At 41.7% G+C, this 255,678-nt stretch overlaps 1 protein-coding gene and 1 long non-coding RNA gene across 8 annotated transcripts; both read left to right on the top strand.

Annotated features, from left to right (window-relative positions):
* Positions 1 to 77,555: 77,555 nt before the first annotated feature.
* On the top strand, positions 77,556 to 194,083 carry LOC111751451 (uncharacterized). 6 transcript variants are annotated; one of them, XR_010319788.1, is made up of 8 exons: positions 77,556 to 79,958; positions 82,566 to 86,018; positions 109,760 to 109,815; positions 113,490 to 113,603; positions 121,315 to 121,433; positions 182,050 to 182,211; positions 183,659 to 183,763; positions 185,946 to 191,409. It is a non-coding gene; the product is annotated as an uncharacterized LOC111751451 (long non-coding RNA). The 6 variants fall into 6 exon arrangements; XR_010319795.1 differs by lacking the exon at positions 82,566 to 86,018 and adding an exon at positions 119,503 to 119,552 and having other exon boundaries at positions 77,565 to 79,958; XR_010319723.1 differs by lacking the exon at positions 82,566 to 86,018 and adding an exon at positions 184,058 to 184,146 and having other exon boundaries at positions 77,569 to 79,958.
* Positions 194,084 to 197,661: 3,578 nt separating this feature from the next.
* Positions 197,662 to 247,921, top strand: CCDC80 (coiled-coil domain containing 80). 2 transcript variants are annotated; one of them, XM_064272506.1, is made up of 8 exons: positions 197,662 to 197,767; positions 207,448 to 209,348; positions 218,045 to 218,201; positions 234,496 to 234,632; positions 236,562 to 236,710; positions 243,482 to 243,585; positions 246,288 to 246,368; positions 247,418 to 247,921. In XM_064272506.1, the coding sequence occupies exons 2-8, from the start codon at positions 207,459 to 207,461 to the stop codon at positions 247,762 to 247,764; spliced, it is 2,865 nt and encodes a 954-aa protein (XP_064128576.1). In that variant the 5' UTR covers positions 197,662 to 197,767; positions 207,448 to 207,458; the 3' UTR covers positions 247,765 to 247,921. The 2 variants fall into 2 exon arrangements, with proteins under 2 accessions (XP_064128576.1, XP_003413039.2); XM_003412991.3 differs by lacking the exon at positions 197,662 to 197,767 and adding an exon at positions 206,252 to 207,039.
* Positions 247,922 to 255,678: the final 7,757 nt, after the last annotated feature.

Below are 255,678 nucleotides of genomic sequence, written 5' to 3'. Positions count from 1 at the left end.
AGGAAAATATGAGCCCAAGAGACAGAAAGAGCCACATAAACCAGAGACTCTATCAGCCTGAGACTGGAAGAACTAGATGGTGCCCGGCTGCCACCAGTGACTGCCCTGACGGTGAACACAGCAGAGAATCCCTGATGGAGCAGGAGAAAAGTGAGTTGCAGATCTCAAATTCCAGCAAAAAGACTGGACTTAATGGTCTGACTGGACCCTAGAGGACATGGCCCCAGACTCTCTGTTAGCCCTGTTAACTCTGTCAGCCCCAAACTAAAACCATTCCCAAAGCCAACTCTTCAGACAAAGGTTAGACTGGACTCTAAGACATAAAATGATACTTGTGAGGAGTGTGCTTCTTTGCTCAAATAGACACATGAGACTATGTGAGCAGCTCCTGTCTAGAGGTGAGATGAGAAGGCAGAGGGGGACAGGAGCTGGTTGAAAGGACACAGGAAATATGGGGTGGAGAGGAAGAGTGTGCTGTCACATTATAGAGAGAGCAACCAGGGTCACAGAACAACGTGTGTATAAATTTTTGTATGAGAAACTGACTTGAATTGTAAACTTTCACTTAAAGCACAATGAAAAAAAGAAGAAAGATCTACCCTGAATTACAACCCTGTCTGTGATAGAGTGATATCCACACATCTACAAGAAAGCCTAGTTATGCACCAACTACTAATGCCAAAGATGAGGAAATCGAAGATTTTTACCAACTTCTGCAGTCTGAAATTGATCAAACATGCAATCAAGATGCATTGACAATTACTGGTGATTGGAATGTGAAAGTTAGAAACAAAGAAGAAGGATTTGTAGTTGGAAAATACGGCCGTGTGAAACAAATGACTCCAGTGATGGAGAGATAGAATTTTACAAGATCATGGACTTATTCATTGCAAATACCTTTTTCAGCAATATGAATGGTGACTATACATGTGGACCTTGCCAGAGGGAACACTCAGAAATCAAATCAACTACATCTGTGGAAAGAGACAAGGGAGAAGCTCCATGTTACCAGTCAGAACAAGGCCAAGTGCCAACTGTGGAACAGACCATCAATTGCTCATACACAAGTTCAAGTTGAAGCTGAACAAAATTAGAGCAAGTCCACGAAAGCCAAAATATGACTTTGAGTGTATCCCACCTGAATTGGAGACCGTCTCAATAGATTTGAGGCATTGAACACTAGTGACCAAGGACCAGATAAGTTGTGAGATGACATCAAAGACGTTATATACATGAAGAAAGCAAAAGGTCATTAAAAAAATAGGAAAGAAAGAAAAGACCAAAACGGGTGTCAAAAGAGACTCTGAAACTTGCTCTTGAGCGTAGAGTAACTAAAATGAACAGAAAAAATGATGAAGTAAAAGAGCTGAACAAAAGATCTCAAAGGGCAGCTTGAGAAGACAAAATAAAGTATCATAATGAAATGTGCAAATACCTGGAGTTAGAAAACCAAAAGGGAAGAACATGCACAGCATTTCTCAAGCTAAAATAATTGAAGAAAAAAATTCAAGCCTCAAGCTGCAATGCTGAAGAATTCTATGGAGAAAATACTGAATGGCACAGGAAGCATCAAAAGAAGATGGAAGAAATACACAGAGTCACCATACCAAAATGAATTCCAGGAGGTAGCATATGGTCAAGAACTGATGGTACTGATGGAAGAGATCCAAGTTGAACTGAAGGCACTGACAAAAAACAAGACTCCAGGAATTGCCAGAATACAACTGAGATGTCTCAACAAACAGATGCAGCACTGGAGGTGCTCATGTGTCTATGTCAAGAAATTTGGAAGACAGCTTCCTGACCAACCGACTGGAAGAGATCCATATTTGTGCCCATTCAAAAGAAAGGTGATCCAATAGAATGTGGAAATTATTGAACAATATCATTACTATGACATACAAGCAAAATTTTGCTGAAAATCGTTCAAAGATGGCTGCATCAACAGGGAACTGCCAGAAATTCAAGCCAGATTCAAAAGAGGACATGGAATGATGAATATCATTCATTGCTCATGTCAAATGAATCCTGGCTGAAAGCAGAGAACACCAGAAAGATGTTTACCTGTGTTTTATTGAATACGCGAAGGTATTCAGCTGTGTGGATCACAACCAATTATGGATAACAGTGGAAGAATGGGAATTCCAGAGCACTTAACTGTGCTTATGAGAAAGCTGTACATAGACCAAGTGGCAGTCATTCGAACAGAAAAAGGGGATATTGTCAGGAAAAAAGATAAAGTCTGAAAAGGCGTCCATCAGGGTTGTATCCTTTCACCACATTTATTCAATCTGTATGCTGAGCAAATAAGCCAAGAAGCTGGACTGTATGAAGAAGAACATAGCATGAGGATTGGAGGAAGACTCATTAACAACCTGTGTTGTACAGATGACACAACCTTGTTTGCTGAAAGTGAAAGGGACTTTAAGCACTTACTGATGAAGATCAAAGACTACAGCTTTCAGTATGGATTGCACCTCAATATAAAGAAAACCGAAATCCTCATAACTGGACCAATAAGCAACATCACTACAAATGGAGAAAAGACTGAAGTTGTCAAGGATTTCACTTTACTTGGATCAACAATCAACACCCATGGAAGCAGCAGTCAAGAAATCAAAAGATGTATTACATTGGGCAAATCTCCTGCAAAAGACCTCTTTGAAGTGTTAAAAAACAAAGATCTCACTTTGAGGACTAAGGTGCACCTGATCCAAGCCATAGTATTTTCAATTGCCTCATAAGCATTCAAAATCTGGACAATGAATAAGAAAGACTGAAGAGGAATTGGCTCATTTGAATTATGGTTTTGGTGAAGAATATTGAATACACCATATACTGCCAGAAGAATGAAAAAACCTGTCTTGGAAGAAGTAGAGCCAGATTGCTCCTTAGAAGCAAGGCTGTTGAGAGTTCACCTCACATACTTTGGACATGTTTTCAGGAGGGACCAGTCCCTGGGTAAGGACATCATACTGTGAAGAGGGTCATTGAAGAAGAAGAAGACTCTTAATGAGATGGGTTGACACAGTGACTACAACAATGGGCTTAAGCATGACAACGATTGTGAGGATGGCTCAGGACCAGGCAGTATTTAGTTCTGTTGTACACAGGGTCGCTGTTAGTCAGAACTGACTCCATGGCACCTAACAACAACAACAACAAAATTAATATTTTAAGGATGTTTTGGTGTATCTGGAAGTGTTTCTTTAATATTTTTATGCATAGAAAGGTACACTATATACCATATACTAAGACAAACATTTGACTAACTGACATTAGATATGAACCATACCTAACTTCTGACTTACGTAAAATTTGACTTAAAGACAGGCTTAGGAACTGAACTCGTTCATAATCCGGGGACTGCCTGTAAAATCTTCTGGGGCTGTGGGGGAATATGCAGTTGGATGCTGTTCAAAGGCATGTTGTGAGACAAATAACTGTATTTGGAAATTAATGATAGTAATTTTTCCCAAAGGAAGAAGATAAGATAAACTGACTTGAGCATTTTTTATTCAACTAAACTAAAATCTAACTTGGGTTATTTTCCTCTAGGCAATGTTCTGTAAACTTCAATGCATTTCCCATGTACTGTGATACACTCCAATTCATTAGGTCTGAACCCTTGGAGAGCACAGGCTTTCATGAGCTTTATCCTTTGACTTGCCCGTCAATGCAGCCAGTTGGCTATAAAATTTGATTTCTGGAATGTTCAGAAACTATTACTCAGACACTGTTGAGTAAAGGTCATTCTGGGATTTAAACTATCATGGAAGTATTCTATCTTATTGAACTTGAAAGCATTGGGTCACAGAAGATGGCGGCATTTCTCTAGAGACAGATAATCGTCTTAATCATAGCTATTACGAGTGTTCAAAACTAGGCTTCCATTCCACAGTTGCTGTTTACCTTTGCACATAAAATGCTTCCTCAGAGAAGACTGCAGAATTTCAGATGCTAACTATATTTTTCCCAGTAGATTTTTTTTTAAAGGTGATCTATTCCATCATATGTTAGTAATTTGAGAAAACACAGACACATGTTTAATAAAGGTTGTTACTTTTAGAAACAGAAGGGATCCTGAATATTAAGGTTAGGGTACATAGGGACAAACTTTCAATCCCAGAAAGTAGAAAGACAAAATATTATTATGCCCCATTTTACACATTAAGAAAATTAGAAAGTTTGAGTAATGTGTTCAAAGCCACTGCACAAATAAGAAGTGCAATTTAATTTTTCTCTACTCAAAATCTAACATTTTCCCACCTATTTTGATCTCTAACATCTTGAAACTCGTATCTGAAATTTTGGGACATGTGTTTAAGTTCATCTACTGAGTCATCTAATATTTCACTTAATGTTTGTTGAATGCTTACCAGGTGTCAGGCTGTGTTCAAGATTTTTTCATAATATTCATCAGAATTAAATCTCATCAGAACTCTGCAAGATATGTATTATAATCTCTCCTTTACAAATGAAGAAACAGAGGGCTAGAAATTAAAGGGTTTCCTCATACTGTATCAGGAAGTGATGAAATGAAAAATTCAGACCTACAACTTCTGATTCAAGCAAGTGCTTTTCTCACTAGCGCTGGACTTTATGCCCAAGGAGGACCTCTCATCAGGAGACAATGAAATTTTTGAACAGATTCTATCCTCAGATAGGCACATGGCCTTCAGTCTAGGTCAACTGCCTTGTTGAGGATACTTGTCAAGCAAATCAGTGTGGATCAGTGTGTTTTTATGTGGCTGGGAGCCAGCTGGTCATATTAGCAAAACAAACTATTTCTAAATAATGTCATGTGTGAGCCAACAAAAGATCCATTCTTTCGTTCCATCCCAGGGGCCCTCCAGCCTCCTCTGCCTGAAAGAGTGTTACGGCTCCCCTTATACTGACTCAGAGTCATTTGTTTTAATAATGTCTGAGCACTCTGAGGTAATGGTCTCCTGACCTCAGCTAGCACTTCCAGGGAAGAAAGAAGCATAAGTAGAGCAACTTTTTCTTTCTTTCTTTCTTTCTTTCTTTCTTTCTTTCTTTCTTTCTTTCTTTCTTTCTTTCTTTCTTTCTTTCTTTCTTTCTTTCTTTCTTTCTTTCTTTCTTTCTTTCTTTCTTTCTTTCTCTCTTTCTCTCTTTCTCTCTTTCTCTCTTTCTCTCTTTCTCTCTTTCTCTCTTTCTCTCTTTCTCTCTTTCTCTCTTCTCTCTCTTTCTCTCTTTCTCTCTTTCTCTCTTTCTCTCTTTCTCTCTTTCTCTCTTTCTCTCTTTCTCTCTTTCTCTCTTTCTCTCTTTCTCTCTTTCTCTCTTTCTCTCTTTCTCTCTTTCTCTCTTTCTTTCTCTTTCTCTCTTTCTCTCTTTCTCTCTCTCTCTCTCTCTCTTTCTTTCATTTCTTTCTCTCTCTCTCTTTCTCTCTCTCTCCCTTTCTCCCTTTCTCTCTCTCTCTCTTTCTCTCTCTCTCTCTTTCTTGTCTCTCTCTCCCTCTCTCTCTCTTTCTTTCTTTCTCTCTCTCTCTCCCTCCCTCCCTTACTCCCTTCCTCCCTTCCTTCCTTCCTCCCTTCCTTCTCTTCTTTTCAAGTTCAGAAGTAACTAGAAAATTGACTATTTAAATAGTAAATTAGGATGAATGTCACCAAGAGCCTCAGGAAAGGAATTTGAATGAAAATATTTAGTTACACGGTGGATTTGGAAATGCCAGACATCTAGGGGAAAGAAAGAATCAGAAGAGACTTTCCTAGGCTGGTGATTTGTATAAATCATGATGATGTTATTTATTAGTGCTTACAACCTGCCAGGCACTTTGCAAGAGGTAATTAATTTCATCCTTATAAAAACCCCATGAGCTAGGTTCATTTTATTAGTTCCATTTTACAGATGAAGAAACTGAGGCTAGAAAGTTGCAATGCTAGGATTCAGACCCGAGTCTGTCTCTTAAAAGTCAGTGCACCTTTCATACTGGCGGCCAGGCTGAAGGCAAAGGCATGGGACCCATACAAGTGGGTTTCTGGATGTTATTGAAGAGGGGCTCGGGTGATAAAATAATTGGCACAGCTTCTCATTCTCCCAGAATGGGGTCTTCTGAGTTGTCTTCATTGTTTCACCTGTGATGTAAGTTATCAGGAACTCAATCAGCCATGGTCAAAAGAAAGCAGGCCCTCTACTTTAAACATTTGGGCAGGGAACGTTTATCTCCAGGGCACCTAAAAGATCATGAAATATTTCAAGAAACAAGAAGATGTAAACAGTAAAAGAAAAGCAGCTCACCCATCTCCAAGCTTGACAAACTCAGCTGAAACTGAATTAAATGTCCTGAATTTGGGGGTTATCACAGTTTTGAAATTCTTCATAGCTTCCCAACACCCATGGAAATGACAGTGAAGAAATCAAATGATGCGTTGCATTGGGCAAATCTCGTGCAAAAGAACTCTTTAAAGTGTTGAAAAGCAAAGATGTCACCTTGAAGACTAAGGTGTTTTCAATCGCCTCATATGCATGTGAAAGCTGGACAGTGAATAAGGAAGACTGAAGAATTGATGTCTTTGAATTATGGTGTTGGTGAAGAATATTGAATATACTATGAACTGCCAAAAGAACAAACAAGTCTGCTTGGACGAAGTACAGCCAGAATGCTCCTCAGGAGCAAGGATGGTGAGACAACGTCTCACATAGTTTGGACGTGTTATCAGGAGTGACAAGTCCCTAGAGAAGGACACCAGGCTTGGCAAGGTAGAGAGTCAGTGAAAAAGAGGAAGACCCTCAACAAGATGGATTGACACAGTAGCTACAACAATGGGCTCAACCATAACAAGAATTGTGAACGTGGTGCAGGACCAGGCAGTGTTTTGTTCTGTTGTACATAGGGTCCCTATGAATCGGAACTGACTCAAACTCTCCACAGCCTCTCCAACATTTATTCTTTTGTGTTTTTTTGGATTAATGCCACTCTTATTGGAATGAGATGAAATCTCATTGTAGTTTTGATTTGCACTTCTCTGTTATCTGTTAACTACCCGAATGTCTTCTTTAGCGAAGTGTCTGTTCATATTTTTTGCCCGTTTTTTAAATTGGGTTATTTGTCTTTTTGTAGTTGAGTTTTTGCAGTATCATGTAGATTTTAGAGATCAGGTGCTGATCGGGAATGTCATAGCCAAAAACTTTTTCCCAGTCTGTAGGTAATCTTTTTACTCTTTTGGTGAAGTCTTTAGATGAGCACAGCTGTTTGATTTTTAGGAGCTCCTAGTTATCTAGTTTTTCTTCTGCATTCTTAGTAATGTTTTGTATACTGTGTATGCCATCTATTAGGGCTCCTAACATTGTCCCTGTTTTTTCTTCCACGATCTTTATCCTTTTAGCTTTTACGTTTAGGTCTTTAATCCATTTCAAGCTCGTTTTTGTGCATGGAGTGAGGTATGGGTCTTGTTTCATTTTTTTGCAGCTGGATATCCAGTTACGCCAGCACCATTTGTTAAAAAGACTGTCTTTTCCCCATTTAACTGTTTTGGGCCCTTTGTCAAATATGAACTGCTCATATGTGGATGGATTTATGTCTGGATTCTCAATTCTGGCCCACTGGTCTATGTATCAGTTGTTGTACCAGTACCAGGCTGCTTTGACTACTAAGACAGTATAATAGGTTCTAAAATCAGGTAGAGTAAGGCCTCCCACTTTTTTCTTCTTTTTTCAGTAATGCTTTACTTATCTGGGGCGTCTTTCCATTCCATATGAAGTTGGTGATTTGTTTCTCCATCTTATTAAGAATGTTATTGGGATTTGGATGAGAATTGCATTAAACATATAGATAGCTTTTGGTAGAATAGACATTTTTATAATGTTAAGTCTTCCTATCCATGAGCAAGGTATGTTTTTCCACTTTTGGTTTCTTGCAGAAGCGTTTTGTAGTTTTATTTGTATAAGTCTTTTACATCTCTGGTAAGATTCATTCCCAAGTATTTTATCTTCTTGGGGGCTACTGTTAATGGCACTGATTTGGTGATTTCCTCTTCGATGTTCTTTTTGTTGGTGTAGAGGAATCCAACTGATTTTCGTATATTTATTTTGTATTCTGATACTCTGCTGGACTCTTCTATTAGTTTCAGTAGTTTTCTGGAGGATTCTTCAGGGTTATCTGTGTATAAGATCATGTCATCTGCAAACAGAGATAACTTTACTTCTTCCTTGCCAATCTGGATACACTTTATTTCTTTATCTTGTCTAATTGCTCTGGCTAGGACCTCCAACACAATGTTAAATAAGAAAAGTGATAAAGGACATCCTTATCTGGTTCCTGATCTCCACAGGAATGCTTTCAGGCTCTCTCCATTTAGGATGATGTTGGATATTGGCTTTGTATAAATGCCCTTTATTATGTTGATGAATTTTCCTTCTATTCCTATTTTGCTGAGAGTTTTCATCATATAAAATGGGTGTTGAACTTTGTCAAATGCCTTTTCTGCATCAATTGATAAAATCATGTGATTCTTGTCTTTTGTTTTATTTCTGTGATGGATTACATTGTTTTTCTAATGTTGTACCATCCTTGCATACCTGGTATGAATCCCTCTTGATCATGGTGAATTTTTTTTTTTTTTGATACGTTGTTGAATTCTATTGGCTAGAATTTTGTTGAAGATTTTTGCATCTAAGTTCATGAGGGATATAGGTCTGTAATTTTCTTTTTTTTTGTGGTGTCTTTACCTGCTTTTGGTATAAGGGATATGCTGGCTTCATAGAACGAGTTTGGGAGTATTCCATCCTTTTCTATGCTCTGAAATACCTTTAGTAGTAGTGGTGTTAACTCTTCTCTGAAAGTTTGGTAGAACTCTGCAATGAAGCCGTCCGGGCCAGGGCTTTTTTTGTTGGGAGGTTTTTGATTACCTTTTCGATCTCTTCTTTTGTTATGGGTCTATTTAGTTCTACCTCTGTTTGTGTTAGTTCGGTAAGTAGTGTGTTTCTAGGAATTCATCCATTTCTTCTAGGTTTCCAAATTTTTTAGAGTACAATTTTTCATAGTAATCTGATATGATTCTTTTAATTTCAGTTGGGTCTGTTATAATACCGCCCATCTCATTTCTCATTTGGGTTATTTGCTTCTTCTTCTGTTTTTCTTATGTCAGTTTGGCCAATGGTTTATCAATTTTGTTGGTTTTTTTCCAAGAACCAGCTTTTGGTCTTGTTAATTCTTTCTCAAATTGTTTTTCTATTTTTTATTTCATTTAGTTCAGCTCTAATTTTTCTTATTTGTTTTCTTCTGGTGCCTGTGGGTTTCTTTTATTGCTCTGTTTCTGTTTGTTCAAGTAGTAGGGATAATCCTTTGATTTTGGCCCTTTCTTCTTTTTGGATGTGTGCATTGATTGATATCAATTGACCTTTGAGCACTGCTTTTGCTGTGTCCCAAAGGTTCTGATAGGAAGTGTATTCATTCTCTTTGAATTCTATGAATTACTTTATTCCATCCTTAATGTCTTCTATAGTCCAGTCTTTTTTGAGCAGGGTATTGTTCAGTTTCCAACTGTTTGATTTCTTTTCCCTGCTTTTTCTCTTATTGATTTCCACTTTTATGGCCTTATGGTCAGAGAAAATACTTTGTAGTATTTCAATGTTTTGGATTCTGCTAAGGCTTGCTTTATGACCTAATATGTGGTGTATTCCAGAGAATGTTCCATGTGCACTAGAAAAGAAAGTATACTTGGTTGCTGTTGGGTGGAGTGTTCTGTATATGTCTCTGAGGTCAAGTTGGTTGATTGTGGCATTTAGATCTTCCATGTCTTTATTGAGCTTCTTTCTGGATGTCCTATCCTTCACTGAAAGTGGTATATTGAAGTCTCCTACTACTGTTGTGGAGCTGTCTATCTCACGTTTCAATGATGATAGAGTTTGTTTTATGTATCTTGCGGCCCTGTCATTGGGTGCATGAATGTTTAATCTGGTTATGTCTTCTTGGTATATTGTCCCTTTAATCATTATATAGTGTCCTTCCTTATCCCTTATGATGGATTTAACTTTAAAGTCTATTTTGTCAGAGATTAATATTGCCACTCCTATTCTTTTTTGATTGTTGTTTGCTTGATATATTTTTTTCCATCCTTTGAGTTTTAGTTTCTTTGTGTCTCTAAGCCTAAGGTGTGTCTCTTGTAGGCAGCATATAGACAGATCATGTTTTTTAATCCCTTCTGCCACTCTGTATTTTTTTGGTGCATTTAGTCCATTTACACTCAGTGTAATCATGGATAGGTATGAATTTAGTGCTATCATTTTGATGTCTTTTTTTGTGTGTTGTTGACAGTTTCTTTTTCCCACTTAATTTTGTGTGCTGAGTAGATTGTCTATATGTTGTCCTTTCCTCATATTCACTCTTGTTGATTTTCTTTCTGCTGAGTGTCTATTTTTTTCTTGTATTTTATTTTGATGTGTTGGATAGTTTGCCTCCTTTGTGGTTACCTTATTATTTACCCCTATTTTTCTAAATTTAAACCTAACTTTTATTTCTTTGTATCAGTGTATCTTCCTCTTTGTATGGAAGACCTATGACTACATTTCTTAGTCCCTCTTTATTGTTTCGATGTTGTCTTCTTTTATAAAATAACATCACTGTTACCGTTTTGAGTGTTTTTTTTTTTTTTTAATTAATCTTGCTTTGTTTTTTTTATTTCCCTGCCTGGGTTGACTTCTGATTGCTCTGCCCAGTGTTCTAGTTTTGGGTTGATACCTGATATTATTGATTTTCTAACCAAAGAACTCCCTTTAGTATTTCTTGTAGTTTTGGTTTGGTTTTTATGAATTCCCTGAACTTCTGTTTATCTGAAAATGTCTTAATTTCACCTTCATATTTAAGAGACAGTTTTGATGGATATGTGATTCTTGGCAGGCAATTTTTTTCCTTCAATTTTTAAAATATGTCATCCCATTACCTTCTTTCCTGCATGGTTTCTGCCAAGTAGTCCGAGCTTATTCTTATTGGCTCTCCTTTGTAGGTGACTTTTTGTTTATCCCTAGCTGCTCTTATAATTGTCTCTTTATCTTTTGTTTTGCAAGTTTGATTATAATATGTCTTGGTGACTTTCTTTTAACATCTACCTTATGTGGCATTTGATGTGCATATCGGATAGATATCTTCTGATCTTTCATGATATCAGGGAAGTTTTCTGCCAACAGATCTTCAACAATTCTCTCTGTATTTTCTGTTATCCCTCCCTGTTCTGGTACTCCAATCACTCATAGGTTATTTCTTTTGATAGAGTCCTACATGATTCTTAAGTTTTCTTCATTTTTTAAAAATTCTTTTAACTGATTTTTCTTCAAATATATTAGTGCCAAGTGCTGTATCTTCAAGTTCAGAAATTCTGCCTTCTACTTGCTCAATTCTGCTCCTCTGACCTTCTATTGAGGTGTCTACTTTGGTAATTTTATTGTTAATCTTCTGAATTTCTGATTACTGTCTATCTATGGATTTTTCCAGCTTATGAAATTTTTCATTATGTTCCTGAATAATCTTTCTAATTTCTTCAATTGCTTTATCTGTGTGTTCCTTGGCTTGTTCTGCTTATTGCCTCATTTCCTTCCTGATGTCTTGAAGGGTTCTGTTTATTAATCTTCTGTATTCTGCCTCTGGTAATTCCAGGAATGCACTTTCATCTAGAATATCCCTTGATTCTTTTTCTGAGAGCTTGTTGAGGCAATCATGGTCTGTTTCTTTATGTGACTTGATAATGACTCTTGTCTCCTAGCCATCTATAAGTTTTTATATTAGTTTACTTTGTTTGCTTACTGTGTCGTAGCTTCTTGCTTTGTTTTGTTTTGATATGCCCAAATGGGTTGCTTGAGTGAACTAGCTCGGTTATTTTTTTAGAGTGCTGACATCCTATCCCCAAATGGCTAGAGATGTTATCAGGTATATCAATGTAGGAGTCCATTCACTTTTCTTACATGAATTCAGCTCACGTGTCCAGGTAGCTGATCATCAAGTGTGTGGTACAGGCTCTGTCTTGGGCAGGGGTGATTGGTGTAGGTACTGGTATCTGGTTGCAGCAGGGGGTCACACTCCAAACAAGACAGGGGGCTGAGAACCATTCCCCACATGTCTCTGAGGAAGCATGTCTCTAATTCCTAGAGCATACAGGTGGGTGGGTTCTGCAGAAGGACCATGGGTATCCAGTGCTTTTGGTTGTAAGGACTGGGAGGCACCAGTTATCGTTGGACCCCTGTCATTTACGGCTGGGTGACCCGAGTGGAGCTACCAGTACTTAGGCCCCTGATGTGGGTAGGTGAGGACACTGTTTAATAGGCAAAGCAATGTCAGACATCAAATACCTACCTCTCCACTGTACAGCTGAAGTGGTTGGAGCCTGCCAACAAGGACCCATTCTCCTGAAATAGGCCCACAGAGGTCCATGGAGAGGGGAAATGTACTCAAAGTCCATGGACCATTTATGCCTGGACAGGAGCCGCTTCTGTCCTGAGCTTGCCTGGTTAGTGGAGCTGGAAAATTGTCTTCCCCCCCCAGTTGCAAGTTTATTCGTTCCCCAAGGCTGGGAGGATGGCTCTAGGCACTCAACAGTGCCTATCTCAGGCCCAGGGAATTCAGCCATTGAAGCTGGCTTGGGGGCGGGGAGCATGGTAGAATATATGCACATACTTAGCTTTTCCTGAGATTCCAGAAGTTCCAGAGGTGTGAGTAGCCTGTGTGGCTGGCTGCTTCTGCCTGAAGAAACTGTGGCCGAATACTAGTACTAGCCTGCTGCTGCTATTCTGGGAATGGTGCCTGAGGGTTCCCCGCGATACAGGTTCAGTAACTCCTTTCCACTTCTGAACCGCCTCTTCCTCCACCTGCCCCTCGATTTGTTTTCTAAGCTTGCCTTTGATGCTCAGGGCTCCTAGCTTGTCATAAATATATTGGTTTCACTTGTTTTTTCACATCTTTGTTGTAAAGAGGGCTCACCGGAAGCATCTGTCTATCCACCATCTTCGCTCCACCTTGTCTCAGTGGATTTTTGAAAAGCTTACAGTTCATAAGCTATTTTTCTTGGTTTGTCATATTTATGTTCATATTTCTGTTAGACTGTTATTTTTTCTTATTAATTTATACGTATTCTTTTCATATGCTGGATACAATTTTTTTTTTTTTTTAATTCCTGTATGCATTGTAAATAACTTCTCCTATCTGTGACTTGGAAACACTGGTGGCATAGTGGTTAAGAGTTATGGCTGCTAACCGAGAGGCTGGCAGTTCAAATCCAGCAGGTGCTCCTTGGAAACCCTATGGGGCATTTCTCCTCTGTCCTTTAGGGTTGCTATGAGTTGGAATAGACTCGATAGCAACGGGTATGGTTTTTTTTTTTTTTTTTAAACCTGTGACTTAACCTTCTTTGTATCTTGATCTTAGCACTGGTAATGCTAAGCAGACAAAACACAATTTCATAATTTTTGAAACTACTATTTTTTTTTTTACTTTTCAAGAACATTAAAATGAGCTTCCTATGAAGGCTACTGTGACTTAGAGTCATTAATGTTACTGGTACTTGTAGTAAAGTTCTTTTAAAGACCTCCATCTGTAGACACATTTGAACTTTCCAGTAATTATCCTTTAGGACAAAATAATCTTTACCCAATCAGCTCAAAAGTTTTTGCAGTGAATGATTTGGATCTAATTTTTTTTAATTGTACTTTTGATGAAGGTTTACAGAACAAATTAGTTTCTTACTAAACAGTTAGTACACATATTGTTTTATAACATTGGTTAACAACCCCACAACATGTCAACACTCTCCCTTCTCAACCTTGGGTTTCCTATTACCAGCTTTCCTATTCCTTCCTGCCTTCTAGTCCTTGCCTTGTGGGCTAGTGTGCCCCTTTAATCTCGTTTTGTTTTATGGGCCTGTCCCATCTTTGACTGAAGGTTAAACCTCAGGAGTGACTTCATTACTGAGCTGAAAGGGTGTCCAGGGGCCATACTCTCAGCATTTCTCCAGTCTCTGTCAGGGCAGCAATTCTGCTCTTTCTTTTTGAGTTAGAATTTTGTTCTACATTTTTCTCCAGCTCTGTCCAGTACCGTCTATCGTGATCCCTGTCAAAACAATCAGTGGTGGTATTTGGGCACCATCTAGTTGTGCTGGACTCAGTCAAGTGGAGGCCGTGGTAGATGTGGTCCATTACTCCTTTGGACTAGTCTTTCCCTTGTGTGGACATAATTTTATACTTTTTTTTTTTTTTTGCTGTTGTTTCATGCCCCCAGGAGATTAAAGAAATAGTGTTTTCTACAAGGCATTCAATTTTAGTATCTTTTTTTTTAATGTACCAACTGAAAAACGGAAAAATACAGCCTGTACTTAGAGGAGAAATTTTTCCTCAAAACAGAAGATCAAGATTAAAGTTGTCTTCTAATTTAGAAGAACTGTTGGCCACAGCTTGGTGCTTGGTCATCTAGAGACTAGTCCCACCTCTTCTTGTGGATACTTCACCTTTCCCTAGTGTCAAGCTGGGAGGCTGTATAGCACAGTGTTTAGAAAGACTTGAGTCTGAGTCTCATCTCCATCACTTTCCATAAGGCATTTTGGTGTTTATTATTTACAATCTTTGAGTCCCAGTTTCTTCATCTCAAAATATGAAAATGTTGCCTTTGTCATGAGCCTTCCTTGGAGGTTAAGGGAGCAAATATCTATATGGTACCTCTGCATAGTAAATGTTTGTTTATGGTTATCATTACATAATTCTAACAAAACACTCATCCAATTGGGAAAAAAAAAAGCTTTAAAAGATGTTACAACTTCTCCCTTAGAGACACTTGTTCAAGACTAAAGATTTTCTGGAGAAGGCACAGTTCTATGAAAGGAACTGAAAATTAGCTCCTCCTTTCTCAGTTCCCCAAACGGAAATGTTGGTCTTGTCAGGCAACCCAAGTACACAGAATCTAGCATATTAGGGTGGCCCTTGAAGACCAGTGGAACCTGAAAATATAACCTGTTCATATTGAGATAAAAGAGAGCTAGTCTATGTTACCCCTGCCAGAGCATTTTGTTTGGCCACAACGTTTTCCAAAATGACAGAACAGTCTAGTTGTTCTCCTGTATACAAAGTGTTTATTCTTTGGTTTTACCCAGCTCTGTATCAAAGCATATTTGCCTACACCATGGACGTCTCTAATACACACACACGAACGCACCCAATATACACATGAATACTTAAATTGAACTAACAGCTCATAAACAGAAAGCAACTCTTCGTAAAATAATTAAGAAAGACTTGTTTAGACTTTTCTTACCAACTGTGATCTCTTGGTATCTGCTGGAAACAGATAATTTGCTAGAATTTCATAAGTACACATCTGGTTTTCCTAACAGGGATTCAACCTTTCTTACAGAAAGTTTCCATCTTCTTGAAGTGTCTACCTTAAGCTAACAAATAAACCTAAAAAATGGTTTTGTGAAGATACATCTGAAAAAGACTACAAATAGATAAAGAGCCAGAAATCTTAGCTTGGATTCCTGCACTGTACAATTTATTAGCTCCAGAACCTGAAATGAGTTACTTAACCACTCTGAGCCTCAGTTTACCTCATCTGTAAAGTGTGGCTGCTAGAATTAAAAAAGAAACCAGAAAGTAAGGTGTGGGTTTCTGGCTGCTTGATCAAAGTGAAATGAAGAAAAGTGCCCTATGAATAATTGTTATGGATTGAATTGTGTCCCGCAAAACTGTGTGTCAACTTGGCCAGTCCATGATTCCCAGTATTGTGTGATTGTCCACCATTTTGTCATCTGATGTGATTTTCCTATGTGATGTAAATCCTACTTCTGTGATATTAATGAGGCAGGATCAGAGGCGGTTATGTTAATGAGGCAGGACTCAATCTGCAAGATTAGATTGTATCTTTGAGTGCATCTCTTTTGAAATATAAAAGAGAGAAGCGAGCAGAGAGACATGAGGACCTCGTACCACCAAAAACAAGAACCAGGAGAATAGCACGTCCTTTGGACCTCAGGTTCCTGTGCTGAGAAACCCCTAGACCAGGGCAAGATTGATTACAAGGACCTTCCTCCAGAGCAGACACAGAGTGAAAGCCTTCCCTTGGAGTTTCCATCCTGAATTCGGACTTCCAGCCTACTAGACTGTGAGAGAATAGATCTCTCTTTGTTAAAGACATCTGCTTATGGTATTTCTGTTATAGCAGCACTAGATAACTAAAACAATAATATAACCTGTCCTTTTTTAGAATATCTCTCTTACTTTAGATGTGAAAATCTATATCCTTTCAGATGTGTAAGTTTGCCACTCTCAGGTATGACAGCTGGTCTCAGTTGGCTCTGAAGTCACCTGTCAGGCACTGAGACAATGGACAGAGGTACCTGGGCCTGAAGTAACCTCATCAATCACTTGGGCCCAGTAAAGAGGGAGACAGCTGAGCAGCTCCTTGACCTCATTTTCCCTACTCTATGCTGCCTATAAACAAGTGGCATGAGGGAAGTGTGAGGTCTGCCCAGTGCCAGGGTTCTGTTGATTCTTCCTAACAGAGAAAGCTATTTTTGCTGTTTTCAAAGGCAGCTGCTTCTGGCAGGCTAACTTACCCAGAATCACTGTTGACATTATTCTGAAGGGCAGAGGCTGGGACAGGAATACGTCTTCCTGTATGTTGACTTTTCAGAGATGATTCAAGACTCTGTCCTGGCAGGCACAGCTCATCTCTCATGGGGCAGGGGAATGGGGTACACAGGGATGGCAGGAAGACTGAAGGGAACAAGGAAGGTGAGCTAACCCAGCCTTTGAGAAAGGCAAAAATATGTGTGTTCAGAGATTCCACAGTGGCTGTGGGTAATGTTATCTCCAAGGTGAGACTCCCAGCTCTGAACTTTCTGGGGAGGGAAAATCAAAGCCTCAAATTACTTACCTATGGCTACAAATGTGACTTTATGGGCAACACTCCATATACTCAGGGTGTTCTCAAGTGTATTATGCTTCAAACTTGGGCATACGCTTTCTGCAGAGACACCACAGTTCAGATCTGAAGTGTGCTTTTGTTGTTAGTCATCATTCAGTTGGCCTCTGACTCATGGTAACCCCACGCACCACACAACCAATGCCGCCTGGTCCTGCGCCATCCCTATGATCGGCTGTGAATCAGATGATTATGATCCATAAGGTTTTATTTATTTATTGTTAATTTTTGAGCAATAATTTTTATTTTTTCTTTATAAATTCATTTTTATTTAAAAAATATTGTTTATCTTCTTGTTGTTATTGGGAATATACACAGCAAAATGTACACCAATTCAACAGTTGCTACATGTACACACCGTTTAGTGACACTACATTCTTTGAGTTGTACAGCATTCTCACTCTCCTTTTCTGAATTGTTCCTCCTCCATTCACATAAATTCACTGCACCCATTCCAAAGAAAGCGGAGCCAACAGAACACAGAAATTATTGAACAATATCATTAATATCACATACAAGTAAAATTTTGCTGAAGATCATTCAGAAGCGGCTGTAACAGTATATCAACAGGGAACTATCAGAAATTCAAGTTGGAGTCAGAAGAGGATGTGGAAGGAAGGATATCATTGTTGGTGTCAGATGGATGTTGGCTGAAAGTAGGGAATACCAGAAAGATGTTTACCTGTGTTTTCTATTGACTGTGCAAAGGCATTCAACTTTGTGGATCATAACAAATTATGGATAACATTGTGAAGAATGGGAATTCCAGGACACTTAATTATGCTCATACAGAGCCTGTACATAGACCAAGAGTCAGTAGCTAGAACAGAACAAGGGGATACTGAGTGGTTTAAAATCAGGAAAGGTATGCATCAGGTTATATCCTTTCACCATATTTATTCAAACTGTATGCTAAGCAAATAACCTGAGGAATATATCTGAGGAAGGAATGTAATCAGTGTCACAAAATGGTGTGTACATGTAGAAACTGTTGCACTGGACTATATGAAGAACTCAGCATCAGAATTGGAGGAAGACTCAGTAATAACTTGTGATATGCAGATGGCACAACCTTACTTGCTGAAAGTGAAGAGGACTGGAAGCACTTACTGGTGAAGATCAAAGACTACCACCCTCAGTATGCTCAACGTAAAGGAAACCAAAATTCTCACAACTGGACCAATAAGCAACATCATTACAAACGGAGAAAAGACTGAAGTTGTCAAGGATTTCATTTTACTCTGATCCACAATCAACACCCATAGAAACAGTAGGCAAGAAATTAAATGATGCATTGCATTGGGAAAATCTTTTGCAAATGAGCTATTTGAAGTGTTGAAAAGCAAAGATGTCACTTTGAGGACTAAGGTGCACCTGTCTGAAACTACGGTATTTTTAGTCACCTCTTATGCATGGGAAAGCTGGAGAGTAAATAAGGAAGACAGAAGAAGAATTGATGTCTTTGAATTATGGTGTTTTTGAATTATGAAGACTATTCAAAAGCGACTGCAGCAGTACATAGACAGGGAACTGCCGGAAGTTCAAGCTGGAGTCAGGAAAGGTCGTGGAAGGAAGAATATCATTGCTGATGTCTTATGGATCTTGGCTGAGAGCAGAGATAAATATTGAATATACCATGGATTGCCAGAAGAACGTGAACAAGTCCGTCTTGGAAGAAGTCTAGCCTGAATGCTCCTTAGAAGGGAGAATGGGGAGACTTCCTCTAATGTACTTTGGACTTGTTATCAGGAGAGATCGGTCCCTGCGGAAGTACATCATGTTTGGTAAAGTAGAGGGTCAGTGAAAAGAGGAAGGCCCTCAATGAGATGGATTGACACAGTGTCTGCAACAATGGGCTCAAACACAGCAATGATTATGAGGATGGCGCAGGACCGGGCAGTGTTTCATTTGGTTGTGCATAGGGTTGCTATGAGTAGGAACCAACTGGACGGCACCTAACAACAACAAATCAATGCAATATTTCAATCACCGTTAATCCTCCCTTCCTTTGTCCCTCTCACCCGATAGCCACTAGTAAGCTTTGTTCTCTACGCATTTGCCTTTCCTTGTCTTTTTATATAGGTGAGGTCATACAATATTTGTCCTTTTGTGATTGACTTATTTCCCTGAGTATAATGTTTTCCATCTCCATCCATATTATAGCAAGTATCGAGATTTCATTTCTCCTGCCGGCTGATTAGCATTCCATTGTTTTGTTTATCCATTCAAGTGCTGATTGGCATTTAGGTTGTTTCCACCTTTTGGCTATTGTGAATAATGTTGCAGTGAACACTGGTGTAAGAGTCTGTCTGAGTCTCTGTTTTAGAGTCTTTTGGGTACATACCTATAAGTGGAATTGCTAGGTCATGTGGTAGTTACATTTTTAATTTTTTGAGGAACCACCACACTGTTTTCCACAATGACTGTACCGTTTTGCATTCTCACCAGTAAAGGGGAAGGGTTCTAATTTCCCTGCGTCTTTGCCAACAGTTGTTATTTCTTTTTTTTTTTTATCTTAGCCATTCTAAACCAAACCAAACCCATTGCCATTGAGTCGATGCCGACTCATAGTCATCCTGTAGGACAGAGTAGAACTGCTCTGTATAGTTTCCAAGGAGTGCCTGGAGAATTTGAACTGCCGACCTTTTGGTTAGCCATCCTAGTGGGAGTGAAATGGTATCTCATTGTTGTTTTGATTTGCCTCTCTCTCATGGCTAATGATACTTAGCATCTTTTCATGTATTTGGTGACCACTTGAATGTCCTCTTTGGTGAAATGCCTACTCAAGTCCTTTGCCTATTTTATGATCTGGTTACTTGTCTTTTTGTTGTTAAGTTGTTGAAATTTTATATATAGACACAGTCCCTGGTTAGAAAAGTCTAACTTAGTACAACCCATAGTTCCAAATTAACCTCCATAAAGCCTATTATAATAAAAATTTGAGGTACATACAATGGTTCGTAGTAACAAACAGGCACAGACTTGCGATGCACATCAAAACATTATTATTATTATTACTGTATTATGTTAAAGATGTTTTAGTGTATCTGGAACTGTTTCTTTAATACTTGTTATAGAAAGGTACACTATATACTATTCACTAAGACCAACATTTGGCTAACTGATGTTAGATACGAACCTTGCGTGACTATTCCAACTTATGTACAAATTTGACTTAAAGACAGGACTCTCTTGTAATCTGAGGACTGCCTGTATTTTGGTTATGAGATTCTTGTCCGATACATGGTTTTTTTAAGATATTCTCTCAGTTGGTAGGTTGTCTTTTCACTCTTTGGTAAAGTCTTCGATGAACAAAAGTTTTTAATTTTTATGAGGTCCCATTTATTTTTTCTTTCACTTTTTTTTTGTTGTTATAATAGATAATCCATCGTTAAAAGATAAACCTGACAGTGTTGACTCTGCATTTTCTTCTTAGATTTGTATGGTTTTTGTTTACACATTTAGGTCCTTAATTCATTTTGAATTTGTTTTTTTGTATGGTGTGAGGCACGGATCCTGTTTTGTTTTTATACATGTGAAAATCCAATTTTCACAGGACCATTTATTAAAGACACTCTTCTTTCCCCATCAAATGGACTTAGCACTCTTGTCAAAAATCAACTGACAATTGACCCCCGTACATGTGGGGGTTTATTTCTGGACTCTCAATTCTATTCCATTGGTCTACGTGTCTGTTGTTATACCAGTACCAGGCTGTTTTGATTACTGTAGCTGTACAGCATGTTTTAAAATCAGGAAGTGTGAGGTCTCCTACTTTGTTCTTCTCTTTCAACATTGCTTTAGCTATTTGGGGCCTCTTTCCATTCCATATAAAGTTGAGGAGTGGTTTTTCTATTTCTGTAAAGAAGGCTGTTGGAATTTTGATCAGGATTCCATTGAGTCCATAGATCACTTTGAGTAGTATTGACATCTTAACAATATTAAGTCTTCCAATCCAGGAACATGGAACATCTTTCCATTTACTTAACTCTTCTTTAATCTCTTTCAGCAATGTTTTATAATTTTCATTGTATAAGTCTGTCACGTCCCTGGTTAGATTTATTCCTAGGTATTTTATTCTCTTGGATGCTGTTGTAAATGGAATTGTTTACCTAATATCCTTTTCAGATTTCTCATTACTGTTGTATAGAAACCTAACCGATTTTTGTTTGTTGTCCTTGAACTCTGCGACTTTGCTAAATTCCTCTATTAGCTCTAGAAGTTTTCTTGTGGACTCTTTGGGATTTTCTACATATAAGATTGATCCATAGAGTTTTCATTCATTGGTTTTCAGAAGTAGATTGCCACGCCTTTCTTCTTAGTTGGTCTTAGACTGGAAGCTAAGGTACATCTTACTGCACATGAGATACATCAGCTGGGAATCAAAATTAGGTCTCCTGCATGGAGGCAAGAATTCTACCACCGAACCATCAATGTTCCTCACAAGGTGTGCTAAATGACCCATTTTAAAGACCCTTTTTCTTTGGAGTAAATGCCACTACTTTTGGAGTATCTTGTTAAATAGATGACTACGGGTTTTGCTGAAACATTAACCTGTGTGTCGTTGTTATGTTTACTTCTTCATCTCCCAGGAAGGTAGCTTTATCCCCTGTGCCCCTCCATCGTCTCAAAGGGAGGTTTGTTTTATTGGTACGAGAAGCAAGAATTATTATAGACAATGGTTTTTCATGGCCTTTGTGTCCCTGAGGACTGAGCTCCTTGAGAGGATTATACTAGGGTGATGGAAGAGATGACAGGCAAGTCCACAGGACTGGAAGAGATGCAGACCTACATGAAAATGGTGGGACATGCTCCTTACAACATGGGAGACTCAGGGAGGAGACAGGCCTTAAGAAGGCTACAGCTAAAGAGGGTGTAGAACTCATGCCTTAGCTGAAATGTATCTGCCAACTGGACTAAACCAAAAGCAAAGAAGTTTCCTGAATACAACCAAAAGCTTTGAAGGCCATAGTAGCAGGGACGGGGTTCTGGGGACCATGGTTTTAGGGGACATCTAGGTCAATTTGCATAACAAAATGTATTAAGAAAATATTCTGCATTTCACTTTGGTGAGAGGCACCTGGAGTCTTAAATGCTAGCAAGCTGCCACTAAGATGCATAAATTGGTCTCAACCCACCTGGAGTAAAGGAGAATGAACACCAAACACAAGGTAAGTATGAGCCCAGGAGACAGAAAGGGCCATATAAACCAGAGACCAGAAGAACTAGATGGTGCCCAGCTACCACTTTTCACTGCCCTGGCAGAAAAAAAAAAAACAGAGAATCCCTGATGGAGCAGGAGAACAGTGGGATGCAGATCTCAAATTCTTGTCAAAAGACCAGGCTTAATGGTCTGACTGAGATTGGAGGGACCCTGACGGTCATGGTCCCCAGATGCTTTGATAGCCCAAGACTGGAACCATTCCTAAAACCAACTCTACAGACAGGGATTGGCCTGGACTATAAGGTAGACAATGACGCTGGTGAGGAGTGAACTTCGTGGCTCAAGTAGACACGTGAGACTATGCGGGCAATTCCTGTCTGGTGGCGAAATGAGAAGGAAGAAGGGGACAGGAGCTTGTCTAATGGACATGGGGAATACAGAGTGGAGAGGAGGAATGTGCTGTCTCATTAAGGGGAGAGCAGCTGGGAGGGCACGGCAGGGAGTGTATGGCTTTTTGTATGAGAGACTGACTTGATTTGTAAACTTTCACCTAAAGCATAATAAATAAGTTACAAAAAAATGTATCTGCTCTCACACAACAGGGGAAATTATGAAGCTACCAGATTTCAAAGAGCAACATAGTCTGGCAAAGCAACCTGGACAACATATATGTTATGGATTGAATTGTGTCCCCCCAAAATGTGTGTCAACTTGGCTAGTCCATGATTCCCAGTATTGTGTGGTTGTCCTCCACTTTGTGATCTGATGTAATTTCCCTGTGTGTTGTAAGTCCTAACCTCTATGACGTTAATGAGGCAGGATTAGAGGCAATTATGTTAATGAGGCAGGACTCAATTCTGCAGGATTAGCTTTTATTTTGAGTCGAACTTTTTTTGAGACATAAATGAAAGAAGTGAGCAAAGAGGAGAGGGACCTCATTACCACCAAGCAAGAAGAGCCAGGAGTGTGAGTGTACTTTGGACCTGGGGTCCCTGCACTGAGAAGCTCCTAGACCAGGGGAAGGTTGACGACAAGGACCTTCCCCCAGAACCGACACAGACAGAAAGACTTCCCCTGAAGCTTATACTCTGAATTTGGACTACAAGCCTCCCAAACTATGAGAGAAAAACTTCTGTTTGTTAAAGCCAGCCACTTCTGGTATTTCTGTTATTGCAACACTAGATAACTAAGACAATATATAAAAATAAGTATCTGTGTATGTGTGTGTGTGTACGTGTGTGTGTGTCAGAAGGTTAGGATGGACTGAAGATGAGTGACTTCTTCCTCTACTTCAGAAATCATCCCAGACTCCTAGATTAGTGTTGGAACCTAAGTAGAAGACTCATCCCCACCAAACCAATAATGACTGAGGTTGAATTTTTCTACTATTACTGGAGGGTAGAGGCTTGAATTTGATTTAAAGAAAGCAAAGATACATTACACTTCTCTCACACTCAAGTTTATATGGTAAGACTAAATAAACTTATAGGCTACAAATGAAAATGACTAAGGGAGCTGAATATGTAGTTATATTCACTTCTTGTTGTAGTTGTTAGATGCCATTGAGTTGATTCCAATTCATAATAAACTTAGGTACAACAGAGCAAAACACTGGCCTGTCCTGTGTCATCCTCACAATCATTGTTATGCTTGAGCCCATTGTTGTGAATCTATCTTCTTGAGGGTCTTCCTCTTTTGTGCTGACCCTCTACTTTACCAAGCATGATGTGCTTAACCAGGGACTGGTCCCTTCTGATAACACGTCCAAAGTACGTAAGACGAAGTCTCACCATCCTTGCTTCAGAGGAACAATCCAGCTGTACTTCTTCTAAGACAGGTTTGTTCATTCTTCTGGCAGTCCATGGTATATTCAATATTCTTCTCCAACACCACAATTCAAAGGCATCAGTTCTTCAGTCTTCCTTATTCATCGTTCAGCTTTCGAATGCATATGATGCAGTTGAAAATACCACGGGTTGGATCAGGCACACCTTAGTCCTCAAAATGACATCTTTGCTTTTGAACACTTTAAAGAGGTCTTTTGCAGCAGATTTGGCCAGTGCAATGTGCTGTTTGATTTCCTGACTGCTTCTTCCATGAGCATTGATTGTGGATCTAAGTAAAATGAAGTCCTTGACAACTTCAATATTTTCTCCATGTATCATGATGTTGCTTATTGGCCCAGTTATGAGGATTTTTGTTTTTTTTATGTTGGGATATCTTTGATCTTTATCAGTAAGTGCTTCAAGTCCTCTTCACTTTCAGCAAGCAAGGTTGTGTCATCTGCATGTCGCAGGTTGTTAATGAGTCTTCCTCCAAACCTGGTGCTGCATTCTTCTTCATGTAGTCCAGCTTCTCAGATTGTTTGCTCAGCATACAGATTGAATAAGTATGGTGAAAGGATACAACCCTGATGCACACCTTTCCTGACTTTAAACTACGCAGTATCCCCTTGTTCTGTTTGAATGGCTGCCTTTTGGTCTATGTACAGGTTCCTCATAAGCACAATTAAGTGTTGTGGAATTCCCATGTTATCCATAATTTGTTAAGATCCATGCAGCGGGGAGCCTTGCATAGTCAATAAAACACATAAACATTTTCTGGTATTCTGTGCTTTCAGCCAGGATTCATCTGACATCAGCAGTGATATCCCTTGTCCCATGTCCTATTCTGAATCTGGCTTGAATTTCTGGCAGTTCCATGTTGATGTACTGCTGCAAGTGCTTTTGAATGATTTTCAGCATAATTTTACTTGTGTGTGATATTAATGATATTGTTCAATAACTTCTGTATCCTGTCGGATCACCTTTCTTTGGAATGGGCACACATATGGATGTCTTCAGTCGGGTGGCCAGGCAGCTATCTTCCAAATTTTTTGGCTTTTTTTTTTTTTCAGTGAGCACCTCCAGCACTGCATCCTTTATGAAATATTTCAATTGATATTCCATCAAATCCTGGAACCTTGTTTCTCATCAGTGCCTTCAATGCAGGTCAGACTTCTTTCTTCAATATCATAAGTTCATAATCATATGTTACCTCCTGAAATGGTTGAAAGTCAAGTAGTTCTTTTTGGTACATTGACTCTGTATATTCCTTCCATCTTTTGATGCTTCCTGCGTCTTTCAACATTTTTCCTGTTGAATCATTTCATGTTGCAACTTGAGGCTAGAATTATTTCCTTCAGTTCTTTCAGCTTGAGAAATGCAGGGCCTGTTCTACCCTTTTGGTTTTCTAACTCCTAGTCTTTACATGTTTCATTATAATACTTTATCTTCCCAAGCTGCCCTTTGAAATCTTCTGTTCAGCTCTTTTTCTTCATTATATCTTCCTTTTGTTTTAGTGACTTGACATTCAAAAGCAAGTTTCAGAGTCTCTTCTGACATCTCTTGCTTTCTTCATGTATGATGTCCTTGATGTTATTCCACAACTCATCTGGTCTTAGGTCATTAACATTCAATGCATCAAATATATTCCTGTGATGGTCTCTAAATTCAGGTGGGATATACTCAAGGTTGTATTTTGGCTCTCGTGGACTTTTTAAAATTTTCTTCAGCTTTAACTTGAGTTTGCATAAAGTCAATGAGGATCTGTTTCAAAGCTAGCCCCTGGCCTTGTTCTGACTGATAATACTGAGCTTCTCCATCATCTCTTTCTACAGTTGTTGTCGATATGATTCCTGTATATTACATCTGGCCAGGTCTTGCATAGACCTCTGTTTAAGTTGTTGCAAAAAGGTATTTGCAATGAAGAAGTCATTGGTCTTGAAAATTCTATCATATCATCTCACCAAGACCATATTTTCCAACTACTGATCCTTTCTTTTTGTTTCCAGCTTTTGGTCCCGAAAGTTTTACTCCATCCACATCATTAAGGTCGACTGTACTTTGAGGAGGCAGCCCTTCCCCAGTCATATTTTGAGTACCTTTCAACCTGAAAAGCACTATATCAGACAATGGTCCTCTGTTATTCATAAGGTTTTCACTAGCAAATTTTTTCAGAAGTAGAGCACCAAGTCCTTCTTTCTAGCCTGTCTTAGTCTGGAAGCTCCACGTTAAAACCTGTCCACCAAAGGTGACCCTGCTGGCATTTGAAATACCAGCGGCAAAGCTTCCAGTATCACAGCAACATGAAAGCCACCACATTGGGGCAAAACGCCAAGCTACTAGTTGTTAACAATTTAGTGCAGATTTATTCATCAAAATCAAATTAGATTAGAGCTTGTTCCTTAAAAATGAAAGAGATGAGAGGAAAATTTTGAAAGGGTTGAAAGAGATGAAGACCCAGTAGCAGAAGTTTGTAAAATCATTGGGCCATTTTTATGGAACTCTGGTATAGGGTTGCTATAAGTAGGAATCAAATGGATGGCAACAGGTGGTATATGACTCTTTCTGTCCATCCGCAGTCAGTTCAACTTTCCCTACAAGTTTTTCCCCTTCAAAATTATACAACTATTAGCATCTGGAAGAAAAAAATACTGCTCAGTGCTTTGGAATTCCTGTGTGTGCCTGTCTTCTCTCAGTCTTCAGAAGATAGTGTGAATAAACAGGTTTTTTTTAAAAACAGGCCTCCCGTGAGTAGTTGATAGATTAAACCAAAACCAGAACAGTTGCCATCAAGTTGATTCTAACTCATAGTGACCCTGTAGGACAGTTGATAGATTAGGGTATAAAAAAAATTTTTTTTTTTTAAATTACTGTGCCCCTGCTACATCTTTACCTGTATGTAGGTCGTCCAGATACTTGATGGTTCCTGTATAAATTCTTTTTCATCCCCTTGCTAATCTAACACCTCTGCATTTCTCTAAAACCACTAGCAATAAGAGAATTATTGAGCAACACATTAATTACTGAAGCTTTGGTAGAGATGGCAGGGGATAAAGTTTTCCTTAAACACCTCACAGCAAGTTCTTCCAAAACATTTTTAAATATGTCTGTCCTTCAAAGATCTCATTTTGGCTACTCAGCAAACAAGTCATTCTCCATTTCACTTTTTCCAATCAACTTTCCTCTTCTTTGCTGAGCAATTCAGCTCTTCTCCTAAACTTGCAATTCCTACTCAACTACTTGCTCAACAAAACAGAAACTTCTATACTCTATAGACTCATAGAGATCCTATAGGACAGAGTAGAACTGTGCATAGGGCTTCCAAGGCTGTAAATCTTTATGGAAGCAGACTTCCTCAGAGACGCTGGGTGAGTTTGAACTACCGGCATTTTAGTTAGAAACCAAGTGCTTAATCACTGCACCACCCGAACAGGAATTGACTCAATGGCTATGGGTATAGTTTATAGAACCACCATCCCATCTTAGAAGACAGTGTAGCAACTATCTATTACTACTCAAACATGGACTTGATCATTTCACTCTGTGCTATGTTCATGTCACTCCCAACCAAATAGTTTATCAAAATGTATTTTTCCAAATACATAGAGCAATCTATCTTAGAAAAGTTCTGGTAATTGCAATTTTCTTTGTCTGAATTCATAATGATATGGCTGTTTATAGGGCCATTAAGCTGTTAGCAAATTCTAGGACATCAGGGTGTTGGGAAGTTCAAAGGTCAGGTGTCTCAGAAAAGATGCTCGTAGTCTGAGAATGATCAGAAACTTCTGATTTCTTAGATTCCCTGAAGCAGCTGAAAAGTGGGAAGTAAAGATAATTCTGGAATAATTCCGTCTGGTTTCTGTTAAAAAAAAAATTACTACGTGACAAATTACCCTAAAACTTGATGGCTAAAAACAACTATTTTATTTTGCTCATAATTTTTTGGGCCAGATGTTTGGGAAGGGCTTAACTGGGAAGTTTTGGGTTGGGGCCTGTCAAACAGAATCAGAATTTGGCAGGGGCTGCGGTCACCTGAAGGCTTGACTGGGTTGGACATTCATGATGACTCACTTACAGGCTTGAAGTTAGTATTGACTTGGAGTTGGTTGGCTGGGAGTTCAGCTGGGGCCATCCAGCACAGCATCTACTGTGGCCTTTCTGTGTGTCCATGTGGTTTGAATTCTTTACAACATGGTGACCTCTGGGTAACTGGTCTTCTTGCATGGCGGCTCCAGTCTCCAAGAATAAGCACTCCATAAAAAGGCAAAGGCTACATTACCTTTTATGACTGAGCCTCAGAAATCACATAGCATCTCTTATGCTGTGCTCTACTGGTAGAAACAGCCACAATCTCTGCCCTGATTCAAACCAAGGGAAAACCTTCCCTGTTGGTGGAGGAATTGGTAAGGCCACATAGAAGAGCAGTAAGGATGGGAGATACTATTGCAGCCATTTTGGAAAATGCTATCTGTCACTAATTATGCACAGGTAACAGCCAGAGAGAGGCTCAACCATGCTGCCTTTATAGCCATAATGGGAGTGAACAAAGATGAAGTGTAGGATGGGGTTATCCACGTCCTTTCACAAGAGTCAATTCCACAACCCTCTTCCACTGCCAACAACTAAATCACTTATCTGTGGCTCATCAGGAAGTCATCCTGAGGAGATGTGGCTCGTCTGTCAGTAAAAAGATATTGTGTAGAGATCTGAAGATATACAACAGATTTCTTCCTTGGCATTTAAGTTTCTAATTTTACACAGACAGAGGAATTATTTTGTGTTGCTTAAAGTGGTCGATTGGACCTAATCATATCTAGGCATGTGCCTCTACTCCACTAGTTTGGCTCTAGCTGGGACCAAGGCAGTGTTAGATCTTCAGTCTGTGGAAACCTACCTAGTGGAGGTATGCCACCCTATCTCTATTATCTTTCTCAAGCCAGCCTGGTACCAAGCCCACAAAATATCAGAGTCTCAGAGTAGCCTGAATTAATTGTACATCAGAAGAATGGTTTAGATTTATTTCCATAGGATTTTCTGCCAGAGTTTTTTCCATGCTACAAAGGATTATATAGTAGCTTCACTAATTTATCCACTGGAAAACACTTCAGGCTTTATTGATTATGAAATAGACTCCATGGCTACTTGGAAAATGGCAAACTGTGTATGTTTTGAATACATGCCTTTTTTCCCACTGGAGAAATTTTAGAATTTCCTCTTCTATCATATCTAGATTTCTGAGTTATGGCTGTCAACACTGTTTAGTATTAGAACTTTTTTGTTACATGAAAATAAAATTCCAAAGCACACAGAGAGGTCTGTTTATATTTCCGCATAACTGAAGAGTTCAAATGTATTTCACCACCTCTTTGAGCTCAGCATAGTGGGAAAACAGGATACTGTATCCGGCAGCAGCTATGGGGCAGTCTTGCAAAATAAACTTCCAATAAGGCTGTAATCCCTTTGTTGGTTTTACCATGGTTAGATTTGAGACTCTGGAAAAGTCAACAAAGGACTTTCATGTTACATGGGCGACAAATTTATCAGACAGATACTCACAAGGGCACCAGAGGGAGAGATGTCCCTTTGTTAAATGTATGGTTTCAGCAAATTCTTGAAGTGGAATTAGTTGTATCTCTAATTATGAGAAATTTGAAGTTTCTATCCTACCCTTAGGAGCCTGGGTGGCATAAGTGTTTGTAATTGACTCCTAACTTAAAGGTTGGTGGTTCAAATATACCCAAAGAAAAGTCTGGTGAACTGGTTCCATAAAGATTACAGCCCAGAAAGCCCTATGGAGCAGTTCTACTCTGTAATACCTGTGGTCTTCATGAGTCAGAAGCACTTGACAGCAACAGGTTTCATCCTACTCCTGCTACTCTGAGAGTCAGATGCATGTGACTGGCATGGAGGTAAGGAAAAATGTGATGCATCTTAGAAGATAGGTCAGCCTGAACTATGGGCAGAAGATGTACTCTTAGGATTGGTTATGGGCTTAATTTCAGCTTGAAAAAAAGTAACATCCAAGAAGCATATAGCCGATTAAGAAGGACTCATCTTCGTCCCACTAATCCCACCTATTGGCAGGAGGGTGGAAAAGCTCTGATTGGTTCTAGAAGTTTTGACTTAAATTTGTGATGTTTTATATTGCTGGGAAGTGAGGACCTGGGGGTGTCTAGGGTGGACTTCTGTCCTCAAACCTTGGTCCCCATTTAAAGAAGTAACCTGCAGAGCAACAGAAGGCTCTACATGGGCAAGACCAGATTCACTGACACCCTGTCTTATTCTGGCCCCAAGGAATCCTCTGACCAGCAGCCAGAGGATCTGTAGCCCAGATGTAGGGATCTACAACTGTTTTGTTAATCTTGCCTACACCTAGAAAAAACTGGGAAAGGTTTTAAAATCCTAATGCCTAGGCTGCACACTGCATACTAGCCCAATTAAATTAAAAATTCTGGGAACTGGGACCCAGGCATCAGTAGTTTTTAGAGCTCCCTGGGGCTTTAAATATGCAGCTCAAGTTGAGAACCACTGTTCTCAAGTCACACATTCAATGTCAGTGGGCCAGCATTCCAGACCTTCTAACCTGTGGAATGGGACACTTTGATGGAGAGTCCTAATAAGGTTTGGGCATGCAAATGATTAGATACTCAGCTGCTAACTGAATGGTTGGAGGTTTGAGTTCACCAGGATGTGCCTCAAAGGAAAGACCTGGTGATGTCCTTCTCAACAATCAACCTCTGAAAGCCGTGTGGAGCACAGTTCTACTCGGACACACATGGAGTCATTGTGAGTCAGAATTGACTTGATGGCAACTGATTACTATAGATTGTTGTTGTTAGGTGCTGCTAAGTTGCCTCTGACTCATAGCAATCCTCTGTATAACAGGACATAACGTTGCCCTGTCCTCACACTTGTCACTATGTTTGAGCCCATTTTTGTAGCCACTTTTATAAGCACTCCTTGGAAACTTTATGGGGCAGTTCTACTCTGTCCTATAGGGTCGCTATGAGTCAGAATCGACTTGAAGGCACTGAGTTGGTTTTTTTTTTTTTTTTTACTATAGGTAGAGGTTGGGAATTTAGAATAAGACCAGTATTCATTGTAGATTCAACACAGCTGGAAACAACTGAACTCACAGACTCCATCAGCAGCTTTCAGTTCTGAGGCATTAAAAAAATAAATGGGAAAAAATAAGATAAAAAAGACCAGCCCCCTATAGCTGAGTTTTGCTATTCTCTCTCTCTCCTCTTTCCTTAATCGTGTTCTACATCCTTCCCTCCAATGTCTAAGCCCCAGACTGCTGTCTGACCATGCTCTCATTTTTACTAAGAAAAACAAATCCTTGAGCCGGGATGCCTATTCCTTCCCTCCTCTGATAAGGCAGCCGGCAGCTGTGTTCACAAAGATCTGGAAAATGGATCTGTTCCAATAGCCAGTCAAAGAAAATTATACATGTGGGCCACAAAGGCTTGACTCTGATGGAGCCATTGAGTAAGAGCAATAAAGTAATTATATTTCCTTTCTGAGACTGGATGAAGGGGAACAAGGATTTTGTAGGAAGCAATAGTCATAGTTTCATTGCTATTTATTTCTTAACTCAAATATAAGCAAGCTGCAAAACAAGGGCTTTTCAAGACTAAAGCTCTTTAGGGTTCTCTCAGACTAGTTTATCAGTGCTGGCCCCTGATAAGCTTACTAATGAGCAACATTTGGGCAGGGTGCCGTCTTCAAGTATTAAAGGCCTGGAGCACTTGCAGCTTAATTCGCTCATTATTTTCACAACTATAAACACACTGAGAAAACATTTGCCTTAGTTACCAAGTGCTGTTATAACAGAAATGTTACAAGTGGATAGCTTTAACAAACAAATTTATTTTCTCACAGTTTAGGAGGCTAGAAGTCCAAATTCAGGATGCCAGTTCAAGGGGAAGCCTTTCTTTCTCTGTTGGCTCTGGAGAAAAGTCCTTGTCTCTTCTGAGCTTCTGCTTCGACAATCCTCCTGTGGCTTGGCATCTCTCTTCCGCCATCTCTACTTGCTAGTTTGCATTTAATCTCTTTTATATCTCAAAAGTGATTGACTCAAGATACACCCCACACTAAACCTGTCTCATTAACTGAACAGAGACAACCTATTCCCGAATGGGATTATAACCACAGGCATAGAGGTTAAGATTTACAATACATATTTTGGTGGGGGGGGGGACACAATTCAATCCATAACATTCCACCCTTTGATCCTCCAACATTCATGTCCTTGCCACATGCAAAACACATTCACTCCATCATATTGCCCCAAAAGTCTTAAATATACTCCAAGTTTAAATTCCATCCTGGGGCAAAATTTGTCTTCATCTGTGAACCTGTGAAATCTAGAGTACAAGTTATCTGTTTCCAAAATATTATGGTGGAACAGGCACAAGGTACACATTCCCATTACAAATGGGAAAAATTGGAGGAGAGATGGGATAACGGGCACCAAGGAAGTTCAAAATCCAGCAGAACTATTTACATTAGCTCTCAAGGCTTGAAAATAACCCTCTGTTCTTTGGGACCATCTGGGAAATGGTCCCATCCTCAAGGGTCTGGGTGTCGGCCATTCTCTCCAGATTCTGGGTGGAGGCCTTTTATCCCCGGGCTTCAGTTCCACCTTCCAGGCCCACTAGGATGGCAACTATGCTGCCTTTGCTTTGGACAGCCCCATTTTCCTAGTCCACCTGAGTGGCAACCCCATCCCCTCAGCCCCAGCATACCCCTTTCTTCTTCCCTTTGGACATGGCAGCCCTTCCTCCTCAACTTTGTGCTATGACCCTATACCCCTGGCACTCACAAATGGCAGCCTCACATTCTGGAACCAAGTTGGTGAAGATCTGACTCTTTGAACCCCAGGAGGCTGTGGCCCCATCCTTTTAGATTCAGGAAACCATGGCCCCACCCTTTGAAACTGAGAAGGCCCTACTTCCTGTGACCCTCCAGACAGTTCTGCTGATCTCCGAGCTCCTCCACGGATGGCCCTTTTCTTTTCTTGGAGGACAACAGATGTAACCCCTTTGGCCTGTTTCCTGCCTGTAGAATTCTAAGACGCAGACAGTGTTCTTTCCTTTCATTCTTTCTCTGTCCCCTTCAGTCTAAGCTGATGGGTTTTTCGCTGTGGTAGTTGGTTAGATTCATCAGTTACAGGCTTAATTTCTCTAACAAAGAATTGTGTAGCCATGTCCTTGGTGAACATTCTAGGACACATGTCCTTAGTTTGTGCAACAGAATTTTCCAAATCTTTAAGTTCTGTTTTCATTTTGCACAGTTAATTTTTAAGTCTGTCTCTTTCCTCTCACATTTAACTATAAATGGGAAGGAGAAACCATGCACCCCCTTTGAGCTATTTCTTAGAAATCTCATCAGCCAGATATCCAAGTTTATTACTTACAATTTCTACCTTCCACCAAACATTGGAACATAATTCAGATGAGCTCTTTGTCATTGCTTAAAAAGCATCACCGTTCCTCCGTTGTCCGATCACATGTTCACCATTTTCTTTTAAAGCCTCACCAGAAGCACATTTAACATCCACATTTCTAGCACCATTCTCTTGATTCCATACGTATTCTCTAAGATGATAGAGATTTTCTCTATAGCTCTCCTCACTTCCTTAAAACTCTTCCAGCTTCTATCCATTATCCAATTCCAAAACTGCTTCGAATTTTTAAGTATTTGTTAGAGCAGTGCCCCACTCCCCTGGTACCAAATTCTGCCTTAGCTACCTAGTGCTACTATAACAGAAATACCAAAAGTGGATGGCTTTAACCAACAGAAATGTATTTTCTCACAGTTCAGGAGGATAGAAGTACAAATCCAGGGTGCCAGTTCTAAGAGAAGGCTTTCTTTGTCTGCTCTGGAGGAATATGATTTTCTCTTCTTAGCTTCTACTCCTGGACATTCTTCATGTGGCTTGGCATCTTTTTTCCTCCATCTCTGCTTGCTAGATTGCATTCAATCTCTTTTATATCTCAAAAGAGATTGATTCAAGATATACCCTACACTATATCTTGTCTTATTAACATAACAAAGGCAACCCATTCCCAAATGAGATTATCAACAGCATAGGGGTTAGGATTTACAAGACAAATTTTGGGGGTACACAATTCAATCCATAACAATACCCTTTGCACTATGAAGGGTGAAATAGTCAAGTGTCCAAGACCAAAAAATTTACCATGCACTCTGGAAATCCTGTGCCATGCAGGTTAGGCAGAAGTTCCAAGTGGAAGTAATTGCTAAGACTCACGGCATGCTAAGAAGCTATGGCTCTTACAGGGCACCTGTGGCCTCAGTGAAGACAAGGAAACCAAAAACCAAACCCATTGTCCTTGAGTTGATTCTGACTTATTACAATGTTAGGTGGGTTCCAGCTGGTGTAAACAGTTTGTGCTCAGCTGCTGTCTTAGTTTTCTAGTGCTGTTATAACAGAAATACCACAAGCGAGTAGCTTTAACAAACAGTTTAGGAGGCTAGATGTTCTATTTTAGGGTGCTGGCTCTAGGGGAGGGCTTTCTTTCTCTATCAGATCTGAGAAAATGTCCTTATCTCATTTTAATATCTGTGGACCTGGTGTTCCATGAAGATCTCCATGTGTCTTGGCATCAATCTTCTCCTGGGTCTAGGAGTTTCTCGGGTTCATATGATGTGCTCTACTTCCAGCCTTCTTTCTTGGTGGTAGCAAGGTCCCTCCCATTTCTGCTCACTTCTCTCTCCTTCTATCTCTTGTAAGATAGAATGTGTAACTCAAACAATGGCATGACTTGGGTAAGGGCATGACTTAAATAAAGGTGTGACTTGATCCATATCCTCTTGAAAGGCTGTGACTCAAGATACACCCCACACTGATCCTGCCTCACTAACATATAAATATAGAGGCTAGAATTCATAACACATTACAAATGGAGGATAACTACATCAGATCACAAAATGGCAGAGAACCACACAATACTGAAAATCATGGCCTGGCCAAGTTGACACATATTTTGGGGGGCACAATTCAATCCATGACAGCTGCTGAATGAAAGGCTGGAGGTTCGAACCCACCCACAGCACTCTGGAATAAAGGCCTGACAATCTGCTTCCATAAAAATTACAACTAAGAATACCCTATGGAACTCAGTTATACTTCATGGGTCATAGTTAAAGGCAGCAACCTAATGTGGCCAGATATATGTATGTACTAAAATGAAGGAGGGTGGACTTCACTAAAATTTACCAACCCAGATAAAGATGCTTTAATTATTTAGTTCTTTTTTTTGGTAAACCTTAATTTTTTTACTTGAATAAGGGGGGAGAAGAAAAAGTTAGCACTTAGATATGTAGATTATTTCCAAAGTAGTTTAACACTCATCCACTCAGTTTTATAAAAACTGATTTTCTCTGAAGTCGTTCTCAGCTACAGGCAGTCTTCACTTTGCACAGTAGTGTGGAACCATTTAATGGCCATGCAAAGCAACCTAAATGATCTATGGGAAAAATTAAGATTGTTCTGTGACCTTTAACATTGTTGTCAAAATATTATAAACTCTCTTACTGTCACTTATAAATATATAAAGGAAATCAAAAAGTAAATCAAATATTTACTTAGTGCACTGTGATTTAAAACAATGGAAACATTTGAGAATTAAAGGGTTTTATTTCACTGTAAAAAAAAAAAAAAAAAACCTAATCAAGAATCATTTGAACAGTGCTTGTCTTCTTTTTGTCAAATAATTTACAATTACTGAGCAAGCATCTTTTCTATACCTTGGCAAATTGCCATACTCCTTTTAAGTTTGCATCAGCTTCTAACATTTCATCCTTTGTGCTTTCAATGTTGTGAAATATCTCCATGAATTCCTTTAACATGAAGTGTTTTGTCAGCATCACTTCCTCTGGGGCATATTCATCTTTTTCATCACAACTACTTTCCTCATTTATGTTGATAAGTATGTCTTCACTAAGTTCCTTTGGCTTCATATACAGAGTCTGTAGAACAGCAGCAATGTCAACATTTCCATGTCAGCTATTTCTTCTATGACTCCGTTTGTATTGATTCACTTTCAGATTTAATCCTTTCTATCTCTTTGGTGCACTGTCTTCTTTGTTGGCCAGTTGTCTCTTTAGTTCATCCACTTTTATAAAGTGTCATGTGGTGACAAGGACACAGCACAACCACATGCTTCACTGTCTGTATATGAACTGAATAACACGCACACAGTGACCAATCACTGGCAGATTCTGAAAGAAGTGATGTGATCAGTCACTGACTCTGATATACATCTATTACTTCCGTAGTGATTTTCTGACTGAAAAGCTAGCGGGGAGACTTGTACTTCACTTAATTACTCACAGTTAATATATCACAGTATTAGTTATTTCTTAAGGTTTGAGTCGATTAGGAAAGTGATTTGTGTTAATAGAAAATTCAACCAAGATGCCACATTAGAAAAACCAGGTCCATGCCATGTATTCCAATAGAAATAATCTAATACAGGGAACTAGTTACAAAGGGCCTGGAATTGCTGAGGAGCCACATGGGGCTTCTCCAACATTAGCAATTCAAAGATTAGTAACATCAGAAAGCCACCACCACCATCAGGGCTGGAGGCAGCTTCGAAGCCACCAGGAGCTGGATCTACAAGATGGCTACTTGGTAGGAGCTGGGGCTATGGATCAGGGCCTGTTGGCAGGAGTTGGGATGATGGAGACAGCCAATGCTGGAGGTACTTCCTGAAGCAGAGGAAGAAAAGGAGGAATTCCTTGCCTTCTTCCTTCTTCTTACTCTCTGATCTCCTAATAGTGCCACCAATGGACTGAGCCTAACTGGGGTTCAGTTGGCAAGGGAGTTTGGAAATACTATTTACAGGGGAAGGGTGAGAAATAAATCTGGGAACAAACAGATGAATGACTAGTACAATTAATTAAATAAAGGGGATTTGTTTTTCTTCATAAGAGATCCTTAGGTAGTCACTCGTTGGCGTTGATTCAGTCTGTGTGGTCAAGGCTAATGAACCTCTTAGCCTTTCCCTTAGGGTTCTGAGACAGCTGGTGCAGCTCAAGTGTCCGTGTTCAGATCAAGAAGGGCCATGCAATCATTTAGGTCTCTATTTTTCGCCCCCCCAGAATATGTGCAGTTGACTTACACTTAGTTTTCCCTGGCTTGGAATGAGAGGGTGAGAAACTGGGAAAAGACAGCGATAATTTACTTAGACCAATAATGGTTTTCTATCTGAAGATTCACACACAGTCATTATAAACAGAATGGGAGAATCAGATGGCAAGTAAGAAGTGGGTAATGGGAAATGGGTGGGTCACTAACTGTGTCTCCTAAAGAGGTCTTCTGGGACTCTCACTCGCTGCCGATTTCCTGGTTTGGAAGCTTCAGAGCAGCTAGTAATCCTGGGGCTCACTGAATTCCAACCTTGGTCTCTCTCTGCTAGATATTTCACTGTTTTTTCATAACTTAGGTTGAATCTCTAACCCTTGTCCTTAACAGTCTGACCTTCCTATTTGGTCTGCTGCCTCCTGGTTCTGATAAGAATTCACTGACCAAACAGCCAACACATATTGATTTGGCATCTACTATGTACCTGTTCTGGGAAGTTGAGGTATATCAGCAAACAAAACTGGCAAAAGTCTTTGTAGAGTTTACATTCTGGTGAGAGAAGACAGACAATAAAAAGTAAGCATGGTCTGTTACAAGGATGGTTAAAACAAAACATAGCAAAGTGGAGAGGATTGGAAGATCCAGGGAGGGAGTGGCTGTAAATTCAATAGGATGTTTAGGGTAGGGATCTTTGGGTATAGCTTCATATGACTGTTGTCTGCGTGGTTCTGTTTCTCCTTGAAAAAGTCAGGTTGGACTTTCTCACAGTTAGGGGCCCTCACTCTTCCCCGGACCTAGATAAAAACCACAAGAGGCCATTTGATTCAGAGCTTCTCTACCTTTCAAAGAGTTATAATTCTCTCTTCTTTGAAGCCAGAATTTGTATGTCACTTTGTTCCAGATTGTTGAAAAGAACGTATTAAACACAAAATCATTCAGAATTCTTAAAAATAAATCTGCCTGCACCTGCAATTTTGGAATTTGATTAGTTTCCATCAACATATTCCTATCTAAACATTTCTGAATTAAACAGTTTTTTAAATACACATGCTAATGTGAATTAGTTACATACCTTAACAATGCCCAGTCATCGACTTCATGCTAATTTTATACTTAATCACGTAATTCTTCTCATTTAAAATTTTCGTCTTCTGCCTACACTTTTTTTTCCCCAAGTAGGTGGCAACATATAAAGATGATTGCTTGGTTGAAAAAGTGCTGCCGACTTTTGCCCGAATACCTACCCCTTATCTGTTATATCCCATCTCCTTTCTTCAACTCAAGCTGGGCCAGCCCTCCTCTTGTATCCTACTCCTCTCCTGTCCAGTAGGTGGGCCACAATCAATCAGAGATAAGCCCTCCAGACCATCCCTACCTGTCCTATTCCGAACAAGTACTGTGTTTTTACACAAATATATTTTTTTCTATGTTTGTTTGCCAACTGCACCCTCCCCCAACAACGTATTTTCATAAGCACTGTTATGCCAATTTTTTTTACATGTCACTGTAAAAAAAATTAGCATAGTGTACTTATGAAAATACCTTTCCAGGAGGAGGGCGAGGATGGAAAACAAACATAGATGTGTGTTATTTGCGTAAAAGTACGGTAACTGGCTGCACCTGATGATTCCTGAGCAGGTAGCCTGTACTTGTGGATACTCCATTCTTCTCTGAGAAGATCAAGAGTAATTCTCACCTACAAAGCCATATTGTCACCCCGATTTACCTTGCTCTCTGTTTACTGCACACCACCTGATTTCTAAAAACACACTTTCCCTTTCCTAGGACCTTATTAGGAAATTTCTTCTATGATGCTACTAGTAAGTCAGGACTGCTTGTATGTTTTGAAGTGATCTGAAATTTGTGTTTATAGATAAAAATCAAGGTAATCTAAGTCCTGCTATATACTCCGGCACTGGATGAAGTTTTTAAAAATAGGACTGCTCCGCAAGTCCTCTATCGTCTGTATGCTGATTATAGAAAGAGATTGTTATTTCCGTAGGTCACAGAGAAGACAGCTGAACAATTCATTGACAAGTGCGTAAGTGCTGCTTTTTACAGTATTTAATTGTGAAATATAGGTGAGTCATTGCCATATTATTGCTAAAGAATGCAATACCCTCAAAGAATTTTTACATAAAATTTGAAATGGGGTAGGAAAAAAAAAAGGATTCTGAGACCAAAAACCAAAAAGACAGAGGCACCTAAATCAATAATAGCATGTCAGCATGTGGTGGTATGTGGGGAATCCTGGAATAGCCTTAATCTCTCTTGGAATGTATTGAATTTATGGAATGTGGAACATTTTTGTTGGATTATGTGTAGTCTTAACATTCTACCCCCCACCTAGCTGAGATCAGAATTTGCTCCAATATGTACTATGGTGCCATGACACTATCAATGCAATGATTCATCATTTGGAAATATAGCCAGAGAAGAGCTATTAGCCAGCCATGAAGAAGTTGAACACTTAACCAAAGATGTATTGATAGACCTCTATGTGTCAAATAGTTCACCAGATGCTGGGGGGACAGAGATGAATAAGCACAGTCTCTATTTTGAGAAATCTTCAGTCCAGTCCAGGGATTGTGAACATGTGCATATGCACCTCCGCTCCTTCAGGTAGCAACTGTGGAGAACATGTTACCCCACCCAGCCTAGATGTTTTTCCACATAGCCCTCTGGGAAGCCATCAACAATCTATTGGTGTTAGAATGTGAGATAATACTAATATTATGTCACAGGTAACAAGATCTAACGATTATGGGGGCTGACCAGGGTCCTATGCCATTTTCACATATTTTTTGTTGTCGTTGTTTTTAGGTGCCATCGAATTCGTTCCAACTCACATCGACCCTATGTACAACAGAGCAAAGTACTGCCTGATCCTGTGCCATTCTCACAATCATTGCTCTGTTCGAGCCCATTGTTGCAGCCACTGTGTCAATCCATCTTGTTGAGGGTCTTCCTCTTTTTTGCTTGCCTTCTACTTTACCAAGCATGGTGTCCTTCTCCAGGGACAGATCCCTCCTGATAACATGGCCAAAGTATGTGAGATGAAGTCTCTCCTTTTTCAGTTCTAAAGAGCATTCTCACTGTACTTCTTCCAAGACAGATTTTTTCATTCTTTTATAAGTCCATGGTATATTCAATATTCATTGCCAACACCATAATTCAAAGGCATCAGTTCTTCTTTGGTCTTCTTTATTCATTGTCCAACTTTCACATGCATATGAGATGACTGAAAATACGACGAATTGGGTCAGGCACACCCTCAGTCCTCAGAATAACATTTTTGCTTTTGAACACTTGAGAAGAGTTCTTTTGCAGCAAATTTTCCCAGTGCAAGATGTTGTTTTATTTCTTGAATCCTACTTCCATGGCCATTGATTAAGGATCCAAGTAAACTGAAATCCTTGACAACTTCTAAACTTTCTCCATTTATCATGATGTTGCTTATTGGTCCAGTTGTGAAGATTTTTGTTTTCTTTATGTTGAGGTATAATCCATACTGAAGGCTGTAGTCGTTGATCTTCATCTGTAAGTGCTTGAAGTCCTCTTTGCTTTCAGCAAGCAAGGTTGTGCCATCTGCATATTGCAGGTTGTTAATAAGTGTTCCTCCAATCCTGATGCTGCGTTCTCATATAGTCCAGCTTCTCTGATGATTTTCTCAGCATACAGATTGAGTAAATATGGTGAAATGATACAATCCTGACATATACCTTTCAATCCTGACACACACCTTACCACTCAGTATCTCCTTGTTCTGTTTGAACGACTGCCTCTTGGTCTATGTACAGGTCCTAAAAAAAAAAAAATTTTTTCGAGAACAATTAAGCGTCATTCAAAATTTTGCCCATAGAATCCTTCAATATTGCAACTTAAGGCTTGAATTTTTTCTTCAGTTCTTTTGGCCTGAGAAATGCAGAGGGTGTTCTTTCCTTTTGATTTTCTAATTCTAGGTTTTTGTTAACATTTCATTATAATACTTTACTTTGTCTTTTGGAGCCTCGCTTTGAAATCTTCTTCTCAGCTCTTCACTTCATCATTTCTTGCATTTGCTTTAGTTGCTCTACGTTCAGTAGCAAGTTTCATAGTCTCTTGACATCTCTTTTGTTTTTTTTTTTCTTGCCTTTTTAATGACCTCTTCCTTTCTTAATGTATGATGTCCTTGATGTCATCTCACTACTCTTCTGGTCTTCAATCATTAGTGTTCAACATGTCAAATCTATTGTTGAGATGGTCTGTAAATTCAGGTGGGATATACTCAAGTTTCTACTTTGGTTCTTGTGGACTTGTTTTAATTTTCTTCAGCTTCAGCATGAACTTGCATATGAGCAATTGATGTTCTGTTTTGCAGTCGGCTCCTGGCCTTGTTTTGACTTATGTTATTGATCTTCTCCATTGTTTCTTTCAGCAGGTGTAGTCGATTTGATTCCTATGTATTCCATCTGGTGAGATCCATATGCATTGTCATCATTTATGTTGCTGAAAAAGGTATTTGCAGTGAACAAGTTGGTATCATGTAGTCTACAGCGTGGTTTCTATCACCAAGGCCATATTTTCCAACTACTGATCCTCTTTGTTTCCAACTTTTGCAATCAATTTCAGACTACAGAAGTTGTTAAAAATCTTATATTTCTTCATATTTGGCCTTAGTGATTGGTGCATAAATTTGAATAATCATATTAACTGGTCTTCCTTGTAGGTGTATGAATGTTAGCCTATCACTGACTGTGTTGTACTTCAGGATAGATCTTGAAATGTTCTTTTTGATGGTGAATATGATGTATTTCGCATATTACCTCATGTAATTTCCATAAAATTCCATCAGTCAGGTATTATTATTATTCCCATATTATCCCCATTTTACAGACAAGAAATTTTTTGAGGCTTAGAGAGGCTGCCTAACTTGCCTACATTGATATGGCTACTAAAAATCAAACCAGGAATTGAACCCAGGCAGTCTGAATCAAAGTGTGTAGTCTTTGTGTACTTTTTCCACCTTTCAAAGAGTGATGACTCTGTCCTTTGAAGCAATAATTTATATAAATTATTTTTTACAGATTGTTGAAGAGAACATATTAAATTATGCAGCTAAATCATTCAAGATGATGACTTAGTGTCAGTAATCTATGATTAGATACTGCTGTTATCTCTTAACGCTATGTAATACTGCCTCTTATATTCCATCTCTGATTAAGTTTTTCAACTGTTTTAAAGTTAAATTCCTCTAAAAATTTGCTCTTTATAATCCAAATCCTTTTGCTGTATTTATTTATTTTAGACCTCACTCTTCCTTGATCCCATTTCCTGAGCTGCAGTCATGGCAATCAAAGCAGTTTCTTTTCTGGGTATGGGACTTGGTCTCAGCACAATGATGTAACAGTGGCAGCCATCCTACTGGCAGAAGTCTCCAAAAGTTGATATCCCCTGCACCAGACCTTCTCCTAAGATTCACAGAATGAAAAAGTGATTTGGAGAGTTCTTTAGGATGTAGCAAAACTGGGTGTTGGAACATGGAGGCAAGGCCAAGGAAAGTCATTAGAAGAACACACCTATAAGTGCTTGGTCTCAAAGTTGGAAAGAGAGGTCATAAGCATTATCACAGATCCATAGACTCCATGATCCTTAGATCCATAGGGTTGTTGTGAACCTCACTGAGACAGAAAGGAAGTTTCCTAGGCACGCAGGGGGCAGATAGAGAGGTTGGCTATCAGATACAATGAATTCAACCATGTGAAATGAGATTCTTAAGGCATCTCAGGGAAGCAGTTGTGGATTGTATTTCTGGAGAAGGTAAAAACCCAGTTAACTTTTGCAGTTCAGGTCCTTGGAACAAAGTGTATTATTAAATTTAGAAAAGATCAATCAGAAGCATGGCGTACAAAGTATATGCACATAAGTTCAGATGTTCCTACCTTCATCTGTGTGAAAACATGAGGTACGAAAGACAGCTAGCTGTCTCAGATGATCAAAAGTGACCCACACTGGGGTTGAGAAACAGAAAAAACAGCACCTCCTGAAATGTGCTTACCAGTTTCCTTACGGTCTAAAGGAGATGGCATAGAAGTAAATTAAAGTATACATCTGGCCCAGAGGGATAATATTAATCAGATTAGAGGTCTTACATAAGTAAAAAACCTGCCCAAATTCTTTAAAGACTAGGTAACTTAAAGTACCAGTGAGAACGTCTTGTGAAGATGGTGTCTGGGGCTACTGTGCTTTCTTCACTCACTGTGGTGATCCTGGACTCCGGGACAGGCAGACAGCGGATGGAACATTGGAGTGTGTAGAATGCCTCAGATAAGTGATTGATTGGCAGCATTCAAAGTTTATACCTGCTTATTAGTTCACTTCTCTTTACATTAAATCTCCTTCAGAATCATTTCTTCTAATTCAATCCTGAGAATCTCAAGGAAGAACAGGACCATCAGAAAGACTTATCAGATGTTTGTTGTTGTGTATCGTTAAATTGATTCCGACTCATGATAACCCTATATGACAGAAGCCCCACAGGGGTTCCTAGGCTGTAATCTTTTCAGAAAAGATCACCAAATCTTTCCTCCCACAGAACCACTGGTGCATTCAAACTGCCAACCTTTGGTTTAGCAGCTGAGCACTTGACAGGTTATTGTAAACCATACTCCCACTACCACCCTGCGGCTCAAAGACAAGGCTGGTCCCAAAGTATAGGGCTGTGCCTTGTGAACTCAGATTCAAAGGTCATCAGGGTCCAGGGGAGGGAAAACAAGGTCATTGTGGTATAGATTAGTTTTCACTGTGATGTACAGAGAGCCCAAGAGTCTATGAAAATGAAAGTCCCCATTAGAAGAAACAGAACTTGCAAGTTAATAGTGAAGGAAGTGACAATTAGCCTTGGTTTGGTGGTGCTGTGGTGAGGCCAGGCTGAAGCAAAGACACATTAGGTGATGATCCTGGGCTCGGCGCTTTGCTATTGTGTGCCGTCCAGTTGTTTGTGACTCGCAGCGACCCTATGGGACAGGATAAAAATGCCTCATAGGTTTTCTTTTAGCTGTAATCTTTACAGGAACAGATTACCAAGTCTTTTCTCCCATTGAGTAGCTGGTGGTTTCAACTGCCCACCTTTGGCTTAGCAGTGGAGCACTTTACCATTGAGCCATTAGGGCTCGTTGGGCTCTGCATAGAGGGGACTGAATTTTCTGAGGTGACATGCAGTGCTCAGGGACTCACAGCAAACTGGCATGGGGGTGGTGGGAGGAAGAACTCAAGGCATCCATGCCGATGCAATACAACATCATTAGCCATCAGACGTGAAAGGGATCTGGCTCCTAGCAAAATGCCCTTCACCTCCATGTACCTGCCACCCACTGGAAGCTGGCATTCAAGGGCTCAGCTTTGGTTAGTGGGCTTTGGGCTTGAATCCTGCCAAACAGTCAAGAGGCTAGATGAATTATGGGCCTCCCACAGCTCCACACAGTGGAATTATCCACAGTTGGTATCCACAAGGAAATATAGAAGGGAGGCTGCCAGCTGCAGCTGGGCTAACAGGCAGAGTGAAAGCATGGTGAATCTGAAGAATGTAAATGACTGCTGTTGTACTTTTGAACCCAGAAAATACAGTTAATCTTTTAAGGCTACTCCCTTCTATAATATATGTTCATTGCTGCTGCTAAGTACAAATTCTTTAAAAAAAAAAAAAAAAGCCTACATTACCAATTTTCAATCATTAATCACAACTTACACATTGAGCTAGGTGCTGTCACTTGTGTTCTCTCACTTATTCCTAACAACTCTGTGGAATAACCATATTCTTTATTTTGCTTGTTCAAGTTACACAGCCAGAGTCAGCGGGGCAGCTGAGATGTGAGCTCCAATCATCTGAGGCTAAATCCGGCACTCTTTCGACTACGTGGAAAAGCGTGTTTAGGTGCTGGTAAAAATTGAAACAATCATAGTGGGAAAAATAGATTTGTTTTATTATGAGGTATATGACTCAAATAAGTGGCTGCTTACAGATTCTAGGTATCACATCTTCTAGCACCTCCTGGTTAACTGCCCTGTGATAAGACTGGCTAGAGAACAAGCACATGAAATTATTTGCACCCACATGTGTAAGGCAGATACTGGGAGAATAAACCTGGCCTCTGGGAAAGAGTCCAATTGGTCTAGAAGAAGGAGCATCAGGAGGCTCCTGCTATGGGTGTGTGGAATATTAATGTGTTATCCAGAGATGCGGTCTATATGGAGACCCAAATATACAGAAAGGCAGGTCTCCTCCTGGGAGATGTTCAGCAAAAGCAAGTCAGGACCCCTGTACAGGAGGGATTCAGGCTTTAAGCATGTCTCTGGAATGAGGTTCCATATGGAAAGACAGAGACCCAGATTCAGTTAGAGCCAAATACCTTAACTTGATTTATATGCAGAGTGATGACACAAATTGATTTGCCTGAATAGTCCCATTTTACAACTAATGAGTTCTCAATCAGATAATAAGTATATATGGTCATCCTACTTGTAATGCCAGTCATTATCTGGCTTCTACTTACTTTTTGGGCCACATCTATTGCCCCTCAAGCATGATTTCCTATGGCTTCAGTCATATTGAATCATGTTAGATCCTTGAATCTGTCTTCCTCTCTTTACTTTCTGGGCCATGAAACTCACTGCTCCTTTCACCAACGTCACTGCCCCACCCGTACCCACAGCTCCCTTCTTTGCCTGGCTACCTTCTACTTGTCCTTTGCATCTGGGTTTAGCTCTCACTTCCTCTAGGAAGTCTTTCCTGCTCTGCACTGCTTTCTCCAGATTGGCTTAGCTGCCGTCCTACATGCTTCCATTTCCCCATCACAGTATTTGTCACATTCTACTGAAACTGCCTATCTCAGCTGCTAACCAAAAGGTCGGCAGTTCAGTCCTTGGAAACCCTACGAGAGAGTTCTACTCTGTTGTGTAGGGCCACTATGAGTCAAAATCGACTCCACAGCAACAGGCTTGGTTTTGGGTTTTATTCTGCACTGTAGCCACAACAATGGACTCAAATAATGATCGTGAAGATCATGCAGGACTGGGCAACATTTTTTTCTGTTATACACGAGGTCACCGTGAGTTGGAGCCAACTCCAAGGCAACGAACAGCAACAGCACCCCTCACGTGTCTTATTCACGACTGGTTCTCTGGTGAGGAGCAGAGTCCTGGGCTCAAGGAAAAGAAACAAAAACAAAACATGGTTGCCATTGAGTCCACTCTGACTCATAATGACCCTGAAGGACAGAGTAGAACTGCCCCACGGGGTTTCCCAGGCTGTAATCTTTACAGAAGCAGACAGCCACATCTTTCTCCCATGGAGTGGCCGGTGGGTTTGCAGCCAAGCTCTTAAGCCCTGGCCACCAGGACTCCTTTGGCTCAAGCAGAGGTTTCATAAACGTTTTGGAGCTAAGGCTGAGGTCCAGTTCTCAGAATTGGGGTCAAAGTCAGGGATAGACTAAAGGCCACAGTGACTGGGGCCAGGACCCAGATAACTGGGCTGGATTGACTTAAATTTCTTCTTTTGAACCTGTTTCTTACAGAGCAGGGTGAACCTTTGGGTGGGAATTGAGGGGCCTCACCTATAAGACAGTTGGGCCATGAAGGCTGAGGTCCGGCAGGGCCTGGCTCCAGAAGGCAGAGACAGAGACACTCATTAATGTCAGTTTAGCACCACATTAAGGAGGTGAGGCCTCAGAATATGTCTTCTTCCCACCCTGCCCCCCCACCTGCTTGGATGCCATCTTAGTTATCTAGTGCTGTTATAACAGAAATACCACAAGTGAATGGCTTTAACAAACAGAAATTTATTTTCTCACAGTTTAGGAGGCTGGAAGTCTGAATTCAGAATGCTGGCTTTAGGGGAAGGCTTTCTCTCTCTGTTGGCTATAGAGGAAGGTCATTGTCCCTTTAGCTTCTGCTTTCTAGCTCCTTGGAGATTTCCATGTGTCTTGGCATCTATCTTACCCCATCTCTTCTTGCTAGCTTGCTTTAATCTCTTTTATATCTCATAAGAGATTGACTCAAAATACACCCTACACTAATCTTGCCTCATTAACATAACAAAGGCAAACCATTCCCAAATGGGATTACAACCATAGGCATAGAGGTTAGGATTTACAACACATATTTTTGGAGGATGCAGTTCAATCCATAGCATATACCATGGGGTCCAGCTTCAGCTCTAGCTCCATATGTGGAAGAGGGGATGGGATGGGTGGAATATGCTGTAAAGGAAGCAAACGTGGATAAAGAGGAGCTGTAACAGAATCCTTCTTCCCTCCCCTCTCCCCTGCCCCCTGTGTAGCCTCTAGACCTAGGTCTCAGGCATCAATCTCTTTTATTCTTTGCTTTTTAATCATTTCAAACACTCCCACCCTTCTACACCTGATCCCCATTCCTGCCTTTGCCTCCTCCCCCCAAACCCTATCTCTAGCTTCAGTTTTCAACCTCGCTTTTTGGTTAGACACTCCTTAGGTATTTCATCCTTGCTTTTGCAGTACCAGTCCTGGCTTACTAAGGGCTCATTCTAAGCATTGTTGCCCCTCAGGCTGATCCACTTCCTGACACTAGTTCTGAAAGGACTGTGGCCTCTCTTCTTCTTGAGCTAGCTCTTAAGGCCGTTAGAATACCTGTGGTGCCATGTCTCAGACTAGTTCTTCAGCCATAGCTTGACTAGTCAGCAGAGATTTCGTTTCAGATGCCAAAATGTTTTTAATTTTACTCAAATATGTGCGTTACAGTATCAACAGATTATATGAGAAGGTAAAGGTGGCCTCAAGTTGGTTTTTATTCTCAGCAAGAGCAAGGTAACAAAGTGAGAATCCCTACCCTTCACTGACTCTTAACTCACGCGGCAAGTGTTTACTGAGAACCTACTAGACGTCAAGGAGTCCCGGATGGCGCAAACGGTAAGGCCCTCGAGTACTGGCAGAAAGGTTGCCTGTTAGAATCCAACCAGGAATGCCTCGAAAGACAGACCTTGTGATCTGCTTCTGAAAGGTCTTGAAAACCGTATGGAGCAGTTCTACTCTGCACATGTGAGGTTGCCGTGAGTCTGAATAGACTCGACAGCAACTAACAACAACACCAACTAGATGTCAGCTTGTTGATCTGTAGAAAAATTACTTACGGTGGAAAGTAACAAGAAGGACATGAACAATATTTAAAAAATTAGTTATCTGCTATCATGTCAACTTAAATATTTTTCTATTCTCTTCTTTATCATCTAGAAACTTAAACGCATAGCAGACCAGTGGGGGAATACCTCAAGCCAAGTTACAGGATGTAGTATTACTTCACCAAACGTGATGCTCTTACCCTCGCATATGTTTTTTTCTGCTTCTCCCACCCTTGAGGGTTATGAGAGTTCATACATCCAAGTGCTGTTTTCACTTTGTAGTAGCTTCAGCACAACTGGTAGCCCAGGGTTTCTTTTTTCAGAAGAAGAAAGGAGCCCCCGTGCTAAGAACAGCTCACCAGTGGGTGATGCAATGACTGATTTACTTGGTTTCTGCTTCTGAAGTTGAATGAACTCTCGTGAGAGAGACACAGCAGGAATAAAATTTTATTGAGTCACCTCTCGTAAAAAGGAATGTTTTGGAGGCTATTGGACTCCAGGTCTAGATCTGAGTTTATTGCAGTTATTAACTGTATGGTTAAGCGTCTTTATGATGATGTGAGTGCCAGGATGGATTTAAATAAAGCCCTTAAGTGGATCTCAGAAGCTCTCCTGAAGCTGTACTCACTATCCGCTGAGGAACCCTGTGCTACACATCTCCCAACCCCATGAAACAGTTTCCATATCCACCTGCCAAACATTTATCAGATGTCCAAGTCCTCAGGGACCCCTGCTTTGTGGTACTAACAGGTGTTGGGCTTAGAGCCCTTCCAGGTAATGTGTTGATAGTGCATAATCTTTTTTTTTTTTTTTTAATAATAACTTTTATTAAGCTTCAAGTGAACGTTTACAAATCCAATCAGTCTGTCACATATAAGTTTACATACATCTCACTCCCTACTCCCACTTACTCTCCCCGTCTTGAGTCAGCCCTTTCAGTCTCTCCTTTCTTGACAATTTTGCCGGCTTCCCACTCTCTCTATCCTCCCATCCCCCCTCCAGACAAGAGTTGCCAACACAATCTCAAGTGTCCACCTGATATAATTAGCTCACTCTTCATCAGCATCTCTCTCCCACCCGCTGACCAGTCCCTTTCATTTCTGATGAGTTGTCTTCGGGGATGGTTCCTGTCCTGTGTCAACTGAAGGTCTGGGGAGCATGGCCGCCGGGATTCCTCCAGTCTCAGTCAGACCATTAAGTTTGGTCTTCTTATGAGAATTTGGGGTCTGCATCCCACTGATCTCCTGCTCCCTCAGGGGTCCTCTGCTGAGCTCCCTGTCAGGGCAGTCATCAATTGTGGCCGGGCACCAACTAGTTCTTCTGGTCTCAGGATGATGTAGGTCTCTGGTTCATGTGGCCCTTTCTGTCTCTTGGGCTCTTAGTTGTCATGTGGGCTTGGTGTTCTTCATTTTCCTTTGCTCCAGGTGGGTTGAGACCGATTGCTGCATCTTAGATGGCTGCTTGTTAGCATTTAAGACCCCAGACGCCACATTTCAAAGTGGGATGCAGAATGATTTCATAATAGAATTATTTTGCCAATTGACTTAGAAGTCCCCGCAAACCATGTTCCCCAGACCCCCGCGCTTGCTCCGCTGACCTTTGAAGCATTCATTTTATCCCGGAAACTTCTTTGCTTTTGGTCCAGTCCAATTGAGCTGACCTTCCATGTATTGAGTGTTGTCTTTCCCTTCACCTAAAGCAGTTCTTATCTACTGATTAATCAATAAAAAAACCCTCTCCCACCCTCCCTCCCTCCCCCCCTCGTAACCACAAAAGTATGTGTTCTTCTCAGGTTTACTGTTTCTCAAGATCTTATAATAGTGGTCTTATACAATATTTGTCCTTTTGCCTCTGACTAATTTCGCTCAGCATAATGCCTTCCAGGTTCCTCCATGTTATGAAATGTTTCAGAGACTCGTCACTGTTCTTTATTGATGCGTAGTATTCCATTGTGTGAATATACCACAATTTATTTAACCATTCATCCGTTGATGGACACCTTGGTTGCTTCCAACTTTTTGCTATTGTAAACAGAGCTGCAATAAACATGGGTGTGCATATATCTGTTTGTATGAAGGCTCTTGTATCTCTAGGGTATATTCCTAGGAGTGGGATTTCTGGGTTGTATGGTAGTTCTATTTCTAACTGTTTAAGATAACGCCAGATAGATTTCCAAAGTGGTTGTACCATTTTACATTCCCACCAGCAGTGTATGAGAGTTCCAATCTCTCCGCAGCCTCTCCAACATTTATTATTTTGTGTTTTTTGGATTAATGCCAGCCTTGCTGGTGTGAGATGGAATCTCATCGTAGTTTTAATTTGCATTTCTCTAATGGCTAATGATCGAGAGCATTTTCTCATGTATCTGTTGGCTGCCTGAATATCTTCTTTAGAGAAATGTGTGTTCATATCCTTTGCCCACTTCTTGATTGGGTTGTTTGTCTTTTTGTGGTTGAGTTTTGACAGAATCATGTAGATTTTAGAGATCAGGCGCTGGTCGGAGATGTCATAGCTGAAAATTCTTTCCCAATCTGTAGGTGGTCTTTTTACTCTTTTGGTGAAGTCTTTAGATGAGCATAGGTGTTTGATTTTTAGGAGCTCCCAGTTATCGGGTTTCTCTTCATCATTTTTGGTAATGTTTTGCATTCTGTTTATACCTTGTATTAGGGCTCCTAGGGTTGTCCCAATTTTTTCTTCCATGATCTTTATCGTTTTAGTCTTTATGTTTAGGTCTTTGATCCACTTGGAGTTAGTTTTTGTGCATGGTGTGAGGTATGGGTCCTGTTTCATTTTTTTGCAAATGGATATCCAGTTATGCCAGCACCATTTGTTAAAAAGGCTATCTTTTCCCCAGTTAATTGACACAGGTCCTTTGTCAAATATCAGCTGCTCATACGTGGATGGATCTATGTCTGGGTTCTCAATTCTGTTCCATTGGTCTATGTGTCTGTTGTTGTACCAATACCAGGCTGTTTTGACTACTGTGGCTGTATAATAGGTTCTGAAGTCAGGTAAGGTGAGGCCTCCCACTTTCTTCTTCTTTTTCAGTAGTGCTTTGCTTATCCGGGGCTTCTTTCCCTTCCATATGAAATTGGTGATTTGTTTCTCTATCCCCTTAAAATATGACATTGGAATTTGGATCGGAAGTGCGTTAAATGTATAGATGGCTTTTGGTAGAATAGACATTTTTACTATGTTAAGTCTTCCTATCCATGAGCAAGGTATGTTTTTCCACTTAAGTATGTCCTTCTGAATTTCTTGTAGTAGAGCTTTGTAGTTTTCTTTGTATAGGTCTTTTACATCCTTGGTAAGATTTATTCCTAAGTATCTTATCTTCTTGGGGGCTACTGTGAATGGTATTGATTTGGTTATTTCCTCTTCGGTGTTCTTTTTGTTGATGTAGAGGAATCCAAGTGATTTTTGTATGTTTATTTTATAACCTGAGACTCTGCCAAACTCTTCTATTAGTTTCAGTAGTTTTCTGGAGGATTCCTTAGGGTTTTCTGTGTATATAATCATGTCATCTGCAAATAGTGATAACTTTACTTCTTCCTTGCCAATCTGGATACCTTTTATTTCTTTGTCTAGCCTGATTGCCCTGGCTAAGACTTCCAACACGATGTTGAATAAGAGTGGTGATAAAGGGCATCCTTGTCTGGTTCCCTTTCTCAAGGGAAATGCTTTCAGGTTCTCTCCATTTAGAGCGATATTGGCTGTTGGCTTTGCATAGATGCCCTTTATTATGTTGAGGAATTTTCCTTCAATTCCTATTTTGGTAAGAGTTTTTATCATGAATGGGTGTTGGACTTTGTCAAATGCCTTTTCTGCATCAATTGATAAGATCATGTGGTTTTTGTCTTTTGTTTTATTTATGTGATGGATTACATTAATGGTTTTTCTGATATTAAACCAGCCTTGCATACCTGGTATAAATCCCACTTGATCAGGGTGAATTATTTTTTTGATGTGTCGTTGGATTCTATTGGCTAGAATTTTGTTGAGGATTTTTGCATCAATGTTCATGAGGGATATAGGTCTATAATTTTCTTTTTTTGTAATGTCTTTACCTGGTTTTGGTATCAGGGAGATGGTGGCTTCATAGAATGAGTTGGGTAGTATTCCGTCATTTTCTATGCTTTGGAATACCTTTAGTAGTAGTGGTGTTAACTCTTCTCTGAAAATTTGGTAGAACTCTGCAGTGAAGCCGTCCGGGCCAGGACTTTTTTTTGTTGGGAGTTTTTTGATTACCGTTTCAATCTCTTTTTTTGTTATGGGTCTATTTAGTTGTTCTACTTCTGAATGTGTTAGTTTAGGTAGGTAGTGTTTTTCCAGGAATTCATCCATTTCTTCTAGGTTTGCAAATTTGTTAGAGTACAATTTTTCATAATAATCTGATATGATTCTTTTAATTTCATTTGGTTCTGTTGTGATGAGGTCCTTCTCATTTCTTATTCGGGTTATTTGTTTCCTTTCCTGTATTTCTTTAGTCAGTCTAGCCAATGGTTTATCGATTTTGTTAATTTTTTCAAAGAACCAGCTTTTGGCTTTGTTAATTCTTTCGATTGTTTTTCTGTTCTCTAATTCATTTAGTTCAGCTCTAATTTTTATTATTTGTTTTCTTCTGGAGCCTGATGGATTCTTTTGTTGCTCACTTTCTATTTGTTCAAGTTGTAGGGACAGTTCTCTGATTTTGGCTCTTTCTTCTTTTTGTATGTGTGTATTTATTGATATAAATTGGCCTCTGAGCACTGCTTTTGCTGTGTCCCAGAGGTTTTGATAGGAAGTATTTTCATTCTCGTTGCTTTCTATGAATTTCCTTATTCCCTCCTTGATGTCTTCTATAACCCAGTCTTTTTTCAGGAGGGTATTGTTCATTTTCCAAGTATTTGATTTCTTTTCCCTCGTTTTTCTGTTATTGATCTCTAGTTTTATTGCCTTGTGGTCTGAGAAGATGCTTTGTAATATTTCGATGTTTTGGACTCTGCAAAGGTTTGTTTTATGACCTAATATGTGGTCTATTCTAGAGAATGTTCCATGTGCGCTGGAAAAAAAAGTATATTTTGCAGCAGTTGGGTGGAGAGTTCTGTATAAGTCAATGAGGTCAAGTTGGTTGATTGTTGTAATTAGATCTTCCGTGTCTCTGTTTAGCTTCTTACTGGATGTCCTGTCCTTCTCCGAAAGTGGTGTGTTGAAGTCTCCTACTATAATTGTGGAGGTATCTATCTCGCTTTTCAGTTCTGTTAAAATTTGATTTATGTATCTTGCAGCCCTGTCATTGGGTGCATAAATATTTAATATGGTTATGTCTTCCTGATCAATTGTCCCTTTTATCATTATATAGTGTCCTTCTTTATCCTTTGTGGTGGATTTAAGTCTAAAGTCTATTTTGTCAGAAATTAATATTGCTACTCCTCTTCTCTTTTGCTTATTGTTTGCTTGATATACTTTTTTCCATCCTTTGAGTTTTAGTTTGTTTGTGTCTCTAAGTCTAAGGTGTGTCTCTTGTAGGCAGCATATTGATGGATCGTGTTTCTTTATCCAGTCTGTGACTCTCTGTCTCTTTATTGGTGCATTTAGTCCATTTACATTCAGGGTAATTATAGATAAATAAGTTTTTAGTGCTGTCATTTTGATGCCTTTTTATGTGTGTTGTTGACAATTTCATTTTTCCACACACTTTTTTGTGCTGAGGCGTTTTTCTTAGTAAATTGTGAGATCCTCATTTTCATAGTGTTTGACTTTATGTTAGTTGAGTCGTTACATTTTTCTTGGTTTTTGTCTTGAGTTATAGAGTTGTTATGCCTTTTTGTGGTTACCTCATTATATACCCCTATTTTTCTAAGTAAAAACCTAACTTGTATTGTTCTATATCGCCTTGTATCACTCTCCATATGGCAGTTCAATGCCTCGTGTATTTAGTCCCTCTTTTTGATTATTGTGATCTTTTACCTATTGACTTCCATAATTCCCTGTTATGTGTATTTTTTTTTTTTAATTAATCTTAATTTGTTTGTTTTTGTGATTTCCCTATTTGAGTTGATATCAGGACGTTCTGTTTTGTGACCTTGTGTTGTGCTGATATCTGATATTATTGGTTCTGTGACCAAACAATATCCTTTAGTATTTCTTGTAGCTTTGGTTTGGTTTTTGCAAATTCTCTAAACTTGTGTTTGTCTGTAAATATCTTAATTTCGCCTTCATATTTCAGAGAGAGTTTTGCTGGATATATGATCCTTGGTTGGCAGTTTTTCTCCTTCAGTGTTCTGTATATGTCGTCCCATTCCCTTCTTGCCTGCATGGTTTCTGCTGAGTAGTCAGAACATATTCTTATTGATTCTCCCTTGAAGGAAACCTTTCTTTTCTCCCTGGCTGCTTTTAAAATTTTCTGTTTATCTTTGGTTTTGGTGAGTTTGATGATAATATGTCTTGGTGTTTTTCTTTTTGGATCAATCTTAAATGGGGTTCGATGAGCATCTTGGATAGATATCCTTTCGTCTTTCATGATGTCAGGGAAGTTTTCTGTCAGAAGTTCTTCAACTATTTTCTCTGTGTTTTCTGTCCCCCCTCCCTGTTCTGGGACTCCAATCACCCGCAGGTTATCCTTCTTGATAGAGTCCCACATAATTCTTAGGGTTTCTTCATTTTTTTTTAATTCTTTTATCTGATTTTTTTTCAGCTATGTTGGAGTTGATTCCCTGGTCCTCCAGATGTCCCAGTCTGCATTCTAATTGCTCGAGTCTGCTCCTCTGACTTCCTAGTGTGTTGTCTAATTCTGTTATTTTATTGTTAATCTTTTGGATTTCTACATGTTGTCTCTCTATGGATTCTTGCAACTTATTAATTTTTCCAGTATGTTCTTGAATAATCTTTTTGAGTTCTTCAACAGTTTTATCAGTGTGTTCCTTGGCTTTTTCTGCAGATATCCTAATTTCATTTGTGATATCATTAAGCATTCTGTAAATTAGTTTTTTATATTCTGTATCTGATAATTCCAAAATTGTATCTTCATTTGGGAAAGATTTTGATTCTTTTGTTTGGGGGGTTGGAGAAGCTGTCACGGTCTGCTTCTTTAAGTGGTTTGATATGGATTGTTGTCTCCGAGCCATCACTGGGAAACTAGTTTTTCCAGAAAATCCGCTAAAAAAAACTGCAGTCAGATCCCTATCAGAGTTCTCCCTCTGGCTCAGGCTATTCAGATGTTAATGAAGCCGCCTGGGGAGGGTGGGGGAGGGAACAGAGAGATAGGAGAGTAGCACCTCAGAATATAGCCAGAGTTGCTTATCTTGCTTGGAATGACTGTTATATCTGAGATTCCCGTGGGCGCGTCGCCTATGTGTGCTGGCTGTGTGGAGATTGCCCCCAGGGGGTCTGGCCCGCTGGAGTCACGGTCAGATCCTCCGCTTCCAGCCCCACGCCCAGCGTCAAGGCTCCCCTACTGGGACGGTGCACTCTCAACTCCAAAATCAGTCGCTGCCTCCCGGGGACTTCTCGTCCCACCAGCCGCGTGGCCGTGCCGCCCCCGTGAACCAGGTGGGCCCCCTCCCGGGGTTAGTTCAGATGGGTGGAGTAGCTCCCCGTGCTTGTGCCGCGACCAAGTGTCCCGGCTGGAACGCTGTTCTCCCCACTCCAATACCAGTCGCTGCCTCCCGGGGACTTCTCCTACCGGCTGCGTCCCACGCCGCCCGCGCGACCCGGCTGGTCCCCTTCCCGGGGTTAGTTCAGGGGGTGGAGCAACTCTCCGTGTTTATGGCGTACCTGCGAGCAGTCCAAATCCCTGCGGGACGGTTCCCCAGCTCGGATGCTGCTCTTTCTGCTCCAAGATCAGTCACTGCCTCCCGGGGACTTCTCCTACCGGCTGCGTCCCACGCCGCCCGTGGAACCGGCTGGTCCCCCTCCCGGGGTTAGTTCAGGGGGGTGGAGCAGGTCTCTGTGCTTGTGCCGTACCTGACTGGTACGCTGGCTCCAGGCTCTGGAAACTATCGCTGCTTCCCCGTATTAGTTCGTTCTCCGTCTCTAAATCCGTGTTTGTTGTTCAGGGTTTGTAGATTGTTATGTATGTGATCGATTCACTTGTTTTTCCGTGTCTTTGTTGTAAGAGGGATCCGAGGTAACGTCTGCCTAGTCCGCCATCTTGGCTCCGCCCCCGATAGTGCATAATCTTTTAAAGAAAATGTGTGTTTGACTCAAAACACTGAAGTAAATAATGGCAATTTTGGTATTGTCTAGGTTGTGGAGAGATCTTTGAGAGTAAGAGACTTCTCTGGACAAAGCGAACTTCAGTGGCACCTTCATTAGGTTGTATGGGTGGCCTCCAGATCCTCCAGGGTCCTGGACCATCACAGGCCTTATTCCTCTCTCTACTTTCTGTCCTATGCTGACAGCATGCACCCATTAGTGACAGAGCTTCCAGTGACAGGGACTCTTTCCTAGGGGTAGAGAGTGGGAGATGCATGCTCTCCTAATGTTGGCAGGTCAGAATCCCCTGGGGAAAGCATTTATCATTTGAACCCCTCCCCCATGGTGGTTCTGGTTCCCTACAGGGTATGAGCCCTTATTTGATTATCAATTACTACAGGGCTTAGGGTCTGGGGCAGCCTGAACACACAGACTCTGATATTGGCCACGTGTTGTAGAGCAGTTTCTCCACCCAACTTGGACCCGGGTCTCTCAGACAGATGATGTCAACGCAACTGGAGAGGAGACTTGTTAAATTCTGTGCTCTCACTGGCTAAGAAAACTGTTCCTGGAGCCCTCAGGAACTGCTGGTGGGAATGTAGACTGGGCCAGTCATTCTGGAAAGCAATTTGGCAGTACATAGTGAAATTAAGTGTGCCTACGCCCTGTGACCCAGCCTTCCCTCTCTGGGTCTACACTCCAGAGAAACTTAGGCACAGGTCCATAAAGGGACGTGTACAAGGGTGTTCATGGCAGTTCTGGCTGTGGGAATAATGATGGTGATGAGAAAGATGGCTAACACTTTCTGGTCTTTTCACTCATTGGGCAATTCTGCTGCAAAAGACCTCTTTAAACTGTTGAAAAGCAAAGATTTCACTTTGAGGACTAAAGCGTGCCTGAGCCAAGCTGTGATATTTTCAAATGCCTCATATACATGTGAAAGCTTGACAAGGAATAAGGAAGACCAAAGAAGAACTGATGCCTTTGAATTATGGTGCTGGCAAAGAATATCGAATATACCATGGACTGCCAGAAGAACTAAAAAAATCTGTGTTGGAAGAAGTACAGCCAGAATGATCCTTAAAAGCAAGGATGGCAAGACTCTATCTCACATACTTTGGACATATTATCAGGAGGCAACAGTCCCTGGAGAAAGACATCATGCTTAGTAAAGTAGAGGGAAAGCAAAAAAGAGGAAGAGCCTCAAAGGGATGGATTGACACGGTGGCTTCAACAATGTGTTCAAACAGCAACGATCATGAGGATGATGCACGACTGGGCAGTGTTTCATTCTGTTCTACATAGGGTCTATGAGTTGGAACCAACTCGATGGCACCTAAGAACAACAATACTTGGTGAGTGCTTATGTGTGCTAAGCTAAATACTTGACATATTCTCTGTACTCTGCATAAATGCAAAAACCATTGCAGAGGGTTTGATTCCCACTACAGCCACTCTATAGGACAGAACAGAAGCACTCCATGGGGTTTCCAAGGCTGTAATCTTTACAGAAGCAGACTGCCACACCTTTCTCCCTTAGAGCAGCTAGTGGGTTTGAGCTGCCGACTTTTCTGTTAGTAGCCTAGTGCTTAACCACTGCGTCACCCGGGCTCTTTCCTCTATATAAATAGATACTATTATTATCTCCATTTTAGAAATAAGAAAACTGAGGTATGGGAGGTTGAATGAATTGGCTAAGTTCATGCAGCTAGTAAGTGGGTATGATGCCAGGCAGCCTGGCTCCTGAGTGTGTGCTCTTAATCATTATAATTTATTGTCTAACTCTGTGTCTGTCACCAAGGAATGAATAGGTAAAATGTGGACTATTGTTCCTCAAGCACATGGACAAACCTTAAAAGCATAGTGCTCAGTGAAAAAAGAACTAAGAAAAAGAATAACTTCCATAGCCTACTAGCATTTCTATGCTTTTTACAATGTATGATAGATAATACCAAAAACCAAATCAAACCAGTTGCAATCACGCCAATTCCGACTCATGGCAACCCCATGTATTTCAGACTAGAACTGCGCATAGGGGCTTCAGTGGCTGTGACCTTTCAGAAGCAGATCACCAGGCCCTTCTTCTGAGACACCTGTGGGTGAATTCAAATCACCAACCTCTTTGATTAATAGCCAAGCAGTTAGCTGTTTGTGCTACCATACAACATAATAAAATTTCCTATATGTTAATATTCACACACACTCAAGGTCATATTAGTGAGTACCTACGGAGAGGGAGGAGTGAGTGGTAGCCAGGGACAAATCAGAAAAGAATAAAACAAAACAAGAAAAAGCCTTGCTTACAATGGTGATGACTGGATGTCATGGAGGAGTGTGTTTAATTCTGATCTCTTCTCCTGAGATTAACACTTTCTCCCATAATTCCCCTCACAAAACTTGATGCCAAGCTCTGTCTCATTTTCAAGAAATACCAAAGAAGTCACTTTCATTCTCATTCTCTTCCTCAGGGCTCCGTCCAGTGAGCACCACTGTTTTGCAATAATGCGTTCTACCTGGGGTTTTACTCAACCTAATGAGTAAAATGTGGAGGAGTAATTCAGTATGGATTGCACCTCAACATAGAGAAAACAAAAATCTTCACAACTGGACCAAGAAGTAACATCATGATAAACAGAGAAAAGATTGAAGTTGTCAAGGATTTCATTTTACTTGGATTTAAAATCAATGCCAATGGAAGTATCAGTCAAGAAACAAAACATGTATTGCATTGGGCAAATCTGCTGCAAAAGACCTCTTTAAACTATTGAAAAGCAAAGATGTCACTTTGAGGACTAAGGTGTGCCTGACCCAAGCCGTGGTATTTTCAATTGCCTTATATGCAGGCAAAAGCTGGACGATGAATAGGGAAAGCCAAAGAAGAATTGATGCCTTTGAATTATGGTGTTGGTGAAGAATATTGACTATATCATGGACTTCTAGAGAAGCAAACAAATTTGTCTTGGAAGAAGTACAGCCAGTGTGGTCCTTGGAAGAAAGATTGGGAAGGCTTTGTTTCAGTACTTTGGCCATGTTGTCAGGAGGGATCAGTCCCTGGAGGAGGACATCATGCTTGGTAAGGTAGAGGGTCAAGGAAAAAGAGGAAGACCTCTAACGAGATGGATTGACACAGTGACTTCAACAATGGGCTCAAATATAGCAACGATTGTGAAGATAGCTCAGGACTGAGCCGTGTTTCATTTTGTTGTACATAGGGTTACTATGAATCGGAGCCTACTTGATGACACCCAACAACAACAGCCAAAACCAAAAAAAAAAAAACCAGTGCTGTCGAGTCAATTCCAACTCATAGCGACCCTATAGGACAGAGTAGAACTGCCCCATAGAGTTTCCAAGGAGCACCTGGCAGATTCAAATTGCCGACCCTTTGGTTAACAGTGGTAGCACTTAACCACTACGCCACCAGGGGTTCCATTAGGGCAGCAACAACCGCATGAGTAAAATAATATGAAGTAGTATTTCCTCCCATCTTACAGATGGGAAAAGAAGCAGTTTAGAGAGGTCAGAACCCTATATAATTATCAGCAAAACTGGAACTAGATGTAGATATCCTGTGTGGAAATTTATCCTGTGGTTTACAGCACACCCACTATCATGTTTCTGGCAGCCTCTGATTGATCGTAGAAACAGCCACTTGTTTTCCAGAAAGAGGAGTTTCCCTGGTTTTCTTTGATTAAGAGCTTAGGGCAAGGACTATGCCTTCAGGGATGATAATATAATTATTTTAATTAAATTTTTTCTAGGATGATGTAGGAAGAGAGCATTATTGCAAAACTTTCAAGAACATTGTTATGGATTTAATTGTGTCCCCAAAAAGTTATGTTGAGGTCCTAATCCTGTACCTGTAAATATGACCCTGCTTGGAAATAGAGATTTTCTTCTGTTATAATAATGAGGTCATACCAGAGTAGAGTGTATCCTAAACCTAATCACTCCTAAGTTATAAAAAGGCAGAATAGACACAGAGACCACATACAAACACAGAGGGAAGAGAAATGCCATGTGAGGGTGGTTGTCTGCAAGCAAATGAACACTGAGTATTGCTGGTAGTCATCAGAAACTAGGACAGAGGCCCACAGAAGAAATCAACATGGCCGAGACTCTGATTTGGGCTTTTAGCCTCCACAACCATGAAAAAATAAACATCTGTTCTTGTAAGCCACCCACTTATGGTATCTTTTGTTATGGCAGTCCTAGGTACTAGGACAAACATTGATTTACATTTCATGTATCTCTGTTGGTGGCTGACCCTAACACTTGGCCTTGTTTAAGACAAGCCTGCATCTTCATGGCATGCTTGTCTACAAATGAGCATTTCTCGGTGGGGTCCTGTCTGAGCATCTAGAAATCTAAACGCCAGCACTCCTAAATGAGTCAAATACGGACACAGCTCACGTTGCTGCCGTATCCTCATTTCCTACCCAGATGGAGAATTAATTCACATTTAACACTGTAATCAGACAGACTTCAGGGAATGATTCAACAAGATGTTACTTGGCAAATGCACAATGACTGTAAAATGGAGTTACCTCATGCATTCTTTTTTAAATTTGGGTTGGCTGAGAACTCTGCTTCTTTCAATTGGAGATTTTATTCTCACAATGCGTATTTAGAAGTTGCCTACCGTCAGTCGGGCACTGTGTTGGTAGAAGTTGCGGCTTGGGTAGGAGAACAAGTTGACCTCAAAACTGACTGGACGATGGTACAAGGGAATACAAGAACAATGCTGGACTCTGTAGCCCAGACTGTGACTGCGGTTAGAGCGGCCTTTTCATGGGTTATGTGAAGAGGCTTCACTCTAAGCAAAGAGCGGGTGAGGTTTGGAGAGGCAGAAGGCAGAGCAACAGCCCCCAAGGTGAGAAGTCGGGAGTGAGGAAGAGGTGGACTGGGTGGTGCGGAAGAGGACAGTGCAGAACTCAGGCTGAGAAGGAGTGCCTGGAGGAGGGGGACGGTTAGGACTGGGAAGCGAATGGGATGAGGCCGAGGTGCCACATACGGCTTGGGTTGTGAGGTTTATAGGGCACTGGTGAAAGTGAACTCTCTTTCAAATTGCCTAGTGGGTCCTGACAACCTGTGTGTTCATGGCATTCTCTTGTGGTCAGCTGCCGTTGAATCAGCTTCAATTCCTGGCAACCCCACATGCAATATAAAGAGACACTGCCCCATCCTGTGCCATTTTCATGATTATTGGCATGCTTAAGTCCATTGTTATGGTTATTGCGCAGTGCCTTCCAACTTAGGGGGCTCATCTTCCAGCACTATATTGGAAAACATTCCGTTGTGATACGTAGGGTTTTCACTGTCTTATTTTTGGAAGTGGATTGCCATGCCCTTCTTCCTAGTCTGTCTCAGCCTGGAAGCTCTGATGGAGCCTGTCCACCATGGTTGGCCCTGCTGATATTTGAAATACCAATGGCATAGCTTCCAGCATTGTAGCAACACACAAGCCGCCACAATAGACTGGTGGAATTCTAGGACGGGCTCAATTGAATGTGTACTTTCTGCTCTCTTTATCATTATAGGCAGAAAGGGGCCTGACAAGTGGCAGAGCAATTTTCTTTGGGCGCAACTGAATCCTCAGATTCAGGTAGCTCATGGAAGATGCCCAAATGCTCATCATAGCACTCTTATCCTGAGACTTTTCACACGCCATTACTTTCCCCTGGATAGTCTTCTCCTTTCCTGTCCAGCTCTCTAGACCTGTACTGCCATATATGGTGGTCACTGGCCACATGTGCGCTTGAAATAGAGCTGTGCTGTAGAAGTAAAGAACACACAGGATTTCTAAGACGTCAGAAATGATACCCCTCATTCCGTGCCCTCTTCTGAATCTGGCTTGAACTTCTGGCAGTTCCCTGTCGATATACTGCTGCAGCCGTTTTTCAATTATCTTCAGCAAAATTATATTTGTGTCATATTAATGACATTGTTTGATAATTTTTGCATTCTGTTAGATCACCTTTCTCTGGAATGGGCACAAATATGGACCTCTTCCAGTCTGTTAGCCAGGTAGCTGTCTTCCAAATTTCTTGGCATCGATGAGTGAGCACCTCCAGAACTGCATCTGTTTGTTGAAACATCTCAATTGGTATTCCATCAGTTCCTGCAGCCTTGTTTTTTGACAGTGCAGCTTGGATTTCTTCCTTCAATACCATCAGTTCTTGATCATATGCTACCTCCTGAAATGGTTGAACGTCAACCAATTCTTTTTGGTACAGTGACTCTGTGTATTCCTTCTTCCATCTTCTTTTGATGGTTTCCTTGTTGCTCAATATTTTGCCCATAGAATCCTTCAGTATTACAACGCGAGGCTTGAATTTTTTCTTCAGTTCTTTCAGCCTAAGAAACGTTAAGGGTGTTCTTTCCTTTTTTGTTTTCTAACTCTAGGTCTTTGCACATTTCATTATAATACTTTATTTTGTCTTCTGGAGCCAGCCTTTGAAATCTTCTTTTCATCATTTCTTCCATTTGCTTTAGTTACTCCACGTTCAGGAGCAAGTTTCAGGGTCTCTTCTTGATATGCCTTTTGGTTTTTTCTTTCTTGTTTTTTTAATGACCTCTTGCTTTCTTAATGTATGATGTCCTTGATGTCATCTCACTACTTGTCTGGTCTTCAATCATTAGTGTTCAATGTGTCAAATCTATTCTTGAGATGGTCTGAATGGGATATACTCAAGTTTCTACTTTGGCTCTTGTGAACTTATTTTAATTTTCTTCAGCTTCAACTTGAACTTCCATATGAGAAATTGATGGCCCGTTCCACATTTGGCCCCTGGCCTTGTTCTGGTTGATGTATTGAGTTTCTCCATCATCTCTTTCAACAGATGTAGTTGATTTGATTCCTGTGTATTCCACCTGATGAGTTCCACATGTATTGTCACCATTTATGTTGTTTTAAAAAAGTATTTTCAATGAAAAGGTCTTGTAGAATATCTTTACATATTTGTTTGTCTGAGTCCCTTGTTCGATACATGGGTCGCAAATATGTTTTCCCAGTCTATTGCTTATCTTTTCACTGCCTGTTGGTACCGTTTTATGAACAGAAGTTTTTGAATTTAGTGAAGTCCAATTTATCAATCTTTTCCTATAAGAATTAGTTCTTTATGTAATCTGGAAAATCTTTGCCTACCTGATGCAACCATCTTAATGTCAGCAGGTTTTGTCAGCACATATCACAGTTCAAGAAATGAAAACTACGATTGCCATATTAGCAATTCTGATACATCATTTGACCCATCAAATATTAGTGTGGCATAATATGTCCCTCAAGTCACACCCCCTACCTATCTACTCCTGAAACCTTACACCTAGATTCAAGTGCCTGCTCCGTTGTTTCTGTGTTTATCCTTTAAATCTTCTTGGCACCCATACATTCTACTCCTGGGCTATCTCTGCATTTTCTGCTATCTCTGCAATGGATTGCTTTTGTGTGGCCTTTCTCATCATGGTCTTGTAACTCTCATCGAAGTGATTGGGTGGGACTTTGTACATAGGGTAGTTGTGGCCCACTAAGGGGATTGATCAGTTTTATCACCCTGCTGGGCTTGAAATGAGCCACCCCAGAAATGGGAAAAAGAGGATCCCACCACAAGCAAAAAGGAAGAACAGCCAGGAGCTGAAAGCACGTCTTTTGGACTTGCAATTCATGTGCTGAGAAGCTCCTGGAACCAGGAGACCAAGAGAGAGAGCGAGCTGTAGCCCCAAAGACAGTGAGAAGTGGTGACAGCAGACAGTGTAGAGGGCTTCCCAGCCCACAGAGCAAGAAAACTGAGTGCCTGGGGTGCCTCGGGGGACTTATTAGCAGGGGCTAAAAGAGCTTTTTAACTGAGAAAAGCAGAGGCTTACGGCCAGAGAGAGGTGTGCCTGTGAGCACAGCTGAAAACAGGCTATCCTGATGGAAGAACTGTATTCTGAGTGTTCCTGAGCCTAAACTGTAACCTGTTACTTCCCTGGAAAACCCCATAATCGTGAGTATTGTCCGTGAATTCTGCGTGGCCATTGCAATGAATTATTGAACCCAGCACAGAGGTAGAGAGTGCGGGGTGGCGGGGGGACTGGTGTCAAAACGGGTAAAGATGGTGGAGAGAGGAGGCATGTCTGAGCTCTGCTTCATGGGAATCAGCCTTGGGCTGTTAATCTTGATTCTCCTTCCACCTTGTGAAGACAGAGGAGGCCAGACACCAACCCCACGCCATTTTTTACAATGAGGTTCTCCTTCATACTTAATGGTACTAAGGACAACTAATATTTACTGAGAGTTTACTATGTGCCAGGCAGAGAGCTAAGCACTTTACCTGCATTATCTCATTTAATCTCAGGAAAAACTTACCAGATAAATTCTAGCATGTTTTCTGATTAAAAAAACAAAGAAAAACACTGAGGCTGAGGGAAGTCAAGGTCACACAGCTAAAAAAACTACAGAGCCAAGATTCAAACTGAGGTCTCCCTGATGCAAAGTTGGTGTGCTAAGCTTTCACATCATACTAAAAAGATTAGTTACTCTGGTGGGAGTCTCACCTTCTATCTAGGGCAGGAAGGACATTTATAATTGCTTTTTGACTGACCAGTCAACTTCTGAGCAAGTAGTTTAAAATCCTTCGGTCCAAGGCAGCCCCTCTCTTACAGCTTCAGCTCAGAGTGGAGGTGATCAGGCCCTCCCTTTTGCATAATCTTATTGCCTCTACACATACCCCATTTTCTTTCCTCCTCTCTCACCTCCTTCCTTCCACCTGTGAGGCCCACTGCAGTTGCTTCCTGGCCGGCTATGACTCTACCTACTGCAGAGTGGGTAATGACAGAGTTCAGCATGAGGGCCCAAGGGCAGAGCAAAAGGGGTCTCATGAGTCAAACATCATGCGAGACAGCCAGCAGGGGTCAGAGTGAGGAAGGTTCTCTGAGGTGACTTGGAGATCCAGGCTAGGGGATAAAGGGATGTCCTCTTACACTGATACCACATACCATGTAAGCATTTCTATCATTACCACACAAAGACAGGCACAAAGACCCTCCCTACTCTCTTGCAATCCAACCCAGGAAGAGTGACATGGGTGTAAGTAGGCAGCTCCTGATAAAACCTACCTCACATTTGTCTTGCACCTTCCACTTTTTTATGTGGTTTCATGTTCATAATCTCATGATTCCTGGAAGAATGTTGGTAAGCTGCTGAGGAGTCTATTTTATAGGTGTGCCAACTGAGGTACAGGGAAGTCAACTAACTCACTTAAGTTAGTCCAGATAAATGATGACAGACCCAGGACCGAAGTCAGGTCTCCTTATTTCTAGTTCACTGTTTTTCTACTAAACGTTGCTACTTCTATAATAAAGCTCACTAACATTTAAAAAAATGCTTCCTGATGATTCTGGAAGTGCCAGGGATTTTGCAGTAAGTTAAGGGACATACAGAGACTATTGTCCTCAGGGGATGTAGTCTAATGGAGAAGATGCCACCGGTTGGCATCGAGTAGATTCTGACTCATGGCAACCCCACGTGCTGCAGAGTAGAAGTGTCCTCCATGAGGGCTCCAAGGCTGTGACTTTTCGGAAGCAGGCCACCAGAACTTTTGTCCAAGGCACTTCTAAGTAGGTTAGAACCACCAACTTTTCAGTTAGTATTTGAGCCCTTAAGCGTTTCCACCACCCAGGGACTCTCAGTGGAGAAGATAGGAATATTCAAAACGTTTTTATTGAAATATCACTTGTGTACATAAAAGCGCATGCATCGTAAGTGTTCAGCTCAACAAAATATCTAAGTGAACACACCATGTCATCACTATCTAGTTCAATAAATAGAACACTACTAGCACCCCAGCAGCGCCACTCAACCCGTAACACATGCTTCCAAGACAGGAATATTAAAAACGAAATATGCCATAAGACAGACCAAAATTAAGGTACATAGATGTGGAAACGAGACTTCCAGAGAGTAATGGAAGATGCAAAGGGAATTGAGGAGGTTCCCAGGTGCAGGCAGATGCTATAAGAAGGTGTCATGGGAGGGAGTGATGTGCAGGGCAGGAGAAAAACTCAATGAATAGGGTTGGGGCTGCCTCTTAGCCCCTTTGAGGAAGGAGAAGGAGGCTGAGGAAGGGCTGGGCATCCCATGCACCAATGAGGGGCTGAGCAGACCCAGCAACTGAGGAGATCCGGGAGCTGTGGCTTTCTCTCATCAAACTTGCCTCAGTAGTCTCTTCATAGGTGAGACTTTTCAGTTCCCCTCCCAGCCCCGGCACCCTCAATCTCACCCAAACTGTCTCTGTGGGGTTTCCCCGGTGGCAAGAAATGTGAGAAAAATGTCCAAAGTACCCAAATGAGGAGAGTTAGAAGAGGCGCCGCAGCTTTAGCCTTTCTAAGGTACTGACCGAGATCGAGACAGGACGAAGAAGCACGCACACACTCCCTGTGCAATTTAAAGAAACCCATGTGAAGGATGTGGTTTAACTGGGCCCTGTAGCTGTAGGTGGCTAAGAACACAGCCAAGTTTTCTCATTTTAAATTATGGCTGTTTATCAACCAATGTAACACTGGAGGCTCTGTCTATGGGTGATATTCTTACTGATATAAATACTCCAAAGCACAAACTCTAAAAGAGGAAGCTATTTAAATAACAGGTGGGTTGATCATCCCTTCATTAGCTACACCCAGCCCAGGAAAAAAAATAGAAGTCAGTGGTTGTTCTTGCTTTTGTTCCTGTGGACACCCAGCTGGATTAGCATTTTCCAAGAAGACTCCTATTTGAGAAGTCCCTTGTTCTAGTAGTCGCCTTCACTTGGTCTCACAGAGCCATCTTTTTAGGCTCAATTCCATTTTCTTTCTCCTCCCCTCTTAGACAAAACATAGCTGAACTTTTTAGCTCAATTTTTTTGACTTGACATAAATTCTCAGTGGAAGGAAGTTACTAGAATGAAAGACTGTTTACTGAGTGGTCTATATAGCAGTGACCCAAAGGCTCTGATCTTTGAAGGAGGCTGTGTTCATAGGACAGCTGTCTCTTGGTGTAAAAGGGAACTATAAAGGGGCCCGATTACGTTCAGGAAGAGGGCTGCAAACGGGAAACTGAGCTGGCTCTCAAAGCTTACCTTCTTCATAATTTCCCCCCACTGGCCTCTGGGCCATTCTTCTCATGGCTCTTGCCTTCACACTTGAGTTAAGCAATTGTGACTTTATGCTACCTGGATCCAAAGCTCACCCAAGAAGACACTTGCCTGAACTCTCTAAAACTTGCATCCCAAGACAAACTGTCTTAGTCATCTAGTGCTGCTATAACAGAAATACCACAAGTGAATGGCTTTAACTGAGGAAGTTTATTTCCTCACAGTGAAAAAAAAAACAAAACCAAATCCATTGCCGTGAGTCGATTCCAACTCATAGCAACCCTATGGGACAGAGTAGAACTGCCTCATAGAGTTTCCAAGGAGCACCTGGTAGATTCAAACTGCCCACCTTTGGTTAGCAGCCGTAGCATTTAACCACTACGCCACCAGGGTTTCCCCTTACAGTAAAGTAGGCTAAAAGTTCAAATTCAGGGCATCAGCCCCAGGGGAAGGCTTTCTGTCTCTGTGGACCTTCTCATCTACCTTCCTCCAGACTAGGAGCTTCTCTGCCCTTGGACCCCAGGTTTAAAAGACGTGCTCTGCTCCAGGCAGTGTTTTCTTGGTGGTATGATGTCTCCATGTCTCTCTGCTCACTTCTGTCTTTTATATCTCAAAAGAGGTTGCCCCAAGACACAATCTTATAGATTGAGTCCTATCTCACTGACACAACTGTTGCCCATCCCCCATCATTAATATGTAAATCCTATGAGATTTACAATCTATAGGAAAATCACACAATACCCGGAGTCAAGGACCAGCCAAATTGATACACACATTTTGGGGGGACTTAATTCCATTCATGACACTCACTAATGAGAACACACAGAGAGAAAATAAAGCAAATACAGATTAACTAAATGGGCACACACGAACATGATCATTTTGTTAAATGTAACCGCCCCACCCTCAACATTGTTTGTACGGTGTAGCTTGCTTTTTAGTTTTTTTATTTTAAGTTTTATTCTACATGCACTGATTTGGCCTTGAAGGTGCAATTGGGAGAGAAGTATTGGTAGCCTTCTTCTGATCTTCTGTGGGGTCATTCTTGGCTGGCATCATAAAAGGAAAGGCAGCAGAGAGCATGCCTTGTGGCCTGGGCATCACTGGTTTTTCCACAGACAAAACTAAGAAGCAAATCTGAGGACACAGAGCATATGGAATGTGTCCTGAGGAAACTAGGCATTTGGGAACACAAGCTGCCAAATTTTATTAAGCAAATAACAAAGCTGCAGTATCACGTGCACAGGAAACACTGCTGTAGCCGCAGACACCATGGGAATGTTTGGAGGGTGCCCTAGAAGGGGGCGGTTGTCAGGGTAGTCTGATGGGTAAGTCTCCCATTTCTCGAGACCTTAGGGACAAACAATCCTGAGTAATGAAATCTCCAGGTGACAACTTGGAAGCTTTTCACCATATGAAAGAAGATCAAAGACAAGATTATAAAGAAGCCTGGGAAGACATTAGGAGACTTACTTTTGGGGAGGTGGAGAGGAGAGAGATGCATTGCCGTAGAAGTGAAAACTACAAGGTAGTTTCCATTCTGGTGTAATGCTAGGCTGGAGTTCCCACAGAGAGCCGTTCTGTAGGGGTATAATCAGCTAGTGGAATTTATGTCCTCAGGATTAAATATAACCAATTAAGCATTGATGTGGGCTAGAAGAATGCTGGACATGGCAACAGCAGGGGAAACCAACCAGCCTGTCCTTCTCCTGTGCCTGGAAATGCAGTTATAAGCTGGAATTACAATCTAGTCCTTCTTTATGGGCACGTCCATTCTGATTCCTGTCTCTGAAACACCTGGCCCTGGCTCTGGCTGCTTTGGCAAATGGGGTCTTGAATCAGGCCAGACATGATTTATCTAATTCAAAAGACATTTTTTCTCTCTCTCCCCCTCTTTCTCTCTCTGTTTCTTTTCTTTTCCTGTTGGGAAGCCTATAGTCAGCTAGTTACCTCCTTCCCCAAACCAGGAGGTCCTGGGCTCTGATCTCAAGTTGCAGCCTGTGCCAGCAGAATGGTGGTAGAACACACTCTTTGCACAAGCCTCCCTTGTAAATATTTAGTCTTCTAGGACTACAAGGAGTTTTAACATTTTGCAATGTTTCTTGCAAAATTGAGGAATATACATGCATAAAAATATAAACTATCCTTCAGAGGTCATTACATTAAGAAAACGTAATTCAGCATCTGCTTGTAAAGTGGCACGCACTTGAACTGAGGGCTTAGAATAACGGAGATAAAATACTCTGAATGCCACACCTGGAGCAATGGATGGAGTATGGAGTTGAGTTAGAAGCATTTGGTAAAAAAAAAAAAAAAAAGAAGCATTTGGTACCCTCCTTTTATTTTTAGCCTGGCAATCTACTTCCAAATAACCAGCCATTGAAAACCCTTTGGAGCACACACATGGGGTCACCATGAGTTGGGGTCAACTCTGCAGCAATTTTTTTTTTTTTTTTGGATCCCATTCATTCAGTGACTTTGATCCTTATGAGTTCTGGTGGCTTAGGGACCTTAGTTTAGTGAATTAGCCATGGTAATCTAGTAGTGTCAGAACCTGTCTAACCTCAGGGGGGATAATGCGAATCACCATCAGCATAAAGATGATTCCCATGAGGTGGAGGTCAGACGTATCTTCACTCTTCAACCCTTTTACCAATTCTGACACCAGCTGTCGCTCCCACAGCACTCTCTACTTCTCTGTTGGGTTGATAATTTGTTGCAATGGCCACACAGAACTCCCAGACCGCACTCATGATTATGTAGTTTATTAGAGAGGTAACAGGCTATACAACTGAGGATCAGGAGCAACTTGTAGGTAACAAGATACAACTCAGGAGACAAGGCATAGTTCTCCAATCTGGATAGCTTCCAACCAAGGCAGCTGTCAGCTTCTTCTCAGCTGTGCCTGCAAGCAGGCCCCTCTCTTCTCAGGCAGGTGTTACAGCTCTTTAACTTGCCCAACAAGTGCCCAGAGGCATCTCACTCTGCCAGCAACCCTCCTGCCTGAAGGCACTCAGCTCTGCTCTTGTCTGGGCTGGGAAGCCCACCACAGCCTTATTTTGCTGGTCTCTTTGTTCTGTCTCATGTCTCCTTGCGCCATCTTAGTGCTGGTTCATGCCATCTCCAGTGGTACAGCTGTCTTCTGGGTCTAGGAAGTTCTCAGCATAAGGACCTAGGATCCAAAGAAAGTGGTCCACTCTAGGCTCTTCTTCTTCTTAATGGTAGTGAGGTCCCCTCAACTTCTGTGGGACTGGCCATTATGTGAGCCTACCATATTTTTTGCAAATAGCGTGCCCACAAAAATAATGCACACATATAATGCCAGGAAATGATAAAATTACGTAAAAAAAAGTTCTGGCATAGTGCTCTGTCTTAGATATCTAGTGCTGCTATAACAAAAATATCACAGGTGGATGGCTTTAACAAAGAGAAATTTATTCTCTCACAGTCTAGGAGGCTAGAAGCCTGGATTCAGGGTGCCAGCTCCAGGGGAAGGCTTTCTCTCTCTGTTGCCTCTGGCGGAAGGTCTTTGTCATCAATCTTTCCTGGTCGAGGAATTTCTCAGCTCAGAGACCCTGGGTCCAAAAGACATACTATTCTCCTGGCTCTTGCCTTCTTGAAGCGAGCAGAAAGACAAGGTCCCCCTGTCTCTCTGCTTGCTTCTCTCTTTTATATCTCAAAAGAGATTGATTTAAGACATAATCTAAGTTTGTGGATTGATACCTGCCTCATTAACATAACTGCTTCTAATCTCGCCTCGTTAACATCATAGAGGTAGGACTTACAACACATAGGAAAATCATATTAGATGACAAAATGGTAGACAATTACAATACCAGGAATCATGTCCTAGCCAAGTTGACACACATTTTGGGGGAACACAATTCAATCCATAACACATGCCCATGCATATACCTCGCATGTCTGATGACATTTCCAGAAGTGAATTTTGGCCTCATTCGCCCTCATTCAATAGTTCAAAACTGTTACTTTTGATCATTATTGTATATTAAAGATATAAGCCATGGTCAAGAAGTAATGGATCAACCCTGGTAATTGAAAAATTAATAATTGAAGCTGTCCATTTGTTTCTATTAATTTAAGTTGATAATCATATCCCCATCACTTCTGAGTCATCAGTCGGAACCTTGAACGTACTGAAGCCTCTCCATGAATCATGTGCTATCAATTGGAAATATAAACAAAGCAAAGCCTGCACTGGCATACATGGCATTGAACAGCTATCAATAGGAATCTCTGTTCAATCTATGTCGACATAATTACCACAGTCGTCTTCTGACTCTGGCTTTTAATTGGAGGAGTAAACAAAGAAAAACTGATTCACTATCACTCTTAGCTCAACAGTGGAACTTGAAAACTCTATCAGATCATCTTAAGTGAAAACATTAAGCTATGTTAAACCCAAACTCACTGCCATCAAGTCAATTCTGACCCATAGCGACCCCATAGGGTTCCCAAGGCTGTAATTCTTTGTGAAAGCAGACTGCCAAATCTTTCTCCTGCGGAGCCACTGCTGGTTTTGAACTGCCCACCTTTGGTTAGCAGTTGATCGATTTAATCACTGTGGCACCAGGGCTCCTATAAGGTATGCTACATCTGCTTATTTCATAGTCTAATTATGTCTTATTAGCACAATGTCTTTGATCAACGATCATGAGTCTCCTTAGTTATACGCTTGTGAGCATATAAAAAGACTCTTGCTTCTTGTACACCTCACATTTGAATTTGAGATCTAAGGCTGCTAACCAAAAGGTTAGCAGCTGGAATCCATAAACTGCTCTTTGGAAACCCTGTGGGCGGTTCTACTCTGTCCTATAGGGGCTACTATGATTAGGAATTGGCTTGACAGCAATGGTTTCTTTTTCAGTAGGTTATTTGAACCAGCCAGTTATCCATTATATTGTGCAAAATTTTTCAGTGTATAAACATAAATCTTAGAACCATTTAGGATCATGTCAGGAATTAAATGCAAGTCCTACACTGCCAGCTTCAAACTGAAAGTTGTTTTGAGGGTGGGAAAAACAAGCAACAGAGTGGCAGCAGAGAGTTTCGATGCTGAAAAGTAACCTGTTCACGTGTGGAGAAAAGAGAAAAAGGAGCCAGAGAAAATGAATCCACAAAAACGAGCACAAAATGGCCTAAGTTGAAGAACGACTTGAGTGAATTATTTCTCAAAGGGAAAAAATCTAGTTTTGCAATTCAGATCAACGTGAAGCTTCTGGCAAATGAAAGAGGAATCCCAGATTTCAAGGCAGGTTTCACCTTGATTTCTAAATTCATGAAAAACCCGTTACCCGTTGTTATCAAGTTGGAGAAGAACTACCCCACAGAGTTTTCAAGGAGCAGCTGGTGGATTCCAAGTGCTGACCTTTTGGTTAGCAGCCTGAGCTCTTAACCACTGTGCCACCAGGGCTCCAAATTCATGAAAAGGAAAGGTCTTTCAATAAGAATAAGAACCACTGTAGGCCACCAACTTCCAGAGTCAGATGATGATGATAATGAAGGAATAAACTAAAATGGCCTCTATTTAGAAGAAAATAGAATTTCTTCTAATGACTTTTATTTGTTGATTTTAAAGACACTGATTATCAAAAATCGTGTTTTAGTTTAAGATTTATGAAAGCAATAAAATATAAACAACATCTTGTTCTTATAGTTTTAGGCCTAGAATCATTTCTTACTTACTAATATCCAGCTCTTTGTGCATCCATACTCTTTGGTTTCAACATGGCGTCCCATTTCCATCACGAGCCCATTCAGTTCACTACTGGCTGCACTTGGTTAAGGAAAATACCTACCTTAAATGAAGCTTCCATGAGATCAGTTTTATCCCAATAACATTAAATCCATTGGAAAGAAAAACAAATTGAAATTGAAGTCAGCAACATGTAAAAAAATATTTGCATAGCGCACTTCATTGCAATACCTTCTTTCACAACATAAACAGCGACTATACACGTGGACCTCGCCAGATGGAACACACAGAAATCAAAGTGACTACATCTGTGGAAAGAGACAATGGAAAACTCAATATCATCAGTCAGAACAAGGCCAGAGGCCAACTGTAGAACAGACCATCAATTGCTCATATGCACGTTCACGTTGAAACTGAAGAAAATCAGAGCAAGTCCATGAGAGCCAAAATGTGACCTTGAGTATATCCCACCTGAATTTAGAGACCATCTCAAGAATAGATTTGATGCATTGAACACTAGTGGCCAAAGACCAGACGAGTTATGGAATGACATCAAGGACATCATACACGAAGAAAGCAAGAGGTCATTGAAAAGACAGGAAAGAAAGAAAAGACCAAGATGGATGTCAGAGGAGACTCTGAAACTTGCTCTCAAACATCGAGCAGCTAAAGCAAAAGGAAGAATTGATGAAGTAAAAGAACTGAACAGATGATTCCAAAGGGTGGTTTGGGTAGACAAAGTAAAGTATTATAAGGACATGTGCAAAGAGCTGGAAATGGAAAACCAAAAGGGAAGAACGCACTTGGTGTTTCTCAAGCTGAAGGAACTGAAGAAAAAATTCAAGCTTCGAGTTGCAATAGTGAAGGATTCTATGGGGGAAAATATTAAATGACACATGAAGCATCAAAAGAAGATCGAAGGAATACACAGAGTCCTTATACCAAAAAGAATTAGTCGATGCTCAACAATTTCAAGAGGTAACATATGATCACCAACCGATGGTATTGAAGGAAGAAGTCCAAGCTGCTCTGAAGGTATTGGCAAAAAACGAGGCTCCAGGAATTGATGCAATATCAATTGAGATGTTTCAACAAATGGATGCAGCACTGGAGGTGCTCACTTGTCTATGCCAAGAAATATGGAAGACAGCTTCCTGGCCAACTGACTGGAAGAAATCCATACTTATGCCTATTCGCAAGAAAGGTGATCCAACTGAATGTGGAAATTATAGAACAATATCATTAATATCACACACAAGCAAAATTTTGCTGAAGATCATTCAAAAGTGGCTGCAGCAGTATATCGACAGGGAACTCCCAGAAATTCAGGCAGCTTTCAGAAGAGGACGTGGAACCGAGGATATCATTGCTGATGTCAGATGAATCCTGACTGAAAGCAGAGAATACCAGAAGGATGTTTACCTGTGTTTTATTGACTATGCAAAGGCATTTCACTGTGTGGATCATAACAAATTGTGGATAACGCTGCGAAGAATGGTGATTCCAGAACGCTTAATTGTGCTCATGAGGAACCTTTACATAGATCAAGAGGCAGTCGTTTGGACAGAACAAGGGGATACTGATTGGTTTAAAGTCAGGAAAGGTGTGCTTCAGGGTTGTATTCTTTCACCATATCTATTCAACCTGTATGCTGAGCAAATAACCCGAGAAGCTGGACTATATGAAGAAGAACGGGGCATCAGAACTGAAGGAAGGTTCATTAACAACCTGCATTATGCAGATGACACAACCTTGCTTGCTGAAAGTGAAGAAGACTTGAAGCACTTACTAGTGAAGATCAAAGACCACAGCCTTCAGTATGGATTGCACCTCAACATAAAGAAAACAAAAATCCTCACAACTGGACCAATGATCATGATGAACGGAGAAAAGATTGAAGTTGTCAAGGATTTCATTTTACTTGGATCCACAATCAACAGCCATGGAAGCAGCAGTCAAGAAATCAAAAGGCAAATTGCATTGGGTAAATCTGCTGCAAAGGACCTTTTCAAAGTGTTGAAGAGCAAAGATGTCACCTTGAGACTAAGATGTGCCTGACCCAAGCCATGGCATTTTCAATTGACTCATATGCATGTGAAAGCTGGAAAATGAATAAGGAAGACTGAAGAAGAATTGATGCCTTTGAATTGTGGTGTTGGCGAAGAATATTGAATATACCATGGACTGCCAAAAGAACGAACAAATCTGTCTTAGAAGAAGTACAGCCAGAGTGCTTCTTAGAAGCAAGGGTGGTGAGACTGCGTCTTACATACTTGGGACAGGTCGTCAGGAGGGATGAGTCCCTGGAGAAGGACATCATGCTTGGCAGAGTACAGGGTCAGTGGAAAAGAGGAAGACCCTCAAGGAGGTGGATTGACACAGTGGCTACAACAATGAGCTCGAGCATAAAAACGATTGTAAGGATGGCACAGAACCAGGCAGTGTTTCATTCTATTGTGCATACGGTTGCTATGGGTCAGAACCGACTCAACGGCACCTAACAACAACAACAACAACATAGCGCACTTACAAAAATAACTCACAGGGGGTTGTGTGGTTTGCAAAAAAAAAAAAGTATAATGTGCATGTTATTTCAGTAAAATACGATACTCTTCCCACCAAGACCACAAACTGACTAGTCCCCTGGGTAGGCCACAGTCACCTAATTTTCATAGTAATAGCCAATCTCTGCAAGGGTTTATGTACCTTATTTGCGTAACAAACTCACCAATCCCTGCAAGGTGTGTAAAATAGACCAATCACAGGACAAACTGTGGCCCAACCAATTATTTTTGGCAGAATTATAAATCCAAGGCCAGAAAGGCCATATATATTAGAAACCCATTGCCCTGCAGCCGTGACAGAAAATGTTAACTGGGCGGGACCGTCTCCTAACTAGGAATGAGCTTGGAGCTCTGTGGGACCTGTCCCTGTTTCTAGGGTCTTCCTAACTAGCTTGGGAGAAAAAGAAAAATCAAAGGTGGTAGTTTTTTTGTTTTTGTTTTTTTTAGCTGTACAGCAATACATGTCTTCTTTATTGAGTCACATCTTTAGATTCTTCATTGTTTTGTGGAAGCAGTTTTGGATGTTGATTGCTTGATACAGTGAAAAGTTTTTTTGAGCTCCACATTACACTTTAAGAGTGTCCGGCCACAGGAACCACATGAAGGCTTTTCAAAGGATCAGGTTTGGTGTATCTTTACCTCTGCTAACTTCCTGTAATATCATCTCTGATGTTATGAGTTTACACCAAAAGCAAAGCAAATGATGGAATTCCCTTTGACTGTAAGTGGGATTTTAGGGGAGACTGCAGTGTTGCTCTTAAAGCTACTCGTATATGCTAAATCCATCTCTGTCAGGATGATAGCATAATTTCTGCCCTCAGCATACATCGTCAGTGTATTGAATCAATTCCTTGCACCTTTATTAGATAACACATGGGTGGACAGTGGCCTGTCACTGGTTCCTATGTAATCAGCTCCTAACCCAATTCCTTTCACATAATAGAAACTCAGTAAACATTTTCTTACTTAAATTGAATGATGGACTCTGGTATTCTACTCAGCTCCAACAAGTAGCAAGTCCAAGATGACTCAAATAAATCCAGAGGAATTGGACACAGGGGATCTACAGAAAATCCAGAGAAACGCAGTGTCTATTTTTTAAAATAGACTTTATTTTAGAGCAGTTTGAGGTTTGCAGAAAAATCGTGCAGAAAATAGAGTTCCCATATAGCCTCCTCCCGGCTGTACACTGTTTCTTTTATTCTTAACATCTTGCATTATGTGGAACATTTGTTACAGTCAATAAACAATACCACGACGTTATCAACTAAAGTCTGTAGTTTACTTTAGGGCTCACACTTTGTGTCGTACAGCCCTATAAAAGCTCACTGCCGTCGAGTTAATTCCGACTCATAGCAACCCTATAGGACAGGGTAGAACCGTCCCATAGGGTTTCCAAGGCTGCAAATCTCTACGGAAGCAGACTGCCATCTTTCTCCCACGGAGAAGCTGGTGGGTTCGAATGGCTGACCTTTCTTTCAATTAGCAGCTGAACGCTTTAACCACTGAGTCACCAGGGCTCTGTACAGTCTGATGGGTTTTGACAAATACATAACATGGTATGTCCACCATTACAATATAGTAAAAAGTTTCACTGCCCTAAAAATATTCTAGCTCCACCTATTCATCCTCCCCACATGCTCCTGAGCTCCTGGCAACCGATGATCTTTTCATTGTCTTTATAGTTTTGCTTTTTCCAGAATGTCACAGTCAAAATTATAATATATGGTTTTTCCAGACTGGTTTTTTTCACTTAGCATATGCATATAAGCTTCCTCCATGTTTTTTTTTTGTTTGTTTTTTTTGTTACTTGCTAGTTTGTTTCATTGCTGAATCTCACTCCATTGTATGGGTGTATCACAGTTTTTTTAAACCGTTCATCCATCGAAGGGCCTCTTGGTTGCTTGTCAATTATGACTAGAACTGCTGTAAACGTTTGTGTGCAGGTACCTGTTCTTCAAATGTTGGACATCCCCTGTGGAGCTGATGGTTGCCTTTCCACTGTGGGGTCATGCACACAGGCCTGCCCGGTGTCTACCCAGGGCACTGTTGTTGTTGCTGTTAGGTGCCAGCGAGTCAATGCACTGCACTCCACTGCAAATTTCACTCAACCTGGGCTTCCTGTTTCTGAGTTCTGGCCCAGCTTCATCTTGGGCAAGGTACCCTTGCTCCCTGCACTTCGTGGTATTTATTATAAAATGCACATGCTTCTCATAGCCCTCACAGAAAAGACTGGGACAGGGTGGAGAGGCCTGAGTTTGTGGATGGGGGGTATGCCCGAAAGAAGAACTTGAGTGACACAATTTGAAGACTGGATAGTAGAGTGTTACATAGTGCAGGATGTTTAGGGTTAGCAGGAGCCTCCGGCCACTGGGGTTCTGGCTCCTATGTAATTTTCCTTTTTAAAATAGGTTGGAGGGTAGCACTTGCTCAATCAATGCCATTCACCGTACCACCAGAGTAAAGGAGAAAAATCATATTGTTTTGACATATGCAGAAAAACCATTTGAAAAAATTCAACACCTATTCATCATAAAAACTTGGCTGAAATGAGAAGGGCCACTAATATCAGAGACACCGTGAACGCACCACTACAGGCTAATCAGTGGGTGATTCTCAAACTTTTTAGTCCCAGGACCTTCTTACAATCTTTGCAGATGCTGAAGAGTTTCATTTCTGTGGAGTTTCTCTACCGAAAATTGCCATATTTGTAATTAGAACTGAGAAATTTTAAAATATATTTCTTTACCTTAAAATAACAATAAACGTATAACAACATGTTAACATTAATCACATGTTTTAATGAAAAGAAAAATGTCCAAAGCAAACATATGGAATGAGATTGGTTTACGTTTTGAACATCTCTTTAGTATCTGGTTTACCAGAAGACAGGCAGATCCTCCTCTCTGATTCAGCATTCAGCCTGTTGTGATATGTTGTTTTGGTTGAAGTATATGAAGAAAGTCTGAATTCGTTCAGATGTGTAGTTGAAACGGTGGACCTCATGAATCTGCTGAGAAACTTGGGAACCCCCAGGGCCCCTCAGGCTACACTTTGAGGGCCACCAACCGAGAGTTATAAATGCCACCTGGTCACTTTAGACGCCTCATGGTGGTAAACACACAGACAGAGTGGAGTTACTACAGTAGGAGTTGTAATTGGCCCTGATTACCTTAAAACCAAAAACCAAACCCACTGCCATCGAGTCCAACTCATAGCGACCCTACAGGACAGAGTAGAACTGCCCAGTAGTTTCCAAGGAGCACCTGGTGGATTTAAACTGCTGACCTTTATGGTTAGCAGCTGTAGCTCTTAACTGCTATGCCACCAGGGTTTCCCTGATTACCTTAGGAGGCAGGATTGCCAATGCATAAGGAGGGCAGGGAATAGAACACCTGGAACCCAGGGAATTCACCAGGGCACTTCTGGTTGATTTCATACATGATAGTAATCATGACCAGGCAATTGGAGTAATCTCAATTTGACAAGAGCATGGCAACCAGGACCTCAACTCCTCAGGAATGAAGGTCTAAATTACTACACCAAGAAAGCAACCTGACCAGCAGAACAGGTTAACAGGTGTGTGGTGTAAAGGCTTAAAATTCAGGCCTGGTATTATGTGTGGTACCATCACATCTGGGGGAAACCAGGTGGGCCTCCAATGGCCTCAGTGTAAGTTCTCCTCCTTACTCTGCTCCCTCAGATACAATCCCCTAATGAAACAACCCTGCTAATCAAAAGACCCAGGTGCTCTTCCTGCTTATCTCTGCCACTCCATGGAATTACTCACACAAGCCAATCACAGCCTCCGGCAGGGGTCACAGCACCGTCTATTATGATAAAGCCTGCCTCCCGCAGTCCCCGGCTATTCCCTCTGTTTCTGTTCGCAACTCCTTGTGGTGGGCGGTGTTCCTCTCCCTTGGTCTGTGAGTGTGTGTGACTAAGAAACTGTGGTCAGTCTCATCTGTCCAGGGTTGGGTGTCATACATATAGTCATCCCTGTAACCCTAGGGCAGCGATCCCTCCCTCACCAACGTGATGGGTGTTGTTAGTGTTAGCTTCCGTCCAGTTGGCCCTCAACTCAGGGTGACCCCAGTGCACCATGGAACAGAACCAAGCACTGCCTGGTTGCATCGTGATCTATAAAAAAGGAGATTATTAGACCTTCCTTCCTAGTCCATTTCAGTTGGAAGCTCTGCTGAAACCTCTTCAACAGTGTAACACCACCCAAGCCTCCTCTGACAGGTGGGTAGTGGCCATTCATGAAGTGCATTGGCCGGGTTTCCAACCAAGGTGAGAATTCAGCTACTGAACCACCTGTGCCTTCTAACGGGGTGACTGGGAGGTGGTTAAAACGAGGCTGCGAAGAAGTTAGTTATTGATTATGGCCTTGGGCCCAACTGCAGCGGTGGAGACTGTGGTGTATCCCATTAACCTTCCATTGTCTTTCTTTCTATCTCGCTCACTCTTTTGAAATTCTGGCCAATCACCACCTTGAAGAGTCAGGGGCAAGACTGAGTCTATTTAATGTAGGGCCCCAGGGGACCTGACTGATGCCAAGGGTGGACTGCAGCAGACATCACTGTGCCCCACTCATACCCCTTAGCTCTCACCAATCTCTTCCACGCTGGTGGTTTTCTGCTTCAAGACCCTGAGACCCGAGCTGCTCAACTGCACAAAGAGGAACACCATTCATGCTTAGGGAGATCATGCCCCTGAGAGCATCCCTTAACCAATGATGAACAGGAGTTGCTGGATAAATACCCCAGCTCCTTACTCTTTGGCTGAGAAAACTCTGAGATGCACAAGGTCTTAGAGGTCCCTCTTGGGGTAAGCCCCAGATGCCACGACAGTAAACAGTAAATCGCTTATGATCACACCCTTTTCTCTTTTCCCTATTTCACTTCCCTACTCTTCTACCAGTGCTTCCGGGGATCTGGTTTCAAATAAACTACCATCACTTAAATCATAGTCTCAGCAGCTGCTTCTGGGAGAACCCAATTTAAGACAACCTCCAACCCAGCGAAACTTAACTGGTCATTACATCAGAGTTTTTCCCTCTTAGTAATGGTTATATACACACAAAAAAAAGTGTTTATCATTGACCTATATGCCACTCTTTTCATATAGTGACTTATAAATTTGCTGCAGCCCTAAGCATAGTAAATTAAGGCAATGTGATGTGGAAACAGAAGATAGTGGGTGGCTGGGTGAGTGGCTAGGTGGGTGGGGAAATATTTGTGGACAGGAGGGACTTTCTTATTCTGTTATGGGTAAGAGTGACCTTGGCATGTAGACTGGTCATTTCTTGAACTACTTCTTCTTTTTTATTTTTAGCCATTCTTCACTCCTAATGGGTTAGCAGCCTGTTTCCGATGTGTGTTTAGCAATTTTAAGAATGTATTTGAAAAAAAAAAAATTCCACTGAAAGACTATGTTCACCCTCAGAGACATCTTTCCATTTGCTTCTTCTTGTGAAATTCCTTTTGTACAATCAAAATGCATATTTGGACTTTGTCTTAGTTATCTAGTGCTGCTATAACAGAAATACCACAATTGGATGGATGGCTTTAACAAAGAGGAATTTATTCTCTCAAAGTTTAGGAGGCTAGTAGTCCAAATTCAGGGCACCAGCCCCAGGGGAAGGCTTTCTCACCCTGGGGAAAGTCCTTGTCATCAATCTTCTCCTGGTCTAGAAGCTTCTCAGTGCAGGGGCCCTGGGTCCAAACGACGTGATCCACTCCTGTTCTTCATTCTTGGTGGTAGGAGGCCCCCTTCTTCTCTACTTGTTTCTCCCTTTCATATCTCAAAAGAGATCGACTCAAGATACAACCTAATCCTGTAGATTGAGTCCTGCGTCATTAACATAACTGCCTCTAATCTTGCTTCTTTAACATCATGAGGTTGGGATTTACAACACACAGAATAATCACATCAGATCACAAAATGGTGAACGACTACACAATACTGGGAATCATGGCCTAGCCACATTGACACACATTTTTGGGGGACACAATTAAATGTATAACAGGCTTCAAATAGAATTACTTGAAGACAAGAGAAAAAAATATTCTATTGTGTTGTATGTATTTTTTCTGGGTAAAAGAAAAAAAAATGCTCGCATTGGTTTAGGAAAAGAAAAAAAAAAGATGGTCTGGAAGGTGGCCTATAAAATTGCAGCTAACAGCTAGACTTGAAAGTCTAAAATAACCACTATAGATTCCTTTATGAGAAATTGTACTTGTATGATATTTGTTTGACAATAGCATGATAGATAGGCTATCCTTACTACCGGTCTTGGGAGGAAAGCTATTCCTACAACAGTGTTAGCAATTTTTAGCATGCTCATAATCAGCTGGGGAAATGGTTCAAATGCAGATTCCTGGATTCCACTCCAGACCTCCTGAATGAATCTTAACCCCTTTGAGCGAGGCCTAGGGATCTGCCTTATAAATCCTCAGCCCCAGTGATTCTAATGTAGGGGGTTCTACCATCAGACTCTGAAAAAAAGCAGCCAGACACTGGCTGTCCTGGATAGAACTGTTACACAGACATTTATCAAAGGCCTAAGAAGGAATTCTGGAAGGGCAGATTTTAAAACGGTGTTATCTGGGTTGAGGTCAATAAGGAGGAAGTCAACCTAGGCAGGATTACATGTGAAGCCGGGTCAACCTTTGGTATAAACAGCTACGATGGCATGTGAAGCAAAACAGGGTCTGTAAGTCCCAGGCATCAGCTAGCTGTGACATGATTATGTACTTTGAAAGTCAGACTAACTTTATCTTTTGGTGTATTCTTTGCTTCCCTATTTTCCTCTCTTGGTATATAACAAAGTCCTCTTGAAAATTACAGCTTGGTTTTGCCTACTACTTAAGTGAAGTTTCAAGTGAGATTTATATCCTTCTGGGGCCAAGTGTGGTGGCAGCTCCAGTGTCTGACTTCAGAGAACCTCATGCAGAAGGTGAGGCCCTGGGGCATAGGGTTGGGGCTGCTTTATTAGCCCCCACCTCTCTCAGACTAGGAAACCCTGGTGGCGTAGTAGTTAGGAGGCACGTCTGCTAACCAAAAGGTCGGCAGTTCAAATCTACCAGGTGCTCCTTGGAAACCATATGGGCAGTTATACTTTGTCCTATAGAGTCAACTATGAGTTGGAATCAGCTCGACGGCAACGGTTTCCCTTAGACTAAACAGCTTTCTTTCTGGGCTAACCATTGAAAGTTTAGGGTTTTCTTTAACTAAGAGAAGCAGGTTTCCCAACCAGCTTCCTAGGTGCTTCTATTAAGGATTTTAAGCAAGCAAAAAAAAAACATAAAATTTTTTTTTCTTTTTTTCATTGCAATTAAAAAACTCCAAGTAAGTTGAATTAAAGAGTAAGGACACAAAGAAATTAATAATTAAGGTGGGTTTCAAGAATGGCTGATTTAGTGACTCAGTGATGCTTTCAAATACTCAAATATTTTCCATCTGCCTCTCTCTGACACTCACAGCTTTTCATTCAACCTAGATTGATTGGTTCCTCTTAGGGGGTGATATAATCCCTTATAAGGTGGCTATAAGATGGCTGCCACTAGGGGTTAGAGTACGTCTTAGTCATCTAGTGCTGCTATAGCAGAAATACCACAAGCGGATCATCTTAACAGAGAGAATTTTATTCTCTCACAGTCCAGTAGCCTAGAAGTCCAAATTCAGAGTACCGGCTCCAAGGTAAGGCTTTCTCTCTAGGCTTTCTTTCTCTGTTAGCTCTGGAGGAAGGTCCTTGTGATGCATCAGTTTTCCCTTGGTCTGGGGGCATCTCAGTGCAGGAACCCCAGGTCCAAAAGATGTGCTCTGCTCCTGGCACTGCTTTCTTTGTGGCATGAGGTCCCAATGTCTCTCTGTTCTCTTCTGTCTTTTATATCTCAAAAGAGATTGGCTTAAGACACTACTTAATCTTGTAGACCTCATCAATATAATTGCTGCTAATCCATTTTATTACATCATAGTGATAGAATTGACAACATATAGGGAAATCACATCAGAAGATAAAATGGTAGCGAATCATACAGGGGAATCATGACCTAGCCAAGTCAACAGATATTTTAGGGGACACAATTCAACCCATGACAAGTCGCTAGGCATCTTTATTCATGTTCAGCAGGAGGGAGAGCTGTTATCTCTCCCAAACATTCCTTGTGTCCGATGGGGCTGATGTAGGTCACATGCCACCAGCCCTGGACCAGTAGCTGTCTGTCACAGGGGGATTGTTGTTGTTGTTGTTAGGTGCCGTCCAGTCAGTTCTGACTCATAGCAACCCTATGCCCAACAGAACGAAACACTGCCTGGTTCTGCGCCATCCTTACAATCATTGTTATGCTTGAGCTCATTGTTGCAGCCGCTGTGTCAATCCACCTCCTTGAGGGTCTTCCTCTTTTCCACTGACCCTGTACTCTGCCAAGCATGATATCCTTCTCCAGGGACTCATCCCTCCTGACAACATGTCCAAAGTATGTAAGACGCAGTTTCGCCATCCTTGCCTCTAAGGAGCATTCTGTCTGTACTTCTTCTAGGACAGATTTGTTCGTTCTTCTGACAGTCCATGGTATATTCAATATTCTTCTCCAACACCACAATTCAAAGGCAACAATTCTTCTTCGGTCTTCCTTATTCCTTATTCAGCTTTCACATGCATGTGAGGAGATTGAAAATACCACGGCTTGGGGCAGGCGCACCTTAGTCTTCAAGGTGACATCTTCGCTTTTCAACGCTTTGAAGAGGTTCTTTGCAGCAGATTTACCCAATGCAATGCGTCTTTTGATTTCTTGACTGCTGCTTCCAAGGATGTTGATTGTGGATCCAAGTAAAATGAAATCCTTGACAACTTCAATCTTTTCTCCGTTCATCATGATGTTGCTCATTGGTCCAGTTGTGAGGATTTTTGTTCTCTTTATGTTGAGGTGTAATCCATACTGAAGGTTGTGGTCTTTGATCTTCGCTAGTAAGTGCTTCAAGTCTTCTTCACTTTCAGCAAGCAAGGTTGTGTCATCTGCATAATGCAGGTTGTTAATGAATCTTCCTCCAGTCCTGATGCCCCATTCTTCTTCAGATAGTCCAGCTTCTTGTATTACTTGCTCAGCATATGGGTTGAATAGGTATGGTGAAAGAATACAACCCTGAAGGACACCTTTCCTGACTTTAAACTGATCAGTACCCACTTGTTCTGTCTGAACAACTGTCTCTTATGTAAAGGTTCCTCATGAGCACAAATTAAGTGTTCTGGAATTCCCATTCTTCACAGTGTTATCCAGAGGGAATACCATGGACTAACTGGCTTAAGCCTAGGTTTCGTGGCAATCTCTGACAGTGAGGATGGGAATACCGTGCTTAGATCAGTAAGAAACTACCCCCGAACTGAGAATAGGGCCAGCTTCCTCTGAGTAACATGAGCTCCAAGGAAAGAAATTGCGGGTACCTAAAAACTACCTGGGATCTGTTCGGAGAAGGTGGAAGAGGGGGCGGATACTAGAGAGGCAATGACTGGCCCACTATACTCATGTTACAGACCTTTTCACTTAAAAGTCACCGCCCAAGTGCAGTTGGAGGGCACCTCCCTTGACTCATCTAACTGTCCAAAGGGCTCCTTGGGCTTACAGTATTTTGGGATATAGTGGCAAGGTGACCCATACGGTGCCACTGCAAATAGCAGGATAAAGTTCTGTGGTTGTCGTGTCGTGTCCAGTGGGCAGTCAACTTAGTGGGGCCTTAGGGAGCTAAATTCCCGCTGAGTCCCCAGGTGCAGATTTGGGGATGACTTTCATTTGTTTGAACACTGGGTGGTAGATGGCGAAGACTGATTCTCTTCCTCTTTGGGCCTAGTTTCTAATTACTCACCCTGTACTTCCCGAGAAATACCCCTTTAACCCACCCTTCCTTCTTTTCCCCAGACAACTCTCCTCATCCAGTATCTCTCTCTTCTCTTGCCCACTGCCCCCCAGGTTCTAGTACTCTCCAGAGCTCCAGCCCTAGGCCTCTATCCGTCAAGCCCCAAACCATCCTCTGTTTACTTTTCTTTCTTGCCGTAATCTTTGATAGTTACGAAATCCAGCATCTGGGTCACTACCAACTAAAAACTAGTTCCTCTTTCTGGGCTGGGCTGCCTTAGCCATCAGACACTTCCTGAGAGGGAGGAGAAATGTTTGCCTTCCCTCCTGGGAATGGGGAGTGATGGGAAAAGCTCCTTCCCTCCTAGAATAGGACGAATCACTCCTTCTAATTCAGCAAGGCAAAGACAAACAGAAAACAGGTAGTGACGTTTCCATATTAAAACAGGTGAGCAAGGTATATCCCACTGCCCTCATATGACTGTGTATTGTGTCTAGTTTGTCTAGAATAACTCCTTACAATTAAAAGGAGCAGCTTTGGCTCCTGTTTCCTTCTGTTTGATGGTGTCCGGGTGGACTGGTGGGGTTTAGCTAGTGTCGTTGACTCTATTATAAATGTTTTTTTTTAATTATGTTGTCTGGACCCAGGTCACCAAATCGCCCTGGCAGCCTCAGCTCCAGGACAGGGTCAATGGTGCAACTTTGTCATACTGAAAAGCTTGGGTATCTTTATAGTATGAAAATGAAAAATGAATAAGGAAAAGCAGCGTGATTTTATTAGAAAAATACTTAGCTATTACAATGTGCAAGCCAGAGGATTATGAGAATTAGTGATGGAAAAGTAACATTTTGCCATCTGTGGAGCCGACACCCAAGTCTTCAAGGGCTGAAGCCTTTGCACAGTGTGCCTGGGACGAAGATGAAAGGTTTCAGGTCTGCTTGCCACATATAGAGAGGAAAAAAGACTACCTCCCTCCCACATGCAACCAGTTCATTTTAGACCACAGAACTTATTAATATTCAGTGATATGTCTGGTCTGGAACAGGTAAAAATAGTCCAGCTGTTTAATTTAGCAAGACTTCTGTGAGCACAAGCTTGTTTTCCCTGCCTCTGTGAGAGCCACCACGTTCCTATGTGGAGAGAGAGAATCCGTCCCCTACCAGTGGTCAGCGTGTCCCCTACCAGTGGTCAGCGTGGCCCCTACCAGTGGTCAGCGTGTCCCCTACCAGTGGTCAGCGTGGCCCCTACCAGTGGTCAGCGTGGCCCCTACCAGTGGTCAGCGTGTCCCCTACCAGTGGTCAGCGTGTCCCCTACCAGTGGTCAGCATGTAGAATGGCTATCACCTCCTTTTTCATTTAATTCATTTTGAGAAAGACTGAATCCTGGTCTCTGCCTGACGGCACCTTTGTTTTTTCTCCTTCTGTTGCACTTTTACCTCCACTCCCACAAAATAGGCTTTTCTGCCTGGTAGAGAGGAGGCAGGAGTGGATCAATGGTAGAATTCTTCCCTTCCATGCTGGAGATCTGGGTTCAGTTCCCAGCCAATGCACCTCAAGTGTGGTCACTACCCGTCTGTCAGCAGAGGTTTATCTTGTTGCTATGATGCTGAGCAGGTTGCAGGGAAACTTCCAGACTAAAATGGACTAGGAAGAAAGGTCTGGCAGTCTGCTTCTGAAAACCCTGTGTATCAAAGTGATCTGCAACCCGTCCAGGGAATGGCAGGGGACCTGGCAGCATTTAGTTCAGCTGAGCATGGGATCGCTGTGAGTCAGGATGCCTGGAAGAGAGCTAACAACAACAACACCTAGTAGGAAAATATTCTCTCCCTCCTCCGGTAAAAGGTGTAAAATTTGCTTTTCATCCCCAGTGTTTCCTTCCTTTACACACCGTGCTGTCTAATACATTTGCCACTAGCCATGTGCATCTGTCTATTAAATTTAAATTAATTAAATAAAAAAAATAACTTCTCAGTTGTACTAACTGTATTTCAAGTGCTCAGCTTCTGCATGTGGCTAGTGACTACCATGCTGGACAACACAGAACATTTCCATCATTGCAGAAAGGTCTGTGGGCCAGTAATGCTATAGAGGAGCCATTGACTAAAGACCCCTACAGAAAGTCATCTAAGAATTTCAGCTAACTGTAATTATTACAGGAATTCTAGTTGAATATAACTAAAAGTCTGTTTTTTTTTTTTTTTTTTCTCCCAACTGGCTCACATTTCTCTGTCTTTGCAAAACAAATTCCTAGGTACACAACTAGAGAGTAATGGCACAAAAATTAGTGGATCTCATTCATAAGCCATTACCACTAACTAGGTGGCCTCCCTGTAACCTGAGTCTACCACCCATTTGTCAGTTTGTCATGCTACAGTGGCTTGCATGTTGCTATCATGCTGGAAGTTATGCCACTGGCATTTCAAGTACCAGCAGGGTCACCTATGGTGGACAGATTTTAAAAGGACTTCCAGACTAAGACAGATCATGAAGAAAGCCTGGTGATCTACTTCTGAAAATTAGCCAATGAAAACCTTATATATCACAACAGAATAGTGCCTGATATAATAATACTAGAAGATGAGCCCCCTAGGTTGGAAGGCACTCAAAATACTGTGACCACAATAATAGACTCATACCAATGATCATGAAGAAAGCCTGGTGGCATAGTGATTAAGAGCTATGGCTGCTACCCAAAAGGTCAGCAGGTCAAATCCACCAGGCATTCCTTGGAAACCCTATGGGGCAGTTCTACTCTGTCCTCTATGAGTCTGAATCAACTTGACAGTGGTGGATTTGGTTTTTTGGTTTTAATGATTATGAAGATGACCCAGGTCAGGGCAATGTTTCGTTCTGTTACACGTAAGTTTGCCATGAATTGGAGCCAACTTGACAGCAGCTAACAACAATCTCTGAGTATATTCTTGTCTTAAAAATGGAGACCGTTATAAATAGGCTACCCCGCTATGCCTTCGCCGATATGTCTTATTTTCCTTGTACCTATGAGGCTTACGACAGTGAATAGTGCACGCACGTGCTCGGTAAATCTTCATTGAACTAAACAGTGAGAAAGTTGCCACGGGTTCTCTCTGTAACTTCAAACTGTTCTTCAACATATGAGTACATAACTAGATAGAGGATTTTTATTTATTTATTTTTATTGTGCTTTAGGTGAAAGTTGACAGAACAAATTAGTTTTTCGTTAAACAGTAAATACACAAATTATTTTGTGACATTGGTTGCCAACCCCGCAGTACATTAACAGTCTCCCTTTTCCACCTTGGGTTCCCTGTTTCCATTCATACAGTTTTCCTGTCCCTTCCTGCCTTCTCTTTGCTTTTGGGCTGGTGTGTCCATTAGTATCTTACACATGATTGAACTATGAAGCACGCCCCTCATGTATGTCATTGTTGGCCCTACAGACCTGTCTAATCTTTGGCTGAATGATGAACCTCAGGGGTGACTTCAGTACTGAGTTAACAGGGCCTCTAGGGGGCCATACTCTAAGGGTTTCTCCAGTCTCTGTCAGACCAGCAAGCCTATCGTGTGTGTGCGTGTGCGTGTGCGTGTGTGTGTGTGAATGTAAATTTTGTTCTCCATTTTTCTCCAGCTCTGTTCAGGACCCTCTTTGTGATATTTTGCCAGAGCAGTCGGTGGTGGTAAGCAGCACCATCTAGTTGTTCTGGGCTCTGCCTGGTGGAGGTTGTGGTAGTTGTGGTCCATTAGTCCTTTGGACTAACCTTTCCCTTGTGTCTTTTGTTTTCTTCATTCTCCCTTGCTCCAGATGGGATGGGACCAGTAGATGTGTCTTAGATGGACACTCACGGGCTTTTGAGACCCAGGCACTATTCACCACAGTCAGACGTAGAATGTTTTGTTTATAGACTCTGTTATACCAATTGAGCTAGAGGTCCCCAGAAACCATGGTCCCTAGCCTTTGGCCCTGTAGCTCTGTCCCTCAGGGCATTTGGTTGTGTCTGAAGCTTCTGTGACTTTGCCTTGGTCAAGTTGTGCTGACTTCTCCAGTATCGTGTGCTGTCTACCTTCACCCAAGTAACCAGTTATCTCCTATCTAGTTAGTGTTTTCCCCTCCGCACCCCTCCCCTCCCTCATAACCATTAAAGATTGTTTCTTTCTGTGTGTAAAAATTTTCGTAAGTTTTTATAACAGTGGTCTCATACAGTATTTGTCCTTTTGTGATTGACTTATTTCACTCAGCATAATGCCCTCCAGGTTCACCCATGCTGTGAGACGATTCACAGGTTCATCAGTGTTCTTTATATCGTTGTGTAGGATGAGAATTTTATTTACCAAAGCTTGAGGGAAAAAATTGCCCCTGGTGATATGAAACTTCACTAGAGGGAAAGATGTCAAAAGAGAATTTTTAGAAGGTTTGAAAGAAATTAAAATGAAGATCTAGTAAATTCTTCAAAGCTCTTGAGTCAGAATGATGTGGTTTAGATATTACAGTTGCTTGCACCCGGCTTTAAAGAAAGAGTAACCAGGCCTCATTTTATATGGGTTACAATCACATGATAGTTTAAAAATATGTCATATAAATAAGTTCCGTGTTGTCAGCTGCCATTGAGTCAACACTGACTCACGGCAACCTTATGTACAGCAGAATGAAACATTGCCCCATCCTGTATCATGCGATCATCAGCAGGTTCGAGTCCATCACTGCAGCTACTGTGCCCATCAGTGTCATGCAAGGTCTCTTGTGCCCTTGTTTGGCCCTCTCCTGTACCACACATGATCTCCTCCTCTAGTGGCTGATGCCTCTTGATGATGTGTCCAAAGCAAATGAGTCAGACAATGTTTTACTGTGTTCCACAAGGTTTTAATTTGTTAATTTTTGGAAGTAGATCACCAAGCCTTTCTTCCTAGTCTGTCTTAGTCTGGAAGCTCTGCTGAAGCTCATCTACTATGGGTGACCCTGCTGGTATTTGAAATACTGGTATCATAGCTTCCAGCATCACAGCAACACACAAGCTACTACAGTTTGACAAACTGACAGACAGGAGTGGAAATAAGTTTCCTAAAAAAAAAAAAAAGTTTCCTAGGACTCTTTAAATTATGAAGACCGTTCTTCTCTTTTAAATCTTTTGTCCCCCTCAACCCTCACTACCTCCAACTTTGTATTCTAGCTGTGGTTTTAGAAGACTCGACAACCCCCTACCCTGTGGAGGCAGCTTTCCTCAGAGGTATTATACATGAAGTCACATTTGTATGTGAATGCTCATGGGGCAAAGCACTGCTGACCACTGACCGGTATACACCCCTAGAGTCAGATTTGTGTCAAACATCTAAATTGACTGGGAACAAATCAGCTAGGCAGATGTGTGCACAATGGAGTTCCAACTGAGAGGAGTGCAGAAGTCTGGGCTGAGTTGGCAGTGTGGAGGAAGGGTTGGATTACTCTGGGAAGACTTTCTGGAAAGAAGGACAGAATGTTCAACACAGATTAGCACCCGGCGCATTGGGAATGGATTAGAGGATCTTTGTGACCAAAAGACTGTGAGGATTACATTGTTCCTTGCCTTTTTTTGTAAAGCCAGAGCCCAAATGTGCTGAGCTCCAAGCTGGTGAGGCATATGACCCAGTTTCACCTTTATTTGTACTTCACAGTGTGGGGTGGTCGGGAGGCAGAGGTGGTGGTGGTATGGTGATAGGGGAGTGACATTCTGCTCTCTCTCTCTGCATTTCCTCAACACAGATGACCCTGGTTCGGTGCTCTGCTCTTCATTATATATTGACTTAGGTGGTTTCACGTATATTCATCTTCATTAAATCCACATTTGGAGGGCTGACATTCTTTTGAATGTTTGACAAGAGTTCCAGCTGCCATTCAGCATTCCCACAGAACGTAATTGAAGTGGTAAAGTGGCCTCAGCTATTTCTTCTAGTGGCCTGTCTTCCATATCTTGCCCCCCATGAAATGGAAGACACTTACATTGCCTACCTTGCTATTCCACCCCCAGTAAATAGGCAGAGATCATGCCTTGTTGTGTGTAGCCACAAAGCTTAGGACAGTGACTAACATCATTGTACCAAGTCTGGCTTCTATATCTTGTCTCTTTTTTTATTTCAAGGGAAATGTGTACATATGTGCTTAATTTCCTAGGATTGCCATAGCAAAACATCACAAGGTGGGTGGCTTCGAAGAACAGAAATTTATGTTCCAACAGTTGTGGAGTCTAGAAGTCCAAATTAGGGTATTCAAATTAGGGTGTCAATTCCTTCTGAGGGCTTTCACAGAGGAACTATCCCAGGCCTCTCTCCTGCTTCTGGTGGCTGCCGGCAACCCTTGACGTCTTTGCTACCTATAGATGCATCTGCCTCCACTGTCATGGGCCATCTGTTTCCTCTTTGTGTGTGACTCCATTCCTGTGTTTGTCTTTCTCTTTTATGAAACACCACTAAAAAGGGACTAGGATTATAACCTACCCTACTCTGGTATGGCTTCCTTAACTGATAACATCTGCAAAGAAAAATCCTATTTCCCCAAACAAGGTCGCATTCACTGGTTCAGGGCTTAGGGCTTTAATATATCTTTTTTGGGTGAAATAGTTCAATCCATAACAGTATGTAATGTGCATATGTGTTTGGAGAGATCTTTCTTTTTTGTCTGTTATCACTTTTATCTATTATTGCTGATATTCTGAAAATGCACTCTAAGGAAGAAGGAACATTTGTTGATTGGATGCAGGCTCAATTCTGTACATTCAAGTTAAATAAAGAACTCAGAGGATTGTAAATCTCTTTCCTGTCACTTTTTTTTTCTTTTCTTTTTAGGATAGTGAATTCCAGATCTGAGTTCCCTCAGGCTGTGAGCAGCTCTTTCCCAGGCCAGAAGCTGAAATTGTTTCCAAACTTCTCATTTCCGGGCTAGAACATCATTTACCCTTTGGCTCTTTGGGGTACATGGAAGTCTGGGTCTTATTGGCCGAATGGTACCTGTAGTCACATAAGTGATTAATCAGTCTCAAACCCTGAATATTGCCTCACCCTCTGGACAAAGCACACAAAAACACAGCTCATCTTGGGAGACTGTATAGTTCAAGGAAAGGACACCGGAGGCCAAAGGCCTGGGCTCTAGTTGCCAGCAGCCAGCATGTGTGCTCAGGCTAGTTGCCCCTCTGTTTCCCTCAGCAGCGAAATGGTGGAGCTGGACTAGATAGTCTCAAAGGCTCTGCTAGTTCCATCATTGCTTATATCTACGAACCCTGGCGTAAGAGACTAAGTCAAATAACAGCAGGGAAGGCTGAACTCAGAAAGAGACTGCATCTCTTTACTGCAAATATAGTAAAAGTCTAAACAGAAGATTTGAGTCTCCTCAATTGGTGGGTCTCATTGGTTTGGAAAAATGCCAGCAAGTAAAAGACATCATTTAAAAAACACATGTTCAAAGCTACTTTCAATGAATTCCTTAAAAAAAAAGGTCCTAAGTGTTTTTCCAGAAATCAAAGATTTCTTTCCCACATCTTCCAATTCCAGGAAGTTTCAAAGTTCTCTATGTTGCTGAACATTTGGTAAAGTATTTGAGTTCCTGCATGAGATTATGACTATTATCGTTATTTTCAGATATTCCTTTTTTTGAACACCATTAAGCATTCTTTACTAGGATTTTAAGTGCTAATTTCAGGCTCATTTTTTGGTGTGCTTTCATATTGTGGAATTTATAGTGTATGTTGTCGTGGTCGTTGTTAGGTGCCATCAAGTCATGTCTGACTCATAACCACCCTACGTACAACAGAACGAAACACTGCCCAGTCCTGCACCATCCTCACAATCATTGTTATGCTTGAGCCCATTGTAGCAGCCACTTTGTCAATCCATCTCATTGAGGGTCTTCCTCTTTTTCCCTGACCCTCTAGCTCACCAAGCATGATGTCCTTCTCCAGGGACTGATCCCTCCTGATAACATGTCCAAAGTATAGGAGATGAAGTCTCACCATCCTTGCTTCTAAGGAGCATTCTGGTTGTACTTCTTCTGAGACAGATTTGTTCATTCTTTTAGCAGTCGATGGTATTTGCAATATTCTTCACCAACACCACAATTCAAAGACGTCAATTCTTCTTTGATCTTCGCCAGTCATATTTTGAGTGCCTTCTAACCTGGTTGGCTCATCTTCCAGCACTATATCAGTGTCCTGCTGCTATTCATAAGGTTTTCACTGGCTAATTCTTTTCAGAAGTAGACTGCAGGTCCTTCTTCCTAGTCTGTCTTAGTCCTCAAGCTCAGGTGAAACCTGTCCACCATGAGTGACCCCGTTGGTATTTGAATACCAGTGGCATAGCTTCCAGCATCATAGCAACACACAAGCCCCAATGGTACAATGAACTGACAGATGTGAGGGGGCTATAGCGTATATCAACATAAAAATGAATCAATTTCTCCAAAAACTAGAATTTCAGAAATTCATCTGAAATTCGGTCGGATGGCATATTCTTCAGCCTCTTACTCAAGGTTCTACAATGAGTGTCTGTAACACATTGTCCTCATCCTGGGACGCTCTTCTCTCACCCTGTGCCCATCCACAGTGTCCTCATCCTGGGACACCCTTCTCTCACCCTGTGACCCATCCACAGAGTCCTCATCCTGGGACGCCCTTCTCTCACCCTGTGCCCCCTCCACAGTGTCCTCATCCTGGGACACCCTTCTCTCACTCTGTGCCCCATCCACAGTGTCCTCATCCTGGGGCGCCCTTCTCTCACCCTGTATCCCATCCACAGTGTCCTCATCCTGGTATGCCCTTCTCTCAACCTGTGCCCCATCCACAGTGTCCTCATCCTGGGGCGCCCTTCTCTCACACTGTGCCCCATCCACAGTGTCCTCATCCTGGGACCCCCTTCTCTCAACCCGTGCCCCACCCACAAAGTCCACATCCTGGGGTGCCTTTCTCTCACCCTGTTCCCCATCCACAGTATCCTCAGCCTGGGTTGCCCTTCCATCACCCTGTGTCCCATCCACAGAGTCCTCATCCTGGGACCCCCTTCTCTCACCCTGTGCCCCATCCACAAAGTCCTCATCCTGGGGCACCCTTCTCTCACACTGGGCCCCATCCACAGTGTCTTCATCCTGGGTCGCCCTTCCCTCACCCTGTACCACCTCCAAAGTGTTCTCATCATGGGACGCCCTTCCCTCACGCTGTGCCCCATCCACAATGTCCTCATCCTGGTATGCCCTTCTCTCACCCTGTGCCCCATCCACAGTGTCCTCATCCTGGGGAGCCCTTCTCTCACCCTTGTCCCATCCACAGAGTCCTCATCCTGGGACCCCCTTCTCTCAACCTGTGCCCCATCCACAGTGTCCTCATCCTGGTATGCCCTTCTCTCACCCTGTGTCCCATCCACAGTGTCCTCATCCTGGTATGCCCTTCTCTCAGCCTGTGCCCCATCCACAGAGTCCTCATCCTGGGACCCCCTTCTCTCAACCTGTGCCCCATCCACAGTGTCCTCATCCTGGTATGCCCTTCTCTCAACCTGTGCCCCATCCACAGTGTCCTCATCCTGGTATGCCCTTCTCTCAACCTGTGCCCCATCCACAGTGTCCTCATCCTGGTATGCCCTTCTCTCACCCTGTGCCCCATCCACAGTGTCCTCATCCTGGGGAGCCCTTCTCTCACCCTTGTCCCATCCACAGAGTCCTCATCCTGGGACCCCCTTCTCTCAACCTGTGCCCCATCCACAGTGTCCTCATCCTGGTATGCCCTTCTCTCAACCTGTGCCCCATCCACAGTGTCCTCATCCTGGTATGCCCTTCTCTCACCCTGTGTCCCATCCACAGTGTCCTCATCCTGGTATGCCCTTCTCTCACCCTGTGTCCCATCCACAGTGTCCTCATCCTGGTATGCCCTTCTCTCACCCTGTGCCCCATCCACAGTGTCCTCATCCTGGGACCCCCTTCTCTCACCCTGTGCCCCATCCACAGTGTCCTCATCCTGGGACGCCCTTCTCTCAGCCTGTGCCCCATCCACAGTGTCCTCATCCTGGGGCACCCTTCTCTCACCCTGTATCCCATCCACAGTGTCCTCATCCTGGTATGCCCTTCTCTCAACCTGTGCCCCATCCACAGTGTCCTCATCCTGGGGCGCCCTTCTCTCACACTGTGCCCCATCCACAGTGTCCTCATCCTGGGACCCCCTTCTCTCAACCCGTGCCCCACCCACAAAGTCCACATCCTGGGGTGCCTTTCTCTCACCCTGTTCCCCATCCACTGTATCCTCAGCCTGGGTTGCCCTTCCATCACCCTGTGTCCCATCCACAGAGTCCTCATCCTGGGACCCCCTTCTCTCACCCTGTGCCCCATCCACAAAGTCCTCATCCTGGGGCACCCTTCTCTCACACTGGGCCCCATCCACAGTGTCTTCATCCTGGGTCGCCCTTCCCTCACCCTGTACCACCTCCAAAGTGTTCTCATCATGGGACGCCCTTCCCTCACGCTGTGCCCCATCCACAATGTCCTCATCCTGGTATGCCCTTCTCTCACCCTGTGCCCCATCCACAGTGTCCTCATCCTGGGGAGCCCTTCTCTCACCCTTGTCCCATTCACAGAGTCCTCATCCTGGGACCCCCTTCTCTCAACCTGTGCCCCATCCACAGTGTCCTCATCCTGGTATGCCCTTCTCTCAACCTGTGCCCCATCCACAGTGTCCTCATCCTGGTATGCCCTTCTCTCACCCTGTGTCCCATCCACAGTGTCCTCATCCTGGTATGCCCTTCTCTCACCCTGTGTCCCATCCACAGTGTCCTCATCCTGGTATGCCCTTCTCTCACCCTGTGCCCCATCCACAGTGTCCTCATCCTGGGACCCCCTTCTCTCACCCTGTGCCCCATCCACAGTGTCCTCATCCTGGGGTGCCCTTCTCTCACCCTGTGTTCCATCCACAGTGTCCTCATCCTAGGGCGCCCTTCTCTCACCCCGTGCCCTATCCACAGTGTCCTCATCCTGGGGTGCCCTTCTCTCACCCTGTGTTCCATCCACAGTGTCCTCATCCTGGTATGCCCTTCTCTCACCCTGTGCCCCATCCACAGTGTCCTCATCCTGGTATGTCCTTCTCTCACCCTTGTCCCATCCACAGTGTCCTCATTCTGGGATGCCCTTCTCTTACCCTGTGCCCCACCAGTGTTTACAGCAGAGATACCTAGCCCACTTTCATGGCCTCTGTTATCTCTACTCTGAACTCCTATAGAACTTTGGGTCTTTATCCACAACCTTTCATTCACGTAGCTGATTCAGAGACTCTGTGTTAGGTGTGTTTTATGTGCCCGACACTTTGCTGGGTGGTTAAAATATAATAGTAACAGTTATACAAACAGTGCGTAAGTATATAAGATACAACAGCAAATAAGATAGAAAGCCCTGCTCAAGGGAAAGCACAGTCTTGTGGGACGAATGGATATTAGACAAATGGTTGCTGATTATTTGATCACGATTATAATAATGCTGCACAGAGAAGTCAGTGTGCCACAGGAGCTCAGATTGGGAAATCTGACTAGTTTGTGGGTGTATGGGAGGAGTGTCTGGAAAGAGCTCCTAGAAGAAATGGCTTTTCCTTAGACATAAAGGAAGATGAGGAATTGTCCCCAAGAAGACGAAGTGGGGTGGGGGATGAGGGTGGGAAGGACAAGAATCTCACAAAGCCTCACACAAACCACAAAGTCAACTTTAAGCCTTCAGTTCCTGGTTCCCATCAGTGAGTCTGCCAAAACACACATCCCCTCTAGACATAACTATAACTTAAAGTACAGAACATTCATAATCCGCACATACAGAAAAGACTCCCCAAGCTAACAGTAATTATCTCCAAGGGTTGCTATCATGGATGATATAAATTTTCTTTTTTGTACCTTTCCATATTTTCTGTCTTCTTTGTAATGAGCATATATTATTTTTATAACCTTCAAAGAGTGAATCATATTTTTAAAGAAAAAAATTCAAGGAGCCAATGCTGTCTATACTGCATGGTTGTTTTAGAATGAAAAGAGCTATCTTACGTGAATTTTCTTTTTATTGTTTCCCAACATTTCTTGCAAAAAGTTTCAAACATACAGGAAAGTTGCAAGAATTGATCAGGTAACTCTTATCTCGATGATACCCATCCTTCCAGCCATTTTTACCCAATCTTTTTATTACTTTTTAAAATAATATTTTACCGTGTTTTCAGTGAAGATTTTTACACAGCATTTTATGCTCCCATTCAATAATTTCTACTCAATTTGTTCAGCAACTTTGGTTAAATTCTTTACAATGTGCAGGCATTGTCATTTCTGTTCTGGTTGTTCCTTTCATCTTGTGTAAATTGGCTTGCATATATGCCTGGAGCAACCTAGACTTTCAAAAATATTTGTTCCTCCTCTTTTCTTCACCTGCTAATCCCCATTACTGGGCATGGTGCCTACCATACAGCTCAGAAAATATTCGTTGAATTAATCCATAATTAAAACTGCCTACTAGAATTATGGCTATTGTTTATGAGACCGCTGGCCATAGTAGGTCACACCAATAAGAAGAGGGCAAAAATCCTTACATATTGTAGGTTCAGGCAGCTCTTAATTATCCTGGCAGTGACATGGGGCGAGAAAGGCCAGCTGACCTTTTGAGATCAAACTTTTGACCTCGACTGAATTAGTCCATGGTCCTAACCCACTGAGATAATTAGACACAGACAACAGCGATATTTCAATACTTCTAAAGCAATTCAGGAAACCCTGGTGGCGTAGTGGTTAAGTGCTACGGCTGCTAACCAAAGGGTCAGCAGTTCGAACCCTCCAGGTGCTCCTGAAAACTCTATGGGGCAGTTCTACTCTGTTCTATCGGGTCGCTATGAGTCAGAATCGACTTGATAGAGCTGGGTTTTAAAGCAAGTCAGTAGGAAGGATATTGAGTCACTTATGAAAAGACTCCTAATCACAATTTTTGTTTTAAAAACTGAAATCTAATGGGATAAACTTTGTCCTTTGTGGTGTAACTATCAGATTTTTCATAGTGAGTGTGTAAAATCATTATAAAATCACAATTTTGGGAGTTCACACCCATTATAGTTCAAGATGAGTTAGTTTTGGCAAAATGCACCTTGCTGGCTTCAGAGACTGTGATCCTTCTCTGTGGAGTCAAAGGAGGGGAGCATCAGTGCCCATGGGAGTCCCAAAGCTTCCAACCGCCTTTGACCCCAAGCCAATTCTAGGCTTTCATTAAGAGTTGATGAATCTGGATAGGAAGAGTTAACGTTATAAAAATGTCTATTCTACCAAAAGCGATCTATACATTTAATGCAATTCCTATCAAAATCCCAAGGACATTCTTTAAGGAGATGGAGAAACAAATCACCAATTTCATATGGAAGGGAAAGAGGCCCCGGATAAGTAAAGCATTACTGAAAAAGAAGAACAAAGTGGGAGGCCTTTCTTTACCTGATTTTAGAACCTTTTATACCACCACAGAAGTCAAAACAGCCTGGTACTGGTACAACAACAGATACATAGACCAATGGAACAGAATTGAGAATCCAGACATAAATCCATCCACATATGAGCAGTTGATATTTGATAAAGGCCCCAAAAGAGTTAAATGGGGGAAAAGAGTCTTTTTAACAAACTGTGCTGGCATAACTGGATATCCATCTGCAAAAACACGAAACAAGACCCATACCTCACTCCATGCACAAAAACTAACTCAAAATGGATCAAAGACCTAAATATAAAATCTAAAATGATGAAGATCATGGAAGAAAAAATAGGGACAACATTAAGAGCCCTAATACATGGCATAAACAGTATACAAAACATTATAAAGAATGCAGAAGAAAAACTAGGTAACTGGGAAAAAAAAAAAAAAAAAACTGGGAGCTCCTAAAAATCAAATACCTATGCTCATCCATAGACTGGGAAAAAGTTTTTAGCTATGACATTTCTGATCAGTGCCTGATCTCTAAAATCTACATGATACTGTAAAAACTCAACTGCAAAAAGACTAATAACCCAATTAAAAATGGGCAAAAGATATGAATAGACACTTCACTAAAGAAGACATTCAGGTAGCTAACAGGTACATGAGGGAATGTTCATGATCATTAGCCATTAGAGAAATGCAGATCAAAGCTACAATGAGATTTCATCTCACTCCAACAAGGCTGGCATTAATCCAAAAAACACAAAACAATAAATGTTGGAGAGACTGTGGAGAGACTGGAACACTTCTACACTGCTGGTGGGAATGTAAAATGGTACAACCACTTTGGAAATTGATTTGGCGCTTCCTTAAAAAGCCAGAAATAGAACTACCATAGGATCCAACAATCCCACTCCTTGGAATATATCCTAGAGAAATAAGAGCCTTTACACGAACAGATATACGCACACCCATGTTTATTGCAGTACTATTTACAACAGCAAAAAGACGGAAGCAACCAAGGTGCCCATCAACAGATGAATGGATAAATAAATTATGGTATATTCACACAATGGAATACTACACATCGATAAAGAACAGTGATGAATCTGTGAAACATTTCATAACATGGAGGAACCCGGAAGGCATTATGCTGAGTGAAATTAGTCAGTTGCAAAAGGACAAATATTGTATAAGACCACTATTATAAGAACTCGACAAATAGTTTAAACTGAGAAGAAAACATTCTTTTGTGCTTACAAGAGGGGGAAGGGAGGGAGGGTGAGAGGGGGCATTCAGTAATTAGATAGTAGATAAGAACTACTTTAGGTGAAGGGAAAGACAGCACACAATACGGGGGAGGTCAGCACAATTGGACTAAACCAAAAGCAAAGAAGTTTCCTGAATAAACTGAATGCTTCGAAGGCCAGCGTAGCAGGGGCAGGGGCCTGGGGACCATGGTTTCAGGGGACATCTAAGTCAATTGGAATAATAAAATCTATTAAGAAAACATTCTGCATCCCACTTTGAAGAGTGGCGCCTGGGGTCTTAAACGCTAGCAAGCAGCCATCTAAGATGCATCAATTGGTCTCAGCCCACCTGGATCAAAGGAGAATGAAGAACACCAAGGGCACAAGGCAATTACAAGCCCAAGAGACAGAAAGGGCCAAGTGAACCAGAGACTACATCATCCTGAGACCAGAAGAACTAGATGGTACCCAGCTACAACTGATGACAGCCCTGACAGGGAACACAACAGAGAACCCCTGAGGGAGCAGGAGAGCAGTGGGATGCAGACCCCAAATTCTGATAAGACCAGACTTAATGGTCTGACTGAGACTAGAAGGACCCCAGTGGTCATGGCCCCCAGATCTTCTGTTGGCCCAGGACAGGAACCATTCCTGAAGCCAACTCTTCAAACATGAATTGGCCTGGACAGAGGGTTGGAGAGGGATGCTGGTGAGGAGTGAGCTTCTTGGATCAGGTGGACACTTGAGACTATGTTGGCATCTCCTGCCTGGAGGGGAGATGAGGGGGTAGAGGGGGTTAGAAGCTGGTGAAACGGACACGAAAAGAGAGAGTGGAGGGAGCAGCGGGCTGTCTCATTGGAGGGAGAGTAATTGGGAGTGTGTAGCAAGGTGTGTATGGGTTTTTGTGTGAGAGACTGACTTGATTTGTAAACTTTCACTTAAAGCACAATAAAAATTATTTAAAAAAAAAGTTGATGAATCATTTGACTTGATCGTGATCAAAGATTTGTAACAATTTGCAACATGGGTTGTTTCACTCTAGTTGAGGAAACTTCAGCTTACTTCTTTTCTTGGCTCCTTTTTCTGGCCTGGGAGAGCAAAAGTAAACCTCACTCTGTCTGTATGGATTTCCTCTCTGCCTCACCTGGGTGTGCTTCCCCTTAGACTAACAACTGCCCAACAGACACTCACTCTCACACAAGATGTTTCACCAAGCAGTTCACCATTTCCTACTAGTCTTTGTCTTCTGGCTTTGTGTATGGAAACATTTTATCATGATCCTGTGACCCACACACATCTCTCTTTCGCCCATGTCATCTCTTCCAGGGTAGGCAATCATAGTCAAATGCATTGGTAAGATTCTGGCACTCTCAGCTCTAGGGCTAGCTGCATTTGGAGTCTTTATTAAGTCCATATGTAGTCTTCTAGCTGAAAGAAGAGTAACCCCAAAGGACAGCTAATGCCTAAAAAGCTGTTCCTTTCAAAACAAAATACTGTGTGTGGGTGGCAGCCAATGTGTGAGCAGCATAGACTTGGTATGGAAATCCCAAAATACCGAAAGATGGTTCAATTTCCTTAACCCTAGAAAATGTTTAATTTCACCCGCTTTTTAATTCTCTTAGAGGGCACAGAAAATTTAATGTTTTGAAAGACTTCTAACTCTCGCTTTGCAAAAAATCCCATCAGAATGAAGGCTTGGGACACTTGAGACTATGTTGGCATCTCTTGCCTGGAGGGGAGATGAGAGGGTAGAGGGGGTTAGAAGCTGCCGAAATGGATACGAAAAGAGAGAGTGGAGGGAGGGAGCGGGCTATCTCATTAGGGGGTGAGCAGTTGGGAGTATGTAGCAAGGTGTATATAGGTTTTTGTGTGAGAGACTGACTTGATTTGTAAACTTTCACTTAAACCACAATAAAAATTAAAAAAAAAAAAAAATGAAGGCTTGACCTAATGGATTGGTCAAAGGTTAGAAATCTGGAAAATTGGGGTCTCATTGTAGAATCTACAACAGACTTTAGCATTTCTGAGCCTAAATTTCTCCTATATGTAAAAGAAAAAAAAGTATCCAGCCCTCCTAGAATCTCAGTGAAGTATCCAATGGCTTCAAATAAAGGACATGTTTACCAGGTCCCTTTGTCAACCACAGAATCGATGTTCAAACATATTATTTTGAACTTGTTATGTGAAATATTGAGGCTATCTGTCTTTAAACTGTTATTGCAGAAGTATTTTTGTTTCATTCCTAACCCATAGCTAGAAAATGATACAGGTCTTGCAAACTGCCCTGAAATCGTTCTAGATGACGATTACATGGTAATCAAAACCAAATTCTGTCTTGGTTATCTAGTGCTGCTATAACAGAAATACCACAAGTAGATGACTTTAACAAAGAGAAATTTATTTTCTCATATTAGAAGTCCGAATTCAGGGCGCTGGCTCACAGGGAAGGCTTGCTTTCTCTGTTGGCTCTGGAGGAAGGTCCCTGTGGATCAGGACGGCCTCTTCTCAACTGAGTTCCACAGGCAGGCCTCTCTCTGGTCCTTGGCCCTGAGGCCCCAAGGCCCAGTCTCTGCCCTGCTCTGGCAAGTGTTACAAAGCTCTTTAGCTCAGCTGATAAGTGCCCAGAGGCACCCAAATCCTCAGGGAAGCCTTCTGCTCAAAGGCACTCAGCTCTTTCGCTCTGCTCCGTGGGTTGTCTCCTGCACTGTCTCTTGCCGGTCTCCTGGTTTTGCTGCCACAGTTTTTCTCTGCTGTTGCTTCTTGCTGCCTTGCGCCATCTCCAGTGTTACAGTTCTCTGTGTCTCCTGGTTCTAGGAGGTTCTTAGCACAGGGACTCTGGGTCTAAAGGATGTGCTCCACTTCCATATCTTCTTCTTGGTGGTATCGAGGTCCAAACATGAACCAAATTCTGTCTTAGTTATCTAGTGCTGGTAACACAGAAATGCCACAAGGGGATGGCTTTAACAAACAGAAATGTATTCTCTCACAGTTTAGGAGGCTAGAAGCCTGAATTTCAGGCACAAGCTCTAGAGGAAAGCTTTCTCTCTCTGTTGGCTCTAGGGGAAGGTCCTTGTTTCTTTTCAACATCTGTTGGCCCGGTGTCCCTTGGAGATCTTCATGTGTCTTGGCATCAATTTTCCTCTGGGTCTAGGAGATTCTCATTACAGGGACCCCAGGTCCAAAGGGCATGCTCCACTCCTGGCTCTTCTTCCTTTGTGGTGCTGAGGCTCCTCTCTGCTTGTTTCTTTCTCCTTTTATCTCTTGTAAGATAAACGGTGATGCAGAACACATCCCAGGGAAACTCCCCTTACATTAGATCAGAGCTGTGACCTGAGTAATGGTGTTGCATCCCACCCTAATCCTCCCTCATTAACGTAACAAACATAACTTAATCCTTATCTACGTAACCTAATCCTGGCTCATTAACACATAGAGGTCAGGATTTATGACACATCCCAAAATGGAGCATAATTACATCAGATCACAAAATGAAGGACAACCACACAATATTGGGAATCATGGCCTAGTACCCAAGTTGACACATATTTTGGGGAGCACAACTCAATCCATGACATTCCACCCTTTGGCCCCTCAGAATTCATGTCCTCAACACATCCAAAACACATTACCCCATCATATCATTCCAAAAGTCTTAAATCGACTCCAAGTCCAACTTCTGATCTTCTAAATCAAATATTATCTGGTACTATCTCACAAGTCACTTTGTGCAGCTTTCCTCTAAGATGCACAAGTCTACGTGATTTGAAGAGAAAAGTTCTTTGGAACTGAGGGCAAGTGACAACTGCTACCTAAGAGACTGAGATATGTCCTCCCGGATTCTTTAAAGCATTTTGTGTCCTTTCATCAGCCTCCTCCATTCTCTCTAGGATCCAAAAAGACAAGTTTACAGTGAGATAAAAATTCTCCAGCTTACACATTAAAGTTTACTCAATTAACAGAGAGAGAGATTGAAATCTATGGATAAGGAAAATGGAATGACAATATCTTGGAACACCAGACCAATTGCTTTCAAGTCAACTCTGACTCGTGGCGGCCTAGTGAGTGTCAAAGTAGAATTGCAATCCATAGGATTTTCAGTGGCTGATTTTTTGGAAGTAGGCCCCCAGGCCTTTCTTCGGAGTCTCCTCTAGGTGGACTCAAACTTTCAATCCTTTGGTTATCATTCACACAACCCAGGACTGGTGATCTTGGAATAAAATCCAGACCAGTTGCCGTTGAGTTGACTCCACCTCATGGGAGCCCCATTTGTGTCAGAGTATAGCTGTGCTCTGTATCTTGGGGAAAAAAAAAAGTAAAAAAGCCATCACTAATTCAAATGAAACTAAGGTTGTCAGAACAGAAGGGAGCTGCATCTGCTACACTGATGAGGGAATTGGACCAGGAAGGCCAGGACAAAAGACTGTGATCCTTTCTACCTTTGGCCATGCTCATGAATGAATTGCATGTCCCACCCTTTCCATGAACGCAATAAGGCTAAGACTAAGCTCCTTATCTTAACAATGTACCCAAAGGGCACATGTACCCACAGTGAGTTATAGATGGGAAACTCTGGGACTCCCCATTTTCAGGGTCCTCATTTACCCATGTGTGGTCACAGAAGCAGCCATGCAGAGTTAGCTGCTATACCCTGGGCAAGTCTACTTATTGGGGCCTCCTGCCTCCCACCCAGCACCTGATCTGAGGCTTCAGCAAGTTCTTTCAACTATTTTTGCTGAAGAGACCCCACTCCACTTCTCCACAAGTGCAGTTCCTCCAACTGATGAGGTCAGTACTTCCACAGCTACCTCGCCTTTCTGAATTTTGCACAGCAGGGTTAATAGATATCAGGGGGTTTGTAACCTCATTGGTTTCTTGTGTTTTCCTGTCTTTGAATGTGAGGAAACCTGGGTCTGGATGATTATAAAGCCAATCAAACAACTGAAACCACAGTACCCAACAGGAAATTCTGCATTTCTTTCAAAACAAGTGAAAAGCAGAATAGAGTGGAACAACAAAATGTTATGGATAACTCACTACAGCTTGGATTTTCAATGGTAAATGTAATAATTGATTCTTGGCCATTGTTTTCGGGCAATTTTCAGGCAGGTAGCTACATTCCCATAGGTCCCTGAATGGTGCAAGTGGTTTGCAGTCGACTACTAACAGAAAAGTTGGAGGTCTGAACCCACACAGTGGCAGCATGGGTAGAAGGCCTGGTGATCTGCTCCTGTGAAGATTACAGGCAAGAAAACCCTGTGGAGGAGTTCTACTCTGTTACACACGGGGTTGCCACGAGTCAGGGGCTGATTTGATGGCAATGGGGGTATAATTTTTGTTAGCTTTGTCCCGAAAAGTCTGTGCACTTGCCTTTGTTTTTTTATAACTTACCAAATTCTTGTTGGTTCTGGTCACTTTGGTTGAACTTGCTGCTACTGGCAGGTGTTCACACTGTGCATATGAGAAAATACAGTGGTTTCAGACTGTGCTTGTGGAGCCCAGGGTCTAAGGAAGTGTCTCAGGAGCTCCTCTAGGACATAGGGAAGGCTGAGTGAGTTGGGAACCACACCACCCTTTATTTGTCATCCGGATATTATTTGCTTTAAACGATGGAACTCCGTGTAAAGTCTTTTTTGAAGAAAAAAGTTCTTTAATTAAAATGAGTTTGAAAATCTGAGCCCAGTAGCCAAAATAATACAGTAATAAACAATTTGCTAGATTATATTCCTCTTGGTTAAGTGCTATGTTCATGACAGAAAAGAATACCTGTGCTCATTCATTCAGTCATTCATTCAACTGATATTTGTCGATATTTGGTGCCAGGCCCTAGAAAAACTACCCTACTTTTGTACAATGCCATGATTTTACTTGAGTTCTAGTGAACAGATCTTTAACAAGGACAAAGGATACTTAATTTTTTGAGTGTTTATTCCATCTTGAAAAGCAAAAATGTCATTTTTTATGACTAAATTGTACCTGACCCAAGCCATGGTATTTTCAATTGCCTCATATTCATATGCAAGCAAGGAAACCCTGGTGGTGTAGTGGTTAAGAGCTATGGTTGCTAAGCAAAAAATCAGCTGTTTGAATCCACCAGGCACTCCTTGGAAACTCTACAGAGTGGTTCTACCCTGTCCTGTAGGGTTGCTATGAGTAGGAATTGCCTCAATGGCAATGGGTTTGGCTTTGGTTTATACGCATGCAAAAGCTGGGCAATGAAAAAGGAACCAAACCAAACCCATTGCTGTTGAGTAGACAGAAGAAAAATGGATGAATTTGAATTATGATGTTGGTATTGAATATACCATGGACTTCCAGTAGAATGAACAAATCAGTCTTGGAGGAAGTTCTCCAAAATGTCCCATAGAAGCGAGGAGGATGGTGAGACTTTGTTGGTTGCACTGGACACATCATCGGGAGGGACCAATCGCTGGAGAAGAACATCAAGCTTGATAAAGTAGAGGGTCAGAGAAAAAGAGAGTGACTCTCAATGAGATGCACCGACACAGTGGCTGCAACAATGGGCTCAAACATAGCATCCGAGAATCGTGTAGGACTGGGCAACACTCTGTTATACATAAAGTTGCTAAGAGTCGGGGCTGACTCAACGGCACCTAACGACAACAACTACATTTTCTCATTTATGCCTTTCATCAAGCCTTCAAACTGCAAGGTAAATATTATTGTCTGCTTGCTTCAGATAAGAAAAATAAACCTCAGAGAGATTAAGCAATTTCTTCATGGTCACATGCCCCATAAAGAGCCTTTCTGCTCTCTCCTGGGCCTTTCCAGCTTGTCAGCTCAGCTCTGCAATCTCAGGCAGAGACCACTGTATCTCTGAGCTCAGCTGAATCAACTCCCAAAAATGGAGATAATATTTTCTTTCCTATCTCATGACTTCAGAAAAATAAAATGAGCTAATGTGTGATAGCACCTTTAAACGTAAAACACAAACAACATTTCGCCCATGATAGGTGAGAGATTATTTTTATCAGACGTCATACCTAATTTAGTACTCTGGGCATTGCTAATCAGAAGGTGAGACTCAATCATCACATAATTATGGATGAGGAGCAAGGCACAGGGAATTTGTCAGGACACCATTTCTTTAGCTATCTGGGGTAAAAAAAACAATTCTCAGAAATTCCTAATTCTTCATGGACCAATGCATAAAATACGAGCCAATATTTTTTGTGATTAGTATCAACAGATTTAGAATTACTGTGACAAACTTGCTGAAAAAATTTCTTAAAAGCTTATTCTCAATTTCTGTGTGAATCTTGTCACAGGCTGATAAGAACCAGTCTGTGAACTGGCAGTGAACTGCAGACACATTGTGAACAGTGCTGGGTTAGGAGATTTAGAGTTGTTTGCGTTGGGGCTTTTCTAATCCTTCTGCAGAGCTGTCCTTGAACCCACAAAATGGGAGCCAAAAATAAGCACCTTAAGGAAAGAGAGAATGGTTTTTCATACTCTACACCAGGTGCTCAAGTCTAAAGAAACACAAAGTGGAACACCTGGGGTCGCCATGAGTTGGAATCGACTGGAGGGCAGTGGGTTTGGTTTCTGTAGAGCTGTAAGTGGCGTGTCGCATTTTGCCAAGAGGTGCCATCAAGTAATGGGTGTTGACTTAGATACTTTAGGTCATATACAGTAAGCATTTGGTAATCTTCACAAAGTTCACGGCCACTGAAACCAAAAGGTATATTTTTGACTTCAGGTAGTCTAGGTTGCTTTAGCAGAAGGCTATAGTCAGAAGGGTTAGAAAATATATTTTTGGAGCTTTCTAGAGTGAATAATTAGGATGGTACAAGCAACAATTCTTTGTCAGCTAAAGGCTTGATGCCTTCTCTTAGGACCTGTCCTTTCAGAAGTAAAAGAGTGTTCTCAGAGGCCACTTCCTGTCTTTCAGATAGAGATAGCAGCTTCTACCAGAGGATGGTTCCTTTCACACTACACGTACTTAGGTAGTGATAATAATAGACACTACCACTGTTGTTTGTTTATTTTTTGGTTTCTTCCCACTGCGGTATGTATCACAGAGCTTTTACTGCAATAAAACATTTCTTTGACTGTACTTCCTCCATATTACATGAAGACATATTTTACTTACTGTGGAGTTGGAACAGAATAGTCGGGGAGGTTCTTACACAGATGGACACCAGCCAGGCTGAAGTTCTGCCTGTGTGTGTCAGTACTGCCCTATTGGTTGTTTGCAGCTGGTGTCTGTTCTGACTGGTTGTGCCTGCGCCATTCCAGCTGTTCAGTGTTTGGAATACAAATTCTGAGTGTACGACCTTAACCTCTGAGAGTTCGACTGGTAAAATACAACACATCAATGGATGCAATGAGCCTTCTTCAGAACTCAGAACAGTTCCAATAGATGTGACCCTGAGAACTTGTAAAAATGCCCAAGTTCAAGGTGTAAATGGAAGGAAGCAGGCCTGGAAAGGGACTGAAACCAAGAGAGCACAAACCTAGACAAATGTATTTATAAATTGTGGCTAAATGGGATTGAGGAAATGGTCTTTCCACAGCCACCTCCTTCTGAAGTCCACTTGGGCAACGGGCATCAACAAGACCAGAATGTGTAGGCTTGTTCCGGTTAACTTTTCTACCAAATTCCAATAGGGTCCCTGGAGAGCAAGGCTGGGTGGGCAAATCCTCTCTGTGCTACATTCAAGGGGTGCCTCTTCCCCTTGTCCTCTGGGCCCAGCCTCTGTCTTCTTTCTCATACCATGCCAATGGCAAGGGAAGGTGGTACAAAAACACGCCAAAGAAAAGGAGAGTCAGCCTCCATCTCTTAAGGCCTACTGGATGGTGGTCTAAACTGCCCACCCCACACTCTCTCGAAGCAAGGTGCTCCACCACCAGGAGAAGCTTTGCACCAGGTACGTGGAGGGAAGAGAATCCCAAGAAAGAGAAAGCTGGGGAAAGCAACCACAGCCTAGTACAGTGGCTCAGTTCAAGTCCTTCTTAACATCTTCAGATCTACAACACATCTTTGGGGTTGAGGTTTTGCTTTTGTGTGGATTGGGGTGTGGAGGAGTGGTGGAGACAGGGACAGTGAAACTGGAGGCTTGGAGCTCCCCCTGGAGGCTGGTTGTATTTTACCCTGACTGCAGAAAGAACCTGGTACCAGAAGGCTAGGGGCTCATGAAACCTAAAATAAAAGAATAAGAATCTGCAGTGTTCAGTCAGCACCATCCAGGAGAGACAGAGCCACTGAATTTAGTGAAAAGAACTAGGTCCTTGAGAGAAGTGCCGGTTCACAATCCTTTAAGAACAATACTAAAAAAAAAAAAAACTGAAAACTGAAGCTGTTCGGTGACTAGTTTGGCAGCAAAATTTCACCTGAATTGATATGAGTCAAATTGTAGTCTTTATCCCAGTGTGAATAGTCTTAGGTTTTATTGCAGATATATTAATATGTTTGATTATGAGGTACGGTCTCAAACCCCACTACGGGAGTTGTAGCTTCAGTATGTGAACTGTGTTGCCTTTCTAAAATATTAAAACTCTGAAATCTGAAATATATCTGTTCCCGGTCAGGTGAGAGATTATGGACCTGTGCATAGCGCTGGATGCGGTGACGTTCTCAGTCCTGGGTAAGCCACTTACTTGCCACGTGACTTTGAACAAGGAACTTAACAGCTCTACTTCAGTTTCTTTAAGTAAAATCAGGATATCGCCAGTGTAGGCATTGAATGAGATTATGCACAATATTCAAAACAGGGCACAGAAAATCAGAAACATTCAGTAATTTTAGTGATTATTATTGTTACCTTCTTATTATTTCTTGATTACCTCACTTTTCTCTAATTCGTAATAACCAAGGAGTTATTTGATGACGTTACCAGGCCCTCTGTTATCAGGAAGGTAGAGCCTTGAATAATGAACATGAGTTTTGTGGTCACAGACATCCATGATAAATCAATAATATGGTATTGTAAATCTTACCTCAATGTCTTCAATACGTAAATAAACCAAATAGAACAAAAACTGGAGATAGCTTTGCTGCTGAAATATACCTATATATTTACTCTTGATTGTAAGCAGGCTTTACTGAAGACAATCAAAAGCATCTTGAATTTGGGTAAGTGAGGCAAAGGAATAGATCGAATGATTTTTTTGGACATGAACACTGTAACTCTCTGAGGGTCTTGGCTACAGTTTTGCAATTAGTTTACAATGTGGCTGAAATCCAATGATCTAGAATAGAATTTTCTAAAATGTTTTGCATGGAACATTAGCCCTGTGAGAGGTTCTGTGAATGAAAGGTTTTCCCAAAATTATTTAGCAAGGAGACACTTCTTTCAGGGAACATTTATTAACACCCACATAGAGGGTCCTTTGGGAAATACTATTCTAGTGTGTATCACTTCTGGCATGTTTTCCAGGCAGGCAGTTCCTGGCTATTGGGCGATGTCAAGGGTGTTAAAGCATGATTTTCTAAAGATGAAACTATTACTCTCATACAAGTATAAAATGAACACATTGCCGAAGATTTAATTCAGCACATTACTTAATAAAGGAACCGTAAGACATTAAAAGTAACTCAAAGAAGAATCTGAAAACAGACGCACATGTAGGCATCAAGCATGCTGAAACGAATTTATTAATAGGCGCAGAACTATTTAGTATCCATAAGCCAATAAAATATAATGTTTAGAGTCATCTTTTCTACATGGTGAAAAAAAATATATATATATATGGCGCAGTGCCACCACTGTGTCACCAGGGCTCCCATATATGTATAATACATATGTATATGGAAATACATATAAAATAAGGGTAATTATCCTGAATTATCCTTATTTTAAGGATAACTTCCTATTAATTCCTAATTAAGGATAATTTCCTTATTTTAAAGTCATCTGATTAGCAACCTAAATGTTCATGTAATGTAGCATATGCACAGATTCTGGGGGGTGGTTATGACATGGAAAACTGTGGGCAGTGGCCCAGTGGTTAAGAGCTCTACTGCTAATCGAAATGTTCGTAGTTCAAACCCACCAGCCACTCCATGAGAAAAAGATGTAGCGGTCTGCTTCTGTAAAGATTTACATCCTTGGAAACCCTATGGGGCAGCTCTACTCTGTCTTGCAGGGTCACTATGAGTTGAAACTGGCTTTAAGGCAATGGGTTTGGTTGTACATACATATATATATATATATATATATGTATACATGTATGTATATGGAAACCCTGGTGGCATAGTGGTTAAGTGCTATGGCTGCTAACCAAAAGGTCAGCAGTTTGAATCTGCCAGGCGCTCCTTGGAAACTCTATGGGGCAGTTCTACTCTGTCCTATAGGGTCGCTATGAGTTGGAATCAACTCGATGGCAGTGGGTTTGGTTTTTTGGTGTGTGTGTAAATATATATATATATTAAATATTTATTTATTTTATCTGTATTATCCTGGAGCCCTGGTGGCACAGTGATTGAGAGCTACTGCTAATAACCAAAAGGTTGGCAGTTTGAATCCACCAGTCACTCCTTAGAAACTCTATGGGCAGTTCTATTCTCTCCCATTGGGTCACTAGGACTCAGAATTGACTCGATGGAAATGGTTTATCCAGGTGGGCCCAATGTAATCACAAGGGTCCTTTAAAGTGAAAGAGGAAGACAGAGAAAGAGATCTCAGTCAGAGAACGATTTGCAGATGCTATGTTGCTTTGAAGATGGAGGAAGGATCCTTAAGCCAAGGACTGCAGGAGGACTCTAGAGGCTGGAAAAGGCAAGGATACCTTCCAGAAAGAACACAGATCTACTGACACCTTCATTTTAGCTCAGAGAGACTCATTTTGGATTGCTGACCTACAGAGCTACAAGATAATAAATTAGCATTGTTGTATGCCACAAAGTTTGTAGTAAGTTGTTATGGAAGCAATAGACAACTAACACAGATGGCAAGTAATCTCTTTTGCCCATTTCAAAGTCTTTCACAAATTTTCCTAATTAGGAAAAGTGCTGGACTTTGTAAAAAGTGAGTAAAACACATAGATGCTTCCTTCAATGCTTATAAATTATTATGCATGGTAGTACATTATCATGTAGACAAAGATATTTAAAATATCTATCAAGTAGGAAATGAAATAGGCAAGTATAGCAAAAGGAAATAATTTGAAATATCTGGGCAAGATTATGAAAAATCTAGGCATCTCTTCAGGGGTCAGATTTTATTGGTTTTATGTAGATTCAGTAAATACTGTGATTAACTACAAATGTCTGCTGGACAGGATTCTTTAGGAGACCTGAGCCAGTGGCTACATTTGAGGCTTTTTGCCTAGACCATTTATTCACATAGTTTCTGATCTGAATTCCATATTCTCTGCTTACAACTAGCTGGGGACTTTTATTTTAGTGCAAATCATCATATTTTAGGAGCATGTGACTTTTCTCCAAACAGAAATTAACTAGATGTGAACTCCTCAATGGCTCACCTTGCAAATAGGTAAAAAGTCGTCCCATCCATTGCTTGAGGAAGGCCTTTCTACCAGCTGGCATTAGAGAGAGAAAGTGTTTCTATACTAGAGTGTACCGGGTTGCATGTAAAGGAGTAACAGATCTATTTCCTTTTCCATCACTGAGAGGCAAAACTGGAAATGCAGTGGTTGCTGTGGCTACCAGCCACACTGAAGAGCACGAAATCCAAATTAGTAAGTTCAAAGGATGTTCTTGCAGATCTGGTGGCTAGTGCTCCCTGCTCCTTCCCCTATCCCTCGTTCTGGGAGGAGATACAGACAAGCTTCAGGAGAACGCTGAAGAGAGTGCTTTAGAATGGAAAACAGAAAGCAGAGTAGACATTTAGTAAGAGTATGTGCGTTGGGGTGGGAGGGTACTGGACAGGCTACCCTGCAAAGTTTGTGAAGATGAAGAGCAGTGGATAAAGTAGTACCACAACTTGGTTGAATTTTGCTGAGTGCAGAACTATAAGGCTATATGGAAACAGGGCAGCTAGCCTTGAAGAGGGCAAAGAGCTTCCACTTGTCACCCTCAATTTCCCTTCAGGGTTGACACTTAGTAGAGCTTTGTAAATTCCTTGTGTCTCCAGAGAGCTTATGAGATTAATAGGTGGTGCACGTTTATTTGACAGATCTAAGAGGTCACCTGGTCAATCAGGGGGCAAACAGTAACCAAAGAATGTTCACTGGTTTCTACCTGGGGATAGGAGGGAGAAGTGGCTACAACTTCTTGGAAGTTGAAGCCACAAAATTTCTTAGGTAGAAAATGTCTAACACAGAGCAGCCAATTTTTTTTTTTTTTTTTTATTATTAGTCAGTGTTAGGTACTGAGCCTGGGACCAGACTCTGATGAGCTCTTGAGGACCTGCAGACTGATGGTGCAGGACTGATACTGAGAAGGTGGGACATTCTCCCACATTCTCTCCAGGTAAGTTGATCCTGAGCTGGGAAGGAAGGCAAAAGAAAGAGGCATTTCTTTCTGATGCTGCATGTGTCTATCTGCTACTTTCTGATTATTTCAAGATGGAAAGGAAGAAAAGAGAGAGAGAAAGAAGCGATTGTGTGAACCAGACTGTTAGTAAGACAATAACTTTGAATTTGATGGAATGGGGTAAAACATACCTGAAACTGACTGAATTCATTCTCTGCCATCATCACAAAGGGGGCCTTGGAATCACAAAAATTATGTGATGTTGCAGAATAACTATGTTTCTGTACTCCTGAGTTAGGCAGACAAACATAACAAGGAAACATCAGACCAGTTTCAATAGCGTGGAAAAAAAAAACCCAGGAGAGAAGTCAGGAGGAGAAATACCCCAAGAGATCAGATGGAATTGAAGCCAATGCCAAGAAGTTGATGTGTAGGGAAAGTGACTCAGAGGAAAGGGTGAGTGAATTCTTCTGAAAAAGTAGCAGCAATTTACTCCTCTAAACCAAACACCTCCTGGCCGTCTTGCTGATTTCTCTGGGAAAGAATAATATGGCAGCCAAAAAACAAAATCTGGAATGTGTTGCTGGCGACTTTGAAGTCTAGGCTATGAACTGAAGCATTTGGAAGAGAAAAATGCATTGGATAAGTGAACCATTGGCTGCAGAAATGGTTTTAAAGTGTTTTAGATCATGACTTTTCATGCTAGAACATCTGAGTCTTGGCAAGGGATGAAGTGCAGCCCACGTAGAAGGGGAAAACTATGTTTGACAAGAAACTTGCTAACCTGTTCAAAGGGATTTCACCTGAAGTAAAAAGGGAGTGGAAGCCCTGGTGGTATAGTGGTTAAGAGCTACAGCTACTAACCAAAAGGTTGGCAGTTCAAATCCAACAGGGGCTCCTTGGAAACCCTATGGGGCGGTTCTACTCTGTCCTATAGAGTCGCTGTGAGTTGGAATCAACAGCAATGGGTTTGGTTTTGGGTTTTTTTTGGATAAAAGGGAGTGAGAAAAAAAAAGTGTAGACTAAGCTCTAAAACAATTCTTGTGATCAATTGATATGACCTTGGAAGAACGGTAACAAATAAAGTGTTCAGTTATTCTAACAAGAAAATATCAGGGAAGAAAATCAACATGTAAATTCATGGCCTTGACCTACGGTATATCCCAATGCATAGAAAATGGATACAAACGAATAGAACTTGACATTGTAACACAAGGTGGTCAGTGTGATTTCATGAACATCATTAAGAAGACGTCTGGAGGGATGGGGCCTATGATTGTGACGCAGTAGTGAAGTATGATAACTGAGACTGCTTCCAGCTGGTGCAACCATGCTAAGGAGCTAAGTGGAAGCTCTTTTTTACTATATGTATGTCAGCACCCAGTAATTTGGCTTCTGGGTATACATCCTAGAGAGAGTCTTACCCAGATCTATAAGGATTCATCACAGCTCTTTTTGTGGTGATAAGGAGTTGGAGGCAATCAGGGGAAATTACCAGAATGTAGCAGATGAACACCACGGAACATCATGCAGCAGTTAGAACGAGCAAGCTGGAAGTAGATTCAGCCACATATATGGAGCTAAAACATGTGGAGCTAAAAGCTATTACAGTACTAAATGAAAAAAGGTGAGAAACAGGATGAGTTATGTAACACGATATCATTTATATATTCACATGAAACACGCACAAAATACATGCATGCCTGTTAGAGATTGAATTGTGTCCCCCATGAATATGTGCTGGAATTCTAACCCTTATACCTGCAACGCAATCAATGTAATGTAATGTAATCACTTTCTATAATGCAATCTAATATAATATAATCAATTAATTGGTTGAGGTTATACCAATGTAGGGTGGATCCTAAACCTAATCACTTCTGGGCTGCATAAAGAGCAAATTAGACACAGAGACGTTCATTCACAAACTGGGGAAGGCAGGTGCCATGTGAGGATCACCAAAGGAAGCTTGCCGCTATCAGCGAGGAAGGAATCAACACGGCCAAGCCCCTCCAGAGGCTAAACAATGGGCTCGAGCTTAACAACGATTGCGAGGATGGTGCAGGACTGGGCAGCGTTTCATTCTGTTGTACATAAAGTCACTATGAGTCAGAACTGACTCAACAACACCTAGAAACAACAACATTATTAGCCATTTTCTAAAGCAATATTATTAATAGTCAACATTCATTGAAATTTTATTGTGGACCAGGAACTATTGCAAATTCTTTGCTTGTATTATTTCTTTTAATCCTCATAATGACCCTATGAAGTAGGTACCACCATTATCCCACCTTTATAGGTGAAGAAACTAAAAAAAACGTTAAGGAATTTGCCCGAGATCCCACAGCAGTAGGTGACAGAAGCAAAGTTCATCTCCAAATTATCACTCCAAAAATCTGTTCTTTTAACCATTATACTCTGGGTCTCCAAGAACTGGCCCACATACTGCATCAAGGAAAGAGAGTATGTAGTGTTGGAAAGTTCCTTTTTAAAAGGCCTTTGTGGCTTGGAAAATATGCTTGCTTGCATTTTGTATATCTGAAAGAAAAAAGAGAAGCTGGGTTGGAGCATTCCAAATGAGATGCCAGAGCAGTGATTAGATGGCTCCGTGTTAAGCAAGGGCACCCTCTTTTGCGGTCTGCCTTGGATCACTGAGGGAGCAATTCCAAGAGTGGGGCCCAGAACCATTTGAAGAAATTAAGAACGCCACATTCAGGCAGGGCAGCAAACTATGTGAATTATCACTGGGAATTGCTTGGCACTACATTCCATGGGTAATAAGGGAATATATAGGAGCCCCGGTGGCCCTGTGGTTAAGCACTCGGCTGCTAACTGGAAGGTCAGTGGTTCGAATCTACCAGCTGCTCCGCAGAGGAAAGGTGTGGCAGTCTGCTTCCATAAAGATTTACAGCCTTGGAAACCCTATGGGGAAGTTGTACTCTGTTCTGTAGGGGCGCTAGGTGTTGGAATTGACTCAACCACACTGGGTTTGGTTTCACTAAAAGCCTGTAAAGCATTATGGCTACCCTGTCTTCGTGCCCTGAAATTTCCATTTTATCATAATCCAAAGAATCAAGTATGGTATTGCCAAGAGAAGGGAGGCATTCTTAAGTCTGGTAGCCTTAAAAACTTCTTCAAATAGGATTTTTTTTTTTAAGCTGTCCCACACTTCTCCACCTACCTGTTGTTGAGTGGATTCTGACTCGTGGTGACACCAAGTGTTACAGAGTAGAACTACCCCATAGGGTTTTCTTGGCTGTAATCTTTATGGAAGCAGGTCACCACTCCTTTCTTCTGTGGTGCCACTGGGTGGATTTGAACAGCCAACCTTCAGGTTAGCAGCCAATCACAAACCGCTAGCACCACTCAAGGACCATATCTCCACCTAATTGGGAAATTTTAATCCTTCAAGTCTCTTTCCTCTACACTTATTTTCCCCTCCTTCCTTTTCCCTCCTCTCTCCCTATCCTCCCCTCCTCTCTTCTTGTCTCCTTTCTCTTCTTCCCTCTCCTCTCTTCCTCTTTTTTGTATTTGTTTAGTTGTATACTTATTTCTTATCCCCAGTAAATTTCAAGTTTGTTGTGAAATGAACTTTCTCATCTTATCCATCTGTCACATGCCAGTCTTGTAGATTATTTTGCACATAGCATTTTTTGATATATTTTTGGTGAGTTAATGTACGTATGCACGTATGTTTATTAGTTGCTATTAACTTGTTTCATACTAGAAACAGGGAAAAAGTCATGGCCTCTGGTTATCAGTTGATATTTCATAGCTCTCTCTGACCTTATTTTCCATTCTCTGGAAAATGTAATTGAAGGGTCTTTTATGTAAGACCAGAAATGAGTCCTTCTCACCGAGGCTTATCCACTACTCAGAATATCTTACTTTCCCTTTCCTAATCTTTCCCCATCCTTTATGTCTCTTTTCTTTTTTCAGAATATGTTTCAATAATTTTTAAAAAGAAATAGATGATTCTTATAAAATAAATAAATATAATCTGTTTTAGTAAGACTTATGCTGTCAATAACTTCAATAAGATACGAATCTTGTATATGTACTTATAGGATACGTTGTTTTTCTTCAGTCCAATAGCCTAGACTGTGATTTGCTTGGTTTTTATTGGCACAAAGATGTAATGTTGTCTTCTTTTACTTAGACAGGGGTTGAGTAGGGTGGAGTTAAGTGGGGTTGGGGGAGCTAGCCTTGGCTTCTGGAGTCTGATTTGATGCCAGCTGGTAGAAACTTGCATGCTTCCAGTTCTCTTCAATATGATTACATAGCAAGGAGAAAAATGTTCAAACCAGGAAGCTGAGAAATATTTTTTCTCAAACAATATAATAAAAATATCAAAAGGCATTTTGACTTTATTTTGCTGTCATACAGCAGGGAAAATTAAAAGATATTTAAGGGTTTTTATGTAACAACATGAACCAACTGCAATTTAGATGATTCTTACAAAAGGTATGCACTTTTTCTTGAGTGGGTAAAAGTTGTATGGTAAATATATTTACAACAATGACAAAAAAAGAGAGTAGCTGCTGAGGCTGTTTAGGTACAACCAAAATCCTCATGGGATTTGGTTTCTTGGTTTGGAGCTTTACGGTCGTGGTTACATAGGACATCCCAGTTAATTGGCCCAATAACGTGTTTAGTGCTTCTGTTCTACCTCCTAGTTTGTTGCGTAGAACCTAGGGTCTCAAAACCTTGCTAGCAGCCATCCAAGTCACAACTGGTCTCAACTCACCTGGACCACAGAGAAGGAAGCAGAGTCAGGAATAGGAGGAGAATATAGACTGTGTGGCTAATTGCCTCCATGAACAACTGCCTCCTTTGCCATGACACCAGAATTGGATTGTGTCTGGCTATCATTACTGAACATTTTGATCAAAGATTCTATAGAAAAATCCTGACCAAAAGGGGGAAAATGTAGAACAGAGTTTCAAATTCCCACAGGCTCCAGACTTCCTGGAACCATGAAGGATGGATGAAACCCTGAAACTATTGCCCTGAGATCATCTTTAAACCTTAAACCAAAAAAAATTCCCTAAAGCCTTCTTAAAACCAAACAATAATTTAGCCTAACTAGTAAAAAAGTCTGCCTTGAGGATTATGCTCTTTTATGAGCTATCTACTTGGGATCAAGCTGACAACAGCAACTCGAAAGATTAGATAGGAATCTTAGGGGGCAGTGAACTTATGTTAATGGGGGAGGAACAACTCAGAAAAGGAAGGTGAGAATGGTTGTACAACTTGAAGAATGTAATCAGTGTCACTCAATGGTACGTGTAGAAACTGTTGAACTGGTGTACACTTAACTCACCAAATGACTGTTTCTTATGAGGTTCTTTGGCTGTAGGAAAATAATAAAAAACTCCCAAGTGACTGCCTACCAAAAAAAAAAAAGGTATTTGTTTTTTGTACATAGTAGATATGACCTAAACCTATTTGAAGTACAAAAATGCCCGTGCTTCAAGTGGGGTTCTAGACAATGTCAGTTATTAATCAACTTCGTACCATGTCTTTACAATCAGCCAGAATATTTTTTTCAAACCTTAGTAGTAAATGAACGGTAACTTGTCACCACTGCCTGTTTCTGAAGCACTTTGTTTATGACATTTACCCAAGATTCTCTACTTCTCCCTTATCCAAAATTGCATTTCTACCTCCTTTGCACTCATAGCCACATATATTCAACTTTCTGGAATATAATCAGGACTGAACAACTTCACAGAAACATTTCCATCATCCCAGCTTCATCCCCAGGCTGTATGTGCTCCACTTTCCCATGGGTCATTAGGAAATATGCATTGCTTTTTGCTGTTATCTGATGAATAAATCCACCTAGGAAACATGGCATCTGCTGGTTTATTGCATTAACTTTTTATTACAGGAAACCGATACAGGATGATGAGATCAGCCGTGAGGAAAATTGTGATAAAGGTGTGTTTTTGTCTCCAATGCTCTCTGCATGTGAAATGAGATAGGAGAGCAGTGATTGGATGGAGTTTTAGTCATCTAGTGCTGCTATAGCAGAAATACCACAAGTGGATGTCTTTAACAAAGAGAAATTTATTTCTTCATAGTAAAGTAGACTAAAAGTCCAAATTCAGGGCGTCAGCTCTGAGAGAAGATTTTCTCTCTCTGTTGGCCTCCTCATCAATCATTCCTCAGACTAGGACTTCTCTGCTCAGGGATCCCAGGTCCAAAGGATGTGCTCTGCTCCTGGCACTGCTTTCTTGTTGGTATGAGGTCCCTCTGTCTCTCTGCTCGCTTCTGTCTTTTACATCTCAAAAGAAATAGCCTCAAAGCAAGATCCAATCTTGAGACTGAGTCCTGTGATCCAATCTTGAGATTGAGTCCTGCCTCACCGACACAACTGCCACCCATCTCTCCCCATTAACATCATAGAGGCAAGATTTACAACATATAGGAAAATCACGTAATACCAGGAATCACGGCCCAGCCAAACGTATTTTTGGGGGAACATAATTCAGATAGTATCTTAGTTATCTAGTGCTGCCATAACAAAAATACCACAAGTGGATGGCTTTAACAAACAGAAGTTTATTCTCTCACAGTCTAGGAGGGCTAGAAGTCTGAATTCAGGGTGCCAGCTCCAGGGGAAGGCTTTCTCTCTGTGTTGGCTTTGGGGGAAGGTCCTTGTCATCAATCTTCCCCTGGTCTAGGAGCTTCTCAGCACAGGAACGTAGGGTCCAAAAGACACATTCCCCTCCTGGTTCTTCATTTTTGGTGGTAGGAATTCCCTCTGTCTCTCTGCTCACTTCTTTCTTTTATATCTCAAAAAAGATTAACTCAAAATACAACCTAATCTTGAGATTGAGTCCTGCCTTATTAACATAACTGCCTCTAATCCAGCCTCACTAACGTTATAGAAGTAGAGTTTACTACACATAGGCAAATCATATCAGGTGATAAAATGGTGAACCATCACACAATACTGGGAATCATGGCCTAGCCAAGTTGACACACATTTTAGGGGACACAGTTCAATCCACAACAAATGGCAAAACTTTGCTAGTTGCTCTGAGGACTTTGTTGTGTTTTCTTGGGCATATAGATCCTTGGGTGGTACGAACAGTTCGTACTTGGCTACTAACTGAAAGGTTGTTGATTTGAACCCACGTAGCAGTGCCACAGAAGAAAGGCCTGGCAATCTGCTTTTGTAAAGATTACACCCAAGACAACCCTGTGGAGCTCAGTTCTACTCTCTAAAACATGGGGTCCTCACGAGGCAGAATTGGCTTGATGGCAACAGGTTTGGTTTGGTAGCCCCAGGCAAATGCCATATTGCTCATGTAATCTTCCCAGACTTCCTCTTCTTTCTGGGTACACTGCTGGACTAAATTGTCCAGCCCTTTTGCAGTTAGGCGTGGCCATGTGGCTGAGTTCTGGCAATGGAGTATTGGTGAAAGGAATAATGCCAGTTCCTAGTCTGGCTCCTAAAATCTCTGGAGCCATCCTCTAAGCCATTGATTTGCAACCAACAGTAGCTTTTGTGCCTCGTCCTTCAGCAGACATTGATAATGTCTGGAGACATTTTTGGTTATTGTAACTGGAAGGTTGCTACTGGCATCTGATGGTAACAGAATAGCAAACAAAGAATTATCCAGCCCAAGATGTCAGTAAGAGTGAGGTTGACGAGCCCTGCTTTAAGCTCTTTCTTACTTTGTCTCCTGCCTAGACACACAGAATCCACAGGAGGGTCCTGAGAAAACAGGAGCTGGCCAAGCCACTGGATAGAAGGAGATGGACATAAAGGCCACACAGTGACTGTCCTGTTAGGCTGTGGCATGAGCAGAGGTAAACCTTTTACGTTGTTAAGTCTCTGAGATTTAAGGACTGTAAGTAAAATAGTTTAAAAAAGAAAACTTTGCATAAGACAAGCTCAAATCTTACACAAATCACTTAATCTCTCCTTTTCTTAATTCCCCCTTCTATTAAATAAAAATAACAACAGCACCTAGTTCATAGAGTTTTTGTGAGAATCGAGTGAGTTTATGTTTCTGAAACAGAACAGTGCTTGGCTCATGTTAGGTGCTGTGGAGTCAATTCCGACTCAGCGATCCTGTACAACAGAAAGAAATGCTGCCTCGTCCTGTGCTATCCTCGTAATCGTTACTATGTTTGAGCCCATTGTTGCAGCCACTGTGTCAATCCATCTCGCTGAGGGTCTTCCTCTCTTTTGCTGACCCTCTACTTAACTAAGCATGATATCCTTCTCCAGGACTTGTCCCTCCTGATAATACGTCCAAAGTACATGAGACAATGTCTCACCATCCTTGCTTCTAAGGAGCATTCTGGCTGTACTTCTTCCAAGACAGATTCGTTCCTTCTTCTGGCAGTCCATGGTATATTCAGTATCCCTTTCCAACACCTTAATTCAAAGGCATCGATTCTTCTTCGGTCTTCCTTATTCACTGTCTAGCTTTTTGAAAATACCTTGGATTGGGTCAGGGGCACCTTAGTCCTTGAAGTGATATCTTTGCTTTTTAACACTTTAGTAGCTTCTTTAAAGTTAGTTATCATATCCATGAAAACCTATTTCTCCTGTGTCCCATCCACACAAAGGACTATTCTATGACAGGTATTTATTGAGCACCTCTATGTGTTCAGGCACTGGAGGCTGCCATTCTATATGTATCATTTAATCCCTCATAAAATCCCTGTGGGGCTTCTATTACTATTGCTGTCTTGATAAGGAAATGGATTCCTGGCTGAATTTTGACAGCTGGTAAGAGTAAGGCAGAGACCTGAGCCATTTTCAATTCCAGCACAAATGTTTTTTCTATTACTTCATTAAGCCCTGATAATGGCTTGTTGTGCTACCCTTCTCAAAGAACCATTTGGACTCATTCAGTATTATAACCAAAGTGGATGGAGATTTCTCTAAGTTTTAAGCCCTCTAGGCAGTGCTGTGAAAATTCTCACAGCTGGACCCATAAGTAACATTGTGATAAACAGAGAAAAGGTTGAAGTTGTTGAGAAGTTGTTGATGTATTGCATTGGAAAAATCTACTGCAAATGACCTCTTTAAAGTGTTAAAAAGCAAAAATATCACTTCAAGGACTAAGGTGCGCCTGACCCAAGCCATGCTGTTTTCAATTCCCTCATAAAGTGCATTTAAAAGCTGGACAATGAATAAGAAAGAATTGATGCCTTTGAATTATGGTGTTGGCAAAGAATACTGAATATACCATGGACTGCCAGAAGAAGGAACAAACCTCTCTTGGAAGAATTATAGCCAGAAAGCTCCTTAGGGGCAAGTATGGCAAGACTTCATCTCACATACTTTGGACATGTTATCAGGAGGGACCAGTTCCTGGAGAAGGACATCATGCTTGGTATCTTAGTTATCTAGTGCTGCTATAAAAGAAATATCACAAGCGGATGACTTCAACAAACAGGACTTTATTCTCTCATAGTTTAGTAGGCTAGAAGTCCAAATTCAGAGCGTCAGCTCCAGGTGAAAGCTTTCTCTTTGTGTCAACTCTGGAGGAAGGTCCTTATCATCAATTTTCCCCTGGTCTAGGAGCTTCTCAGGCACAGGGACCCCTGGTCCAAGGGATGCACTCTGCTCCCAGTGCTGCTTTCTTGGTGGTATGAAGCCCCCAGGTCTCTCTGCTTGCTTCTCTCTTTTATATCTCAAAAGAGATTGGTTTAAGACAAAATCTAATCTTGTAGATTAAATCTTACCTCGTTAACATAACTGCTGTTAAACCCATCTCATCATAATCATAGAGACAGGATTCACAACACATAGGAAAATCACATCAGATGGAAAAATGGTAGACAATCACACCACACTGGGAATCAGGGCCTAGCCAAGTTGACACACATTTTGGGGGGACACAGTCAATCCATAAAGTAATATATATATATGTATATATATAGTTGTTGTTTTCTGTTGCTTGTAAATGATTTTCATTATGTCTTCTGTCTTCCCCTGTATATGTATCTCTGTGTCTATTCTGGTCTTATAACTCAGAAGTGATTAGGTTTAAGAACCACCTTACACTGATATGTCCTAAACTAATAGGTTAATTACATTACTTTAGATTGTATTATGGAGGGTGCTTACATTACACTACCCTACACTAAGCTACACTACACTACACTAAGCTACACTACACTAAACTATACTACACTACACAAAGCTACACTATACTATACCACACTACACTAAGATATACTACACTGCTCTACATTATATTACAAGAGGTAATCTTCTCTACCCAAGGCCAACTGATTTAATCACGTATGACTACACCATGATGACAACTAGACTAGTGTTTCTTCAAACCACTGGAAACAACAGCCTAGTCAAGATGGCACACAGAATTAGCCATCACAATTCCTTCACCTCGGTGCTTACAATTGTGCCTGAGACCTAGTAGCTGTTCAACTAATATACGATGAATGGATTTCAGTCTGTGGGGAAGACTGATTTTAGGGGAGCCATGTTCCTTCAATCCTCATAATACGGTAAAGTTAGTATGTGCCTTTTGGGCTAAACCGATAGTACCTCTCATCCTCATTGAAAAGCTTCTTATCTCAACTACGTGTTATTTCATTGCTATTCTGCATTCCTACTATCTCCCACCTGTGTATCTGTGTAGTCAAATAAGAAGACATTTGCCTTGACTTTACCCTGCCTCATGTGCAAGTTCCATCTTCCCATGAGCCAGGCTTGAGAAAGGTACCACTGATCTATTCTTTTTCCTCTGGTGTACTTTGACACTGGCTGAAAGAGTGGAAAAGGCCTACATTAACAATAATGCAGAAAAACACTGTTTTTTGAGAGCATAGTGACCTCTTCTCTGTCATTGGCCCTCCTGATCCAGGCTGAAATGGGACTCGCCCAACACAAACTGAATCAGATCTTTAAAACTAAATATATTCACAATGGCAAAAAGATGGAAACAACAAATGAATGGATAAACAAATTGTGATACATACATACAATGGAACATTTAGCAACGATAAAGACTAATGATCAATCCGCAATACATCTCACAACATGGATGACTCTGGAGGGCATCATGCTCAGTGAAATAAGTCAATCACAAAAGGACAAATATTGTATGAGACCAGTATTATAAATAGTCAAGAATAAGTTTACACGCAGGAAGAAACATTCTTTGATGGTAAGCAGAGATGGGTGGGGGGAGGGAGGGAGAATCACTAACTAGATAATAAACCCACGTTAATTCTGGTGAAGGGAAAGGCAATACATAACACGGGAAAAGTCAGCACAATGTGACCAAGGCACTGAGACGTACGTAGCAATAAAGGGCAATTTTGATAAATTCGATAACATATACAATCCTGCAACAACAATAATAACAAACAATAATTTGTGAGTGGATATATAGATATGTATGCTAAATAGTTGTGAGAGGTCATGTGGGAGTACACCCACAAGCTTATATAGGTGTGGTTGTGGACATTTCTACATACATATTTATAAGGCCTGCATGTACATTCATACATATAATGGAGTACATAGGGAGCTTAGCTACAGAAAATTCTCTGAGCCCTGGTGGCACAGGGGTTAAGAGCTCAGCTGCTAACCAAAATGTCAGTGGTTCAAATCCATCAGCTGCTCTTTGGAAATCCTATGAGGCAGCTCTACACTGTTCTATAAGGTTGCTAGGAGTTGGAATTGACTCCACAGCAACAGAAACTTCTTAGACATAAGCAAACACCTCAAGGGACTGAGATACTTGGCTTGAAGGCTAAGGACCATAGTCTCAGGGGACATCTAGATCAATTGGCATAACATAGTTCATAAGATAACGTTCTGCATCCTACTTTGGTGAGTAGCCCCTGGGGTCTTAAAAGCTTGTGAGCAGCTGTCTAAGATATAACTATTGGTCTCTTCCTGTCTGGAGCAAAGCAGAATGAAGGAAACCAAAGATTCAAGGAGGTAATTAGTCCAAAGGACTAGTGGCCCACATGAACCACAGCCTCTTCTAACCTGAGACCAGAAGAACTAGATTGTACCCTGACCAGGAACACAATAGAGGATCCCAGTTAAAGTGGGTGAAAAATGTAGAACAGAATTCAGATTTATAAAAAAGGCTGTAATTACTGGTCTGATAGAGACTGGATAAACTCCCAAGACTACCGCTCTAAGACAACTTTCCAGCTTGTAACCGAAGCCACTTCCGGAGGTCATCCTTCAGCCAAATAATAGACTGGCCTAAAAAAGAAACAAGAACACCTGCGAGAGATACTATCCTTAGAACAATCAACTATATGAGACTAAACAGGCAACATTTGTCCAAAAGCAAAGATGAGAAGGCAGGGAGGGACAAGGAAACTAGACGAATGGAAACGGGGAACCCAGGGTGGAAATGCGGACAGTCCTGACACGGAGCGCGGATTGCAACCAATGTCATGGAAAATTTTGTGTATGAATTATGGTATAGAAAACTAATTTCCTGTGTAAACTTTCACCTAAAGAACAATAAAACTTAAAAAAAAAAACCTAAATATATTCAGTATAACTTGAGAATTTTGAGAGACCATCACATATATAAAATAAGCGAGGGTGCTATAAAAAAACCCACGAAACCCACTGCCATCGAGTCGATTCCGACTCATAGCAACCCTATAGGACAGAGTAGAACTGCCCCTTAGAGTTTTCAAGGAGCGGCTGGCGGATTTGAACTGCCAAACCTCTTGGTTAATAGCTGTAGCACTTAACCACTACGCCACCAGGGTTTCCCAAGGCTGCTATAAAGAAGTGAAAAACATTTGCATATAACATTTAGGTTCCTTTTAGAGTTTTTCTTCCTTAATTAAACACGTCCACTTCCCCTATCCCAGGGTTTCTAAACCTCAGCACCAACATTTTGGGCTAGATAATTCTACGTATTGTAGGATGTTCAGAAGCATCCTTGGCTAGTAGCACACCTCCTCCCAATTATGACAATAAAAGTGTCTCCAGACATTGCCAAACATCTCCTTGGAGGCAAAAATTGCCCCTTCTCCCTCTGGTTGAAAACTACTGCTTTACCCCAGAATAATGACATGGAAGTAAGAGAATACAGAGAGAAGGCCAAATTGGTCAGCTCACCAGAAAATCCTGCTTTTGGTGATCTGGCCAACCAAAATCCTGGAGGGGCTGGTTTTGTTTTAAGCTATCTTCCTGGATTATATTGTCTTACTTTAAAAATAGACATAAAGACTCTAATAATGATAACAAGAATTAAAATTCATTGGTTGCTTAGCTAGTATATGTCAGGAACTGAACTAGTATTTTGCCTGGATGATCTCATTTAATACTTAAAACAACCAGCCAATCTACTGGATATTATTATCAGCAGTTTACATAGGAGGGCTGTTAAGGCACAGAGTTATTAGGAAGCTTATCCAAGACCAGGTAACTAGTAAGTAAAACAGCTCCAATTAAAGACTAGGTGGTCTAATGCCAGAGTTTGTGCTTTTCCATGCTTCATTACACTCCCTTCTAATGGAGGTTTATCATGCCCCAGAACATGACGGTAGAAGTGAGATTGAGGTAGCCGATATTCTCTGTGACTCTGTGCCTCAAGAACAACTAGTGGTTGTGTGCTAATTTCCAAATGGAGATGTAGGCTGGAAATGGACTTTATCATTTCATCAGTTGGCCACTGCTTACTTCACTCATGCCTTTGACAGCTTGTTCTGTGAGCGGGGAGAGCTTACCCAGAGAAAATTGCAGGAAAGCCTGGCAGGGTGCCCATCTTCACACCACCATTGGTCCATTTTCCCTTTAAGAAGGGGTAGCCCATACCTACCCCTTCTAAAGAGCGTTCTGGAAGTACAACCAGAATACTCCTTAGTAGCAAGGATGGTGAGATTTTGTCTCACTTACTTTGGACATGTTGTCAGGAGGGACTAATCACTAAAGAAGGATATCATGACTGGTAAAGCAGAGGGTCAGCGAAAAAGAGGAAGACCCTCAATGAGATAAATTGATGTGGTTGCTGCTACAATGGACTCAAACACAGCAACTATTGTGAGGATGTTGCAGGACTGATCAGTGTTTTGTTCCATTATAAATAAGGTTGCTATGAGTCAGTCAACTAATGACACCTAACAACAACAACGAGGACAAGCCCAGGCTTACACCTTTGAAAGCTGCACAGCGGCAGTGAGACCCATGGGAACAGGATGGCTGACAGTCACGCGGACACAGGGCTGGAGTGTGGCATGCCCGAGAAACTTCCATTTTTGAAAAAGCACCTAACAGAGTGTGTGGTACATGGTAGGCATTGGATTAACGGTAGTTGTTCTAGTGACTGAAACCCCTTCTTTGTAATTTATCTCTGGAAGTGGACCCCTGGCTCTTTGTGCTCCTGCTTTGAACCCTAGCTTCAGTGTTGATTTTCTTTTGCTGTTTGCTCCTGGCTGGTGCACCTGGTCTTTATTTTACGTGTCTTACTTAATTACGTGCCTCCCCTGCTTAACCACCTTCTCAACCCACAGGTTGGGCCTTTGAGTCTTGGGGTTTTCCTGGGCCTGTTTAGCCTTTGGATCCATCGCCCTACATTCCTAGCTCTGGTGCCTGGCTCCTTGGGACCTGTGTCCAGCAAGTCTGCTGCTAAGCTTGAACAATTAGGATTCAAACAAACAAGAAAAGGAAGTGGAAGTAATGCTCACCTGCGGAATTAGGAAGCCACCATACGGAGAGAGAAAAAAACCACTAAAGCAGTAACAACAGAGGTTGAAAAGCAGGGTGTGAAAAATGCAAAGCACTTTTTCCCTCTGGCATCTATGTGGCTGTCTGCGCTCAACACGCTGATGTAAGGCGAGACCACCACAGACCAGAGAACTTGACTGAGTAAGGAGTCAGCACAGAGAGGATCATTTAAAGCAGGGTTAGTTGCCTCAGCCAAAGAGTAAAGTGCTAGCCCACAGACCTCAGAGCCATGGTTTTGCACAGCAAATGCTGACTTTTTGTGGGTTTGAAAGCTGCCAGGAACAAATTCTTCTCTCCCTTTGTACTAGACCTCCCACCAAGACCACAAGCAATTTTAATTCTTAATAAAAGTACACCTACTTCAGGTTGGCCTTGCAGGTTTCAACCACACTCCAAGTAGGATTGAAAACACACTTGCGTATGATACTTCCTCCTTTCCACATGGGGGTGAGCTAAGGGCTTTGACACGCAAGGTTAGATATGTTCCCTTTGATGAAATTTCCCTGGTGAAGCTGTCAGACACAGTCCATCAGAAATATTTATTAGGGCAAAGGAAAACTAACAGTTGATATATTAGTGATCAACAAAGTGTCTGCACCCAGTTTAATTTTCAATAAATTTTCACGGAAATTGGGGTGGGGAACACATTGGGTTTCACTGATGGTTGTAAAGCCAACTGCTACCTCAAGTCCAAAGATGTATGGAAACAGTTACCAAGGCTCTGTTTCCATCATGTGTGTGAATAGAAGGAAACCCTGGAGGTGGAGAAGGAAGTGAGGAGAAAGAGGCTGGATACACAAGTGTCTGTTTATTGCACATGGTTCTTCACATCCTACCTGGAATGGGTCATAAGACAGTTCCTAGCAGAACCTGAGAGAAGCCTTTATATTTCAACTTTGCTGGGTCTGGCTTTCTGGGATGCCTGGCAGAGTCAGCCTTCACAGAAAGAAGCACACAGAACTTGCGTGCCCTGGACTTGCCCCTCACCTCAGTCTCACTCCCATCCTGGTGCCTGGTTGTGACCTTCCCAGACTTCTGACTACTCTTGGCTCCCCTTCTGTTCTCCAGCTGAGTTCTTGCTTTCAGCGTTAGTCTTGATCAGCCCTGTTACCACATCCATTTCCACCTTCTCAGAATACTCTTTCCTCTGGCCCTAGCAAGTTCCCTCATGATGGAAGAGGCAGCAGTCGAGGGTTAGAGGCTAGTGGGTAGAGGAAACACAGAACAACTCATAATTTAATTCATTCAACAAATATTTATTGAGTACCCTGTGCCAGGTGCTAGGACTACAGTTGTCAAGGATGTAGTCACCAGCTGAGCTTTAAGGAACCTACTCTTATATATGTGCTTGAGTTCCACTTAATACCACATACAGCCAGCATTCCCTGAGCCTTATATCCTGCCAAGGAATCCCTGGATGGTGCAAATGGTTAAGTGCTTGACTACTAGCTGAAAAGTTGGCAGTACGAACCCACCCAGAGGTGCCTCAGGAGACAGGTCCAGTGATCTGCTTCCAAAAGGTCACAGCCTTGAAAGCTCCACGGCGCATGGTTCTACTGTGACACACATGGGGTCCTCATGAGTTGGAGTCAACTCCATGACAACTAACAATGCCCCATGCCAGAAACTGTGCGAAGATCTTTGTCTTGCCAAATCCCCACAGTAACCCTGTATGGAGAAAACTTAAGATCTCTCTTTTGTTAATTGAAATACAAAAGTTTGAGTTTTTCATCAAGCCAGGAAGGGGGGGGGAGGAGCTAGGACTTTACCCAAGGTCTCCCTCCAGCTCCAGTGCACTTAACTTCTAGCTGCAATCACTAGTTTGGAACCACACATGTTGCACACCGCCAGACTTGAATGTTAGTAGAATCAGATTGTTCAGGGGAGTGCTTCAGGGTTAGCGTCCGGAGAGCAGAGTAGGCGGTAACAGAGGCAATGGTAATGTGATGGATCGCGTGTGTACGAAATTCTACCTTCACGATTCATTCTGAGAAATGACTAATCACTCTCTTTTTCAGCTCTTTTTCTGAGAGTGAATAACCATGGGGAATGGATGGAGGTTTGCATCTAGGCCTGAACATCTTTATGAGAATTGGTTTTATTAGTCTTTTTCCTCTCCGAACATAATGAGAGTGATAGAAGAAGGGAATTTTGAAGAGTGTTTAGAATGCTTTGAGGGTCAATGAGTCTCCCATTGCCATGTGAACCTTAGTAGGCCTGGTCCCGTGGCTATGTTAGATTCGTGTTTTACTGCAAACCAACTAGACTGTTATGGGACATTATATTTAGCAAGGTGTCTATCTCACATCACAGCATATCCTCTGGCCACATCTCACACAGAGTATTGATGGGAAACTCTCAGCCCATCTGAGTTTGCAATTATCTCCTTGTTTGGCTGAATTCCCAATCAAAATAGCATCACCCTCCTTGAGTCAACATGTTTTTCTTAGCATGGTGCAGTCAGTCTCTATTGGTGTCATGTAGGAGATTTGGAGGACTGCAAATTATAATCAACCAAGCTATCCTAGAGGCACTGGCAGGGAACCTGCTTTCTCCTCCCCATTGGGGGTTCTCCTATTGTTGAAGAAAAGGCATATTCCATTAAAGATATGTGCGATTGTTTTCAATGACATAGCCATTTTATTGTCCGAATCTGCAAAAATAAGCATGGTTTTCCCTTCTGGGACTGTGCCCTTGTAATTCAACTACTGTCTAAACTCCGAAGCCCTAGAAATTTTTTTTGGTTTGTGGCTCAGCAAGCACATACCAACCAGTTGCCCTTGAGTTGACTCTTACTCATGGTGACCTCTGTGAGTGTCAGAGTAGAGTTGTGCTCCCTGGGGTTTTCAACAGCTGGTTTTTCGGAAGTAGATTTTCAGGCCTTTCTTTGAGGAGCTTCTGGGTGGACTTGAACTGCCAACCTTTTGGTTAGCAGCTTAGTGCTCAAATATTTGTGCCACTCGGGGGCCCAGCAATGACATAGGTGTTGTGAATCCCAAGTGACACAATTCTGTTTGGTTGGCAGGAAAATGCCCAGCTTCCCTGGGAAACATGGGCTAGCTCTAACATTTCTGGAGCCAGCGAAGCTCCAAAGAAAAGGAAATTGTTCACTTGAGACCCATAATAGCTTTCTTAAGTGAGCAGACCCAAGGTTAGCAGAGTAGGGACATCTTAGTGACAGCAACCATTTGTTTCAAGCCTGAGAACCAAACCATCTGCTTCTTTCTCTCATAAAGAAGCAGGCGGCAGAAAGAATCAGATGAAATCCAAGTGGTAAAAGCATTAGAGGATACCCAAGGAACTAAATTCTAAATGTAACTCTGCCAATCTTTAAAATAATCTGGCCAAGAAGAACTAGATGGTGCCTGGCTACAACCAATGACTGCCCTGACAGGGAACTCAACAGAGAACCCCTGAGGGAGAAGGAGAGCAGTGGGATGCAGACATGAGAGGGTGGAGGGGGTTAGAAGCTGGTGAAAAGGACATGAAAAGAGAGGGAGAAAGCAGGCTGTCTCATTGGGGGGAGAGTAATTGGGAGTGTGTGGCAAGATGTGGGTTTTTGTGTGAGAGACTGACTTGATTTGTAAACTTTCACTTAAAAGCACAATAAAAATTATTAAAAAAAATAATAATCTGGCCAAGAGAATTTTAATCTTACCAATGGATTTTCCCTTTGAAGTTTAGATATTAATAACTAATATTTACATAGTGTTTCTTCTGTGCCAGACCCTAGTCCAAATGTTTTTTGTTTGTTTGTTTTACATATTTAAATCCTTAAATTCTCACAGCAATTCTGTGAGGTAGGTACTAGTTTCATTCCTACTTTACAAATGAGGAAACTAGGGCACAGAGAAGATCAATAACTCACTGAGCTGGTAAGTGGCAGAGTTAGGCAAGTGGTCTAGCTTCAGAAGCTGTGTTCTTACGTCTGTACCATCCTGGCTCTCCTTCATCAAATGATACAGCAATTGAAGGTGCTTAAGATACTTAAAACTTTTACCAGAAGAAAAAAGGGAATTCAAAGGCAGATAAAGTAGCATGAATCCTTCCTTTTCTTTGATCTAGGCGACCAGGCTTGATATCTGAGTGACAAGAATGAATCCACTTTGTTCCAAAAACCAAACTTGTTGCCATAGGGTCGATTCTGGCTCATGGAGACCCCATGTGTTATAGAGGATAACTGAGCTCCATAGGGTTTTCTTAGCACCAGGCCTTTCTCCCATGGGGCCACTGGGTGGGTTTGAACAGCCAACCTTTAGGTTAGTAGTCGAGGGCAAACAGTTTGTGCCACCTAGGAACCTACATTCTTCCACCCAGCACTAATACTCTGGCTCTGGAATCCAGTTCTCTATTGCTTTGGGCTCACCACTCTCTTTCTGACCTGGCAGGCTACTCAGCTAGTATCTGGGCTGACAATGTTTGAAATAATGTTGGAGAATGTGCTGTAGGCCCACACATAGGAAATCTCCTTAGAGAGGAACCCGCAGCCAGGATTTCTGGATGGGGTGCATCAAGTCACCTTCTTTCCTTTCAGATCTGTTACAAGAGCCCACAAGTGGACTCCAGTTAGACAGTATGTCATTTTCCAGAACTCAGCACCTGATGGCCAAAATTATGTTCAAAGGTGACATTCTGTGAAACACCAGATGTTCTTCAGTGTCCCACTAAAGTTAAGTGGAAAAGCAGCCATGGGAATAAATCACTGTTCTCCCCAAGAAAGGTTTTCGTTTCTCAGATCTCTGACTAATAATTGAGCTGACTGATTAAATCAGATGAGAGTCGCACAGTGAAGGCGCTTGTCTGTAATGGATGAGCTCAGGCTAGGTTTGCAATTCTCCCAAAATGATTGGTTGGCCCCAATCTGCTAAAGGATTATCTGTCTGGTCTGCTGCCTGCATAACCGGTTTATAAGGGATTGATGGTTTGCTATTCCCATAAGCAGTTTGGTCTGTTTGCTACCTGCATAAGCTATTGGCAGAAATTAGTCAGTTTAGATCAACCTTTACACAGGTTGGCTGGTGGAACCACTTCCCCCACACACCCCCTAGTTGACCTTTACCAGGATTGGCTGGGGGGCCACTCTCCCAGTTTGATCTTTACCAGAACGGGCTGGGGGAGAGGGGGAGGCATTCAGTGACAGAAAAACCCTAGAATGCGGATGACCAAAAGGGGCTTCCTGCTCTCCAGAGCCAGGAGGGAAATCCTTGGGCCCTGCTCTGAAAACCTCCTTGAAGAGCTATAACACAGGCCAAGGGCTATATCCTGAGCTGGTAACACCGAAGTCCCAGGGAAATGGTGGCAACAAAGCAGAGCCAAGTGGCAGAGAAGCAGTAGCAGCAGCAGTGAAAGCAGCAGGGACGAAAAGACTTGTAGACAGCAACAACAAGACTGGCAGATGGCATGGCAGAGCTGCCACCTCCAGGCAGAAGGTCACTGATGGATCAGAGGCTTAGACATACATCATACAGAGTTTCCTGTAAAAGTTTTTTCTTAAGGGCTGTCATATTGCTGGCTTGACCCTGGACTGGCCCAGGGTTGGTTGTCCCAGAGCTTCTGGTTGAGAGCTGGACCAGCAAGCACAGCTGGCTAAACTCAGCCAATAAAAAACCACAGATAGAGACAGAGTAAGAGAGAGAATGCACACAACCACGTCCGCTGTGTCTGGCCTGGCCTGACCTGACAGCACATCTGCTGAGAGAGAGAGAGAGACACCCAGTCCATGGTGTGCCTGCCCAGTGACACGGAAATGTATGCGGGTAATTTGGGAAGGGTGAGCAGGTCCCCTTTTAGACATAAGTGGGTTCCTTAATATTATGGGTTGAAGTGTGTCCCCCCAAAATATATGTCAACTTGGCTAGGCCATGATTCCCAGTATTGTGTGATTGTCCACAATTTTGTCATCTGATATGACTTTTCTTTGTGTTGTAAATCTTGTCTCTGTGATGTTAATGAACCAGGATAAGAGGCAGTTATGTTAACGAGGCAGGATTCAGTCTATAAGATGAGATTGTAGCTTGAGTCAATCTCTTTTGAGGTATAAAAGAGAAGCAAGCAGCAGAGAGACATGGAGGACCTCATACCACCAAGAAAGAAGCACTGGGAGTATAGTGTATCTTTTGGACCCAGGGCCCCTGCCCTGAGAAGTTCCCAGAGCCAATATAGAGAAAGCCTTCCCTGGGAGCTGACATCCTGACTTGTAGCCTCCTAGACTGTGAGAGAATAAATTTCTCTTTGTTAAATCTATCCACTTGTGGTATTTCTGTTATAGATGACTAAGACAAAATTTAGTACCAGGAGTGGGGTACTACTCTGACAGATACCTAAAATATGGAAGCGGTTTTAAAACTGAATGGCTAGAGACTGGAAGAGTTTTTAAAGTGCCTATTAACAAAGCCTAGATTGCCTTGAAGGGACTATTGGTGGAATTATGGACATCAAAGACAATTCTGGTGATGACTCAGACTGAAGTAAGGAGAACTAACACTGGAGATGGCACAGACGGCGAGAATCAGCAGCAGAACCAGGAGACCAGTGCGAGACAGTGCTGGAGCCAGCGCTAGGAGTGAGAGAACTGAGTGCCTTTGGCAGGAGGCTTCCTGGCAGAGTGTGGTGCCTCTGAGCACTTACTGGTGGAGTTAGTCTTGCCAACCTATGGAGCAAGAGAGCTGAGTGCCTTCTGGCCGAAGTTTACTGGCAGAGTAGCATGCCTCCAGGTGCTCATCAGTGGAGGTAAAGAGCTCTGGAACACTGCCTGAGCAGGACAGACAGAGGCCAAGGAACAAGGAACCAGAAGCTGAAGAGGCAAGGAACACAGGAAGCAGAGCTGCCTCAGTCTCAAAGGGTAGGGCTACCATCTCTGGGGTCTCTAAGGGTGGAGTCGCCACTCAGATGGACTAGGAGAATGGAGCTGCCTAAAGTCCAGAGAGCAGAATTGCTGTCCCAGTGGGCTTCGAAGGCAGAGCTGAAGCCCAGGGCAGAGAAGCTTCCACCCAGAATCCAGAAAGTGTGGCCAACACCCAGAGTCTGGAGGGCAGGGCCATTGGGTAAATGGCCTCAGAGAGCAGAGGATTATTTTCAAGCCTTGAGAGCTAATGTAATGTGTTCTGCTGTCTTTCTTGTTTCCTGTTACCCTTCTTTCCCTCTAATTTCTCCCATTTGTGATGGAAATGTCTAGCTTTTGTCTGTTCCACCATTGTACTTTGGAGGCAGATAACTTGTATTCTAGATTTCACAGATGAAGAGGAATTTTTGGGGTTTGGACTTGGAGTTGAATTAAGACTTTTGCTATATGATAGACTGAATGTGTTTTACACGTGTCAAGGGCATGAATTTTGGGGGGCCAAAGGATGGAATGTTTTGGATTGAATTGTGTCCACCCAAAATGTGTGTCAACTTGGGTAGGCTGTGATTCCCAGTATTGTGTGATTGTCCACCATTTTGTCATCTGCTGTGATTTTCCTATGTGTTGCAAATCCTGCCTCTATGATGTTAATGAGGAAAGATTAGAGACAGTTATGTTAATGAGGCAGAACTCAATCTACATGATTAGGTTATATCTTAAATCAATCTCTTTCGAGATATAAAAGAGAGACTTGAGCAGAGAGACATGGGGCACCTCATACCACCAAGAAAGCAGTGCCAGGAGCAGAGCGCATCCTTTGGGCCCAGAGTCCCTGAGCCTGAGAAGTTCCTAGTCCAGGGGAAGTTTGGTGACAAAGACCTTCCCCCAGAGCCTACAGAGAGAGAGAAAACCTTCCCCTTGAGCTGGCATCCTGAATTCAGACTTCTAGCCTCCTAGATTGTGAAAGAATAAACTATTTGTTAAAGCCATCCACTTGTGGTATTTCTGTTATAGCAGCACTAGATAGCTAAGATGGGAAAAAAATAAACAATTTTTCAGTTTACAACTCTTTTTTTAGTACTGATTATTTTTAAAGTTCCTATTTTATATCTTTAATGTTTACATCACGGATTCATAGGAATTGCTTCCAATTCTAAGATTTCTAATTCTAACCACCTGGGCACATCATCTTGCTTTGTGTATGAAGAGGCTGAGACCCATTGAGGGTAACGGAATTCTCATGGTTGACCAGTGGGTTAGTTGGTGACAAATGATACCTCCTGACCAGTAAGGGAGTGTGGGGGCTGCAGACTGCACCAGGTGACAATGGCGGAGGGTGTGACACCAAAATGACTGTCTATAAAATTTTTGTGCAGTGTTCCAGCAGAAACTTACTATTTTTTATAAAAATACCTCTGTAGTTAGTTATAGAAATAAAACCATTTTTCATAAGCCCAGCTAACACATAACAATATACCTTCAAGGCTAAAACTCTATGCTAATTTACTTTTTAAACCTTCTAATGCACTCCGGTCAGAGCTGTCATCATTACCCAATTATAGTGAAACTTGGTTTCGTGTGCACACTATAAACATCTGCTGTTGTTTTTGTTGCTGCTGGTATTTTCAGTCACTGATTTTATCACATTTTCTGGTGTTTTAGCTACAATATCGTGGTAATTAGTATTTCTGAATCTATATCAATAACTTTTTTGAGAAACAAGTAGTAATTAAAAGAAAAGAAAAATAAAAAGGCTTCTGCTCAGTTATTAATGATGTTGTAAAAAAATGTTTTTTTTTAACTAATAACGTAATTCAGTGTAGAAAGATTTTACAAACCAATTTTTTCTTAGTATTAATATAATCTAAGAAATATTACATTTAAGCAATTTGCAACTGTACCATGTATTATTCTATGATTAAGATTGATAATAAACATTACTAAGGATTCTGAATAGTTTGGTACGGGAGGAGGTCTTTGAGGGGTGACTCCATGAGTTATTGTACTGGTTGACACCAACTCAAGCAATGCCACTGCTCCCAGAACTCTTGGTGGTTAGATCTCGGCTTTTTCCAACCAAAACCAGTGATGGGGCAGACAGAGGAGGGCAGGAGCTGTTTGACACAGGCTTTATTCCTTCCCCAATTCCTGTGATAAGTTACCCTGTTATGAACACTACGAGCAACACCGATGACTCTGGAAGAAGGATGAGGCTGGATGGCATACAGGTCTATTCATTGCAGAGTGACTGCCTCAAGATGCTGCTGGCTTCCTCATGGTTTTCAGTCCTTAACCTCAGGTCATTTCACCTACTGCTTTCAGTCATTCAGATACCTGAATTATCTCCTCCTCAAGCACAAGAGATAGTTTGGGGACTTACAACTATAAGGCCTTCACAGACTGGGTCACAGGGAAAATAGGCTCTTTACTTTTTCTTATTTTGTTAAGAACTTTTTAACTTAAAGTCAGCTTAGACATCTAAATGGCATCTAAATTTGCTTATATTCTACAATTCTCTCACTTTATAAAGGATACAGCCACAGAATGTCTATATTGTTGTTGTTGTTAGGTGCTGTTAAGTCAGTTCCGACTCATAGCAACCCTGCACACAACAGAAGGAAACACTGCCCAGTCCTGTGTCAACCTCACAATTGTTGTTATGCTTGAGTGCATTGTTCCATCTACTTTTTTAATCCACCTTGTTGAGGGTCTTCCTCTTTTTCGATGACCCACTAATTTATCAAGCATGATGTCCTTCTCCAGTAACTGATCCCTTCTGATAACATGTTCAAAATATGTGAGATGTAGTTTTGCCATCCTTGCTTCTAAGGAGCATTCTGGTTGTACTTCTTCCAAGACAGATGTGTTCATTCTTCTGGCAGTCCATGGTACATTCAATATTCTCCCCCAACACCACAATTCAAAGACTTCGATTCTTTGATCTTCCTTATTCATCATCCAGTTTTCACTTGGGTCAAGTGCACCTTAGCCTTTAAGGTGACATCTTTGCTTTTTAACACTTTAAAGAGGTTTTTTACGGTGGATTTACCCTATCCAATGTGTCCTTTGATTTCTTTACTGCTGCTTCCAAGGATGTTGATTGTGGATCCAAGTAAAATGAAATCCTTGACAACTTCAATCTTTTCTCCATTTATCATGATGCTGCTTATTGGTCAAGTTGTGAGGATTTTTGTTTTCTTTATGTTGAGGTGTAATCCATACTGAAGGCTGTGGTCTTTGATCTTCATGAGTAAGTGTTTCAAGTCCTCTTCACTTTCAGCAAGCAAGGTTGTGTCATCTGCACAACACAGGTTGCTAATGAGTCTTCCTCCAATCCCCGTTCTTCTTCATGCAGTCTAAATCCTTGGATTATTTGCTCACCATACAGATTGAATATGTATGATGAAAGGATACAACCCTGACAAAAACTTTTCCTGACTTTAAACCACACTTTCCCCTTGATCTTTTCAAATGAGTACCTCTCGATGTACATACAGGTTCCTCATGAGCACAATTAAGTGTTCTGGAATTCCCATTTTTCAAAATGTTATCCATAATTTGTTATGATCCACACAGTCACCTGCTTTTGCATAATCAATAAAACACAGGTGAACATCTTTCCGGTATTCTCTGCTTTTAGCCAGGATCCATCTGACAACACCAATGATATCCCTGGTTCCATGTCCTCTTCCAGAATCCGGCTTGAATTTCTGGCAGTTCCCTGTCGATATACTTCTGCAGCCACTTCGGAATGATCTTCAGCAAAATTTTACTTGCGTGTGATATTAACGACATTGTTTGATAATTTCCACATTCAGTTGGATCATCTTTCTTGGGACTAGGCATAAATATGGATCTCTTCCAGTCGGTTGGCCAGGCAGCTTTCTTCCAAATTTCTTGGTATAGACAAGTAATCACTTCCAGTGCTGCATCCATTTGTTGAAACACCTCAGCTGGTATTCTGTCAATTCCTGGAGCCTTATTTTTCGCCAATGCCTTCAGTGCAGCTTGAACTTCTTCCATCAGTACCTTGGTTTCCTGATCATATGTTACTTCCTGAAATGGTTGAATGTTGACCAGTTATTTTTGGTATAGTGGCTCTGTGTATCCCTTCCATCTTCTTTTGATGCTTCCTGCATCATTTAGGATTTTCTCTGTAGAAAGACAACACACAGTACAGGAGAGGTTAGCACAATTGGACTGAAACAAAAGCAGAGAAGTTTCCTGAATACAACTGAACGCATTGAAGGCCAGAGTGGCAGGGGTGGGGGTCTGGGGACCACGGTTTCAGGGGACATCTATGTCAATTGGCATAAGAAAATGTATAACGGGCTTCTGGCCAACATGGCCCCATAGACAGAAGCACCAAACTGTCCCTCTCTACAGCAAAGACCTGAAAAACGAAGTAAAACAGAGATAAACGTCATTCCTGGAATCTGAACTGTCAAATGAAGAGATAAAGAACTCAGCCAAGCACTGAATGAAACAAGAAACTGACAGAGGACAGAGAGCAGGAAAGATACACGCAGAGGGCCCCATCAGCTAACACAGCATGGATTCACCGTCTTGGACTCATGTTGGGGATGGGCAGACAGGGAGCACACAAAAGCAGCTTTGTGGAACTCCCAGCAAGAGACAGAGCACCCAGTAACCAGAGATACATGCTTTCCCGCACCCCATTCTCTCCCAGCTGCTCTACCTCCAAGCTTCCTGGTTGGCTGCACTGACTCAACCAGCGGGGAAGTGCAGCGTCCATGCTCCTTGGATTTGCACCCCCCACCCCCCACCCTCCACGTTGGACATTGGCGGATACGGAGTACAGGAATGTTGCTTCACTAGCTTTCCAGCAGGGGTCAGAGTACCTGGTAACAAGCAATATATCCTTTCCTGGCCTTCCCCTTCTTCCTCCCCTCTTCGGCCTCCTCTGCTTCCCACCAGCTGCAGTCTCTTGACCAGGAGGCAACTGCTTTGGCCTCAGGCTGCTTGAATTTGCACTACCCACACTGGCGGGGCTCCTGAGATGGTGTTCCTTCCATTTCTTTTGGTTTCTTCTGTGCCTCCTACTACACTCCCCCGCCATTCTCTGGAACACTTCACTCCATGTGCCATCTTTGCTTCTTCTTGAAAGGCTGTGATGCCAGGCTTGACTGGAGATTCACTCCCCCGGCCTAGGACCCCATACTGGTGGGATCCCTGGGGCTTTTTTTTTTTTTTTTGCCTTGGTTTACTTTCTTCTGTTTGCTTCCTTTTTCTTTTCACAGCTAGGGAGCCCCTTCTAGCTGGGATGCACTGCACGTCTGAGGAGCCACTCCCTCAATCTGCACAGCTGCGTAGGGGGATCCCTGGGGTGTTTCTTTTTTTTTCTTTTCTCTCTCTTTTTCCCTTTCTATCTTGCTTCATTTCCCAGTTCTCTTCTCTCTACATTTTTCTTTTCTTGTCTCCTGAATACCTGGTGCTGTGTGACATCTATACCCCCTCTAGCCAGGCTATACTGTGCAGCCTGGGAGAACTTTTCCAGTCTTAGCAGCCCCACCAGTGGGACTCTGGGATTCCTGGGGGGCTTTTCTTCTCTTTTTTCTTTTCCAAATTTTTATGAAGTTTTTTTTTTTTTTTTTGCCTTTTCTCTATTTTCTGTTTTCTCATCTCTCCACTCCAACAGCAAGCTCTCTTAGCACTATTTTTTTTTCTTTTTTTGTTTACTTGTTTGTTTTTGGCTTCTGTTTCTCTCTCCTCTTTCCCATACCCCTATTAGCTCTACACATCAAAACCACCCCCCTCTTTCCTGCCTACCTGCACCATGCACTGAACATCACACCCCCAAGCAACACAGGCATGACCTACTGGAACCTGCCCAGCACCGATTCCTGGCCTGCCCTGTTGGCCGTAGTATGTGCCACAAACAACCCATCCCATCCCCTCCCCTTCATCTGGACCTGTCCTGATGCACCATAGCTGATTGACTGGCTCTGCCCATTGGATGAGAAGGTGAAAAGTATCATGACCACAGATGAACAAACAACAAAGAATGCACAGCTCACCTGCTCAAACATAAACAAATAAAAAACCAGGATGAAACAAATCTACAATCAAGAAATAAAATAACTACTGAATGTCCCAAAGACAGCAGACAATATCAAAACAAATTAAAAAAAAAAAAAGGACAGGATGGTTCCATTAGATGCCCAAAATAAAACACCAGATGACTTTCCAGTAGAAAAAAGGCACTAGAACTACCTGATAGGGAATTCAAATCTCTAATATTCAGAGCTATCCAAGAGTTGAAGCAAAAAGAAGACAAAAATGATGAAAAAATAGGCAAATTCATGGAAAATACAGACAAAAAAAAATGGAACAATTCAGGAAAGTAATAGAGGAAAAAATTCCAAAATAAATTCACAACTAGAAATCATACAAAAACAACAACTAGAAATCCAAAAGATAAACAACAGGATTTCAGAAATGGACAGGTTCTCAGTAGAGCTGAGGAATAGGTTTGAAACAATGAAAGACAGAATCAGTGAAATAGAAGACACTTGGATATAATTCTGTTTGAGAAAAAATCAGAAAAAAGAAGGAAGAAACTCTGAGAATTATGCGGGATACAATCAAAAGCAAAAATTTGCCAGTGATCAGATTTCCAGAACAGGGAGAGAAAATGGAAAACACAGAGAGAATCATTGAAGAATTGCTGACAGAAAACTTCCCTAATATCATGAAAGATGAAAAGCTGACCATCCAAGAAGCTGAATGAAACCCATATAGGATAGACCCCAAAAGAAAAATACCAAGGCATATCATAATCACACTCACTAAAACCAAAAAAAAAAAAAGAAAAAATCCTACAAACAGCTCAAGAAAAACAAGAAGTCACATACAGAGGAGAAACAATAAGACTAAGCTCTGATTATTTGGCAGAAACCATGCAAGCAAGAAGGCACTGGGATGACATATCTAAAACCTTGAAAGAAAAAAAAAAAACTGCCAACAAAGAATAATATATCCTGCAAAACTTTCATTCAAATATGATGGTGAAATTAAGACATTTTCAGATAAACAGAAATAAGGGAATATGTAAAAACCAAACCAAACTTACAAGAATTATTAAAGGGCGTCCTTCAGTCTGAGAACAAACAACATCAGACCACAGACTAAATCCAGGACATAAGGTTGTACCAGACAGATACCAACCTAGGAAATGAACTCTCAAGGACCATCCAAAACCAAAACAACTGCAACAGGGGACCAGATAGGTTAATCTGTAAATGACAACAACTTCAGAACAATAAAAGAGGGAATAAATGGTATAGATATAGAACTTTCTGATGAAGAGAAAGGCAAGGCGATACCAAGTAATAATACACTGGTTCAAATCTAGGAAGATAAGGGTAAATTCCAAGGTAACCACAAAGAAACTTAACAAACCTACTCATCAAAATAAAGAAGAAAAACATAAAGTCTCAATAAAAACAAAATCTACAAAAACAAAAGAAATCCACAAACAAAAGGAACTTAGCACAGGAGAGTTACAGGAACAAAGAAAATGTTAGCACCACAAAAAAAGCACTACAAGATGACCTCAATAAACTTACACCTATCAATAATCACACTGAATGTAAATGGCCTAAATGCATCCATAAAGAGACATAGAGTAACAGAATGGATTAAAAAAAAAAACAGGATCCATCAATATGTTGTCTACAAGAGGCACACCTTGGAAATAAAAGTGTAAATTTATTAAAAATCAAAGGATGGAAAAAAAAAATATCAAGCAAATAACTACCAAAAAAGAGCAGGAATGGAAATACTAATCTCAGACAAGATAAACTTTAAAAACAAATCCACCATAAAAGACAAAGAAGAGCACTATATAATGATTAAAGTGATGCTTCATCATGAAGACTTAACCATAATAAATATCTACATACTTAATGACAGGGCTCAAAGACACAGAAACTCTAACAGTACTGAAAAAAAAGAAATTCACAATTCCACAATAAGAGTAGGAGATTTCAACACATCACTCTCAGTAAAGGACAGAACATCTAGAAAGAAACTCAACAAAGATACAGAAGAGCTAAAGAGCACAATCAGCCAACTTGACCTCATACACATTTATAGAACACTCCATCCAACAGCTGCAAAGTACACATTCTTTTTCAACACACATGGAACTTTCTCCAGAATAGACTACATCTTAGGCCACAGAGCAGCCCTCAAAAATATCCAAAACACTGAGATAATACAAAATATCTTCTCTGACCAGAAGGCCATGAAAGTAGAAATTAACAACAGGAAGAGTGAAGAAAAAAAAAAAAATCAATTACATGGAAACTGAATACCACACTGCTTAAAAACCACTAGGTAATAGAAGAAGTCAAAGATGGAATCAAAAAGTTCCTAGAATCAAACTAGAATGAAAACACATCATACCAAAACTCTCGGGACACAGCAAATACAATCCTTAGAGGTCAATTTATAGCACTAGATGTACACATCAAAAGAAGAAGAAAGGGACAAAATCAAAACCTTAGTTACACAACTTGAACAACTGGAAAGAGAACAGCAAAAGAAGCCCACAGCACCAGAAAAAATGAAATAATAAAGATCAGAGCAGAAATAAATGAAATAGGGAATAGAAAAACAATAGAAAGAATCAACAAAACTTAAAGTTGGTTCTTTGAAAGGATCGAAAAAATAGACAAACCACTGGCCAAATTGACAAAAGAAAAACAGGAGAGGACACAAAAAACCCAAACAATAAATGAAATGGGGACAGTTACAGCAGACCCAATTGAAATAAAAAGGATTATAACAGAGTACTATGAAAAACTATACTGCAATTTGAAATCCTAGAGGAAATGGACAAATTTTTAGACAAACCTAAACTAGTTACCTAAACTAACACAAAATGATGTTGAAAATCTGAACAGACCCATAACAAGTCTCCCGGCTTTAAAAAAAAATCACCATACCACCTAAGTCGAGAACTCAGGGCAGGCACAGCACCTTTGCCTAGGCACAGGCGTAAGTGGCCTATGGACTTTGAATGCCCTTCACCCCTGCCTAGACCTATGTGGGTGAATTCAACAGCATAAGCCCTCATTAGCATACAAAAACAGGGTACATACCTGAAGCCTATTTTCAACTGCAACAGCCAAGGAGAAGGGAAGATTTGTGACATTTGAAACTCCTGGCCCCATTAACCAGGGTCCTCACCCACCCACATCACGGGCCTGACGACTGGTGGATACGCCCATTCCACCTAACCACCCATGACAGGCATCCAAGAATAAGTGGTGCCTCCCAGTCCTTACAGCCAATGGAACTGGGTGCCCAAAGCCTGGCTGCAAAACCCACCCACCTACATGCTCTAGGGGACAGGGACACTTCTTCCACCTGGGCATTCAGGAGCAGCTGTCAGCCCCCTACCTTGCTCAGCACATAGCCCCCTACCGTAGCCAGATACCTGTGCCTGCTCCAATCGCCCCTACATAGCCTTGCCCATCTAGGACTATAGGTGAGAGCCTGCACCATACACTCAGTGACCAACGACCTGGACACCTGAGCCACATCTGCATAAGAAAAGTAAACAGACTCCTGTGCTCACACACCTAGTAGCAGCTCTAACCACCTGGAGACATGCCATGAGAGCTTCAAAGACACAATAACCAAAGTAGCTCACATGCCCAGTCTATTTGGACTTATCAAAACAAAATAAAAAGCTAGAACACAGTAAACAAATATAAAATAATTAAATATAATAACTGATTGATAGCTCAGAGTCAACAGTCAGTATCAAATCACTTGAAGCAGCAGATCAAAATGTCTCCAGCAAGTGACTAAAACAAAGAACCAGGAAACCTTCTGAAGGAAGAGAAGGTCTTAGAGGTAGAATTCAAAAGATTAATATACAGAGCTCTTCAAGAGATCAGCCAAAAGTCAAACCAAACCAAAGAACAAGAAGAAACTCTAAGAGCCAGGTGGAACACTATCAAGGGGAAAAATCCTACAAATGACTGGCATACCAGAACAGGGGGAATAACAGAAAATACAGAGAGAATTGTTGAAGATTTGCTGGCAGAAAACTTCCGTGATATTGTGAAAGATGAGAAGATCTCTATCAAAGAAGCTCAATGAACCCCACACAGAGTAGACCCCAAAAGGAAGTCACCAAGACACATTATAATCAAACTAGCCAAAAGCAAAAATAAAGGAGAATGTTGAGAGTGACTAGAGATAAACTAAAAGTCACCTACAAAGGAAACTCAATAAGCTCTGACTACTCTGCAGAGACCAGGCAGGCAAGAATGCGATGGGATGACATATAGAAAGCCTTAAAGGAAAAAAGAAAAAAAACTGCCAGTCTAGAATTATATATCCAGGAAAACCGTCTCTCAAATATGAAGGTAAAATTAGGGCATTTTCAGATACACAGAAGTTAAAGGAATTTGTAAAAACCAAACCAAGATTATAAGAAATATTAAAGACAGTCCTTCAGCTAGAGAACCAACAATATTGGGCAATGACCCAAGACTAGGACACAAGACAAAACAACCAGACATCAACCCCGATAGGGAATTCACAAAAATAAGTCAAAGCTAAAAGACTGAAAATAGGGAAACAGAAACATCAATACATGAACGATGACAACATTAAAACAAAGTTATAGAACTTCCATATGAAGAGGAAGTTAAAGTGATTTCAAGAAATACAAGATTGGTTTAAGCTTAGAAAAATAGAGGTAAATTTAAAAAAAAAAAAAAAATTAAGGTGACCACAAAGGAAGTTACCAAATCTACCCAACAAAATAAAAAAGAAGGAAAAAAAATACTCGGCAAATACAAAATCAACAATAATGAAAAAGATGAAAAGAAAAACAACTCAGGACAGAAAATTACATGGAACAAAGAAACTGAAAACACCACAACCACACACAAAAAAAATCAAAATGACAGTAGTAGACTCATATCTATTGATAATTACCCTGAATGTAAATAGACTAAATGTACCAATAAAGAGACAGAGAGTGGCAGAATGGTTAAAAAACACAATCCATCTATGTACTTCCTACATGCTACCTTAGACTCAAAGATACAAACAAACTAAAACTCAAAGGATAGAAAAAAAATACAGCAAGCAAACAACAACCAAAAAAGACTGGGAGTGGCAATATCAATCTCTGACAAATAGCCTTTAAAGGAAAATCTACCACAAAGGATAAGGAAGGACACTGTTAAAGATGAAATGATTAAAGAATCAATACACCAGGAGGACATAACCATGATAAATATATATGCACTCAATGACAGGGCTCCAAAATACATAAAAAAAACTCTAAAAGCATTGATAAGAGAAATAGTTCCAAAATAATAGTAGGAGACTTCAACACACCACTTTTGGTAAAGGACAGAACATCTAGAAAGAAGCTCAATAAACACATGGAAGATCTAAATGCCACAATCAACCAACTTGACCACATACACATATACAGAACACTCCACCCAAAAGCAGCCAAGTATACATTCTTTCTCAATGCATATGGAACATTCTTCAGAATAGACCACACTTTAGGCCACAAAGAAAGCCTTAACAGAATCCAAAACATTGAAATATTGCAAAGCATCTTTTCTGACCATAAAGCCGTAAAAGTAAAGATCAACAACAGAAAAAGCAAGGAAAAAAAATCAAACACATGGAAACTGAACAACGCCTTGCTCAAAAACTACTGGGTTACAGAAGAAGTCAAGGATGGAATAAGAAAATTCATAGAATCAAATGAGAATTGAAAACACACCTTACCACAACCTTTGGGACTCAGCAAAAGTAGCGCTCAGAGGTTAATTTATAGCAGTAAGTGCACACTTCCCCCAAAAAGAAGAAAGGGCCAAAATCAAAATATTAACCCTAAAACTCAAACAAATAGAAAGAGAGCAGCAAAAGGAGCCCTCAGGCACCAGAACAAAGGAAATAATAAAGATTAGAGCAGAAGTAAATGAAATAGAGAATAAAAAAACAATTGCGTCAACAAGACCAGAAGTTGGTTCTCTGAAAAGATCAGCAAAATTGATAAACCATTGGCCAAACTGACAAAAGAAAAACAGGAGAGGAAGCAAATAACCTGAATAAGAAATGAGATGGGCAATATCACAACAGACCCAAATGAAATTAAAAGGATTATAACAGAATACTATGAAAAATTGTTCTCCAACAAATTTGAAAACCTGGAGGAAACAGACGAATTTCTAGAAACACACTACCTATGTAAACTAGCACAAACCAAGGTAGAAAAACAAAATAAACCTATGACTGAAGAAGAGCTTGAAGAAGAAATAAAAAAAAAAAAAATCTCCCAACAACAACAAAAAAAGCCCTGACCCTGACAACTTCACTGGAGACTTCTACCAAACTTTCAGAGAAGAGTTAAAGCCAGTACTACTGAAAGTATTTCAGAGCATAGAAAAGAAGGAATACTCCTAAACTTATTCTATAAAGCCAGCATAACCCTGATAACAAGGCCAGGTAAAGACATAACAAAAAAGAAAATTACAGACCAATATCCCTCATGAACATAGGCACAAAAATCCTCAACAAAATTCTAGACGGTAGAATTCAACAACATATCAAAAAAATAATTCATCATGACCAAGTGGGATTCATACCAGGTATGCAGGGATGGTTCAATATTAGAAAAACAATCAATGTAATCCATCGCATAAATAAAACAAAAGAGAAAAACCACATAATCTTATCAGTCAATGCAGAAACGGTGTCTGACAAAGTCCAGCACTCATTCCTGATAAAAACTCTCAGCAAAATAGGGAGAAGGGAAATTCTCCCACATGATAAAGGGCCTTTATACAAAGCCAACAGCCAACATAATTCTAAACGGAGAGAGCCTGAAAGCATTCCCCCTGAGAAGGGAACGAGACAAGGATGCCCTTTATCATTGCTCTTGTTTGACATTGTGCTGGAGGCCCTAGCCAGAGAAATAAGGCAAGAAAAAGAAATTAAGGGCATCCAAATTGGTAAGAAAGAAGTAAAAATTTCCCTATTTGCAGATGATATGATCTTATACACAGAAAACCCAAAAAAATCCACAAGAAAACTACTGGAATTAATAGAAATTTTCGGCAAAGTATTGAGATACACGATAAACATACAAAAATCAACTGAATTCCTCTACACCAACAAAGAGAACTTCAGAAAGGAAATCACCAAATCAATACCATTTACAATAGCCCCCAAGAGGATAAAATACTTAGGAATAAACCTAATCAGAGATATAAAAAAATCTGTACAAAGAAAAGTACAAGACACTACAGCAAGAAACCAAAAGAGACCTACGTAAGTGGAAAGACATACCATGCTCATGGATAGGAAGGCTTGACATTGTGAAAATGTCAATTCTACTGAAAGCGATCTACAGGTACAATGCAATCCCAATCTAAATTCCAACAACATTTTTTAATGAGTTGGAGAAACAAATTACCAACTTCATATGGAAAAGTAAGAGGCCCCTGATAAGTAAACCATTACTGAAGAAGAAGAACAAAGTGGGAGGCCTCACACTACCTGACTTTAGAACCATTTTACTGCCACAGTAGTCAAAACAGCCCTGTAATGGTACAACAACAGATACATAGACCAATGGAACAGAATTGAGAATCCAGACATAAATTCATTCACCTGTGAGCAGCTTATATTTGACAAAGGCCCAAATTCCATTAGATGGGGAAAATACAGTCTTTTTTACAAATGGTGCTGGCATAACTGGATATCCCTCTGCAAAAAGAAACAAAACAAGATCCACACCTCACACCATGTAGAAAAACTAACTCGAAATTGATCAGATACCTAAATATAAAAGCTAAAATGATAAAGATCATGGAAGGAAAAAAAGGGACAATGCTAGGAGCTCTAATACATGGTATAAGTAGTATACAAACTGTAACTAACAATGCACAAACACCAGAAGAAAAACTAGATAACTAGGAGCTCCTAAAAATCAAACACTTAAGCTCATCAAAAGACTTCACCAAAAGAGTAATAAGAGAACAACTTACAGACTGGATAATTTTTGGCTATGATGTATCCAGTAAGGGTCTAATCTCTAAAAGGTACAAGATAATGCTACACCTCAATGACAAAAAGACAAATAACCCAATTAAAAACTGAGCAAAGGATATGAACAGGCACTTCACCAAAAGACATTCAGGCAGCTAACAAACACATGAGGAAATGCTCATGATCATTAGCCATTAGAGAAATGCAAATCAAAACTATAATGAAATACTATCTCACCACAACAAGGCTGGCACTAATCCAAAAAACACAAAATAATGAGTGTTGGAGAGGTTGTGGAGAGACTGGAACACTTATACACTGCTGGTGGGAATGTAAAATTGTACAACCACTTTAAAGAAATCAATTTAATGCTTCCTTAAAAAGCTAAAAAGAGAAGTTCTATATGACCTAGCAATCTCGTTCCTTGGAATATACCCTAGAGAAATAAGAGCTGTCACATGAATATATGCACACTCATGTTCATTGTAGCATTGTTCACAATAGCAAAAAGATGGTATCGACCTAGGTGCTCATCAACAGATAAATGGATAACAAATTATGGTACATACATGTGGTGGGATACTACACAATGATAAAGAATAATGATAAATCTGTGAAACATTTCACAACATGGATGAATCTGGAGGGCATTATGCTGGGTGAAATTAGTCGAAAAAGGACAAATGTTGTATGAGACCACTATTACAAGAGCTCAAGAAAAGGTTTAAACACAGAAGAGAACCTTCTTTGATGGTTAGGAGGATGAAGAGGGAGGGAAGGGGAAATCCACTAACTAGATAAAAAAAAATAAGAATCATCTTAGGTGAAGGGAAGACAACACGCAATACAGGGGAAGTCAGCACAGCTGGACTAAAGCAAAAGCTGAGAAGTTTCCTGAACAAATTGTCATGGACTGAATTATGTCCCCCCAAAATGTATCAATTTGGCTGGGCCATGATTCCCCAGATTGTGTGATTCTTCTCCATTTTGTGATTGTAATTTTATGTTAAAGAGGATTAGGGTGGGATAGTAATACCACTCTTACCCAGGTCTCATCCCTGATCCAAGGTAAAGGGAGTTTCCCTAGGGGTGCAGCCTGCACCACTCTTTATCTCTCAAGAGATAAAAAGGAAAGGGAAGCAAGTAGAAAGTTAGGGACCGCATACCACCAAGAAGGAAGCACCAGGAGCAGAGCACATCCTTCAAACTCAGGGGTCCTGCGTAAAGCTTCTAGTCTAGGGGAAGATTGACAAGAAAGACCTTCCTCCAGAGCAGACAGAGAGAGAACCTTCCCCTGGAGTTGACGCCCTGAATTTGGACCTTTAACCTCCTTTACAGTGAGAAAATAAATTTCTCTTTGTTAAAACTATCCACTTGTATTTCTGTTATAGCAGCACTAGATAACCACAACCAAAAACTTTGAGGGACAGAGTAGCTGTGGCTGGGGCCTGGGGACCACGGTTTTGGGGGACATCTGGGTCAACTGACATACAAAGTTTGTTAAGAAAATGTTCTGCATTCCACTTTGGTGAGTGGTGTCTGGGGTCTTAAAAGCTTTTGAGCAGTTATCTAAAATGCTTCAATTAGTCACAAGCCACTTGGAGCAAAGAAGAATGAAGAATACCAAAGACACAAGGAAAATATTAGCCCAAGAGACAAAAGGCCCACATAAACCAGAGACTCCATCAGCCTGAGACCAGAAGAACTAGATGGTGCCCAAACCAAACCAAAGCCCTTGCCGTTGAGTTGATTCCAACTCATGGTGACCCTAAAGGACAGAATTGAACTGCCCCATAGGATTTCCAAGGTGCACTTGGTGGATTCCAACTGCTGACCTTTTGGTCAGCAGACATAGCTCTTAACCAGTATGCTACCAGGTTTCCAGGGTGCCCAGCTACCATCAATGACCACCCTGACAGGGAACACAACAGAGAGTCCCTGGTGGAGTGGGAGAAAAATGTGGAGCAGAACTCAAATTCACATAAAAAGGCCAGACTTAGTGGTCTGACCGAGACTGGAGGAGCCTCCAAGGCCATGGTCCCCTCATTCTCTGTTAACCCAGGACTAAAACCATTCCTGAAGCCCACTCTTCAGACAAAGATTAGACTAGACTATAAAAGATAAAATAATACTCATGAAGAGTGTGCATAGTTTAAACAGATACATGAGACCAGGCGAGTGCCTCTGGTCCAGAGGCAAGATGAGAAGGCAGGAGGGAACAAGAACTGATTGAATGGACACAAGAAATCCTGGGTGGAAAGGGGGAGTGTGTTGTCACTTTATAGGGGTTGTGACTAATATCACATAACAATATGTATAAATTTTTGTATGAGAAATTGAGCTGTAAACTTTCACCCAAAGCACAATTTTAAAAAATAAATAAAAATTGTGTACGTGTGTGTTGTGTGCGTAATTTTTAGCCTTTCTTGGTGGTTCTCAAATCACACTGATGAGAGCGTAAGCCTGATAAGTTGCAATTCAGATGTCCTAGATCTTAAGAAAATTTGTCCCAGAAACTGCTATTAATTCAGGAAATTTTGAAGCCAAGGTTATGTGTCTTCCTTCATTCTGTTGTACTGTGTTAGTTTCCTATTACTGCCACAACATTTCACCACAAACTTAGTGACTTAAAACAACACATATTTATTATCTTGCAGTGCTGGAGGCCAGCACTCTGAGCTAAAGTCAAGGTGTTGGCAGGTTGGTTTTTTCTGGAGGCTCTAGAAGAGAACATGTTTCTTTCTTTGCCTTTTCTAGATCCCTGAGACTCCCTCTATTCCTTGGCTCGTAGCTCCTTCGTCCAGCTTCAAAACCAGAAGCATAACACCTTCACGTCTCTCTCTGTCTTCTGCTCCAGTTGTCACTTCTTTTCTGACACTGACTTTCCTGCCTCCCTCTTATAAAAACCTTTATGATTAGGTTGGTCCCACTCAGATTACCCAGGATAATCTCCTCATCTCAAAATCTCTAACTTTATCACATCTACAAAGTCCCTTTTACCATGTAAGGTGACATACTCACAGGTTTGAGGATTAGGACGTGGGCATGTCTGGGCAGCATCATTCTGTTTACCACATACAACGTGGAGCTCTTCTCTATAAATTCTAAGGATGACTCAGCTCCTCCAGGCTCAGTGAAGGATGAAAATGTAGGTCACCAATGTGAGCAAGTGATCTGGACAATATGAACAGCATTTACTCTTTTACATGGGACTAGAAATACTGCCACCATAGCCTCTTCAGTTGATGTCTATACCTTCACTTGGGTTCAAAGACAGCAGTGATGCGAAAATGAAACCCAAGAAGTTTACTTTGTTGATTCAGCAGGAGTGTATGTGCTGGGGAAAAATCTGTGGGAGTGTTTTTCATGCCTGTCATCTGTAACAGATGCTATAGATCGTTCTTCTATAACCAAACCAAAAACCAGACCCAGTGCCATCGAGTTGATTCCGACTCATAGCGACCCTATAGGACAGAGTAGAACTGCCCCGTCGGGTTTCCAAGGAGCTCCTGGCAGATTTGAACTGCGACCCTTTTGTTAGCAGCCGTAGCACTTAACCACTACGCCACCAGGGTTTCCTCTTCTATAACAGGAAAGATAATTATGAAAATTTCTAAATGTCATTGGTAACTGTGCTAGATTTAGAAAAGCAGAGTTTCCTTGGAGATGGAAAAGGAAACTTTAAACCCTTAAGCAACCACTCAAAAAACAAAACAAAGAGTTATAGATAATAAACTAACAAAGGAGATAAAATGAAATCTTTAAAAATACTCAACCTGAAATAAACCAAGAAAAGAGAAAGGGGGGTTGCTAAACCTAACCACATCAATAGTAACATTAATACCCAGAAATCCAACATTAATCCTCAATTAAAAGGCAAAGATTGTTAGTGTTTATTTTAAAAAGCAAGACTCAAGCATATGCTGCTTATAAAAAAATGCACTTTTAATAAAGAAACGCAAACAGGTTAAAGGTAAAAGGATAACTTCCATGCAAAGAATACTTCAGGGTGTATAATAATAAAAGAGTCAATTCATTAAAAGGACATAACAATCCTAAATACTTATGTACCTGTATTAATTTCTTGGGGCTACTGTACCAAACTACCACAGACTTGGTGGCTTTAAACAAGAGAAAGTCATCCTCTCACAGTTCTGGAGGTTAGAAGCCTGAAATCAAGTTGTCAGCATGGTCGTGCTCTCTCTGAAGGTTCTAGGGGAAGATCCTCCCTTGTCTCTTCCAGTGTCTGGTGGTCCCAGGCATTCCTTGGCTTGTGGAAACATAACTCCAAATCCTGCCTGCATCTTCTCTTGGCCTTTTTGCTTGGCCAATCTGTGTCTCTTCTCCTCATTTTATAAGGACGCCAGTTATACTGGATTAGGGATCCTTCTACTCAAGAATAACCCCATGTCAACTTAACTAATCGCATCTGTAAAGACCTTGTTTCCAAATAAGGTCATATTCACAGGTACCGGGAACTAGGAATTCGACATATATTTTCCGGAGACACCATTCATTCCATAACAATCAGCATCTTAGTTATCTAGAGATGCTATAACAGAAATACCACAAGTGGATGGCTTTAAAAAACAGAAACTTATTCTCTCGCTGTTTAGATGCCTAGAAGTCTGAATTCAGGATGCCAGCTCTAGGGGAAGGCTTTCTCTCTGTCAGCTCTAGAGCAAGGTTCTTGTTTCCTTTCATCAACTGTGGGCCCAGCATTCCTTGGATATCTGCATGTGTCTTGGCATCTCTCTTCCCCTGGATCTAGGAGTTTCTCATTGCAGGGATCCTGGGTCTAAACCAAGTGCTTTGCTCCTGACTCTTCTTTCTTGATGGTAGGAGGTCCCTATCTCTCTGCTTGCCTCTCTCTCCTTTTATCTCTTATAAGATAAAAGGTAATGCAAACTACACTGAGAGAGCAAAGGCCCTGAGATCAGTGGGTGCCTGTTTGAAGAACAGCAGAGACTGGTGTGGTTATAGGAAAAGCAAGTAAAAGAGAGATAGGTTATAGTATCAGGGAGGTAATAGGGGGCTGGGTGTGGAACCTAGAGACTTAGTAAGACAGGGAACAGAGGGCCCCACCAAATCTGCAAATAGAGTAACAAGAAATGGGCCAGGGCGCAGAAACAAAGCCACTCCCCAGAACAATGGGGCAGGGTATCAGCAAATAGCTGGCAAACTTCTTTAAAGTTGCCTTTCAGAAGCAGCTGGAGAAAACCAGCCCCAGGGACATGTGCAGAACATCCACCTGTGACTGCTGTGTGACCTTCCACCAGGGGCAGTGAGGGGCTACAGCCCCAGCGCTGGGGAATCGAACCGGAGAATGAGAGACTGTACAGGTGCAACACCTCATAATAAGTCCTGCTACAAATCCCAGAGGACTCTGGGACGGCAGCCATCTTGGAAAGCTGCTGCATGTACACCTTAGTTAACACATCATCGCCTGTGTCTATGAATAAACATGAATTTTTTCCCACCTAAGAACTTTTAAAAACTCTGGCCCGTCTTTTGTTCTGTGAGATGGGGGTATGTGTTGCTCTAGGCCCTCCTCGTCTCTGCTTGCAAGACTCTTCAATAAAACTTTGCTTGTGTGGAAAACTCCACGTGCCTTACCTGCTCATTCTTGACCAGTAAAAGGCAAGAACCTTATTCCAGTAACAACACCCCAGGGAAACTCCCCTTACATCAAACCAGGGCTGTGACCTGAATAAGGGTGTTTTATCCCACCCTAATCTTCTTTAACATAACCTAATCTTGCCTCATTAACTTCAGGCAGAGGTTAGGATTTACAACACAAAAGACAATTACATCAGATCACAAAATGGAGGACAACCACACAATACTGGGAATCATGGCCTACCAACTTGACACATATTTTAGGGGGAAGCAATTCAATCCATGACAATCAGTAATTAAAAATCTCCCAACAAAGAAAGGCCCAGGACCAGTGGATTCTACTAAATATTTAAAGAATTAACACCAATTTCCCCCAAACTCTTCCAAAAAATAGAAAAGGAGGGAACTCATTTTTGGAGGCCAGCTTTAATCTGATATCAAAACTAGACAAAGACATTATAAAAAAGAAAACTACAGAATAATATTTCTCGTGGACATTGACGTAAAAATTGTAAACAAGATTTTAGAAATAAGAATCCATCAATATGTAAAAGGCATAATATATTATGACCAAATTGTGTTTATGGCAGGAGTGTAGTACTGCTTTAGTATTAAAAAATTAATCCATGTAATTCACCATGTTAGCAAACTAAAAAATAATAACAAAGAATGCTGGAACAATTAGCTATCTTCATGCAAAACAAAAAAAGAACTTTAATCCACATTTCACACCATATAAAAAGTTAACTCAAGATGAATCATAGACCTAATTGTAAAGTCAAAACTATGATACTTCTAGACTAAACGTAGAAGACCTTTAGCACTTTGGATTAGGCAAAAAGTTCTATTATCCACCATCAAAAGCATAAAAGGAAAAATTGATAAATTGGGCTTCACGAAAATTTTAAGTTTTTGCTCCTTAAAAGAACACTGTTAAGAGAATGAAAGGACAAGCCACAGACTGGGATGAAATACTTGCAAAGCATGAATCTGAAAAATGACTCATGTGAAGAATATACAAAGAAACCTCAAAAGTCGGTCATACCAAAGCCAATACCTAATTTTTAAAAAAATGGGCAAAATATTTAAACACTTTAGCAGAGGAGACATTCAAATGGCAAGTAAGCATATTGACAAGATACTCAACATTGTTAGTTATTAAAAAAACTTAGAGAAATTCAAATTTAAATTACAATAACACTACATACCTATTAGAATGGCTGAAATTAAAAAGACTGATCATAGCAAGAGCCGACGAGGATATGGAAGAATTGATGGGTAGGAATGTAAAATGGTGCAACTACTTCGGAAAACAGATTGGTGGTTCCTTTGAAAGTTAGAAATATATCTACTCTATGATCTCGCCATTTTTCTCCTAGGTATTTATACAAAAGAAAAAAAAAACCTATGTCCACGTGAAGATTTGTACACAAGTACTCGTAGCCGTTTTATTTGTAGCCCAAACCTGGAAACAATTCAATTATCTATCAACAGGTCAATGAAGAAACAAACTGTGTTATATCCACACAATGGAATAGTACTCAGCAGTTAAAATGAATATGAACTATTGATACACGCATCAACATAGATGGGTCTTGAAATAATTATCCTGAGTGAATGAAGTTGGGCAAAAAAAAAAAAACAACATATTTATTATACTTAATTTTAATATTTATATAAGATCCAGAAAAAGAAAAGTAATCTGTATGGACAGAAAACAAATCTGTAGTTCCCTGGTACCAAGGAGTGGAGGGGAGTGTGTAAGAATGGGAGGAAGAGGTTACTAAGGGGCATGAGGAAGCTTTTGAGGGCAATGTATACCTTGTGGTGATGGTTTCATGGTGTGTATATATATTGAAAATTATCAAAATATATAATTTAAATATGTATAGTTTATTGTGTGTCAATTATATATTACTAAAAAAATTGTAAAAAGAGATCTATAACTATAGATAGAAATTAAAAAAATAAAATCTGTGAACAAAAAATTAGTTTTGGTATTGTGACTAAACTCCCTTCTTCCTCCCAACACTAAGTAATAAGAAATGAATATATTTACTGAAAGCTTATCATGAACTAGGCATAGTTTTAAGTGCTTTACATGGGTTAGCTTATCTAATACTCACAATATCCCTGTGAGATTGATAACTCTATTAGACTATTTTATAGTTGGGAAAACTGAGGCTCAGGTGAACTCATAGCTAGAAGTGACAAAGCCAGCATTCAAAAAGACTTGGTCCAGTCTTCCTTCCCCTTTCTTTCTCCACTGAAAATCTGAACTGTGTCTTTAATCCTTCCTGCAAGCCTATCCAAGCCATTTCCCCCTTTGAAAATTCTTATACCAGCTGCTGAGAAGATAAAGGTCCCTCCATACCCCCTGATAGGAGTTTCTGGCTGATTTTACAAGGCAACCAGATAGAGTGTTGTTGTTGTGACCCCATCTGAAAAGAAAGCCTGGAGAATGGCAGGTGGCCCTGCTCCCAAGGGGAGCCATAGCCTGTGGGTACCGAAACAGAGGAAAACTCAACATGCCTAACAGGAATCAGACCTAGATTTTCTCAGCCTGATATCACATATCCACTGGTAGCCAGTGGGCACACCCACATCAGGTGCGTGGTTGTGATGTTGTTGTTAGTTGCCACCCACTCAGCTCTGACTCACAGTGACTTTATGTATAATGGAACAAAACATTGCCTGGTCCTGTGTCATCTTCATGAATGTTGGTATATTTGAGTCCATTGTTGTGTCAATCCATCTCACTGAGGGTTTCTCTAGTTTTCACTGACCCTCTACTTTACCAACCATGATGTCCACTTTTAGGGACTGGGCTTTCTTGGTGATGATGTGTCTAATGTAAGCAGGAATCAGACCTAGATTTTCTCAGCCTGCTATCAGAAATCCACTGGTAGCCAGTGGGCTCACCTGCGTTCATGGCATGGCCCTGTTGGGGAGGAGGTAAAAAGCTTGCACACTTCTCCCTCCCTGCATGCTTTGTGCAGCTGCTTCACTTGGGCTGAAGAACAGAGTTTTGAAATGTGGAAGCAGCATTGATACATGGAGCATTTATAACTCAGGATCTCAGGTCCCCGGATGCAGAAAAGCCAAAACTAGGATGGTCTTTCCCATTGATGCAGATTTCTCCTGCCACCCCCACTGTGTGATTGGACTTGGGGCAGCATGGGTAGAAAGAGAAGAAGAGGAAGTGCCTGGGCCTCTCTCCCACAGTTTGTGAGGTATGGGAACAGAGCAAAAGCTGCTGTTAGCTGAAGGAAGTGAAGTACCTCTGCAGCCTCCAGTGGGACAATCTCTGCTCTGCCTCTTCTCTGCTGCATCACCCCTCACTCCAACCGTGACTAAGCTGACCCGTTGGTGTCACATTCATTTTCAGGACTGACTCCGGCTTGCAGAAGGAGGGGGAAAGTACAGGCCACAATGCTCTCATTCTAAACAGCAGAAGGTGTATATGTGTGGAGGTGGCCTGTATACATGTATTTTGATTAACTCTTGTTGTGTTTTGGAAAGACCTGAATTAGTTGCCAACATGTTTAAAAGGCGGAGGGATATTTTCACATAAAAACCATATTGAACAACATTGTTTGTATCACTTTCATAGCTTCCTGACTGATCTCCCTGCTTCCATTTTTGCCTTTCTTTCAATTCAGGAGCGAGAGGGATCCTTTTACAATGTAAGTCAAATCAAGTCACTCCACCAATCAGTCTTCCCATGATGTCCCATCTCACTCAGAGTAGAAGCCAGAGTCCCAGAAGTGCTCTGCAAGACCCTACATGGTGGAGCACCCTGGCACTTTAATCTCTCCTCCTCTTCTCCCCCCTCCTCCTCATTCTCCCACTACTAGCACGTACTCTGGTACCAGATTGTGTAGGCTCCAGTCTTGGCTCTGTTCTCTGTGTGACTTAGGGTAAATTACTTCACTTGTCTGTGCCTCACGTCCTCATCTGTAAAATGAGCTAATAATTGTACCTTACTCACTGGGTTGTTATGATGACAAAATAAATTAATATTTTTAAAGCCCTTAAAACAGTGCCTGACACAGAGTAAGAACAATGCATGTGCTTGTTAAATAAATCTTTCCCCCCTGTTCTGCCACTTCAACCATGGCTGGCTTCCTTAATTTTCCTCAAATAAGTGAAGTGCGTTCCTGTCTCAGTGCCTTTGCAAATGCTGCTCTCTCAGACTGGCCTTCTTCCCTTCCACAGATACCCATGAGCTTAATCTCTCAACTCCTTCAAGCCTTCTTGCTTTCCAGCATTTGGGATGAATCAAAAAGTCAAACATTAAAAACAGAAGTGGACAAAAAAAAAAAAAAAAAACCCAAGGAGCAACAAAAAAAAGTATTGATTGAAACTCAGGAAAGAGATGGAAGAAAAAGACAAAATTATATCCAAATGAAGACTAAATTTCAAGACAGCTAAGGGAGAATCCACCACACGTCTGTTAGTTTGTCATACTGTGGTGGCTTGTGTGTCGCTGTGATGCTGCAAGCTTTGACACCAGTATTTCAAATACCAGCAGGGTCACCCTTGGTAGACAGGTTTAAGTGGAGCTTCCAGACTAAGACAGACTAGGAAGAAGGACCTGGTGATCTACTTCTGAAAAAATAGGCCAATGAAAACCTTATGAGTAGCAGTGGAACATTGTCTGATATAGCGCTGAAAGATGAGCCCCTCAGGTTGGAAGACATTGAAAATATGACTTGGAAGAGCTGCCTCCTCAAAGTAGAGGAACCTTAATGACGTGGATGGAGTCAAGCTTTCAGGACTTTCATTTGCTGATGTAGCATGACTCAAAATGAGAAGAAACAGCTGCAAACATCCATTAATAATCGGAACATGGGATGTATGAAGTATGAATCTGGGAAAATTGGAAGCCATCAAAAATGAAATGGAACACATAAACGTTGATATCCTAGGCATAGTGAGCTGAAATGCACTGGTACTGGCCATTCTGAATAGAACAATCTTATGGTTTACCATGCTGTGAATGACAAATTGAAGAGGAATGGCATCATGTTCATCATCAAAAAGAACATAATATGCACATGCCTATAAGGAAGACCAGTTAATACAACTCTTATTCAAATTTACCCACCAACCACTAAGGCCAAAGATGAAGAAATTGAAGTTTTTTTTTTTTTTTTTTTACCAACTCCTGAAGTCTGAAATTGATCAAACATGGAATCAAGATGCAAAGTTGGGAGCAAAGAAGAAAGATTGTAAGTTGGAAGATATGACCTTGGTGATACAAATGATGCCAGGGAAGGCATGACGTAATTTTGCAAGATCAACAACTTATTCATTGCAAATACTTTTTTTCAACAACACAAATGATGACTATACATGTGGACTTCACCAGAGGGAACACACAGAAATCAAATTGACAACATTTGTGGAAAGAGACAATGGAAGAAGTTCAGTTTCACCAGTCAGAACAAGGGCAGGGGCTGACTGCGGAACAGAACATCAATTGCTCATATGCAAGTTCCAGTTGAAGCTGAAAAAATTAGAGCAAGTCCAGGAAAGCCAAAATACAAATTTGAGTATATCCTACCTGAATTTAGAAACCATCTCAAGAACAGATTTGACACATCGAACGCTAATGACTAAATACCAGGTGAGTTTGTGGGATGATATCAAGGACATCATATGTGAAGAAAGCAAAAAGTCATTAAAAAGACAGAAAAGAAAGAAAAGACCAAAATGATGTCAGAAGAGACTCTGAAACTTGTTCTTGAACATAAAATACCTAAAACAAACAAATGAAATGGTCATGTAAAAGAGCTGAACAGAAGATTTCAAAGGGGACTTGAGAAGATAAACCAAAAAAAAAAAAAAAAAAATGAAATGTGCAAAAACCTGGAGTTAGAAAACCAAAAGAGAAGAGCACGCTCAGGATTTCTCAAGTTGAAAGAACTGAAGAAAAAATTCAAGCCTCAAGTTGCAATATTGAAGTCTTCTACAGGCAAAATATTGAACGATGCAGGAAGCATCAAAAGATGATGGAGGGAATACATAGAATCAGTATATCAAAAAGAATTGGTCGATGTTCAGCCATTCCAGGAGGTAGTATACGATCAAGAACTGATGGCACTGAAGAAATAAGTCCAAGCTGCACTAAAAAAAAAAAAAAAACTGAAGGCACTGACAAAAAACAAGGCTCCAGGAATTGATGAAATGCCAACTGAGATGTTTCAACAAATGATACAGAGCTGAAAGTGCTCACTTGTCTACACCAAGAAATTTGGAAGACAGCTACCTGGCCAACCAATGGGCAGAGGTTTATATTTGTACACATTCCAAAGAAAGATAATCCAACAGAATACAGAAATTATCAAACAATATCATTAATATCACACACAAGTAAGACTTTGCTGAAGATCATTCAAAAGCAGCTGCACCAGTACATGAACAGGAAAATGTTAGAAATTCAAGCTGGATTCAGAAGAGGATGTGGAACAAGAGCTATCATTGCTGCTATCAGGTGGATTCCAACGGAAAGCAGAGGATACCAGAAAGATGTTTACCTGTGTTTTGTTGACTACAAAGAAAGGTGTTTGACCGTGTGGATCATAACAAAGTATGGATAATATTGCAAAGAATGAGAATTCTGAAACACTCAATTGTGCTCATGACGAAACTGTACTTAGACCAAGAGGCAATTGTTTGAAAACAACAAGGGGATACCGCATGGTTTAAAATTAGGAAAGGTGTGAGTTAGGGTTATATCCTTTCACCATACTTGTTCAATCTGTATGCCAAGCAAATAATCTGAGAAGCTGGACTGTATGAAGAAGAACTCAGCAACAGGATTGGAGGAAGACTCATTAACAACCTGCGTTCTGCAAATGACACAATCTTCCTTGCTGAAAGTGAAGAGGACTTGAAGCACTTACTGATGAAGATCAGAGACCACAGCCATCAGTATGGATTATACCTCAACATAAAGAAAACAAAAACCTTCACAAATGGATCAATAAGCAACATCATGATAAAGGGAGAAAATGTTGAAGTTGTCAAGGATTTCGTTTTACTTGGATCCACAATCAACACCCATGGAAGCAGCAGTCAAGAAATCAAAAGATGCATTAAAAACCAAAAGTCAGCTCCTGTCGAGTCAATTCTGACTCATAGCAACCCTATAGGACAGAGTAGAACTGCCCCACAGAGTTTCCAAGGATTGGCTGGTGGATTTGAACTGCCAACCTTTAGGTTAGCAGCCGTAGCACTTAACCGCTACACTACCAGGGTTTCCAAAAGATGCGTTGCATTGGACAAATTGGCCACAAAAGACCTCTTTAAAGTGTTGAAAAGCAAAGATGTCACCTTGAGGACTAAGGTGTGCCTGACTCAAGCCATGGTGTTTTCAATCACCTCATATGCATGTGAAAGCTGGACAATGAATAAGGAAGACCAAAGAAGAATTGATACCTTTGAATTATGGTGTTGGTGAAGAATATCGAATATACCATGGACTGCCAAAAGAATGAACAAATCTATTTTGGAAGAAGTACAACTAAAATGCTCCTTAGGAGCAAGGATGGCTAGATGTCATCTCATGTACTTTGGACATGTTATCAGGAGGGACCAATCCCTGGAGAAGGACATCATGCTTGGTAAAGTAGAAGGTCAGTGAAAAAGAGGAAGACCCTCTTCAAGATATATTGACACAGTTGCTGCAACAATGGGTTGAGGCATAGCAAATATTGTGAGAATGGTGCAGGACTCAGCAGTGTTTTTTCCTGTTGTACATAGGGTCGTGATGAGTTGGAACTGACTCGACAGCACCTAAAAACAACAAAAAGGGAGAATAGATTCAAATAAAAATTTTATAAGGAGCAGGGGGAGGAGTCAACACAGCACTATAGACAGAAGCACCATGCCATCCTTTCACAGTAAAGACCCAAAAAACTAAGTAAAACAGAGACAAATGTCAATCTTGGGATTCTAAGCAAGAAATGAAGGGATAAAGAACTCAGCCAAGAACCGAATGCAATAAGAAATGACAGAAAAGAGAGAGCAAGGAGAGATACTAGCAGAGGTCCCCTATCAGCTAATACAGCATGGATTTACCATCTTGGACTCCTGTTGGAAATTGGCAGACAAGGACCATGGGAAAGCAGCTTCATGAAGCTCCCAGCAGGAGACAGAGCACCCTGTAACTAGGGATATATGCTTTCCCACCCCTGACTCTTCCTCCCCCACACTCAGCCCCCACTGCTTCCTAGCTGGTGGTGGTCACTGTGCCAGCCAAGAGCTGCAGACACTGTGTTACCACTTGGATTTGCCCCACCCACATCAAAAAGCAACAGACGGGGAGTACAGGAAAGCAGCTCCACAGACCTCCCAACAGGAGACAGAGCACTCGGTAACCACTGATATATGATTTCCCAACCTCCATCCTTCTTCTCCCTCACTTGGCCTCCACCACTTCCTGCTGGCTGCAGTCTCTTGGCCGGGAAGCACTGGCTTCAGCTCTGTGCCACTTGAATTTCCCCTGCCCACACTGACCAGCTCTCTCAGTGCAATTTCTTTGTTGCTTGTGTTGCTTTTCTCTGCTTCTTTCAATTTCTTCTCTGCCTCTCACCTCTTCTCCTCCTTTCTCTCAAAAACTTGGCTCTGTGTGACATCTTTGCTTCTTCTTTAAAGGCTGTGAAGCACTGCTTGGCTGGGGAACTGGCTCCTTGGTCCACACCACCACATTGGTGGGATCCCCAGGGCCTTTTTTGAGCTACTGGCCCTGCCCAATGGACAAAGTGGTGAAAAGTATCATGCCCACAGATGAACAAACAACAAAGAATGCACAGTCTGCCAGCTCAGTCATAACCAAATAAAACAAAAAGGCAGGACAAAACAAACAAATTTACAATCTGTCCATAAATGAAGAAAATAATTACCAAATGCCCTGTACATAGCAGACAATATCAAAACAAAAAAAAAGACAGGATGGTTTCAGTAGGCATCAAAAATAAAACATCAGATGACTTTCTAGCAGAATAAAAGGCACTAGAACTATCTGATAGGGAATTCAAATCTCTAATATTCAGAGCTATCCAAGAGTTGAAGCAAAAAGAAGACAAAAATGATGAAAAAATAGACAAAATCATGGAAAAGGCAGACAAATTCATGGAAAATACAGACAAAAAAATTAAAGGATTCAGAAAAATAATACAGGGGAAAAAAAAGCCAAAATAAATTCACAACTAGAAATCATATAAAAACAACAACTAGAAATCCAAAAGATAAACAACAGGATTTCAGGGAAGGACAGTGTTTCAGAAGGGCTGAGGAGAAGGTTTGAAACAATGGAAGACAGGATCAGCTAAATTGAAGACAAACACTTGGATACAACTTTGAGGAAAAAAAAAAAAAGAAGAAACCCTGAGAATTACGTGGGATACACTAAAAAGCAAAAATTTATGAGTGATCAGAGTTCCAGAGCAGGGAGAGAAAATGGAAAACACAGAGAGGATCATTGAAGAATGGGTGACAGAAAACTTCACTAATATTATGAAAGATGAAAACCTGACCATCCAGAAATCTCAACAAACCCCATATAGAATAGACCCCAAAAGAAAATCACCAAGGCCTATCATAATCACACTCACTAAAACCAAAGACAAAGAAAAAATCCTACAAGCAGCTCTAGAAAAACAAAAAGTCACATACAGACGAGAAACAATAAGACTAAGCTCTGATTATTCGACAGAAACCATTGCAGACAAGAAGGAAATGGAATGACATATCTAAAACCTTGAAAGAAAAAAAATTGCCAACCAAGAATAATATATCCTGCAAAACTCTCATTCAAATATGATGGTAAAATTAGGGTATTTCCAGATAAACGGAAATAAGGGAGTATGTAAAAGCCAAACCAATGTTATGAGAATTATTAAAGGGAGTCTTTGGTTTGGGAACAAAGAATATCAGACCACAGCCTGAATCTAGGACAGAAGATCATACCAGCCAGATACCAATCTAGGAAATGAACTCTCAAGGATTATCCAAAATCAAAAGAATTACAACAGGGAAACAGGGAAGTTAATCTGTAAATGGCAACAATGTCAGAACAATAAAAGAGGGAATAAATGGTGCAGGTACAGAACTTTCTAATAGAGAAGGCAAGGTGATACCAAGTAATATAAGACTGGTTCAAATCTAGGAAGATAAGGGTAAATTTCAAGGTAACCACAAAGAAAGTTAACAAAACTACTGATGAAAATAAAGAAGAAAAACATAAAGCCTCAATAAAAACAAAAGAAACGAAAAAAAAATCTACAAACAATCCAGCACAGAAGAGTAACAGGAACAAAGAAAATGTCAACACCACAAAAAAAAAAAAGCACTACAAAATAACAGCAATAAACTCACACCTATCAATAATTACATGGAACGTAAATGGCCTAAATGCACCCATAAAGAGACCCAGAGTGACAGAATGGATAAAAAAACAGGATTCCTCAATTTGCTGTCTACAAGAGACACGCCTTAGAAACAAAGACGTAAATTCATTAAAAATCAAAGGATGGAAGAAAATGTATCAAGTGAACAGCTACTAAAAAAGAGCAAGAGTGGCAATACTAATCTCAGATAAAATAGACTTTAAAACAAAATCCATCACAAAAGACAAAGAAGGGCACTATACAGTGATTAAAGGGACAAACTATCATGAAGATATAACCATAATAAATACCTACACACCCAATGATAGGGCTTCCAAATACAAAAAACAAACTCTAACAGCACTGCAAAAAGAAATTGACAGTTCCACAACGATAGCAGAAGACTTCAACACACCACTCTTAGTAAAAGACAGAACATCTAGAAAGAAACTCAACAAAGATACAGAAGAGCTAACAGACAAAATCAGCCAACTTCACCTCATAGACATATATAGAACACTCCACCCAACAGCTGCAAAGTACAAATTCTTTTGCAACCCACATGGAATGTTCTTCAGAATAGACCTCATTTTTGGCCACAGAGCAATCTTCAGCCAAATTCAAAACATTGAGATAATACGAAGCATCTCCTCTGACCTGGAAACTAAATAATACCCTGCTTAAAAACCACCACCAGGTAACAGAAGAAATCAGAGATGGAATTAAAAAATTCCTAAAATCAAACGAGAATGAAAACACATCATACCAAAACTCTCAGGACACAGCAAATACAGTCCTCAGAGGTCAATTTATAGCAATAGATGCACACATTGAAAAAGAAGAAAGATAAAATCAAAACATTAGCTATACAACTTGAACAAATAGACAGAGAACAGTAAAAGAAGCCCACAGCAACCAGAAAAAGGAAATAATAAAGATCAGAGCTGAAATAAATGAAATAGAGAATAGAAAAACAATAGAAAGTATCAACAAAATTAAAAGTTGGTTCTTTAAAAGGACCAAAAAAATTGACAAACCACTGGCCAAACTGACAAAAGAAAAACAGGAGAGGACCCAAATGACCCAAATAAGAAATGAAACAGGGGACATCAGAACTGACCCAACTAAAATAAAAAGGATTGTAACATAGTTATTATGAAAAACTATACTCTAACACATTTGAAAACCTAGAGGAAATAGACAAATTTCTAGAAACATTCTACCTACCCAAACTAACACAAAATGATGTTGAACATCTGAACAGGCCCACAATAAGAGAAGAGATTGAAAAGGTAATTTAAAAAAAAGCTCCCAACAACAACAACAACAAAAAGTCCTGGCCCAGATGGCTTCACTGGAGAATTCTACCAGACATTCAGAGAAGAACTTACACCAGTACTACTCAAACTATTTCAGAACATAGAAAAGGAAGAGATACTTCCAAATTCATTCTATGAAGCCAGCCTAACCCTGATACCAAAACCAGGCAAAGATACCACAAAAAAAGAAAATTACAGACCAATATCTCCTACGAATACAGATGCAAAAATTCTGAACAAAATTCTAGCCAATAGAATTCAGCATCATATCAAAAATAACAACACACCATGAGCAAGTAGGATTCATATCAAGTATGCAAGGATGGTTCAACATTAGAAAATCAATCAACGTAATAAACCACATAAATAAAAGGAAAGAAAAGAATCACATGATCATCTCAATAGATGCAGAAAAGTCATCTGACAAAGTCCAACACCCATTCCTGATAAAAACTCTCCATATGGTAGATATAGAAGGAAAATTTCTCTACATAATAAAGGGCTTCAAACTACGGTACATACAATTATGCAACAATAAAGAACAGCAATGAATCTGTGAAGCATCTCATAACATGGATGAATCTGGAGGGTATTATGCTGAGTGAAATAAGTCAATCACAAAAGGACAAAGGTTGTATGAGACCACTACTGTAAAAACTCACAAAAAGGTTTATACCCAAAAAGAAACAAACTTTGATGGTTACAAAGAAGAGGGGTAGGGATGGAAAAACATTAGACAATAAAAAAAAAAGATAACTTTAACTTTGGTGAAGGTTAAGACAGTACACAATACTGGGGAAGCCAGCACGACTTGTACAAAACAAGGTCATGGAAGCTCCTTAAACACGTCCAAACTCCCTGAGGAACCGAATTGCTGGGCTGAGGGCTGTGGGGACCATGGTCTCCGGAAACATCTAGCTCAACTGACATAGCATAGTCTGTAAAGAAAATGTTCTACTTTCTACTTTGGTGAGTAGCGTCTAGGTCTTAAAAGCCTGTGTGCAGCCATCTAAGATACTTCCACCAGTCTCACCCCTTTGGGAGCAAAGGAGAATGAAGAAAACTGAAGACACAAGGAAAGATTAGTACAAAGGACTAATGGACCACATCTACCACAGCATCTACCAGAATGAGCCCAGTACAACGAATGGTGCCCGACTACCACCACTGACTGTTCTGACAGGGATTACAAGAGAGGGTCCAAGACAGAGCTGGAGAAAAATGTAGAACAAAACTCTAACTCACAGCAAAAAAAAAAAAAAAAAGACCAGACTTACTGACCTGACAGAGACTGGAGAAACCCCAAGAGTATGACCACCGGACACCCTTTCAGCTCAGTAATAAAGTCACTCCCTTGGTTCACCCTTCAGCCAAAGATTAGACAGGCCCATAAAACGAGACTAAAGGGCACACAAGCCCAGGGGCAAGGACTAGAAGGAAGGAGGGGACAGGAAAGCTGGTAATAGGGAACCCAAGGTCGAAAAGGGATAGTGCTGACGTATCATGGGGTTGTTAACCAATGTTGTAAAACAATATGTGCATTAACTGTTTAATGAGAAGCTTGTTTGTTCTGTAAACTGTCAACTAAAATACAACTAAAAAAGAAGTTGTAAGGATGCTTGTAAGTTAGCCCAAACAATAATACCTAATTATTTTTATGAGGGACTAAATGAGGTGGATTGACACAGTGGCTGCGACAATGAGCTCAAGCATAACAACGATTGTAAGGATGGCACAGGACGGGGCAGTGTTTCATTCTGTTGTACATAGGGTCAGAACTGACTCGACAGCACCTAACAACAATAACAACAACAAATGAATTTTTAACATTTTTTTAAAAAAATGAACAAATTTCACCATATGGTAAAGATTATAAGCTAAAAAATCTATAGCAATCATATTGATGGAGAAATTAGTTGCAACTCGTTTAGGTTAGGCAAAAGATAGGATTATTGCAACTGTCTTGCATAGCACCGAAGGGTCTGGACATCAATATGAGAATAGAAGAAAATTAAGGCTGTAAAGATTGTAAGGAAGAGATATAATGGTCTAAACTCAGTGCCGTCGAGTCGATATAATGGTAGTAGATGATACAATAATATATGCAGAAAATTTAAAAGAATCAGTAAATTATTAGAAAAAAATCTTTACAAGGAGCATTGAAGATTGGAAATTTACCAAGAGAATTAAAATGTTAAGAGAATTTTGTTTTAGAAAATCATGAGGATACCTAAAGTTATGAATTAGATATGGATTAGCACATGGTCGCATAGTGGTTAAGTGTTATGGCTGCTAACCAAATGGTCAGCAGTTCAAATCCACCAGGTGGTCCTTGGAAACCCTATGTGGCAGTTCTGCTCTGTCCTATAGGGTCACTGTGAGTTGGAATCGACTTGATGGCAATGGGTTTGGTTTTTGGGTTTTTTTAGTTAGAAAATACCTTACTAAGCCATCTTCTACCAGCTGCTGTTGAGTCAGTTCCTCCTCATAGCAACTCCATGTAGTCAGAGTAGACCTGTGCTCCACAGAAATGTGAATTACTGATTATCCTAAAGTAGCAGAGGTGATTCTGAATGGACTCGAACCTCCAACCTTTCTTTAGCAGCACAGCACGTTAACCGTTTGCACCTCCCAGGGACTCCAGCCATCTTATACTTCTAGGTATTCCTGAGTATCCAAGACTAGCTTGTCATCAACCCTGGCTCTTAGAAAATCTTTTGCCATTTAACTTTCACTCTGCTCCCTCCCCTAGTCCAGGCTGAGCTGTCTTGTTTGGCCCTGTGGCCACCCAAGAAGCTGCAGATCCTGAGTCTTTGTACTTGCTTCAAGGACAGGCTGGGACACACCCATCTCCAGACTTCCCAGACTTTCCAAGCAGAAAATCATGCCAGAGGCCAAGCAACCCCAGCAGCTCTGTCCACTCTCAGCCTTTCTTCTTCTCCCGTGGATCTTCAGGTCTCCCTTGGACCCTCTGCTTCTCCTGAGAATGATGCTGCTTCTATTTCTGTTTGGCATGCCAGAAATTATAGCTTTTACACATCCTTCAACAAAGGTTTATCTTAAGCTGTGAAGTGTTTGTTTGCTTTCCAGAGAACTCTGAACAATTACATATGGAGACTTCAGTACGAGTCACTTAAATAAACATCACCTATTCAGAGACGAAGATCCCTGGGTGGTGCAAATGGTTTGCACTGGACAAAGTGGCTGCAACAATGGGATCAAACAGACCTATTATTGTGAGGATGGTGCAGGACTGGGCAATATTTTATTCTGTTATACACGGGGTCCCTATGAGTTGGAGCCAACTTGACAGCACCTAACAGCAACATTAACTACTAGTTGGCAGTTGGACCGAACCCAGTAGTGCTGTGGAAGAAAGGCCTGGAGATCTGCTTCCATAAAAAGTATAGTCAAGAAAACCCTAAGGATCAGTTCTACTCTGTAAAACATGGGGTCGTGATGAGTTGGAATTGACTCAATGGCAATGGGTATTCAGAGACAAACAGTCCGTGGGTGGTGCAAATGGTGAACACACTTGACTGCTAACCGGAAGCAGAATTTCAATTCCACCTAGAGGCACCTTGGAAGAAAGGTCTGGCAATTGACTTTCAAAAAAGCAGTTACTGACAACACTATGGAACACAGTTCTACTCTGACACCCTTGGATTCATCGTGAGTTGGAAACGACCCTACAGCGCTTGGTTTGGTTTTGTTTTGGATTGTTTGTTTTACTCAGAGACAGTGAGGGTATGGGAGAGGACACTCCTTCACATTCCCAGCTTTGGTCCTGGGGAAAGACTACTTAGAGGTGCCTCTTCTAGGTCATCCAGAAAATGGTTTGTAACTTCTGGTCCTTCCTGCCCTTGGCCATGCATCTTCAGAGATCCATGGCAAGACTCCCCCTTCCCACCTTATCTTGAAGAAGAGAGGCTTAAGGCTGAGAGAACCAACCTCATCAGAGTAGATTTAGAGATGCATACACTGTCAAAGGGGTAAAAATGAATGTCTTATGATTGAAATCGTTTCAAATGATTAAAATCCAAAGGGTGGGGAAGAGGAACAAAAATACAGGAAAAAAAAAAAAATCTCCCAACATCTGTGTGGCTTTTGTTTGATGTCGTTTGAATTAGAGGTGGAGAGGGAGTGAAAAGGGTACAGTTATTGGCTTTTGACTAGTTTTTTTAAAGGATTTATGGAACCCAGATGTTGAATAATTTTTTTTTTTCTTTTCAGGAAGTTCGTCCAATGGAGTCCTCATCTAATCCCTCACTGCCCCATCAAATGAAATCAGTTTGCTAACAGGTTTTGGGGCAGAAAAGAGTTCTGTAAATTTGTTCCAGAGTAAGGCAAAAACCCAACCAAACCCGTTGCCGTAGAATCAATTCCGACTAACAGAGACCACGTAGGACAGAGGAGAACTTCCCCATAGGGTTTCCAAGGATCAGCTGGCAGATTTGAACTGCTGACCTTTTGATTAGCAGCTGAGCTTTTAACCACTGCGTCACCAGGGCTCCCGTTCCAGAATAGATAGTATTAACTAAGGCTCATTCTTTGATGACAAAAATCTCCCCTTGAAATCCAAATATCTTGACCATCCCACCACAACCCCCTTCTCTCTTTCCTTTAACTAGAAGCCATGTTCTCTGCCGAGGCTGGGGAGGAGGTGAGCTGGTCAGCGTCCTCACCCAAAACCGGTTGCTATGGAGTGGATTCAGACTTAGGTCAACTCCATGTGTGTCGGAGTAGAACTGTGCTCCATAAGGTTTCCAGTGGCTGACATTTTTGGAAGTAGATCACCCTGCTTTCTTCCGAGGTGCCTCTGGATGGACTTGAACCACCAAACTTTCTGTTAGCAGCTGAGCTCTTTAGCCGTTTGCAACACTCGGGGATTCCATTCCCACCAGAATGGAACCTTACTGAGCATGGAATGACCCTGTCCAGGATGGTCATTATCAGTGCCCCCCGTCTCTGGCTGTGACAGAAGGAAGAGGGAACAAGAAATATATGGTGCTAAGGAGGACAAATTAAGAAGCCAAACATACAGAACATTCATGAATGCTTTTTGATTAAAATCAAAAAGCTCAACACATGTTGATAGTATAAATACAGATTATAGAGAATTTCTAAATCTGTACATTTTCACCATTCATTTTTGTAGTTACAAAATATACCACTTCCCCTCACCACCGCAGTTTCCCATTCAACCCCAGCACTACTGCAGCCTCTGTTATTTAAGATTTCACTTCTCAAGTTGACTTTTGAAATTAGGTAGGTTTTAAATATACACTGCCTTTAAAATCCAGAAGTGAGTGGCTCTCAGCCTGTCTCTCATATTGAGAAGATCAGAGTCTCTGGGGGCACTTCTGTAACTGTCCTCACTCTCCTCACATTTTGTTGGCTGCCACATGTATGACCTTACCCTTCTCTATGCTTCCTCTCTGTACTGGCTGAAGCCTGCCTGCTCTCACACACTCCATGGTGTGTTGTACAGAGTAGTGTTGAGACCACGCTCTGGAGGCCGGCTGCCCAAGATCACAGCATGGCTTTTACTGTGTGACCAAGACAGTTAATCTCTCTGTGCCTTACTTGCCTCATCTTTTAAAAATCAATACAATATGTTGTGGATTGAATTATGTCCGCCCCAAAATGTGTGTATCAACTTGGTTAGGCCATGCTTCCCAGTATTGAGTGGTTATCCTCCATTTTGTGATTGTAACTTTGTGTTAAAAGGATTAGGGTGGGATTGGAACACCACCCTTACTCAGGTCACCTCCCTGATCGAATGCAAAGAGAGTTTCCCTGGGGTGGGGTCTGCACCACCTTTTATATCTCAAGAGATAAAAGGAAAGCGAAGCAGGCAGAGAGTTGGGGACCTCATACCACTAAGAAAGCAGCACCAGTAACAGAGCTCATCCTTTGGACCCGGGGTCCCTGCACCTGGGAAGCTGCTTGACCAGGGGAAGATTGAGGACAAGGGCCTTCTTCTAGAGTTGACAGAGAGAGAAAGCCTCCCCCTTGAGCCAACACCCTGAATTTGGACTTATAACCTACTACCCATACCCATTGCTGTCCAGTAGATTCGACTCATAGTGACCCTATAGGACAAAGTAGAACTACCTCACACAGTTTCCAAGAAGCACCTGGTGGATTCAGACTGCTGACCTTTTGGTTAGCAGCAGTAGCACTTAACCACTATGCCACCAGGGTTTCCTGTAACCTACTAGACTGTGAGAAAATTAATTTCTCTTTGTTAAAGCCATCCACTTGTTATATTTCTGTTATGGCAGCACTAGATGACTAAGATACAATACTTATATTGTAAGAAGATTGTAAGAAATAAACTAATATCCATAAAGTGCCTAGAACAATGCCTGGAGGTGTTGTGTGAGGGTTAGGTATCCTTATTTTCCTGTCTCACTGTTCACATTATTGGTCCATGTGGCCCTCCCGGGTCGCCCCTCTCTCTGATGATCAATGTCCTCCCTGTTCTTATGAAACCATTGTCTATACTGTGCACTTAATACCTGGCATATTCTACCTAACCATGTCATTTATTTTTTTCGTGTACCTTTTTTCTTCTTCAACCAAAGTCTTGAACGACATGAATGATCTTTAACACATTTTTGTACCTTCCGTGTCCTGTATGGAAACCCTAGTGGCGTAGTGGTTAAGAGCTATGGCTGTTCACCATAAAAGGTCAGCGGTTCGAATCCATCAGGTGCTCTTTGGAAACCGCCTGGGGCCGTTCTACTCTGTCCTATAGGGTCGCTATGAGTTGGAATTGACTCAACGGCAATGGATTTGTTTTTGGTTTTGGTGTCCTGTACAGCACTTTGCACAGTACAGGTCCTTAAGTCATTTTTGTTATTGGAATGGTGACAGTGCAGAATTTGGAAAGAAGGACATGGCAGAAAAAGAAAGAAACTCCATTTTGAGTATGCTGTCTGCTACTCTAACACTGAAGAATCCAAACCATCTAGGCAAGCAGAAAGGCAGAATTTTGGTCTTCTCTGGGCTGGTGAGCCTGATAGAACCATAGTTTCCTTTGTTGGTACCATGTGGGTTTTATTTGGAATGTTGTCTCTGAGAACCACATGGGCATTTTTATTTATCCTCAATTCTGTCTGACAAGGAAAAGATGCTGACATCCTTTAGTCAATGCAATTCTGATTCCCATTCAATGTATCTCCCACAACGGTCTGCTGGTCCCTCTGTAGAAAGTTCTGCATGCCTTGGCATGAGGGCTGCTCAGCACTTTATCACCACGTGTGACTCTCTAGAAGGTGTGGAAGCTACATGGACCTGTGTGACAGGTGTTCCTGGTGGAGTTCTGGTAGTGAGATGGATGCACAGGGAGTGAAGGGCAGCAAGAGTGGTGTATAAAGGCAAGAGATGTATACTCAGGTTGAAAAGCAGTCTAGTTTGGCTTAGTTTTGAGGAAGTGGGTTTGTCTTGAGGTGAATCTGAATGTGAAGAGCAGGCCCTACTCCTAAGCTCTGTGATTGAAAAACTTGTGCCAAATTAATGTCTGTGGAATGAAAGAATGAATGAGGACCCTGGTGTGGCTCTAGGTCCTCAACTCTGGAATATGCAAAAAAGACTAGGTTGTTCTGTGTATTCGTCACATTGGTACAGGCCAAGCCTGGAATATCTTCTGAGTTTTAGAGTAAATTTAGAATAAAATAAAGTTATGAATTTATGCAATCTCTCTACCCAAGGCTCCAAGCTTTGTACAAGCCTCTAGCCCATTCTTTGAATTATCTAAGATGCAGATGCGATCACGGTACACACACTCCTTCAGTGGTTCTTGCTTCACTCAGAAATCTAAGTCTAAAGTCCTTGTGTGTCTCAGGAAACTCTCACTGTTCTCCCCCCACCTTCTCTTCCCATCTCATCTCTATTGCTCCTCCATTCAATATTCAAAAGTTCATTTCTTGTACTCTATTGAAAGCTATTTGCTGTTCTCCAACGTGCCAGACTCTCTCAAGCTTCCAAGTCTTTCCATAAATCATTCCGCTGCCAAGAATGTCCACCAGCCTTTTCTTCTGGCTAATGTCTACTCATTCTCTCAGGGTTAGGTCAAGAGCTATCTCTCCTGTGAAGCCTTCTCTGATCCCCTCCCATGCAGAGTATGTTGCTCTCTTTTTTGGGTGCTTCCAGCAACCTTTGCAAATCTCTATTGTTACACACTTCTCTGTCTCTCCAGACTGTGATCTGTTGTTAGCTGCTGTCAAGTCGGCCCCTGACTCACGGAGACTTCATGTACAATGGAATCAGACTATTGTGATCCTTAGGGTTTTCACTGGCTGATTTTTGGAAGTAGACCTCTAGGCCTTTCTCTCTATTCTGTCTTAGCCTGGAAGCTCTGCTGAAACCTCTTCAGCATGATTACAACATGCAAGCCTCCACTGACAGACAAGAGGTGGCTACGCTTGAGGTACAATGGTCAGAAATCAAACCTGGGTCTCCCAAGTGGAGGGCGAGAATTCTACCACTGAACCACTGCTGCCCTCGACCGTGATCTGCTTGACCTAATTATTTACCATTGAGCACAATTCTAGTAGAGAAATTTTTGGCTATAAATATAATTATTAATTGAATACATTATCATGGTTATATTATGGACTGGGGAGTTTATCAAGCCTGAGTTTGCATCATAGAACCTCCATTTTCGGAACTTCGCTAGTTTTGCTACCTTTCTTGGCTTCTATTTCTTCATCTGTAAATGGAGATCATAATTACATCCACCTCATAGCTCATACTCATAAAAAAAAATAGTTGAGTGTTAAATGGAAAAATGCCTGTCAATGTCTTAGCACAGGGCTTTGAACATAGCATGTACTCAGTATTCTAGCAGGTGCCCAGGTGTAGACTGAAGTTGGTTTTTTGTTCTCTCTGCTTCAGAAAGAAAGGTGCTAAAAAGCCACAGAGGCCAACCTTCTTTAGAAGGGGATTGAGATGAGGGATATATTCTTTGTAATCACTGTAGGTGGCTATCTTTAGAAGATGACTGCCTTATTGTCTGGGAAAAGAGAGATGGAATACAACTCTATGTTTTGAAGCCCAAACCCTGGGCTAGAGGAGAGGAGAGGAGGGTGGAGGTCTAGGTTCCTGCTTTGGCAGACTTCCAGCCAAACCTTACTCCGTGCTCCAGGCCTGGCTTGCAGCTAGAGTGGAGGCAGCTTGTAAAAGGAAGAAACACTGATGTAAAAAGGCTGGAACTGGGAAGTTGCCCTGCAACTGAGCGGTGAGGTCCAGTCCCCCCCACCCCGCACCCCACCCCACACACACAGTTAGTGCAACAGAGTGGAAAGTGCTGGACTGGAATCCACATCCTAAACCAAGGTACTCTGACACTGGAGCAGATAGAGTCCAGTGTCCTGGCTTTTCCCTGCTATTGGCAAGTAGAAGGGTGAGACTTGTTCATCACACTTTTCAGGGGTTGACCTGGGTCATATGAATTGCACAAGAAAACTATGGAAAGGGTTTAGGGGTCCCTACATTTTGAGCCAGAATTGACATGACAGCCCATAACAACAGGTTATGATGTTATTATTAGGTACCTGGGTTTGCAGAGTTTGCCCGTTGCTAATGGAAAGTTTGGTGCCACAGGAGAAAGCCTAGTGTGTTATTTCTGTAAAGATGACAACCACTGAAAACCCTACGGAGTGTGGTTCTACCCCAAAACACGTGGGATTGCCATGAATCGGAATCTACTAGGTTGAATGAAGGTGTGCTGTCAGGTGGGGTTGATTTTGGGTACCATGGTAGCTTCCATAGTGGAATGCATCCTCCCCAGGGGGTTCAGAAGACAACCAGTGAAATGTGGGCAGAACATATTAGAACCTCTATTTGTATTTGCTTTTTTTTAATGTGTAAAGCCAGAGAATGAGTGCTTCCCTACTACCTGGTATACAGACTGGCATGGGCTCTCTTGCTGGGCCTGCTTGTCAGATGGTCGCACGTCCTAGGCACATGTGAGATGTTCCATGGAGGGGTTGGCAGAGATGCCTTCGCTGGTTTGCTTGCTTTCAGAGAACTCTAATGTACTGTGATTTACGTGTGCCCAGCCAGTGTGCTTATGGTGTGTGTTATTTGGCTTAACTTAGACCAGCCACACGGGACGGACGTACAAGCGGCATAAAAAATGTTTCTAAAAAAAAAAAAGAAAAAAATCCACATCTTGAAGATAACACTAACGATGCAAACACACACAACAACAAAACATGTCAAAATTGATGCTTCTCCTACTTTTAGTACAAATTCTTTGCCAGCCAGGAAATGAGGTACAAACAATGATGATTTAAGCAGATCTGACAGTATGCTACATAGCAAGCATTTTTTTTTTTTTTTGAAAAGTAAACTCAGTATCTTCTTTCAAGGTAAAGACAATGTATGAACAATGAGCATGAAAATGATTGCTTATCAAAATAAATCATACACCGAAAAAGCTTTAGGAAAACGATACGCCATTAATAAGTGATTTTGTTAAACAGTAACACCCGAGAGTAACGTGCTCCATAGAACGATCCACTCTATGAGATCAAAGGGATGACATTTGCCCAAAATCAAAGATGAGAAGGCAGGAAGGGGTAGAAAGTCAGGGCGAAAGGAGCCGGAGGGCCCAGGGCGAAAACGGGGAGAGCACTGACACACTGTGGGGAATGAATCCAATATCAGGGAACACTTCCTGTGCAAACTCTCGGATGGGAAACTCATTTGCTCTGTAAACTTTCATCTAATGCACAATAAAAAACATTTTTTAAGTGATTTTGTGGGTGAAGATGATCTAATGTTATCAGATATTATTCTTTTCTCTATATACCTAAAAAACTTGAAAATAGAATTTTCCGAACTATCTTTAAAATCTTCCAAAAAGATTCAGTGTTTTGACCCATTTGCTTAGAATGTAAAATTGCAACACTTTGCAATTCACTTGCAAAAATAGTTGGCATCAGGACAGACGTTAATTCACTAATTAAATTTCATCAAAAGCCTTCACATAATTTGTGGTGACTTGATTATTACTCAAGTTCTGGCAGCAAAGAAGAATGAGCGTTACTCATTATTCCGTTATCAGACATCTTCCAACAAGGCAAACAGACTTCATCTCTTAAGTGGTGGATACTTTTGCCTCTACATGTAATAATTTTTATTTTCTCTTTTCTAAAACCATGTGTCTTTCTCGATTCTTCTCTCTCTGACACCAGGCAGATTCAAGCCACGTAGGAAGTATGACATGTTGGCCGTAACCACACGGACACTTTCTTTTCTGGGATTACAAGTTGCTGGGGAATTTGCTCTCAGAAACTAAAAAAATAAAATAAACAAAAAAACTGGCCATCATGGGGATTAAAATTCAACACAGACCCAGAGATTCAGATCCAGACTAATGACTTAAATTAAAAATATTAGGGCTGCAATTTCATTTAATCTTCATAAGAAAAATTGTTATGTACACAAAACTACACAAGCACTCTTCGAATTCAAAGAAGAAAAGTAACACGATATTTATGTATTTCATTATGTTTTTATTTAAAAGGAGTCCCTGGGGGGTATATATGGTCAACATACTTGCTGATAACTGAAAGGTTGTTGGCTTGAGTCCACCCAGAGGCACCTCGGAAAAAAAGGCCTGGTGATCTACTTATGAAAAATCAGCCATTGAGGACCCTGTGGAGCATAGTTTTATTCTGACACAAATGGGGTCACCATGAGTTGGCATCAACTCAACAGCAACTGGTTTGGTTTTGGATTATTTAAAAGGGCAGCAGGGGCCTACCAGCAGGTAATCCACAGACGCTGTCACTTCTTGATTAAATGCTCCTTGTCTGCCTTTATCTGGGGAATCAGACCTGCAGGTTGAAGCTATAGCGAATGCCAAACCTTCTGACTTATGGGCTGTCCTGGTTCTACTGCCCCACTTACCTCCAGCTTTACCCCAAGCCCCAACGCCACATCCCAGCAAGGAACTAGGGAGGGTAGAATAAAATGTATCAGGATTAGGTTCATCGGAGAAAAACATGGACCGCTTCCCCTCCACCCAAAAAAAAAGTGCGTTAAGAAAGATAGAGGTGTCATTTCCGCTGGTGTGAAATAATTTCAGAGATAAACAGGAAAGGTCTGACGGCAACTCCACAGTCATCAGGGAACCAGGAGTTTTCCAACCTTCTGCTACAACATTCTTATGGTTCAAGATGGCTGCTGTGGCTCCAACCATCTCGTCAGCTGGATGGAGAAAGGGGAAAAGAATGGCTTTTTCATCCTTTAAGGAGACCTCTTGAAATGCCAGACAATACTCCCACTCAGGGCCAGAGTAAGGCACATGAGGACCTTAAATACTGACGATCTGTGGTGCCCCTCCTCTGCTTGCTCACGCATTTGAATGGGATATGTGAGTTGTGTGTGTGTGTGTGTGTCTTCACTACCTACAATGTAACTTCTTTTTAAATGCAACTATAATATTTTTTTTTTTATAATATTAGCAATTGAACCCAAAAGTGGTGTATGCCATTTCAGCAGAATGAGATGAATTGGATTATAAAATTTTTAGTGCGTGTTTTGAGAGGTACTAAGATTTTTACCATATACCACATTTTCTACAAAAGAATTTTCCACATATTCTACGACAAAGAAAATGAGTCAGTGAACCTAGTTGTTTCAATAATCAGTGTAAAATTCTGTTGATTTCCAACAATAAAAAATTTACTTTCACCAATTTTGCATTAAACGTCTCATACTTCAATTTTCATGCTTTCATTTCTAACACTTTGTAATTAAAAGTGTCTTTCTATGCTTTGCTCATACAAATTCTTAAATGATTTCATCACAATTAAGCTGCCAAACAATATCTACTTCCATACATCATAACGATAATGAATCCAGTCTTTCTTGAATCCTTGTTGTAAAATGAAGGTTTTTCCAGTCTCTTTAGGGACAAAAATGAGCATTCTGTTGTGCAGTTTGTGATCATTAAAGTTAGGTATATGTTTTTTTTTTTTTATATGCATAAAACAATTTCAACATCGGGCAATACGCATTGTATTTTATCTTCTATTATGGAATCATACATGCCTACATGAGTAAAATTTGTCTTCCCTGAATCTGTAAATTTAGTTCTCATGTAAGAGTGAAACTGTCACACGTCTCCGTACAGGTGTGTATTTAAGTCTTTGGGATAAGCCTGCAGTAATTTCTTGAATGCCTTCATTCATTCTTCATCAGGTATAGCCACACTGTCAAAGAAGGAAAATCTATTTGAAGGAGCATGATACGCTTTTGCTCTTCTTTTCATGCAAGATTCAAGTGTGTCAATAATAGTGTAGCATGTGGTTATGCACAATTGATCTCTGGCCCTCAATGATACTTCTAGAGCACTTCCATCATTTACTTGTTTCTGGTTAATGTATCTGTGATGGTGAACTGCTTGATAGTCAGTATTCGGCAGTATTTGTTTTGTTGTGTTTTCAAAATCTTCACTTAAATTATGTAAGTACTCTGTTAATGACTGGTGGAGACCTGTGCACATCTTTAATTTTTCTTCTGAATTGAGGAGAGCTTGACTCATATGACGAAAATGCTGCAATATATTATTCCACATAACCAAAGTAAATACATACTCTAGTGTTTGCATTTTGGTGATGTTTTCAGCAATTCCAGGTTGCACCCATTGCTACATCATGCACTTCCCAACATGTATTAAAAAGACATTTTAATACTCAGTCATTGCCTAAATATATTTTATGAACTGCCCATTGGTGAGTAGAAGTGGCAAAAAATGTGTAGAGTAACTGAACAGTAGAAAAAAATCAACTGCTCCTGGACAACAATGTAGTGCGCTACCTCCTACAAGATTAAGTAAATGTGTAGCACGTGGTATGAAAATGGCACATTCATTACGTTCTCAAATTTTCCATTGCATGCCTTTATAATGCCCTGACATATTGGCAGCATTGTCATAGTACTGGCCACTGCACTTAGAAAAATCAATTTTGCAAACTTCACATAACCAGTGAAGTACTTAATGTGCAATTTCTTTCTGACTTTTTAGAGTAGAAAATGTGATAAATCACTCAACGGGCTTCCCAGCTATTGGAGATACGTATCTTAAAATAATACTTAGCTGATCTGTATGATATCAGGAGTGGAATCTGTAGACAAACTGAAATATCGAACTATCTTATTTCACAGAAAATAGTCAATCGAACTTTATCACTTATTAAGTTTATTAATTCTTCACATGTTATTTTAGACATATGTGATGTGTTGCCCTTTCCTGTGTTACCATATTTTGAGATGTGATCTGCTAAAAATGGATCAAACTAAGCAACAAGTTCAAATAAACTCCCCAAATTTCCATTTTGTGAGGACTGAAACACTTCATTTCTTCCTTCAAAAGATAGTCCACGTTCAGAGATTGTTATAATGACAGCAACAGCATGTTGCAAAACAGCTTTCCAATACTGACATTCTTCATTAATTTGTGTTTCCATTTCATGAGTTAAGCCAAAACCGTGTCTTCAGTTTAAATATGACAATATGCAACCTCTGCGAATTAAACTGTTCATCAGTCATACTTGAGTTGTGCCAATCACTAAATCCATCCACAGCAAATTGAGAATTAAATGATTATGACTGAATAGTTTGCAAACAAAACAATATACAGAACCGACTGGTGGAGAACACGGTAGCTACTCCCCCTTATAATTTTCACCACTAGCTTTGCACCCTAGAAGTATATTCTGGCTACAGAACCTTGTGTGTTTACCATCCAGAAATTTCCAACACAAATTTCAAATGGTCCACTGTGATGTTGATAGTCACTTGGCTTGCTTTTGATCCAATAACTTACATCATTATAAGAAAAATTATTCCACAAAGCAGGATCTGTATTTCTGTTGATGGGGTCTGCAGATGTGACAATTTCAGGTTCTAAAATAGTTTCACTTTCTGTACTATTATTAGTTTTTTTCCTACAGCAGGGAATGGATGCAGAATTTTGAACAAATTCTGTTATACTAGTACTGCTAGTAGTCATTTCGGCACTAGAGGTACTAGTACAACAATTCACACCCATCAAACTTGAGCATTCAGTGGAAGGAGTCTCTTCTGATTCGTTACGTTTTAAAAAGGAGCGAATTTTGAAATTGTCTTTAGCGATTCACAAATCTTTTTATCTTCTGCGAGCTTTCGCTTTTGTGCTCCATTCATTGTTGCTGTTTCATTTTACTTGGATATGAAATTATGTCACTTTTAAAATTTCGTTCTACCATAGCAAATAAATTTGAACAATTGAGAATAAATAAAATTTATAAAATAAAATTTACATTCGAATTTGGGTGTTAACATAAAAATTTTTATTTGAAAATTAGTAAATAAAAAAATTCGTTCTGGGACGTGTCATTTTGTTCTTCAGGTAGTCAAAAGAAATACTTACAAGGCAGTTGGAAATAACCTCATTCATTTGTTGTACGATGTTTATTGGCAGGCCCTTCGCAGAGCTCCACAAGCTTTTTTCATCTTGAAATAATACTAAAAACTTGTACGCTCACTTTCCAACCTTTGATGCTGCATTGTCACAGTTCATTGGACTACTGCTGAATACCCAATGGGGCGAGAGTGGTCACAAAGAGCATGATACAAATACAAGGTATGCTCAATCTGAAGACGAGTTTTGGTTCACTTTGCACAGGACCAGATATGTCACAAGCCACATCACTACAGTGCTACTGGAGAGTTCTTATGGGGTTGATGAGAATGTACTGAATGTGAGGTTATACCTGGTTGGTCTGAAATAAAAAGGAAAGTATAATTGTTATCATACATAAAATTTGTAAAATGGTATCAATTTCATTTAGTGCCCTGCCAGTTCTGTTCCATGGTGAAGCTCGATTTTCCTTGTGTTCTCTCTGCTTGGCATCTATGGGTCTTTGCTTTGGATGACTGTTTTGTTGATGCCCTAAGCATGTGCTTACCTTGCTTGTTGGGTAATCCACCCCTGCTTCCACTTATATCTCGTGGCCCAAAATTACACATGGTTACCCCTAACCACAAGAAAAATTGGGAGTATGTGTATTTTCTTATATTCTCAACTAAGAGATGAATTTCTTACTACTGAAGAAGGAGAATAGGTATGGAGAGGCAACTAACAGCCTCTCATATCTCTCATTCCTTCCTTTAATTATTTCCTATTTTATAAAGACAGAAAAGCTCATATTAATTATAAAATGGGAATCTTTTGTACTATGGAACCTAATTTCTTTTATTCAGCTTCCCAAAGAATTTTGAGTTCCTGGCCCAGAGACAACCCCAGAAGATTAAGGTTCCATGACAGTGGGCTGTCGATATGACTCATATTTTTGCTCCAATCCAAAAACAAATTTTTTTTTCTTTACTCCTTCATTCTGTGATTAACAGCCGTGGAAACTGGATAATCTCAAAAATACGCAGGTTCAGAACTTGTCTTCAGAAAGCTGTAACTCTAAACAATGCTAATCAAATTGTGACCGACAGACCTACCTTGGTCTCCTAACTGTTGTCAAGATTAGGACAGATATTGAGAATGAGACTTTAGAAACCTTTATAGAAATGTGATGTGGCTTCAACATTCAAGCATGTGTTTGCTTTTCTGGTAATTTATTATTATTACGTTTCACAAACATACTGGTCTGCAATCAACTATATTTAACAAACAAAACTAGAACTTTACCATAAATAATTTAGAAAGCACTGACTGAAAGCACTTAAAATCATCTAGTTCTGCCCCTCTTATTTTGGACTTGGGGAAACCAAAACCCAGAAGGACGAAGCCAGAAAATACTAGAACCAGATCTTGAATCCAGGTGTCTCAATTCCTGTTCCAATGCATTTTCTCAATGACTCTCGACCCTGAATCTAAAATTGACATTTCCTATCTGGTTAGAGTATGTGGGTCCACTCCCTCTCCTTTTCTTCCTTCTTGTAGCTTGTGCTGGGACCATTTTCATGCTCAACAACACTTCCACCAGGGGGAATTCTAATGTATCTTGGAAAAAGAGCAGGGAAAGGCCCACATTGTGGACCCCCTTAATTCTTATATTTTTTTTCTTCTGCCACAGAAAGATGAGGAGGCCTCAGGGATGGACTTATTCATATATGGATTGGGCAAGTACCTGACTTCAGAAGCCCTAACTGCCTACCAATATATCTCCAATTAATCTTTGGTGAGGAACCCCAAATAACCATTGCGAAAGTGTTGGAGGAAACCCTGGTGGCATAGTGGCTAAGTGCTATGGCTGCTAACCAAAGGGTCAGCAGTTTGAATCTGCCAGGCGCACCTTGGAAACTCTATGGGGCAGTTCTACTCTGTCCTTTAGGGTTGCTATGAGTCAGAATTGACTCGACAGCAGTGGGTTTGGTTTGGTTTTTTTTTTTAAGTGTTGGAAACCACTCCTTCATCCCTTACCTGTAGAGTGGAATACAACTTGACATATTCTTTCTATCTTTGGAAATTTGAGGTCTGCTCTATCTACCAGAGAAGGATTCATTATTTACTGACTGCCAATTGTCCATCTGGAAAACAAGCAGGACTCCTATTGTTCAAAAGGTAGTGTGGATGGAAAAAGAGAATGGTGGTTATCAGAGAGCTGGAAAGGAGTTTTGGGACATCAGACATTTGACACAGTTACTGTGAGAAAGGACTAAGAGGCTAGAGTCCTGTAATAGAGAGGCAATCCAGCCCAACAACACACGTTCAAATCGGAATCTCTCTGAAAGAGGTTCTCTGTTTTCTAGCCTGGCTCTCCCTTTAGCTTTCCTTGAGTTTCCTCTAGGAATTTCCTAAATTTTCTCTAAAAATTCCTTTTGGAAAACCCCTACTCCTTTCAACTGATCAAAAGAGGATGTGATTAGTTGATAACGAAGGCAAGGTACCCAGGAGGAACTGAGGGTCCTGGAGGCTAGGATGGTGGCCACATGCACCTTGGAAGATAGGAGAGAGAAAGAGGAAGTCATGGTGACTCTGACTGAAGAGCCCTTTGTGCCTGACATTTCTTCATACAGGATCTGCTTTCCTTGTTCCATGATCCTTCCCTTGCATCAGGCAACCAAATGCAGGGCCACTCTTTCCAGAAGTCCTTGACATAATAGAGGGTGGGAAGGCAAGTCTTTGAAGATGTTAGGCTTCATGAACACCGTCACAGAAGTGGAGGAATACTATAGGCTAACTGCCCCCTTGGAGAGCACAGCAAGGTAAGGGTGACAGTCAGATTTTGAAGATGAGGTAGAGCACCATAGTGATGGTATTGTTAGCTGTCATCGAGTCAGCCCCTAACTCTTGGCAACCCCATGCACAATGAAATGAAATATTGCCTGGTCTGATGCCATTGCCATGGTCTACCATGGATTGAACCATTGTGATCCTTAGGGTTTTCATTGGCTGATTTTTTATGTAGATCACCAGGCCTTTCCTTCTAGTCTGCCTTAGTCCATAAGCTGTTCAGTATCCTAGCAACACACAAACCACCACCGACTGATGGGTGGTTGCTGGCATGAGGTGGATTGGCTGGGAATCGAACCTGGGTCTCCCATGCAGAAGGCTAGAATTCTACCACTGAACCACCAATGTCTCCTAGAACATCACAGTAGAAGTTAGAAATGCCTAAGAAAAGAAGGGCAGCACGGGGTCCAGGCAACTAGGGATGAAGAGCTAAGACTGAAGGAAAAACCCCAAGAGAGAAGAACTGAATACAGAAGTCAACTCCTTCCCAGTTTTTCCAGGATTAGGTTTATAATGAAATGACAATACGATGTCACCTTTTGCTGTGACCCCCACAGGTACACGCATTCTGTCCATGTCTCTTGAATCCGAATCAGTTCTGCGTAGTACTTGGGAACTCTTTTAAACTTTGAAATTTCACTTTTAATAAAAGCAAAAGTATTGGTGGAAAACTATATGAATGATTGTTTTTTTAAATGGGGGGAGAGTAATGACTTTTACAGTCTACAAATTTCTAAATTTCCAGGTATTAGGATATCATAAGATCCCGAATCTTTGACTACTGACCAATTATCTTTTTATATAGATAATATACAAAAAAAATTGATCAACTATCAAGATATCAAAATATCTTTTTATTTATTCTCATTTTTAAAATATACTTTTTTTGTGGTCAGATTCCAAATTTAGGAAAAATAATCTATTCGGTATTTCAGGTTTTTCAGTAAGGATTTTTTGTGAACTATTTACAATGTCTGCCATCTTTTACTCAATATTTATTAAATTCACATTTTTATTGTTATTAACTTCCTAACTTATGTTCTCTAAATGTTTTTAGCATTTTCAATATTACCAAATTATCAGACATTTCAGTGTCCCCAATTCAATTTGCAGATGTCTCTTTTCAGGCTGTCTTTGCCATAAAAATGCCCGGCAACAGATTTGAAGGAAGACCACAAAGACATAGAGAGGAGACATGAGAATATATCCTTTTGATAGTCTTATTTCTTTTTTTAATTGGGTTTACATAAATATTTTGCACTGCAGGAGTAGCAATGGGAATTGAAATTTCTACAATAGGTTTCATGTGATGTCAATATTGGATTACTGTTTGAGAGTGATGGTTCAATCCAAGGACGATTAGATGTTGCTAATCTGTCATGTTTTTAAAAGATCTCTTTAAATCCCTATCACATTCATAGGGATATGCTGTGGATGTCAAGAAGGGCTCATGGGAATAGTGTTACCCTTCACCCTTAGGTCTTTTGTTTTCATCCAACACACTTTGTCAATGGCTAATATCTGTGTTTAGTAATTGAGGTCTACATAAAACCAAAGAGAAATCCGTAATGGATAAAGCCACAGTAATCATCAAAGATGCTAATTAGATGGTGGGTAGTAAAGTTAGATTAAGGTAAATTGGCAAAGCATGAGTAAACGCGACTTCCACTGCTAGTGTATAATAGCAGTATATTTCCTTGACTTTTCCATTTCAACATGCATTTGGGAAACCAGACCTGAAATTATTTCCTCTGAAAGCTAGGGTGCTTCAACATGATTTCTAAGTGGGAGATTCACATAAAGAGAAAGCAGAAGATTTGAACAATTCAATGATAATTTTTTTACTTAAATTTTCATAGATTTAAAAATAAAGCATGCTTAGAAAGAAAAGCAGCTATGTCTTCATTGGTTAAACTCAGGTCATAGTAATACCTACCTCCTCTGGTTACCCAGTTACCCATGTTGGTTTTCTCTCTTCAAAGAATGATCAAGATGTAAATATGACTATTTCTCTGGGTCTGTTATAGAACAGAACAAATTCAGTTTGGAATGTGCTACTTTTCACTTACAGATCAAAAGCAGCCAACTATGGTAGAAGTAGAAAAATCTTTAGAAATGTATTCCTTCCCTTGAGATTTTATCCCCATTGACTGTCACACAAGAGGCTATTGAGCAATATCCACCATATTATAACTCTGCTGTCTGTAATTAACAGAGATAAATATTTAAGTTAAAGATTAAGGTAACTCAAACTTTTTTTCTTTTTATAGAATTATAATTTGGGCTTTAAAAAAAGGAAAGAAAGAAAACTTAAAGGCACTTCATGTGAGAAAGACGATGTAATGGCAAACACATGATAACTGTAACCATGAGCTCTGGGTTTTAATTCCAGTTACACAAATAAGCACTGGGTGCCTTGGAGACTAGTCACCTTGCCTGTGAAATGGGGGTGATACCTGCCTTGAGATTAAAACAATGCTTGTAAAACACTCGGCCCACTGCTTAGCTCACAGTATTCACTCACTCACTCAGTCGTTCATTCAACAAGATCTTACAATCTGTCTGGCAATGTGCTAGGCCCTGAAAATACAGCAGTGAAATCATAGACCCGGTTCCTGCTTTCACAGGCTTTAACAATATGCTAGAAAGGAAGTCATTAAAAATCACAGGAACAACAGCTTAATAAATAAAATTAATTCAGAAAAAAAAAAGTTCCTTTTCGCTTCTCCTCATTTGTAAAAAGAGAATACTTGCCCTTTCTATTTCCACTTATGAGAATTAAATTAATGAACGAATGGGAATCCACTCCGAAAATTCTAAAACCAAAAACCAGACCCACTGCCATTAAGTCAATTCCTACTCATAACGACCCTGTAGGACAGAGCAGAACTGCCGCCTAGGGTTTCCGAGGCCGTGGGTCTTTATGGGATCAGACCGCCATGTCTCCCTCTTGTGGAGCAGCTGGCGGTTTTGAACCACTGGCCTTCTGGTTAGCAGCCTAGTGCTTTAATGACTGCACTGCCAGGTATCCAGTGAAAATTCTAAGGCTCTATACAAATGTCTGTTGCTATATTTGTACCAAAAATTTATCAAACATGTGCTATTTACAAGGCTCTCTGGAAAGTACAAAGATAAACTACTGGGGGAAGGAAAGACAGCTGGGCAGGGTGAGGTCTAATTCCAGGCAGAAAGTACTCAGGGGAAAGTGCTTGGCTATTTGGAGGAAGCCAAGATGGGCTCCAGTGAGGAGGGCCTCAGGGAAGACTTCAAGGAGCAGGTCCATTTGAACCAGGTTTTGAAAATTAGGGGCCATTTGGACTTGAGGAAGTGAACCATCTGTTCCTGTCAAACTGATTCCAGCTCAGGGCGACCCCATGTGTGTCGGAGTAGAACTGTGCTCCACAGGATTTTCAGTGGCTGATTTTTGGAAGCAGGTTATCAAGCTTTTCTTCCAAAGCACATCTGACGGACTGAGACCTCCACCCTTTGTTCAGCAGTTGGCCACATTGACCATTTGCACCTCCCGGGAACAGAATAAGCAAAAGCACAGAAATGGGAGAATAAGAGACAACAAAGGAAGAGTGCGTGGTGCATTTTGGCTAGACTGGAAGAGCCATTAAGAGCAGCAGTTGGCAACAAGAGTTTGGACAAGTAGTTGGGATCAGATCCTAGGAGACCCTGAGTGCCAAGCTAAGGATTATGGCCTGTATTTTGACAGAGATGGGCCATTAATGGAATTTGAGTAGGACAATAAAATGATATGAGCTGAGAGTCAGGAAAAGTCATCTACAACTGTGTGTAGGATGGATTCTTGTGACTATCGATATTATTTTCCTGAAGGGTTTGGGGAGAAAGTTTGAACTTCTATATTTTAGCACTCTTGAAATCCAGAGTCTGTAGTGATCAGGGTTGGAGTGGTACTTAATTTTATTCGGTAGTTGTGCAACATTTAGAAAACAAAGGTCCTTCTCCGAATCATATGGAACTCATAATATTAGTCTGAAGAACATACTTCTTTGGCAAAAATGAAGCACTCCCTGTAACTACCTCTTTCATTTGTTTTAGCCCCAGTCACATTATCTATAACCACATATTACAGAAATAGGGGCGAGAGACACCAGGAGGTAAAAACAACTGCTTTACACCAAGCTACTATGATCACGATCCTAAAAGGCGCACACCAGACTCTCTGCCTGCCTCAGACCCACACAGGGCTGTGACTTTAGCATTCAGCAACGGCTTATCAGAGCAGCTTAGTGAAGTGTCCTTGCTCCTGGAGTTCCCATGGGCTTCACACACAGAACAGGCTGACCCTAACACTATTGCCCTCCTATAAGCCTCTCGGAGCCAGAACAGCTGTGGAAGATGAGTGGTGTCTGGCTGGCCAATCAACAAGCAGCTGACGGACGACAGACCCCATTTGTGACTCTACACAGATGATAGAGGAAGCTGAGTTGCCCTGCCCTGCTGGGTTCAGAACTCTCGATGGAAAGAGAATAACAGATGTTCAATAAAAAGAAGAAAAAGCCAACTACGAACCCAAAACATAATTTGGCTCCACAAATAACATGCTGGTGGATATCTGGAGAATCAGAGCCATTTTTGCCAGCTCTCACAGGACATCTGGATGACAAACACAGAGGGAAAGGGTTACATATTTCTGATCTCTGTCACAATTCCGTGATGAACTCCAAAGAGTGAGACACTGTCTTGGCATGTCCCACAGAGAAGCTCTCTGGGCTCGCACGGGTTTGTTTAGAACCAGAGGCAAACATGGGAAGGGGTTTCCTAGCCCCAGGCAAGGAGAACTCATTAAGAAGGAGCAAGATGGGGAGCTGAAGACATTGTCCTCTTACCTCATATGAAGATCATCACATTAAAGAAACATACCTGCCATGAATTTACAGACATAGACATGGAGCCATCCAGATAATCTTTTTAAAAACTCAAAGCCCACAATTTAAAATTCTCTGCATTCAAATAAGCAACTAACTCCAAGGGTTGGGCCCTCAAGGATCCACTTATTATGTAATAAAGAGAGGCAGCCAGGGGTTAAGCCCTTTCTCTCCCTGATGAGCAAGTACGGGAAGAACTTCCACAGAGGAGAATGCTGCCTCAAGGCTTGTCCTTCAAAATCCTCACCTTGCTGCCTTGCCCAAAAGGCCAGGGTGTTTACGGCCAATGTCTGAGGTCATGAGTTACAGAAATGGCAAGGAAAGTGCAAGAAAGTCCTTGACTAGCTGTTTGGATGCTAAAGCTGGGCGTGGATTTTAGTCTACGTTTGTGGCTGTGTGTTATCTGAAACTGCCTCCAAAGACTTCCCAGTTCAACTACGAGAAGACATAAATCCACAGCTCAGTACCAGCATTTACTGACCACCCAGCTCCCTCCCAGGCCGTTACTCTGTGATTAGAAAAGGACCTAACTGGCTTCTGGTGAACTGGAGAGTATGCTCAGAGCGCCCTTTCTCTGTGACTCCGTCAAGGATAAGGTTAGATTTAATTTAAGAGCCCTAAATGATATCTATGAGGGTTGTAGGACTAGAAATTGATTCACATAGGTACTCATACTGATGTGCTGAACCCCAAAATGCCAGAGGTGGGTCAAGAGGCAGGAGCAGGGTTCATGGAGTAGACATCACAGGCAGAGCGGGGACTGACCTAGTTTAGGAGAAGATACCTAAGTCTAGGTACTTTGAAGCCCCTGAAGAATGACCCATAGTTGCATTCAATGACTAACATCCCCTGGGATGCTTCCCACTTCCATAAAATGTTTCTGGTCTAATTAATTAACAGAATTATCTTAAATTTCTAAAGAAGCTTCTGACACAAGAAGCTTAGACTTCTTCCCCTTAAATTGACATATACCTGCTATTTCGCTGTGGATTTGTGTAGGGTGGGAAAGGTGAAAGAATTTCTTATTATTTATTAATAACATTAAGTTATTACTTATTATATTAAGACTATACCTATTAACATGGTGCACCTAATTTTGTATGTATGGTTTTAGATTGTATTAAAGAACTCCCTTTAAAAGTTTAAGAGATCCCTACACTCAACAATAATTTAATACTGGGAAAGAAATATTAACACTAATTTAATACTGGGAAAAGGCCACTAAAATTAACCCATTTAAACAGGTACTAAAGTCACAGGACATAGTTTAAAGTATATTTGAAAAACTTATCTTAAAAACTGAGGAAAAATATGAAAATAAGTCTATTTTATATTTAACAAATGAAGTTGTAATAGCAAATATGCACTAAAGTCTTAGGATGCAGAAAGAGTGACTCAGCTGTTGAGTCCAGGGAGAAAAGCATTTTCCATCAAAATTGCAGTACAGCGTGACATGGTGCCCGTCACATCACTGTTGGGCTATCACAGCACAGTCCCAGCAAAGGTCACTTTTTAAAGCCTAATTGCTGGCTTTTCAATGGCTTCATTGGTTTTCTGAAAGACTTATTTTTTAATTTGTTCATATCAGAATACTTTTCACCCGATGTACCAATTATTTCTTCATTTTTGTGGTTTCTCCTTTGTCAAATCCATTTGTCTGTATCTTGGTATGTGATTTCAGTGGTTCTTCACCGTCTCCTTTCAGACAAAGGTGCTGATGGGTGGGCTGAAATTAAGTTACATGGAGAAGAATCTTTGAGAACCAATTTTGTAAGTGGATACTTCATTAGTAAATATTTTTGTGTTATTGAGACAGGCAAGAGATCACACTGGCTACAATTAAAAGGCCTTTGACTCAGTATTCTTAGAATTTAAACCTAAGCACAGACCACCATATAACTTTTACTGCTAGCACCCAAGAAGTACTTGTGATTAACAAACTGGGTGCTCAGACAAGATAAGGGGCTACATTCCAAGGCCCTGTGTGCTTGACCAGCTATAATTAAATAACCTCTGAGTCAGTATTCTCGGAATCTAAACCTAAATAAATGCCCACCACCACATAACTTTTACTGCTGGCACAAAAGGGCTACTTGTGACTAACAAACTATAGGTGCTTAGACAAGACAAGGGGCCATATTTCCTATCCCTGCATGCTCGACCAGCTATAAATTACTGATAACCCTCCTGAGTTGTTTTTCAAGTCCCCCACCAGGTGCAGAGCATGCGCAGTAAAAATCAAGGTAACCTATGAATGACCTTCCACACGAGATAATTGTGAACAAAGATCCCTTGCTGAGACTTGAGCCAAGATCCAAACACATCATGCATGCGAAACATCCCAGGATAAGTCCTGTTCGACATCCCAGGAGGCTTTGTGACAGACTCCATCCTAGTTCCAGCCATCTCTGCGAGGAAATCCATCTTGAATTCCAACTGTGCACATTTGATTTTCATAACCCCTCCCCTTCTCCTGAAAATTCCCACCCACCTAATGAATAAAGATACTGCCTTTTTATAAGCACTAAGAAACCCTTCGTTCAGTGAGACTAGAGGCTAGAGTAGGTGAAAACCCCTCTCCGTCTCTCCCTTACAAGCCTTTTCCTAATAAACCTTTGTTCGTGTGGAACCTCTGAGCCTATCCTGGTCATCCTGGTCATTCTTGATCAGGAGAAGGTAAGAACCTAGACAGGGCTTAGTCCTGAGCTGGGAAGCTCTGCCCTGTAACATTATGATGACACTTGCTTCCCTAGCTTGTCCCTTAGATGACAACTCTGATAACAGATTTATAAATAAGTCCCTTGTAATTATTTTATTTCTCAATAGGAAGCCGGGGCAATTATTACATCGATTCATAATAAGTGATTATAGTGACCATTTAACCTGTTGCCATCAGTCAGCTTCAACTCCTGGCAACCACATGTATGTCAGTGTGCTCCACAGGGTTTTTAATAGCTCATTTTGGGGGGAAGTAGATTGTTAGGTCTTTCTTCCAAGGCACCTCTTGGTGGACTTGAACCTCCAACCTTTCAATTAGCAGCTGAGCAGGTTAACCTTTTGCATCACCCAGGGACCTCAGGGTACCTAAAAATAAAAAACCATAACCATGGAGTCAATTCCAACTCATGGCAACCCCATGTGTTAGAGGAGAACTGCTCCACAGGGTTTTCCTGGCTGTAATCTTTATGGGGAAACCCTGGTGGTGTAGTGGTTAAGTGCTACAGCTGCTAACCAAAAGGTCAGCAGTTTGAATCTGCCAGGTGGCCCTTGGAAACTCTATGAGGGCAGTTCTACTCTGCCCTATAGGGTCGCTATGAGTCGGAATTGACTCAACGGTAGCAGGTTTGGTTAGGTTTTGGTAATCTTTATGGAAGCAGATCACCAGGCTTTTTTTCCCACGATGTCACTGGGTGGGTTCCAGCTGCCAAAGTTTGGTTAGTAGCCAATTCCAAACCATATGAGCCACCCAGGGAATAGTAAATATAGGCTCCCAGAATCTTAAAAGGATAAACCTTCACCTAGTTTAGTCATTTACCAAATGCTTTATATTCCCCTATTTTACCACTTTCTCCAACAGGGAATTCACTGCTTCCCCAGGCATCTCTGCCCAACTTTGAATAGCTTCGATATTTATATCATTTTCCTTATGTTAAGCTGAAATGTTCTTTAGCATTTGAGCATGTGAAAATATGGCTGACAGGATGCTGGCGGGGGGCGGGGGAACTGTGGAAAAGGGAGAGAAAAATTAACTGAGGTTTTTTTTTTTCTTTGTTTTTTCAATCAAGGTGAATTGAGGCTGAATATTTGAATGAGTGTCTAACTGACCATTGCAATGGAAAGGAGCCCCTGGGTGGCTTGACTACTAACCAAAAGTTGGTGGTTTGGAACCCACCCAGAGGCACTGAAGGTGAAAGCCTGATGATTGGCTCCTGAAAGACCACAGCCTTGAAAACCCCATGGAGCAGTTCTACTCTGTACACCTGGGGTCTCCATGAGTCAGAATCAACTCGGCGGCATCTGGTTTTGGTTTATTGCAGTTGAAAACACAGGGGAGAAATTGGTTCTTTTAAAACATCAGTCAGATTTTCAAGCTTTGAATATCTATAGACAAAAATCCTCTCCAAGTACTTGTTTCAATAAATTGGGTGGAGTACTCATTTACACATAATAAAATGTATTTGCTTTAATTTTTTTTTTCTTAAAGAAATAAACTCTGGGTTAAAAATACTATTTTATGCTATAATTTTCTCTTTGATCACTTTCTCATGCAGATGTCTTCATACCCAGACATACTAGCTCTTCACTAATAGGTCATGTTTTAATGCTCGTCTATTTTGAGACATCATTAAATTAAAAATAAAATTAAAACTGCAAAATTCTTCCTGCCCCCTAAGCCCCTCCCACTCCCCAACCCGCACCCTCTTTTTAAGTTTTAAGTATAGCCAAGTTAATTTAAGTCCAAAGTGGTAAAAAATTCTTTCCATCTGATTTTTGATGGCCAAGTTTGGACTCAGGCAAACTTTTTTATAACCAAGTTGTTAAAACCCTTAATTAATGGAGCAACTTCTCCTCAATTCCAAATCATGCCTTTGACCTGCTCCGTAACTGGAAACAGCAGTTCTGAGGCCCTGCTTTCCTCTTACACCGTGAAGCCCGCATTCAGTGTGTCCTGTGAGGTGTGTCTAGGGTGTCTCATAACCCCAGCAAATCCTGTGCAGCCCACATCCTAACTGTCAAGTGGTTTTCTCCTGGAGACCACGGCCATAGCCATAGGCCATGGACTCCTCTTGGACCTCCCTAGGGCATCTCTTGTATCACCGGTAGCAGGAGGAAATCTCAGGGGACCAAGCTCCATTCAGGCATTACGTTGCAGGCATACAGTCTCTACTCATTCCAGCTTGACTCGACTTCACAGCACCCTCAGGTGTTCATTGTTACCTCTGGGATCACTGCCCATTTCCCAGCTCACTTCTAGCCCAGAATCCTCTCTCTGAAGCTCTCTGCTCAGTTGAGGAAGCAAGCTTTTCCTCAGCCGACTCTCCAGATCTCATCCTTGAATTCATGGGTGATTTTAGCCCACCTCTGTATAACCCTACAGCTCTCACCCGTGCTGTTTCACCAGCCTTTTGCCTCGGTTTGGAAGTCTGGGTTTATGACTCACTACTCTTTTGTAAAGGTACCATTTCTCCCACCATTGGCTGAGTGCCGGGCATTGTGGTAGGCACATTTCATACATTAGAAATAACCATTCTCAGTTTTATAAATAAGGAAACTAAAGTTCAGGGGTATGAAGAGTTTGCCCACTTCACACAACTAGCGAGAGTGAACCCAGGATTCCAGTCTGTTGGTCTGTTGGCTGCAAATGTTGTACCGCCTTCCCGCAGGCCAAACAAATATCATCCCACGAACGAGTGAGATCTCCAAATATGGGGACTCTTCTCCAATCAGAATTTTTTTTCCCCTTGTCTAAGCTGTTTCTCTTATCTTTGATGCAGTTACATTTATTTGTACTGACCTCTGAATTTTCTCAATAGTTACCGGCAAGGCTTCTGCCAAAATCTACCATCATGAATTATTTCTTAAAGGTTCACATGCCTTTATTTTCCACATTTAACTTTTAAACAAAAATAACATAATTTAAAAATTTTGGAATGTTACCTGTTAACTTATTCGGAATGGATTCTGCTTTGAACTTCCTAACTCACTTTGAAGACCCCGATGCATTTGATTCTTATTCTGGAACTTTGGCAACAGACTTTGGTTAAAAGCATTTAAGTTCTAACTTAACATAGCTTTTAAACAGAGCTTTATGAGATGTGATTATAAACTAATGCGCCTTTTTTTTTTTTTAACAGCAGAATTCAAATTAATAGTGTTCACTTCAAAGCAGTCACTTTGAGAGACGGTAGATAGTGACGCTCAAGTTATTCATTCATTGAAACATGTATTAAATACTTATTCTGTGCCAGACATTCAGAGCAGTTTTGAAATTCTTTTCTCAGATTTTCTCCAAAGCCACCTAATGAGCCATGCAGGACACTCACTACTTTATGGTTGGTTGTTGGTAGGTGCCGTCCAGTCGGTTTGGACTCATAGCAACTGTATTAGTCATCTAGTGCTGCTGTAACAGAAATACCACAAGTGGATGACCTTAACAGAGAGAAGTTTATTCTCTCACAGTCCAGTAGGTTAGAAGTCTGGATTCAGGGCGCCAGCTCTAAGAGAAGGTTTTCTTTCTCTGTCATCTCTGGAGGAAAGTCCTTGTCATCAGTCTTCCCTTGGTCTGGGAGCATCTCAGTGCAGAAACCTCAGGTCCAAAGGACGCGCTCTGCTTCCAGCACTGCTTTCTTGATGGTGTGATGTTCCCCTGTCTCTCTGCTTGCTTCTTTCTTTTATATCTCAAGAGATTGCCTCAAGACACAGTCCAATTCTATAGGTTGAGGCCTGCCTCACTAACACAACTGTTGCCCATTCTCCCTCATTAACATCATAGAGACAGGATTTAGGACACATAGGAAAACCACCCAATACCGGGAATCATGGCCCAACCAAATTGATGCACACATTTTTTTGGAGACATCATTCCATCCATGACAGCCCCACAGAGTTTCCAAGGAGCTGCTGGTGGTTTTGAACTGCTGACCTTTTGGTTAGCAGCTGAGCTCTTAACCACTGTGCCACCAAAGCTTCCATTACTTTATTGACCCCAACTAGAATTACACAGTTTGATCATCTACCTCGTTCACTAAATTTGGCTCTAAGAGACTTTGGACTATGACTAACACTCAACAATGACTTCAAAGGTTAAAGAATTCATAAAATAGAAGCTATGCCAAAAATTCATTTATATGCAGAATGTAACTATTTTGACAAGAATACCTCTTGATAATGTCTGATCACCCCACCTTAAATAGCACCTTCCTCCCTTCATTCCTATTTTTCCTGCATTGTTTTTCTCCAAAGTGCTATTCCCTGCCTGGGTCTATTTGTCTCTCAGACCAATAAGTTCCATGACAGGTGAGACCTGATCAAGTTTGTCTGTTTCTGTATTCCCTGCACTGGAATAATTTCCAGCACTTAAAAGGTGTTTCCTTAACCGCTTTTGCATGAATGAATGAATTTATAAAATGTTTTGCCTCAGTTTTCACAATTCCATGATTCAATGCATGTATAAGTTTTAATTGTGATGATCTGTGAGTACAGTACAATGTCTTCTGTTCCTGCTATTACTTTGAGTAAATAGAGCTAAAGAGACCCTCTGTTTCAATAGCAGTGTAGACTTTTTTCTTCTTTCCTTCTTTAAAGTGATAAGTCATTGTTGGTGCTATGGATTGAATTGTGTCCCTCAAAGCTATGTTGAAGCCTTAACCCCTGTACTCAGGAATGTGACCTTATTCGGAAATAGGATCTTTGAAGATGCTACCAGCTAGATTAACATGAGGTCATACTGGAGTAGAGTGGGTCCGAATCCTGTATGACCGGTATCCTTACAAAGGAGTAGCATTTACAGAGACAGGGGTAGGATGTCCTGTGACCGGCACTCCAAGTCAAGGAATGCCTGAAGCTACCAGAAGCTAAGATAAGAGAGAGCCATGGAAGATATTTTCCCTCAGAGCCTCAAAGGAACCAACACAGCCAACACCCTGATCTCAGATTTCCAGCCTCCAGAACTGTGAGACAATACATTTTTGTTCTTATAAGTCACCCCGGTTGTGGTACTTTGTGACAGCAGCCCGGTGACACTAAGACAGTTGGGTAACTGACTTCTGAGGTTTCGCCATTTCTTTTTGAAGCTATATTTGACTGTACCTTAGCTATATACCAGTGTGATAAGAAGAATGCAGCATCAATGGAAGGCAACTGCATGTTCTCAGAAGCCTAAAGATCTACTTGAAAGAACAAGAACACACATGTGGGGCACATTAGGTGGGGTGAATGAGACTTTACAGGATGCAGAGGACTTCAGGAAAAGGAGAGTGGCCCAAGTTATGCTGCTGCAAAAACCCTGTAGAAGATGTAGTATAAGAGGCAGCGCAGGACCTGGACACTGTCAGGTGAGTTGAATGCAGGCACGTGTACTGAGGACATGTGGAGAAAAGGCCAAAGAGGTAATGTCTTAGTCATATAGTGCTGCTATAACAGAAATACCACAGGTGGGTGGCTTTAACAAAGAGAAGTTCATTTCCTCACAGTAAAGTAGGCTAAAAGTCCAAATTCAGGGCGTTAGCTCCAGGGAAGGCTTTCTCTCTCTGTCGGCTCTGGAGGGCGGTCCTTGTCCACAATCTTCCCCTGGTCGAGGAGCTTCTTAGGCGCAGGGACCAAGGGTCCAAAGGACGTGCTCTGCTCCTGGTGCTGCTTTTTTGGTGGTATGAAGTCCCCCACTCTGTGCTTCCTTCTCTTTCCTTTTATCTTTTGAGAGATAAAAGGTGGTGCAAGCTACACCCCAGGGAAGCTCCCTTTACCTTGAATCAGGGAGGTGACCGGGGTAAGGATGGTGTTGGAATCCCACCCTAATTCTTTTAACAAAAGGTTACAATCACAAAATGGAGGACAACCACAGAATACTGGGAATCATGACCTAGCCATGTTGATACATGCATTTTTGGGGGGACATAATTCAATGCATGACAGGTAAAGTGGCTCAGGCTGTGGGCTACTGAAAATGCCATGTGCTCTGGCCTGTTTCCCACCCCTCTTCTGTGCCCTCTGCTCCTGCTCTTCTTGGCTTCTATCTACTGCATTCCAGTCTGGGGGCCTCTTTTCATAGCCACCTATACCAACTGCCTGGGGAAATTCTTCCAGCCTCATACTTTAAACAGCTTCCCAAATTTATAACTCCATCCCCAGTCCTCCTTGAAGTCCAAACTCATGTATCCAACTGCCTACTCAGTATCTCCACCTTGGTGTCCCACCTGATTTTCAAAGGAAACCTTTGATTCTCTCACCCCCAAACTGTTTCTGTCAGCTCTAGCTTCAACATATATACCAAACAGGATGACTTTTCCGCACCTACAGTGCTACTAGCCTCCTTGTTCAAGCAAGCACACCTTTCATTTATACAGTATCTTCCTAACCGGTGTCTCTGCTGCCACTCTTGCTGCCATACTCTGTTCTCCAAGTAGCATCCATCTCAGCTACTAAATTATATATCACGGCTTGTCAAAATTCTTCCGTATTGCTCTTCTTGGACACACCTGTCAGCCACACTCTCTGCTTTAGTGTCCCTGTACTTGTTGTTCCCTCTACCTAGAATATTTTCCTCCTCCCCCAAAGCTTGAGTGGCTTGCTTCCTTACTTCACTTAGGTAGGACCAGTATTCTTGACCTTCTATCTACAATGGCCTCCTTTCCTTTACCATCTTTCATTCCCTTCCTTTAAAACGAGCACTTACCTAGGTGTAGGTGTATTTATTTATTTCCATTCTTATTGTCCATTTCTCACTACTGAAATATAAACTCCATGAGGGCAGGGCCAAATCCTGTTCACTGTTATCCCTTTAGTGACTAGAAGAGTGTCTGGCATTGAATAAATCTTTGTTAAGTAAATGAATTGCCATCCTGTTGGTTAACACTACTGATGTGAGCTGATGCCCTGGGTGATGTAATCAAAACACCAAGTGAAAGGCAGTGCTATCCTAGCAGGGCAGAGGCGAAAGACACAGCCAAGACTGCGACTGGGAAAATCAGAATGAAAGGACTGCCAGGCAATCTACCACATCCTGCCAGGAAGAGTATTTTGGACTTTGCTGGACGCTAGAGCCAACATAACAAGCCAAGCAAGAACTTCCAGGTGTCACACAGTGGTTGCCAGAGGAAGTCTCGTTCTGTGTAAAACCTACTCCAGGAATCAAAGAGGCAAAGTCTCCTACCGGAATGGACTTTGTGTATATTGACTGCAGCCATAGTGCTGAATTTTTACATGAAGACAGAACTGGCAGTACTGTTGCAGAAAGTCCATGTTGTTGTTAGCTGCCATTGAGTTGGCCTCCAACTCATGGTGACCCCATGCACACTGAAACAAAATGCTACCTGGTGCCCTGATTAGTTGCCTAACTCATGCCCATCTCCATGATCAGTTGCAGATTGGACCATTGTGGTCCATTGGGTTTTCATTGGCAGCCCTTTGGAAGTAGGTCACCAGACCTCCCTTCCTAGTCTGTCTTAGTCTGGAAGCTCTGCTGAAATGTGCTTAGAGTCACAGCAACATGCAATTGTCTACTGACAAGTGGGTGGTGGCTGTGTGGCTGTGTATGACGTGCATCAGCCTGGAATTGAACCCAGGTCTCCTGCGTGGAAGGTGAGTATTCTACCACTGACCCATTACTGCCCCCTGCAGAGAGTATCATTTGTTTATCTTCAACAGGCTGTGAGCTTCTAGCGGGAAAAGACTGGTTCTCTATCGTGTCTGGTACAAAGTCTGCACTCTTGGTAAACATTTGAGAGGACAGAAGAAAGGGGGAAACAAAAGGGGCCATTACAATCTTCTTTGCTAGGCCTCAGGGCATGGAGAGCAGGATGACCAGATTTCGCCCCTTCAGGCCCAATCGACATAAATGTTTTATAGGTATTAAATGGCCAATGATTAAGACTCTGAATCCGGTGTTGTCCACCCTTTCCCAGCCCAGGCCTAACCTCCCAAGCAGCAAATTCATATACCCATATCTTAGTTATCTAGTGCTCCTATGACAGAAATACTACCAAAAAGAAAAAACACCCGTTGCTGTTGAGCCGATTCCGACTCATAGTGACTCTATAAGACAGAGTAGAATGGCCCCCTAGGGTTTCCAAGGAGTGGCTGGTGGATTTGAATTGCTGACCTCTTTTTTTTTTTTTTTTTTAGCAGCCATAGCTCTCTGAAGCTCTTAACCACTGCATCAGGGCTCCCAGAAATACCACAAGTGAGTGGCTTTAAAAAACAGAAATTTATTCTCTCACAATTTAGGAGACTAGAAGTACAAATTCAGGGGTCAGCTCTAGTGGAAGGCTTTCTCTGTTGGCTCTAGAGGAAGGTCCTTGTCTCTTCCAAGCTTTTGTTCCTGGGCTCAGCAACTCTGCCCTTGTCTCTGTTAGCTCATTTGCTTGTTTAACCTCTTTTATATGTCGAAAGAGATTGACTCAAAAAACATCCTATGCTAATCCTACTTCATTAACATAACAAAGACCACCCATCCTTAAATGGGATTATAACCACAAGCAAAGAAGTTAGGATTTACAAAGCATATTTTTGGTGAACACAAGTTCATCCCCCTCACATAGAATGACAACCTATAACAATCTGAACTTTAAATCATTGATGTATATTAGACATTTAAAATGAGTCATTAAGTCATTCCCACGGCTCCTTAATCTCCGCCAGGGCTTGACATTTTCTTAAACAAATTTCCACCTGAAAAAAAAAGTGCCTTAAATGTTCCCCCAACAAATTCTGAAGTAACTAAAATAAATGAATTTTTAAAAATCAGTAACTGTTTTCCCTAGAGTTTTGGGCATTATCCCACTGAAGCGGCAGTCATGAAAAGGTTACTAATAGTTGTTTTTCAGAAAAGTCTACTCTTGCTTCATTTTTGTTACAACTTTTACAGCACTTCACCAGGATTGGTCGAATCCCCGGGCTTCTAGTCTTCTCCTGGCGGGAGGCCAAGGCACGGGCGCACAGATCCCCAATCTGCCCGCTATATGACCTTCCTGGGGTGGCAGTGGAAACCCTGGTATCGTAACGTCTAAGTGCTATGGCTGCTGACCAAAAGGTCAGCAGTTCAAATCTCCCAGATGCTCCTTGGAAACTTTACAGGGCAGTTCTACTCTGTCCTATAGGGTTGCTGTGAGTTGGAATCGACTCATCGGCAGTGGGTTTTGGATTAGGGTGGCAGTAGGGAGCCATTGCCATTTTTCCAGGGCTGTGCACAGTATTTTTAGAGCTGTGTGCAAAAACCCATTTGGTAAAATTACGCGGACTGTGCACCCATCAAAAGACTGAAAATCCTGCCCATCACTGTTCACGCATATGTATGTTACTCCCTATAAAAGGAGCAAACCTGCCCCGGTTCAGGGAGCTGGCAGCCTTGGGGCACGAGACCCTGCCTGTCTCCCACTTTGCAAACCGTGAATAAACCTTTCTGTTCTTCCAACCCTGTGTCCGGTTGACTTCAATTCACTAGTCTGCTTGACAAGGACCTGTTAGTTGATGGCTTGACCGCCAGGTAACTTTTATGTTTATTTATTTAAAAAAAGTATACTATTTCCTTCAATTTTGGATTAAACATGTGACCTTGTTGACATTTCAGGAATAGTTTTGGAATTATTACTTTTGAGGGCTAATCCTTTCAAGGAGTCTCCCTGGGCTGAAGCAGTATCTGGATTTAATACTCATGGGATTGGGACTGAGGGAGGGGTTTGCCCTTTGCCCTTGGTGTTAATTTCCTTAGTTTGCCCTACATTGTGAATACAGAGAAAGAGTTCTTTTTTATTCTGAAGGACATAAAAAAGTGGTCTAAGAGGACATTTGATTAAGGTCTGCAAATGGAGAGGAAAAAAGTAGCGACATCCTCAGTGTAGATTTGGGTTGTGTCTCTGCCAGGAAGGTGTAATAAAATGGCTACAGCCTTCCCTTCAAAGACCACACTGAATGAAGAGCCTGCTTTTTCTTTTCTTTTTTCCTTTTTCTTTTTCCTGGTTTCCTCTCCAGCAAATAATGCATTGAGAGAAAAGAACAATGTTTCAAATTCAGGTCAGTATCATCCACCAAACGTTACTTTGTGTCAGTACCAAGTGTGGGAGGCAGAATCCCTGGTTCCTCCCCTTTCCCTGGGACAGACAGCCTTTTTCTCTGCATCTGGGTCCCCAGCTGCCGATGCCTTAGGTTAGTGTGGGACTATTAGTGCACCCCTTTCTGGATGTACCCTTACATTCCTTCCATGTTTCATTAACAATTCCTCCCACCCCAGTTTCTGCAAAGCAACTCTGTCGCACCCAGTCTTTCCTTTCCTCCCCCAGAATAACCAATAGCAAGTAGTTTCTTATCAGCAGTTTCCCAAATTAGCATTTCCAAGTGCTATTTTAAAACTTCATTTCTTTTCCCTTCCTCTAGGAGCCCTGGTGGTGCAGTGGTTAGGGCAGTTCAGCTGTGAACCGAATGGTCGGTGGTTCAAACCCACCAGTCACTCCACAGGAGAAAGAGGTGGCAGTCTGCTTCCATAAAGATCACAGCCTGGAAGCCTATGGGGCAGTTCTACTCCGTCCTGCAGGGTCGCTGTGAGTTGGAACTGACTGGACTCAGTGGGTTTGGCATACCTTCCTCTGACTGACCTTCCATTCATCCACCTGACCATCCATCCATCCGTCTTTCTCTCAGCTAGTTGGCTGATTGTTTTTCTGTCAGGTTGCAGGAAAAATGGAAAGATCTAAATGGTGAACTTCTTAGCACAGGGTTCTTAAATCACTAGGAACTGAGAATCAGGGCAATGCCATAAATTGTCATGTTTGTACACAAAAAGGTTGAAGGTTATCCAGCTTCCTACTTGTTCCAGGCGAGTCACCCCCTGGACTTCCCCAAGGGGCTTTTCTAAGGTTCCAGGTAAGGGTCTAGGTATTGAGGTTGAAAAATCCTAAAGAAACACAGAGGCTCCGCTTTGATCGTGTGTGTCGGGGGAGGGGAGAGCTGGGACGTTCCCCCATGTACGTATTTAGCGCGCCATCTAGTGGCTGAAGCTCACAGATGGCAAGAAGGCCCGAGGTCCCCAGGAAGACACACAGCTCAGGGTGGGGTGACCTTCCCTTGGGTTCAACTCCTGGTCACTAGAGTAGCTGCATTTCGGTTTTTTCAGTGCACAGGTGACCGGTGTTTTGCGCATCGTTGGAAGGTAGTTGGGACCCGTGGAATATGCAACAAAAAGGATAAAAGATTTTAAGGGCCAAGCAAGAAAGCAAAAATGTAGCTGTACGGTTATTCCAGAAAGTGTTGTTGTTAGGTGCCATGGAGTCGGTTCCGACCCACGGAGACCCTGTGTACAACAGAACGAAACACTGCTTGGTCCTGCACTATCCTCGCAATCATTATTATGTTTGAGCCCATCGGTATTCCAGAAAGTAAACAAAACAAAAAATAAACGGTGTCGTCAAGTTGATTCTGACTCATAGCGACCCTGTAGGACAGGGTAGAATTGCCCCATAGGGTTTCCAAGGAGTGGCTGGGGGATTCAAACTGCCCACCTTTTGGTTAGCAGCTGAGCTCCTAACACTCAAAAAATTCTAAGTGCTCTAGTTTAGCAAATAAATGAGGCTCTTCTGTGAACGTGAGAAAACACAAAAAGGGATTGAAGGAAGAGAAAAACGAGCAGATACAGATAGCAAATGCCAGGGGGAGGCAGGATAACATAATGCTTTGTAGACAGCTCTAAATCTGAGTTCAAATTTTAGCTCTACTGCTTACTATTTGGAAACCCTGGTGGGGTAGTGGTTAAGCGCTACAGCTGATAACCAAGAGGTCGGCAGTTCAAATCCGCCAGGCGCTCCTTGGAAACTCTATGGGGCAGTTCTACTCTGTCCTATACGGTCGCTATGAATCGGAATCGACTTGACGGCAGTGGGAGTGGGTGCTTTCTATTTATGTGATGTTCACAGTTTATTTAACCTCACCAAGCCTCAGAGTGTTCGTTTGTAAAATGTAATCCCACCTCTCCCTTAGGGATATTATGAGGTTAAATAAAAGAATATATGACAGTGCCAAGTTTAGAACTTCACACGAAGGTGTTCATCGAACAGCAATTATATAGTAGGAGCCCTGGTGGTGCAGTGGTTAAGAGCTACAGCTGCTAACCAAAAGGTTGGCAGTTGGAATTCACCAGCTGCTCCTTAGAAACTCTACGGGGCAGTTCTACTCTGTCCTATAGGGTTGCTAGGAGTCAGAATTGACTCAATAGCAACAGGTTTTGTTTTCTTACTATTCTTAGTAGGGAGTCCCTGGGTGGTGCCAAGGTTTAGTGAGTTTAGCTACTAACTGAATGTTGGAGGTTCGAATCTACCCAGAGGTGCCTTGGAAGAAAATCCTCGTGATCTGCTTCCAAAATATCAGTCACTGAATACCCTACGTAGCACAATCCTACTCTGACACACGTGGGGTAGCCAGGAGTGAGCGTGGACTCCATGGCAACCGATTGGGTTCTGTTTTGTTTTGTTTTTTAGTAGTAGTAGGGAGAAGAGAAAAGAAAAAGAAAAGAAGGCAAGGAGGAGACCCAGTGAGGGGCACCATAGAACATTATGAGGGGACAAGAAGTAACATCTAGGACCATCCAAGTTAGGACAAGGCATTTGATTAACTTAAAGGGTGAATCCTGTGACAGCGTGAAGTCTTCTCTGACTCCCGTGACAGAGTCTCCGCTGGAAACCCACCTTTGCTTTTGTGCTCACAGCTCTGAGAGGGCTCCACAGGAGGCCCTTTCTTCTTGGGACCACTTGGTCTTCAGACAGGGGGCTGAGGGCTGTACTAAATTTCCTACTGGACTCTCTCAATTGAGTGCTTAGAACTTATGTGAGGGAAAGGCACACACGACCAGACAGAGATGGGGCTGATGGAGGGGTAGCAATCAGACACAGAGATTTATCTAGTGAGGGTAGTCATTAGTGTGGCCTAGCTTGCAGGAGCCTTCTGAGAGCTCTGATTCACCACGGGACATGACAGTTAATATCTCGGAGAGTCAAGAAGACATATCCGTATAATCTGAGGCATCTTCCCTCACCAAGGAAAGCTGAACCCTCATGGCTGACCCTGGCGGTAGAAACCCAAAGCTGCCTCAGTCTTTCCTTTGGAACCTGAGGGGGCTACTTCTAAGGATTGCCTAAAGCCCCACAGACACCTGAAGCTTCCGGAGTGCAAAATGTTGTACTACCCCCTCGCACTCTCTCTCTCTCTCTCTCTCACACACACACACACACACACACACATACACACAGACTCACGCCCTAGAAGGAAGCTGTTAGCCTACCATCTCTAGCCAGGTCCCTGGGCTGGAGATTATAACACCCTTTCCCTGATGTAAGGGCTGACCACAGTCTCAGGGGAGTAGCAGCCATTGCCTGCATTGCTAGCCTTTTACCAGCTTCCTGTCATGCCAAGGAGAAACTAGGAACCAGGACACAGTAATACGATCCTCAATTAGCATAAAATAAAAACAACTCAGTCATGTTTTCCACGGGCTTTTCCAACCTCCAACTAAAAGTGTGAAGCAGGGAGAAAGAGATAAAAAATATACACGTGGAGCTACAAATGTATATATACTGTCTATGTACGTATGTACGTACAGCCGAGGACCATGACCCGAAACGAGTATCTGTCTCTAAGAAAACCACGCAACCAACTGCAGCAACCTGAGAATTCTCCTTTCCAAAGAGCAGCGTGAGAACAGACAGAAAGGGAAAGTAGCCTGACTCCGTGGTGTGTGAGGGGTTAAGTTCTCAGCTATCCTATTCTAAAGTGATTTATGATGATGTGTAGCGTTTCAAAACTTTCCCCCACCCCAAAGGACAGCCAGCCCTCCCCCTCCTGGCCAAGTCCACCCTCAACGTGCTGAAATGGGAAGGAGGCGGGTGTTTTGCTGATCTGTTAAATTCTTAGTGAAATTTCCTTGATTTCCAGCGGCTGCTGTTGTTTGAGTTTGGTTTGGAGCAAAACTTAGGTTGTCCTGACATTTCTGGGACTGAATCTCGGCAAGAGAAAGAAGAAAAAGAAGGAGAAAGAAAAGAGGAGAAAAAAGGTGGGAGAAAGAAAGGGAGGAGAGAAGAGCAGGAAAAGAAAAAAAGGTCCTTTTGCAACATCACATTCCTGGGTTTTCCCTCAGCCTGGAAAACGTATTAATCCCGGGGCTTTTACGCTCGGAAACAAAAGAACTAAGCCAGACGGTGGGGAAAAGGGTGATAAGAAGCATCCTGGAACTTAAAGAGAGAGACACTCAGAAATAGCTGGGGCTCCTCTTTAAGGGCTGATCTGTGTCGGTGGGAGAGACCCAGGGACGCACAAGACCAAGCAGAAGCTACAGACAAATGGAGACGCCAAGATTTAAAAGGACAGCTCCTTTTGCTTCAGCCTACTTGTCAAGAAGGTAAAAAGAGACAGCAAGGAAGAAAAGCAGAAAATCCTCTCAGTTCAGAGAACAAGACAGGACTCTGGTGCTACTTGGACAGCTGGGGCCACTGCAAACCCCCTTTGTACTGCTCACCCCTGGAGAGGAGAAAAAAGGGTTGGGAGGAAAAACACTTCATCTAGGAAGCCGTCTTGGGACCCAACTTCAGCTTTCTTTTTAACCCCTCTGCATTCCATCTCTATGAGCCACAATGTAAGTGTATAATCCTTTCTGTCTGGGTTTGTTTCTTTGTTGCTGACTTGAAGCCCTGAAATGTGAATGTTGTCATAAGGAATAGGCTCAGTTTCAATTTTCTCTGGAGCGTCCAGGGAATCAGTTGAAACTCAGTGCAAGCATCCTGCCTGGGGGACCGACTTGTATTCCCTGCTTAACGTAACTGTCTCTGCTAAGAACTGACAAACCACGGGGGCTTAAAAGCCACAGCATCTCATCCTATTTTCCATTCCCTGACTTCCTCCCTTCTTCTCTGATCCTTCCTTCCCCCTCCCCTTGGCCAAGATAGGGAACGGGAGACTACCCAGCTCTGTTTGCAATTAAATGATTTTCTTTCTCTTCTTCCCCTCTCCCCTTTCTGTCTTATGACCCTGCTGCCTCTCAAAGTGGATTACACCATGACGTGGAGAATGGGACCCAGTTTCATCATGCTGTTGGCTTTGTGGCTGGTATGTGGATCAGAACCCCACCTCCATACCACGAAAAGAGGGAGCCATGGAGGGCGGAAACTGCCTCTGGTTTCCCAGGTCGGCAGTAGGCCAGCTCGGTTTCTGAGGCGCGCAGGGAGGTCTCAGGGAGTTGAGAGAACCACTCTGGAAGAACCAAGCCTTCAGCCCCTCCAAAGAAGGAGGAGTGTGCCAGTGTTGAGACTAGCTCGCCCAACTGTATTGCCAGCCTCTGCAGGCATCAGTGGGGCCCTGGTGAGGCCCAAGAGGAGACCAACGGCCAGAACCCCCCCTCGAGAGATGGTCCGAGATGAGGGGTCCTTGGCTCGGTCAAGAATGTTGCGCTTCCCCTCTGGGTCCAGCTCTCCCAACATCCTTGCCAGCTTTGCAGGGAAGAACAGGGTGTGGGTCATCTCAGCCCCTCATGCCTCAGAAGGCTACTACCGCCTCATGATGAGCCTTCTGAAGGACGACGTGTATTGTGAGCTGGCAGAGAGGCACATCCAGCAGATCGTGCTATTCCATCAGGCAGGCGAGGAAGGGAGCAAGGTACGGAGGATCACCAGTGAAGGCCGGGTCCTGGAGCAGCCCCTGGACCCCAGCCTCATCCCAAAGCTTATGAGCTTCCTGAAGCTGGAGAAGGGGAAGTTCAGCATGGTGCTGTTGAAGAAGACACTACAGGTGGAGGAGCGCTACCCTTATCCAGTCAGACTGGAGGCTATGTACGAGGTCATTGACCAAGGCCCCATCCGCAGGATAGAGAAGACCCGGCAGAAGGGTTTCGTCCAAAAATGTAAGGCCTCTGGTGTAGAGGGCCAGATGGTGGAGGAGGGGAATGGTGGTGGTGGAGGAGCAGCAAGGCCCAGCCTGGGTGGTGAGAAGAGGAAAGAAGACCTGAGGAAGGCACAGGTCCCACCAACCAGGGACAGTCGGGTGAAGGTGACAAGAAAACCGGCCACCACAACAGTGGCTCCTCCCCCACCACCCCCAACCCCAAGGGTCACTACCCCTTCTCTGGCTCCAACCACAACGGTGACCCGGGCCACGTCTCGGGTGGTAACTGCAGCTGCAAGACCTACAACCACCACTGCCTTTCCGACCACCCAGAGGCCCTGGACCACCTGGACGCACGTCTCCTCACGCTCCCACAGGCCCTCCACCACAGCTGAGGTGATCACTGCCAGGGGGCCCTCAGCCTCGGAGAATCTCTATCCTCCCCCCAGGAAGGAGCAACACAAGGAGAGGCCACAGCCCACCCGGAGGCCCAGCAAGGCCACCAGCTTTGAGAGCTTCACAGCTGCCCCTCCCACCACCATCTCGGAGCACAGCACAAGGGTTGGCCCAGGCCGTTTCCGGGACAACCGCACAGACAGGCGGGAACATGGCCACCGAGACCCAAATGTAGTGCCAGGTCCTCTCAAGCCAACAAAGGGGAAACCTCCCAAAAAGAAGACTCAGGACAAACTTCTTAGCAATGAGTATGAGGCCAAGTATGACCTCAGCCTGCCTACTGCCTCTCACCTGCGGGAGGAGCTGCAGGTGGGCAACATTCCCCCTAAAAAAGCAAAAGAGTCTAAAAAGCATGAAAAGCTGGAGAAACCTGACAAGAAAAAAAAGGTGAAGAATGAGAAACCAGACAAGCTACTAAAGAGTGAAAAGCAAGCCAAGAAGGACAAGGCTGAGAAAAAGAGCAAGCAGGAGAAAGAGAAGAGCAAGAAGAAAAAAGCTGATAAAACCGAGCAGGATGGCTACTTGAAACCCACCATGAAACATTTCCCTCAGAGTCCCAAGAAGTCAGTGACTGACCTGCTGGGGTCCTTTGAAGGCAAAAGGAGGCTCCTAGTAAGTAATCTTCTCCTGGGGCTTGTTTTGTGGGTTGAGGGAGGGCGTGCTAACGTTTGGTCTCTTATTTTCATAAGATCCCATGGCTAGATGCCAGACTGTGGCTGAACCTGTACTGTGTCAAAAAGGTCAGGAGATTTGTCAGGAAAGGGTAGCCAGGCTACTAGCTTCTGTTGGTTTAGATGCTCCGTGAGCCTGTGCCCATGAGACTCATGGTTGTAGGGTGTGGACTCAGTAGCTGGGATGCCTGAGATGTGAGCCCAGGGAAGCACCTGTGGTCAGCGATTTCCAAACCTGTCAGTGGCCACCCCTGCCCTTACTGTCCTCTTCCAAGGTATATTTCTGGGTACAGCTCTCTTTTTCCAAGTGTGGAAAATAGGAAAAGAATGAAAAAGTTCTTAGAATGGAATGTATCGTCTCTAGTCATAACTGCTTGAGCTTGAGAACCAGAAGCAGGGTTCCTCCCCTCTCTCCACTAGTTATATCTAGCTTCATAATGAAAAACCGCAAAGGTAAGGCAGCCTTGGTGGGGAGCAGGCATGAGTGGGCGTGTGGAAGGGTCCTTGTTGGTGTGACCCTCATGAACACATGTGAAACCAGCTAACAGAAATAATCCCCCCTTAAAGTCTGCCTCCCCATCACCACCCAGCTACCAGTAAGAAGCCAAAAGAATGGAGGGTAGGGAACTACGTTCTTTGCTGCAGTTTCCAATACTCCTAAATTTGGAGTCTAGGTGTCAGCTTCTCCTGAGCCATGATAAAATGAGCATGAGCATGTGTGTGCATGCGTGTGAATGTGTGCACGTATGTGTGCGTGAAAAGGAGGGGGGACAAGCAGCCCTTGTCCTTATTCAGCTTTGTCTGTGGTTCTAATTGCTGCTGGTGTTGAGCAAGTCACAGATGTGACTCAGCCACCCTCTCTTCTGGCCATTATGGGGTCTAGTTATACCCACGGAGGGCTTTGAGCAGCAGTGAGCACCATCCTACAGCCAGGGCTCCTTCTTCTTTCTGGGCCTCCTTTTTCCATCTTTTAGTGCCTTGAAATTTCTACCCCTGGCTTCCTAATGCTGTCATTTTACTCTGAGCTGTCAAGGAGAAAAAGATTGTGATACAATTAATTCAAACTAAAAGGTGAGTAAATCGACTCAGCTGCAACTAACAACAGCAGTGTGGGTCAGGAGCGGGGTGATTGTCTCAGTACCCGGGGGGAGGAAGCCATCGCATGCCACCGAGTTCAGCCCCATCCTGCTGAGGGCACAAGGTGACCCCCGCCCTGCAGCCCCCACCAAAACAGGCAGTCACTCTTAAGGCGTTTCTCAGATGACATCTTTGAGTTTTCAGCCTGGCCCACATCTGGATTAATGATCTGGGCGGAGAGACTGCTGCCCGCTTATCTTTAGTGGTTTCAGAAAGCTTCAGTGCGCCTTTGAAATGTTCAAAGCAGAGTCTCTTGTGGGGTTTATCATGGCGTGTCCCAAGATTCTCCTAGCTGTTTCCATTGGTAGTGAACCTCTGTATTGGAATGACGCTCAGGCTTTGGTAGATTCTAAGGGTTCGTGTGTCTCTGTGTGTGTGTCTTTTGTGCTACAACTTACATATTTTTTTAAATATGTTTGAATGCATTTACTTATGAGTTTTTAACGAGAGCCTTAGACCGCATAAATTTAGGTTAGCGGAGGATAAACTGGCTGTTAGCGTAGTTTAACAGCTATTTGGATGTTCAGAGTAGATAAACAGAAATCTTTCCGTCAAAATGAAAAGAATCACTGATTTCAGAACAGAATTCTACATGATACTTGAGTGTTTGTTAGGGGACACATAGGGGCAAACCTCTCTCTTTTGGGTGTGGTATGCTCTGTGCTCTCCTCCCGAGTACACGGGACTGGGTCCAGTCTACTTAAGGACATCACCCAACCCTGGTCCTTTAGCCAACAGCGCAGGCTTAATGGTTAGGATCAATGGCAGGGAGGAGGGGTAGGAAGAGAGGAGCCATGGGTAAAATGCCAGGATTGTAATTGTGCACCCACCTGGCAAATCCTTTCGTTGCCCCTAGTTTGTGAAGCAAAAGAAGGGGGGTTTTCACTACTGAATCCCCAATACTAGTTATGCCTTTTCCTCTCTTCTTCCTTTCGCTGCCTTGGTAAGGAACCTGAAAGCCCAGCTGGGCCTTTTCTGCTTTGAACACTATCCCTGCTCATAAATTTCTAGCAAATGAAACTCAAATGACAGCTTCTGCTGATGTCATGTAAGGCAAAGCAGAAACCAGCTGGGATTGCTCATGGCGGCGTTGGCTCCTTGGGGCCCGCAGGAGAACAAGGCTTGTTATTAGAAAGGAAGCCCCAGCAGGAGGGGCTGTTGTCCTGCCACCCCGTGGGCCCCAGTCAGACATTTGTTTTCTGAAGAGCTAATGATGACTAAAACAAGAATGGAATTGGAAAAGAAATGATGGGATACACATGATACAAAATCAAAAGGTGAAGAGAAAAGAGTTTTCTTCTCCAGACAGAGAAGACCAGGGTTTCTGGGTGAAAACCTTGTGGGTACCATTTCTCCTTTTTTTCCTCAGTTTTCCCATCAAGCCCGGATGATGTTACTCGGGAAACTCAGAGGTTCAATAAATATTCGTAAAGGTTAGCACTCTCCAAGCTGTCCAAGGCCTGAGCACACTTCCTCCAGGTGGCCTCAACTTAACGCCATGTGCACACACTTCAACAAGGGTTACCTTCCAAGCAGTTGTACAGGTCTTTGGGCAACTCTTTCCAGCTTTGCGGTAACCTGGGGCCTAACTACAATTTATCACAAACCACGAGAGCTTTTCATTTATATACTATTCTTCAGATGTGGAAAAAAAAAAATCATATAATCATTCCTTTCCCAATTACTTGGGAGAAACATCAGTAACGAAGGCATAGGCTGTGGTTGGGTGAAAGGAATCACAGAGAGCTTCAAGAAAGCTGCAGGTGGACCCAGGTCTTCCATTCTTAAGCCAGAGTTCAGTCCTTCAAAATCGCTTCTGCTCAACTTGTCCAAAGACAAGGGCATAACTTGCAAGGGGTATGACAGGGACTTTGTGGTTGTAATTCTTACAACAACCTCAGGAGGAAGGGCTTTTTAAGCCCCATTTTACAGACAAGGAAGCCGGAGATTAGAGACTTTGAGGAATTGCCTAAGATGTATAGCCAACATGTGGCAAAGCTGGTATTAGAACTCAGGTCTGCTTGCTTTAAAGCGCGTGCTCCAACCGGTCCACCATCTGCCTTCCTGGGGGGATGCACTCCCTGTAGGCACATGCCATGAAGGGAAAGGAAGCCTAGATAACCTCCTGTTAGTAAATCCATCTTCATGTTTCAAATTCGTTTTCAACCTTGACTTGTTCAGATAAATGGTAAAATACATTGTCAACATTTTGTGCTAAGCACCTGCAAATGTGCGCTTTCTGCCTTTAATACTGGGCTAGTTCTATGCACCTCAAATCTCTGGCTCTCCCAGCAGTCAGTCAAGGACAATAGATTGAGTCCCGGTTAACCTAACCCATCCGACGGCTTGGCGTCAGCGTAGGGTCAACTATGACGAGCCTATAAACAAGCTGTCTATCACCAAAGCGTTACACTATGTGAATACAGCTGGCAAGTCATCTTTGAGGGACCCTGAGATCAACTGATCTGTCAGTCAACAAGAGGCTTTATAGTTCTGAGCTGTGTAAATTCAGGTCAAGTTCAAGCATTCTTTGGAGACTGAATCTCCTGTACTTCAAGTGAGTTGATATTTACAATCTAACCTCAGAAAACCTGGACATGGAGACACCAATCTACTTACTTGGTTTAATTTAGAAAAGGGTTTAAAGTTATACCTTAATAGCTTAAATGTTCTTTTTCTGTGTACTGTAAAAATCTAGTGCTTTGAGCCTAAAACCAAAACCAGGTACCTAGTCAGCTCTGACTCATGGTGACCTCATGTGTGTCAGAGTAGAAGCGTGCTGTATAAGGTTTTAAATGGCCGGGTTTTTTGGAAGTAGATCTCCAGGCCCTTCTTCCAGGGCATATTTGAGTTTACTCAAAGCACCAACCTTCTAGGTAGCAGCTAAGCATGTTAACTGTGTGTACCACTCAGGAACTCTAGGGTCTAAAATAGTATTTAGAATAGTCTAAGACGGAAAATATCTTCCCACACAGCATCTTCCCATTCCTGCTTGCTCCTGTTAGATATGTAAACAGGCTTCGTTATCCTCTCAGACTCATCGAGCCAACGCACCATTTGAAACAGAAACATACAAGAGAACCACAACACAATTTTAAATTCCCTGATTTATGGCTACCACACTGGTAGCCAAGCACAACTGCCAGACAGTAATGTTTACTGTGAAGTACTAGGATGCTCTTTTTTGGAAGAGGGAACTAGAAATGGTTTCCATCTTAAACACTGTTTGAGATACTGCCAAGCTAGAAAATGAATGTGACAGGGATGCCAGTATGTAGGGAAAGAGTCCCTGAAACATGTACAGATGACCCCTTCTCCCTGATACAAACTCCAGGAGCAGATGAAATGTGAGGAAGAGGGTCTATACCAATGGTTTGTGGGCTGTGTCTAGACAGAACCAGGGACCACAGCGAGCCCCTCTCTTCTCTCTGGCTGTAGTGATCTATGTAACCTGAGGAATGTGGGCCAACATTTATGCTCCTACCTTTACGGGGCCCAGGGATAGGGGCTGCTAGGGCTTTAGCTTCTTAAGGAACTTAAACTCCAGTTGGGGAGGTATGACATAATATAAAGGACAAAAGGGACTCAGGGAAACCCAAGAAAGTAGTACAGACAATAAAAAAATCACAGAAAAAAAAAAAAAAACACAGTTGCTATCGGATCAGCTCTGATTCATGGCAACCCAATGTGTGTCAGAGTAGAATTGTGCTCTGCGGGGTTTTCAATGGCAGATTTTTTTAAAGCCAGACCTTTCTCCCGAAGTTCCTCTGGGTGGACTCAAACTTTCAGCCTTTTGGTTAGCAGCGAGTGCATTAATTGTTTGTGCCACCCAGGGACTCCACAGACGATGTCGCGGTTGTTGTTTGGTGCCAAGGAATCGAATCCAATTCATAGCGACCTCATGTGACAGAGTAGAACTTCCCTGAAGGGTTTTCTAGGCTGTCGTCTTTACAGTCTTTCTGTTGTGGAGCCACTGGGTGGGTTCAAACCTCCAACCTTTTGGTTAGCAGCAGAATCTTCAAACATTGTGCCACCAGGGCTCCTTCCACTGACAATAAGAACAGTAATTAAAAGAAGGGAGAGACCACTATGGGCTAGAAAAGGAAAATGGTGCATTTCAAGAATGACTGGGAATCGGATGAGGTGGAGCAGATGGGGGGCTGGCTAGGTGAGGGCAGGTGACATGAGCAGAGGAAGCAATGCCAGCAAACTATTCAGAGGCTACGGTCGGGCACGGGGCTTGGGTGCATGTAGCCTGTTCATGTATATTTTTTTCGTTTGATTCTCACAACAACTTGATGAAGTTGACAGAGAAGCTGTTCCGTTTTAAAGATGAGAAAGCTGAGGTTCATAAGATTAAGTGGCTTCCTTAAGGCTACAAACTAGCCAGGGGCTGAGCTAGGGATAAAATGCAAACCCTCCGATTTTGATGGCAGCCACCCTTTCTCTGTGCCACTCTGCCCAAGATTCCTTTCCTTTCACAGTTTAGATGGATCTGGCTGCTCCGGGTGAACGGGTTGTGGAAGGGAGGAAGTGGAGGAAAGGCTAGCAAGAGAGACTGGGGCCAGAGGGTGGAGGTAAAAGAGTGAGGAAATGAGTCATGCAGAATGAATTTCACCTTAGCAGTGGGTTAAGGCACCCCAGGGCCAAGGGCCTGAGGTGAAAACAAGCATCAGAGACCTGTATTTATTTAAGTCTCATTCCTACTGGGTATCCACAGCTTAGGGCTGCTGTGTGCAGGAGAAGAGCTGCCCAGGGGAGCCGAAGGTTCTGCTTTACAAATTGTCTGAAATCCTTAACTAAGCACAAGGGGAAGACTAGAGCTCTGGGCCTGTCATCTTACGGTCTGCTGAGGGTTGGCACAGTTCATGGCAGAGGATAAGATGATGACATGGGGGCTATGAGTGGTTTTAATTTACAGAGCCAGGTAATTACCAGTGATCTAGCATCTGGGCAGTTGTACACAGATTCTAAATATGGGCTTGTCCTTAACTTAGAACTCACCACCATCATCCGTTGCCGTGGAGTTGATCCTGACCCCTGGTGACCCCATGTGTGGAAAAATAGAACTTTCCTCCAGGAGACTTTCAATGGCTCATTTTTTCTGTAGTAGATCTCCAGGCCTTTCTTCTAAGGCACCTCTAGGTGGATCGGACCTCCAATCTTCCAGTCAGCAGCCAAGAGTGTTAACCGGTTGCCCCACCCAGGGACTCCTAATTTAGAATACCCCCCCGCCAAAAAAACCCAAAACCAAACCCATCGCTGTTGAGTCAATTCTGACTCATGGCTAGGGCGTCTAAAATCATTAACAGTAAATATTTCTCTTACTTTTATTTTTGACTGTCCTAAGCTTTCACTTAAACATTCGTTTTATTTATTTTAAAATAGTGTCTTTATGAACAAAGATCAGCCAGAAATAGAAACCTAAAATAAAACTCCAAGATGTGGGCTACCATCGAAACCTGAAGAAATATTTTCAAATATCATATAGCTAATTAAAACAAACCAACGAAAAATGCCATCGCCGTATCTTTTTATAAACACCTTAATTTTTTTTTAAAGGCTTAGTATGAATAAATGAATAAACTTGGGGAAATATGATTATTTTTTCCCCTTGAGAAATTACATTTCTAAAACAAGTGTTTCCTACTCACCATGACCATCTGAACAGGCATATAAACACAAAATAAAAAATAAACTAGGTTATGTCTAATTAAAATAAATAATGGGGGAAAATCACTTCATCCCAGAAAACCTTTGTTCCACTCAAAGGCCATTGAACACATTTTCATTTGCAGGAAGGAGAGTAATATTTTGTCCTGTGTGGAGAGTTCTTAGAAGGGAAAACCTGCATACAGTAATAAACTCATCTCTGAAAGAGAAAAATAAACAGCAGGATCAAGCTGGTAGCAGATTTATTAAGTGTTTTTGATAATGTATTTGGAAGAGGTTTAACAAAATGACATCTTACCCTCTGATAAACACCCAACTGGGTAATATAAAGTGTTCACACACTGGGCTGCTAACTGAAATGTAGGGGGTTTGAGTCTACCCAGAAGCACCTTGGAAGAAAGGCCTGGCAATCAACTTCCCAAAAAATCAACCATCGAAAGCCGTATGGGAGCAAAATTCTACCCTGACTCACATGGGATTGTCAGGAGTCAGAGCTGACTTGACAGCAACCAGTATTGGTATTAACCACAAACTGCAGAAATATTTTATAAGCCTAGGTAAACGTGATAGAAAAGTGCCTGGTAAATTAGAATATGTTCAAATGTTAAAAAAAAAAAAAAAATTGGGGAAAAGTAATTTAAAGAGGCTTGCCTCTGAGCTCAGTGATGAATCAGCAAAGGGTAAATAGACCGTGTTCGTTGCAAATATTAGCTCAGTGAGCTGTCGTCCTCAGGAGGGGCTGGAAGAATAAAATTCACATCTTTCCACTCCCGGGGTAAGCAGCGCCGTGCCCCGCCATGCATGGCACATGGGACGCAGTTCTGGTTTCAGCTCAGGAAAAATCTGGTGATGTTTGAGAAGGCTCAAGAAAAGGTGACTAAAATAATCAAGGGAGTAGAGAGCTTTTATATTAGGCTAGATCAAAAATATTGAGACATTCTTAAAGAGGGGGTTCAAGTGGGTCCCTAAAATATAGGGGTATCCCCATTTTATGCAAAAGAAGGAAATATTTTCCCAGATGGCCGATAATTAAAACACCTCTTTCAATTTCTCTGTCTTTCCTCTTTTTCCACAGAAGAAGTCAGGGACTATTTGTAGAGGGCTGGAGGCTTTCTGAGGGTGGAGGAAAGGGGCTAAGTGAGAAATACCAGACCTGAGTTGGAGAGAAGGCTGGACTGAACAAAACAAAATCATCCTCCAAAATCAAAAGATGTCTGCCACGAGCTCCAAACAGGCACATTGTGACAATGAGTATTTTCTATGACAAAACAGAGGACAAGGAGCATCCTAAAAACTTTGTCCAAGATGGCCCAAATAAAAAATTCTAAACCGTAGGATGTCCCATAGTGCCCAAGGCTGGCTTGGGAAGCTCTCAGCTCTGTAGAACGTGACATAGGAGTAGTAAGCACTGAATTCGTAGGTGTCTGATCAGCCAGTTGGGGTAAGGAAGAGCAAACGAGGAATGGGAGGTAACATTTATTGAACACTTATTATGTGCCTGGTTTTCATGTAAAGCTCACAACAGCCTTGTGAATAAGAACTCCTGTGCAGAGTTCACCATGAGAAAGCCAGGACACAGGGAGATGAGGGATGAAGGTAAATAGCAGAACAGAGTAGAAAACTAAGCTGCTTGCCACCATTGTACAAAAAGCGCTTTTCAGATAATCTTTCTTGGCCCTAATTTTGCTGAGCGTCCAACAGAATAGTCAGTAGTTTAGATGTCAGTCACTACCATCCCTCTGTTCCTAACCGTTCATTTGGCTTTTGCCTCAATGTGAAACTATCACCATAAATTAATCTTTGCTCCCTTCCCCCACCCACCTCCAGCTGCTCACCACTCCTAAGGCTGAGAACAACATGTATGTGCAACAGCGAGACGAATATCTGGAAAATTTCTGCAAAATGGCCACCAGGAAAATCTCCGTGATCACCATCTTCGGCCCGGTCAACAACAGCACCATGAAAATCGACCACTTCCAGCTAGGTTCTCTTAAAAATTTTTATTTATTCTTGTCTTTCTTACCTCTAAGGGGGAGACAAGCTCTACAAGAGACATAGAATGGGGTGGGGAACCAGAAAGGGAGTTCAGATGACCCGAAGGCCTTTTTTCCTTGCATCAACATAGGTCAGTTTGCCTACCTAGTTATATAACCGTGCAGGGATTTTTCTGGTTTGTTTCAACACATGCAAGCACTCTATGGTTTAAAGGTCAATGGGAGAAGCACCCGGGAGGCACTGAGACATTTTTGTTCGGATCCTGAGTCTTTTTGCCTGTGAGAGACATCACCTGATCCTCCCATAAGTGACTCATACACAGATGGGGACCCGCCAGGCCCTTGGAAGTACTTGACTTCTGGCAAGGCCAGGGAGGGAATTAACCAGGGCTGAGAGAAGCTATTAAGATAAATGAAAAGTCACTGAGACTGTGGACTGCATTGTGACCAAGTCCTTTTGGAAAGAGAAGGAACTTGGCTGAATTTAGGAGTTTTCACAACTTTTCATATTAATGATGCATGTGAGACGCATGAAGCCCACAGCTCCGTGCTGGGCAGCTGAGATCTAGGTCACTGTAGGTCTCATGGGAACATTGTTGGTCTTATTGTGAGTGGTTAAGCCTCAGAGAAATCCAAAGAATGACCCACCTACTTTATTTTATAATTATTCCATTTCTAGGGCTCTATTCTTTTTAAAAACTTGTTCCTACACGCATTATCTGCTTTTGGAGCTGTGGGGTGGTGTGAAAGGTTAGTATACTCAGTGGTAATGGGAGGTTTGAGTCCACCTGGAGGCATCTCAGAAGAAAGACCTGATGATCTGTTTCTGAAAAACCAGCCCCTGAAAACCCTATGGAGCATACTTCTGCTCTGACAGTCAGAATTGACTTGTTGGCATCTGGTTTTTACCTACTTTTATTGGCTCACTTTCCCCTGAGATATCTCCAAAGGGGGAAAAAAAAATAGTTTCCTTCCTAGGGTCCCATCATAAATCATTGTGTATCAGTGATTGGTTTGTGTGCCAGCACCCCTGGACCTTTCTCCTTGTGTTGTGTGTATGTTTGGGGGAGAGAACACAAACAGCAACAACAGTGGAAGTCATTCACACATACCAAAGGCACAAGAGAGATTCTGGAGTCAAAGGAAGAACTCCAACGCCGACCCACAACCTAAATGCTGTGTGACCTTAGGCGAGTCTCAGCTCAGAGGACAATCATGTCTCTGTCGCAGGCTATGATGAGGATTACCTGATATAATGTGTGCAAATGCCTATCGCATAGTAGGCACTCAGTTGGTGAACGGTATTGTTCTGGCCTTCATTGTCGCCATCAGTTGATTGGGCATCTGGAGGTCAATGAGCAGTCACTGGGATGACTAAACCCAAACCGAACCAGTTGCCATCGAGTCGACTCTGACTCGTGACAACCCCGTGTGTGCAGAGTAGACTGTGCTCTGACTCGTGACAGCCCCGTGTGTGCAGAGTAGACTGTGCTCTGACTCGTGACAACCCCGTGTGTGCAGAGTAGACTGTGCTCTGACTCGTGACAGCCCCATGTGTGCAGAGTAGACTGTGCTCTGACTCGTGACAACCCCGTGTGTGCAGAGTAGACTGTGCTCTGACTCGTGACAGCCCCATGTGTGCAGAGTAGACTGTGCTCTGACTCGTGACAGCCCCGTGTGTGCAGAGTAGACTGTGCTCTGACTCGTGACAACCCCGTGTGTGCAGAGTAGACTGTGCTCTGACTCGTGACAGCCCCATGTGTGCAGAGTAGACTGTGCTCTGACTCGTGACAACCCCGTGTGTGCAGAGTAGACTGTGCTCTGACTCGTGACAGCCCCATGTGTGCAGAGTAGACTGTGCTCTGACTCGTGACAACCCCGTGTGTGCAGAGTAGACTGTGCTCTGACTCGTGACAACCCCGCGTGTGCAGAGTAGGCTGTGCTCTGACTCGTGACAGCCCTGCGTGTGCAGAGTAGACTGTGCTGCATAGGGTTTTCATGGCTGAGATCTTTCGGAAGCAGATCATCAGACCTTTCTTTTGAGGTGCCTCTGGCTGTTTCGACTCTATAGGGTCGCTAAGAGTCGGAATCGACTTGGCGGCACTGGGTTTGGTTTTTTTTTTTTTTTTTGGTCTGGCTGTTTCAAACTGCCACCCTTTCAGCTAGTAGCCAAGTGCTTAGCCATTTGTTGCTACCCAGGAGCTCCTTCACAGGGACTAGAGCACTTAAAGTTGCAAAATACTTGTAATTATTTTCTCCTAATCACAGAATATTGACCCATGAGCCCTCACAACTGCCTCCCAGGGTCAGGCTGCATTACTACTCCTGGTGAGAAAACTGAAGCCCACGAGACTAACACTATGAAGCCAAAAATTCAGTGGTTCATGGGGATTCAAGCCGTTTGCTTTCTGGATTTTCAAATAGCAGCATGAGCCAGTGAGTTTAATTATAATCCAGATGTCTAGAGAGGAAGTAGATGTTCCATCCAGCACAGAGACCGGCGCTGGCTGGTGTTGGAAGCCATCCTTGACCAGGTGTTCCTAGTGTCAAATGCATTACCCACCAGCCCTTTCACAGAGTGAGAGAAGTTTGGAAAAATCATTATCTCTTCCACCTCAGCCTCTATATTTTCCTAGCTATTATAAGCATTTGGTGCTGCCTTGGCAAATTTTTCACATAATCCTGCCGTTTTCTGGATGTCTGGGTTGACAATGAGTTGCAGAGTTGCTGAGGTTTTCTGTTCTGCCTTATTGAAAAGCAGGTATGGTGATTTGGGTGTTTGTCTCAATGAGTGGCAGCCTGGACCAGGTCTGGAGGCCTTTCGTTTTGCTCATCGCTAATTCCTGCAAGGCCTTTCTTTCCTTGTGTCCTGTCCCAGGTCAGCCTTATGGGAAAGGCTGCAGCGCTTTGAGCCAAGGCTGAGAGCAGCCATGGGAAAATAAGAATTGGTGTGAGTGTGGGCTCAGTCAACCAAACGCCAGCCTGGACCAATTTTCAGCTGGAAATCTATCAGATGGCCTTACTTTCTTTAAAAATAAATCAAGTGCCCTCTGCTTTTCCAGGCTTTTGCTGGGCCTTGAGAGTAGTGATCCACATCCAACTGCAGTGTTGGCTGTACTCACCAGCTGGCCCACCTTTCTCAGTATTTGGAATATCAATGATGGACCTACAAAGACTAGGAAATTTACCTAAGATTTCAGGCATTTGCCTAAAGAAAGTTATGTATTCTCAGCAAATTCTCCTGAGAGACAGCCCATCTGGTTTGGCCCAAAAAAATAAAACCCATTGCCCTCGAGTCAATTCTGACTCATAGTGACCCTATAGGCAGAGTAGAACTGCCCCCATAGAGTGGATTCGAACTGCTGACCTTTGGGTTAGTAGCCATAGCACTTAACCACTATGTCACCAGGGTTGCCCTATACCACCAGGGTTTCCAGGATAGTGTATATTAAGTACAAGGGTTTAAAATGACATACCATATAAATACATTCTTAATTGTAGTGATATTTCAAATGTCGATCTAGGATGGGGTATTGGTGGGTGTGTGTGTGTGTGTGCATGTGTGTGTGTGTGTGTGTGTGTGTTAAGAGGATGGATTATAGACAAAGTTCTTTCTATAGACAGGAGGAAGTTGCTGGCTAAAGACACTTTATTGTAGAATAAAAAAATGAAGCGAGAATGAAGTTAGCATTTCTTTCTTAGCAAAATATACAGATGAAAAATATTTTGATGCTGGTACTTGACCACCAATTTTGAGAGCTGGAACACACTTAGGACACCCTGGGGGCAAAGGGAACTCTTTGATAGCTTCTTGTGAAGGAAGGAGTTTGAGGGTAATTGATAAAAAACAGGTAGAGTAGTTGACAGAGATGGAATAAGGCAACAAGGAGAGGGGTTGTTGATGTACAAATTATATGAGTAAGGAGGAACTTATGGATTGAATTTTAAATAACCCTTATAAGTGAGAAGGATGGAATACGTTTTGACTATCAGTAACCTAAAATACTCTTTTCAGTCTTTGATCCCATTGAAGAGAATTGTTCTTTATGGACAAGCCTCAGAAGGATAAGGATCCATAACAATCTGAAAACGCTGCTTTCCCTCAGGAGTTTGTTGTTGTTCTTAGGTGCTGTTGAGTCAGTTCCAACTTATAACGACCCTATGTACAACAGAGCAAAATACTGCCCAGTTCTCTACCATCCTCACAATCATTGCTGTATTTGAACCCATTGTTACAGCCACTATGTCAATCCATCTCCTTGAGGGTCTTCCTCTTTTTCATGGATGCGCAAAAAAAAAAAATTTTTTTTTTTTTTTCCTACTTTACAAAGCATAGTGTCCTTCTCCAGGTACTGGTCCCTCCTGATAACATGTCCAAAATAGGTGAGATGAAGTCTCGCCATCCTTGCTTCTAAGGGATTTTCTGGCTATACTTCTTCCAAGACAGATTTATTCATTCTTCTGGCAGTGCATGGTAAATTCAATATTCTTCGCCAACACCACAATTCAAAGGCATCAATTCTTCTTCAGTCTTCCCTATTCATTGCCCAGCTTTCACATGCATATGAGGTGATTGAAAATACCATGGCTTGGGTCAGGCATACCTCGGTCCTCAAAGTGACACCTTTGCTTTTTAACACTTTAAAGAAGCCTTTTGCAGCAGATTTACCCAGTGCAATACGTCATTTGATTTCTTGACTGCTGCTTCATTGGGCATTGATTGTAGATAGAAGTAAAATGAAATCCTTGAGAACTCAATCTTTTCTCCATTTATCATGATGTTACTTATTGGTCCAGTAGTGAGGATTTTTGTTTTCTTTTGTTGAGGTGTAATCCATAGTGAGGGCTGTAGACTTTGATCTTCATCAGCAAGTGCTTCAAGTCCTCTTCCCGTCCATCAAGCAAGGCTGTGTCATCTGCAAAACGCAGGCTGTTAATAAGTCTTCCTCCAATCCTGACGCCGAATTCTTCTTCATATAGTCCAGCTTCTTGGATTATTTGCTCAGCATGCAGGTTGAATAAGTATGGTGAAAGGATATCTTTCCTGATTTTAAACCTTGCGCTATCCTCTTGTTTTGCTCAAAAGTCCGCCTCTTGGTCTACGTACAGGTTCCACATAAGCACAATTAAGTGTTCTGGAATTTCCATTCCTCACAATGTTATCCATAGTTTGTCATGATCCCTCAGGAGCACTCTTGAAAAATTGATCCTTAGCCCCCAATTCCTCCTTTCATCAGTGGTGACAATGCCTGGCAGCTGCCTTCTCTCGATCTTGACACCTGAGTTGGGAAGAGAGGCTGAGTAAGTGCTCAGATGTCCAGCCAGTGACTGCTCGCTCTGTTTATTCAGTCTTTGACGATCAATCATTCTGCATCCAGAGACTAGAGAACCTCTCCTAAAGTGTTCAGTCCTCCTATTCCATTGCCCTTGCTGCCTCTAACATCAATAATATCAGCGCCAAGATCAGCCCCTGACAGTCAAAGCATGAAAAGTGCCTGATAATCAAATGCATGAAACAAGTGTTGGAATGATGTGGTGGAAGGCTGAGCTCTTCCAATTGCAGATATCAGAGAAGGTATCGTAAATCCCATCGAATTTTTTGAGAAGTGAGCTGATTTAATGGAGGGGCTGTTAAAATTGAATAAATTGTTTGATAGGTGATGACACTTAAAGATATGTTGGTTTTTTTATTTAAGTTTTTTGATAAATGATGTTTTCTAGTTTCGAAAGTCAAGCTATATAAAAAGGTATACACAGACTAGTCTTGCATTTGCTCACCTATTTACCTTGCAAATTTTCTGCCCCTGTATGTAATCTTTTATATGATTCCTTGTGTTCCTTATATTCCTTTAGTGTTTCTTTATGCAAATAGGAATAAATATAAATACTTATTGTCTTAGTCATCGAGTGCTGCTATAACAGAAATACCAGAAGTGGGTGGTTTTAACAAAGAGAAATTTATTCTCTCACAGTCTAAGAGGCTAGAAGTCTGAATTCAGGGTGCCAGCTCCAGGGAAAGGCTTTCTCTCTCTTTTGCTCTGGAGGAAGGTCCTTGTCATCAATCTTCCCTGGTTGAAGAGCTTCTCAGTGCAGGAACCGCAGGCCCAAAGGATGTGCTATTCTCTTAGCTCTTGTTTCTTGGTGGTATGAGGTCCCCCTGTCTCTCTCCTCGCTTCTTTCTTTTATATCTCAAAAGAGATTGGTTTACGATACAACCTAATCTTATAGATTGAGTCCTGTCTCACTAACATAACTGCCACTAATCCCATCTCATTAACATCATAGAGAGAGAATTTACAACACATCGGAAAATCACATCAGATGACAAAATAGTAGACAATTACACAATACTGGGAATCATGGCCTAGCCAAGTTGACAGATATTTTGGGGGGGACACAATTCAATCCATGACACCTATATTCCCCTTATATGTATTCAAAATCTTGTTATTGTTGTTAGCTGCCATCGAATTGATTCTGATTCATGGCGACCCCATGTGTGCAGAGTAGAACTGCTCCATAAGGTTTTCAAGGCTGTGATCTTTAGGAAGTCGATCACCAGGCCTGTCTTCTGAAGTGCCTCTGTGTGGGTTCAAATCATCAACCTTTCACTAGTAGTTGAGTGCTTAATTGTTTGTGCCCTCCAGGCACTCCATTTATACAAGGTATGCTATATTATGTACGCTGTTCTGCGCCTTACATTTCTTACTTAAAGTATTTCCTGGAGGTCTGTCTCTATCTGTTTCATTTTTTAATTAAGCCATTGTGAGATTGTACCATAGTTTATTTATCCAGTCCCTTGTTGATAGACCCTTGAGCTGTCTTCAGTATTTTAGTATTATAAGCAATTTCACAATTAATAATCTTGTAGGTATGTCACTCTATGTAACTGGGTGCATTTTTAATATAGTGTCTAGGAAGTAGAATTACTGGATCAAGTGGTCAATGTATCTTGTTTGGGTATATTTTCAAATTTCTCTCCATATGAGCTGTACCATTTTATAATCCCATCAGCAAAGTATAAGAGTATCTATTTCCCCAAACCTCTCCAATAGAGTGTGTGATCAAACTTTTGACCAATCTTGATATGTGAAAAATGATATCTTACTGTAGGGTTGTGTTGGTTTTCCCTTCCCTTTTTGTGAGTATGAATGAACATCTTTTTGTATGTTTAAAAAGCATTTATATTTATTTTTAGTATCCTTTGCCCATTTTTCTATTGGGTCATTGGTCTTTTTCATCTCTTTTGGTAGGTACTCTATATAAACTGGAACGAAAATGCAGACTCCCATCCAAGACACTGACTCATTAGCTTGGGGACAGGGTCCAGGGATCTACATTTTAAAATATTGATCAGGTTATTCTGATTTTCAACTGGTTTGATCTGGAGCAGAAGGCTGGATCTAGGATAGAACTGGAATAGAGGTCTAGTGGTGCCATTCAACATCTGATTTTAGAAGATTCTAAATGACAAAGAATTTAAAGTTCCTTGGTAAACCATGGAAAGTCAAGAAAGATCTGCAAATATATTATTTGGATAATTTTTAAAAACTTTTCAGGTTTGGTGGATTCACTCTGCAGGGCATGAAAGCATCTGGGCAGGATGAAGTCTTCACTGACTGAGAGCTGTTTTCTCTAGGGGCCAAGCGAGAGTAGCAGCTTTGGGTTCAGGAACAGGCAGGTTACTCCACCTATGGATTCAATCCGATCACTCATCACACAGTGCTGTGGTAGGTAGGGGAATGACCCACTCATAAAATAGGAGTAAGAAGATCACATAGAGACAGTCATTTGAACTTACCTGTTTCTAACCAAAAGGAAGTAAGTTCCATAGCTGGAAGCAGAGTTATACTAACTGAAATAATCTACTATAGACTGCTCGGCAATTCCAGGAATATTCTTAAAATAAAAGCAATTCAGCTTTGCTAGAGTCTTTGCATCCAGGTTTACCCAAACACAACTGAGAGATTTTTTTTCGTCTGTGCAGACTTCTTGAATTATGTATTCTTAATACATTACAAATATGTCTTATTAAAAAGACCTAATACATGAAACTGGAGCCCTGGTGGTGCCGTGGTTAACAGCTATGGCTGCTAACAAAAGGTCAACAGTTCGAATCAGTTCAAATCTACTAGCCATTCCTTGGAAACCCTATGGGGCTGTTCTGCTCTGTCCTATAGGGTTGCTAAGAGTTGAATTTGACTTTATGGCAATGGGTTTGGTTTTGGTTTTAATACATGAAAATCTAAATTTAGAAAATAAACATATGAGTGTTTTCTCAAATTGGAGGCAAATTGGGTTGTGCAAATGGTTAGCACGCTCGACTGCTAACTGAAAGGTTGGAGGTTCAGGTCCACCCAGAGGTGTCTCAGATGAAAATCAGCCACTGAAAAATCCTATGGAGCACAGTTCTACTGTGACACACATGGGGTCACCGTGAGTCAGAATAGACTCGACAGCAACTGGTAGTTTTTCTCAAATGGCAGTCAGACTGGCTGCATTGTGGGCTCACAGGGTCAAAGCAAAGTGTGAAGTTTCGATGGTAGGTTTTCTACATAGACCCAGATTTTTTCAGCTTCTTTACCTGGTAATTTTTCACATGGTATTTTTACTAGAGGAGAGTTTGTTTATGTGCCAGGAACTGTGCTAGACTGTGAGGATATGAAAGGGGACCAAGATTCAATCACTATTGTGGAGCCGTTCATACTTAGTGGGAAGATTAAAAAAAAAAAAACCAAAACCCCGTTACGATCGAGTCGATTCCAACTCATAGTGACCCTATAGGACAGAGTAGAACTGCCCCACAGAGTTTCCAAGGAGCATCTGGTGGATTCAAACTCCCGAGCTTTTGGTTAGCAGCTGTAACACTTAACCACTATGCCCTGGTAGGAAGATAGGCATGTAAATAATCAGTGACAATGCAAACTGATAAATATTATCACAGAAGAAGGCATGGTGTTTTCAATCGCCTCATACGCATGGAAAGCTGGGCAATGAATAAGGAAGACCAAAGAAGAATTTGAATTCTTTGAATTACAGTGTTGGTGAAGAATACTGATTATACCATGGACTGCCAGAAGAACAAACAAATCTGTCTTAGAAGAAGTACAGCCAGAATGCTCCTTAGAAGCAAGGATGTCAAGACTACATCTCACATACTTTGGACATGTTATCAGGAGGGACCAATCCCTGGAGAAGGACATCATGCTTGGTGAAGTAGAGGGTCAGCGAAAAAAAGGGAGACCCTCAATGAGATGGATTGGGCTGCAACAACAGGCTTAAGCATAACAACAATCATGAGGATGGCCCAGAACCGGCCTGTGTTTTTGTTCCGTTGTTCGTAGGGTCACTATGAGTCGGAACCAACTCAACAACACCTAACAACAACAACAATTAGATTCAGTGTCAGTCAGTGCATTTATTGTCATTCTTGGACAGGTTTTCCTACTCAGCGTAAACGTTCGTTTAGGATGCAATCATTTCTGTAGTCTGGGAATGCAGAATGTTTTGTCTAATATTTGGTCAAAACATTTCAGAAAATATTTTGCTTGAAAGGAGAAGCCAGACCATAAAATTAGTTTCTTGCTATATCCTAGTAGAACAACATTTGGCTTAAATCTTGGTCCTGGGTCCTCTCACCTTTTGAGAGTGAGGCATTTTGGTATAGTAGAGAGGGCACTAGACAGGAGCGAGACCATGTTGTCTGAGTTCTAACCCTCACTCTACTGTTAACTAGCAGTGTGAACTGAGCAAGTCATGCCCTTTCTTGAGATCTGTCATAGGCTGAGTTCCTTGGGCAATGGATTCTGAGATTTGTGTGCAGGAGGTTAATGAGAAGTGTGCTCAGGAACAATACCACAAAGTCCAGTACCGTTCCTTAGTTTTATCCTCAGTAAAGCGACTGGGTTGGGCCAGATAATGTCTGTATCAGTTACCTATTACCACAATAAGGCTGTGTGACAAAGACCTACAAACCTCAGTGCCATATAACAATAGACATTCGTTTAGTCACAAGTCTATGGGATTCCGCTGATCTGGGCTGGGCTGGGCTGGGCTAGGCTTTGCTTGTGCATCAGCAGTCAGCTGAATATTGGATCGGCAGTTCTGCTGATCTTAGCTGAGCTTGAACACATGTCTGGGGGTCAACTGGCTGTCAGCTAATCTAGGATAGCCTTGGCTGGGATGAGATTGGGGTCATTTCGTTTGACTTATCCTCTAGCAGTGTACTGTGGATATGTTTTCCTATTCAATAGCAGAAGCAAGAGCAATTCCCAAAGTGCAGGCTCATTTCTAGCCTCTGCTTGTGTCATTTGTGTTAACCTCTCTTGGCCAAAGCAAGTCACACAGATGAACTTAGAACCAAGAGTTGGGACAGCTCAACCCATTCATCATAGCAGGGAGCTGCAGAGTTACTGGGCAAATGGCGTAGGTATCTGGAAGAGTAAAGAATTTGGGCTTTTTAAAAAAAAATCTACTACCATATCCAACTTCCTTCCATCTCAGACATTCAATGGTTTTTGTGATTTCACACTAGGTAAATGCAGGGAGATGTGGGTCATAACAAATTGTGGATAACTTTGCGAAAAATGGGAATTCCAGAACACTTAATTGTACTCATGAGGAACATGTACATAGATCAAGAGGCAGTTGTTCGAACAGAATAAGGAGACAGTGCGTGGTTCAAAGTCAGGGAAGGTGTGTGTCAGGGTAGTATCCTTTCACCATACTTATTTAATCTGTATGCTGAGCAAATAATTGGAGAAGCTAGACTAAATGAAGAAGAACATAGCAACAGTATTGGAGGAAGTCTCATTAACAACCTGTGATATGCCGATGACACAACCTTGCTCACTGAAAGTGAAGAGGACTTGAAGCACTTCCTGATGAAGGTCAAAGATTACAGACTTCAGTATGGATTATACCTCAACATAAAGAAAACAAAAATCCTCACAACTGGACCAGTAAGTGACATCATGATAAACACAGAAAATATCGAAGTTATTAAGGATTTCATTTTACTTGGATCCACAATCAATACCAATGGAAGCAGCAGTCAAGAAATCAAAAGATGCGTTGCATTGGGCACATCTGCTGTAAAACACCTCTTTAAAGTGTTAAAAAGCAAAGATGTCACTTTAAGGACTAAGGTGCACCTGACCCAAGCAAGCCATGTTGTTTTCAATTGCTTCCTATGCATGCAAAAGCAGGGCAATGAATAAGGAAGGCTGAAGAAGAATTTATGCCTTTGAATTACCATGTTAGTGAAAAATATTGAACATACCACCGACTGCCAGAAGAACAAACAAATCTGTTTTGGAAGAAGTACAGCCAGAATTCTCCTTAGAAGCAAGGATGACAAGACATGTTATCAGGAGGGATCAGTCCCTGGAGAAGGATATCATGCTCGGTAAAGTAGAGGGTCAGTGAAAAAGATGAAGACCCTCAATGAGATGGATTGATACAGTGGCTGCAACAGGGGGCTCCAGCATAACAGTGATCACACGGATAGTGCAGGACCAGGGAGTGTTTCGTTTTGTTGCACATAGGGTCGCTACCAGTCAGAACCAATTCCACAGCACCTAACAAGAACAGGTGGTCATAGTCTTATTTTGATTCTTACTAGGAACTTGAACTCCCTGAGGTCACAGATTGTGTCTTACTTATCTCTGAAACTAGTACCCAGCACAGGACCTGATCAGGTCAATGGTAGGTTTTGTTGAATAAACAAAAGCAGGAGTGAATGTGTATTGGGAATAGTAATTCCTAGGGGCAAGGTAAAATCTGGCTTGTAAAATCTTGGCACCACACATTAATTGTTGAGAAAATTTTAAAAATTCATTTTTAATGCATTTTTTTTATTATTGTTGTTGGAGTCCCTGAGTGGCACAAATGGTTGTGCTCGACTACTAGCCTGAAGGTTGGCAGTTCACACCCACCGAGAGGCACCTCAAAAGATAGGCCTGGTGGTCTACTTCCAAAAGATCACACCCTTGAAAACTCTATGGAGCAGTTCTACTCTGCTGGGGTCACCTTGAGTCTGGACTGACTTGATGGCAAATAAGAACAAAAACAAATAATTATTACTATTGTCATTATTATTAATAATTACAACGTAAAATACAGGCATACCTCAGAGATTTTGTAGGTTCGATTCCAGACCACCACAATAAAGTGAATACGGCAATAAAGCAAGTCACAAGAATTTTGTGGTTTCCCAGTACATATAAAAGTTATGTTTACACTATACTGTAGTCAGTTAAGTGTGCAATAGCATTATGTCTAAAAAACTGTACATGTCTTAATTAAAAAATACTTTATTGCTAAAAAATGCTAACCATCATCTGAGCCATCAGCTAGTCATAATCTTTTTGCTGGTGAAGGGTCTTGCCTCGATGTTGATGGCTGCTGACTGATTAAGGTAGTGGTCACTGAAGGTTGGGGTGACTGTAGCAATTTCTTAAAATAAGACAAAAATGAAGTTTGCTGCATCGATTGGCTCTTTCTTTCATGAAAGATTTCTCTGTAGCATGTGATGCTGTTTGATAGCATTTTACCCACAGCAGATCTTCTGTCAAAATTCCAGTCAGCCTTCTGAAACCCTGCTGCTGCTTCATCCATTAAGTTTATATAATATGCTAAATTCTTGTTGTTTTAACAATGTTCACAGCATCTTCACCAGGAGTAGATTCCATCTCAAGAAACCACTTTCTTTGCTCACCCATAAGATGCAGCTCCTCATTCATTAAAGTTTGATCATGAGATTGCAATAATTCAGTCACATCTTCAGGCTCTACTTCTAATTCTAGTTCTTTTGCTATTTCCACCACATATGCTGTTACTTCCTCCACTGAAGTCTTCAACCCCTCAAAGTCATCCATGAAGGTTGGAATCACCTTCTTCCCAACTCCTGTTAATGTTGCTATTTTGGCCTTCTCCCATGAATCACAAATGTTCTTAATGACATCTAGAATGGTGAGTACTTCCCAGAAGGTTTTCAATTTACTTTGCTCAGATCCATCAGAGGAATCACTATCTATGGCAGCTATAGCCTTATGAAATGTATTTCTTAAATAATAAGACTTAAAAGTCGAAAATACTCCTTGATCCATGGGCTGCAGAATGGATGTTGTGTAGGCAGGTATGAAAACAACATTAATCTCCTTGTACATCTCCATCAGAGCTCTTGGGTGACCAGGTGCATTGTCAATGAGCAGTAATATTTTGAAAAGCATCTTTTTTTCTGAGCCGCAGGTCTCAACAGCAGGCTTAAATATTCAGTAAACCCTTGTTGTAAACAGATGTGCTGTCATCCAGGCTTTGTTGTTCCGTTTCTAGAGCACACGCAGAGTAAATTTAGCATCATTCTTAAGGGCCCTAGATTTTGGAATGGTAAATGAGTACTGACTTCAACTGAAGGTCACCTGCTGCATTAGCCCCTAAGAAGAGAATCAGTCTATCCTTTGAGGGTTTGAAGCCAAGCCTTGACTTCTCCTTTCTAGCCAGGAAGGTCCTAGATGACATCTTCCAATAGAAGGCTTTTTTGCCTACGTTGAAAACTCTTGTTTAGCGTAGCCGCCTTCATCAATTGTCTTCGCTAGATCGTCTGGATAACTTGCTGCAGACCTTCTACATGAGCGCTTGCTGCTTTACCCTGGACTTTTATGTTATGGAGATGGCTTCTTTCCTTAAACCTCATGAACCAACCTCTGCTAACTTCCAACTTTTCTTCTGCAGTGTCCTCACCTCTGTCAGCCTTCATAGAATTGAAGAGAGTTAGGGTCTTCCTCTGGATTAGGCTTTGGCTTAAGGGAATGCTGAGGCTGGTTTGATCTTCTATCTAGACCACTAGAACTTTTCTCCATATCAGCAATAACCCTGTTTTGCCTTTGTATCATTCATGTGTTCACTGGAGTAGCACTTTTAATTTCCTTCAAGAACTTTTTCTTTGCATTCACAACTTGGCTAACTGTTTGGTGCAAGAGGCCTAGCTTTCAGCCTGTCTTGGCTTTGACATGCTTTCCTCACTAAGCTTAATAATTTCTAGCTTTTGATTTAAAGTAAGAGACATGAGACTCTTCCTTTCACTTGAACAATTTTGAGGCCATTGTAGGCCTCTAAGTGGCCTAATTTCAATATTGTTATGTATCAAGGAACAGAGAGGCCTGAGGAGAGGAAGAGAGATGAGGATTGGCTGGTCGGTGGGACTCACACATTTATCACTTAAGTTTGCTGTCTACATGGGTGCAGTTTGTGGCACCCCAAAACAATTAAAATAGTAACATCAAAGATCACCAATCACCAACCACCATAAGAGATATAATAATAATGAAAAAAATTTAAATATTGTGAGAACAACCAAAATGTGACACAAAGACACAAATGAGCACATGCTGTTGGAAAAATGGCACTGATGGACTTGCTCAAAGTAGGGTTGCCACAAACCTTCAATTTGTAAAAAAACACAGTATCTGCAAATCGCAATAAAGTGAAGTACAATAAAACAAGGTATGCCTGTATGCTCCTTGTTAAAATGTAAAAAAAAAAAGTTATATAGACATGCATAAACAGTGAAGTTATCCACCGTGCCTCTCCTCACATCCCACTCCCCAGAGGCAAATTGTTATCACCCGTTTGTCCTTCTAGACTTTTTAACTATATCCGTTGAGGAGCCCTGGTGGTGCAGTGGTTAAAAGCTTGGCTACTAACCGAAAAGCTGGCAGTTCAAACCCACGACTGCTCCTTGGGAAACCTATGGGGCAGTTCTACTGTGTTCTACAGGGTGCTATGAGTTGGAATCAACTCGATGGCAACTGGTTTTTTTTTGTTTGTTTGTTTGTGTAATATTCTGCCACTTACTCTTTATGCTCAATGAGATGTCCTCAAAAACAAAACCAACATGAATCTAGAAATCCTTTCAAATTAATTTGTATTTTGTTAATGGCAGCAAAAATTTACATTAAAAAATAACAGTAGTTAGTATGTGTATGAGGCATGTCTTTTTCATTTTGCAGATAGTGGCTGGTCCTGGCGTAGTCTCTCTGGTCCCATGCCTTTGCACCACCTCCATGAAGCACAGTTACAACTTTGGGGAGGAAAACAAATTCTTTCCCTTCTCCTAATTTTCATCTCCTTGGGTGAAATCAAGCTCCTTGTTCCTATACTTTTAACAACCCTAATCAAAGAAACCAAAGTAATAGTTCAATTGCAATTGTCCATTTTTTCTCAACCGAAGAGTACAGGTATTCAAGCCATAACCCCTGCATTGGCAAAATTGTGGTTGCTTCTGCTGTAGGACTATTCATTGGATAGTAGTGTTGACAAAAACTAACAGATTCCCTCAGGTAATATTTCTATTATCACGTATTTGCTAATATCATTTTTTCACACTTGTTTTTAATATATGAGATTACTTTGCAGATAAAAATTTAGATAGGGTTGAGGGAAACACTGTGGCCTGTATAAACCCAAAAAACCAAACCCACTGCCATAGAGTCGATTCCGACTCCTAGTGACCCTGTATAAGAGGGAAGAAGTCAGTAAAGCTGTTCTGTCCTTCCTTGGCAATGTTAAAATACTTTCTAGACATAGGAGTTGTCACAAAAAGCCACAGCTGCCTTCATTTTCATGCTTCCGAGGAACCCAGTGACACCTTCAGGAACCATTCTGAATTATAATGATTTATTTTAGGGCCTAATGAATGCAAAAATACAAAATGGTTAAAAGCTTCCATGAATTCAGTAACACTTGATGTGAAACTGCATTTGCTCACAAGATTTGCGTCATAAACAGCTTTTGGAACCAAATGAACCTGGGATGAAGTTTGAACATAGACTTTTTGTTTCTCTCTATAACAATGACATGATTTACTGAGTCCCAAAGTGAATCCTATAATGAAAAAGAGGTTCAGACACAGATTTTAGACTCAGAGTTATATTTCATAGAAACAGAACTTAACACAATCATCCGGGTCTAATTCTCTGGTGAGTTGGGGCAATGACAGCTTCCATGGGTGACTTGGCAGTCTTCTTCCAGGGATTACTCAGCAGCCTTCACTCTCGCTTTGCTCCTTCGGATTTCCTAAGACCAGGATGGGCAGAAATGGGGCCTATACTTATTTATTCACTTTAGAGTATTTTGATCAAACACAGTATCAGTCAAATGTGTAAAACTAATGAAGGTTGGTCAGATTAACACAGAACGGAGGCCTAGAGCCTCCACCTATTCATTCTTTACCAATTTCTGTCATGCCACACCCATATTTATTCACATTTCATTTGTCTTAAGATAATGAGAAACCGATGCGTGTGGTAGGTGATGAGGACTTGGTAGACCAGCATCTCATCAGCCAACTGAGGAAAGCATATGGAATGACGTACAATGATTTCTTCATGGTGCTGACAGACGTGGACCTGAGAGTTAAGGTACCATTCCTATTCTGGATAATGTTGTACCATTTCTTAGAATCGAGACTCTAAATTTTTTTTAGGTCATTAAGTCCATTAGACTCATAAGTAAGCTGCACAAATTATTTCATAAAATGGAAGGTTTTGAAATAACCCAAATATTTTAGGTTGTCCTACAGAATTTGTGGCCAGAAATGTGGTCTCAGCAAAGCTGAGGTTGGACTGACCTCCCATGGCCCAGCTACTTGACTCACACTAAATTCTTCTCTAATATCAATATCATGCATTCATCAGACTCATTGCACAACCATGATGTGTCAGGCCCTGGAAATAAAATGTGGAGTGTATTGGGCCTCTGTCTTTAAAAGAAAATTAGATTTAATATTGGCTATGTGTTGGAGGGTCTAGAAATTTACCTCTTATTCCAACATGGACAAAAACTGTAGGGTTTTATACCTACTTTCTCCCTATGTTTAGGGTTAACAACTCTGCAATGTAGTCAAAATAATAATAAGAAAAATGGCTAACCTTATTGAATGCTTTTCTTGTGCCAGGCACTCTGCTTAACCATTTACAATCCTGATCTCAAGCCTCTAAGAGAAATACTAGTGTTATCTTTGTTTCTCAGAGGAAGAAACCGGCCCACCAGTGGTTAAGTAACTTGTCCAAACTCACTCACGTAGTGTTGGACTTCAACTGTCGCAACCATTGTAGCATACTGATAGTAAACCACGCTTACATGAGGATCTTTAGGAAAAAGCCTGCCTGGGCTATAAGTAAGAGTAGTTGATTCAACTTGCAGTATTTTTCTGCATCCAGAGAGAATTCCCTGCATTGATTGATTTGGCATTTGTGTTGTGCTGTCTCTAATGTGAGATGTGTGACTAGATGATCTGCCAGCTAACCTTCTATGATTTGCTGAATTTCTATTGTAGACACAGCTCTAAGCCATGTCCACACTGCTCTCTGGCTTGTGCTGGGTATGCTTAGCCAGTCCCAAAATCCATCTTGGGTTGCTGTTGTCAGTCTAGACAGCTACGATCCAGGACACTGAACTTCATTGTCCTGACCTTGTTTCTGAAAAATGAGTAAGCAAATGTGACCTTATTTCGAGGGATGCACACTCAGTAAAATCACCTTTGGGAATAATAAAGAATTCATGGAGACTCCTGAAGGCCACAGAATAGGTGGAATTTACTCTGCTTGCTCAGGCCAGGTCCTCTAACATGTTACTCCACTTGGTTTCCTGTGTCAGACACGGGGTTTCTCACTTCCCCTCCAGTTGTGTAGTGACCAGGTCCCAGGTTAGTCCCAGAGGTAGGGAAGTGAATCTAGGATTTGTATGGTGAAGAAGGCATGGACCCTTTGCAATGAAAAGAGCACAGTTAAGAAGAAATCCTCATGAAAAGAAAACTGACCATCATATCATGATTTCAGAACCTCAGAACATTAGCAGAGGCCATGACTGCAGTGGGGGCAATGGTGATTCACTGGTAGAATTCTTGTCTTCCGTGTGGGAGACTCAGGTTCGATTCCCTTCCAATGCTCCTCATTGCACTTACCACCCATTTGCATATGGAGGCTTGTGTGTTGCTATGAGGACGAGCAGATTTCAGCAGAGCTTCCAGGCCAACACGGACTAGGAAGAAAAGCCTGGTGATCTACATTTGAAAATCAGCCAATGAAAACCCTGTGGATCACAACCAATCATGGGGATGGCGCAGGACCGGGCAGTGTTTTGTTCTGGGATCGCCATGAGTCGGAGCGTGGGCTTCATGGCAGCTAACTAACCATTGTAGGAGAAAGCTTTTAGGTCAATGAGAACCCCGGCTTTGGTTTCTAAGATTTCTCCAGGGCTTCCCTGAGTTGTCCCAGTTTCTCTATTTTCTGAACAGAGGGGAAAAAAATCCACTTATACATCATATACTTTCTATCTTTCTTAAACAGCAATACTATGAAGTGCCAATAGCAATGAAGTCTGTGTTTGATTTGATCGATACTTTCCAGTCTCGAATCAAAGACATGGAGAAGCAGAAGAAGGAGGGCATTGTTTGCAAGGAGGACAAGAAGCAGTCTCTGGAGAACTTTCTATCCAGGTATATTAACTTGGTAGGCTACGAGGAGGCAGAAGGAAATTTGTTCTGGGTGAGCTAATGAAAATACCACAGAAACAGAGCAGCGCATGTGTTTACAGAACAGTGACCTTCCCTGGAGAGAGGTCTGTCTTGGTTCCATGGCTTGCTGGCTGATGAGCTTAACCTTGTCCTGTTGGAGGTTGCTGTGATCGGGAAGCTGGTTGAGTTCAGTCCCAAGCTTGACTGTTCATTTGGTGACTTTAGATAGGCCTTTTTTGGGGGGGGGAGAGGGGCCACGAATGCAGTATCCTGGCCCTCCTCAAGGGTTCATTTATTTAACTAGTGAATTTGGAGAGCTTGTATTCAGCATTTTAATTTTACGTGTTTATTTCTTAGGCCCTTTCTAATTCCAGACAGGATTTAGCACACTGTGCTTGATTTCTGGCTTCCTTCCAGCACTGCAGGGAACACAAAAGGAGAAATCCTCTTGACCCGGCTCCCTGATTCCCTGGGAGTTCACTTCTTGAAAGCATTGTACAGAAACCTGGTGCCAGTGGGGGTGAGCATATCCACAGACCGCTGTAAAATAATCACTCTCCTTCCTCCCTCTCCATCCCTTCTCTAGGTTAGATCATAGTTCTATGGGGCCTCAGGGGCCCTAGGAGGTGCAAAGCTAGGGACATTCCACCCAGAACAAGTAAACTCATGGAGATGTCAGTGTAAATACCACTCAGACTACACTACAGGGCTGGGGGTTTCAGAGAAGGGGCGAGCATTTGCTGGGAGGCTCAGTGGTACATGGATATCGCTGCAGGCAGAACTTCCTTACGTGTGTCTATAAAAGTACATCCTTCAGATGTGAGTTAGAGAATCAAGAATTGTATGATTGTTGTTGTTAGGTGCTGTCAAGTCGGTTCCAACTCATAGCGACCCCTATGCACAACAGAACGAAACACTGCCCCGTCCTGCACCATCCTTACAATTGTTGTTATGCTTGAGCTCAATGTTGCAGCCACTGTGTCAATCCACCTCACTGAGGGTCTTCCTCTTTTCTGCTTTTGACCCTGTACTTTGCCAAGCGTGATATCCTTCTCCAGGGACTGATCTGATCCCTCCTGACAACATGTCCAAAGTATGTAAGACGCAGTCTCGCCATCCTTGCCTCTAAGGAGCATTCTGGCTGTACTTCTGAGACAGATTTGTTCATTCTTTTGGCAGTCCATGGCATATTCAATATTCTTTGCCAACACCACAATTCAAAGTCATCAACTCTTCTTCGGTCTTATTCATTGTACAGCTTTCACATGCACATGATGCGATTGAAAATACCATGGCTTGGGTCAGGTACACTTTAGTCTTCAAGGTGACATCTTTGCTTTTCCACACTTTAAAGAGGTCCTTTGCAGCAGGTTTGCCCAATGCAATGCGGTTTTTGATTTCTTGACTGCTGCTTCCATGGCTGTTGATTGTGGATCCAAATTGTGTGATTACTATCGTATGATTTCTAAGGGGATAATTTGAATTCCTACAGGCTCCGAGGCTTGAGCCTTTTAGGAGAGAACATCATGATGGATGAAAAGCACAGACTTTTTCCTTGGTTTCAGGTTTGGTTCTGCGACTTAGGAGCTGTGTTAATCCTGTACTTCTCAATTCACCTGCCTTAAAAATTTCTCTCTTTGATACTTAAAATATTGTAAAAGTGTCGTGGCTGAGGCCTCTGCCTGCCTCGCTTACCTTCACAAGGGGGAGAAGACAGGGTCTTTACTGGCATCTGCAGCCCAAAGCTGATTCCTAGGAGGGAGAGGTCAGGCATACCTCTACCCTTGACATTTTTACCATTCTGCTGTAAATTCCAAGACCTCAAGCTGGAGAATTAAGCGCTCTTTCAATCTGTAGTTGTCCCAAATCCTGGTGGATTCTAAAGAAGGAGGTGCTGAACTGATCGTTTATCTAAAATTACTTTTATTTTTAGTGAAGACACATGACGGTGTAAAGGAGCCTGGGAGACTTGCCTTCTAGACCAATTTCTCTAATTTTTCCTATTCTCACTGGGGCAAATCAGTTCAGCAGTCCAGGCCTAGGCGTGACAGGGTGTCTGACCTCCTCTAACTTCATGAGGAGGAAGGGGAGTCAAGATCAACAGCCCAAGGCTGATTCCCCTGAGGCTCAGGTCAGGTATGTTTCCACCCTCCAAACTTTTTACCAATTCTGATACCTACCATTCTTCCCACAGCACTCTCCACTTCTCTGCTGGGTTCAGTAATTTGTTGCAATGGCCACACAGAACTCACAGGCCACACTCACGATTATGGTTTTATCAGGGAGGTGACATGTTACAATTCAGGTTCAGGAATGACTCAGGAGACAGTTCTTCCTTCAGGACAGCCTCTTCTCAGCCATGCTGCAGGCAGGTCTCTCTCTAGCCCTCGGCCCCTTGGCCTGGCCTCTATCCTGCTTGGTCAAGTGTTACAAAGCTCTTTCACCTCAGCCAGTAAGTGCCTGGAGGCACCCCACTCTGCCAGCAAGTCTTGTGCCTGAAGGTGCTCAGCTTTCTCACTCTCTGGATCAGCACAGACACTGTAACCACCTTACTCTGTGGGCCAGGAAGGCCATCTTGTGCTGGTCTCCTGGTTTTGCTGCTGCCATTTCTGTGCTGCAGCTTCTTCTCTTCTTGCTCCATCTCTGATGTTACAGTGGTCTCTCTCTCTCTCTCCTGGGTCTAGGAGGTTCTCAGTACAGGGACCCTGGGCCCAAAGGATAAGCTCCACTCCTGTCTTTTCTTCTTCATGGTAGTGATGCCCCCCCCCTCCACCTTTCCACCTATGGGATGGCTCATTTTAAACCTAACAGGATGGCAAAACTGAGCAATTCCCTTGTTAGGGCTCCATATACCTTACTTGCATGGTCCCACCCCCACAAGGGTGCCATGAACCTTATTTGCATGAATAGCGAGCGGTCTGATCCGCTTGGTGGGCCATAAGCTTTGCATAGTCTCACCCAGTCATCTACTGGGAGTTACAAGACCATGGGGAGAAAAACCATATAAAAGCACTCCATTGCACCGCAAATTTGTACACATATTTTGCACCTAAAGTCTTTTTAACTAGATAAGGCCCTAACATATATAAATACATTTTCCATATATTTTATTGAAGTATAAGAGCCCCAGCTCTTGCATTCATTACTATTTCAGTAACATATATGATGGATACTTATTATGTGTATAATTGGGTTTTTTATAATACATTATAGATATTCAGGATGGCCTAGGATTAACATTTGGCTGTCCCATGGCTGAGCCTGACTGGTGGTCACAGCACATAAAATCATTCCTCTGACAATTATTATTATCTTAAAATTTAAAGTGGGATAGTGTATTGCTTAAAGACATGAGTAAGACAGCCCTCAGTTTGCTTCCGGGCTTCTCTACTTATCAGCTGTGTGACCTTGGGCTAATTACTTTAACCTCTCTGGGCTTCAGTTTTCTCACTTGCAAAATGAGGATAAGTATATCTATTCATAAAATCATTGTGAAGGGTAAATTCAATGCTCAAGGAAATACACTTAGTCCAGAACCTAGTATATTGTAAGTAATCAGTGAATGTTGCCTATTACTAATATTAGGGTTAATTATTCAGTTCCTGGTTAGAGAACTTTGTCATCAAGGAAGAGGTAAGAAAAGGAGACTTAGTAACACCCTAGAATTAAAATCCAGGTAAAGAGAAAGGCAGATAAAAAAGTAAATTAAAATCAACAGCTGTGACTAAATCTTTATCCACATGGGAATTTTCCTTTAACTTTGCTGAGTTGTTGGTGGGTCGGTATAGCCTAGTTTCAGCTGACCAGACCCTGAGCCATGAAGCCAGTCTGACCTTCAGTGATGCTTGTGTGGTTCAGGCTATGATTACCTCTCCCCGGGACAGAAGCTCCAAAGAATGGTGTCAAATGCCCACTGATTTGGGAATGCCAGTTAAGAGAAGCAAACACATGCATGGCTTGTATAAATTTTTATTGACTGAGAAGCTAAAGTGACAGAAAAGCAAATTGTCCAAAATATGGATCTGGGCCACATTCACATCTCTTCTGACATCCGACGGAGGTTATTTTCTTTGCTGTTGTGAGCTGGGGCCTTGATTTTTGATGGAAGGTCTGTTGGAGAAAGAACCGTTACCTAAGGGGAAGTCATCCTCTCAGCTGTGTCCGTGACTGGGCATCTCAGATTCTGGCCGACTCCCATTATAACGGCATTCAGTGGGGCACACAGGTAAACAAGCCCAAATATAAAACCTCACCCAAAATAGCTTCCTCCAGGACACCCTACTGCTTGTGGGAGGCCAGGAAGGCTGGGCTGGGTGGAGCCAGGCTGGAGGCCCGTGCTGGTCTGGCACGCCTCCCAAGGAAGCAAGGAGAAGTACAGGAGACCATGTTCATGATCTATCAGCAGTCCCTGCTCCTTTCGGAAGAAACCTTGCATGGTCTCAGATGCTGCTGTCCCCACCTCCATACCAAACACGCTCATCTGCCTATTCTCAGCAGGGATTTAATTTTTCTTTCCCTTTGAAGAAAAACAAGCAGAGGAAGCGAATGTGATGGTACGGCACTCGATTCTTGGCAGCAGCATCAATTCAGAGGTTACATTTCATCAGACTATCATTTTCTTTCATTCCCCCAAACCACTCTGCCCCCAAGAGGCTGCTTTCTTTGGAGTTCAGAATGCTCTTGTTCACGCTGAAGCGAGAAGGGGGCAGGGAGAGAAGTCATGAATAAAATCAACTGGTTTCCAACTCAGTGAGCGCAGGGAAGGGAGAGAGCAAAACACCCCTCCAGTGAAGGTGAGTTTTGAGACAGCTTTGTACAGTGGACCCCAAACACACCTTCACTCCTTCACACCCCTTTGGACCCTGATCGCCCCAGTATTGGCATCTCTGAGGGAGGCGGACTAGCAAAACCACTGGACCAGGTGTCAGAGAACCCTTACCTGGAGTAATTGAGCATGTTGCTTTAACTTCTCTAAGCCTCATTTTGTTATCTGTAAAATGAAAAAAAATTAAGCCATGCCCTCGCCAAAGTCTAGTGAGGAACACATTGTATAGGTGACCGTGAGCTATAAAATGATACACAATATGAGTGTTAAGAGGTTATCATTTTGAGAGATAATGTCCAAGGTCTGTTAATGGACAAAGGTCTACATCTAGAAGCAAGCAGGTTAACACATGATCTTCTGTATCCATGTGCCACCATGTGGGTACCTTCCATGGATGCATTCTAGAGTTCAATTCTTCTAGCCCCTCTTTGAAGTACACAGTGTCATTCTCAATTCTGTGGTGGTTGTTAGTTCCTGTTGAGTCTATTCTGACTCATAGTGACCCCACGTGTGCAGAGTAGCACTGCTCCATAGGGTTTTCAAGGCTGTGGCCTTTCAGAAGCAGATTGTTAGGCCTGTCTTCTGAGTCGTCACTACATGGATTCAAATCACCAAACTTTTCACTGATAGTCAACGCCACTCTCCAGGTAAGGAAAAACGGAAATGTAAGTGATTGAGTGATATGCTCGAGGCACTGAAAACTGGAATTCAAGTTTCCTGGCTTGAAGACATAGCTCTCTCTATAACCCTACTCCTTGGCAGCTATAAGAGCACAAATCACGTTTACTATATACTCTAAAATCCTATGACTGTAGGTTTAGCCCCATTCCACTTCATAGGGGTACTCTTAGAAGCAAGGGTGGTGAGACTGTGTCTTACATACTTTGGACATGTTGTTAGGAGGGATCAGTCCCTGGAGAAGGACATCATGTTTGGCAAAGTACAGGGCCAGCGGAAAAGTGGAAGACCCCAACAAGGTAGATTGACACAGTGGCTACGACAATGAGCTCAAGCATAACAACAATTGTAAGGATGGACCAGGACTGGGCAGTGTTTCATTCTGTTGTGCAGAGGGTCGCTGTGAGTCGGAATCGACTTGATGGCACCTAACAACAACAAGAACATAAGTGGTAGAAGTCCCTGCATGGCACAAATAGTTCAGCATTTGGTTAAGGTCGATGGTTCGAATCTAACCAGAGCAACCTCAGAAGAAAGATCTGGCAATTTACTTCAGAAAGATTACAGCCACTGAAAACAGTATAGAGCACAGTCCTACTGAGAAACACATGGGGTCGCCACGAGTTGGAATCAGCTTGATGGCAACTGGTTTATAAGAGAGTTCTTAGGGTTGAAAAAAGGGTATATTTTAGAACCTGTATGTGCCTCTGGAAGAACCCTAGGCTACTGATGAAGGTACGTAGGGTTTTGTTTTCCAGGAATCCTCTTTAATCCATTGAGTCACTCTCCCATCTTCCTTCTTCCTGTCACTGCCATTTTCTTAAAATTCGGTTCTCTTTTTCTATTCTGTTTCCTATTCATATATCCATTTCTTAACCTTCAGACGCTAGTGAGAGCTCTGCTAGAATTGAGTTCTCTTCGGTGTTCTTCTGAGTTCCTTATTTCTGTTGCTACAATTTAAAATACAAGTTTGACCAGTCTTCACTGCGTCTGAGAATGTCACCTTACCCCAAGTGACCTCCAACTCATGCCTAGCACACTGCCAAAGTCAGAAACTGTGAAGTTACAACAGAAAAAGTGCAAGAGATGTGGTCATGCAGCTTCATGGATCTGAGAAGCCATGGAAGGTTCCCAAGGTTCAGAGTTTTTTATTCTGGGCAGAGGAAAAAACAAACAACCAAAGTTACTGTACTTTCTCACATTGGCCTCTACTGTTTGAAGTGGTCACTGGACTTCTGCTTATTTTCCAGGTTCCGATGGAGGAGGCGGTTGCTGGTGATCTCTGCTCCTAATGACGAAGACTGGGCCTATTCACAGCAGCTCGCTGCCCTCAGTGGTCAGGCATGCAATTTTGGTGAGTGGGAAGCTGGGTCATTCCTGCTTTCCCATACACTGTCTTCCTGGTCAGTTTTAAAATGGAACACAGAAGCTTAGATCATCCAAATATTCCACAGTCCAGACTGGATTCCCAGACACATACTCTATTATATTGAGCGTAACTTGATCTCATATTGGAGCCTTAGTCAACTAGGGAAACATATTTTTTTATTTTTGTAATACTCTCCCCTTTCAGCCTTTTCAGAAGATATCTGCTGTTTGACTTTTAAGTGATCTGTATTATCTATCTTCTTGTTTGTTTTTAAAAATTTATCTCAAGACCATAAAACCGTTCCATTTTACTTACTTAGGTATCATCATTGGGTGCGTCTCCATAGACTAAATGTCTTTTATAAAATAGAAACAACTTTGGGAATTAACATATTATAATTAAAGCATGCTGTGCCATATTGCCATTCTCTCAAAAAGGGTTTTGATCTATAACTGAGTACTAAGAAGACAAGATCTGTTAAACAGAACCTTATTTTTAAGGTAAATAGGTCAAAAAGAAATATAGTTTACTTTTTTTTTTTTAACTAAGTTGCTCAGTATTTTGAAAATTAACACACGCGCTTTTTTTTTTTTTTCTTTTGGTTTTTGGTTTATTTACCAGACGTTATTATCTTAGCGGCCTGAAAGAGCTAACGCAGAGTTGATACAGAAAGGAAAATATGCAGTACATAGAATTGATTAATAAGTTCAATGGTGAACCAAGGAAATGAGGCAATTTTAAAAGTGGCAGTCACAGCTGAAATCTCATTTAAGATATGCTTCTGTAGTGGAAGAATTTTGACAGAGTCACTAGAGGAAAATTAAAAAAAAAAAAAAAAGCTAAGAGCCACAGATTAAAAATTCATAGCTAGAACATACATGAATCAGCATTATTTTGCTACTTCTATTAGAGAGATGAATCATCTATTAATTATGAGGCTGTGTTTTTTTGGAAAAAAATAAGGGACAGGATAAGTTTTATAAGCATTAACAGAACCTGAGGCCTTGCTGTGACCCAATACTTAGAAATACATTTCCATTTTAAGGTGTGAAACAGCAACCTAAGTGAGGGCAAAAACAAACTCATAACTGTAAGAACAACTACAAAATTCATGAATTTTTATTTGTACTCCTACCGTCAAGGAGGTTGGTAATTTAAGACCTTACGTAAGATTTGACTATGCCAGTGTTCTTAAGTCTAGTTTAAATTATGTGTAGTTGCTAATGGTGCTAAGGAAGACAGCAGCTCTTAGAGCCGTTAAATCGGGGTTTGTTCATTTCTCTACACACAGGCTGCTACTACGTCAGTGTCAGCAAACCCTTTTGTAATATGCAGGAAATGTGAAAAAGTCATATTTTCCAGGAATAATTACATTCGTGGTCTTCGCTTCTTAAAATACGACTCACCAACATTTACAATAAAACTCTTGACGTCTATAGAATAAGAAGAAAGACCAAAAAAAAAAAAAAATTTTTTTTTAATAGCATTTTGCTTAGATTTTAGCTCTTGGGGGCTCTGGTGGCACAGTGGTTAAGAGCTACAGCGTGCTATGGCTGCAAACCAAAATGTTGGCAGTTCAGATCCCCCAACTGTTCCTTGGAAACCCTATGGAGCACTTCTGCTTTGTCCTATAGGGTCCCTATGAGTCAGAATCGACTCAGTGGCAACTTTCAATTTTCTCGCCTGAAAAATGAACACCATCAATACTCATATTATTAGTTCCAAATTACCACCCTAAGTGGGCTGGAACTTGGTCTAAATCTGTGAAATCTTGGTATGATGATTTGACAGCCTCCTGTCCTCCTGTTTTCTTTCTCCTGAATCCTTTCATGTCCACTTCATTTTCAAAAGAATCCCGACTAGCTACCAAGACTCGGCATTCCCTCCTTTCCTGAAACTTTAGCTGAAGATATGAAAGCAAGCTGTGCCTGCCTTAGTGTTTCCCTCTGAATCCTGTAAAGAAGTTCTGAGAACCTGCTCTTTAAGCCAACAAACTTTTGTGCAAGGAAGCCCAGAACTTTTACTGTAACAATCGCAGTAGATAGAGTCTACAGTCCTTTCTCTGAAAGTTGTTATCTGTGGAAGCTGTTATGACTTCAGAACTGAATTTTTTTTTTTTTTTTTGCATAAGCCTGATCAGCTTAGATCCTCTTAGCTGTTTTAATGTTCCAGTGACTTCATTTTTGATTTGCCATTTAAGAGAGTGAGAATCACAATTTAAAAACAAATTCTACATGAATCTGGAAAAACAAATAATAACCTGACCCTGTTGTGACATCATGCTTGGTAAGGTAGAGGGTCAGCAAAAAAGACGAAGACTCTCAAAGAGATAGACTGATACAGTGGGTACAACAATGGGCTCAAGCATAACAATGATTGTAAGGATGGCCCAGGACCAGGTAGTGTTTTGTTCTGTTGTACATAGGGTCGCTATAAGTCGGGACTGACTCGATGGCACCTGAAAACAACAACTGTTCATCCTAAAATCTGCAATTGGTCTTCTTTCAAAATTTCAAAAATATTTTATTATTTTCTTACAGGAATTAAAAAAAAATGGATTATTCTACTTAGGTTGTGCATATTCTTTTTAAATTTAGGAGATTTTTAATTGTTAGGCCTCGGGTCCTTGGCAGTAAAAGATGACTTAGAATCATTTATCCTAATTTTGTGGCTTCCTTTTCTTTCAGGTCTACGCCACATAACCATTCTGAAGCTCTTAGGCGTTGGAGAGGAAGTTGGGGGAGTTTTAGAACTGTTCCCGATTAATGGTAATGTGTTGTTACTTTAATACAGTACAAAGTAGTGTTCAATGAAATCATATTGTTAGTTATATGTAAGCAGTGAGTATACCTCCAAGGTGAACAAAGTTCATTGAATCCCCCCTCCTTCCCTGCACGTGCGTGTGCATGTGTGTGTGTGTGTGTGTTTGCGCGCGCATGTGTATATACAGAGTATGGGGAGGGGAAGGGGAGACGGACAGCAAGCACCGATATTGTTTGTAATATAAAATCCCTTAAAAATGACATAAATATCAATTTTCTTAACTACAATAATGCTTTCTATCTGTATAGGGTTTTATGGCTTAGAAAGCATTTTTATCTTTTATCTCATTTAATTCTCACAATAGTTTCATAAGGCATGTAGGCCAAACCTCATTTATTCCCTTTCAGTAGATGAGGACATATAGTAATGGCTCAGAGAAGATGAAAGAAAATCACTAGTGACTGAAATTTTCAGAAAGCAAATCCAGTCCCTCCTCCCAAGAGTAAGCTCTCTGCATGAGAATTTGTGTCAAATACTTGGCACTGGCAGCACCAGGAAGTGTCATCCCCCTCACCCCTTCCAGTTTCTTCTTTTCATGAATTATGGTTTAAATACATTTGTCTAGATCTTCTGTAATTGGTATTTTCCACCTTTCACTATGAAATAAGTGTCACAAATAAAACCAAAATGGCAAAAAAAAAGTGAGTAATTAAGCTAATTGGCAATAAATTTAGAAATATAAACAACACAGTCTTTTAGTGATAAAATTTAAAGAAGTGGATCTTGCCGGGGTTAAATTAATGGACTGATTTTATACTTAGTAGCATTCCTGTAAAAGAGGTATCATCTGCCCCAAAGTTTGATACTAATATAGTAGAAAAGCAGGAATTTAACTCCTGGTAGAAAAAGCAGGTATTTCTTTAATTGGATTTTGAGCTACAGAGAACAGAGGCATGGGTCTTCGCTCTGTTCTTACAGTGATTTCCTCTCACTTCGATGTTGCCCTGAGCTCTGATTCTTTAATCCACTAACAGCTATTCCAATCCTACTCTAGGGAGTTCTGTTGTGGATCGAGAAGATATACCTGCCCATTTGGTGAAAGACATACGTAACTATTTTCAAGTGAGTCCCGAGTACTTCTCCATGCTTCTGGTTGGAAAAGACGGAAATGTCAAATCTTGGTATCCTTCGCCAATGTGGTCCATGGTGATCGTGTACGATTTAATTGATTCGATGCAACTCCGGAGACAGGAAATGGCCATTCAGCAGTCACTGGGGATGCGCTGCCCAGAAGATGAGTATGCAGGCTACGGTTACCATAGTTACCATCAAGGATACCAGGATGGTTACCAGGACGACTACCGCCATCATGAGAGTTACCACCATGGATACCCTTACTGAACAGAAATATGTAACCTTAGCCCCAGCTGCTGTCCCCTGCTGCTGCTGAAGCCACATGTGGCCAGCTACATAAAGGAGTTTTTCCATACTGCCTACATTCCCTGCCTTTCTCTTTCAGTGTTCTTCTAAGACTAAATAAACAGCAAATTTTTGCCGACTCACGGTTTGTTACTGAAGCTTTAAACTATAAAGACATTTAACAGAACTGTTTATTTCTGTAATTGGAGAGAATCTGGTGCTAATAATTGTACTGAAGACAGTTATTCCTTTTCTTACAATGGACATTATTTGGTAGACAAAAGACTATAAAATAAGCATTGTTAGACCTCTCTTTTACTTTTTCTTTATTTTAAGATTTATTGATAAGTGAAAATGGTTGTTAAAAAAAATTACCAAATATCCTGGCACAGATGTTTTCAGGAAAGGTGAATGTGGGGACAGACAGTTTCTTAGCACCTTTGAAATATCGGTCTAAAAATGAAACTAACTCTGCTTTGTATTGTGAGCTTCTTTCATGAAGCTAATACCTCAGGAGTCCAGTGACACTGGCCACCAAAAGCCAAAGAAAGGACCAAACCTAGGTTTGTTATCATAGCTGGTTCCTACCCTGTTTTTGTTACCTTCGGGTCTCTTCAGGGCTACACCAGGGAGCCGGGAAAAGGGACCCCTAAATCCTCACCAGAACCTGGCACTGCAGCCAAAAGTGATGCTCCCAGAGTTCTGGCAGGGAGCCACAGATTCTGCCCTCGGCTCTGTCTCTTCCATGGTGGACAGCTTTCCTCCTCTCTCCTTGGACAGTCTGTACCAGTTGCTTGATGCGTGAGTTGACATAGTTAGGTGGATGTGTGTTGCTCTTAAATTTCTGCAAAGGTGAAACACAGCTCAAAAATACCATAAAATGGGTTTGTTTATCATTGCTTCTGAAATTAGGTAGGGACAATTAATTTCTAAGTAAGGGGACAAATATTCTCAATTTCAAGAAATATCATAAAGGAGTTTCATCTCCCAAAGAAATGAATTGAGTAGGAATAATGGAAAATTTATAGAATGTAGTAATAAGATGCTAGCTCCTGCAACCAGACATACAGCACCTTTTCAAATCTGAGAATGCTTTTTCAGACATTTGTATAGTTTCACACGCACTGAGATAATTACCCACAATACACTTGAATGCTACTTCTTCTAATGAGTGGGGAAGAAAGCATGTCTTCATTATTTGGAGTGCTGTAGAATAAATCATAGCTCAGCAAAGGAACTGCAACACATGCAGAGGGAGATACGCTTGGTAAATGTCCTCAAAGCCTATAGTCTAGAAAAATGCAATTTATATCTCAGGAAATGGGGAGAATTAGGTAACAGAACCTGTCTTCTGGGAGTTTAGACTATCTAGTTTGAAACCTGAGTATTGATTTTCTATCAATAAATATTTACTTCCAAAAAAGATAAAAAAAAAAAAAGAAGAAGATAGGAAAGAAAATACAGTTTTTGAGAAATATTATGAAATCATGGTGTTTGGAAAGAAAAGCAACTAGTAGATTTGGGGAAATCCGGAAGACCCTAGAAGGACACAGCCTTGCCGGTGTTGCTGGCTGTCGTGATTCCCTTCCATTTATTTCCAAGGACTGCTCTTCACCAGAGATCTCCCAGGCTACAAGGTAAATATTAATTCAGCAGAGGGACCCTTCCTTGCAACACAGGAGAAGGTCAGAGGCAGTGGAGTCAGCAGAGCTCAGCTGGTCTCATTTCCTGGAGAATATTAATAATGAAGTCTGTCCTGTTTTACTCATTTAAAAAATAGTTTGAGATGCATTAGCCGTGCCTCGCAAATGGACGTTCACACCAAATTCAAGAATATGAAAGGGCGTCTATATTTACATTATTGCACTTGATATTTTCCTTTCTTAAAGAATTTTCCTCTTATTTCATAAATTTTAGTGTCTGACTCTCAATGTAAAATTTCTGAAAATATGCTTTTCCTACTGGGTTTTGGGTTACATGGATCAATATTTTTCAAAGTCATATGTGGTTAAAGTCAGAACAGTATGTCAAAATTAAACATGGCTTATAGGCATCAAAATCATTACAAATAAGTTTTATGTAAATGATTTTGACATTAAAAATCATTCTGATTACACTAGTGAAAAAAAAAATAATAATAACAAAGCCCACACCTTCTCAATTTCTAGAAGCCTTGAGGATAAAAACAGCTCAAGACCAGGGTGAAGGATGGCCTCAGTGGGGGAAGTCTGTCCCTGATTGATACATCCCAGTAGTTAATGTGTGGAGATTTCAGAAAAATCGAAGCTTCCTGAAAGAGACCTCTACGTATCTCTCCACCACCACTCACCGCTCCCCACCCCCCGGCTGCCATGACTTTCCTCTCCTCCTGCTCCTGCTTAGTGGCCTCCACCCACTCCCTCTGCCCACCATGGCTTTCCTTTCCTCCTGCTCCTGCTTGATTGGTATGTACTCCCTGGTAGGAGGTATGCAGACAGTAGGGCATGACGGGTCAGTGTTCCTAACTCCATGTCAAGGAGAAGCACTGAAAAAGTGCCAACTACCTCTGCTTAGTTCTCTCAGAGTTGGTACAAAGACCCCAGTGACAGACTTTCCCTTAGTTCTGCTCAGATTATTAAGGACCCAAGTATCAAGGTTTGGGTGGTGAGGCTCAAAGAGTCAGTTGTAATAGAATTCGATGGGTGTCAGGGAAAGGCCACTGCACTGAGAGTTAGAGAAACTGGGTGCTTGTCCTTGCTCTGTCATTTACTGCTTGTGTGACCTGCGGGAGGTCATTACCTCTGGGTCTCGGTTCCTCTTGTGCAACATAAAAGAGTAGCGCTGGATAGAGGTTCTTGTCTAGCTCTGTGACATTTATGACTCTGGGCCCTTAGCTCAGAGGTTTTATATGATTGAATTTATGTGAAAATCTCAGAGAACTCAGACTTTATAGTCCAGAATCCAGTTCCTGACATTTGTGGAAATACAGAACAGTATTAAATAACTTCATTAGGTTCTTCCCAGCATAGTGCATGTTTGGCTGAAGCTCATGGGTCATTACCTCTAACACACAGAAACTCTAATCATCTCCTTACGGTCAGACTGAAATTTCCAAGGACAATCAGGTTGGCAAGGACTGTACACAGCATGAACACCTGAGGAATCCCTCCAATAAACCATATGTGAGTCCTTCAGCACAATGTCCAAATTCAGTGACCACATGTGCACCACTTCTCTGATATCCTTAAGCTTGGCAAACTAAGAAGACTGCAGAAACCTTAAATATTCATATATTTTCCTTCTAGAAAGCAAAAGAATGGTCCTCTATGCCCTAACCCATGAGTTGATACATGGAGTAGGGGGGCAGGTTGAAGGGGTGGGATGGTTTTAAGTAAGTGACACTGATCCTGGGCAAAATTTTCTTTGGCTTTCCTCCTCTATCATCAGCACCCTTTTCCTCTCTACTGACACTTTTCTCCTTTCCCAGGCCTCTCTCCCATGATTCATTCTGACTCTCAGATGGCTACAACTGATTAGGTGTAACAGATAGGCTAAAGTGTTAGTCTTTCCAAGAATATCTACAATTCAAAAAGAGATCCTTGACAACTATTGTATGAGACCACTATTTTAAGAATTGTAGAAAAAGTTTAAACACAGAAGAAAATATCCTTTGATGGTTACAAGAGTGGGGAGGGAGAGAGAGGGGTATTCACTAATTAGATAGTAGACTAGAACTATTTTAGGTGAGAGGAAAGACAACACACAATACAGAAGAGTTCAGCACAACTGGACCAAACCCAAAGCAAAGCAGTTTCCTGAACACAACCAAACACTTCTAAGACTAGATTAGCAGGGACGGGGGCTTGGGGATCATGGTTTCAGGGGACATCTAGGTCAATTGGCATAACAAAATGTATTAAGAAAACATTCTGCATCCCACTTTGGTGAGAGGCACCTGGGGTCTTAAATGCTATCAAGCAGCCATCTAAGATGCATCCATTGGTCTCAACCCACCTGGAGCAAAGGAGAATGAAGAACACCAAAGACATATGGTAAAGATGAGCCCAAGAGACAGAAAAAAAAAAGCGTCGCATAAACCAGAGACTACATCAGCCTGAGACCAGAAGAACTAGATGGTGCCTGGCTACCACCGATCACTGCCCTGACAGGGAACACAACAGAGAATCCCTGATGGAACAGGAGAGCAGTGAGAAGCAGACCCCAAATTCTCATAAAAAGACCAGGCTTAATGGTCTGACTGAGACTAGAGGGACCCTGGAGGTCATGGTCCCCAGACCCTTTGTTAGCCCAAGATTGGAACTATTCCCATAGCCAACTCTTCAAACAGGGGTTGGACTGGACTATAGGATAGGAAATGATACTGGTGAGGAGTGAGTTTCTTGGATCAAGTAGACACATGAGACTATGTGGGCAGCTCCTGTCTGGAGGGGAGATGAGAAGGAAGAGGGGGACAGAAGCTGGATGAATGGACATGGGGAATACAGGGTGGAGAGGGGGACTGTGCTGTCTCATTAGGGGGAGAGCAGCTGGGAGTGTATAGCAAGGTGTGTATAAGTTTTTGTATGAGAGACTGACTTGATTTGTAAACTTTCACTTAAAGCACAGTAAACAAATAAATAAACTAAAAAAAAAAAGCGAGATCCTTGAAAAAGGAAGGTAGGGAACACCTTGGCAAGACATTTCTGGAAGATTGCCAATCCCTACTGTAAGCAAGCCTCACTTTCCTTCCCAGAAAATGTTAGAAGAAAAGTAAATTCCTCCTGTAGCCTTCACTATCATTCCTTTTCTGTCTCCTCCAGCCTCTTTTCTCTTCAGCTTGCTTCTTGTCATAAACTGTCTTTGGAGAGCCAATTAGGACAGGTTAAGCAGAGGTAGGAATATGTTCAAATTTGGCAAGTCCTGGTCAGGAACAGCAGAAAACCTTGATGTGTGGAAAGAACCATCTGATCATTCCAGTTCTTAATCCAGGATGCTAACTTATAGGTCAGATTCAAATCATATGGCAATTCAAACACTTACTATATTTCTACCATTTTCTTTGTACTTTATTAAAAACCAGGAATGCAAAAATGAAAAAGATATCTCCCTGTACAGAAACTCACAGACTAGTAGTGGACAGTCACGTACACAGTTAATTATGTGTAAGATAATATGTATATTCAATGATTGGTTCAGGTAGGTGGGGGAAAGGAAAGGACGGGGAAGAGATGATGAGTGATATTCCTTCAGTTGACTGGCAGCTAGAATTATGATCCTGCTCTTCCCTTCAGAGTCACATGACTTGAGCAAATACCTCAGATCGGCTCCACTGCCACCGTGGTCGATCGTTTTTTGATATTCATACTCCAGACACTGCTTCTCCTGGGAACTTCATAGCTCTCTCACCTTTGAGCAGTTGTCTAGATGTCCACGAAAGATGATGGCACTTGTATCAATTAGTTCATGAACACCACCCCTTCCCTAAAAAAAAAAAAACCTAAAGTAAAAAAAAGTAGCAAATTGATAGAAGAAAACATCAAAATTGAAACTTAACCTCATAGCATGAACTTTGAGAAATGTGCACCTAACTGCCACCTCCAACTTGAGGAACCTCGGCAGTAAGAAAGATAATAAGTAACACACTTGCAGTCTATTGGCCATCCAAGGTTGTGAAAAGAGTGTGGGGGTGGTGTCTGACCTCCTCCAGCCCCACGAGGGGGAAGAGAAATCAAGATCAACAGCCCAAGGCTGATTCCTATGAAGCGGAGGTCAGATATGCCTCCTCTTTCCACCATCTTTACCAACTCTAACACAAACTTTCCCTCCCGCGGCACTTTCTCCTTCTCTGTTAGGTTCGATAATTCACTGCGATGGCCACACAGAACTCACAGACCATACTCACGATTATGAGATTTATTAGGGAAGTAACAGTTTGCAATTCAGGCTCAGGAACACTCAAGTGTACAGTTCTTCCACCCAGACAGCCTCTTCCTAGCCATGCTTGCAGGCACGTCTCTTCTTGGCCCTAGGCCTCTGCCCAAAGGCACTTGGCTTTCTCTTTCCTTGGGCTTGGAAGTCCACAGTGCAGTCTCCTGCTGCTCAGTCTCTCCTGCCACCGCTTCTCACCATCTTCAGGGTTACGCTTGTTCTCTCTCTCTCTCTCACTCTGTCTCTCTCTCAGTCTTCTGCTTCCAGGAGCTTCTCAGCATAGGGATCCCGAGGCCAAAGGATGGGCTCTCTACTCCTGGCTGTTCTTGCTTGGTGGTGGCAGGATCCTGCTCTCTGCTCTGGAATTGGCTCTCTTTTAATGCAAAACTGATCAATCCCCTTAGTAGGCCACAATTACCCCATCACATAGTCCCACCCAATCTCCTGGTTGGGAGTTACAAGACCATGGCTAGAAAGGCCACACAAAAGTAAACAATCACACCGCAAAGGGTCAGCAGTGGTTGAGCGGCCAAAGACAATCTACTTGTCTATGCTCTACATTTTCTTTTTGTTTGTTTTTGTTTTTCCTTCTGACCCATCTAGTTTCCTAATTGGAGGAAGGAGGTTTGAAGGGGAGGATATATGGAGGAGAGAGTTGTTTTATAGCTAGACTGTAAAAACTCTATCTTTATCTCTGAAGAGATCAGAACATCTGGTTTCTTACTATTGACCAAGATAAGGGCAGTGAGATTTATCATGTGCTGTTTAAAGTCCAAAACTACCCTGGTGATTCCGAGGGCCATTTTCTTTACTGGCGGGCAAATGGCCTAACAGATTAAGTAAGCCTGGCTGGATTCCATGATCAGAGAGGCCCAAAAACCTTGCTGGGAACTTCTACTTTTAGCTTAAGCACAGAAAAAATGCCGACTACTTCTCCTCGGTTCTCTCAGTGTTGGTGCAAAGCCCCCACCAAGATTTCTCACACAGATCTTGGTGGCTCAAGCTGGAGACAGACTGATCAGTGTGTGTGAATAAAGAACCTGGGAGCTTAGGAACGGCATGTCTCTTAGACCTCCACCACTTGCCTGCACCCTTTTTCACTTGCTGCACTGTATCCACTGCCTTTAAATAAAAGTCTTATGTGAGTATGCTCTGTGGAGTCTAGTGAGTCCTAACAAACATCTGAACTTGGTCTGACAGGGATCACAATAGAGGGTCCTGGACAGAGCTGCAGAAAAATGTAGAACAAAACTCTAACTCACACACACACAAAAGACAGACTACTGGTCTGACAGAGGCTGGAGAAACCCCAAGAGTATGGCTCCCAGACACCCTTTTAGCTCAGTAATGAAGTCACTCCTGTGGTTCACCCTCCAGTCAAAGGTTAGACAGGCCCATAAAACAAAACAAGAATAAAGGGGCACACCAGCCCAGGGGCAAGGACAAGAAGGCAAGAGGGCACAAGAAAGCTAGTAATAGGGAACCCAAGGTTGAGAAGGAGAGAGTGTTGACATGTCGTGGGGTCGGTAACCAATGTAAAACTGTCTGGATGGAAGAACTGTACCCTCGAGTGCTCCTGAGCCTGAATTGTTTAAAGAGAAGCTAGTTTGTTCTGTAAACCTTCATCTAAAGTACAATAATAAATAAAAAATTAAAAAAACAAAAAACATCCTAACGGGAATACATATATATATAGATACATACACACAGACACAAACACAAATATGTAACAAAATAAATTTATAATATTAAAATATTTTATATATAGAAATATAGAAAATACTAAAATATTTACGTGTTATATAATATAAAATATACAATTTATTAAATATGTGACATGTTAAATATATAAAATATTATATAAGTATAAAATATAAGAATTCTAATAGCTAATTTTGCAGTTGTAGAGAAAGTTCATGTGCTGTTCCAAATGCACTTTTCTTAACTGGACCTCTCATCAAGCAGCAGAATCTCTCAACCAAAAACAGA

Source organism: Loxodonta africana, chromosome 1 (genome assembly GCF_030014295.1).
Source record: "Loxodonta africana isolate mLoxAfr1 chromosome 1, mLoxAfr1.hap2, whole genome shotgun sequence".
Taxonomy (NCBI): domain Eukaryota; kingdom Metazoa; phylum Chordata; class Mammalia; order Proboscidea; family Elephantidae; genus Loxodonta; species Loxodonta africana.
Note: the sequence above shows the minus strand (reverse complement) of the source record. Positions and strands in the feature narration are given on the sequence as shown.

Coding starts and splice junctions, on each gene's coding strand:
- CCDC80 (XM_064272506.1), top strand. CDS start 207,459: ATGACGTGGAGAATGGGACCCAGTTTCATCATGCTGTTGGCTTTGTGG. Junction 218,202..234,495: donor AATCGACCACTTCCAGCTAG/GTTCTCTTAAAA, acceptor ATTTGTCTTAAG/ATAATGAGAAACCGATGCGT. Junction 243,586..246,287: donor TGGTCAGGCATGCAATTTTG/GTGAGTGGGAAG, acceptor CTTTTCTTTCAG/GTCTACGCCACATAACCATT.